Consider the following 288,358-nt stretch of genomic DNA (forward strand, 5'->3'; position numbering starts at 1 on the left):
GTAGTAGCTCTGCATGGCATTTGGCCACTTGTGAAGTCCCAATTATTTCTGTTAGAGCTGTTGCTCTTAACCATCTTTATCAATGATTTGGATGAATGCATCCAAAGGCCTTAATATCACTGCCACACTATCCACAATTTTCTTAAGTTTGCGCATGACATCAGTGTGCGCGGGAGTTAGTACTTAGAAGAAATAAATAGACTAGGATCTTTATAAAGGTGAGGAGAATAGATTCTGTTCAGGTGGATAGGTGATTTGAGTTAGATAGGGAGGGCAGGAGGAGACACGGGCATCTGGGGGCAAAGTAAGAAAACATGAGAGATACTTTTGGGCACCTAACCTATGTTACACAGACATTGGTCTTTGGAATAGATGGCAAATTTGCTCTGGCCTTCAGAAGGGAGCTGGACAAGTTGCTGTGAGTGGAAGACGTTTCAAGTTATAGAAAGTAGGCGGGGGTTAGTGATGACTGTGACATCAGTCACCATGGTCTCCTGGAGCTTGCTTCAGGGTCGGCGAATTTCCCAAAGATTCTTTTTCCTAAAATAGCCATTTCCCCCCCCCCCCTCTCTGCCTCTTCCAGGAACTAGCATGATCTGGGAGGAGGGAGTGGGTTGATGGTACATTTCTGGATGGGACAGGCTGGCTGATCCAATTGAGCTTTTCTGCTCATTTTTGTACATTTTTCTGTCATTCCTGTCCTGATACTAAGCAGAAGCTGAAGATTTAGGTGCTTTCTCAAAAAATAAATTATAGGTGCCACATACATACGTTAGCCACTTACAGAGCAGGATAAAGAGGCCAAGCAGCAGTTCACACACTCCCTCAGCCATGGGATGGTTAATGGTAACTGGAGAACTTAAAAGGGGAAAAGGATTTTGAAGAAATGAATAGATATTTGGATTTATGGATTTTAAAAACTTATCATTCTAAATTATAATTTAGGGAAGAGGAGAAAAAGATAAATCTGACCTGATGCAATTGGAGTGCTCAAATTGTCAGTGATGCTATGGATTCTACAAATAACAATGTTGCAATGGCAAAAAAAACCTTTATTAAAATGAAGCCGGAGGAATGCCCCTCTCCAGTGCTCCCATGTGTATGATTGTGGTTATGCAGCTAAAAAGATGAAGTGCAATTGATTAAGACTTGCAATTCTGTACCACCTAATCACATTGAATCATCTACAGTGAACAACTTTGAAGTGGATTGAATATTATGTGGGCAAATGAGTAAAATTCAAAATCCAACATTAAGCTGTTTCATAATTTTATGATTGTTTCCTGCATCACAGATGTAACGGCCAGTAAGATTTATGAAGGGTAGCCTTTCTGGCCCAAGTTTAACAACAAATGTAGGACCACAACTGCTGTTAAACAAGGATCACAGATTTGGCTTGATGCAGTATGTGACTGAGTGACTGGGAAGCAAGCAATAGTTAAATAACAATTTTTATTTTTGTGAACTCTTGGTAAAAGCTGACTTTTTGCAAGTTTTGTTTTATAACATGAGAGATAAAACCATTTGTCATGTTCCAGTGTTATTAAATCAATATTGTGAGCTACTGACTGTATATGTCCTCGCATGCAGCAAGATTCAGATGCTCATTATTTCAGCTCTTGCTTCAACAAGAACAACTTGCATTTATATATAGATAAATAAATTAATCATTTCAAAGCTCTTTGCAATCGTGTACTCAACAACAACAAAAATGGACACCAAGCAAAAAAATAAGCTCTTTAGTAGGGATAAGCAAAAACTGGTGAAAGTGCTGGGTTTTATGGAAGGAAGGGAGGGATGTAAAGTGGTTTAAGGAGGGAATTGAAGAGCTTGGGTGGGCAGCTGAAGGCACAACCACAAAGGAAGGTGTGATGTTTTGCTCCCTATGCCCCAGAGAATTGAGTTCAAGATGCTATTCTTGCTTTTAAATCCCTCCATGGTCTTAGCCCCTGTATCTTTGTGATCCCCTCCAACCATATGTTAGTGCATATCCTCCATTCCTGGCTTACTTCTTGCCTTGCCATCTTCCTGCATTCAAAAGCCCCCGAAACAACTCTGATTATTTTTGCTACCTCCGAATGACTTTCTCCTCCTACTTAATGTCTGCTAGTTATCCAATGACCTGTAAATTGCTGTGAGATTATCTGAAGTCCGATAGAAATGTTGTATGTAGAAACATAGAAGATAGGAGCAGGAGTAGGCCATTCAACGAGATCATGGCTGATCATCCAAACCCTAACACCCGGACCCTACACCGACAGCCATCCCACCCAAGCCGTAACCCCACGTATTTAATCCCCCCTAAAACTAAGGGCCAATTTTTTTTTTTTATCATGGCCAATCAACCTAACCTGCACATCTTTGGACTGTGGGAGGAAACCGGAGCACCCGGAGGAAACCCACGCAAACACGGGGAGAATGTGCAAACTCCACACACAGTCACCCGAGGCCGGATTTGAACCCGGGTCCCTGGCGCTGTGAGGCAACAGTGCTAACCACTATGCCACTGTGCTGCCCTCGGTTAATATGAATAACTCATTCATATTAACCCAACAATAGAAATGATGCAATTTTAGCCTTTTTTTTGGTCTGAGATGAAGCAGCATGGAATTGAAATTGTTGCAGTCTCCAAATTAAATTCAGAAAAACAAATGAATTGTGCAAATTTGCCTTTAAAAGGTGTGACATTTAAAACCTGTATAGTTTTCAATTTAAGGTGATTGATTGTATCTAATAAAACAGGTTTTTAGCTGGGTTGTTGAGGGGAGCTATGTCGTTACTGAGGGAAATATTACCAAAGCTGCTGTTGTACACCTGCTCTGGTTAATTAGAAGCATTACAGAAGCCTTAGAGGTTGCCAGCAACTTGTCAGAGGAGCAGTGCAGAATATGTAAAAGGGGGAAAAGAAGAATAAATATTGGGGTACACTTATGTATAATTGGAACTCTGTATAGCTACATGATGTGGGTATGAATTTTAACCCAAGGTATCTGTGCAAATGTGCTAACTTCCAAAGAAAGAAAGTTGGTTGAGTAATTAATTGCAGTTTGGAATTGTGATCAAAACCTAACCAAAATCACAAGTTGTCTCCAGCCAAGTATTGTTTTGCTTTCTCTGAACCATTTCCTTGTGACAGTCTTCCAGCATTTGAACTGAAGAGCACATTGCCCTTGAATAACCTGCTGTGACTGAAGTCCACATTGTTGCATGGCTACGTGTGGTTAACATTTAATTTTAATAAGTTTGCTTTTTTTTTTAAGAACATCAAAACTAAACGAATTGAGCTTTCTGTTTGGAAGCCAGCTGCAAAATTGCATAAAATAAATCCTGGAATAAAAGTTGTCTGGCATTAAAAGGGAAAATGCCACTGAGCTGGACACCTTGTTAATTCAGCCTCTTTGTTTTTATCCACTGGGGTAAGACTACACAAGTACTTGCCTAACTTGAGTAACAACTATAAGCTATAAGACCAACAGGAAATTTATGTTTTCTTCTAAAAGTTTCTACGTCAATTGGGCATTTCTGTATCAAAGCAAAGACTTCCCATAATGTTGCAATTCCACTTCTCAAACATTTAATTGGCACCAAAATATATTTAAAATTAAAATGTCTTCAAAAAAAATTGCAGCTCAGTATTGAGAACACTTGGAAAATGTATGAACATTTTCTTGCTGACTGTGCCATATGCAGCTGGGTAAAATTTTTAAACTTTAATCCTTTGAGCACCAGTAAGGTCAAGGAATTCCTGACTCTGTGTGGGCTAACCATTTTGTTTTGAAGTTTTAAGCTCCTATAGTAGCACTGAAACATGCTGAGGATTAGGACTAATAAAGCTGCTTAAATATCAGCATTAGCTTTGTTCGTGAAATCCTGTTCCACTGATGACTGCCATTGGTATAACACAATTGCCCAATAAATGTTTTTCTTCCTTTCGGCAAAGAAGGGCCAGAACCTTAAGCAACTCTTGGATGCCAACCATTCTTCTGATCCTATCTCTAATGCTCTCATTGCTTGCCAGGTCATCACCACCCCCTTTTTGCTAACCTTTTCTCAGCATGAGTCATTGTTTCAATTTAACCCCCCCCCCCCTTGCCGGCCATGCTTTCATCTCGACTCATTTCAAGTTCAACATGGTAACGGTTTTTCTACTCATCATATCCATGCCTTTTTGGCAAGGAGGCAGGCTTCCCTATAATCTGACACTTCTCGAACTGCTTGGATCCTCTCGCCCCATCTCTGGCCTCATCCTTGATCTCAATCTTTTATTTGAGAACTGCTGCTCTGACCTTCGCTGCCTTAGTTTCCCTACTTAGCTTACTGTCTTAAATTATAGTTGTCAGTTCCAACCCCAACATCATTAAATCTCTTGACAAACAGAACTCTTCATATGCTAGAAGTGTTACCTGGCTTAAACTAAGCTCAACTACCTGACTCTTTCTCCTCTCCTCTTCCTGTACACACAACCTCAATTTCCCAATTTGTTACGTATATCATCTCTGCTGGAGATCTTTGTTTCCAGCTCCTACCTCGCAAATCCCTTCAAATTCATAGTTCCCAAACCTGCACAGCCTATTTCTACATCCACTCCAAGATACGCAAACAGAACTGACATTAAACCAAGACCCCTTCTCCCCTCTCGGCTAGATGTAAAAGATTCCATGGCACTTTCGAAGAAGGGCAGGGGAGTTCTCCCGGGTGTTCTAGGCAACATTTATTCATCAACCAACATCACTTTTTAAAAACCGATGAAGTGGTCATTGTCTCATTGCAGTTTGTGGGACCTTGCTATATGCAAATTGGCTGCTGCGTTTCCTACATTACAACAGTGACACTTCAAAAGTATTCCATTGGCTGTAAAACACTTTGGAGCATCCTGAGGTTGTGAAAGACGTTCTATAAATGCAAGTCTTTTGTACTGTAGAAAATGCAACAACTGTTCACATAACTCTTCCTACTTCACATTCCAGGGCTCCAGATAGCCATGGGTGAGAAAGCAATTTTCCTTCAATCTAGTATATTGGAATTGCTGCTCATGTTCCAGTGTCGTCTTCATTGGGGAGATCAAATGCAGATTCTGTAACTGATCTAACTTTGCTGATTATGCCCCTTCTGGCTACAGGTATGATCTGGAATTCCTGTCGTTTGTCACTTTAACCTGCCCTTGCCATTTGTTCTCCAACCAAGCTCAATGCAAGCTTCAGGAACCCCTGAAATTCCTCGGGTTGCGATCCTGGCAGTTATGCTTTGATCACACCTGCGTGCCCTCTAGCAATTACCCCACCAGAGTTTGCATCTCTGGTGCCCACCTTTCCCATGCTTGCTAGAAATTCAGGAATTTGCCCACCCATCGCAGGTGGGGTGGGTGGTTGCCCACCCTTCCCTCAAGCCCAGCCACATTCTTGTCCATTGCTGTTGAAACCTTATCCATTTCTCTTTTAGATGTCAGCCTTGGCTCAGTGGCAGTACTCTAGTCTTTTCAGCATGTAGAGCGAATTCAGTAGAGCATACATTGAGAGCTGGAAATACTCAGCAGGTCAGGCAGCATCTGTAGAGAGAGAAACAGAGTTAACGATTCAGGTCGATGACCCTTTGTCAGAACTGGAAAAAGTTGGAGATATAACAGGTTTTTAAGCAAGTGTGTAGGGGGAGGGGAGGAAAGAACAAAAGGGAAGGTCTGTGACAGGATGGAAGGCAGGAGAGATTGAGACAAAAGGGATGATGATGCAAGGCAAAAGGAGATGGTAATGGAACAAGTTAAGCAACAAAAGATGACTCTAGATGAAGTGTAAATTGCAATGGCAGGATGATCAGCTGCCATGCAAGAGAGAGGGGAAAAAAGTGATAGGAACAGAGGTTATGGTCTGAAATTGTTGAACTTGATGTTGAGTCCAGAAGGCTGTAAAGTGTCTAATCGAAAGATGAGGTGCTGTTCCTCGAGCTTATGTTGAGCTTCATTGGAACAGTGTAAGAGGCCGAGGACGAAGAGGTCAGAGTGGGAGTGGAGCGGATAATTAAAGTGACAGGCGACCGGAAGCTCAGGTCATCCTTACAGACTGAATGGAGGTGTTCTGCAAAGCGGTCACCCAATCTGCGCTTGCTCTCCCCAATGTAGAGGAGACCGCATCGTGAGCAGCGAATACAGTACACTAAATTGCAAAAAGTACAAGTAAATCGCAGTTTCACCTTGAAGGAGTGCTTGGGGCCCTGGATAGTTGGAAGGGAGGAGGTGAAAGGGCATGTGTTGCATCTCCTGTGCTTGCACAGGAAGGTGCCGGGCGAAGGGGAAGTGGTGTTGGGGGTGATAGGAATGGACCAGGGTGTCGCGGAGGGAGCGGTCCCTTTGGAATGCTGAAAGGGGAGGTGAGGGGATGATGTGTTTGGTGGTGGGATCACGCTGGAGGTGGCGGAAATGGCAGAGGATGATCCGTTGAATGTGGAGGCTGGTTAGGTGAAAGGTGAGGACAAGGGGAACCCTATCGTGGTTGCAGGAGGGAGGGGAACAGGTGAGAGCAGAAGTGTGGAAAATAGAATGGACACGGTCAAGGGCCATGTCAACCACGGTAGAGGGGAATCCTCAGTTGAGGAAAAAGGAAGAAATGTCGGAAGCACTAGTATGGAAGGTGGCATCGTCAGAGCCGATGCGGCGGAGGAGGAGAAACTGGGATAATGGAATAGAGTCCTTACAGGAAGCTGGGTGGGAGGAAGTGTAGTCCAGGTAGCTGTGGGAGTCAGTGGGCTTGTAGTGAATGTTTGTCAATAGCCTATCCCCAGAAATGGAGACAGAGAAGTGGAGGAAGGGAAGGGAAGAGTCAGAGATGGACTATGACAGAAGGGTGGATGCACAGCATTTTGCTTTTATACATTGAAAGCTGTTATGCTTAAACTACAAGGTTACTTCTATCAGCCTGCTATGTCCAGTCTTACTCAAAGGTACAAGAAAAACTTTGAAGCCCATGAAGCAGTCGGAGAAGTACCACAAGGCTGATCTCCAGAGCCAAAAGGATTGCATTCTAAGGAAAGACTTGAGAAATGTGTGCTTTTAATGTTGAAAGGAAGCTAGTGAGAAGGGAATCATGTAGAGCTTTATGAGCAACTAACTATATATATTTTTTAAAAAACAGTAGGGCAAGGGGGTACAATTTAAACTGGTGAACAGCAAATTTAGGACTAATGGTACATGAATAATCAACAGCTGGATTGGATTTCTGGACAATGTATTGGGGGCACAAAATCTTGGTTATGTAAAAGGTAGTGATGGAGATGTTAAGTCTTTCTAGGTGGATAAGCTAAGATGGACCAAATGGCCTTTCTTGCCCATAATTATCTTATAATCTTGTGTAATGTGTATTAATAGTTTGGAATTATTGAAAACACTGCGTGGGGTGGGGACACTGACGTAGAACAGTTGAAGTGACCAAGAAGGTCACTATCAAGATTACAAACATTCATTGCCAAAAGTTTCCATTACTTAAATCATCTGAGTGCTTTAAAGCAGGGTCTTGGATTTGTTCCATTTTCCTGGGCGTTGCATCCCTACCCAATCACATTACAGTAGTCATTTGAGCTATGGAATAAAAAAAACTCTTGAATTTAGAGCATGCCAAAATTTTAAACTCTCTCTTTTTTATTTGTTTTATGGGATGTGGGTGTAGCTGGCAAGGCCAGCGTTTATTGCTCATCCCTAATTGCCCTCGAGAAGGTGTCGAGCTGCCTTCTTGAACCACTGCAATCCATGTGGTAAAGGTATTCCACAGTGCTGTTAGGTAGGGAGTTCCAGGATTTTGATCCAGCGACAATGAAGGATCGGCGATATACTTCTAAGTCAGGATGGTGTGTGACTTGAAGGGGAACTTGGAGGTGGTGGTGTTCCCATGCGCCTGCTGCCCTTGTCCTTCTAGGTGGAAGAGGTCGAGTTTGATGTATTGAGAATACACAATGCTGATCTTTGAGCTGCATCCCAAATTGTGGTTGGTCCTTTAATCGGAAAGACCAAGGAGTGAAAAGTAGAGAACAGTCAACATAATTTATATATAAATTACCTGCAGTTACTTAATGTGATCTTGCGAAAGTTTAAAAAAAAAAAAAAATTGGAAAGGATTGTGCTTAAGTAATGGAGGGGACGGCAAGGATCCATTCTTGCTTCCCTCCTTTCCTCATTTTAATTCTGACCCTCATTAATACCTCCACAGGCACTTTGCCAGCTTCCTTATATTGATGATACCATTGCCTATTTCTATTGCTGAAATGTTTTATTGACATGTGTTGCCTCCAGATTTGATTTCCCCATTGCTCTTCTTGCTGACCATCTGTCCTCCATAAATTCAAACTTGTTCAAAACTCAGCCAACTATATCATGTTTCACATTTTGTCCCATTTGCCTATTAACCCTATTCTCACTGACCTACATTGGTTCCCTGTCCTCCAGTGCATTGAACATAAATTACTCATCCCCCCCCCCCCCCCCGCCATCTTGAAATCCATGTATAGCTTTACCTTGCCCTGTATTTGCATCCTCCAGTCCCCTGACTGACCTCCTTTGCATCCCCACTCCCTCTGCAATAGCTGCCTTGGTCCCATTATCTGAAATTCCCTCCATTTCACTACTCTTTCAACTTTTAAAAACCTTATTTTGATCAAACCTCAAGTCTTTTGCCATGGCTTGTCCTCTGCTCCTTTACCCCTTTTAACTATTTCTTCTTTCATACCATGGGACATTTTTTATTTTATAGGCGCTGGATAAATTCAAGTTTTTTAAAATATAAAGCTCCAGCACTGCAATTGCTTGTTAAGGCTTGGAATAATGTGATAGCCAAAATGCTTGGTATTAAATCCAATTTTTTTTTGTTAATTTGTTCCATACTTGCTAAATCCAATTGAGATGAAATGGAAGCAGATGGTAATGATGCAAACTTTGAAACGTGCAATAACTAAGCTTAATTTTTATTTGGTATGAATGAATCTTCCACATAGCTTCAGAAATGGTTTTTATGTCTATATCTCCTTCACTGAATAGAAACATAGAAGATAGGAGCAGGAGTAGGCCATTCGACCCCTCGAGCCTGCTCCGCCAGTCAATGAGATCATGTCTGATCATCCAAATTCAGTACCCCGTTCCTGCCTTCTCCCCATATCCCTTGATCCCTTTAGCCTTAAGAAATATATCCAACTCTTTCTTGAATATATTTAATGAATTGGCCTCCACTGCCTTCTGTGGTAGAGAATTCCACAGGTTCACCACTCTCTGGGTGAAGAAATTCCTCCTCATCTCAGTCCTAAATGGCTTACCCCTTATCCTTAGATTATGACCCCTAGTTCTGGACTCCCCGGCCATCGGGAACATCCTTCCTGCATCTAGTCTGTCCAGGCCTGACAGAATTTTATAGGTTTCGATGAGATCCCCTCTCAATCTTCTAAACTCCAGTGAGTACAAGCCCAATCGACCCAATCTCTCCTTGTACGTCATTCCTGCCATCCCAGGTATTAGCCTGGTGAATCTTCGCTGCACTCCTTCCATGGCAAGAACGTCCTTCCTCAGATAAGGTGACCAAAACTGCACACAATACTCAAGGTGTGGTCTCACCAAGGCCCTGTACAACTGCAGCAAGACATCCTTGTTCCTGTACTCGAACCCTCTTGCTACGAAGGCCAACATACCATTTGCCTTCTTAACCGCCTGCTGCACCTGCATGCTTACCTTCAGCGACTGGTGCACAAGAACACCCAGGTCTCTGCACTACCCCTTCTCCCAATCTATTGCCATTCAAATAATAATCTGCCTTCCTGTTTTTGCCACCAAAGTGGATAACCTCACATTTATCCACATTATAGTGCATTTGCCATGTTTCTGCCCAATCACCCAACCTGTCCAAATCGTACTGGAGTTTCACAACATCCTCCTCACAGCATATCCTCCCACCCAGCTTTGTGTCATCTGCAAATTTGGAGATACTACATCCAATTCCCTCGTCCAGATCATTAATATATATTGTGAACAGCTGGGGTCCTAGGACCGATCCTTGCGGTACCCCACTAGTCACTGCCTGCCACTCAGAAAACGACCCATTTATTCCAACTCTTTGCTTTCTATCTGCCAACCAGTTCTCTATCCAAGTCAATACCTTGCCCCCAATCCCATGTGCCTTAATTTTACAAGCTAATCTCTCATGCGGGACCTTATCGAAAGCCTTCTGAAAGTCTAAATACACCACATCCACTGGTTCTCCCTTATCTATTTTACCAGTTACATCCTCAAAAAATTCCAGTAGATTAGTCAAGCACGATTTACCTTTTGTAAATTCATGTTGACTTTGTCCGATCCTGTCACTGCTTTCCAAGTGCTCTGCTATTACATCTTTTATAATGGACTCTAGCATTTCCCCCACTACCGGTGTCAGGCTTACCGGTCTATAATTCCCCGCTTTTTCTCTACCACCTTTTTTGAATAGTGGGGTAACATTAGCTACCCTCCAATCCATGGGTACTGTTCCAGTCTATCGAGTTCTGGAAGATGACCAGCAATGCATCTGCTATCTCCAGGGCCGCTTCCTTAAGTACACTAGGATGTAGATTATCAGGCCCTGGGGATTTATTGGCCTTCAATCCCGTCAGCTTCCCAACACTATTTCCCTACAAATACTGATTTCTTTCAGTTCCTCCCCCTCATTAGTCCCTATGTTCCCCGACAACTCTGGGAGGTTATTTGTGTCCTGTGTGAAGACAGAACCAAAATATGTATTTAATTGGTCTGCCATTTCTTTGTTCCCCATTATAAATGATTATGATTTACATTTTAACTCTTGACTATGCAATGTTGGGAGTTAGTGATTCAATACTTTTAAATGTATACTTTAAAAAAAATTATTTTCCATACACGCCTACACTACTGAATTCTGTGTATCTAGTGCTGCAGGGTTGGAGTAATAGGCAGTGCAACCACTCTGTATCTCTTTAAAGATCTGCATTCTTTATGAATGTTTTATATTTACTGTGAATAGTATGTACACAGAGTATACCTCCTTTCCAGGGTGTGGTAATATTCTCTCAACAAAAAAAAAGTCCATTTTAAAGTTAGCCTAACATCTGTCATTGGGAAAATGCTGGAGTCCTTCATTAAGGAAGCAGTAGCAGGGCATTTGGAAAATCATAATGCAGTCAAGCAGAGTCAGCATGGTTTTATGAAAGGGAAATCATGTTTAACAAATTTGCTGGAGTTCTTTGAGGATGTAACGAGCAGGGTGGATAAAGGTTAGCCAGTGGATGTGGTGTATTTGGATTTCCAGAAGGCATTCAATAAGGTGCCACATAAAAGGTTACTGCATAAGATAAGAGCTCACGGAGTTGGGGGGTAATGTATTAGCTTGGATAGAGAATTGGCTAACTAACAGAAAGCAGAGAGTCGGGATAAATGGGTCATTTTCCGGTTGGCAAACGGTAACTATTGGGGTGCCACAGGGATCAGTGCTGGGGCCTCAACTATTTACAATCTACATTAATGACTTGGACGAAGGGACCGAGTGTAATGTAGCCAAGTTTGCAGATGATACAAAGATGGGTGGGAAAGCAAGTTGTGCAGAGGACGCAAAGAATCTGCAAAGGGATATAGACAGGCTAAGTGAGTGGGCAAACATTTGGCAGATGGAGTATAATGTGGGAAAGTGTGAGGTTATCCACTTTGGCAGGAAAAATAAAAAAGCAAATTATTATTTAAATGGAGAGAGATTACAAAATGCTACAGTTCAGAGGGACCTGGGATCCTTGTGCATGAAACACAAAAAGTTAGTATGCAGGTACAGTAAGTAATCAAAAAGGCAAATGGAATGTTGGCCTTTATTTCAAGGGGGTTGGAGTATTAAAGCAGGGAAGTCCTGCTACAACTGTACAGGGTATTGGTGAGACTACACCTTGAGTACTGCGTACAGTTTTGGTCTCATTCTTTAAGGAAGGATATACTTGCATTGGAGGCAGTTCAGAAACAATTCACTAGGTTAATTCCAGAGATGAGAGGGTTGACTTATGAGGAAAGGTTGAGCAGGCTGGACCTTAACACATTGGAATTTAGAAGAATGAGAGGTGATCTTATTGAAACATTTAAGATACTGAGGGGACTCAACAAGATAGATTCAGAGAGGGTGTTTCCCCTTGTGGGGAAATCTAGAACGCGGGGGCATAGTTTCAGAATAAAGGGTCGCCCTTTTAGAACTGAGATGCGGAGGAATTTCTTCTCAGTGGGTCATAAACCTGTGGAATTCTCTGCCCCAGAGAGCCGTGGAGGCTGGGTCATTAAATACATGCACGGTGGAGATACGATAGCAAAATACTGCGGATGCTGGAAATCCGAAATAACAGAAAATGCTGGAAAAACTCAGCAGGCCCGGCAACATCCATGGAGAGAGAAATAGAGTCAATGTTTGAGGTCGAAACCCTTCTACAGAACTGAGAGAAAAGGCAGGAAAAGTGGAAATGGACAGATTTTTGCAAGATAAGGGAGTGAAGGGTTATGGGGAGTGGGCAGGGAAGTGGCTTTGAGCCCTAGATCAGCCGTGATCTTATTGAGTGGCGGAGCAGGCTCGAGGGGCCAAGTGGCCTATTCCTGCTCCTATTTCTTATGTTCTAGCCCAAGAACATGAATTAAGAATGCACATCACGAACTAAGGATATATTTTCTTTGTTGCATAAAATATTAACCTTTGTTGTCAGGAAATGTTTCGAAGGGTGTATAACATTTCCGACTTGCATTTTATGGATGCCCAACACTGATGTTTGAGGAAATTCTTCATCACTGATAAACAGCATCCCCTAGTGGCAGATGTGCACAAATGCTGCTCTGCACTCATCACTAGGATGAATAGAGGGCTACAGAAAATGTCAATGTTTATGGGCATTTAAAAAAAAAGATTTTGCAGAACCCTTTATTAAAATTAAGAACACCTTCAATGCACATTTTCTATCACAAAAGTACAGGAAGGTAACTCAGAATATTTGGAGCATTTAAATCAACTTGTATTCTGTTGGAGAGAGAAACACAATTAAGGTTTCAAGTTGATGACCTTTCATCAGAACTGGAAGATGTTCGAGATGCACAGCTTTTAAGTATGGGAACAGGGAGCAAGAAATGAACAAAAGAGAGGGTTGTGATCGGCAGGAGTGATTCAATGATAAAAGTGATTCTACAAGGCAAAAGGAGGTGATCATAGAATCATCGAAATTTACAGCACAGAAGGAGGTCATTTGGCCCATCGTGTCTGTGCTGGCAGAAACAGATCTTGCCAGCCTAATCCCACTTTCCAGCTCTTGGGCCGTAGCCCTGTGGGTTACAGCACTTCAACTGCATACCCAAGTACATTTTAAATGTGATGAGGGTTTCTGCCTTTACCACCCTTTCAGGCAGTGAGTTCCAGACCCCCACCACCCTCTGGGTTAAAAAATTCTCCTCAACTCCCCTCTAATCCTTCTACCCATTACTTTAAATCTATGCCTCCTGGTTATTGACCTCTCTGCTAGGAGAAATAGGTCCTTCCTATCCACTCTATCTGGGCCCCTCATAATTTTATACACCTCAATCAAGTCTCCCCTCAGTCTCCTCTGTTCCAAAGAAAACAACCCCAGCCCATCCAATCTTTCCTCATAGCTAAAATTCTCCAGTCCTGGCAACATCCTCGTAAATCTCCTCTGTACCCTCTCTAGTGCAAGCACATCTTTCCTGTAATGTGGTGACCAGAACTGTACGCAGTACTCTAGCTATGGCCTAACTAGTGTTTTATACAGATAATGAGTCAAGCATAGATACAAAAGATAGTTCGAGAAGGTGTCAATGGTTGCAGCAGAGGTGGAGAGAAGCATGGAAAATCTGGTAAGGAGGAGAAGGCTCCCGTGGCCAGGAAATGTGGTGGAAGATAGATAAGTAGACACCAGAGCTGCAGACCACCCTGCTGGCCATGTACCAATAAGGGATCCCCACCCCAAGCACCAGCCCACGCCTCCACTCCCAGTGGCTCCAATACAGCCACTCTCCATTACCAGCACCTACTGTCCCGAAAGAATGTGGGAGTGGTGGTTAAAATCTAAAGTTGTTAAACTTAATGCTAAGGCCGGAAGGTTGTTCAGTGCCCAGTAGAAAGATGAGGTGCTGTTCCTCGAGCTTGCAATGAACTTAGTTGGAACAGTACAGGAGGCCGGGGTCAGAGTGGGACGGAGAATTTAAGTGGCAAGTGACCAGAAGCTCAGGCTCACGCTTGCGGAGTGAATGGAGATGTTCAGCAAAGAGATCACCCAATCTGAGTTTGGACTCCCCAGTTGAGAGGAGACCACATTTTGAGCAGCAAATGCAGTATACCAAGTTGGAAGAAATACAAGTAAATTGCTCTTTTACCTGGCAGGGGTGTTTGGGGCCCTGGATGGTGGGAAGGGAGGAGATGAAAGGACAGGTGTTGCATCTCCTGCGCTGGGATCTAGGTGGCTAAAAGCATAGCCATGAATAGTGGGGCAAATTGGAGGAGTCGGAATGCACAAGAGGCTGGAGCCAGAAAAACTGAGATTTGGGGGTTGGAATGGATAGATTGGAGATGGGGTTGGGGGTGGGTCCATTTGGGAGCAGATAGAATGATTTGATCCATTGATCCATGTGTTGTGTATTTCAAGTGAGTGGGTAGAATTTGAACCATAAGGGTGCTATGTTCGATGTAGAAATATATTTTGGTCACTGTAGCATGATGCTGCTAAGTGTTAGTGCACTACTGCTCAGAGCCGCAGATTAGAGCCAGATACACATCCATGTCTCGTTATCTCCGATTCCTGATCAGACCCATGTTGAGATGTCAATTGTAGAGATTGTGGGCCAGGTTTAAAGGTGAATCAAAAATTCCAGGGAAAATGCCCCCATTAAAATTATGTTTTTATGTAAACAAAGCAGTTATTGGTGAGGTACTGGTAATTGAAGTATAGGCAGGTTTTCTGTCATGGTATCCGGACACTGGTCGAGCTTTTGGAGATGTTTCTTCCATCTTCAGAACCATAGATCCTGTAAATGTAAAGTTTTCTTTTTTTAAATCATGTGTTTTTTGCTAGTTGGCTATCTATAGAAGTTGAATATCAAAAGCTATAATACATTGAGGGGCCACTACTTTCCATTATGAGTTCGGTGAATCTGCCAACATTTGTTCCCATTTACACAATTTCTTCTTTAGTCATTTCCCTTCACTTTACTGTTAAAGCATAATTAAAAGCTGTAACACTGCTGGGATGGACTCTATCCAGAAAGTATATCTCTTGATTTTTAACTTCTGATCTCTGTGGACATCCTATGTGCCAAAATCTTGTTTATGTACCCATTTCCTTTGGTAGAATCACCAATACAAGAGACCCTACCTGTACCATCTATTTGATCATATATATATCTTTCTCCATCCTCTCCTTTCTTTCTCTCTCCTTTCTCTTGCTCTCTCTTTTCTTTCTCTCTCTCCTTTCTTCTCCTGGTCTCCCGCCGCTCCTCCCATTCAGTCAGTCTCAATGCCCTCTGCAGCCCCCGCCTCTTTGGGTTGCTGTGGACCTGTGGGAAGAAAGAACATGTTACAATGATGCAGCATGTTCCTTTGCCACATAACTTACAGCTATCATCACATTTAATGCACAACACAGAAAAAGGCTTTTCACCCCAAGTGGTCTATGCCAGTGCTGCCATGCTACTTGAGCATCCTCCCACTCTAATTTCCTTTCCCCACCTTACAGCTATGGAAGGGTTTTTAAACATGCAGCCCTTGGAACATGCATTTCGCAAATCTCAAATGGCCCCTCCTCTGTCTCATCTTTGGGTGGTGCCTGGACACAAAGCAAGAAGATGTGACACTTGCCATGGCAGTACCGTTCCAATGCCTGCTTGGGTCACAGTCGCAGTACCATGGATGCCTTGCAGCTGCAGGGCCCTGTCCTCTTGACTGGAAAGCTGGTACCCCACCCTTCTGTGCCCACTCTCATGCATTGTGCGCCACCTTGCCCTGTGTGGAGAAAATGGGTTGCTCACTGTGAGAGGCTTCTTTTCTCTTTTTTTCATGCATTCAAATCTCTCTCTTCAGCAGAAACAAAGCTGTGACATTGATCACTTTGGAAAGGCTGTCTCCCATAGCAACTGACTTTTACAACTTACTTACCTTTGGGTTCAGCCTTGAACAAACAATTAGTAAACCAAATAACCTTCCCCCACTCTATATATAAAAAAAGCAAACACTGGAGGTTTATGAATTGAGCTCTGAGAATTCTTACCTTGGCTGCCCTAGTCGAGTTGTTTTTTTACCACACTGGTTCACTGTGTGGGGTATTGTCGAGTTTGCGGTGAGGGTCTCTGTCACCTACTTCCATGCCACCATGTTTATCTTCTTTGGAGCCCTCACCCTTGCAATCCCCAGCAGCTGCTTACACCTCCTCTCCACTTCATCCAGGAGATCCCACAGGTCCTCATCCACAAAGTTCTGTGAATTCTTCACATTCTCCTTTTGAAACATTTCCTGTGGAAAAAGTGTATGTGCAAAACAATTACTTTTTTACTGCATTGTAAAAATGGTTTTAAAATGTATTTTTTAAATGTTAGTAACTTTTTAAAGTTGACTTAAGGTAATTTTGGAAGTTACACCTCAGTGCCACATCTTAACTGAATTATGGCATTGGTTTCCATCTTTTTATAGTGCCAAGTGATTGGTCAGTGAGATGCCTCATTGGGCACAACATTCATGCGCCATTATCGTGTCGACATTCCAGCAATTTGTGGCGAAACATTAATACAATGAGAATGGTGAGGTAAAAAGTCCAAATAATGGTGTTCTTCGTGAGATGTGCTATTGCAGCAATTTCGGGCACAATGTTTCTTTTATCAGTCTAGCTATATCCCTCCTCCAACTCTGCGTTCCTCCACCTCTGGTCTCTTGTCCATCCTACACTTCCTTCACCCCACCCCGCCAGACCTTTAGCTGTCTAGGCCCTAAGTTCTGGAATTCCCTCCCTAAACTCTCTGCCTCACCGCCTTTAAAGCCCGACTTAAAACCTATCTCGCACCTGTCCTAGTGTGTCCTTCTTTGGCTTGCTGTCAATTTTTGTCGTCTTATGCTCCTGTGAAGTACCTTGGGACGTTTTACTATGTTAAAGGTGCTATATAAATGCAAGTTGGTGTTGTTCAATGGACGTTGTCTTGTATCACTGTATTAATGCATTCAGCATTCTTGTAATGGAACAACTAAAAATACACTCAATGATAAACCCTGTTCAGCGAAGAGTCTGATCTTACTATCAAATATCAGCTATTGATGAGTAAATTAAACTTTAAATAATTAAATATGCACAAAAAATTGAAAGCAATAAAGAGAAAATACCATTTTCTTTATACAGTACTTGTTTTGAACATTGTTTGTTACTCATCCACTGAAATAATGAAACACTGATACAAAAATGCACAGCTGCTTTAGTATGGGCAGGAAGTCACAGTTAGAAAATATCTACGGGCTGTTAGTTGATCAGGAAGTGCCTGTTGATATGGTAAAACTCATTTGTTTATTTTTTAAATCTATTTTAAAAGTGCTAGTTTGAAATAATGAAACCCACTTGATTTTCTGTCCATTTAAATTACTGGATGGAAAATAGAGTGGGCTACCTTATGGGCGTATAATCCGCGCAGCCTGATTTCCGCATGTTACCCAGGAGATCCATTATTCCCAAATACAATAATATTTGCCCAGTCGTGTTTTATTTTACATTGAGGTGCAGACCCTTGTATCTAGTCCTACCCCCCATACCAAGACTATATTACCCAATCTTCCCTCAACCAACACTACCAAAAAAAGGGATTATGTCATCATTCGTTCATTTACTGTGTGCAGATTAGCTGCCATGTTTGCCTAGATAATAATAGTGATGGCACTTCAAAAGTAATGCATTGATTGTAAAGCATTTTAGAACATTCTAAGGATGTGATGAGGTACTAAAACTGTAATTTCCTTCCTCCGTGTCTCTTTCTTTTTTACACTCACTCTCTTTCACATTCTCTTTTGCCCTTAATTTTTTTCCTCGCTCTCTTTTCCTTTTCCAGGACTGCAGTTGTTTCCTAGGCACGGTGCTGTAGTTAATCTCTCAGACTATTGCTATCCTCCTTGAGATAGGGGAAAAAAAACACACATGCCAACCTAGAATCTAACAAAAGTTGCCCAACAGTCTCAACAAAAGCAGACAACTCAATCATATAACCTGTGACCTGTAACTATTCTGAAGGTGAGTAGGGCACAGGATTGTCATATACTATAGGTACACCATACATTCTATCATTTGTACAGAAGACTCTGGCAAAGTTTGTGGGCATTTTCCCTCCTTGCGGGAGAATTGCGGCTTATTATGGATATAATGCTTATAATGGTCCTCTCCCTTGCTAGATTTGCTTTCAAAATGGTATTAAATGTTGTATACGGTTGCCACAGTGACATGGAAGCACTCTTCTCCCCTATTTTTAGTTCATGGAGATACCTTTTTATCACCTCCCCTCCCTCTGCCCCGCCCCCTTCCCCCTAATCCTCAGTTCATGCTGGCACTCGTATCCTCTTTCTTTCACAATGCTGGCATTCTTCTTTCTCTCTTCCCTCTTCCCAGTCAGCTCATGCTGCCAATCTCCTTACTTCCTTCAGTTTGCTTTGGCACTTTTCTCCCACACTCTGGTAACCATCGACTACCCCTTTCCTTCTGTTCATGCTGGTCCACATCTCTTCTGTCACCCTCCGTACGTACCACAACTCTCTTCGCCATCCCAGTTCATGCTGAAACTCTTCTCCCCGTTTCTCTGCCCTCAGTATAAATAAAATTATTTCTTTATTCCTTCCATCCATCATCCACTTTCATTCCCCTCCCTCAATTCAACCTGGCATATCTGCTGCATGCTATAAGCACAAAGTTCTGATCTTGCAAAACTATTGCAAGAATATTGACGCAACATGCAGCAGAGTTGCAATTGCAACCCTCGGGGAGGCGGGGGTGGGGGGAGAGGAAAGAGAAACAGCCAGGGGAAGGGAGGAGTAGAGGTGCAGGCAGTGCTGATTTTTCCTCTGGAAACACAGGCAGTGACTCCAATTCCGTTTTTGACCGCAGGAAGCTTGGGCATGTATGAAAAAGTATCAAAAATCAACAGCAAATCTGGATCAGTTAACACATGTTACATGCTATGGCTGTACATGCAACTTTGTATTCCTACCTCTGATATCCAAGTGGTAAGGATAGAAATTGAGAGAAGCGAGATATTAGGAACAAACCCAACTGTTTATTTACACGGTGTAGCAGACATAGCTCTTACAAGCTGGAGGCAAAGCACACAATCCTTACTACACGAGCCAAGATGGAGGATCCACCTGAGTCATACCCATAATGCAATGCCACATTACCGTATAAACTGGTGTACCAGGACATTGAATACATGACCCATTACCTTAAATACTGGTGAATGTGAACCCTTAATATTTGGCTCCATCTGGTGGATAACTTAAACATTACATCCCAGATTACTATACTACCCAATCATTGATCTAAATAATGCATGACAGGAAATACACTCTTCCTCATTTGCTGATGCAGCACGGGGAGATGCACTGGCCGCGATTTTATCATTGGTGGCGGGTTGGGTGCAGGCTTGAGGTTCGGCGGGTTCTGGTCCTGCCTCCGATTTCAGCCGTTCAGAAAAATCCATTTTCCCTTAAATGGCCTCCTTAATGTGTCCGTGCGCGTTACCCGGCCCAATTAGTGGGTTTGGGTCTGCTGCTTGCTTCGGCTGAATCCAAATCCTTCCTTTCCTGCTGCTTCTCGTTTTGAAATTGTTGCCATGACTTCTGCAAGAGCTATGGCCTCTCCCCGCTTTGATGATGACTCCCTCCATGCTCTTGAGGGAGTGAGAGGGCGCCAAGAGGTTCTGTTCCCCTCATCCGGATGGGGGAAGCCTCCTCGGCAAAGCAAAGCAGCCGGGCTGCAAACTGCTGAGGTGAGCTCCAGATCTTTGTGTGCTCGCTCCTGGGTTCCGTGTAGCAAAAGGTTTGATGACCTGGTACGCTCAACAAAAGTGAGTATACCATCACACTTACCCTCAATCTGCTCCCCATCTGCTCTCATCACCAGCACTCTGCATTGTCAACCTACTCCTGCACATCCCAACTTATCCTTGCATCCCTTTGATGTGCCAAATAACTGCCTGAATCCACGAGGTTACAACTTAAAACTAAAGGCTTTTATTAAGTAAGAATCTTGGCATCAAGTTAACACAGGGCAACCATCATTCATCACTGACCCAGCCCTTATGAGTAAAACCCAGCTCTTATAAGACTCACACCAATCAGGAGGATCCACAAAGGCGCTCTTTTGGTTGAACCAAACATAAACAAATAGACTGTAACTAATTAAACTTTAAATAAACCTTAACAAATCAAATTAAAATTTGGTTGTCCAAATCACTTATGCACGTCAGTCCCCCCGGCACCCACCGGTCGCGGAAGTACTCGAGCGAGCCGGCGGACACCCCGTGCTCCATCTCCAGGGCCACCCGGGCGCGAACATGGCCGCGGAAGAGAGGGAGGCAATCTGGCTGGACGACCCCCGCAACCGCCCGCTGCCTGGACCAATTGATGGCTTTTTTAGCCAGGCCCAGGAGCAGACCCACAAGGAGGTCCTCCAACCTGCCCGCTCCCCTCCGCACCGGGTGACCGTAGATCAAGAGCATGGGACTGAAGTACAACCAAAAATCGAGGAGCAGCCCCTTCAAATAATGGAAGAGGGGCTGCAACCTCTCACACTCCGTGTATATATGAAACACGAACTCCTCCAGGCCGCAGAAAAGACAGGCGGCCTGGGAGTCCGTGAACCTACTTAAAAATATATTGGACGGGACTGCTCAGTGCAACACCCCCCAGGTCAAGTCCCCAATAGAACAAGGGAAGACTCCCGTATAGAGAGCCTTCCATTGGGGACCTCCGCCGGAAGGCAAGACGGCACGCCAAGGCGTGTCCGGACGGCAGGCGAAGATGGCAAAGTGGAGTGTGTGCAGGAGCAGCCCGTACAGGAAATACCTCCGTGCGGAATGAAAAGGCACGGAGGGTATTTCCTCGAGACGGCTCAAGTTGTGAGGCGCCGGCTCCCGAGGGGAGTTTCGGGGCCGGGCGCCGATGAGGAATTCCGTCCAAACGGGGGAAAGCTCGGGCGGGATCGCCCCACACGCTTGAGCCGCCTCGATACACCTTGTGGCACCGGGGCGCAGTGTCGCTTTCATCGACTTGATGGCATTGACCGCGAGCTGGACGTTGGCCCAAGACATGCGCCGCGCCAACTCCTCCGGCGCCATCCAGCCCGCTCCTCCGCCATCAAGCAGGTCCCCGACTCTCGTCACCTTGCCAGGCACAGCCCTACGCTCCGCCAGCCACCCGAACGTGGAGGTGCGGATTCCTGAGCAGCGGCTCCCGAAGGATAGCTGCCATTCCTGACGGGGGAGAGCTGCGCCTGGAAGCGACATAGTTCCAAACCCATAGCAGTTCCTGGTAGAAGACAGGCAGCTCCTGCAGGCTGGCACACGTGCTGCCCACTTTCACAAACAGGAGCTGCATGTCGTAATTGAGGCCGTGCAGCTGGCGGAAAAAATATGTCGCCAGCGCACACCATCTCGGAGGATTCTCGACGTACAGGTATCTCTGCAGCGTCTGAAGACGGAAAGTCGCAGCCTGGGTGCGAAGGCACACCAGCACCTGACCACCCTCCCTAAGCGGGAGACTCAGAACCGCGGCAGAGACCCAGTGCTTCCTTTTGCCCCAGAAGAAGTCGATGAGCTTCTTCTGCATCTTGGCGACAAACGCAGGGGGAGGGATCAAAGTGACCAACCGGTACCACAACATGGCGGCCACCAGCCGGTTTATGACCAGCGCTCGACCCCTGTAGGATAACACTCGGAGCAGTCCTGTCCAGCGTCCTAAGCGAGTGGTGACTTTGGCCTCCAACTCTTGCCAATTCGCCAGCCAGGCGTCCTCGGCAGGGCTAAGGTAGACTCCCAAGTAGAGGAGGTGCGTGGTGCTCCAGGCGAAGGGCCTGAACTCCTCCGGCAGGGAGTCCACCCACCACTGACCCACCAGGAGTCCGGAACACTTCTCCCAGTTGATCTTGGCAGAGGATGCGTCCGAGTAAATCTGCTGGCATTCCCCCATCCTCCGCAAGTCAGCGGGATCCGTGACCATGAGGAGCACGTCATCGGCGTAAGCCGAGAGGACCACCTCCATGCCCGGCCCTTGCAGAGCCAGTCCCGTCAACCTCTTCCGCAAGAGGCGCAGGAAAGGCTCTACGCAAAGGGTGTATAACTGACCGGACATGGGGCATCCCTGACGCACCCTCCTCCCGAAGCGAAGGGGCGCCGTCAAGGACCCGTTAACTTTAATCAGACACTCTGCGACAGCATACAGAAGTCGGATCCAGGCGACAAAATGCGTCCCGAACCCGAATGCGCGCAGAGTCCCGAAGAGATACTCGTGATCCACTCTGTCAAACGCCTTCTCCTGATCCAGGGAAAGGAAGGCGACCGACAGACCAGCCCTCTGGGAATGGTGGACCAGGTCCCGGACCAGATGGATGTTATCGTGGATAGTCCGGCCTGGGACCGTGTAGCACTGGTCGGGGTGGATCATGTGAGCCAGCACGGCGCCAAGGCGAGCAGACATGGCCCTGGCAAAAATGTTATAGTCCGTGCTGAGGAGGGAGACCGGGTGCCAGTTCTTAAGGAGGCGGAGATCGCCCTTCTTAGGCAGCAGGACAATAACCACCCTGCGCCAAGAGAGGGGCATCTCCCCGGTCGCCAAACTTTCCCCCAGGACCCGCGCGTAGTCGCCCCCCAAGACGTCCCAGAACGCCCTGTGGAACTCCACGGTCAGCCCGTCCAGCCCCGGGGACTTTCCCCTGGAGAGCTGGCGGAGGGCGCCAGTCAGCTCCTCCAGACTCAGAGGAGCGTCCAATTCTTTGGCGCCCTCCAGGCCGACCTTCGGCAGGTCCTCCCACAAAACTCTGCGCGCATCCTCGCTGGACGGATCCGGAGAGAACAGAGCCCTGTAATCGGCGCGGGCCTCCGCGCTGATTCCCTCCGGATCTGAGACCAGAGATCCGTCGTCGGCCAGCAGCCCCAAGAGCTGCTTACGGACCCCCTGTCTTTTTTCCAGCGAGTAGAAGAAGGGGGAGCCACGGTCCAGGTCCCGCATGAACTGGATCCGCGACTTCACATACGCGCCTCGGGACCCGATGAGCTGTAGGTCCTTCAGCGCGCCCTTCTCTTCGTACACCTTCCGCAGGGCCGGGTCCTCGACGACTTGACCGAGATGGGACTCCAGGTCGAGCACCTCCTTCTCCAACCGCCCGACCCGGGCCTCCCGCCTCTTGGTCGACCCCTTTGCGTGCTCCTGACAGAAGAGACGGACGTGAGCCTTGCCCACGTCCCACCATAGCCTCAAGGAGGGGAAGCCCCCCTGCTTCCTTCTCCAGTCAGCCAGAACCGACAAAACGAATCCTGGAACCGTGCGTCCTCCAGCAGCAGGTTGTTAAAATGCCAGTACGCGGACCCCTCCCCGCGCGCGCAGTGGAACGAGCTCCGCCCACACCAGGTGGTGGTCCGTGCACGGCACTGGCCGCATGGAAGCCGCCGGAACGCAGGAGACGTACGCCCGGGAAATGTAAAGGCGGTCGATTCTGGACCTTCCTCCTCCAGACCCCACGTAAGTGAAGGCGCTGGAGTCGGGATGGAGATTTCGCCAGACGTCCACCAAGTCGAAGGACCCGACCAGGTCCCTCAACTTCTCCATCACCGCCGGGCATCGCAGGAGACCCGGACGGTCCCTCGCCTCGAGGGTGCAGCTAAAATCCCCCCTGAGGATGACGCACTCGCCCACGTCGATGGAGCCCAGAAGAGCGGACACTTCTTCAAAGAAGCGCACTTGCTGCGCACCGGCCTGAGGGGCATACACGTTCACTAGATGGAGCGGCACGCCCCCCAGGCGAACAGTGACCTGGAGCAAGCGGCCCGGCACGTGCTCCTTGACCCCCAAGATCTCCGGCTGAAAATGTGGGGCCAGCAAGATAGCCACCCCGCTGGAAACGTTGGAGAGGTGACTCATGCTGACCCCTCCTTGCCACTCCAGGAGCCACGTGGCCTCATCTACCGGAACGGTGTGGGTTTCTTGCAGGAAGCACACCGCATACTTCCCGTCCCGAAGGACCGAAAGGTTATTAAATCTGCGGCGAGCCACCCTGCTGCCGTTGATGTTGAGGCTGGCTATGGTTATCTTCATATCAGAAGCATAGTGCAACCTCTACCTACACCTAACGGGAGGAGGGAGCACAGCCGCTAGTCGACCGCCACTCCCTCAGCAGCCCAGTGAGGAACGACCTGAGCCGACGCAGCTTGAGCAGGCTCACGTCCGTGTCTGCGCCCATGATCTTGACGGCGGCGCGGACCGACCCGATGAGCAGCGCCTGCTCCGACCACCTGGCGAGGGCCAGCCGGGTCTTGTTTTGACGACCCTGGCACACGGCCACAAAATCCCGGAGTTCCCTGACGGGAATGAGGGGAGACTCGGCGAGGGGCACGAGGTCATCCATCGCCTCGTCGGCGATGGAATCCAACTCGTCCTCCGCGCCCATCACCGAGTCCCCGTCCTCCTCTGGGGGGTCACCACCAGCGGCCAACCCGTCCATCGCGCAGTGCGCAGCGAATGGCTCGGCCGCATCGGCCGGCCCCGCCTCTGCCCGGATCCCACCCCCAGGATCGGTGGCAGAGGATTCCTCCCTGGGCTCCTCTGGGGGCGCCGGACCAGAAGACGGCGGCGGTTCGGAGTCCCCCTCTGCCTCAGATGCCAGTATGTCCGGAGAAATCGGGGAGTAAACAAATGGAAATTCCTCTAGGACGTCCGGCGCCGGAGTCACAGTCAGGGGGCCCTCCCCCTCCACGCCACCAGCCTCCGACCCAGCGGAAGGGGTGCCTTCAACTAAACCCTCGACCAGGTCGAGCAGCCCCTGGGGAATGTTCGGGTCATATTGGGCGAGCTCATTTTCCTCGAGCTCGCCCGACCCAGACCCCAGGCTGCCCGACTCGGCGAGGGGTAATGGCACCGAAAGAATATCAATTTCTGCCGCGGGTTGTTCCGCGACCCCCCCCCCCCCCCCCCCCACGAGCAGGGTCTCATCCCCATCCCCGGGAGGCACATGCTGGACAGACACATCTGCCTCAGCCTCCCGAGGGACAGACGACCCCTGCCGATTGCCGGTGATGATGACAGCAGCGGGGGGTCGCAGTACCCGCGGCGGGCGACGACTCCCCCAGGTCGGAGGGACCTTCCTCCTCCCAGTCCTCCTCCTCTTCTAGGGGGTCACGCCTTTTTAGCACGGAGGGAGCGAGGGAGACCTCCATGTCTCCAGAGGCCTCCTCCTCTGCTCCCTCCGGTGGAGCAGGTTTGTCGAGTTCCTCGGGCCTGAGCCCGGCTGCAGGTATTGACGTTTCTGCCACGGCAGTCACGACCACAGGCTCGGGCACGAGGTCCCTCCCACCCTCGTCTGCCCCGACCAACTCCGCGAGGAGCGCTGGTGTCAGGGGCTCCAGGTTCAAGGGCTCACCCTCCCCGGGGGGACCCACCCTAAGGTGTTTGGCTTTTCTCCGCGCCTTCCTTCCGCCCGGACGCACTCCCTCCCCCCCCCGCCGGAGGCCTTGATGGCATTGGCCTCCGACGATGACCGCGCATCGGTTGTTTGGGGGGGGGGGGCGCGGCCAGACCTGGGGAGAGGAGCAGTGGCGGCGCCCGCCTTGGCCGCACCAGACGATCCGGTGGCCTTGGAGGCGGGGCAATTTTTCCTGATGTGCCCCACCTCCTTGCAGGCGTGGCACCGCACACCGTCCGCAAGGCGCGATAGGCGGTCCCCTCGTGGAGGACGACAAAAGCCCCGTCAGTGTCCTCCTCCCGCGCCAGCTGAATAAAGAGCTGGCGCCGGAAGGAGAAGATGTGCCGAAGGCTGGCTTCCCGGCAGCCGAGCGGGATAGGCGTGATCCCCGACCTCACCTCCCCAAGATGGCGTAAGTGGGGGAGGAGGAGCTCACCAGGAATATAGGGCGGGACGTTGGAAATAACGATCCTCCGTGCGGTGGCCTCGAGAGGATCCACTGGCAGGAAGGTCCCACCCACGGTGAGCCCCTTGACGACGGCCAGGGACACCGCCCGCTCCGACCCCAGGAAGAACAGCCTTCCCGTACAGTTTTGAGGCCGCGACGATGGCTGAGGGGCCGACAACCCCAGCCATGGCTTTTACACAGGTCTCAATAGTCATGTGGGTGTGAGTGTAGCTCTTCACCCCAAGCTTTTTAGTTATTAAAGTGAAAGGTGACCGGGCAGCAGAAGCAGCGGGAGCAGCTGTGGCTGCCACCGCCACATATGACCTTGCTGACCCCATCACCGGCGATGAAGTAGTCGTCATTATGGGTGTTCTTAAAAAATTTTTTTTTAAAGAGCCACACTCACCCAAAGTCACAGGCCTGAAAGTGTTAATGGCCTCAGGTCAATTAGTGTCTTCTCTTGAGCAGAGGGAGTTGTTAAATTGAAGGCACACCTCTCCCCTTATTAACTAAAATTGGGAGAGGGGCTTTCTCCCCTCTGCTCAAGTGGCAATTAATGTATATAAAATAGAGGTGCCTCCGAGAGAGAGGCAAAGAGAGATGAAGAGAGAGAGAGAGAGGGGGCCGCAAGGGCAGGGTCACCACTCAGGATGGTGGGTGGGTGTCGGCAGGGGTGCACTCTCCGATGGAAAAATAAAGTCTGTTGTTGGTCTTCCGGTGGGGGGGAGAAGATGTCTTCACCCGGGAAAGCTGGAGAATGTCCAGGCTCAGTCCTTTACACCAGGTCTTAAATGGGTTGATTGACTTCACCTAGGCAGCTCCAGCTGTCCCAGGTCAGGCAGTGGAAGGGGTGTTTTAATAGTGGTGTGTGTGGCCTAGTGTTTTACCACACACACACACACACACACACACACACTCTCCCCGCCCCCCCCCCCTTGGTGTTCCGGCCTTCTGTCTTCTTTCCTCCCCCCACTTACAAAACAAAGTCGTTAGGAGAGTGCACCTAATAACACCCACCTGTAGATGTTCTTATTCTTCCCTCCTTCCAAAAGGTTGGTCGGTGGTTGTTTCTCCCCTCTCTCCCTCTCCTGAAAAGGAGGCCAATTTGGGGAGGCAGTGATGGGGAAGGGCCTCTCCCCTGGTTGATGATGAAGTTGGCCTTCCCCTTCCTCCTCTCCTCCTCTGTCCTCTCTCTCCAGGCACCTCAGTAGTTGAAGTTGATGGTAGAAGGAGACCACCACTTTCCACTCTGTATCTCCTTAGACAGCAAGGCTGAGAATGAGCTGAGCAGGTCCAGTCCCTGCCTTGACTCTCTGTCCAGGTCAAGGCTTCAAACTCAGGGCTTTTATTAAGTAAGAATCTTGGCATCAAGTTAACACAGGGCTACCATCATTCCTCACCGACCCAGCCCTTATGAGTAAAACCCAGCTCTTATAAATAAGACTCACACCAATCAGGAGGATCCATAAAGGCAGAGCTAGGGAGGAACATTAGTGGTTACACCTGTAAAACATTTACAGACATTAACAAATACAACAACAGATAATCCAGAACACAGAGTTATTTCATCACACCCTTAACCATCCCTCTCTATGTACAGAATCACTTCACTATTCGACTGTGCACCCCTTACACTCGCTATCACTGTTATGCAATGCCAACAACTAACAACGCACAGGGAGGGCCCTTGGTATTGGCACCTCACTCCATCTTTGTCTCCCTCTAAGCATCTATGCTATGGATTCTCTACACTCACTCCAACATTCCCACTCCAACTCCACTTGTGTTCCTCATTGCCAGAAAAGAGATCCCACGATATGAGGGAGAGGGCCAGGACAGGAGGAGGGCCACCTTCCATTGCCCAGCTGACCAACGCTGAGGAGGCTACTCTGGAGATCATAGGCGGTGCTGAGGATCTGGAAGTGGGCAATGGTCAGACTGGCGTAGTAGAGCAAGCTGGTGACAGAATAGATTTGCAGCCCTCTCAGTTACATTGCATAAGTGACTGATATGGCATCTGATGCTCATACACATTGAGTTATGATCATCTGCACAATTCGATGTGCATGATACTTTAATCTCGCATGTCTAACTCATGCCTTTACTCCCCCACAGGACCATCGACAGCCCCCCTCCCCACTGTCCAGGAGGAAGAGCCGGAAGACTCCTCAGAGGAAGATGCAGCCTCTGAGGGCACAACATCAGCAGAAATAAGTGCACCCAGCACCAGCGCAGATACGCACACCTTGGTGGGACCTTCGAGAGATACAGTCGTGTTGTCACCTGGTGTATCACAGCACACAAGTGAGCATCAGCAAATGGTGGAGACGGGGACAGCAGTTGAGCGTCTTCGGCGGAGGCCGCAGGGTGCTCCAAGCTCTGGCCAGCTGCATGTGGACCCTGTGCCTCTGGGGCCATCCAGAAAGAGAGCAGTGCTGGAACTCCAGGAACAAGTGCAGGAGGCTCTGACTGGGTTTGCATCCAGGATTACTGTGAGTGTGGAGAGGATGGAGGAGTCCATCTCTAACATGAGCACTGCCTTTGTGGAGGCAATGGTGCACGAATGCACCACCATGGATAGGATGGCAACCACTGTGGAAAGAATGACGACCTCTGTCATAAGGATGGCAACCTCCGTGGAAAGGATGGCTACGGTCATGGAGGAAATAAGTCGCCAGAGTCAGGAAAACATGGTGAATGTTCAGAATAGACTGACATCTCTGGAGGAGCGATGGGCAGCTATTGAGCAGAGAGACCAGAGCTTCATGGAGGTCCTTTTGAGGAGGACTGCCAGTGCAGATACGGGTCCTCGTGGCCCCACTGATGTGCAGCAAGGTGCTGTCCAGCTACTTGCTACCACTGAAGTGTGGCTGACCCATGCGAGGGATGTTGGTGGCAGGCAACAAGGAAGTGAGGGCTCCTCTCCAAGCGCTCACACGACCATGCCACTGTGGAGCCCTCAGTCAGAGCCCCACCAGAGTCCTCACCCAACTGAGATGGCCGTCTCAGCTCCTGCATAGCTGCAGGAGGAGTAGACTGTTGCCAAGCCCTCCCAGGCTCGCAAACCCAGAGGACACCCGACAAAGGTGTCGAAGCAGGAGCAGCATGAAAGTGAGCAAGGTGCCTCTACATCTGCTGAAGCCACCGGGGAAGCACCACGTAGAAGCAAGCATAAGAGAAAGAAGGAGCACCTATAGTCACAAGGGTAGTCACTTGGGTGTTTTAATGTAATACATGTTTAATATAATCATCGCCATTTCAATGTCAATAAAGAAATGAGATGGCAAACATTCAAAGAGTTGGCCTGTGTGTGCCCAGAAATGGAAGTGCCACAGTGAGGTGTTAGGGCGCCATTCATCTGTAATGATGGTGGTGAGAGTGATAGGAACCCACACTTTATTGTACATTGTGTATGATGTGTTAAGAAGGTGGCAGTCACATGTGTTTGCTTTGTCAACTTAAGCGAATCTGGCATAGATTAGTGCAGCCCTTGCATCATGGGCAGCAATGTGCTCGCGTGTTTGTGGAACTGGCGCATTCACCTCTGCAAGGTCGTCCTCCTCCTCCTCCTCCTCCTCATCATCATCATCCTCTTCTGAGGAGGCTATGCACTGAGCCACTTGTTCCTCAGGCAACGGCAAGCCACGCTGCTGTGTGATGTGCAGTGCACAGCAGACCATGATGATTCTGGAGACCTTGGCTGGTGAGTACTGTAGGGTTCCACCTGATCTGTCAAGGCATCTGAATCGCATTTTGAGCAAGCCAATGGTTTGCTCGATGATGGCTCTGGTGGAAATGTGGCTCGCATTGTAGTGCTCCTCTGCTTCATTTGATGGCCTCCTTAATGGCATCATTAGCCACGTCTTCAGGGGATAGCCCTTGTCTCCAAGTAGCCACCCAGACAGTTGGGATGGTGGATTGAATAGCTGAGGCACAGTAGACTGCTGCAGGATGAACGAGTCATAGCAACTGCCAGGGTACTTTGCGCAAACATGCATAATGTTCTTCCTGTGGTTACACACCAGCTGGACGTTAAGGGAGTGGAAGCCCTTGCTGTTGACAAATACAGCTGGGTTGTGATGGGGTGCCCTAATGGCCACATGTGTGCAGTCTACGATGCCCTGCACCCTTGGGAAGCCTGCCATATTTGCAAAGCCAACCGTACGTGTGGTTACACTTGCTTCATCCGTGGAGAAGTGGATGTAATTGTGCACCTTTGCAAAGAGGCCATCGGTTACCTGCGTGATGCAAGTGTGTGCGGCTGACTGGGAGATTCCACTGATGTCTGCTGATGATCCCTGGAAGGACCCTGAAGCAAAAGAATTGAGTGCAGTGGTGAATTTGACAGCCATTGGTAAGGGATGTCCACCCGCTCCTCTGGGCTCCAGGTGTTGGTGCAGCATTGCGCAGATGTCACCTACTACCTCTCGCGAAAGTCTCAGCCTCCTTTGGCACTGTTGCTCAGTCATGTTGAGGAAGCTGATCCTCGGCCTGTAAACCCTGTGTTGGGGTTTCTCCTGTGGCGAGGTGCAGCCCTGCGCTGATGCCCTCTGCCCTGTGCAGCATCAGGTGGGTGAGGAGGAGGTTGGCGCTCCTGTTGCTGCTGCTGCTGTGCCTGGTTCTGCTGCTGCCGCGGCTGCTCTTCCTCCGATTCTGAGAAACAGGATGAGCGGGTATAAATGGTTTCCATTCCGCTGGTATATATGTCAGTTGAGGACTAGAAGTTATAAGCGCTCAGTCAATGTGGGGAGAGGGTTTTCCAAGGAGATCAGTGGAGATGGATTTCAGCTTCAGTACCTACAAGATCAGTAGACCTGCAAAACGTGTTCCAACACCTGAAAAAACAAAGTTCTGTTATGTCAGTTAGCCATGTTAAAGCTCTGTTTTTATGCTGGAGCTGCAGCTATCAAGAAGTCAGGCACTTGCTGAACCCGGCACAATCAGCTGGCGTGGTTTGCGAAAGGCGTGGAACACGCGGAAAATGTAATAAAATTGAAAGACTCTCTTAAAATAGGCTTATCCAGGCAGTTAACAAGCTGTTAACTGCCTTAAGTGCCTCTCCCGCCGCTTGGTGGCGAGGCCGATCGTAACTCCCAGAGCCGGCACTTGGTAAAGTAACGTGGAGGCGGGTTCAAATCAAATCAAAATCAAATCAACTTTTATTGTCATTGTTAGTGCACAAGTGCAGTACAACGAAATGTAGGCTTGCGGCTCCCGAGAGTGTACATTTAGATTAAGACATTTAAACATTCAACATACATTTGGCTTGTAGTATATTAACATAAACATAACCATAATAAAGTGCATTGGCAGATGTGCAGACTTTAGAGTTTATTTGTGGAGTTCAGTAGGATGACAGCCCTGGGAAAGAAGCTGTTCCTAAATCTGGTCGTTCGGGTGTGAATGCATCTGTAGCGTCTCCCAGATGGCAGGAGGGTGAACAGACTGTGGCTGGGGTGGGTAGGGTCTTTGATGATGGACCGTGACCTCCGTAGACAGCGTTTCTGGCATATGTGCTCTATGGTTGATGGTGGGATCGCAACCCGCCGTCGATCAAAAAGATTTTCACCTTTGACCCGCCTCCAAACCCGCCCTCTCAGTGCCGATAAAATCGTGGCCACGTTGTTTGGGATAAGTCATTTGGAATTAGCCCATTTTACTAGAGAATATGCAATCTTGTTCTGACAAACATCTTAATGATAATTATAAAGGGGGAAGGATGGAAGTGCCAAGCTCGATATTTCAATGCCGTCACAATTAGGATCCAACATCGTTAAGACTTCTACAGTATTTAAAATCTTTTTGCGTATTTTCTCAGTAATCTACAGACCTACCCCCATGAGCTCCTGTGTAAGGCAATAGAGGACACTTGTAATGTTAGATGTTTACAGCTATTGGGCCCATTGCATCTGGGCCTACTCCATAGTGTGGCAATCCAAATGAATTCCACTATCCACTCTCCTTATAGATCTGCATCTTGTTCTGTTAAAAATATTTAACTAATTTTCCATTGAAAGTTGCAGTCGTCTTTGATTCAACGATATCCTTTGGCAAAACATTGCATGCTTCAACAACTCTCTGTAAAGACATGTCTCCTACCCCTCTGCTCACTCACTTATTGTTGATTTTAAATTGATGACTCCTCATCACTGACTCTCCAACCAGAGGAAGGTCTTTCTCCTCATTCTTTCTAACATATTCATTCATTCATGGGATGTGGGCATCGCTGGCAAGGCCAGCAATTATTGCCCATCACTCATTTCCTTTGAGAGGTTGGTGGTGAGCCACCTTCTTGAATACAATGCTAAGTTGTTGGCTCTTGAGATCAGACGATTCATACCCAAGTCAAGTTGTCTATTTGACTATTCAAAACCCTTCAAAATGTTAATAAACTCTTAAATTCTAATGGCAGCTGTGTAGATTCCCCTCCATTAGCTGCGTCTTTGAAGTGCATAACTTGGAGTACAATTCTACCCTCCCCACAGTTAAGTCTCTGCAATGACATGGAAAACACGTGGCTGACACAGAAAACTATGAATTCAAAATCGGGTGTAGTTGGACCTGTGGCCCGCTACGAAGGCATCCCAGATCAGTTCCTCCGTGTACTTAGTGGACGTTACCGCCTTACACCCACAGGCCCGGCCAATAACGGACAGTGCTTGGAGGTATTCCTCAGTCGATTCCCCAGGTTGTTGCTTGCGACTCCCCAGGAGGTGCCTGGCGTAAACTTCGTTCACAGGGCGCGTGTACTGGGTCTTGAGGAGCTGGAGGGCGGCTGTGTACGAGGTCGCGTCCCGGATGACTGAGTACACTCGGTGGTTCACCTTGGAGATCAGGACAGACAGTTTGTTTGCATCCGTTATGACCGCAGTGGAGGCAGTCAGGAATGCCTCGAAGCACATGAGCCAGTGAGCAAACTTGGTGGAAGCGTCCGCTTCCCGACTGTCCAGGTCCAGGCATGCTGGTGTGAGGATCTTCTCCATTATAAAAAATTTAGGATACGGGCAGCAGAGCTTTGGATGAGCTCAAGTTTATGGAGGGTGGAAGATGGGAGGCCAGCCAGGAGAGCGTTGGAATAATCGAGTCTGGAGGTAACAAAAACATGGATGAGGGTTTCAGCAGCAGATAAGCTAAGGCAGGGACTGAGACGGGTGATGTTATGGAGGTGAAAGTAGGCGGCCTTTGTGATCGAGAGAATATCGGGGTGGTTGGGGGTAGGGAGGAAAGATAGGTGGTGCCTACATACAGTTGATGGCTTTTACTTACCAATTTATTGCTTCAGAAATTGAGTTAGGCCATTGAAATGTTGAATAAAGGTTCTTACAGACCATTATCAATGCTAAATTATTGGCTCCTAAGATCAGATGACTAGATACCCAAGTCAGGCTGTCTATTTGAAGATGGGCCAGAGTGATCAATGGTAATTGAACAGTTAAGAGGGACCGTTGTTCACACAATATCCACCTGAAAGGAAAAGTTGATTAATAACAAATTGCATCACTAGTGGGAAGAAGTCTTTATCTTGGGTGTTGCAGCCTGCTTACTCAGGGTAATACAAGACCTGCTCACTGACCTACATTGGCTCCCGATCCACCAATGCCATGATTTTACAATTCTCATCCTTGTGTTAAAATTTCTCCATTGCCTTGCACCTCCCTATCTCTGAAACCTCCTTGCAACATTCTAAGAACTCTGCATTCCTCCAACTCTGTCCTCTTGTGCAACCTCTGGTCCCTTCGCCCCACCATTAGTGGCAATACCTTCAGCCGTATAGGACTAGGCTCTGGAATTTCCTCCATAAACCTCTCTGCCTCTCCCATCTCTCTCAAGGTGGATGAATTAATGGCACTAATAGAAGTAAATGGGTGTGATGTAATTGCCATTACAGAGACATGGTTGCAGTGTAACCAAAGCTGGGAACTGAATGTTCCAGGGTACTCAACATTTAGGAAGGACAGACAAAAAGGAAAAGGAGGTGGTGGTAGAGATAAAAGATCTTGGCTTGGCAGAGCATGATGTAGAACTGGAATCCATTTGGGTGGAGCTAAGAAACAGCAAAGGGCGGAAAACATTGGTGGGAGTTGTGTATAGGCCACCAAACAGTAGTGGTAATGTAGGGCACAGTATCAATCAAGAGATTAGAAGTGCATGTAACAAGGGCAATACGGTAATCATGGGGGACTTTAATCTACATATTGACTGGGCAAATCAAATTACCACTAATGGTGTGGAGGACGAATTCTTCGAATGCATGCGAGATGGTTTCCTGGATCAGTATGTGGAAGAACCAACCAGAGGCCGCCATCTTGGGCCTCCCCAGCCATGTGTGAACCACCGCAGCAGCAGCCATCTTGGACGACTCCAGCCACATGGGAATCATGGACACCGCCATCTTGGACACCAGCCGGGACGCAGCAGGCCGCCAACCCCCCCCCATCTGATACCCGCAGCGACACACCGACCCCTACGCTGGCCTCTGTTACGCTGGACCAAACGAGACCGCACCAACTAGCTCGGTCCAAAATGGACGTTAAGGTAAACGGCCATGCAATAAACTGCCTTTTTGACTCCGGGAGCACAGAGAGCTTCATCCACCCCGACACGGTGCGGCGTTGCTCTCTCCCAGTCCTGCCTGCGCACCAGCGGATTTCTATGGCCGCCGAGTCCCAGTTAGCGGACATTGGCGGCTACTGCGTGGTGACACTAGTAGTAGACGGGACTGTTCAATAATTTTAAACTCCTGGCCCTGCCCCAACTTTGCGCTGCCGTTCTACTGGGGTTGGATTTCCAGTGCCACCTCAAAAGCGTTACGATGGCGTACGGTGGCCCCCTCCCCCCACTCACAGTCCGCAGCCAGCAGCCTCCAAATTGCCCGCCGCGCACCAGATGCAACCTCTCCACACTCAGAGTCCCACCCCCCCCACTGTTTGCTAACCTCACCCCCGACTGTAAGCCCATCACCACAAAGAGCAAGCGATACAGTGCCGGGGACAGGGTTTTCATCAAAACCGAAGTGGAGCGGCTCCTGAAGGAGGGGATTATTGAGGGCAGCTCCAGCCTCTGGCGAGCCCAGGTTGTGGTCGTTAAGACCGGCGAGAAACAACGCCTGGTCATCGACTACAGCCAAACAATAAACCGCTACACCCTGCTGGACGCCTACCCACTCCCCCGCATAGCTGACATGGTCAACCAGATCACGCAGTACCACGTCTTTTCGACCATTGACCTGAAATCAGCGTACCACCAGCTCCCCATCCGCCCCGAAGACCGCCAGTATACTGCTTTTGAGGCAAACGGCCGCCTCTATCACTTCCTTAGGGTTCCCTTTGGCGTTACCAACGGGGTCTCCGTCTTCCAAAGGGAGATGGACCGGATGGTCGATCAAAACGCGCTGCAGGCCACTTTCCCTTACCTAGACAATGTGACCATCTGCGGCCATGACTTGCAGGACCATGACGCAAACCTCGAGAAATTCCTCCGCACCACCCAACTCCTGAACCTGACATATAACAAGGAGAAGTGCATATTCCGCACAGACCGCCTCGCCATCCTTGGCTGTGTTGTGGAACACGGGGTCATCGGTCCCGACCCGGACCGGATGCGTCCCCTTATGGAACTCCCACTGCCTAAAAGCTCTGAAGAGGTGCCTAGGGTTTTTTTCCTACTACGCCCAGTGGGTCCCCTACTATGCAGACAAAGCCCGTCCGCTGATCAAATCCACCTCTTTTCCCCTGATGGCAGAGGCCCGCTCGGCCTTCCACCGTATCAAGGAGGACATTGCCAAAGCCACCATGCACGCAGTGGACGAATCCATCCCCTTCCAGGTGGAAAGCGATGCGTCCGACTTCGCTCTGGCCGCCACCCTTAATCAGGCGGGGAGACCTGTGGCATTCTTCTCACGAACCCTCCAGGGCCCGGAGACCAGACACTCCGCGGTCGAGAAGGAGGCCCGGGCTGTCGTGGAGGCTGTGCGTCATTGGAGGCACTACCTGGCTGGAAAACGATTTACCCTGCTCACTGACCAGCGTTCAGTTGCTTTTATGTTCAACAACAAGCAGAGGGGCAAAATCAAAAATGACAAGATCTTGAGGTGGAGAATCGAACTTTCCACCTACAATTACGAGATCTTGTACCGGCCTGGGAAGCTCAATGAACCCCCAGATGCCCTATCGCGTGGCACCTGCGCCAGCGCGCAGATCGATAGGCTGAGGGCCCTCCACAATGACCTCTGCCACCCGGGGGTCACCAGGTTCTTCCACTTCATCAAGGCCCGCAACCTGCCGTACTCCATTGAGGAGGTCAGGACCATGACCAAGAACTGCCAAGTCTGCGCTGAGTGCAAACCGCACTTTTATAGACCAGACAGAGCCCACCTGATAAAAGCCACTTGCCCTTTCGAACGCCTGAGCGTCGATTTTAAAGGGCCCCTCCCCTCCTCCGACCGCAATGTGTACTTCCTCAACATCATTGACGAGTACTCCCGTTTCCCGTTCGCTATCCCCTGCCCGGACATGACCAGTGCCATGGTCATTAAATGTCTGAACAGCCTCTTCACCCTGTTCGGTTTCCCCAGCTATATCCATAGCGACTGGGGCTCATCGTTTATGAGCGACGAACTCCGCCAGTACCTGCTCGCTAGGGGTATAGCCACAAGCAGGACCACCAGTTACAACCCCCGGGGGAACGGACAGGTGGAAAGAGAGAATGCAACAGTTTGGAAGGCCGCCCTACTAGCCTTAAAGTCTAGGGGCCTTCCGACCTCCCGCTGGCAGGAGGTGCTCCCCGATGCGCTCCACTCGATTCGGTCACTGCTCTGCACTGCCACCAATGCCACCCCTCACGAGAAAATGTTTGTCTTCCCAAGGAAGTCCACATCGGGGACCGCGTTACCGCCATGGCTGACGTCCCCAGGGCCGGTACTACTGAGAAGACACGTGAGGTCCAATAAAACGGACCCCCTGGTCAAGAGGGTCGACCTCCTCCACGCCAACCCCAGTACGCTTAGATTGCGTACCCGGACGGGCGGGAGGACACAGTCTCCATACGAGACCTTGCACCCTCAGGGACCGCTGTAACCCACTACCCATTACCACCGCCCCCCCACGACACCCTCTGGGACCGCTGTAACCCACTACCCATTACCACCCCCCCCCACAACCCGATATCCAACCCCAGCAGCCGGCTCGCCTTGGACCGTCACCCACGAGGACTACACTCCAGTGCCCCAGCCTACACGGGACGCGACGCTGGAAGTTCCACCACCCCTGCCGTCGCCACGTCGATCACAGCGGCAGACAAGACCTCCGGAGAGACTCCAATACACGAACTTTTAAATACACTTCACCCCGCCGGACTCATTTTTAAACAAGGGGTGAATGTGGTAAACCACTGTTATACCTGTCTGTATGTGTATGTGTATTCCACTAGGTACAGGTCTGGACATGCCTCGGCTGACTCCTCCCACTATTCCAGGTATATAAGTGACTACCTCCCAGTCCCTTCGTATTCTGGACGGATCGACCACTCGAGACTAGACCTTCATTCTTTAGTTAATAAAAGCCTGGTTGTTACTCGCTTAACCTCAGTCTTGTCTTTTGAGTAATTGATGGCGCATCAATGTCTCAAAGTGCTCCGGATGTCTCAGTGCCCCACATCCAATTAATTATATTTTTTAAAAATGTAGTCACTGTTATTATGTTGGCAAACATGGCAGCCAGTTGGTGCACAGGTCCCATAAACAGCAAATCAAATAAATGACCAGCTGATTTGTTTTAGGTGGTGCTGGTTGAAGGAGGAACATTGGCCAGGTCACCATAGAACTCCCTGCTCTTCCAGTCATGTCATGGCATTTTTTACATCCACCTTAACAGGTCGTGGGGGCCTTGGTTCAATGTCTCAGCCAAAAGATGGCACCTCTGACAATGCAGCTTTCCCTCAGTAGTGCCCTGAAGTGTCAGCCTTGATTATGTGCTCAAGTCTTCCTCACATGTGAGACTGCTACCAACTAAGCCAATTTAACACCTTGTCGGAGAAACCTTTCCATTCTTTGAATGCTTTCTGTGCTTATGGAGATTTTTTTGTATTATGAACTTCTCTAAAACTAACCCTTTATGATCTCAATGTCTTCTTAATGTGTTCTTGGGATGTGGACGACCCTTGTTGTTCACCCTTCGTTGCCCTGAAAGCACTAAGACTCAGCCATGTAGTTGAGGACTGAGGGACATGAGTGAACCAGTTAGGTTTTTACAACAATCCAGTGGCTTTTGTGGTCATGTTGTCCAGAACGAGGGGAAATTCTTGCTCTTACAATAATGCCGTAAAATCTTTTTTGCACACCTGACTAGGTGGATGAGCTCTCAGTTTAATGTCTCATTCTAGGTCCCTTGATGACTCAGTACTAGGTCCCTTGCTTTTTGTGGTGTACATCAATGATTTAGACTTCAATGTAGGGGGCATAAGTAAGAAGTTTGCAGATGATACAAAAATTAGCTGTGTGGTTTATAGTGAGGACTGCAGGAAGCTATCAATGGACTGGTCAGGTGGGCAGAAAAGTGGCAAATGGGATTCAATCCGGAGAAGTGTGAGGTAATGCATTTGGGGAGGGTTAACAAGGCAGGGGAAGACACAATAAATGGCAGGATATTGAAAAGTGTAGAGGAACTGGGGGACCTTGGAGTGCATGTCCACAGATCCTTGAAGGTAGCAGGACAGGTAGATAAGGTAGTTAAGAAGGCATAAGAGATACTTTCCTTTATTAGCCGAGGCATAGAATATAAGAGCAGGGAGGTTATGCTTGAACTGTATAAAACACCAGCTAGAGCAATGTGTGCAGTTGTGGTCACCACATTAAAGGAAAGATGTGATTGCACTAGAGCAGGTACAGAGGAGATTTACGATGGTGTTGCCAGGGCTGGAGAATTTTGCTATGAGGAAAGATTGGAGAGGCTGCAGTTGTTTTCTTTGGAACAGAGGAGGCTGAGGGGAGACTTGATTGAGGTGTATAAAATTATGAGGGGCCTAGATAGAGTGGTTGGGAAGGACCTATTTCCCCTAGCAGAGAGGTCAATAACCAGGGGGCATAGATTTAAAGTAATTGGTAGAAGGATTAGAGGGGAGTTGAAGAGAACTTTTTTCACCCAGAGGGTGGTGGGGGTTTGGAACTCACTGCCTGAAAGGGTGGGAGAGGCAGAAACGCTCATCACATTTACAAAGTACTTGGCTATGCACTTGAAGTGCCGTAACCTACAAGGCTAATGACCAAGAGCTGGAAAGTGGGATTAGGTTGGATAGCTCTTTGTCGGCCGACACAGACACAATGAGCCGAATGACCTCCTTCTGTGCTGTAAATTTCTATGATTCTAAAGACAACGCCTCTGGCAATATACCACTCCCTCAGTATAGTACTGAACTATTGGCCTAGTTTAAATACTCTAGTCCTGAAGCAGAGCTTGAACCCATAACCTTCCCACTCAAGTGAATGTGCTACCAATCAAAGTGACAAGTTATGTAAAGGACTCATTAAGGTGCAGATGGAAGCCATAATTACAGATTTACATAAAAACTTAATTTAGAGGGAGGGTATTCTGGGTGTACATATTTATCTCTCATAATTTTATCATTTCAATTTGGTTGTGCAATATATTTTGTTGCACTATTTCTTGTCAGTTGTCTCAGCCCAGATACTTTACACATGCCAATGATACATATTTATTAAACTGTTTATCACTTACTTTGAATTGGACTCTGATTGAAATGTTGAGCTTCAAACAATGCGTTTCATCAAGTACACCTGGACTCTCCAATTTCCAATTCCGTGTAATTGTTTTAATTAATCTGAGATATCTTTGAAATTCATTGTTAAATGTGTTTTCACTGGAAGATGTTATTTGCAAGGGGATTTCATAACAAATTAATATTCCAGCGTGTTTGATATTGGAATAGTAAGACCGATCGGAATGAAGTATGAGGCATAGCTTCACAGCATATGTTTTAATCATTGAGGTCCCCAATATCAGCATCAAACTTATTGCAATATTCAGCATGACCATAAGTAGATACATTAGTGATGTAACTATGACTAACAGCTTTCTGTCTTCAGTCAGGTAATATCTGAGGAATAGGTTGAGGGACTGAGGAAAATGAATAGATCTGCTGCAAAAGGTGATGGGGGAGAGGGCTACCAACTAGATCTATGTTCATTGCATTTGTATCTATGATTAGAATTGCATACAATCGAGGAGATTAATACATGTGATGATTGTAAGTTTTAATTAGACTGGATTGTTGTAAACTACGACTAGCCTTTGGCAAATGCACCAGGCCTGCTGCCAGTTTTTTCTTAAATGGTATCGAGAAGAAATAATAAAAATACAGGATGGGTGTTTAAAACCTTGATTGTGTGAAGCACATATTGATGCTTAGTGTGGGATGGAGTGTGCACAGTGTCTGCCACAGTCCCCATCTGCTGCAGAAAGCTTCCGCAACAACAACTTGTATTTATATGGTGCCTTTAACGTAGTAAAACATCCCAAGGCGCTTCACATGAGTTTTATAAGACAAAAAATTTAACACCAAGCCATATAAGGAGAAATTAGGGCAGGTGACCAAAAACTTGGTCAAAGAGAGAGGTTTTAAGCAGGGTCTTAAAGGAGGAATGAGAGGTGGAGAGGTTTAGGCAGGGAATTCTAGAGCTTAGGGCCTAGGCAGCTGAAGGCACGGCCACCAATGGTTGAGCGATTATAATCAGGGATGCTCAAGAGGGCAGAATTAGAGGAGCGCAGATATCTCGGGGTGAGGAGGGGCACGGTTGTGGGGTTAGAGGAGATTACAGAGATAAGTAGGGGTGAGGCCATGAGGGATTTGAAAACAAGGATGAGAATTTTGAAATCAAGGCGTTGCTTAACCGGGAGCCAATGTAGGTCAGCGAGCACAGGGGTGATGGGTGAACGGGACTTGGTGTGAGTTAGGACACGGGCAGCTGAGTTTTGGATGACCTCAAGTTTATGTAGGGTAGAATGTGGGAGGCCAGCCAGGAGTGCATTGGAATAGTCAAGTCTAGAGGTAACAAAGGCATGGATGAGCTGAGGCAAGGGCGGAGAAGGATGATGTTATGGGGGCGGTCTTGGTTATGCTGCGGATATGTGGTCGGAAGCTCATTTCAGGGTCAAATATGACACCAAGGTTGCAAACATAATCCATGAAAATCCAGTGTATTGCAAAAACTCTACCTGCTGATTTGAATTGTTCAAGCACTGTTTTTCATTTACGCGATTAATTTATTTTTTGAGATACTGTAAAGCATTGGACAATCTCAGGTAATCTGTGCTATATTGGCTATTGGAAATTGGAACAGAATACTAACTGTTTGAATATGTTCCAAACCATTTAATTCTTCCTGACCACAATGGCAAGCTGATGTTTGTAAGCTTTGTTTTTATTGGCCACACTTGTTTGTGTGCACACACTCCCCAATGGCCAGGAATGATCAGCAGGCTGTTGTGCACTTGGATGATGAGCTACTGCTCCAAATTGATTCACTTTTTCAACAGTAACTTACATTTTAGTAGCACTCCTGATGCAAGGAAAAATGTCCCTGAGCACTTTAAGACAAAAAGGTGTGAATATAGGTCTGTAGATATAAATAGAGAAATTGAAACTTCAAAAAAGGCATATGATGAAGTTAGAGCTAACAACACTAAAGATAATCATGAGGAAAAAAGAAAGTGTAGTGGGGAGATTAGAATGGAATTTGGAAAATGATTAGCAGATAATATAAATGGAAATAGTATTGGCTGTGACAAACAAATAGAAAGTGAAGGAATAGTTGGAGAGGGGAGGAAGAAGCCTAATTGTGAAAAATGAAGGTATAGCAGAAGCATTAAATATCTTGCATCAGTTTTTATAAATAATGATGGAAGTGAGAATATAGTTATACTAGAGGAGGATATGAAAGAATTTGATTGAGTTTACCAGAAAAGGAAGTGATTTGGAAAAAGCTAGCGGATCTCAATGTGGATAACTCACCGGGCCTTCATGGCATCCACTCAAGGTTGTCTTATCTATCTGAGCCCATCTATTGCATCTGCACCATCGTCCTCTCTTTCCCATTCCCCCTCCCCCCCCCCCCCCCCAGGAATCTCTCAAGGATCTATCCTTGACTCCCCTTCTCTTCACCTACCTGCCACCACTTGCAGGCATGGGGTCAGCTTCCATAAGTATGCTGACAACTTCTGTTAACCCCATGACAATCTTGTGCTCTCAGACTGCCTGTTGACACAAGTCACGAATGACTACTTCCAAATGAGCATTGGGAAGATCACAGATATCATTTTTGACTCCTGACTGTGCAAAACCTTGGCATCCTGGTCAACCCAGAACTGAGCTTCAAATCCCACATCTTGTCCATCATGAAGGCTACTGATTTTACCAGCGCAACATTGCATTCTTCCTCCGTCCCTCCATTACTGAAACCCTTAGTTATGCTTTTGTCACCTCTGGACCCAATTAACCCAATATTCCCTCTGAAATAAAAACAGATCATGCTGGAAATGCTCAGCAGACCAGGCAACATCTGTGGAGAGAGAAAAAGAGTTAACGTTTCAGGTTGATGACCTTTCGTCTGAACTGCCTCTGCCTTCCACAAACTCCAATGTGTAAAAACACATCCGCCTGTATTCTGTCCCATATTATACAACACTCAGCCATCACTCCTGTCCTTGCTGAGTACTCTTGCTCCCTATCTCCCAACGTATTAAATTTGAACTCCTGATCCTCAATTCCCTCTATGGCCTCATCCCACCCTATCTCTGCAAACTACTCCAGCCAATATGCCTCTCGCACCTTGCTGTTTTCTGACTCTAGCTTTTGGTGCATTCCCTTTTTTCACTGGTGTTAGAGCCTTTAGCTATCTTGGCCCCACTTTCTGGAAGCTCCTCCATAAAACCCTTCGGGGTAAAAATTCAGTTGGTTTGCGCTTCCCGTTAGCGCCTTAAGAGGGCGCTAATAGGGTGCAAAGCAACTAGCGCCCGGGCGCGGCAATGTTTGCGCCGCTCGCGAAATTAACTAGACATTTTGTGGTGGTGCTAAACACTACCACCACGATCTCCTGCGCCGGCAGATTGTGATGTCAGTCAAGTGTGTAGCACCCCGGACCGGATATTGAGTGACGCCGCCTGCCGCTAGCAACGACAGGTTGAGGGGAGCGTTTTGCAGTCAGGAAGGGACTGGGGGAGAGCTATTTAAAGGCGACCGCTTCCTGCCTTTTTATGTTGGTGACATTTTTGCACCACACATTCTGGGAGAGAGGTAGAGATTCAACACTGTGTGAAGGAGTTTTGGGTACTGAGCAGCACTTTGCAGGTTCATTTTGATTTGCTCTTGTATCGATTTAGAAGAGACTGTGGGGCCTGCACTCTGAGCTCTTTCCCACGGCCTCTCCATTGTTCTTTCCAGCAGATTTGATGTACAGGTCTCCAGGCCGAGATTCAAGGCTGCAATGAGCAGGATGTGGATGGAGAGCAAGATCAACCATCCCCTTTAAGAACTGGCCGGCGCCAGTGTGTCTGTGTTCCATTGCTGACTGACATTACATGAGCTTCGCCAGCGCTCTGAGGTAGCGCCTCGCTCCTCGGCCTTTGCGCCTTAAGATAGGTGTATAGCACCTGATTTAGCGCTCCAATCAACTCCGGGGGTGATAAAAGCCAAGTTTGCAGTTGGAGGCGATAATTAGCGCCAGGCGCTAAACTTAGCCCATGGCCGATAATCGCGCTCCAAACGGGGCGGTACTGAATTTTTCCCCCTTCAACTCTCCCCTTCTCTGGTCTCTTTCTAAAAAAAAAAGCAAAATCTATCCTTTCGGCAAAACATTTGGCCATCCCTCCTAACCTTTCCTATGGTTTGGCATCCATTATCCAATATATATTCATTTGCAGAGCGCCTTTGGATGTTTCTTTTGTTGAAGGCATTGGCCCAGATATTCCGATCCCTATGGGTGTGTACGTGCTGTGTACCCACCCGTAAGGACATCAGAAATGCCGGTTTCAGGCATGCACAGCGCATGCGCTGAAAACCGGCATTTCCGCTTGACAGGTCCTCCGGCTGCCTTGGAGAAGGGCCTCTGCGGGGGGAGAGTTCCGCTTTTTGGAGACCCTCCGCCCGCAGAAAACCCTTACAATTCTTATGCCTGGCAAAAGCAGGCATAAGGCCTGCTTTTACCAGGATAAGAGTTGAAAAAAAGTAAAAAGAAAAAAAAGATTTTTTTCACTGGTTTATCATTTTAAAATACTTTAAAAAAGGTATGTTTATTTTTAGCCCCATAAAAAACTTCAATTATTTTTTTCAAAAATTAAATTTTTGTTTAAAATACTTAATTTATTGTAATTTCAAGTAATTTAAAAAATGTGATGTTGTTTTAAATTTATTTAAAGTTTTACTATGTTTTTGGGGGTGATCTCCATTCATATATTTGACAGGTCTTCCTGTCGAGTGTATGAAGGGAGATTCCTTTCTGTGATTGGTTCCCCATGGCCCACGTGATCCCAGGGATGCTGCGAACAGCCTGCGCCTCTGCGATACATGGGCCCTGCGCACTTGGAGTTTGGAGAGGCCCAGGAGCGGAAGCGAGCGCACGCGGGAGGCCTGCGATCGGAAAATACGGACCATTATATATGAAAGTTGTTGTTGAGGGATCTGAGGCTACAGGAAGCACTGATTTTGTCCACAAACACTGACATGTGGACCAAACTCTCTAAACATTGACTGTCAGAGTGACACTGGTGTTTAAGAAATAGGAGCAGGAGTAGGCCATTCGGCCCTTCGAACTTGCTCCACCATTCAATAAGATCATGGCTGATCTTCTACCTCAATTCCACCTTCCTGCAATATCCCCATATCCCTTGATTCCCTTAATATCTGCTGGACTATGTCATCGTCTGAGCGAGGGACCGCAAGGACGTCCGCATCACCCGCGCCATGACAGGAGCTGATGACTGCTGGACAGACCACCGCCTAATCCGCTCTGTCATCTCCATCAATGTAGCCCCAAAACAGCAGCGGCAACAGAAACAATGCCGCAGGAAAATCAACGCTGGAGCACTCAAAGACCCCGCTAAGAAAGCCCTATTCAGCCTGTACCTCTCAAACAACCTGATGACTCCCAGTGATGTAGAGACACAGAGTGCCCACGGCGCCTGGTCTGCACTCAAGGCCTCCATAATCAGCACCTGTGAAGAGACGCTCGGTCACTCCACCAGGAAACACCAAGACTGGTTCAATGAGAACGACCAGGAGATCCAGGAGCTGATAAGGCGCAAGGCAGCCCTGATCTGGAAACAGCAACACAACTCGAGAGCAGAAAGCAGCTCTACAGACGCCTGAAGGCCAAGGTCCAACAAAAAACTCGTGACCTAAAGAACAGATGGTGGGTGGAGAAAGCGCAGGAGATCCAGCAGCTAGCCGACAACCACGACATGCGTGGATTCTTTAGCACAGTCAAGACCATCTACGGCCCAAGCATCCAAGGCCCTTCCCCACTGCGGGCCAAGAACAGAGAGGTACTCATCAAGGAGAGAGAGGCAGTCAGTGCGCGCTGGAAGGAGCACTTAGAAGATCTCCTTAACTGCGACTCTGTCTTCGACGCGAGTGTCCTCAACTCCATCCCGCAGCATGCTACCCGCCACCATCTCAGCACAACCCCAGCCTGGCATGAGGTTGAAAAGGCCATCCAACAACTGAAGAACAACAAGGCCTCAGGAGCAGATGGAATCCCCGCCGAGGCACTAAAGCATGGCGGAGAAGCACTACTGGTGTGAATTCATGAACTAATTTCTCTTGTCTGGAAGGAGCAGAGCATGCCAGGGGATCTCGGAGATGCTGTAATTGTGACCATCTTCAAGAAAGGTGACAAGTCCGATTGCGGTAATTACAGAGGAGTTTCCCTGCTGTCTGCCACAGGGAAAGTCATCGCAAGAATCCTCCTCAATCATCATCTCCCAGTGGCCGAAGAGCTCCTCCCAGAGTCTCGATGCGGATTCCGCCCACTAAGGGGCACAATGGACATGATCATCACCGCACGTCAATTCCAAGAGAAATGCAGGGAACAGCACCAACCACTGTACATGGCCTGCTTTGATCTCACAAAGGCCTTCGACACTGTCAACCATGAGGGATTATGGAGTGTCCTCCTCAAATTCGGCTGCCCTCAAAAGTTTGTCATCATCCTCCGCCTGCTTCACAATGACATGCAAGCCATGATCTTGACCAACGGTTCCACCACAAACCCAATTCCAGTACGAACCGGGGTCAAGCAAGGCTGCGTCATCGCACCAACGCTCTTCTCGATCTTCCTTGCGGCAATTCTCCATCTCACCCTCAGTAAGCTCCCCGCTGGAGTGGAGCTAATCTACAGAACAAAGGGAAACTGTTCAAACTTCGTCACCTCCAGTCCAGATCCAAGGTCATCCCATCCTCTGTTGTCGAATTACAGTATGCAGACGACGCTTGCGTCTGTGCTCACTCGGAGGTCAAACTCCAAACCATCGTCAACACCTTCACCGAAGCGCATGAGAGCATAGGCCTCACACTAAACATCCGTAAGACAAAGGTCCTCTACCAACCTGCCCCCACCACACAGTACTGATGCCGATGATCAAAATCCACGACAAGGCCTTGGACAACGTGGGCCACTTTCCATACCTCGGGGAGCCTACTGTCAACAAGGGCAGACGTCGATGACGAAGTCCAACACTGCCTTCAGTGTGCCAGTGCAGCCTTCGGTCGCCTGAAGAAGAGAGTGTTTTAAGACCAGGACCTCAAACCCAACACTAAGCTCATGGTCTACAGAGCAGCCGTGATACCCGCCCTACTGTATGCCTCAGAGACATGAACCATGTACAGCAGGCTCCTCAAAGCACTGGAGAGGTACCACCAATGCTGCCTCCGCAAGATCCTACAAATCCATTGGCAGGATAGGCGCACCAACATCCGTGTTCTTGCTCAGGCCAACATCCCCAGCATCGAAGCTTTGCCCACCTCGATCAGCTCCGATGGACGGATCACATTGTCCGCATGCCCGATACGAGACTCCCAAAATAAGCGCTCTACTTGGAGCTCCGGCACGGCAAGAGAGCCCCAGGTGGGCAGAGGAAACGCTTCAAGGACACCCTCAAAGCCTCCTTGAAAAAGTGTAACATCCCCACCGACACCTAGGAATCCCTGGGCCAAGACCGCACAAAGTGGAGGAGAAGCACCCAGGAAGGCGCCAAACACCTCGAGTCTCTTCGCTGAGAGCAAGCGGAAGCCAAGCGCAGGCAGCGCAAAGAGCGCACGTCAACCCAAGCACCCCACCCACCTGCCCCTTCAACCACCGTCTGCCCCACCTGTGACAGAGACTGTAGGTCCTGCATTGGACTCATCAGCCACCTGAGAACTCATTTTTAATGTGGAAGCAAGTCATCCTTGGTTCCGAGGGACTGCCTAAGAAGAAGCGAAGAAGAATATCCAAAAATCTATCGATCTCTGTCTTCGATATACTCAACGACTGAGCATCCACAGCCCTCTGGGGTAGAGAATTCCAAAGATCCACTATCCTATGAGTGAAGAACTTTTTCCTCATCTCAGTTCTAAATGGCCGACCCCTTATCCTGAGACTATGACACATAGTTCTAGACTCCCCAGCCAGGGGAATCATCCTTCCCACATTTACCCGGTCAAGCCCTGTAAGAATTGTATATACTTCAATGAGATCACCCCTCATTCTTCCAAATTTTAGGGTATGTAAGCCTAGGCTCCTCACTCTCTCCTCCTACTACAATCCCCCCATCCCAGGAATCAGTCCGATGAATCTTTGTTGCACTCCCTCTAAGGCAAGTATAATCCTTCCTTCGGTAATGCATGTATGAGGTAACTGCAAATTCATAGTTTAAGAAAAGAAAAGGAAAATAATGGTTATGGACAATTATGTTAAAAAGAAAGCAACATGGTGAACTATTGAGTCTACTTTCTTGTTGGTAATACTTTGTTTGTGACATTTTGCATTGAAATGCTGCATTATTAATGGTGCAGGCCATAAAAAAAGCAGTGTTTTACTGATAATAGGGTGTTTATTCTCTCTGGGAGTGAAAGCATAAATGCAGCAACAGAACCCGAGTAATGAGATTACAAAGCTCTTTCACTTAGTGCTATGATTGTGATGTGCTGCAAAGATTACTGTCAGTGTTTCAACTGTAATGCAGCACCATTATAACTAACTGAAATGATGGGGCATAAATTTGTGCCTGTGACTCCTGTTACAACATGTTCTTGATCTCAGCCAAACTGTTTATAAAGGGGTGCAGAAGAGGCCAGATGCATCTTCTCAGATATAAAGGCAGTCACCTTGGGCTGTCCTCCTTTGTGGCTGCTTACAAAGCATCACTGGCAGACACCTTCGAGTTGGCCAGCTGCCTGGCTCTTTTAGCAGGAGAGGGGAGGTTGAAAGAAGAAAATGAAACAACTTATTTCTTATAATAAGTTCCTCTCTGGAATTGTAGCTGGCTCAAGGTAAAAAGGTGGCAGAAGTTAATTTAAATCAAAATTTTAATTATTAGCTCAATTGTGTGAAACTTTGCTTTATGCTGCTAACTATAATTTGGAATATAGACCACTAAACAGTGGAAGGGATGTGGAGGAAGAAATATGCAAATAAATTAGGGAAATGAGTAAAAAACATAGAATAATAATCATGGGGGATTTCACCTACCCTGAAATTAATTAGCCAGAAAAGGTAGGTAAAGGGGATAAGGCAATGGAGTTCCTACACTGTGTACAGGACTCCTTTCTAACCCAATATAAGAAGCCCAACAAGGGAGGATTCGCTACTGGATCTAGTAATGGGGAATGAACCAGTGCAGATAAGAGAAGTTAAAGTAGGGGAACATCTAGGCAATAGCGACCATAATATAATATGCTTTAAGATAATAATTGAGAAGGACATAAGTATGATGATCAGTATAATAGTTTGGAGAAAAGCTGATTTTGAGGGGCTGACAGTAGAACTTTGGAAAATAAAATGCACAACAATATTTGGCAAACAATGATATAGAACAGCAATGGGAAACAGCTAAAATGGTGTTCAACAGAGTCCAGGAAAAATATGTTCTGCTAAGAAACAAGAACAAGCTAAACACTAATGAGACACCATGGATGAATAAAGACATTAGGGAAAAAGTGAAGGTTAGGAAAGAGGCATACATTAAGTACATGGACAGCAGCAGAGAGCATGACAAGGGAGAATACAAAGAGATTAGGAGAGAAGTAAAAAAAACAATTAGGAAGGTGAAGTGGAAATGTGAAGTTAAATTATCAAGGAACATAAGACAAAATAGTAAAATATTTTACAGGCACATAAATAAAAAAAGGAAAGTCGGGATGGGGATAGGGTGGTCAGGAGAAAATCACAGGCAGCGATAATGAAATGGCAGAAATATTAAAAAATTACTTTGCTTTACTATTTACCAGGGAGACCGATCAGGTGGATATGACATTGGAAGATGAGATTAGAAATGATATAACCGCATTTAAGATAGAAAGAGGAGAAATATGAAATCAACTAATCAAACTCAAAGAGGATAAAACCCCTTGTCCAGATGAATTACATCTGCGCATTTTAAAAGAATCTAGGGAATAGCTAGCAGAGGCACTATTACACATATTTAATAATTTGCTAGAAAAAGGTGTAGTGCCAGAGGACTGGTGGATAGCTAACATAATATATTTAAGAAGGTAGATAGAACATGTCCAGGGAACTATAGACCAGTCAGCTTAACATCGGTGGTAGGAAAAATAATGGAATCCCTACTAAAGGAGAAAATAGAAGAACATCTAGAAACCAAAAATATAATGAATAGTCAGCATGGATTTCAAAAGAGAAAGTCTTGCCTGACCAACCTCATTGAATTCTCTTGAAGAGGTAACAGGGAGAGTAGACATGTATTAGGTGGGGTCAGACTAAGAGAACACAAGATGGTCTAAGATAGGTTTACAGTGTATGTATGTGAATGCACAAAGCATAGTAAACAAGGTTTGTGAGCTGCTGGCGCAAATAGCAACATGGGAATATGAAGTCCTTGCTCAAAAAAGGGCATGATTGGGTATTAAATATTTCTGGATATAGGGTGTTCAGGAAAGATAGGGAAGAAAAGGTAGGGGGTGGCGTGGCAGTATTTGTTAAGGAGAATATTATAGTGCTGGAGAGAGAGGATGTCCTGGAGGGGTCAAGGACACAATCTATTTCATTAGAGTTAAGAAATAATAATGGTGCCATTACACTACTAGGTGTATTCTATAGGCCACCAACTAGTGGGAAAAATATGGAGGAGCAAATTTGCAGAGAAATTACTGAGATGCAAGAACTATAGAGTAGTGATAATGGGGACTTCAACTATCCTAATATAGACTGGGATAGTAATAGCATAAAGGGCAGAATTTCTGAAGTGTGTTCAGGAGAATTTTCTTGATCAGTATGTTTCCGGCTCAGTGAGGAAAGAGGCATTGCTGGATCTGGTTCTGGGGAATGAGGTACGTCAAGTGGAGCAAGTGCCAGTAGATGAACATTTAGGGGACAGTGATCATAGTATCATAAGGTTTAGATTAGCTATGGAAAAGGACAGAGAGCAATCTGGAGTAAAAATACTTAATTGGAGGACGGCAAATTTCAGTGGGTTGAGAACGAACCTGGCCCAGGTAAATTGGAATCAAAAATTGGCAGGCAAAAGGGGATATAGAAAGGCTAAGTGAGTGGGCAAGAACATGGCAAATGGAATATAATGTCGAGAAATGTGAAGTTCACCACTTTGGTAGGAAAAATAGAAAAGCAGAGTATTTTTTAAATCGTGAGAGATTGGGAAATGTTGGTGTTCAGAGGGACCTGGGTGTCCTTGTACATGAATCACTGAAAGTTAACATGCAGATACAGCAAGCAATTAGGAAAGCAAATAGTATGTTGGCCTTTATTACAAGAGGATTTGAGTATAAGAGTAAAGACATCTTACTGCAATTATATGGGGCCCTGGTGAGCCCACACCTGGAGTATTGTGTACCGTTTTGGTTTCCTTACTGAAGGAAGGATATACTTGCCATAGAGGGAGTGCAACGAATGTTCTCCAGACTGGTTCCTGGGATGGGGGTTTTTTCCTATGAGGAGAGATTGAGTAGACTAAGCCTATATTCTCTAGAGTTTAGAAGAATGAGAGGTGATCTCACTGAAAAATACAACATTCTTACAGGGCTCGACAGGGTATTGCAGGGAGGGTGTTTCCCGTGGCTGGGGAGTCTAGAACCAGGGGTCGCAGTCTCAGAATAAGGGGTCGGCCATTTAGGACTGAGATGAGGAGAAATTTCTTCACTCAGAGGGCAGTGAATCTTTGTAATTCTCTACCCCAGAGGGCTGTGGAGGCTCAGTCGTTGAGCATATTCAAGACAGAGATCGATAGATTTTTGAATATTATGGGAATCAAGTGATATGGGGATAGTGCAGGAAAGTGGCGATGAGGCAGAAAATCAGTCATGATCTTATTGAATGGTGGAGCAGGCTCGAAGGGCCAAATGGCCTACTCCTGCTCCTATTTCTTATGTTCTAAAACTGTAGTGGAACAATGGGCTGCCTTTAAAGAAGAAATAGCTCGGGTACAGTCATGGTACATTCCCATTAGGGGGAAAGGTAGGGCAATTAAAGTCAGAGCACCCTGGATGACAAAAGAGATGGAGAGTAAAATGAAGCAGAAAAAGAGCGCGTATGAAAGATGTCAGGTCGAGAATACATCTGAGAATCAGGTTAAATATAGAAAGTTCAGAGGAGAAGTGAAAAAGAAAGAGAAGGTATGAGAATAGAATGGCAGCTAACATGATGGCCCAGAAATTTGGGTTGGAGGCTTCCCGCGGGTGCAAGCCTCCGACCTGCACTTAACTAGCGCGCTGGCCGTTGTGCTGTGGGCCCGCGTGGGATTCCGATCCTGGGCCTGCTCCAACTGCTGGCGCGCAGTGCTTGCGTATCTCAGGGGCGCAGTTCATTCGAAGCGTCCCCTGGGATCACGTGGGCCATGGAGAGCCAATGTTAGCAAGGAAATGCCCATTCATAAAATTGACAGGAAGAGCTGTCAAAACTATAAATAGTATAAGCCCCAAAACATAATTAATACTTCAAATACATTTTTTTTTTAAATCACATTTTAAAAATAACTATAAATTACATAAAACAACTATTTTAAACAATAATTTAAATTTTTGAAAAAATTTATTACATTTTCTAACGGGGCTAAAAATAAACTTACCTTTCTTTAAAGTATTTTAAAATACTTTTTGATGAGGTTGATGTGGTGTACATGGATTTCCAAAAGACGTTCGACAAAGTGCCACATAATCGGCTTGCCAGCAAAGTTGAAGCCCATGGAATAAAAGGGACAGTGGCAGCATGGATACAAAATTGGCTAAGTGACAGGAAACAGAGAGTAGTGGTGAATGGTTGTTTTATGGACTGGAGGAAGGTATACAGTGGTGTTCCCCAGGGGTCAGTTCTAGGACCACTGCTTTTCTTGATATATATTAATGACTTGGATGTGGGTGTACAGGGCACAATTTCAAAATTTGCAGATGACACAAAACTTGGAAGTATAGTGAACAGTGAGGGGGATAGTGATGGACTTCAGGAAGACATAGACAGGCTGGTGGAATGGGCGGACACGTGCCAGATGAAATTTAATACAGAGAAGTGCGAAGAGATACATTTAAGTAGAAAGAATGAGGAGAGGCAATATTATCTAAATGGTACAATTCTAAAGGGGGTGCATGAAGAGAGAGACCTGGGGGTATATGTACCACAAATCGTTGAAGGTGGCAGGGCAGGTTGAGAAAGCAGTTAAAAAAGCTTATGGGATTCTGGGCTTCATGAATAGAGGTATAGAGTACAAAAGCGTGGAAATTATGATGAACCTGTATATAACACTGGTTCGGCCTCAACTGGAGTATTATGTCCAATTCTGGGCACCACACTTTAGGAAGGATATGAAGGCCTTAGAGAAGATGTTTTACGAGAATGATTCCAGGGATGAGTTACATGGATAGACTGGAGAAGCTGGGGTTGTTCTCCTTAGAGCAGTGAAGATTAAGAGGAGATTTTGATAGAGGTGCTCAAAATCATGAGGGGTCTGGACAGAGTAGATAGAGGGAGGACAGAGTAGATAGAGAGAAACTGTTCCCATTGGCAGAAGGGTCGAGAACCAGAGGACACAGATTTAAGGTGATTGGCAAAAGAACCAAAGGCGACGTAAGAAAAAATGTTTTTACTCAGTGAGTGGTTAGGATCTGGAATGCACTGCCTGAAAGGGTAGTGGAGGCAGACTCAATCACAGCTTTCAAAAGGGAGTTGGTAAGTACCTGAAAATAAAAAATTTGCTGAACTACGGGGAAAGGGTGGGGGAGTGGGACTAGCTGAGGTGCTCTTGCAAGGAGCTGGCACGGGCTTGACGGGCCGAATGGCCGCCTTCCGTGCTGTAACCATTCTATGATTCTCTGATTCTACCCATCAGGAAAGGATGAACAGGCTGGATCTCTTTTCTCTTGAAAAGAGAAGGCTGAGGGGTGACCTAATAGAGGTCTTTAAAATTATGAAAGGTTTTGTTAGCGTGGATACAGAGAGATTGTTTCCACTTGTGGGGAAGAGCAAAACTAGAGGCCATTAATAAAAGATGGTCACCAAGAAATCAAATAGCGAATTCAGAAGAAACTTCTTTACCCTGAGAGTGGTGAGAATGTGGAACTCGCTACCACAGGTAGTGGTTGAAATGAATAGTATAGATGCATTTAAGGGGAGGCTAGATAAGCATATGCTGATAGTTAGATGAGGAAAGACGGGAGGAGGCTCGAGTGGAGCATAAATGGACTGGTTGGGCCGAATGGCCAGTTTCTGTGCTGTATATCCTATGTACGTAATCCTGTGTAGAATGACAGTGTGTCTCTCTCAGTGCTTTTCTCCATCACTCATGCCAGTGCACCTTTAAGGATTCCAATGGCTCACAGTGCTTTCCAGGATCATCATCATCTGGATGCTACCCATCACAAGAGGTGTTAGATTGACGGTGAATCCACATGGATCCCATTTCTGTTGCATGTCCTGCTTTTTTAGTCACTATTTTCTGTTGTGTAGCCATGTGACCAGTGTATGTACCATAAGTTTAAGTGAAATGCCCAGAAACAGCATACAGCCCAAATCAGACAACATCACCTAATAACACCAGTCCCAATTTTTCCAATTTATCCTTCAGATCTGGATACTTTCAAGGTGCCACACAAAAGGCTACTAAAAAGGTTGAATCTTGTGTGACCAGGGGACATATTTTGGGTTGGATAAGGAACGGATTACATTCTTGTCGACAGAAGTTTATGGTAGTGGCTGTGTGTGAGAATTGGTCCCTAGTTAGTCCCTAGGCTGGGAAAGATGTTCAGACGGTTGCTATTTGCCATAATTATCAGTGACCTGGATGAAGACATTGGGGGAACTGTCCACAAGTTTGTAGATGATGCAAAGATATGTGTGGTTGTTATAGGCCTTAAATTGAAAAAAGTTTACAGGCAGATCTAGATGCGATGTGGGAATATACCCATGTCTAGCAGATGTCTTTTAATATAGATGAATATGATATAAAAACAGAAAATGCTGGAAACACTGTCAGGCAGCATCTATGGAAAGAGAAACAGTTAACCTTTCAGGTCAATGACTTTTCATTAGAACTGGATGATATTAGAGATTAACCGTTTTTAAGCAAGTAACAAGCCAGGGAAAAGAGGGGTGGAGACAGGAAAAAAAACAAAGGGGAAGGTCTGTGACAGGGTGGCGGGCAGGAAGGGGTTAATTGACAAAAGTGATAAGACAAGTAAAGAAACAAAAGATGGGTCCAGAGGAGATGTAAATGGCAACAGCAACATCAGAGGGGGAGGGAATCATGGGAAATCTGGCAACGAAGAGAAGGCTCCCATGGTCCGGGAATGTGGCGGAGAAAGGTAGACAACAATGCTGCACACCATGCCATGCATCAGCTCACATGGTGCAGCCATCCTCCATTACCAGCACCTGAGAAAATGGGAGCCCAGGTCAAGGTCTAATGTTGTTAAACTCATAGATAAGGCTGTAAGATGGCTAATAGAAAGATGAGATGCTGTTTATCGAGTTTGCGTTGAGCTTTATTGAAACAGTGTAGAGGCCGAGATCAACATTACAAAGAGATATTAATAGATTAAGTGAAGGAGCAAAACTGTGGCAAATGGATTTCACTGCAAGTAAGTGTGAGGTCATCCACTTTGGACCAAAAAAGGATAGATTAGCGTACTTTCTAAATGGTGAAAAGCTAGAAGCTGTGGAGGTCCATGTACATAGATCATTAACATGTCATGGATAGGTATAAAAAAGAATCAAAAAGCCTAACGGAATGCTGACCTTTATAATTAGAGGACTAGAATATAAGGAGGATGAAGTCATGCTAGCGCTATACAAAGTCCTGGTTAGACCACACTTAGTACTTTGTTCAGTTCTGGACACCACACCTTGGGAAGGATATATTGGCCTTGGAGGGAGTGGATGATACCTGGACTGCAAGATTTAAATTACGAGGCGAGATTATACAATCTAGGGTTGTATTCCCTGAAATTTAGAAGATTAAGGGGTGATTTGATCGAAGTTTTCAAGATATTAAGGGGAACTGATAGGGTAGATAGAGAGAAACAATTTGCACTGGTTGGGGATTCTAGGACTAGGGGGCATAGTCTAAAAATTAGAGCTAGGCCTTTCAGGAATTAAGTTAGGAAACACTTGTACATGCAAAGGGTGATAGAAGTTTGGAACTCTCTTCCGCAAAAGGCAGTTGTGGCTAGTTCAATTGTTAATTTTAAATCTGAGATTGATAGCTTTCTGTTAACCAAAGGTATTAAGGGATATGGGGCAAAGGCGGGTGTATGGAGTTAGATCGCAGATCAGCCATGATCTCATTGAATGGCAGAAGAGGTTCGAGGGGCTAAATGGCCTACTCCTGTTCCTATGTTCCTAAGAGTGGGATGGAGAATTAAAGTGGCAAGTGACCGGAAGCTCAGGGTCGCACTTGCGGACTGAATGGAGGTGTCCTGCAAAGCGATCAACCAATCTGCATTGGATCAGTGTGATGTTCTGTATGTGGGTTGGGGTAAATGCCAAGCACACGTGTTTCTCTCTCCACGGATGCTGCCTGGCTTGCTGAGTATTTCCAGCATTTTCTGGTGTTATTTCAGATTTCCAGCATCCGCAGTATTTTGCTATTGTATCTTGCAGGGTTGTGTTCTCAAGGCTGCTGAGCGGGAAAAGGAACTGAGTGTTCTAGTGTTCCAGCCATTGAAGGTCCATGATCAATGACACAAGACTATTGCAAAAGCAAATAGAATGTTAAGATATATTGCTAGGACGATTAAATAGAAAAGAAGAAATATTATATTGTCTCTATATAAGACCTTGATTAGGCTTCATCTAGTGTCCACTTTTGGCCCCTTCACGTGGTAGGTGAGAGGTTCAATAGAGAGCCATTATATTGGTACCTAGTTTAAATGCCCTCAGTTACCTTGAAAGGCTGAGAGATTGGACTTTTTAATCTACAAAAGCATAAACAAGATTGAGGTTTTTAAATGAATGGAAGGATTAGCTTTTATTATTAATGGATTAGATTCGCTCCATTTCGATAGGCTTTTTGAACTAGTTAGGTTAGGGGGGCATGAGTATTAGTTACCTCAGGATAGAACTAGATGTCAGGAGGTACTTCTTTTGGTGGTCAGAGACGAATTTCAGGGAGTTTTGTTCTAAATTGGCCCAGTTTTATTCTTTTTTGCCTCTCCCAGAAGATGGTGGGATTGGTGGGGTGGGGGTGGATGGGAATCATGGTGAACAGCAGTTCCACCATGATAGTTTAGGACAGGTTTGATGGATCAGTTCATATCTCTCTGCTCGTTTGAAAAAAATCAGTTATGTAAAACTGCATGAGGGGATTTTCAACGGCATCGCAATTATACAATGTATGAAATGTCTCCTTCAGGATATCATTAAGTAAATTTAATGAGCTGATAATATAAGGAACAGATGCAAAATTGATGAATAATGATACTCTGGAGAATTCAAGTGATAAAATATGCTTAGAACACTCAATATTTACAAAAAATGAAAAATGTTTTAATCAGTTTAATTTGCTATGCTAAGATGAAGTGGCAGTGAAGTTTCACAATTATGATTCAACACAGATGTGTTGTTTGCCATCGATTTTAGTACAATGTCCACATAACTAATATTGCCTAAAATGTCTGCACAGTCCTTCATTATTATTCACATTCACTTCCAAAGATTAACTAGAGCAGATTTCTACACATTGTGCACCTTTACCCTGGATTTTCCTTTACAGCATGACAGTCATCAGGAGTGTGGGAGAGCAGGACTTCAACCTGACTGCGCCAGCACTGATCCTGCTGAAGTTTTCAGGGTCAGCTCAGTTTGAATATTCAGGGTGCGCTCCTGGCTTTGTGAGTGCCTCTGATTGGAAGCTCGCCTTTTTTTTAAGGGTGGGACATGTCACACGGCTGCATGGGGTTGTGGAGTGCCATCTCCACCATGACACGCATGGCATCTCAAAGCTGCAAGAAGTTTCATGACCTTAGCAAATCTGGCAAGTTAAGAGGAGTTGCATTTTGGGAGCTGTGGGCTATTACCTTGTTTAGGTTTTTCAGCTTAGAGTGATAGGTATGGGAATCTGCTTGAACTCGAGGCTCGGGTTTCTTCTTCCGATAGAGGTCTCCGATAGAAAACATTGTTCGAGGCACTTCTTACACAGAAAATTCTACTGTATTAGTAAGTTTAATAATTTTCCTGTCAACATAGAATATTTTTTATTTCTATTATTATGCTACAAATCTTATTTCCAGTCGTAAATGCTTAACTTAATAAGAGCTGGGATGGGTCAGGAATGAATTGCGACATGCATGGTTGGTGTGAACACTAATAATAGCCTTGGAATGGTTCCCTGGCAGAGGTAAGGGGAAATTTGTGTAGGAGTTTGGGAATTTTATGACTAAGTTGAGAGATTTTTGCTAATTATTTAGAGCTTTACATCTTTATTACATTGTAAATGTTTTCCAGTTTATAGTCAACTGGTTGATAGAAAAAAAGGGCAGCCAAATTAATTTTCATAAAATATTTTGTGCAGTTTGATTGGTTAACCCTCACCCTTGCTAAAGAATTTTCATATTTAGAGTGTCAGCTGTGGCTCAGTGGGTAGCACTCCCGTCTCCGAGTCAGAAGGTTGTGGGTTCAAGTCCCACTCCAGAGACTTGAGCACAAAAATATAGGTTGACACTCCAGGGCAGTACTGAGGGAGTGCTGCACTGTTGGAGATGCCATCTTTTGGATGAGACGTTAAACTGAGGCCCCGTAAGCTCCCTCAGGTGGACGTAAAAGATCCCATGGCACTATTTTGAAGACGAGCAAGGGAGTTATCCCTGGTGTCCTGGCCAATATATATCGCTCAATCAACATCACAAAAACAGATTATCTGGTCATTATCACATTGCTGTTTGTGGGAGCTTGCTGTGTGCAAATTGGCTGCCGTGTTTCCTACATTACAACAGAGACTACACTTCAAAAGTACTTCATTGGCTGTAAAGCGCTTTGGGACGTCCTGAGATCGTGAAAGATGCTATATAAATGTAAATCCTTTTTTATATGAGTGGATCAACATGAATACATTTATATATCAATCAGATAAAAATAATTTGAATTGAGGTGGGATAAATTTTAAAATAACCTAATCAATTGAAAGTGTGGCAGAAATTTGCAAATATACAAATGTGATATCTGAAGGGCAATAGACAGGAATGGGATGATTATCCTGGTTCCCACAGTCCCCTGGTGCTGGACAGGAGCAGTGCACCAAAAGTACGCTGCAGCGGTCCAGGCTCAGGAGCATTGGTATTTCCTGCCCCTGGCCATTAGGGCACCCACAGCACAGTCCTGCCCCCCTGGGCAGACTTGGCACTGATGAAAGGGGGAAAATGATCTTTCGCAGTTGAAAGCCCGACAGGCCTACAGCTGAGCTCCTGGCCACCAACCTCGGAACCCAAAGATCTGCTTGGATAATTTCACAAGTTGGCAGACTCAACTTGGACTTCTTCTTGGGCCTCCTGATGTACCTCCTCAGACCCTGCATTCTGAGGGGGGTTTCTAGCATAAGCCCAACAGTAGCATTTTGGGGTACCTCTATGTCTGGGCACAACATAGCTGCCAGTGCAGGAAAAGAGGTGGAACCCTGGGGATGCCCCCTTCTACCTCATTTGCATGTTGTCACTGCACCTTCATCTGTTGCAGGCATAAACATAGCTCCACTTCCCCAGGAAGCCCCATAAATCCTGGAGTAATGTACACGAGACACAGGTTCAATGCTCCTGGCCTCTGCTTCATTTTTCCTGACCGTTGCACCTGTGCTAAGTCATGCTAATTCGACTCAAACTGTTACGTGATCTGTGATCATATCAATCACACATGCGGCGATACTGAGAGCAAGTGCTTAGCTGTCAGAATTGGATTAGTGTGGCACTAGGTAATATGTGCCAGTGATCAAAACGTGTTTTAATTTATGATCAAGTATTGACTTCTCATGTTTACAAGGTTCTTGTTTTGAGACTACCTTCTCTCGGATCACCTATCAGTTACAACATCTGGGACTATGCTACAATCTTTGTCTGATATCACTTTGCTCCATCCTTCCATCAGGCCTGGAGTGGTGAGATACCTACTACCTATTGGCCACTTTTTCCTTTCAGTCTCTATGAGTAACAGTCTGTCTCTGATTCTTGATATTGATCTAGAATAGTCATTTGTATTGACATAAAGAACAAGATAGCAGCTCTCCTGTTTTGGTATTGTGCGTTGAGAATATTCAAATAAATGCATTTAAATCACCTTGGGTATCATCATGATTGCCTATGTATTCTCTTAAATTTTATGCAGAGTGTTAGAAACTTGGGATGCCTAAAAATGTATATGGCTACACAAATAATACTGTGTTTAAATGATAAGTTTCGTTTTCCTGGAAAGCTTGCATTAGAATTTGAGACAGTCTTTTTAATCAGTTAGATTAGGTGAAACATAAACATTCCACACGGGGGCCCATAGGATGGCCCTGCCAGGCTAGCTATCTGTTGTTTGTAAGTTAGGGTTTTGACTTTGTTAATGTATCTTTAATTTGGCCAGTGAAGGCCCAGCCTATGTTTCTTCCATTATTACTAATAACCATATTATAATCTCTACAGAGAGAATTTGGAGTTTGTTTAGCAGAACTGCTTACACAGATAATTAAGAGTTAATTAGGAAAAGACATAGAATGAAAGGAATTTGAGGAGGCTAAGAGTGGGCCATTTGCTAGATGAAGGTGAGATAGCGACTGGCTAATGTGCGACAGCTCTGACTGGGGCCATGATTAAGAGGGACAGGGCCGGGCCTTGTACTTGCTGGGTTAAGGAGGATAGAATCAAGAGAGATAAGATGGATTCCAATGGAGGAACCTTCAAAATGTAAAAACAAGAAAGATAAATTGGACGAAGTAATAAGACCCTCTTTTGGGGAGGGCCTTCATCCAAGAACCAAGATAAAGAACTTGAGCTGCCATTGGTTGATGAAGTTTTAGAGGAACCTCTATAGGTTAAATGGTCTTGTCAATAACTTGGCCTCAGGCCCACCCCTAAAAAGAGAATAAAAAGTGGCACCCCAAGAGCTTGCCCACAGACGGAGGGAGAGCCGAACAGAAGTTGCAAAGAGAAGTTGGGCTGGTCGAACGCTCTTGAGTGATCCCATGCTCAGCATTGGAGGTTCTAGAGAGAGAGAGAGAGAGAGAGAGAGAGAGAGAGGCCAGAAGCCAGAAGCCAGAGAATGGTTAACGCATGCCAGCCGTCTGTCTGATCGGGTCTGATACCAGCTGCTTGTCACGGTTGCATGTTTTTATTGTATTACTAGTGTGTTATATTCTATCCTAAACTATGATTAAACACATTATACCCACCATATTGGTTTGCACTCGATCCTGTTTAGCAGAGATAAGTGAATCTCTACAAGAGGCATAATTAATCCCTTGACATTAGTAGTATATTGAAGTAATTTAGCCCCTGGAGCCTGTTCTGCCATTCAATGAGATCATGGCTGATCTGTGACCCAACTCTACATACCCACCTTTGGCCCATATCCCTTAATACCTTTGGTAACAAAAAGTTATCAATCTCAGTTATAAAATTAAAAATTAACTTAGCGTCAATTGCCATTTGTGGAAGAGAGTTCCAAACTTCTACCACCCTTTGTGTGTTGAAGTGTTTCCTAACTTCACTCCTGAAAGGCCTGGCTCTAAATTTTAGACTATGCCCCCTTGTCCTAGACTCCCCAATCAGTGGAAATAGTTTCTCTCTATCCACCCTATCAGTTCCCCTTAATATCTTGACCTTTATTATTATTGCTGACTATGCTAAGTAATCACAAAACCCACAAAAACATGCAACAGCAGAAGTTTTGAAATTAGACTTAGTTGTGAAGCAAATTTAGCAGCATCATTAACATGTTCATTCAAATCTAAGTGCTATGTTTGGGGGAAAATCCAAATTATATTTAATGTCATTTTCTCCAAAATATGTTATATCATTTGAAAGTGGAATTAAGATGTCTTTTTTAGAACTTGATTCAAGGAGCATTTATGAAAAGATTTCCAAACGCCACAAAAAATAATGCAGTAATATTATCTATAATTTGTTACAACTGTCAGTATGCATAGCTCATCCCAGTAGATGAGAAAAACTAGACTGGGACTCAAGTGGAAAAGAGAAGAAAACAAAAAGAAACAAATGTAGTTGGAATCATGTTAAATAGTTTTATGATGTTTAATACAAGAAAGACCTAGAGGCTTTGGTGGTCGGGTGTTAAACTCTCATTTACAGAGATTGATACCCCAGTGGCAAAGTACTGCGACCCTTTCATTGGGATTCATCACCCTACTGGAATTGAACTTCCGTTTCGAGGAATCACCAGTTCTTGTGTTGGTTCCTGTTTAAAGCAATTGATAGCCATAGTGTTGAACTTCCATTCAGATAGATTGGTTGCCCCAGTGATTGAGTGTTGAACATCTGTTCACAGGACTGGTACTTCTAATAGGTAGTGTCAGATTTGCATTTGATGGTCTAGGGTTTGAAATCAAGGCTTTGTATGACATATAGGCTGTGGTTTTACAAATGGAGGCGGCTTGAGTGCGGGTCCGCTGCTCGGAGGCTTTCCGACCCGCTCCTGACAGCCGCCTCCCAGAACTTACGAATTTGCGTTGATTGGCCTCGTTACGGCCGATGTGCAGGTCCCTCCCTTGGAGGCTGTCAGTTTCTCGCATCTGATGACGTGTTGTTTGAATGAAGATTTAAAGGGGCCATGTCCCCTTTGGGAAAAATGTCAATGTGATGGTTTGGTGCTCTAATATATAGAAAGGGGAGTTGACGGCCTCTGTTCTGAACAAAATTAAATTAATTAAATTGCTGGTCATATTTTTCCAGAAAGAGTTTAATGATTTTTTTGTATATATCAATTTATGATCTGAAAATGAAATGAAAAAGATGCCAGATTTGTCCCAATCATTGGCTTAGTGATATTAATGCTTTTTTCTCTTAAAGGTGCTGGCTGCTGCAGGAACAGCAGCCCCAAACACTGTGGCTGCAGACAGGTTCAATGAGGGCTCCCTTCAAGCTCTTGCTGAGGGAGTTAGGTGACGTTAGGACGTCCTGTTCCCTGGAAACGGAAGGAGGAGGCCTCCTCAGCAAACCAAGGCAGCTTGGCTGCAAATTGCTGAGGAGGTGAGCTCGAGGTCTGTGTGCAGACTCTCATGGGTTCAATGTGGGAAAAGGTTTAATGATCTGCTGAGATCACCTAAAGTCTGACCTCTGTGTTCTGGGAAATGGAAGTTCAAGAGTGAGGGCTCAGGGTGATTTCTATGTAGAATGTTGGTGGGGACACGGAGCACAAACCACTGTTTATTGGTCAGATGATGCCTGGGGTTTTGAGGATGTCGGACCAGGATGAGGAGGTGTAAATGGTTCCCATTGTGTTGTTATAGATTTCAGTTGAGGCAAGAAACTTGCAAGCGCACACTCAAAGTGGCCTGAAATTATTCCAATCAGTTCAAACAGCAGATGTGTGTCAGCTTGACCAGTCACAAGGTCAGTAGATTTGCAAAATCTTATCCCAAACTGCCAACAACAAAGTTGTTGCATTTGAGTGCCAGCCATGTTACAGGAGTGCTTTTAAAGTTCTGCACCAATAATGACTACAGATCATGTCCTCCACCAACTCATCTCCTTGCAGCAGGATTGTTTCTGACAAGATGGGAAACAGGAGCCAGAGGCAGGAAAATGGGAAACCTCTGTCAAAATAGGATTATCAAGGCAGTTAACAGGCTCGTAACTGCCTTAACTACCTGTCCCACCAGTTGGAGTCGGGTCAGTTTGGGAGCAGCTGAACAGACACTCCCGAAAATCGCGTGGGGCTGGGATGGAGGTGGGTTGGGTGTCTGAAGCCATTTTTTTCCAATTTAACCAGCTGACACACCTCCAAACCCGCCTCCTCGGCTGATAAAATCGAGCCCATAGACTTACAATAGAGTGAGTTTTTGACTGAGTCACTTGATAGAATGCCTCACAATGATAGGCCACTTTATCTTAAAGGGGAACATAAGAACATAAGAAATAGGAGCAGGAGTAGGCCAATCGGCCCCTCGAGCCTGCTCCACCATTCAATAAGATCATGGCTGATCTGATCCTAACCTCAAATCTTCTATCACTCTGCATCCACCCGAACCCATGTGATCTCCCGGGAGAGGCGAAAAACCAGATAAAGACCCAATGGCCAATTTGGGAGAAAAAAATCTGGGAAATTCCTCTCCGACCCATCTAGGCGATCGAAATTCTTCCAGGAGATCACTCTGTCCCTATATTTTCTACAGTACTTACCTTCTGTAAAGGCGATCTCCACCCCAGCCAGGAACAGGAATAAAACCATCTCCTGAAATCTAACAGAATTAGAACACAGTAGGAGCAGAACAAGGCTACACGGCCCCTGGGCCCGCTCCACTACCCACAGGGCCATGACCATTCCGAACCCAGACTCATGTCCAATTTCCTGCCCGCTCCCCGTAACCCTTAATTCCCTTTACTTCTAGGAAACTATCTATTTCTGTTTTAAATTTATTTAATGATGTAGCTTCCACAGCTTTCTGGGGCAGCAAATTCCACAAACCTACCACCCTCTGAGTGAAGAAGTTTCTCCTCATCTCAGTTTTGAATGAGCAGCCCCTTATTTTATGATTATGCCCCCTAGTTCTAGTTTCACCCATCATTGGGAACATCCTCACCGCATCCACCCGATCAAGCCCCTTCACAATCTTATATGTTTCAATAAGATCGCCTCTCATTCTTCTGAACTCCAATGAGTAGAGTCCCAATCTACTCAACCTCTCCTCATATGACCACCCCCTCATCCCCGGGATTAACCGAGTGAACCTTCTTTGTACTGACTCGAGAGCAAGTATGTCTTTTCTTAAGTATGGACACCAAAACTGTATGCAGTATTCCAGGTGCGGCCTCACCAATACCTTGTACAACTGCAGCAATACCTCCCTGTTTTTATATTCCAACCCCCTAGCAATAAAAGCCAACATTCCATTGGCCTTCTTAATCACTTGCTGCACCTGCATACTAACTTTTTGAGTTTCGTGCACCAGGACCCCCAGATCCCTTTGTACTACAGTACTTTCCAGTTTCTTGCCATTAAGATAATAACTTGCTCTATGATTTTTCCTGCCAAAGTGCATAACCTCACACTTTCCAGTATTGTATTCCATCTGCCAAATCTCTGCCCACTTACTTAGCCTGTCTATGTCCCTTTGCAGGTTTTTTATGTCCTCCTCACTCACTACTTTCCGTCCCATCTTTGTATCATCTGCAAACTTTGATATGTTACACTCGGTCCCCTCCTCCAAATCGTTAATATAGATTGTAAAGAGTTGGGGACCCAGCACTGACCCCTGCGGAACACCACTAGTTACTGGTTGCCAATCTGAGAACGAACCATTTATCCCAACTCTCTGCTTTCTGTTAGAGAGCCAATCCTCCACCCACGCCAGAATATTACCCCCAATCCCGTGATTTTTTATCTTGAGCAATAATCTTTTGTGTGGCACCTTGTCAAATGCCTTTTGGAAGTCTAAATACACTACGTCCACTGGTTCCCCTTTATCCACCCTGTATGTTACTTCCTCAAAAAACTCAAGCAAATTTGTTAAACATGACTTCCCCTTCATGAAACCATGCTGAGTTTGCCCTATTAAATTATGTTTATCCAAATGTCCCGTTACTGTCTCCTTAATAATGGACTCTAACATTTTACCAACCACAGATGTTAGGCTAACAGGTCTATAGTTTCCAGCCTTCTGCCTACTACCCTTTTTAAATAAGGGTGTTACATTAGCAGTTTTCCAATCTGCCGGGACCTTTGCTGAGTCCAGTGAGTTTTGGAAAATTATTACCAATGCATCCACAATCCCTACCGCTACTTCCCTCAAGACCCTGGGATGCAAGCCATCAGGTCCAGGGGATTTATCCGCCTTGAGTCCCATTATTTTACCAAGTACCACTTCCTTAGTGATTTTAATTGTATTTAGTTCCTCCCCCCCTAGAGCCCCCTGTTTGTCCAGTGTTGGGATATTCTTAGTGTCCTCTACTGTAAAGACTGATACAAAATAATTGTTCAGTGTTTTTGCCATCTCCATGTTTCCCACCATTAATTTCCCAGTCTCATCCTCTAAGGGACCAACATTTACTTTAGCCACCCTTTTTCTTTTTATATAACTATAGAAACTTTTACTGTCTGTTTTTATATTTTTTGCTAATTTACTTTCATAATCTATCTTCCCTTTCTTAATCAATCTTTTTGTTATTTTTCGCTGTCTTTTAAAGACTTCCCAATCTTCCATCCTCCCACTAGATTTGGCTACCTTATATGCCCTTGTTTTTAGTCGGATACTATCCTTAATTACTTTACTCAGCCACGGATGGCTATCTTTTCTTTTACACCCTTTTTTCCTCAGTGGAATATATTTTTTTTGGAAGTTGTAAAATAACTCCTTAAATGTACACCACTGGTCATGTACCGTCTTACCCTTTAATCTATTTTCCCAGTCCACTCTACTCAATTCCGCTCTCATACCTTCATAGTCTCCTTTATTCAAGCTCAGCACGCTTGTTTGAGATCCAACCTTCTCACCCTCTAATTGAATATGGAACTCAACCATGTTATGGTCACTCATTCCAAGGGGATCCTTTACTAGGACATTTTTAATTAATCCTGTCTCATTACACAGGACCAAATCTAAGGTTGCTTGCCCCCTGGTCGGTTCAGTTACATACTGCTCAAGAAACCCATCCCTAATACACTCAATGAACTCTTCCTCAAGGCTGCTCTGCCCAATTTGATTTGTCCAGTTAATATGATAATTAAAATCCCCCATAATTATAGCTGTTCCCTTATTACAAGCCTCAACTATTTCCTGATTAATACTCCGTCCAACAGAGTTGCAACTGTTCGGAGGCCTATAGACTACACCCACTAGTGTTTTTTTCCCCTTATTATTCCTTACCTCCACCCAAACTGTTTCACTATCCTGCTCCTTTGACCCAATATCATTTCTCTGTATTATAGTGATTCCTTCCTTTATTAACATAGCCACCCCACCTCCTCTCCCTTCCTGCCTGTCCTTCCTGATTGTTAAATAACCTGGTATGTTTAATTCCCAGTCATGGTCACCCTGCAGCCATGTTTCTGTAATGGCCACAAGATCATACCCATATGTCATTATTTGTGCCGTTAACTCATTCATTTTGTTACGAATGCTACGTGCATTCAGATAAAGAACTCTCAAATATGTTTTGTAACAGTTAGTTCCTGTTTTTTCCCTTTTTAGTACTTTACTTTTTACTCCATACCTTCTGTCCCTTCCTGACACATTCTGTTTTTTAATTCCCCCACTGCTACCTAAGTCTATGACCTTCTCTGTTGTCATTTCTATTATTTGCTCTCTAGAAACCTCCCCCCCACTAATTAGTTTAAAGCCCTCTCTACAGCCCTAGTTATATGATTCGCCAGGACTCTAGTCCCAGCACTGGCCAAGTGGAGTCCGTCCCAACAGAACAGCTCCCTCCTGTCCCAGTACTGGTGCCAGTGTCCCAAGAAGCAAAACCCATTTCTCCCACACCAGTCTTTCAGCCACGCATTTAACTCTTTAATTTTATTTATCCTAGCCAAATTCGCTCGTGGCTCAGGTAATAACCCAGAGGTTATTACCCTTGAGGTTCTGTTTTTTAATTTGACCCCTAGCTGCTCATACTCCTTTAACAGAACCGTCTTCCTTGTCCTATCTACGTCGTTTGTACCAACATGGACCACGACAACTGGATCCTCCCCCTCCCACTGCAAGTTTCTTTCCAGCCCAGAAGAGATGTCCTTAACCCTGGCACCAGGCAGGCAACACAGCCTTCGGGACTCCCGCTCTTGACTGCAGAGAACCCTATCTATCCCCCTAATGATACTATCCCCTACCACTACAACATTTCTTTTTACTCCCTCCACTTGAATGGCCCCCTGTACCACGGTGCTGTGGCCAGGTTGCTCATCCTCCCTGCAGTCCCCGCTCCCGCCCTCACAGGGAGTAAGAACCTCGATCCTGCTGGACAAGAACAGGATTTGTAGAGAGAAGTCATTACATGCACCACATGTTGCTTTCTACATAGTGTCAGACTACTGATTGATCAGCACCCAGTCTGTTATAGCAGCTTTGGCATTATAATAATCAGCTACAGATTTTCCAGCTTTTTGAATAGGGAGAGAACAGGGTTTAGCTCAATAAAAAAACAACTGCAATTTCTAAAAGGGTAATTAATTCTAAATCTTCACTTGCCATTCACTTCAGAGTTAATCACGTTAGTTTTTCTACATTTTCCTTCCCCCTCACATTCTCCTCGTTATTTTTCCTCCCCCAGGCCCTTTGCTTCTGTATAACCTCCCTTAGAGATGAAGATGCTACAATCCAAGATACTGACAACTCTACAACTGCTGCCTTATTATCAGTGGAGAGAAGAAATACCAGTGACCCAGTTCTGGTGCTGCTTCTATGGTGATGCAAAAGACTGCAGTGTAACTGGGGAGTGAAATCACTAATCGATTGGCAAGCAGCATGAGACCACCTCGAGGCAATAGGCGCTCACAGTTCCATTATCATAGCACTGGTGTAAAGCCCATCTACACAAAAGTGAAGGCCAGAGCTTGGGTGGGTGTTTTGGACAAATCAGACTTTTTAGGAAGGTGCTTGAGAGGCTGGAGAGGAGAATACTCAGGAAATTGAGTCTTGATGGAACAAAAGTGTAAATAAGGGTTTCAGTGGTGGGGGAGGGGGTGCTGCAGTAGGGACTGATGGCAAGCCATGTTGTAGAGGTGAAAGTATACAGTATTGGTGAAGGATAGGGTCTGGGCTTTGAAGTTCAACTTTAGGTTGTACATCATGTGGTTCAAACTGAGTGATCAGCTGGTTGGGGAATAGAGTTGGAAGCAGCTGTTACAGAGCGTTTGGTAGAAACAAAATAAGATAACCTTGGTTTTCTTGATGTTCAAGTGAATAAGTTTCTGGCCTATACATGATTGGATATCAGATGGGCTGATAACATAGAGAAGGCCATGGAGCCACGGATGGTGGTGGCATGGCAGAGCTGGTGTTGTCAGCACACATATGAAAACTTACACCACATCTGCAGATAATGGGGTCAATTTTCCTGACCTTTTCCCCCAGGGAAGGCCCATTTCTCAGATGCAAATGTCAGGAGAAAGGGGGCTACAAAATTGAGTCTTTTCCTCTATTGCATTGCCCCAGGATTTCCACAGCTTCCCCAGGGGAGCGGATGTATCTGGGCCTGTGCCTGCAGTCGGTGCAAGCTTGATAATGTACTAATGAGGAGGGGGTATTCCCGGCCTCCTGTCTCTTCTGGACATGTGGCCGTGGGGCACCCAGATGCAGGGGTGCTTCAAAATGTTGGACTTGGGTTTGAGCCAGGAATTCCCCTCCGATGAGAGTCCTTGGATAGTAGGGTCGGTGGAAGCCCAACAGCAAGCTAGAGAGAGCTTTTAAAATTTTCTCCACCAAATAGCAGATCTTTAAACTTTGATCTGGTTGCTGCTCTCTAGAGAAGAGATGGTGAAGGAGGATGGAGTGGTCAAGAAGAACACTTTTGACTGTGAGTGGCATTGGCACATGCCATGAAATAGAGGAGTCTTTAAAACGATCTTGGATAAAGCCACATTTCTTTGGCATAATGAAGTCTGGTATGAAGGTTCATATTGAATAAGTAGATCCTTTCCTCCCAGTAAATTCTGGTAGGTGTACATGCAAAATTTGTTATCTTGTTAACATAGTTTAATTTGATTGGGTTGGTGGGGGAAGCAAAGAATTGAGGGCCACAGAAGGCTTGTTACGAATGTGTGGCAGTTCCATGCATACTTTCATAATCAGACTCTTGCATTTTACCTTCAGCGCTTTGATGATCTAATGGGCAGAACTTTCAACTTTGGGGGTGTACAACAGGCGCTATCGAATCGGCTACCCATTATAAACCCTGCCTGATTATCCTTTCTGTTGACTTCAATGGAAAGGAAAATTGGACGGGGCTTATAACGGGTGATCGCTCCGTTATCACCCTTTTTACATCCCTGTCGACGTTGAACATTTCGGTGTATGTTGTATCCTTTCTGGCCCAAGTTCCTATAGACACTTAATCCTTCGAATTTTTTTTGTAACATATACTTTACTGATGTCAGTCTGATTTTGTTTTCAGTTAAATGTGCTGTTTTAGTTATTTTATTTTACATAGAAACATAGAAGATAGGAGCAGGAGTAGGCCATTCGGTCCCTCGAGCCTGCTCCGCCATTTAATGAGATCATGGCTGATCATCCAAACTCAGTACCCTGTCCCTGCTTTCTCCCCCATATCCCTTGATCCCTTTAGCCTTAAGAAATATATCCAACTCCTTCTTGAATATATTTAATGAATTGGCCTCAACTGCCTTCTGTGGTAGAGAATTTCACAGGTTCACCACTCTCTGGGTGAAGAAATTCCTCCTCATCTCTGCCCTAAATGGCTTACCCCTTTTCCTTAGACTGTGACCCCTGGTTCTGGACCCCCTGGCCATCGGGAACATCCTTCCTGCATCTAGTCTGTCTAGTCCTGTTAGAATTTTATAAGTTTCAATGAGACCCCCTCTCATTCTTCTAAACTCCAGCGAGTAAAAGCCCAATCAACCCAATCTCTCCTCATATGTTATTCCTGCCATCCCAATATCAGCCTGGTAAATCTTCGCTGCACTCCCTCCATGGCAAGAACATCCTTCCTCAGATAAGGCGACCAAAACTGCACACAATACTCAAGATGTGGTCTCACCAAGGACCTGTACAACTGCAGCAAGACATCCTTGTTCCTGTACTCGAATCCTCTCGCTACAAAGGCCAACATACCATTTGCCTTCTTAACCACCTGCTGCACCTCCATGCTTGCCTTCAGCGACTGGTGCACAAGGGCACCCAGGTCTCGTTGCACTTCCCCTTCTCCCAATCTATTGCCGTTCAGATAATAATCTGCCTTCCTGTTTTTGCCACCAAAGTGGATAACCTCGCATTTATCTACATTATACTGCATCTGCCCAATCACCCAACCTGTCCAAATTTTTAATGTCACCTGTAGGATCCACAATGAATGAATAGTTTAAGTGGTCCTCCCACAGCCCACTGTTAGCTCTGCTGTTCATATTTAGCAGTCATGGTATTTTCTGGTAATAAATATGCAATAATCACACCATAATTAATCCCATCAGTGGTGTGAAAGGCACATGTTAGTCAATATCCAACAGCCACTGTAAGCACAAAATTGGACCCATAAGCAAACAAAGACAGTCCATGAAGTTAATGGTTTTGTAATATAAGAAATATACCCTGGAGTATATTCAAGACTGTAATGTAATCATGTGGTTGAGATAATGGTTAGAAACAGCTCAAGCTTGATCCACATTGTTTATGGAGTAATCCAAACCTTTTGATTAGATCACTACTGTGTAGTTACTTCCAGGATACCCATTATTCTTCATATAATTTATGACCAACTCTGGCTTTTAATATAGGTGACAATGACACCTTCTGAATTTTGCAGCTTAATATTTGAGTCAGTACCTACATAAGAGCTCGTCACACAGTCAGTCTGACCAGAACATACTGCAGTAGCAGTAATTGTGTGACAACAGTGCACGCAGGATTTGGGACACACCTAGAAAAAGAATAGAATTATTTATACCAACACACTGGAGAAAAACACTTTAAGGTAGCAAATTTTTTTGCACGACAGGAGAAAACGAAATCTGATTGTTTACAATTGTCAAGACAGAGGTTTTGCAGGTGTACAGTTTTTCCTCTGTATATTCTTCGATTTTTAATTTCTGTTAATTAATTGACCAGATGCTATCGCAGGATTTAATCCACAGCAGTACTGGTCATGCAATTAAGCTAATGCAGCTTTAATTAACAATACAATCTCTCTGACCCTATTTCTTGCAGGATTAAGGGGAAATATTCTGGTGTCCCTTAGAATTGAGGCTGCTGAAAGCACTGTTACCAAATGAATAGAAGATGATACAAAACACACCTGCATGTAGTTTGATGTTTTTTGTAATTTTAACAGTAGTTTCAGGTGTACAGCCTTAATGTGAGTTTTTAACGAATGCCTGAAGAGGCATTATGTTGTAGCCTAGCTTTTTTCTGATGAGTTTTCTTCCATACACACTGGATTTAATTAGTGCCTCTGAAAGGACGAGGTTTGAAAGAACTGTAGACTGTGTGATTGGACAGGAGGGGGAGTGATGTCAAAGAATAGTGCTGTATCTGTGGAAACAAGAATAAATAAGGAAGACAAGCAGTAAATTGGCAGAGGGTGCTGGATCCAGTTTCATCTGATTGATGGGCTGCTCCACAGGGCAGGCAATTTGCAGCAGCTGCATGCGTCGTTTAATTGAACAAGGGGTTTGCTCGTAGAAGAGGATTAAATGTAAAATTATTCAATTGCTTCACAAAATAATTCTTTTGTGCCTCATGTAATCCCCCTCTCAAAAATTTGGCGCAGTCCTTATTTTGTAAGCTCCAAACTGGAACAGTTTGTGTGCATCTGATCTCTATTGCTCACTGCAGAGGTGTAACACTGACTGGACCAGTTTCACGTTCCATCAGTCTCCGGACAGGTATTGCAGTGAAAAGAAGGAGCGTGAAGATTTCAGCCGTAGGCTGTGCCTCTCAGACTCCCTGGGCTCCATCCGACTTCTCCCCTCCTGCAAGATTTGATTGCATTGTAATTGAGGGGAATGGACGGAGTCAGCAGCAACAGGACCATGTCCTACAGCAGATGGAGTTATGACAGGTACTCTATATATTTTCTTATAATAAAGTGGTTTTAATATACAGCAGCCCAATGAATCTACCATATCCGCATGTTCAGAATAGCAATACTGGCAATAGCAAGCTGGAGCACTTATCCTTTATAAAGAAGGCAGCATTCTGTGAATTCTAGTAGATGTTATTTAGAAGTACAGTATCTGTTGGCTTGTGGTACTATTCTTTTCTCAAATCTTCAGGAATTGCTGTGAGTTTTGTTTTGAATAGGCTGTGTGTATGCTTGAATTGCAATTGTAAAATCACATCCATCAATGTTTTTGACAACTGACATTTAATAAAATAATGGTGGTATAACTGCATATATGACTGTCACATGTATAAAGAATTGGCACTTTACCTTTTTTTAATTAAAGGGCCTTCGGTGAAACAAAAACAGATGCAAGTTGTTGCAGGTAAACAAAGATATTGAAAAAGTGCTGACCACTAAATGAAAAGGACCTTCTCTGCAAAGAATGCATAGAAACTTCTACAAGTCTTGTGTTTTACCCCCGAGTAGGTTAAAGTTGCTCTTTTATCTTTCCCAACTGTGCAAGTTTTCCCCTCTATTTAAATTACAATTAAAAAAAAAAATGGCCTACAGCTTTTCCTGAATGTTGCCTTGCCCATTCAAGCACTTATCCATTCCAGTCCCTGTCTGTGAAGATTATTTGGCAGCAGTGGAGTCCGCTGCTGGCTCCCTATCAGGAGTTTGCTTGTTAGATTTGCAACTCTTTCATTTGAGAATACGGTAACACACTTGTCTGCTATGTATTACCATTTCCAAGCATGTGCTAATCATAATATTAATTATATATATTTGATTATTGCGTTATTTAAAAAGAAATCATCGGCATATATGTTGACTTTCACCTTTGCTGTCTGGAAAATAGAACTCCAAGGACATAAAATAAATTAAACAAAACTATTGTCATTTGTGTCATGATCCACCATTTCCATGATATAATGAGCAAATTGTAATAATCATAACAGAATAGAGAATGATAATATACTGGTAACATGCTGCTGGGGCTCCAATATGGTTCACACTGTCTCGACTGCTGCAATGGTAATTGAGAAGAACCATTACCGTATTCAAGACATTTGACATCGGCTGTAGTTTTTGTTCAACAACAACAACAACTTGTATTTATATAGTGCCTTTAACATAGTAAAACGTCCCAAGGCGTTTCATAGGAGTATTAAAAGACAAAAACTTTGACACCGAGCCACAAAAGGAGAAATTAGAGCAGGTGAACAAAAGCTTGGTCAAAGAGGTAGGTATTAAAAAGCGTCTTAAAGGAGGAAAGAGAGGTAGTGAGGCGGAAAGGTTTAGGCCGGGAATTCCAGAGCTTAAGGCATGGCCACCAAAGGTTGAGCGATTATAATCAGGGATGTTCAAGAGGGCAGAATTAGAGGAGCGCAGATATCTCGGCGGGGGGTTGTGGGGCTGGAGGAGATTACAGAGATAGGGAGGGGCGAGGCCATGGAGGGATTTGAAAACAAGGATGAAGCAGGCAATTTATAGAGTCATCCTTGTATCAGTATAGATTATCAATCATTTAGGATTATCCTTGTTTCAAAAATGTGACCCATCTAGTTGTCGTATTGCAACTACACAGAAACGTTGACAATTTCTAATTGGTGGTTTTGTTAGTTTGTTTATAGAAAGAAATGCTACAGGTCGCCTGTGCTTTTGCTTTCCACCCACATCTATTCTGTGATTGAGTGGCTGGTTAAAAGGTTCTTTAATTAAACAGCAATCATAATGGGAGCAGAATTTGTAGCAAAATCTTTGAAATTGCTTCCCAGTGAGTGTCTTGTGTTGAATTGGATTTAAGCAGCTCCCTGGGGAGAGGAAGGCTGACTTGGGACCGAAATGTGAAATACCTGAAAGAAATGTGTGCTAACACCAGTAGCCCTGGCCGCCTTGTGTGGTAGCATATCATGCAATTAACTGTCTTTGATGATGTTGTGTATTCTATAGACCTAAGTTATCGTAGCCTTGCATTATATATTAAAAAAAATTATTTTATTGAATATAAATAATTAAGATTTTAAAAATAAAATGATCCCATTACCTATAGTGCTATGTTGGGATCTAGAGGAGGACATCAGAGCATTAAGTTTCATCAAGACCAGTGTTCATGTTTTGCTAAAGTTGAGTTTTGGATGGGGTTTTTGGGAGGAGGGAATATAAACAGGTCTGCAAGTTAAAGAATGGGAGCACAGCTTCTTGCAGTTTTACCAAGAATCTGAGGAGGGAGGAGAAAATAAACAGAGAAACAACCATGAATGTTTTTCGATGCTTTGGCAACATAAGATGTACCTTGTCATGCCAATAAAGCGATTTGAATTGAATTGAATTGAATTGAAAGGACATGTGCCATCAAATGCCTGTATATGTAAGGGACGGTCAGCCAATGAAATCGGCACTTTATGATCTGCTTCACCAGTGAAATAATGACAAACGAGCAATGGCAAGACAAGGATCTGTCAAATGCCACTTGGAGAATCCCTGCTTCTTTTATTTTAAATAAATCAGTAATTTGTTTTGAGGCAATTGCTTCAATTTTGGGTGGTGTGACTTTAGCATTGTGAATCAGTCGTGTGAAAATCTTCTTTTCGGTTTCATGGCGTGAAAGTCTTTGGGGGAAAAATTGAGTCGCGCTAACTTTTAGCGCCCCCAAAAAATTAGTGCCCCCGCGGTCGAAATTCACCAGTAGCACCCCCAGAGGGAAGCGGGGTGCTACTGGAAGTGCCCCGCCTCCCTCTTGGGGCGTTGCGAGTGAATATCGCGGCACTACATGCGGCAGCGCCACGCTCTGCGACACATCTCGCCGTGGTACTGCAGGCCTTCCTCCCCTTCTTAAATGGGAGGGACCTAGCACAGCGTGACCCGGGGCTCAGCTGGGCCACCAGGGATTGAAGTGCGGGCAAAAGAGCCCGGCACTCGAGAAGTGCTGGGCTCATGGAGCGCAGCTGGCACTCCGCGGGGGGGCTGGTCAGGAGGCTGGGGACGGCAATGGGGCAGATGCTGACAGTCGGCCAGCAACAAAAATGGCCGCCCGGCACCTCCCCTTTAATTAGCGCCGCCCTGGCCGCAGGTAGGCCCCCCGACCCCTCAGAAATAGCGTCCGGCGGTAAGCCAGGGGACGCTACTGAAGATCGTGGCTGGGGCGCGAGCGGGGCGCTGCACACAACAATGACATCATTGCCGGCGGCGCAGCACCACGGGGCGCTAACGGTTACCGCTAACAGCTGAATTTTGCGGGAGACGTTGGCGGCGCCACGCCCAGGCGCCAGTTGCTTTGTGCCCCGTTCGCGCCCTCTTAGGGCACTAACAGGAGGCGCAAAGCAACCGAATTTTTAGGCCTTTGATTTTCAACAACCGCAGCAACTTGTATTTATATAGTGCCTTAACGTAGTAATACGTCCCAAGGCGTTTCACAGGTGTATTATAAAACAAAATTCGACACCGAGCCGCATAAGGAGAAATTAGGGCAGGTGACAAGAGGTGGTTTTAAGGAGTGTCTTAAAGGGGGAAAGAGTGGTAGAGAGGTTTATGGAGGTAATTCCAGAGCATAGGGCCTAGGCAACAGAAGGCACGGCCACCAATGGTTGAGTGATTAAATCAGGATTGGTCAAGAGGCCAGAATTAGAGAAGCGCAGATATCTCTGAGGGTTGTGGGGCTGGAAGCAATTACAGAGATAGGGAGGGGTGAGACCATGGAGGGATTTGAAAACAAGGATGAGAATTTTAAAATTGAGGCGTTGCTTAACCGGGAGCCAATGTAGGTCATCTATCACAGGGGTGATGGGTGAATGGGACTTGGTGCGAGTTAGGACACGGGGCGCAGAGTTTTGGATGAGCTCAAGTTTATGTAGGATAAAACCTGGGAGGCCAGCCAGAAGTGCTTTGGAATGGTCAAGTCTAGAGGTAACAAAGGCATGGATGAGAGTTTCAGCAGCAGATGAGCTGAGGCGGGGGTGGAGTCGGGCGATGTTACGGAGGTGAAAATAGACCATCTTGGTTATTGTGTGGATATGTGGTCGGAAGCTCATTTCACGGTCAAATATGACACCAAGGCTGCGAACAGTCTGGTTCAGCCTCAGACTGATTCTAGGGAGAAGGAAGGAGTCGGTGGCTAGGGAATGGAGTTTGTGGGGGGAGGGGGGTTGCGAAGACAATGGCTTTGGGTTTCCCAATATTTAGTTGGAGGAAATATCTGCTCATCCAGTACTGGATGTCGGACAAGCAGTTGGACAATTTAGAGACAGTGGAGGCGTCGAGAGAGGTGGTGGTGAGGTAGAGCTGGGTGTCATCAGCGTACGTGTGGAAACTGATGGTTGATGTCGCCAAGGGGCAGCATGTAGATGAGAAATGGGAGGGGGCCAAGTAATAGATCCTTGGGCGACACCAGAGGTAATGGTGTGGGAGCGGGAGGAGAAGTCATTGCAGGTGATTCTCTGGCTACGATTAGATAGATAAGAATGGAACCAGGCGAGTGCAGTCCCACCCAGCTGGACGACGGTGGAGAGGCATTGGAGGGGGATGGTCTGGTCATCTGTGTTAAAGGCTGCAGACAGGCCAAGAAGGATGAAGAAGGCTGGCTTACCTTTGTCACAGTCATTTGTGACTTTGATAAGAGCCGTTTCGGTATTGTGGCAGTGACAGAAACCTGAATGGAGGGATTCAAACATGAAGTTCTGGGAAAGATGGGCATGGATTTGAGAGGCGACAACACATTCAAGGACATTGGAGAGGAAAGGGAGGTTGGAGATGGGGTGGTAGTTTGCAAGGACGGAGGGATCAAGGGTTTTTTTTTGGAGGAGAGGGGTGATGACGGCAGATTTGAAGGAGAGGGGGACAGTACCTGAGGAGAGAGAACCGTTAACAATGTCAACTGACATGGGAGCCAGAACAGGAAATTGTGTGGTCAGCAGTTTGGTGGGAATAGGGCCGAGGGAGCAGGAAGTGGGTCTCATGGACAAGATGAGCTCGGAAAGGGCAAGAGGGGAGATTGGAGAGAAACTTCAGAACAGTTCTGGCGAAAGGTCCTCGACCTGAAATGTTAACTCTGTTTCTCTGTCCACAGATGCTGCCTGACCTGCTGAGTATTTCCAGCATTTTCTGTTTTTATTACTATTTTCTTCTGGTTGGGGAGCCAGGGACAAGAGGTTGTCAATTTAAAATAGTTTCTGAAAGAGTGAGGAGTGCGTTTAAGAGAAATGTCTTGACACAGAGGTTTGTTGGGGCATAGAATGCTTTGTCACAGGGAATAGTTGAGGTGGAGACCATTTTATCTTTGAAGTGAAAAGTGGATAAATATTTGTAGTGGAAGATAACCCAAGGTAAATGGGAAAAAGTCGGGCAGTGGCTTTAATTTTAGATTGTTTTAGCAAAGGCCTGGCACAGACCTGATGGGCTGCATTGTCCCCTCCTTAGCTGTAAACTTTTGTGGTTCTATGTTAACAGTTATAAATGTGTAAATATATGTCTGTGCTGTATGTATTCTGTGTTTCTGTAAGTTAAATCCGAGGGAACTCCTGCTCTAATCAGCATGCACTTGGAATTGAGATGAGTTCTGTCGTGGAATTTGAATATTTTGAGGAAACTAGCCTCCTTTCAGTAGTGACTGAAGTGGTTAGCCACTCCCCTTGATAGAAATGTTGCCATCCTCCCTCAGACTATTGCTCCCTGAAGATTTCTGCCTTTCTGTGCAAAGCTCATGTCACCACTGTCGCTAAGTTGCGCTTGGAGCTCTTTCCATTAGTGATATCACTTAATTTATAGTGTACAGTATGCGTAGGTAAACAGTCCAATAAAGCACAAACTGGAGGCATAGCTTACGTCATGTTTATTTTGCTAAATGTACAAGTAGGTTTCAGTGTTGGCTTAGTGATCGCACTCTCACCTGAGTCAGAAGGTCATGGATGCACGTCTCACTCCAGACAATTGAGCACGTAATCTAGGCTGACACTTCAATGCAGTACTTAGGGAATGCTGCACTGCTGGAGGTGCCACCTTTCGGATGAGAAATTAAACTGAGGACCCATCTGCCCTCTGAGGTGGGTGTAAAAGATCCCACGGCACTATTCAAAGAAGAGTTTCTGGCTAAAATTTATCTCTCAACCAACACCTGAAAAAACAGATGATCTGGTCATTTATTTCATTGCTGTTTGTGGGACATTTCTTCATTGGCAGTCACAACAACAGAAGGGATTCCAGTAGTACCAGGTATGGATGCGAAGGCCCTTGACAGAAGAAGTTATGCTGTCCATATATTGGCTGCATTGTGCCCATTAAATTGTATGATTTGTTTGTTGAATACGTAATAGGATGTAGCAGACAAATAATATGAAGAATTAATTCATTAATTAGCAACAGAATGTTGTTCAGTGCTGTACAGATACAATATATAGTGCAGCATCTGCAGATTTCCAGCATCCGCAGTATTTTGCTTTTGTATATGGCGCAGTATTGAGTTTAGTTTGCATATGAAAGGAAACTGTGCCCTTAAATCTGATCCAGATTCCTGAAGTATCTAATTTGTTGATTGGTGCTTTCAGACTCATTGCTGTTATTAATATCTTACAGACAGTGCTCTCTGCAGTCGTGAGCCAGGAAGACATTTCAGGACGGGTTGGGAAAGACTGAGATTTTGTTACAAAATGTTTGACTTTAATAGGACCTTGCATAAATCTCCAAAGACGAAGGCCTTTTATATTCTCGTAATACATAGACACTAATGGAGGCCAGTGTAATCACAGACCTGGCTTGTACAACTGCTTTATTTATGTTATAAAGACATGAACATGATAGTTAAGGTTAATGAAGGAAACAATGTTTGGATTTTGTACCTCTGTTTTGATTTTGCACTCTTTTCCAATTTGAGGGTCCAGAATAAGTTTATGTTCTGTGTACAGGCAGGAAGCACCTACCTAACAACAGGTGTGAGAAAGGAATTTTCATTTATATATTATTAACCAAATGTTAGCTATTTCTTTTTTTTTAAAGGACAGGGTATTGTCTGATTCAATGAAGCAGAGATGCCTGTCTTAAATTTTGCAACTTGTACTATATTTTTAAAGATTTTTTTATGTTAGAAGTTGAAAACAAAGCATTTTAACATTACAGTCTCGAGAGTAACTGCAGAGTGAAGCAAAAGTAACGGCCCCAGCGAAAATGGTCTTGCGGCATAATGTCCGCCAGCGAACTGAAAATTGGGAAGGAACCCAGATCTGGCAAGATTCCATGCTTTTTTCTGTCCCCATTTGATATCCTGGCAGTTTTGGGGGGTGTACTCAGAATGAACCCTCCCGCTTGTGGGCATCATATGATGTATTTCCCTCGGGTATAACCTTAGCAATGCTGGACACCAGGGACACGTGTGCTATTGTTCCTTGGATCATGATTGATAGACAACTCTGTCTTCAAAGAAACTGAGTTTCAACTGAAGGTATAAAATACAAACATTTTCAGTGTTCAGCAATGCTGGCACAGAGACCAGCACATTTTGTTTGCCTAGAACTCCATGGGCATTACCTGGAGAGTGCATTCTGTTTACTCAGGGATAATGTTAAGAAACTGTAAGAAAAGCTTGGATGAAGTTTTTATTTCTACCTGGAGAAAGTTGGAAGATTGAAAATGGTAATTTAACCCCTTGTGGACGGTTTGCAGATTTTTGATAGTTATTGGACTGTACAGTATTTGCCTAATTTTATTCATATTATAAATTGTGATCAGTGTAAATAAATTTGATTAGTTACTTGAGCCTGTGTTAATTGGATCTAGTGTTTGATATTTCAGACCTATGGAGTTAAGAAGAGATGTAGTGAGAATAATATAGAAAATTCCAGGATTACTGCTAATTGGGTAGTGCTTAGTTCAGGGCTATGCAGCCTGAGACATACCTTATCTGATCATGAGGCTCTCGAGCATCTTCCTGCAGCTACTGAAAGAGAAAGGCAGCCTGAAATTCCACCATTTTTGGCTGAGCTAAAGTGATGTCGTTCTGGTGTAGGTGGCTGGAATTTGGGGTGTAAATCAGATTGGTCAGGATGACACCATTCTGGAAAAACATGCTGGATCCCTGTAGAATTGTTTGTTGCCAGAAGATGGGCCTGCCCCAAAGTAGTGCAGGAACACGAGTGACAGAATAATGAGGCCAAAGCTGCTGTTCCAGCAGTTCTGCCATTTACATCAGAACTATACCTGACTTAACATTAGAAGGGGTAAATTACCTGCATGATTGTCAGACCAGGAAGTGTTTGAATTCTCAGGCTTTCATTGTCCATGAACTTTATTTGAAACATCAGCTTTGACTGGGGTGATTAGAAAAATCTTTTCTCGCCTGTGGTACTATGAAAGGATTCTGAAAATTGGCTTTCAGCAGTTTCAGCCAGGGAAATCTTTTTCTTTCTACCCTTCAGTCATGAAGCCCTTACAGGGGGTATAGTATGGCCATTCCCATATATGACCTTGTGATGAAGGTAGAAGAGGAAATGAGAGAGGTACACAGGATAAGACTACACCAATGGAGAAGACCTTTCACCAGCGTGTACAGACCATGCCACTGCATCGAGAATGTATCAGAAGGGATCTGATACATTAAGGAGGTAGCAGTTTATTAAGGAGGCACTAAAGGAACTCTGTCTCACGTTGCAAACTGACTTCTAAAAGTCACTAACATAGGATGTTAAAAATATTCAATTAAGCAGAAGCAAAATGCAGGTAACTGTAGTTCCAATGCCCGAAACCAAAATATTGTAGGAATAAAACATGAAAATGTTGGAAATACTCAGCAGGTCAGGCAGCATCTGTGGAGTGAGAAACAGAGTTAATGTTTCAGGTCGACGGCCCTTCGTCAGAACTGATGAAAGGTCATCGACCTGAAACGTTGGCTGGGGATTTAATTCTGGAGGCGGGATGGGGGCGGGTCAGCTGGTTTCTGGGTTCCGGTTCCGCCCCCAGCTGCATCCGCTCTGCAGGCGTGATTTTCCCTTGATTGGCCTTGTTACCAGCCAATTAACAGGAAGCGGATCTGATGACGTCATTTGATGATGTGTCATCTGCCGATTTCCTTAAAGAGACCATGCATAATTTTATTCTGACAATTGATCTGTCAGTGTTTGACAGCATTGAGGTGCTGAAAACACTGACAATCACTGCACAAAGGTGAATGCTTGCACCCAGGCTCTCCAGTGACTCCCTCCATATGCTTATGGAGGGAGTCACAGCACACAGGGAGGTTCTCTTCCCTTCCAAGGGTGGAAGAGACCTCCCCAGGACACCAACTTACCTTGCAGCTCCACCCAACCCTCTCTCTCTACTTTATCACTTCCCCATCTCACTAACCACCCCTCACACTCACCCTCATCCTACTGCAAGCATACCAACTAACAACACACAAGGGTAGGCACTTGAGAGGTTTAGCCAATGTCCATGTGAAGTTTCTGGTAATGTGTTGTCATACAGTGTAATATCTTTTTCCAAAAGTGCCCCTTATTGGACAGGTCTGAGCACACATTGAGAAGTGTCTTACTGAGTGCCAGTGATTGTTCAGTTTTAACTCTTTCCCCCTCCGCGCCCCCCCCCTGCTGTAGTGATGTGTGTGCATGGAATGGCTTGTACATTAAAGGGGTGCTTCACGGTGCTGGTGTGGGATGGTGACAACCTGGTGCATCATGTGGCAGCTGTCTTGTTTTGCACACCTTGTACAAAAATAATAAATTGCAGGACAACGGAGTATTACAGTTTAAACTCTTTTATGAAGCATCAGGTCTGTGATCTCAATCATACAGCACAGTGGGAACAAGATGGAGTTAGGACCCCTAGCCTGGGTCTTCCAAACAATAGCAGTCCTTACAGATGCCTGCAGACCAATGACAACTCAGCATGTGATCACGTGAATATAATAGGTATTCCTTACAGATGCCTGCGGGCCAATGATAATTCAATATGCAAATGTTACAGCAGCCAGGATTTTCAGCATCAAGTGAAGAAAATCTGGCCATGGTGATGCCTCGCGGCCAGCAATTTTTGCCAGAGGCTGATGCCCTTGTCCATTGCAGCATCAGGTGGGTGAGGAGGAGGTTGGCGCTCCTGGTGCTGGTGCTGCTGTTGTGACTGGTTGTGGTGCTGCTGCGGCTGCTTTTCCTCCGAATCTGACGACCAGGATGAGAGGATGTAAATGGTTCCCATCCTGTTGCTATAGATTTCAGTTGAAGCTTGCAAGCGCACAGTCGAAGTGGCCTGAAATTATTCCAATCAGGTAACACTGCAGATTGGTATCAGCTTGAACAGTCACAAGGTCAGTAGATTTGCAAAATCTTATCCTAAACCTTCAATAACAAAGTTGTTGCATTTGAATGTCAGCCATGTTTTAAAGTGTTGCACCAATGACTACAAATCATGTCCTTCATCAACTCGTCTCCTTACAGCTGGCCTGTTTCTAACGAGATGGGAAACAGGAGCCAGAAGCATGAAAATGGGAAACCACTATCAAAATAGGATTAGCAAGGTAGTTAACAGGCTGTTAACTGCCTTAACTACCTGTCCCACCGGTTCCAGTCGGGTCAGTTTGGGAGCGGTTTACCCGACAGTCACTAAAATTGGGCGGGGGTGGGATGGAGGTGGGTTGGGTGTCTGAAGCCAGTTTTTCCGATTTTCGCTGCCGACCCGCCGCCTCAGGGCTGTTAAAATCGAGCCTGTTAAATCTGTTTCTCTCTCCACAGAGGCTGCCTGACCTGTTGAGTATTGCTCAGCATTTTCTGTTTTTATTTCAGATTTCCAGCATCTGCAGTATTTTGCTTTTGTAATATTGTAGGATAAGCGAGGATCCTTGGATTAGACATTACAGCAAGAAATATCGCTTTTGGGAAAGGGCAAATGCAATTTGTGTGAGGGCTCATGCACTGTGCAACACATAATTCTTGAGCTCGGATAAAATAAAAATATGGTTTTAGATGAAAATAATAGTCTTTGTACAGAAGAACTTTACAATTACTTTGGACATTATAAAAACACCTTGCAGCTAAGCTGAAGTCATTTTTATTGTCATTTTCTTATGAATGTGATTCACTCTAACCAAATGATATTCGTATCACTGTAGTGAAAAATTCCCCTAGATATCTAATTTTACACAAGGCAATGGCACGAATCCAAACACAGGAAGATCTGAGTGAAGAAGTGGAGTAGAAGGGCAAGGAAATGTATACCACTTCAGCAGTGTAAGAATCAAAATATCAATATGTCTCAAACAACCCCTTGGTGATTTGCTTTTGAGTGCTAACATTTAACATGTCTGCATTGAGCTATCAGTGATTGCAAAAGTGTGAAGTGTGGACATTGCGAAGATCAGTAATTCAAGAAATCCCTTGTGGATTTGGGTGTTTTTGTTCCTGGACTGCTCAGAAGTAAGTGATGGCAGCGTGAAATTATTTGGTTCCTGACTCTAAAGTTGTGAATAAAACTACAACAACATCTCAACACAATAGCAGAATATGCTGAAATAGCTACATGTTTAACTGAAATTGGAAGGGATTGCGGCAAAGAATGAGGAAATATTTGAGTGGTTTGGCCTTCCTGTCAGCTGTGGCACACCTGCCTCTGAGTCAGAAGGTTGTGGGTTCAAGTCCCACTCCAGGGACTTTGAGCACATAAAACTAGATTGACACTCCAGTACAGTGCTGAGGGAGTGCTGCACTGTTAGAGATGCCATCTTTTGGATGAGACGTTAAACCGTGGCCCCATCTGCTCTCTCAAGTGGACGTAAAACATCCCATGGCACTATTTCGAAGAAGAATACAGGAGTTATCCCTGATGTCCTGGCCAATATTTATCCCTCAACCAACATACCAAAAACAGATTATCTGATCATTATCACATTACTGCTTGTGGGACCTTGCTGTGCGCAAATTGGCTGCTGCGTTTCCTACAATACAACAGTGACTACACTCCAAAAGTACTTCATTGGCTGTAAAGTACTTTGAGACGTCCGGTGGTCATGAAAGGCGCTATATAAATGCAAGCCTTTTTTTTCCTGCCCCGACCAAGATTTTCTTTCCCCTGCCATTGGCTGCTCCTTCCACGCCTGCTGCTTTATGGGGAAGGTGGCAGTAGTGCCTAGGGGGGAGTGGGCTCCTCTTCCTCCAGTCTGGCTCCCGATGACTGACTGGTGTAGACCTTATTTTCTTCTGAGGCCTACATGTCCCACTACAGCACCACTGGCATTTCCCTTGGGGCCAATGCTGGGCTCCCTCTTGGTGGCATGAATCCCGCATGGGTGCCTGCTGTGCATATTTAATGAGCCTCAATGCAGGTAAATGGATCGGGCTGGGATAGAATCACAGGGCCAGGCGCATCTCTACTCTGAAGAGGGGCTTAACAATAGGATTAACACCTTCTATCATGAATGCAGGACTGAATTAGGTTGAATAATGAGATGGTGTGCTGTGATGACTGAGCATTGTTTTGACTGAACCTACAGTGACCTCTGAGAGCATGAAACTACTACTGCACACATCACTGCTCATGTTATTCAGCATCCATTTTAGTGCTGGGACAAAATGAGACAAAGTGCTGTAGTGGCTGATGTATTTTAATATGCCAAAATATTTTCATTTTTAAATTGTTCTAATATTTGAGTTAAACAGTTCACTATTATATAATGTCCTGTCGTGTTAATACATAGAAGTAGAGGAACTTTAGCATAGGAGAATGCCATTCAACCTTTTTGCCTGTGTTGAATTTTGGCCACTGTTGGAGGCAGATTTTATACAGTCCCATTTTCCAGCTTTCTCCCGAAACCCTTGTGTGCGTGTGTGTGGGTAAATACATTAGATTTTTTGATAGTGGCACATTTAGGCAGTAGAGCAGGAAACAAAAAGATGTTTATATTTAACCAAGGTGGGAGGAAGACGTTTCCAAAGACATAGTACTCCTGACACAGAGTCTACTCTAATGCAGTATGACAAGCTTGTAGCTTTGGCTCGAGATCATAGGGTTCCTCAGTGAGCACATCCATGCATTCCGGGAACTTGTTTTGTCAAATTGGGCGAGCTGATCAGTGTTTCTGTCTTGTGAAGTGTCATTCAGCAAACACAAGACTTTTCAATGTTTTTGGAGGCTTTCCAGTGAAAGCCTCATTCTAGCTCCTAATTTAAAGCAATCTTATGCAAATTGGTCCCAAACTGAAGTCAGTGATGTTTTTCATCTGCTCACTCCCTTAACACTGCTCCGTCTTATAAAACAGACTGCTGGGGTTTGCTTTTCAAGGTGTGTTTGACTCTGCCATATTGGTTCTTAAAGTTTTGTTTTGCTCTCTGGGTATCTATTCTCTGCATTGTTTTTACTACATTACTTCCTGCTGTTGCACTTTTTGTTGCATTGTGAAACAGTTTCTCCCATTCCTTTTCCCCCTAACAGTTTTCCTGGCAGTTGCTATTTAACTTTCAGCAAACAAATTGGTCAGCATGCGACTTCCTTTGGTCGTTCCTTTGGCAGATGTAGATATGTCGGAGGAGTTTCTGTGGAGGGGAGAAAAGGCAGGTGCGACTGGACATGTGACCTTTGGCACCCACCCATAATCTCAGAAATCACCGTACTTTTGAGTGCCAGCCACGAATTATACTGTCCAACAAGATGACAGGTGTGAAAGATCTGGAAGCGTGTGCTTCCCATTTTCCGTCACTGATGCTGCACCAGGTTAGGAATACAGTGTTAGTGGCTGGTATGCTTTGGCCATATACTTAATGATAGTTGGCAAATTCTGGTCAGTTTTACTTTGGCACTTTTCCTTAGGTCAGAGAACTACTTTCAAAAACTATGGGCATGAAACAACATTGACTCAATCTGCTACCTCCCACCGTGCTTGCTGCATGTTGGGGTACAGAGGAGAGCTCCCCTCAGTCTTGTGTATAACTACCCTCCTCTGCTCCACTTGTTCCAGGAGAATGTTCAGGCTGTTTTCATCAAAGGGAGTATTGCTGCCCACATTCACTTAGCCACTTTCCGTTCTTTTCCTTGCTGATTTGCTGGTCAAAAAAGGGTTCACTTGAAATGGGAACAGAAGCCCTTATAAGAGTTCTACTTTTCAGATCTCCAACCCTTTTGCTAATCATAGTGCTTATGAAAAATACAGAGAGCCTATTCTAATTATCTTCATGAGTTGACCTTACTGATTTGGGTGAAGTCTGCTGACTCCTCCTGTTTGCCGGGATCCTGGTACATTTTAGTCAGGATTACTGAATTAGCTCTTGTATTCCATCCCTGGTAAAAGAGCAAATATGTATCCGGTTGCAGTAACTGTCATCATCATGAGCCAGGACACTCTTTAAATTTTAGATCGGTCAATATATTGTAAAATAGCTGTCTTCTGAAAATAATTATTTTGTCTTTGTGTAGCAAAGTGAGATAGTACACAACTTTGTTGAGAGATAGCTTTTTTGTTGCTTTAGCCAGACAGTTTCTCATCCTGCTGTTGATTGCCCATATTTACAGGTTAATTGCATTACCAATTCTCTCATATATTTGAGATTAATGTGTGGAAGCTTGCAGTCGTATCAGTGCCGAGGAGAGCCAAATTATTTGATATGCAAGTAAGTGTAGAGTAAGATCAGCCCACCAGAAATGTAGCAATCTACCTAACCGGTGAATCTGAATAATATGATCACCTACCTATTGAAAAGAACTGTATTGATCTGAGATGTCTCCTTGTAATAGTATAAGTGCTGTTAGTTTTTCATATTCTCCAGTTCTTAATAGCCCCGCTTCAACCATGTATGTCATGACCGTGGGGCGAAGTTCCCACGTAACTTTCATGAAAGTGTCAGTTAAAATGTTTATGTAAATGACTTAAGATTTGTGATATTATTTTTGAGACAGATTGTGTAAGTGTAGCACTGTATTGCCGACTAGTTGCTGTAATCCCTTTGCTTCTGTGTAATTATACATTTTGTAAATAAATGTGATTAGTTTTAGTACGACTAATTGATTATCTTGACAGTGTGGTATTTTATGCATTTTGCATTCGTCAGAAGCACATGGTGGGTGGTCTGTGAAACCTTGTTAATTATTGTGATACAAGGGTAACTCTCGATCCTATTCCAGTTCAAGATATCCATAAGGATGTAGCTTTTGTGTCATCAGAGACATGGGTGTGAAAGTTGAGTGTGTCCAAATTGCAACAACTCCTTTACTTGTGTAAATTATTTTCATAAGCACTCCAAGTCTTGTATGAACTTTATTCTCTGTTGTGTTTAGGTTAGTGTGTCCAGGTCTAACAATTAATCTTAAATAGAAAATGGTAGGATATGTAGGATACCCACCATGTACTCCTGTAACCTCAGAAGATGAAAATCTCATACTGCTGGACCACATTATACAGGCTAAAACTATAGTCCCCATTTATTTACAAGTAAAATGATGCATAACAACAAAAAAGTCATAGGAAGAAATAAAATACAGTACAATAATCAAATTTCGGCAAACAATAATCAAACTAAGCAAACTGTGTTGTCTTTTAAAATGAGTCTGATGTTCGTACAGCTTTTTTTGGCAAGCTCCTAGAAACATACTCTCTGAGGCTATAGGCATAAGCTTCATAATTAAAGAGCACCATCTTCCTCATTCCTGTGGTGAAGCCATGGTGAATAGAAAATAGTAGAATAGGAGAACACAAGAACATTTCTGATATTGTGAGGATAATTTCCCTTTGAAGTCCAAACATGCTTTTTTTTGCACTGGTCAGGCCACCAAAATGTTTTAACATCTTAGTCAACAATGAGAGAATGGCCTGTGATAGTTCTATTTCCTCACCAATGTTTCAACTAGATTGTATCCACCACAGAAATGACATCGCCATTTGTCAAGCTGTATATGTTAACACTTTGTTATCCGCAGCATAACAAAGACCGCCTATTTACACCTCCGTAACATCGCCCGTCTCCGCCCCTGCCTCAGCTCATCCGCTGCTGAAACCCTCATCCATGCCTTTGTTACCTCTAGACTTGACGATTCCAACACACTCCTGGCTGGCCTCCCACATTCCACCCTATGTAAACTTGAGGTCATCCAGAACTCGGCTGCCCGTGTCCTAACTCGCACCAAGTCCCGTTCGCCCATCTCCCCTGTGCTCGCTGACCTACATTGGCTCCCGGTTAAGCAGCGCCTCAATTTCAAAATTCTCATCCTTGTTTTCAAATCCCTCCGTGGCCTCGCCCCTCCCTATCTCTGTAATCTCCTTCAGCCCCACAAACCCCCCAAGATATCTGTGCTCCTCTAATTCTGCCCTTTTGAGGATCCCTGATTATAATCGCTCAACCTTTGGTGACCGTGCCTTCTGTTGCCTAGGCCCTAAGCTCTGGAATTCCCTGCCTAAACCTCTCTGCCTCGCTACACCTCTCTCCTCCTTTAAGACGCTCCTTAAAACCTACCTCTTTGACAAAGCTTTTGGTCACCTGCCCTAATTTATCCTAATGTGGCTCAGTGTCAAATTTTTTGTCTTAAAATACTCCTGTGCAGCGCCTTGGGATGTTTAAAGGCACTACTGTATATAAATACAAGCTGTTGTTGTTGTTCAATATGTTGCCCGAGCCACCAAAGGGAATCTTTTATCTGCTATCTGCTTCCTGTGGATGGAGTGTCTTTCTCTTATATTTTGTATCAAGTAAAGCGAGAGCAGCCTTCATTTTTTAAAAATCAGAGCGAAATTTCCATTTTATCAAGAGGGGGAAAAATATTTTTATAATCATGGAAATAACAGAAAGAATGAAAGTTTTGGAGAGGGAGGAGTAAAGAGTAAACCAAGCACTTGCATCTTAAGTAAATTAGCTGTGGGAGGTAGAGCAAAAATAAAAATGATAAATAACACAATAGAAGATTTTGTGAACAGAAGAACAAATGTATCTGTGTCTTAAGCATGTTTTGTGAAGTTCTGGTAAATATTATCATAAAATATGGGAGGCTTATACCTTTCAGAATCTGTAAACTATGTAATAATATCAGTCAGTAATGTATTGCCCCAGTAAATTTGCTGCTACCCATGGCAAACATCAAAAGCTGCACAAGGCCTTGACTATCTGTGAACAATGTCACCCAAAGATCTACTAATTGAATCTAAAGAAGGATTTAGAAACCTAAAGTTGAAAAGAAACTTGTAGAATGAAGGGACTATACAAATTAGACCAGCCAATGAAGGAGCAGGGCGTAGTTGCTGAGGTGAGCCCCAAGGCCAGGGAATAACTGAAAATTAAATCCTGTGAGAAATACTGAACTGGATAAGACATTATGCAGCACATGTTTTCCAACTAGGATCCCTAGACCCAAGGGAATCCCAGAAACTCTGTACAGTCATAGATTTTTGCAATCAGATTTTTTATAGTTTTCTGTATTTGCTGACATACTAGTACATTAATTCTGCTGCTGTATACTTAAGAAAAAAATGTTTTCTCCAGCCAGAACACTGTTGCTTTTGGTAGCTGATTAGTAGTAGAGAAAATGCTAGAATGTATTATTAAGGACGTGGTCACAGGACACACATTGGCCCAGAAATTCGGGTCTCCACGGGTGAGTACGCACGGGGTACTCACCCGTAGGCCTAATGGAAGTGCCGGTTTCTTGCGTGCACTGCACGTGCGTGGGAAACCGGCACTTCCGTTCCCCTGAACGAAGGGGTTCAGAGTTCGAACACGTGCGCGGGAGAGGCAGCGCGTGCGCATCGAACTTACGTTTTTTTTGCAGGTTTTCCCGGGAGGGTAAGTCTCCAGGAGTTGCACTTTTAAAAAGCAGGCGCAAGACCTGCTTTTTACAAGGTAAGTGGTGAATTAATTAAAAGTAAAACATTTTTTCCACAGGTTTATTATTTTTAAATACTTTAATGAAAGGCAAGTTTATTTTTAGCCCCATTAGAAAATAAAATTATTTTTTCCAAAAATTTAAATTATTTTTTAAAGTAGTTATTTCATGTAATTTATAGTTTATTTTAAAAATGTGATTTAAAAAAAAAAATTATTTGAAGATTTAGTGATGTTTTGGGGCTTATAGTATTTATAGGTTTGACAGGTCCTGTCAAACTTATGAATGAAGCATTCCCTGCTGCCATTGGCTCTCCATGGCCCACGTGATCCCAGGGGACGCTTTGAACTAACTGCGCCCCTGGGATACGCAAGCACCGCGCGCCGGCAGTTGGAGGAGGCCCAGGATCGGAATGCCACGCGGGCCCACAGCTCAACGGCCGGCGCGGTAGGTAAGTGCAGGTCGGGGGCTTGCACCCGCAGGAAGCCCCCGACCCGAATTTCTGGGCCAATATGTTTAGGCAGAGTCAACGCGGTATCATGAAAGGGAAATCGTGCTTGACAAGTCTTTGGGGGAAAAATTCAGTTGTTTGCGTCTCCCATTAGCGCCTTAAGAGGGCGTTAATGGGGCGCAAAGCAACTAGTGCCCAGACGCGGTGATATTTGAGCCGCTCGCAAAATTAACTTGATATTTTGCAGCGGCGCTAAACATTGCCGCCACGATCTCCTGCGCTGGCAGATCATGACGTCAGTCGAGTGTGCAACGCCCGGTAGCGCCCGGGACCGGATAGTGAGTGGTGCCCCCTGCCTTACCGCCTGCCGCTAGCAACGACAGGTTGAGGGGAGCTTTTTGCAGTCAGAAAGGGACTAGGGGAGCGCTATTTAAAGGCGACCGCTTCCTGCCTTTTTTTGTTGGTGACATTTTTGCACCACGCATTCTGAGAGAGAGATTTCTGGAGAGATTCAATGCTGTGTGAAGGGGTTTTGTGTACTGAGCAGCACTTTGCAGGTTCATTTTGATTTGCCCTTCCTTGCTTCACCAGCGCTCTGAGGTAGCGCCTCGCTGCTCAGCCTTTGCGCCTTAAGACAGGTGTGAAGTGCCTGATTTAGCGCTCCAATCGCCTCGGGGGGCGATAAAAGCCAAGTTTGCCGTCGAAGGCGATAATTAGTGCCAGGCGCTAAACTTTGCGCACGGCCGATAATGGCGCCCCAAATGGGGAGATTGTAGGAATGTCTAGTTCCTATCCAAAGACTGAGGTCCACTCAGGCGCTTAAACAAAATGAAGTTTAATGGAAACTAACCGGTTTGAACAAGTAACTGGAGGAGAACATCGAGTGTAGGTCTATTCAGTTCGGATGCTCCACGAGGACTGCTGGCTGGTCCCGTGGTTGACGTCATGACGTCATCATGTTCTTCCCGCCAGTGGGGGATCACGTGATGTACGGCGTGACGTCATCGCGTTTACCCGCGCCGTTAAAGCAATCACGCTCTATACAAGTAAACAGTATAAATAAAGATACAGACTCAGGCTGTAGCTAACATGTTGTTAAAGGGAATTATATACAACCGGTCTGAGTCCTTTTAGTGGCTCCGCCACAAGATACTGACTTTTTCCCCCTTTGAGTTTTTTGAGTGCGTAACTAGCAGGGTAGATAAAGGTGAACCAGTGGATGCAGTATATTTGGATGTACAGCAGGTATTCGATAAGGTGCCAGACAAAAGGTTGTTACACAAGATTAGGGTTCATGGGATTGGGAGGTAATATATTAGCATAGATTGAGGATTGGTTAATGGACAGAAAACAGAGAGTAGGAATAATCAGGTCATTTTCAAGTTGGCAGGCTGTAACTAGTGGAGTATCGCAAAGGTTAGTGCTTAGGTCTCAGCTATTTACAATCTATATCCATAACCTAGATGAGGGGACTGAGTGTAATGACAATACAAGTTTGCTGACTATACAAAGCTAGGTGGGAAAGTAAGTTGTGAGGAGGATGCAAAGAGGCTGCAAAGGTATATAGACAGGTTAAGTGAGTGGGCAAGAACATGGCAGATGGAATATAATGTGGAGAAATGTGAAGTTATCCACTTTGGTAGGAAAAATAGAACAGCAGAATATTTTTTTCAATGGTGAGAGATTGGGAAATGTTGGTGTTCAGAGGTACCTGGGTGTCCTTGTACACGAATCACAAAGTTAATATGCAGGTACAGCAAGCAATTAGGAAAGCCAATGTGTATGTTAGCCTTTATTACAAAAGGATTAGAGTATAAGAGTAAAGAAGTCTTACTGCAATTATAGGGCCTTGGTGAGACCACACCTGGAGTACTGTGTACAGTTTTGGTCTCCTTACCTAAGGAAGGATATACTTGTCTTAGAGGGAGTGCAACAAAGGTTCACGAGACTGATTCCTGGGATGGGGGATTGTCATATGAGGAGTGACTGAGTAAACTAGATCTATATTCTCTAGAGTATAGAAGAATGAGAGGTGATCTCATTGAAACGTATAAAATTCATAAGGGGCTTGACAGGGTACATGCTGGGAGGGTGTTTCCCTTGGCTGGGGAGTCTAGAACTAGAAAGAAAGAAAGACTTGCATTTATATAGTGCCTTTCACGTCTACTGGACATCGCAAAGTGCTTTATAGCCAATGAAGTATTTTGGAGTGTAGTCACTGTTCTAATGTGGGAAACGCGGCAGCCACTTTGTACACAGCAAGCTCCCACAAACAGCAATGTGATAATATTCTACACAAAAGGCATCAAGGGGTATGGGGAGAGAGCGGGAATATGATATTGAGATAGAGGATCAGCCATGATCATATTGAATGGCGGAGCAGGCTCGAAAGGCTGAATGGCCTACTCCTGCTCCTATTTTTCTATGTTTTTTATGTTCTATAATGACCAGATAATCTGTTTTTGTTATATTGATTTGAGGGCTAAATGTTGGCCAGGACACCGGGGATAACTCCCATGCACTTCTTCGAAATAGTGCCATGGGACCTTTTACGTCCACCTGAGAAAGCAGACAGGGCCTCGGTTTAATGTCTCATCTGAAAGATTAGGGGTCACCGTCTCAGAATAAGGGGTTGGCCATTTAGGACTGAGACGAGGAGAAATTTCTTCACTCAAAGGGTGGTGAATCTTTGGAATTCTCTACCCCAGAGGGCTGTGAATGCTCAGTCGTTGAGTATGTTCAAGACAGAGATCAATAGATTTTTGGATACTAAGAGAACCAAGAAATATGGGGATAGTGTGAGAAGGTAGAAGATCAGCCATGATCTTATTGAATGGTGGAGAAGGCTCAAAGAGCCGAATGGCCTACTGCTCCTATTTCTTATGTTAATTAATTTCTTGAAAGTGTGAATACAGGTAGGTAAATCAAACATGGCCACAGTAAATAATAATTCTAATAGGTCTAAGAGCGTTAAAAAAACAAGCCTGAAGGCTTTGTGTCTTAATGCGAGGAGCATTTGTAATAAGGTGGATGAATTGGCTGCGCAAATAGAAGTAAACAAATACGATTTGGTTGGGATTACGGAAACGTGGCTCAAGGAAGGCCAGGACTGGGAACTCAACATCCAGGGGTATTCGATATTCAGGAAAGATAGGCAAAAAGGAAAGGGAGGTGGGGTAGCATTACTGGTTAAAGAAGGGATTAACACAATTGTAATGAAGGATATTAGCTCTGATGAGGTGGAATCTGTATGGGTGGAATTGAGAAATACTAAGGGGAAAAAAACGTCAGTGGGAGTGGTTTATAGACCTCCAAACAGTAAGGCGGAGGTTGGGGATGGCATTAAAAGAGAAATTAAAGAAGCGTGCAATAAGGGCACAGCAGTCATCATGGGTGACTTTAATCTACATATAGATTGGGCCAACCAAATGAGTAATAATACTGTGGAGGAGGAATTCCTGGAGTGTTTATGGGATGGTTTCCTGGACCAATATGTCAAGGAACCAACCAGAGATCAGGCCATCTTAGACTGGGTATTATGTAACGAGAAAGGATTAATTAGCAATCTTGTTGTACGAGGCCCCTTGGGTCGGAGCGATCATAATATGATCGAATTCTTCATTAAGATGGAGAATGAAGTAGTTGACTCGGAGACTAGGGTCCTCAATTTAAATAAAGGAAACTACGATGGTCTGAGGAGCGAGTTGGGTAGGATTGATTGGGGAATGGCACTCAAAGGGTTGACGGTGGATAGGCAATGGCAAACATTCAAAGACCAAAGGGATGAACTACAGAATTTGTTCATCCCAGTTTGGCATAAAAATAAAACAAAAAAGGTGACCCAACCGTGGCTAACAAGGGAAATTAGGGATAGCATAAGGTCCAAGGAGAGGTCATATAAATTGGCCAGAAAAAGCAATAATCCTGAGGATTGGGAGCAATTAAGGATTCAACAAAGGAGAACAAAGGGATTAATTAAGAAAGGGAAAATAGAATGAGAGTAAGCTTACAGGGAACATAAAAACTGACTGTAAAAGCTTTTATAGATATGTGAAGAGAAAAAGATTGGTGAAGTCAAGCGTAGGTCCCTTGCAGTCAGAATTGGGGGAATTTATAATGGGGAACAAAGAAATGGCAGACCAACTAAATACATATTTTGGTTCTGTCTTCACCAAGGAGGACACAAATAACCTCCCAGAGATGCCGGGGAACATAGGGTCTGATGAAAGGGTGGAACTGAAAGAAATCAGTATTTGTAGGGAAATGGTGTTAGGAAAATTGATGGGACTGAAGGCCGATAAATCCCCAGGGCCTGATAATCTACATCCCAGGGTACTTAAGGAAGTGGCCCTAGAAATAGTAGATGCATTGCTGGTCATCTTCCAGAACTCGATAGACTCTGGAATGGTACCCATGGATTGGCGGGTAGCTAATGTTACCCCACTATTCAAAAAAGGTGGTAGAAGGCGGGGAATTATAGACTGGTAAGCTTGACATCGGTAGTGGGGAAAATGCTAGAGTCCATTATAAAAAATGTAATAGCAGAGCACTTGGAAAGCAGTGACTGGATCGGACAAAGTCAACATGGATTTACAAAAGGTAAATCATGCTTGACTAATCTACTGGAATTTTTTGAGGATGTAACTGGTAAAATAGATAAGGGAGAACCAGTGGATGTGGTGTATTTGGACTTTCAGAAGGCTTTCGATAAGGTCCCGCATAAGAGATTAGCCTGCAAAATTAAGGCACATGGGATTGGGGGCAAGGTATTGACTTGGATAGAGAACTGGTTGGCGGACAGAAAGCAAAGAGTTGGAATAAACGGGTTGTTTTCCGAGTGGCAGGCAGTGACTAGTGGGGTACCGCAAGGATCGGTCTTAGGACCCCAGCTGTTCACAATATATATTAATGATCTGGACGAGGGAATTGGATGTAATATCTCCAAATTTGCAGATGACACAAAGCTGGGTGGGAGGGTATGCTGTGAGGAGGATGTCGTGAAACTCCAGCACGATTTGGACAGGTTGGGTGATTGGCAGAAACATGGCAAATGCACTATAATGTGGATAAATGTGAGGTTATCCACTTTGGTGGCAAAAACAGGAAGGCAGATTATTATTTGAATGGCAATAGATTGGGAGAAGGGGAAGTGCAAAGAGACCTGGGTGTTCTTGTACACCAGTCACTGAAGGTAAGCATGCAGGTGCAGCAGGCGGTTAAGGCGGCAAATGGTATGTTGGCCTTCGTAGCAAGAGGGTTCGAGTACAAGAACAAGGATGTCTTGCTGCAGTTGTACAGGGCCTTGGTGAGACCACACCTTGAGTATTGTGCGCAGTTTTGGTCACCTTACCTGAGGAAGGACGTTCTTGCCATGGAGGGAGTGCAGCGAAGATTCACCAGGCTGATACCTGGGATGGCAGGAATGACGTATGAGGAGAGATTGTGTCGATTGGGCTTATACTCACTGGAGTTTAGAAGAATGAGAGGGGATCTCATCGAAACCTATGAAATTCTGTCAGGCCTGGACAGACTAGATGCAGGAAGGATGTTTCTGATGGCCGGGGAGTCCAGAACCAGGGGTCATAGTCTAAGGATAAGGGCTAAGCCATTTAGGACTGAAATGAGGAGGAATTTCTTCACCCGGAGAGTGGTGAACCTGTGGAATTCTCTGCCACAGAGGGCAGTGGAGGCCAGTTCATTAAGTATATTCAAGAAAGAGTTGGATATATTTCGTAAGGCTAAAGGGATCAAGGGATATGGGGAGCAGGCAGGGACAGGGTACTGAATTTGGATGATCAGCCATGATCTCATTGAATGGCGGAGCAGGCTCGAAGGGCCGAATGGCCTACTCCTGCTCCTATCTTCTATGTTTCTATTAAGCCATAAAAAAGTTTAATAGCATTCTGGGTTTTATAAATAGCGATATGGAGCACTATAAAGTAAAGAAGTAATGATATATTTGTGCAAAATATTGGTTAGGCCGCCGTTGGAGTACTGTGCGCGGGTTTTGGGCATCCTGTTATAGAAGAGACATTAAAGCCATAGAGTGTGCACAGTGTAGTTTCATCAGGATGATGCTAGGAATGGGAAACTATAGTTGTGACAAGAGACACGAAATAGAGGGACTATTTCCACTGGAGCAGCGAAGGCTGAGGAAATTTAATCACGGTGTTTAAAATTATTAAGTGTTTTGATTGAGTGAATAGGGAAAGAGTATTTCTTCTGGTTGGGGAGTTAGTGATGAGTCATCAATTTAAAATTGTCATTGCGAGGTTCAGAGAAATGTATTTTTGCAGTGGGTTTTTGGAGCAATGTATGTTTTGTCACATGGGAGTGGTTGAAGCAGAGAATGCTACATCTTTGAAGGGAAAATTGCAGCAGAGGACGATACAGGGCCATGAGGAGAGAGCAGGGCAGTGGGAATAGTTCTGAGTAGCTCCAGCAAAGTGCTGGCACAGACCCTGGGTCAAAGGACCTCCTTCTGTGCTGTGCTGTAAACTTTAATGGTTCTACTGCCGGCTCTTTCGAAGAGCAATCCAGTTAGTTCCACTCCCCCTGCTCTTTCCCCATATCCCTGCAATTTTTTTCACCTTCAAAAGGGAATTGGATAAATACTTGAAGCCTACTGTTGAATCTGTATCCACCACCCTACCAGGCAGTGTGTTCCAAATCCTAACCACTCGTTGCGTAAAGTTTTTCCTCCTGTCGCCTCTGGTTTTTTTACCAATCGCCTTTAATCTGTGCCCTCTGGTTCATCTCCCACATAAAATCTCACACCCTTCTATGTTTTTCAAGTCAAAATAAAACTCCAGTGAATGAAATAGAATTGCTTTTATTATTTGTCAGTGAAACAACCTTTACCTAATGGGGTCAAGGGGGAGCCCCTGGGTATTGGTGGTAAGTAGGGATTTGTTCATTTACATTACATTTTAATTTCGGCAATCACAGCTTTGATATGTAAAATCAATTACCGACTTTTCGAATTAGCTATGACAACATATTGACTCAGCAAATTCTTCATTCTTTTGGGGATGAATGTTTCTGATGAGAAGAGGGCCCTTTAATCACAAAAAGCTATATAATACATATTCAGTCGGATAAATTTTGGGATTATTATAGAATTTGACAAAATAGATTAAATAAAGTTGTTCTCTGTGGTGAAGTGTTCAAGTACCTGGGATACAAGTACCTGTGCCTAAACTGTCTGGAATTGGATACAGAAGAGAATGTGGGCTCCACATCAGACAAACAGAAACTTTACTTCTGTGGATTTCTTAGTAGCTGGGCTTGAAGACTCTTAAACAAAGCGGGGGTGGGGGGAGCTATTCTGTTTCCACACAGATAACTGGCTAATCAGAAAAAAATGCTTGAGTTATTTACTCATAATATACTATCTGCTCTCTCCATGGAGCTAAGAGAACTGAGCTGCTCTCCAGCTGGATCTGAAGAGTTTCACTCATCACAGCACCAACTGTCGGTGCTCAATCTTGGCGGTTTGGAGATGCAACTTGGTGAAACAGCTTTGAAGCGAAGGCTGAGGAAGACTGCACAATGACTGCGAAAAGCAAAAAGTGTTTATTGTTTATTTTTCTTATTCATCAGTATGATAGTTAACCCACCTTTGGAGGGGTAGGAATCTCCGGGCAGTGCTGAACGTAGGTGGATAGCCTGTCAGCGCTCTCCACCCACAATTCAACATCTTTTACTCAGTCCACCATTGGACGAAAGTTAGCAAAATTGGGAATGTCAACCCCTAGGTGTGTTTCTGGAGACGGGATCGAGGGATATGGCGAGAAGGCAGGTAGGTGGGGTTGAGATCAATCAAAAAGGGATGCGCTCTTTGGGCCTGATTACCTTTTGTTCCAAATAATTCTCATCGCCTTATTGCATAAAATATCTTGGCAAATCTTATGTCTTCTCATAGATTTTAGAATTCAGACTGAGACTACAATCTGAAACCAAAGTAAAGGGTTCAGCAGAAACGAGCTCACGATCTATCATCTTTAGCTAAAGCAACAAATTTGAAGACAAGTGAGCTGGCCCGTGGCTGATTGTGCTGAAAGTGCTCGGCACTCACTCAGTGATGAGCCAGGAGAATAATAGAGACAGTCCTGTTTGTTCGGCACTCTGCAGTCATATCTTTGATTCTCGAATTTATTGAAGTGTGTGATAAAGAGGAAGATAATTATTTTATTTTCTACTTAGTGTCCCGTCTATCTCTGGCTGTTTGTGTGGAACATACTTAATGTAGAATATTCTGAAACTGGCAAGTAATTCAAATTCTTTTCTTTTATCAGGCCAACCTGTTCAGTTATGTTATGGGTTCCTAGGTTAAAAAATGTACAAGCGGAGGAGATGTAACACCTGCCCCTATACCTCCCCCCTCCCCACTGTCCAGGGCCCCAAACACCCCTTCCAGGTGAAACAGCGATTTACTTGTACTTCTCGCAATCTAGTATACTGTATTCGCTGCTCACGATGCGGTCTCCTCTACATTGGGGAGACCAAACGCAGATTGGGTGACCGCTTTGCGGAACACCTCCGTTCAGTCCGTAAGGGTGACCCCGAGCTTCCGGTCGCCTGTCATTTCAATTCACCGCTCCATTCCCACTCGGACCTCACCGTCCTTGGCCTCTTGTACTGTTCCACGGAAGCTCAACGTAAACTCGAGGAACAGCACCTCGTCTTCCGATTAGGCAGTCTGCAGCCTTCCGGTCTCAATATCGAGTTCAACAATTTCAGATCATAACCTCGGCCCCTATTTCATTTTCACTTATTTTTCCACTCCTTTCCTTTCCCCCCCCCCCTTTCCTTTTGTTTCTCTCTCACACCTGGCTATCTTTTGCCCTGCCAGTACACTTTACACCTAATCACAGCCTATTACCATCTCGTCTAGCTTCTAATCTCTTTTACTTCTTTCGGTTCTTTTATTCTTTTGTCCGATCGCAGCCCTGCCTTCGATCTAGTTCCTTTTCTCTCCAGTTTTGAAGAAGGGTCAAACCCGAAACGTCAACTCAAATTTCTCTCCACGGATGTTGCCTGACTTGCTGAGTTTTTCCAGCATTTTCTGTTGTTATTTAAAATCATGTAAACTGCGCTCAATAAACTTCTTGTCCTTTATAGTTTTTTATTTTTCTTGGGATGTGGGTGATGCTGTCAAGGCCTGTGTTACATAGAAACATAGAAGATAGGAGCAGGAGTAGGCCATTCGGCCCCTTGAGCCTGCACCGCCATTTAATGAGATCATGGCTGATACTGGCGCTATGCGTTCTTTAGAGGCAAGTATAATAGTGGGATCTGCACAGGGTGAGGCACCGGGGACGAGTGGGCTGCAGCAAGGCCAGGGGAAAGGGTAGCTCGGGGGCCAGCTTCCCGGAGGGTGAGTTCTGTTGCACAGGACTCAGCTGAGGACCTCGATGGGGAGGCGTTTAGAAGAAGGGTGATGGCCATGCACACGGAGATGATCGCTGCAATGGCAAGGGTCCTCAAGAGTCTCTCCGCAATGATGAGAAGCGCGGAGGAGTCCGCCTCCAACAATGCACAAGGTTCTGCGCACAACATTGAGTCCATCATTTCCAGTCTGCAAAGGATGGTAGACTCCGAGAGACCGTGGCGATTGAAACCTGATGCCACGTGTGATGGGCGATCTGGCAGCTTCCATTGCAGCACAGGCAGAAGCGACGCAACGTCTTAGTGCTGTAATGCAGTCTATACTTGGTGGCATCCAATCTCAGACTGCTCTCATGCAGTCTCAGCTTGATGTCATGCAAGCTCTGACTGCTGCCAGCATGGCTGGGTCTACCACCGTCGACCAGGGCTTTCACGGTGTCGCAGCAGGCCAGCAATCTCTGCTGCAACAGATTGCTAGGGATGCTGAGGTGCTGCCCTGGGGGAGTGACAGTGGGGGAGTGACAGTGGGTCAGTGCAGCAAGAACCTGCTGCCTCCTCTCGGGATGATAGCATTCCTGCTCCCACCACTGCCACTCCGCCATTGCCCTTGTCGCTGCCTGCCATCCAGTCAGCCAAGACTGCTGCCGCCCATGCTGAGGTGGTGCAGTCTACAGCCGGGCCTTCCAGGCCCAGAGCTGGCTGAGGATGTCCTGCAAGGCCATCTGAAGTCTTCCGCACGGACACTCAGCAGCCTTCCACCAGCCGTGCTGCAACCACTAGTGGGCCAACACTTCGTAGGAGCACTTGAGTAGGCAAAGGCACAGTAACACGAGGCACTAAGGGATTGCACAAGAGTGAATAGTTAATATTTTTGTTGTAAATATGTGTTCACTGATTATTAATAAATGTATTAATTGAGTTTGGATTATTTTGTGGTGCGTCTCATTTTAGCTTTGTACTGTGATATGGCCTGCGACAGGGATGGAATGATGGGGATGTGGTGAGCAACGGGGATCTGGGGTTGAATTTACTAGAAACGCAGTCTGGCCGATTGAGTGGCTGCCTCCACCTCATCCTCATCCTCCTCTCCCTCTTCCTCCTCCTGAGGTGGTCCCGCAATCCCTGGTGGCAAGGGCTAGGCCCTCATGATGGCCAAGTTGTGGAGCATGCAGCAGACCACCACGAAATAGGACACCTGCTCAGCCGAGTATTGGAGGGCTCCTCCCGAATGGTCAAGGCAGCGGAGCCGTTGCTTCAGCAGGCTGATGGTCTGCTCGATGATGTTCCTGGTGGCAGCATAGCTCTCATTATATGTGTGCTGGGCAGGAGTGTTAGGGTTGCGGAGGGGAGTCATGAGCGAGGTGGAGAGCGGATAGCCCTTGTCTCCTACCAGCCAGCCGCGAGCTTGACGTGGTGGCTGGAAGAGTGCTGGCAGACCGGTTTGGCACAGAATGAAGGCATCGTGGCTGCTGCTAGAATAGTGGGCATTAACTTTGAGGATTCGCTGTCTGTGCTCACACACCAACTGCACATTAAGTGAATGGTAGTCTTTGCGGTTACGGGTGCTCTCAGGATTGTTATGCGGTGCCCGCAAAGCCACGTGGGTGCAGTCAATGGCACCCGGTACCATGGGAAATCTCGCTATCCTGGCAAAGCCACATGCATGCTTGCCCTGCTTCTCTCTGGTGATGGAGAAGGAAATGTAGTCCCTTCTCCTGCTGTAGAGAACCTCTGAGGCCTCCTGGATGAAGTGATGGATGGCGAACTGCGAGAAGTTAGCTATGTCTCCTGTTGCAGACTGGAAGGATCCGCTGCGGCCCAGAAATTGTGGGCGCCAGTGACCTTGACTGCCACTGAGAGCGCTGTGGTCGACCTTGTTGCGTCCGTGTATAATAAGACACAGACTGCGGAGAACGGTACGACAGGTGTTTGCTCAACGTGGCTCACACTGCAACTGATCTGTACAGATTACTACTCAGTGCTATATACAGGTGTTGTCACTGCCGGTACTGCAGTATACATGAGCTGTAAAACATAGTTCCCCCCTTAAAGGTATATACATTACAGACCTGATCTGAGGCTGGAGGTCTGGTTGCAGGAGGTGGCTGAGTTCTGTGATCACCTCCTTGCTGAAGCAAAGCCTTCTAATAAACTGCTCCTCACTTAATTGAAGGTAGGAGAAGTGCTCTCGGAATACCCTTGGAGGGTAAGGCCTCCTGTTGAGAGCCCTGATAACCCTCCTCCTCCCTCTGGGCACATGTTCCGGTCTTTCTCGCTGTCTTTGCTCCCGCTGCCGTAGATCCTGGAGGGCGAGGTTGACTGCCAGTACAGCCCCCATTAATGTAACCAAGTGTGGCAGTTTGATTTTTTTTTAAGAATAAATGTAGCTAATTTGTAATTGTCACAATACTCCTGATACTAAATAATGCTGAAATCTTGGCATGAGACTGTTACACTATGTGAAACTGACAAGAAAGCACTGAATCTCCAGTAACCTATAGCTGCGACTCATTACTGATGATCACTTTAAATAACGTCCATGGAGTCGCCTTCCTGCTGCTTCACGCCAGCTCTCCCTGTCGTTGTTTACTCCAGGCATTAAGGTAGGTGGCGACAATCAATTTCGCAAATCGGGCGGCCAGTGAGCGTTGCACACTCACTGACATCATGATCCACCTGGTGTTGAGGCTCCCGGCGATAACTGTTAGTGGTGGTGCTACGGTGGAGGGGGAGGCGGGATGTGGCGTTCGATTCACCTCACGATACTGCTCTAGCGCCCCATTAGCGCCATCTGCTAGCGTAAATGGGAGGTGCTAAGGTACTGAATTTTTCCCCCTTTGTCTGCGCAGGGACTGTGAATGGGGACTGAGCTGAAATTCTGGTCCATAAAACTGAATTAAGTTTCTAAGGTGGTAGAGCGAAAACAGGGAATTACAGACTGGTAAGCCTGACATCGGTAGTGGGGAAAATGCTAGAGTCCATTATAAAAGATGTAATAGCAGTGCACTTGGAAAACAGTGACAGGATCAGTCAAAGTCAACATGGATTTACAAAAGGTAAATAGTGCTTGACTAATCTGGAATTTTTTGAGGATGTAACTAGTAAAATAGATAAGGGAGAACCAGTGGATGTGGTATATTTGGGCTTTCAGAAGGCTTTCGATAAGGTCCCACAGAAGAGATTAGCATGTAAAGTTAAGGCACATGGGATTGGGGGCAAGGTATTGACTTGGATAGAGAACTGGTTGGCAGATAGAAAGCAAAGAGTTGGAATAAATGGGTCTTTTTCCGAGTGGCAGGCAGTGACCAGTGGGGTACTGCAGGGATTGGTCCTTGGACCCCAGCTATTCATAATATACTGTATATTAATGATCTAGGCAAGGGAACTAGATGTAATATCTCCAAATTTGCAGACGACACAAAGCTGGGTGGGCGTGTGTGCTGTGAGGAGGATGCCGAGAAACTCCAGCATGATTGGGACAGGTTGGGTGATTGGGCAGAAGCATGGCAGATGCAATATAACGTGGATAAATGTGAGGTTATCCACTTTGGTGTCAAAAACAGGAAGGCAGATAATTATCTGAATGGCAATAGATTGGGAGAAGGGGAAGTGCAATGAGACCTGGGTGTCCTTGTGCACCAGTCGCTGAAGGTAAGCATGGAGGTGCAGCAGGCAGTTAAGAAGGCAAATGGTATGTTGGCCTTCATAGCGAGAGGGTTTGAGTACAAGAACAAGGATGTCTTGCTGCAGTTGTACAGGGCCTTGATGAGACCACATCTTGAGTATTGTGTGCAGTTTTGGTCGCCTTATCTGAGGAAGGACATTCTTGCCATGGAAGGAGTTCAGCGAAGATTCACCAGGCTGATACCTGGGATGGCAGGAATGACGTATGAGGAGAGATTGGGTTGATTGGGCTTGTACTCGCTGGAGTTTAGAAGAATGAGAGGGGACCTCATTGAAACTTATAAAATTCTAAGAGGACTGGACAGACTTGATGTAGGAAGGATGTTCCCGATGGCGGGGGAGTCCAGAACCAGGGGTCACAGTCTAAGGATAAGGGGTAAGCCATTTAGGACAGAGATGAGGAGGAATTTCTTCACCCAGAGAGTGGTGAACCTGTGGAATTCTCTACCACAGAAGGCAGTTGAGGCCAATTCATTAAATATATTCAAGAAGGAGTTAGATATATTTCTTAAGGCTAAAGGGATATGGGGAGAAGGCAGGGACAGTGTACTGAATTTGGATGATCAGCCATGATCTCATTAAATGGCGGAGCAGGCTCGAGGGGCCGAATGGCCTACTCCTGCTCCTATCTTCTATGTTTCTATGAAATGAAATGTGCAATCCTATGTACAGTGCCATGGCTAATTTATAATAAAAGGCAGAATAGGCTGCCCCGCAGTTCTGATGAAAGGTGTCAATCTGAAACGTTGACCCACCTTCCCCTCTCCGCAGATGCTGCCTGACCTGCTGAGCAATTCCAGCATTTACTGTTTCTATTTCAAATTTCCAGCACCTGCAGTATTTTGCTTTTTGTTTACGCTGTGGTGTGCCATATCCCATATACTACATACATAAGGGCACGTTTTAAATGGGAGAGAGCATGGCTTGCATATGGAAGTTGTCTTATGGTGTGCTGGAGAATCAGTGTCCAGCATTCCCCTGGGCTCAAAAATGATTGAGCCCTTCCCCATCCCCAACCGCATACACTAATGAAGCAGAATTATAATAATTACATTACAATCATTACTCCTTCAGTCTGGATGTCATGGCACATCAGCTATGAGTGTCTAGGCTCATCATATCCATCATGACACCAGTAGAAATAAAATAGGAGCCTGTAGGGGGGTGGCGTGTGCCCAGTCAGCTCTGCCCCTGACTGTCTCTGAGCGGTTCGAATCGCTCCCAAACCCCTGGGTTCTAGACACTGGACTTAGGTACAGGCGGCGATTCAGAAATAGAGTAGACAAGTGGTTTGGTGCAAGAAAACTGTAATTTTTATTAAAGGCACAATAAAACACAATACTGAGAATTACTGGAATAATTACAGGCATAAAAAATTACACTTATTTGGGAATGGGGAACACATGGCACATCAAGGGAACAAACACATTAAAAATCCCTTATCCTTATCCCACCCCCAATACCTAACTAGATTAAGCTATGGGCGGCCAGGAATTCATGCTCACCAATGGGGTTTCTTTTACGGTTCGAAACCTGTCGATTAAGCCGGTTGTGGTTTTTGGGTTCGCTCTTTTTGTCCTTGGGGGCCTGCCATCATCACGTGGTCACAGGGCGCGGCGATGAAGTTGTCTGTGCGAAGTACCCCTCTTTTCCTTCGTTAGATTAAAAGTCTTTTGTGGGGTACTTCACCTTGCAGGAATGGTAGTTGTTCTGGTGGTGGTTTGGTCGCCGACGGTTTTGTTGCGGTTGGGGCTCGGTTGGCGGTTTTTATCGTCGATATTGATTTTACTACCCAAGCTTCAAACGGCAACTTATAACTAGGCCGTTTGTCCCCCAATGCTTCTTCTTGCTGCCCTTCTCTGCCTATCGGTTTTACCGCTCGTCTCGTCTCGTCTCGTCTGCCCGTTTGCGGCCCGTGTGTCCCGTGCTTGTTCAATTCGGTTCCGTTCTTCTCCCCACGTTTGGCCCCCGGTGTTGTAATGGGCGTCCTCGGTGTCGGGAGAGGCAAGAGCACGAGGCAAGAGAGCAAGCAAGAGGCAAGAGAGGGAGAGCTACCGGTGGGCCTACAATTATACCTGGTTCTTCACCCCTTATCTGCGCGCCAAATCAGGTCAGTTCTTTGTCTAACTTTTGGCGGGCTTGTCTAAAACGATTATCGTCATTTACTTTAACAACTTCTGGGGCGGTTGCCTCCTTGTTTAATGGCTTCGATATCCTGGCTGTTTGTTATTTATTCCTGGCTTGGCAACTACCTGTGAGCTGTTACCGATTATTTATGCGAAAAGTTAATGGCCTCAAGATTAGGTCCACCCTGACTTGATCTGTTCCAAGGTGAAGAATGCATATTCTGTGTTTACCTAGCTGTCTGGCTTTAGAAAAGGATGAAGTCTTTCACAGATCCATGCATGTTAGGTTTCGTTTCAGGATTTTGAATGGGCCTGCCTTCTGCAGGGCCATGCTTTTTTAAAAATCCTGCAAGCCTTGGTCACGAGGTTTCAGAAGCCATTTTCTTTTGGGTACCCTTTTTAATAACTTGTCCATACAGGGTCCCTTTATCCATAACTGTTAGATCCGTGGTTCAGTGGATAAATAATCACACGGATGCTGTACATTAACAAATAACAGGTCTTTACTGGAGGAGGGTAATCTCTAGACTGGGGTACAGAGGCATGCGCACAGCTTATATCCCGGTGTGGTCACTGCCGGTACTACAGTATACAGGAGCTGTAAAAAGTAGTTCTGACTTAAAGGCACATACACTACAATTCCTCCTTTTTTAGATGAATAACACTCCTTTAATATTCAAATAACAATTACATTTTTACATGTACATTCAATAACAAAGGTCCATTTATAGATTCAATCTTTGGGGTGGCTTCCTGACCCTTTCGGGATAGCGCCTTTCCAGAGGTTCTTGTTCTTGGTGCAGAGGCGATTCTGACCCCTTTTCATCGGGTAGTTCATCGGGTTCCACTGCTACTGGGTCTGAAGTAGATGCTACCGGTATGTCGGGTTCATCCCCAGGTATTCGAGACATGGGGTTGACTCATTCCTGTGATGCTAAGATCTGATCGACGTGGTGTCTCACAATGTTCTCCCCGACATCCACTGTGTACATTAATGGCCCCTGCCTTGTACATATCGTTCCGGGTTGCCACTTCTCTGTTCGATAGTCCCGGGCCAAGACTGGTTACCCTACATTGAAGATTCTTGTCGGCTTCTCGTTGATGTGCTGGAATTGTTTGTCCTCAACATTTCTTCACACATTTGGTCTGAGCAAGTCCAGATGAGATCTCAACCTTCGGTTAAAGAGCATCATGGCCGGGGTCTGGTTGGTAACTGCATGTGTTGCGTTTCGGTAGGCTAATAAATTGTCCAGCTTATGCTGTAGTGGAATTTCCTCGTTGCACATGGCCTTTATCGCCTTCTTAAAGGTTTGTACGAACCTCTCAGCCAATCCATTGGTGGCTGGATGATACGGGGCGGATGTGTAATGCTTTACCCCATTCCTTTTCATGCATTTTTTGAACTCGTCGGACACAAACTGTGGTCCATTATCAGAGCAGATCTGCTCTGGCAACCCGTTTCTGGCAAATATGGTCCGTAGGACTGCAATCGTTTTCTCTGTAGTGGTTGAGGACATTTTTATCACCTCAGGCCACTTTGAATGAGCATCCACTGCTATTAAGAACATTGAGTCCATGAATGGACCAGCGAAATCAATGTGCACCCATTGCCATGGAGATGAGGGCCACTCCCATGGGTGTAGAGGGGCATGTGGTGGTGCATTTTGGACCTTCTGGCATCCTAAGCAGCTCTTAGTTAGGTCTTCGATTTGTTGATCGATTCCCGGCCACCACACATAAGCCCTAGCAAGGCTTTTCATTTTCACTCCCCCCAGATGACCTTCATGTAGCTCATTTAGCACTCTCTCCCTTAACTTGGGTGGAATCACCACTCTGGATCCACACATCACTGTCCCCTGGCATACTGACAGCTGTTCTCTTCTGGATGAGAATGCTGGCAACAGTGAGTCGCCATGTGTTGGCCATCCCCTCACCGTCAATTCATATACCCGTGACAGCGTCGGATCATTGCGGGTCTCCTTCTCTATATCCGCGTTTGTTACTGGCAATCGTTCAATTATCGAAGAATAAAATATCTCGATAGGGTCCACTGCTGGTGCTTCCTCCACCGTAGGCAGTGGCAGGCGCGATAGCCCATCAGCGTTCCCATGCTGTTTCGTGCCTTTATATTCTATTTCATATTGATTCGTCCCTAGAAACAGGGACCATCTTTGTAACCGCTGTGCAGTCATTACTGGCACGCCCTTCTTCGGATTAAAGATGGAGACAAGTGGTTGGTGGTCAGTCAGCAAGGTGAACTTCTGCCCATGCAGATAGTTGTTGAATTTTTTTACTCCCCATACTAGGCTGAGGGCCTCCCTGTCAATCTGGGCGTAGTTGCGCTCAGCTGAGGTTAGTGACCGAGACGCAAAGGCTACTGACCTGTCCAACCCGTCTGGGAATTTGTGCGAGAGCACCGCTCCAATGCCGTAGGGTGATGCATCACATGCCAAACGAATTGGTAGTGCTGGGTTGAAATGGGCCAACACCTCTTTTGATGTGATCAATTCTTTACACTTCTGGAAAGCTCATCTACGTTGGTCATCCCACTTCCATGGTACCCCTGTTTGCAGTAGGGTATTCAGTGGGTGTAATACCGTAGACAAATTTGGTAAGAACTTGTGGTAATAGTTTACCAGCCCGAGGAACGACCTCAGTTGTGACACATTGTCCGGTGCTGGAGCCTTGACTACTGCCTCAACCTTGTCAGGGGACTTATGTAACCCCTCTTCATCGATGACGTGGCCGCAATACGAGATCTGCTTCTGGAAAAACTCGCACTTGTGGCGATTAGCTCGTAGCCCATATTCCTTTAATCTGGCGAGCACCTTCTCCAAGTTAGCGAGGTGATCACCGTCATTTTTGCCCGTGACCACGATGTCGTCCAAATAACACTGGGTCCCTGGAATCCCTTGCAGGACCTGATCCATCGCCCTTTGCCAGATAGCCGGAGCCGAGGCTACTCCAAACACCAGCTGGTTGTATTGATAGAGACCTTTATGGGTGTTGATCGTAAGGTAATGTTTCGAAGCTTCTTCTACCTTCATTTGCAAGTACGCCTGGGCTGGATCAATTTTGGTGAAGCGTTTACCACCAGATAGCGAGGTGAAAATATCCTCAATTCGTGGAAGCGGATATTGCACCGTGTGAAGGACTAGGTTCACTGTCACCTTAAAATCCCCACAGATGCGGACCTTCTTTGGTTCCCCAGGCGTATTACTCAACGACCTCTTCATTACAGGAACGATGGGTGTAGCCCACTCGCTCCAGTCCACTTTGGACAGTACTCCTGAACGTTCCAACCCTTCCAGCTCTGCTTCAACCGCTGGTCTGATCGCATAAGGCACTGGTCTGGCCTTCAGAAACTTTGGGCTTGCATTTTCCTCTATTTTAATTGTTGCTGTTATTCCTTTTAATGTTCCTAGTCCCTCCTGGAACACTTCTTTTGCGTCAGTTAGCATTTTTGACAGTCGTCCAGGTGTGACGTCGTCATCCTTTTTGGCCTCCACCTTCAGTGCCTGTATGGAATGCCAATCTAATTGTATCTTTCAGATCCATTCACGTCCTAGCAGTGGTGGTCCTCCATTTGGCAATACATATATATCCATTTTAGGTATTTCCTGACCTTTATATGTCACTTTCACCCTTATTTTCCCTTTGGGGTAGACTTTTTGCCCCGTATACGTCTTCAAGACAATCTCTGTAGCTTTCAAGGGTATGTGTGGAAATAGCCGCTTGTAGTCTCTTTGATTTATGACTGTTAGAGCTGACCCTGTGTCCAATTCCATTTCCACTTGGACTCCGTCTATCTTGAGTGTAACCCAGATAGTCTGGTGATCCTCCATTTCGGTTACATTATGTAGTTTCAGACAACCCAGCTCCTTGCTTCCGGAGTCTGTGTCACTTTTCTGTTCTTCTGAACCACTGTCCATCACCTGGTGTACCTTTTTGTACTTCTCCTGTGGAGATTTCTTACTGTTGGTTTTCTTCCCAGACCTGCAGACTCTTGCTATGTGTCCTGCTTTCCCACACTGTCTGCACACTTGGTCCTTGAACCAACAATCTTTCTGGTCATGTGTTGTTCTGCCGCAGCGATAGCACTTCCCTGTTCCATAGGTCATTTCGTTGGTGCCATATTCTTGCGGTCTCCGTTGTATCTCTGCAGCGCCCCTTGCGGCTGCTTCGTGTGATACTGCCATACTGAAAGCTTTGTCCAGCGTAAGGTCCTTTTCTGATAGAAGCCGTTTCTGGGTTCCTTCACTTTGCAGCCCACACACAAACTTGTCCCTTAACGTGTCTGCTAGTCCCGCTCCAAACTGGCAGTGTTTCGATAGCTTGCGCAGTTCCGTTAGGTACTCAGCATTGCTTTCGTCTTTGTGTTGGTTCCTTTTATGGAACTTAAATCGTTCTGCTATCAGCAGCGGTGTGGGGTTTAAGTGGTCCTGTAGGATTTCTACTATGCTTTCAAAATTCTTGTTTACCGGCTTCTCTGGGGTTATTAGATTTCGCAGTAACCCATAAGCTTTTGCACCCATGGAATTTAATAGAACCAGTGCTTTATTAGCATCTGGCACTTCATTTGCCCTGCAGTACACCTCAATACATTCCACATATGTCGCCCAATCTTCGACTTCATTGTCGAACGTAGAGATACTGCCACTCTTCGGCATCCTTGGTTGTGCGTTAACTATCACTAATGGCACCTCCCACGCTTCCCCTTCTTCTCTGCTGGCACAAAATGGCGTCTCCCGTGCTTTCCTTCCTTCCCGCGCTCGCCCGTCTTCTCCGCTGCGGCTTCGCAAAATGGCGTCTCCCGCGCTCTTCCTTCTCCGCGGCTCAATGACGCCTCCCGCGCTCTCCCTGCTTCTCCGCGGCTCAATGGCGTCTCCCGCGCGCTCCCTGCTTCTCCGCGGCTCAATGGCGTCTCCCCTTGCTTCGCCCCACGGACCCTGATCAGCCCGTGATCCCTGGCTGTGCTCTGCGCGTTCTTCTCTTGATATTTGTTGACGCCGCTCAGTCTAGAACCCGGCTGTTTCTTTCCCTCTCTCTCTCCGGTTTGCAGTACTTTTCCTCGACGCCGCTCGGTGATCAACCCCCGGCTGCGCCCTGCTCTCTTCACCCTCTTTCTTACCCTGTCGACGCTGCTCGGCTCTCTCTCTCTGCTGTCGGTCAGCTCCAGCCGCCGCTGCTCGGGAAGGGTCTGCTCTGGACCTGTCGTCGGTCTCTTACTGTTCGTTGTGGCTGGGGAACCAAGCCCGGCTCTCCACAGCCTCCCCAGCGAAGTTGGATCTCTGCTTGACTGCTGGGCGGTTGCTCGCGGTCGACGCCCGTGTTCCTGGACTCGACTTTTTTGTTGTTGTTTTTTTTGTTTTTTTTTATGTTGCAGGTAGATTCGAATCGACACTCGTCGCCACTGTTAGATCTGTGGTTCAGTGGATAAATAATCACACAGATGCTGTACATTAACAAATAACAGGTCTTTACTGGAGGAGGGTAATCTCTAGACTGGGGTACAGTGGCATGCGCACAGCTTATATACCGGTGTGGTCACTGCCGGTACTACAGTATACAGGAGCTGTAAAAAGTAGTTCTGACTTAAAGGCACATACACTACAATAACTTTTGGGGAATGTGGGAATTTTGAGAACCCTACAGTCTTGGTAGAACTGTGCTCATGAACTCCACCTAAAAATATTCTAAAAATGCTATAGTGGATACCTGAGAGCAAACAAAAGGTAATAATTTCATTTTGGGATTCAGCCCTCATGAATTCCACAGTATATATAAACTCATTTTATAAATATAATTCAAAACAAAATCACTGACACCCAGAAGTAATCATAAGGCTGCATTCTGAGGTTGGCACTGCGGGTTTCACATTGATCTTTGACCTCCTGACATCTGGGTTCAAATTGAGATGAAAGCTCTTTCTCTGTTGGCCGTATTGATCTTTGTTTTTAACCACGGGATTGCCTGATGCTAAAACTGGTTCTTGAATTTAGGAAAGTGTTCCATTCCTCCTTACTAACATTCTTCATCTTGATCAGCACAAAGTTCACAAAAATGCATTGCCAATTTGGGAGTTAGATCACTGCTCGAGCTCTCGTCTTACAATTTATAATATTGCCCACATCCCTTCATGAGATTACTGCCTTTGTGATCACTCTTGGGTATCTGCTGTTTTCTACATGAAGTCTATTCCTACTTTATTATCAATGAGTGAAGAATGTAAAATGACTTTATTTATAATATGAGGAAAAGATTTGTGTAAACCTGCCATTTAATGAACAGTACTTGTATTCTTTACTATGAAACCTTGAAGTAAGATCCATGGAATCCTGCTGGGATGTTGTGCATTATATATTTATCCTTGGTTGCTTAGCTGTGACCAACAAACAAACAAAACATTTGGATGGCCTATAATTATCACGTTATTAGATTGCATTAAGTAAAGATATGTTACAGGGTGTAAAATGTTATTAGGCTTGAAGTTGAAAATTAAGAGTTAAATGAGGTTAGGCAGCTTAATTACTCGAGCCAAAATAAGACTGTTCTCATAGTGCAAGACTTGTAGAGTAGACAGCTGAACTGCTGGAATAAGACTGCAGTCAGCTGCTGATTTTGTTGTTGCTTGGTAATTAGCTTCCAGCAAGCATCCATGTTGAATGAGTGATCTCGGAGTTTATTGATGAGACCACATTCTTTGATAAACTACTAGCTGAACCCAGGATTCTCCTAGTAAGGGTTGGATAATGAGAATGTAATGTGTACATTGCTCACTGTTTATATTTAAAAGTTTATTTTCCAGAGTTCTTAAGTTTAGACCACACTTGTGCTGTGGTACTGGCACTGGTCACCCCCTGGTACGTCACAGTAATGTGTGAGTGACGACAGCAAGTTTTGCTAGGCTATTGATTGTAGAGGGCATCAGAACCGAGCTCAATCCTATCCTCACCCCAAGTCCACATGTGCTCACGATGAGGATTGGGAACCCTGGCTAATATTTTTCCTTTCCCCAGCCCAGCCAGGTGTTTTAAGTTTTTGTTTCTGTTCTGAAAATTGTAACTCAAAATCTATTTTAGTGTAGACAATAGGTCTTGAGGTACTTGGATTGCATTAAACTTGGCTCTAATGTTACAAACTGTGAAAGCAGAGCTCCAGCATTTATAACCAGAGGCTGAAGATGGGACTGTATTATAACCTTTAGTTCCCACCACATGATCTTGTTATAATTAATGCTGCATAATTACATTGTTATTGCCAAGAAATATTTTCATAATGATGGCGATTGGAATTTCCATATTTAGTTGGAGACTTTTGTACCTATTTGCTGGGATTTTTTTTTCCTATTTCTTTAATACTTTGATGAATTTTTATGCTTATGGCATTGCATGATGTTTGTGCTGGAGAATGGAACATGCAGGTGTTCAGCAGCAAGTACTCCCATATTAGCCATAGAATTGGCAAGGTGTAGAATTAAACTTTTGTCGACTGTGTTCCAACAGTGCAACTTTGCTGCAACCTCAGAACAGAACCCCACCTGCACCAGTCTGATGTTTCCCATTTCGACACCATATATCATTTGAGGTCAGTCAGAGTGAGATTACCAGTTAATTACTAAATCAAGATTTAGGTCAGGGTCTATGCTAACAATGAGTTGGGTTGAAATACATGATGCTCATTGCATTGGTCTGGGCCTGATTTCAACACTGAGGTGAAAGGGCAATGTACATGACCATTGCATTACCCAAGCTTTACATAGAAACATCGAAACATAGAAGATAGGAGCAGGAGTAGGCCATTCGGCCCTTCGAGCCTGCTCCGCCATTCAATGAGATCATGGCTGATCATCCAAATTCAGTACCCTGTCCCTGCCTTCTCCGCATATCCCTTGATCCCTTTAGCCTCAAGAAATATATCCAACTCTTTCTTGAATATATTTAATGAACTGGCCTCCACCGCCCTCTGTGGTAGAGAACTCCACAGGTTCACCACTCTCTGGGCGAAGAAATTCCTCCTAATTTCAGTCCTAAATGGCTTAGCCCTTATCCTTAGACTATGACCCCTGGTTCTGGACTCCCCGGCCATCAGAAACGTCCTTCCTGCATCTAGTCTGTCCAGGCCTGACAGAATTTTATAGGTTTCGATGAGATCCCCTCTCAATCTTCTAAACTCCAGTGAGTATAAGCCCAATCGACACAATCTCTCCTCATACGTCATTCCTGCCATCCCAGGTATCAGCCTGGTGAATCTTCGCTGCACTCCCTCCATGGCAAGAACGTCCTTCCTCAGGTAAGGCGACCAAAACTGCACACAATACTCAAGGTGCGGCCTCACCAAGGCCCTGTACAACTGTAGCAAGACATCCTTGTTCCTGTACTTGAACCCTCTTGCTACGAAGGTCAACATACCATTTGCCTTCTTAACCGCCTTCTGCACCTGCATGCTTACCTTCAGCGACTGGTGCACAATAACACCCAGGTCTCTTTGCACTTCCCCTTCTCCCAATCTATTGCCATTCAAATAATAATCTGCCTTCTTGTTTTTGCCACCAAAGTGGACAACCTCACATTTATCCACATTATAGTGCATTTGCCATGTTTCTGCCCAATCACCCAACCTGTCCAAATCGTACTGGAGTTTCACGACATCCTCCTCACAGCTTACCCTCCCACCCAGCTTTGTGTCGTCTGCAAATTTGGAGATATTACATCCAATTCCCTCGTCCAGATCATTAATATATATTGTGAACAGCTGGGGTCCTAGGACCGATCCTTGCGGTATCCCACTAGTCACTGCCTGCCACTCGGAAAATGACCCGTTTATTCCAACTCTTTGCTTTCTGTCCGCCAACCAGTTCTCTATCCAAGTCAATACCTTGCCCCCAATCCCATGTGCCTTAATTTTGCACGCTAATCTCTTATGGGGGACCTTATCGAAAGCCTTCTGAAAGTCCAAATACACCACATCCACTGGTTCTCCCTTATCTATTTTACCAGTTACATCCTCAAAAAATTCCAGTAGATTAGTCAAGCTTGATTTACCTTTTGTAAATCCATGCTGGCTTTGTCCGATCCTGTCACTGCTTTCCAAGTGCTCTGCTATTACATCTTTTATAATAGACTCTAGCATTTTCCCCACTACCGATGTCAGGCTTACCGGTCTATAATTCCCCGCTTTTTCTCTACCGCCTTTTTTGAATAGTGGGGTAACATTAGCTACCCTCCAATCCATGGGTACTGTTCCAGAGTCTATTGAGTTCTGGAAGATGACCAGCAATGCATCTACTATCTCTAGGGCCACTTTCTTAAGTACCCTGAGATGTAGACCATCAGGCCCTGGGGATTTATCGGCCTTCAGTCCCGTCAATTTTCCTAACACCATTTCCCTACAAATACTGATTTCTTTCAGTTCCTCCCTTTCATCAGACCCTATGTTCCCCGGCATCTCTGGGAGGTTATTTGTGTCCTCCTTTGTGAAGACAGAACCAAAGTATGCATTTAGTTGGTCTGCCATTTCCTTGTTTCCCATTATAAATTCCCCTGATTCTGACTGCAAGGGACCTACGCTTGACTTCACCAATCTTTTTCTCTTCACATATTTATAAAAGCTTTTACAGTCAGTTTTTATGTTCCCTGCAAGCTTACTCTCATATTCTATTTTCCCTTTCTTAATTAATCCCTTTGTCCTCCTTTGTTGACTCCTAAACTCCTCCCAATCCTCAGGATTATTGCTTTTCTGGCCAATTTGTATGTCCTCTCCTTGGATCTTATGCTATCCCTAATTTCCCTTGTTAGCCACGGTTGAGTCACCTTTTTTGTTTTATTTTTATGCCAAACTGGGATGAACAAATTCTGTAGCTCATCCATTTGGTCTTTGAATGTTTGTCATTGTCTATCCACCGTCAACCCTTTGAGTGCCATTCCCCAATCAATCCTACCCAACTCGCTCCTCAGACCATCGTAGTTTCCTTTATTTAAATTGAGGACCCTTGTCTCTGAGCTATCATATCATTGAGGATGATTCTCATCTTGTTACTGCTCCGGTTTTCGGGTCAGGACTGGGTGAGCATTTGAAGTTCCTGCCCAAACATGCAAAAGCTTCATCAATATATGCAGACTGGGTTGGGGAAGGACTCTGCACCATTTCTGAGCCCAGAGGCATGCTGAACACCGATTCTCCAGCACACCAGTGAAACATGATGGGGACAAGGCCTAAGGTGGACCTGCAGGCAGGAGAGCATTTAAAAGGCTCATACACTTTACATTAGGTCTTTAAAAAACCCTTGTTGTGTTTTGTTTTGTTCCCAGCTGGTACTTGGGCTTTCATGGACCTTTGTGCCAGGTGCAGTTAATTATTTTGTCCCGTGCTTCCTTCATTGGTACCAGAGAGCTTGCCACAAGGAATCCTTTAAGTTGATGTGTTCAGAGGAAAAAGAGAACCAGCAGAAGGATGCTGGGCAAGTCAGGATGTCAAAGAGACACTCTGAGCTCCCCTGACCACAACTGCATCTGCATCTGTGTCTGCACCCGCACCACAACATCTACAGGGAAAAGTAGAAAAACTCACTTTGGCAGATGTTGTTGATTTAGGCTCCTCTTTCCAATGATGACTCTGCCAATAGACCTCCCAATGGCATCACAATGTGCTGTGAATGTCTGACTCAGTGAGGTGGGAATGTTTGCTTTGCAGTGAGATGGGAATGTTTGACTCACAATGAGGTGGGATTGTTTGACTCACAATGAGGTGGGATTGTTTGACTCACAATGAGGTGGGATTGTTTGACTCACAATGAGGTGGGAATGTCTGATTATTATGCTGGAATTTCTTCGGAAGCGTCCCAGTTGCAACAGGTCATGCTTTACATGGTCGTGCATGAAAGAAATCATGCCAGGGTGATCAGGGGCCAACATTTCTTATTTGACAAAAAATGCTGGAAACACTCAGCAGGTCAGGCAGCATCGAGGAGGGAGAAACAAAGTTGACGTTTCGGGCCGAGGACCTTTTGTCAGAACTGGAAACGGTTAGAGAAGAGAGATTTTTAAGCAAGTGCAGGGACAGGGAGGAGGGGAGGAAAGAACAAAGGGAATAGGCTGGCAGGCAGGAGAGATTGACTGACAAAAGGGATGATGGCGCATGGCAAAAGGAGAAGGTGTAATGGGACAAGTTAAGAAACAAAGGCCTAGAAATTCAGTTTGCACAGTTTTGGGGCGCTAAAGTCGGGCGTTCGGTAAATTTAGCGCCCGCCGGAAACTGCAGGCAACCGCGCCGAAATTCAGTGGTTTTGGCCAAGAGTTTTGGCGAGCGCTGAAACTGGCTTTGCAATGCTTGGTTCCGGCGCTAAACCGGCGCTGCGGCCTGATAACGCCGATGCCGGGCGCAGCGCAGGTGCGGTCATGTGTTGCTTGACAGCAGACACCCTGACGCCGGCCTGCTCTTAAAGGGGGAAGGGTCAACTTTGACTGCTGCCACGCCCTGCACACTGGAGCCCTGCTGCTAGGCCTCAACAGTGCTGGTGGGACAAAATAGCGCCAGAACAGATGGAGATGGCCCGTGAAAGAGCCCAGCGCTTCTCAGACCATGCACTGAGGGTGCTGATTGATGCTGTCCAGGAGAGAAGACCCATCTTGTGCCCGGACAATGGCAGAAAGGTTCCCAGGAGAGAGTTTAGGAAAGCCTGGAGGAGCATCGGACGCAGGGTCTCCTCAAACTCGGATGTGCCCAGGACTGCGGACCAGTGCCGCAAAAAGTTCAATGACCTCTGTCGGCTGGTGAAGGTGAGTACCCTTTCCACTGTCCTCCTCATCCTTGCATGTGAGCCTCACACTATGGGCAAAGGGACCTCAAAGGCATAATGGGCAGCCCTCCTCACGCAGCAATGCCACTGGCATGATCATCAGCAGCACTTTCTGCACTGACCACACTGGCCAGGCTATTCCACCATGGGAGGCAGTACACACAGCAACAGGGCACCACACTGTACTTAGAGTCCGTCCTTTCTCTTGCAGGCCAAGCTGGCAAGAAATGCGCGCAGCCGGCTGGAGACCGGTGGTGGACGGCCCCACTACCAGGCTCTAAGTGCTCTGGAGGAGAGCGTCGCTGGACTCCTGCGTCCCCGGGTGACTGGCCCTGTAGCCATCGGGGATGCCGACCCTGTGCTGGAAGCCACTGGTAAGGAGATGACCGCTTGCAGCTCTCTCGTTGCCCTAGTGCTTCCGATCTAAATCCTTTCCCACTGACGGACAAATGCGCATAATGCCACCGCTCAGGCGTCCCTCGCTGACGCCCTGTCCTCACTTTAAAGCTACTCTTGTGCCTTCCTGCTTTCAGCTGCTGAGGAGGAGGTGGCCCCTGAGGCGCCGGGTGCCAGGCCCTTGGAGGAGGAGGACGTCCAGGACGAGGAGGAAGCCGGGCCATCGGGCAAGCCCTCAGCCGTGCCAGGGGATGGCAATGAAGGGGGGATGTCTGGCATGCAGGAGAGCCAGGGGGAGGTGTTGCAGGGGAGGGCAGATCCTGCTTGCAGTGGGGTCCAGGCAGGCGGCAGGGGTCGGCCAGCTCGGCCGGCTTCTCCCCAGCTGCAGAGCCCTCTCTCCAGTCCGGAGAGTGGCCTCGGCCAGGAGGTGCGCCTCCTGCAAGAGATCTCGGTGGCGTCTGACCGGCGCCACCATGAGTTCATGGGGGTTGTGCAGCAGATGCCGCACGCCACCGAGTCCCTGGCTCAGAGTGTGGCAGCATTCGGCCAATCACAGGCCAGGGGGGTGGAGCAACTGGCCGCAGCGCACGCCAGGGGGGTCGAACTACTCGCGGCACTGCAGGAGGAGAGTCGCCAGAGAGGTGGTTCCCTCGAAACACTGTCACAGCAGCTGGAGGCACATACCCGGGCAGTGCGGTCACTGACTTCTGCCACACTCGCTTTGACGCAGAGGCATCGCACCCACACCCGCCGCCCTGCTGCAACACAGCGGCCTGGCCTCCAGCACATAGCTGCGCCAGCTGAACTGCCAGGCCGGACGACTGCCACTGTGTCTGCTGAGCCTCGCGCGCCTGGCAGCAGCCAGCTTGCCCCCCTTGGAGCATCCGACACTGCCACTCCCCCAGCCAGGGTGCGAGGAGCTGCTGCTGCCACTGATGCTGGCCAGCCACAGCCGAACCAGTCAGCAGCCGGCCCCTCCCGGGACGTGTGTCGTGTTGGCCGACCCCCAAGGCCATCTGTCGCGACGCATGGGGGCCCTCATGAGCCTTCCCCCAGCCTTGAGGCCGCCACAGGGCCCACGTTGAGGCGGAGCAGTAGGCCGGGCAGGGGCCGGGGAAGGCTCTCTAAGGACTCGCCCTCTCGGCACAGCCGCTAGAGTGTGGTCTCTGCGGCATTGTATATATGGGGGGGATTGTGTTTTGGGGGCTGATTTTTGTGGATGGCCGAAATTGAAGGCATTTTGTGTTTTTATGGGGGTCTTTCTGTTGGCGAGGGGGGCCCTTTTTTTGTTACGGCCAATGTTGAAGGCCATGTGGATGGCCAACTTTTGTTAGTCCTCCCCAGGTTGGGGGAGTGACATATGTTTGTGACTGTTTTTTGGGTGTGTTCTGTGTTTTTGAGTTTCATGTGGGATGGGGCCTCAGTTTGTTAAATAAAGGTTTTTATTTATTCAGCTTGCCCAGGTGTCATGTTTCAAGTGTTTGCTGCGTTAACCGGCTGACGGCTTCCGGAGCGGCTGCCTTCAGGTGCGCTCATTCCCACAGGCCATTCCCTCACAGCGGGCCTAGAAGTGTCGAGCAATAAGCCCCCGGCGTACGGCCCTTGGGCCTTCTGGCCCCCTCCTGGCCTGCTCCTCCTCCTCCTCCCCCTCCTCCTCCTGATGGTCCTCCTGCTCGTCCTCCTCAGGTGGTGGTGCAATGTCAGGTGGCAGTGCCTGCGTCCGGCGGATAGCCAGGTTGTGCAGCATGCAGCACACGACGACGAACTGGGACACTCTATCCGGCGAATACTGTAGAGAGCCGCCGGAGCGATCCAGGCAGCGGAAGCGTTGCTTGAGGACGCCTATGGTTTGCTCTATGACGTTCCTTGTTGCTTGATGGCTTTCGTTGTATGAGTCCTCCGCTGGGGTCCTGGGCGCGCGGAGCGGGGTCATGAGCCATGTGCACAAAGGGTAGCCCTTGTCCCCGATAAGCCATCCCCTTGGTGGAGGCTGTGCCTGGAACATGTCAGCCACAGTAGTCTGGCGCAGGATAAAAGCATCGTGGCTGCTTCCTGGGAAGCGGGCATTTACAGCTAGGATGCGCTGCCTGTGGTCACACACCAGCTGCACATTGAGGGAATGGTAGCCCTTGCGGTTGCGGTAAACCTCGGGATTGTCTATAGGTGCCCGCATAGCCACATGCGTGCAGTCAATGGCGCCCTGCACCATGGGGAAGCCCGCGATCCTGCCAAATCCCACTGCACGCTGCTGCTGCCTCTGTTGGGTCATGGGGAAGGAGATGAACTGGTGTCTCCTCGCGAACAGTGCATCGGTGACCTGACGGATGCAGCGATGTACGGCGAACTGGGAGATGTTCGCGATGTCCCCAGCAGCGGCTTGGAACGAGTCGCTTGCATAAAAGCTGAGAGCCACCGTGACCTTCACTTCCACCGAGAGAGACGTCCTGGACATGAGCTGTGGCTGCAAATCTGCGTGAAGCAGCTGGCAGATCTCTCCAACCACCTCCCTTCTGAAGCGCAGCCTCTTTACACAAAGTGCCGCAGACATGGTGACATAGGACACCTGCTGCCGGTATTGCCTGGGTGCGTAAGGCCTACGTTGGCGACGCCTGATGGCCCTTCTGTGTCTATGCATGGCTGCCCGTCTCTCACAGCGTCTGCGAGCCCTCCGCACATAATGCTGCAACTCAATGTTGGCCCTCCATGCAGCCCCCATAATCAAGGTCGCAACAGTGAAATCAGCAAGAGTCAAATGTCAAAGCACTGGCCAGAAGCCAGAAAGACCTCTCCTATCTTGTCCCAAATCTGGAATCTCTGTCCCTTGGTCTCTGTGTAGAAATCCAAAGCAGTGAAGTCATTGCAGCAAAATGGCTGGGCTTTATAGGTCAGTGGAGGTGCCCTTTAATTTGCGCTCCCCGAGGCCCACAGGGCCTCTGCAACGTTCCATTTTACAATTCCTAATAGTGCCACGCCCACATTGGGCGGGCGCCACTCAATTTCCGGCTTGGGGCGCTAAAACAGCGTTGCGCGAGGATATGACGTCATAAGCTGCGCGCGCACCCGAGCGGGCGCTAACACTTTGCGCCGGCGCTAAATCTCAAATGAATTTGGGCGTCGGCGCAGATCGGTCTGCATTCCGGCGCTAAGGCTTTATCGACGGAAATATAGCCCTTTTTTGGCGTTAGTGCCTGGCGCAGCCAACTGAATTTCTAGGCCAAAATGTGACTCTAGATGAGGTGTAAATGGCGATGGCAGAATCATCAACAGCTACCATGTGAGAAAAAGGGAAAAAAAATATAGGGGCCGAGGTTATAGTCTGAAATTGTTGAACTTGCTGTTAAGTCCAGAAGGCTGTAAAGTGCCAAATCGAAAGATTCTGATGAAGGGTCCTCAACCCGAAATGTTGACTCTGTTTCTCTCTCCTCGATGCTGCCTGACCTGCTGAGTGTTTCCAGAATTTTCTGTTGTTATTTCAGATTTCCAGCATTCGCAGTATTTTGCTATTGTATTTTCTTATTTGACCACAGCAGCCAAGACACCACCAAACCTTTTTGTGGGCCCTGACAAAACCCAGCTGGGAAGGCTGTGGTAACCTGCTTTCTCAGAATCTGGATCAGCAGAAGGGAAGGTACCGCGAGCTCTGCCATCAGCAGCTACCATGCAGCATAGAGCTTGCACATGTGCAAGGACAGTACTGGTCAGCTGTGGCCTGAAACTTGGCTGCACCTTCTTGCAGGCAAGCTGCAGCAGTGCTGACCTATAAGATGGTGCAATAGAGTGGCAAAAAGGAAAACCTTCCTTGCAAGTACCTCCTGCGGGACCACCTCAACTTCAGCAGCCATCAAAGAAGAAACCAAGTTGTGTGCTGACCTTCACTTGCGTGCAGACGCATGCCTGAAGTTACAGGCCCCTTTCCCTCCATCATGACCTGCCGCTTCTAATTCCTATACTTTTCAGCCTTCGGAAAGGTTGCTGATAGGTTGAGATGCCTTTTAATGATTTCCAGAAGCCTTTTAAATTAAAAAAAAACTTATCCCTTTAAGTTTGACTTGCACACATTTTTTGTCTCCTACCAGTGTCATCCCCAGACCCAGTGCAATTTGCACCCGGAGTTGTGAATTGTTATGCAATTAAGGTTAGATACAAATTTTGTTCGCTATTAGCACTTGGGATTCTGGCAGGTATTATTGCAGTGCAAACTAGAACAGAATTGTTTTACATCTGAAGATGAGAATCTCCCCATCATCTTAGTAAATGGGTGATCTAGCATATTATCCTGGCAATAGCTACAAAATGTGAAGATTAGTTGTAAACATTTTCATTGTTGTTTGATTCAACTAAAACAAATGGTGACTGTTTGAAAAATCTAGTCAGAGTACAGTCTGTCCTTAAGGCAGAGGGCGATACCCAATAGATTGTTGCTAGCAGGCTTCTAACCAACATGATAGTGTTCTAGGAATTCTACCTTCAATAACTTTTTAAAGAAACTGTTACAAGCCATTATAATCAGTCAGCCAGATTTTCCGTTCGTTGCACTTGCCCATAGACTTTTTGTGGACTTTTGCACTGGAAGTTCCTGTCAGCCAACTATCTGAGAAGTGCAGTGCATCTGGGACTTATATGAATGGGGCAAGCAATTGTGTATCTCCTTAACCAATCAGATTGAAGAATTGTTAATGAGCAGCACAGAGTCTGAACTAGGAAGTGTCAGTTAGAATATTGAATTCAATGTCAAATCAGGAACAGAAAGCAAAATCGAGGATTAATTGGATTAAGAGATAATTGACTGAAAAAAAAGTAAAAGAATTTTGATTTAAAAAAAAATCTCCAACAATAATTAAAATCTGAAGGAATGAGACTCCACACTTGTAAAAGTACATTTTCAGTGCCAAAGATGTTGTTTGGCAGTAATTAATACTTATCATGCCGTTTAAAGGGTACGTACACTGGAATGGACAAGCCCCACCTTTTCTAACGACTTTAGTTCGTTTATCGCCGGTAAGTACAGCAACATCACGCCATTGTCATGCAGCTTTAGGAGGAGCAGGGCATCTTGGGACAGCAACTTCCTGGTTTCTGCGTTTAACTGTGCATGTGTGATCGCTGGAAGTTGCTGTCCCATTTGCACATAAATAAGTGAGCGCTGTTGGCCTCACCGTTATTTCTACTGCAAAATCCGGCACAATGTCCTTTTTGTCTTTTTATAGCTTTTAAATAATTTTGTTGCATTAGCAAAGAATAATGTAGGCACTCATTGGTGGACTTATAGAGCCGAAGTAATAAGATTCAGGAAAGAGTAAATTTAAAAGCAGTGAGAGAAATGTCAAGGCTGTAGAGCAGAGTTTTGGGTAAAAATAAACAGAGTGGGAAGGGACAGAGAGAGTAACAAAGGTAATAGGGACTAAGGTGACATCGGGGAAAAATAGAAAAAAGTCAAAGCTAAAGGCACTATACCTGAATGCGTGAAGCATTCGCAACAAAAAAGATGAATTAATAGCGCAGATCAAACAGGTTTGATCTAATAGCCATTACGGAGACGTGGTTGCAAATTGACCAAGGTTGGGAACTAACTAATTCCAGGATACTTAACTTTTAGGAGAGAGAGGCAAAATGGAAAAGGAGGAGGGGTATAAAGGTTGGGATAAAGAAAGTAGAGAGAAAGGATCTTAGCTCCGAAAATCAAGAAGTAGAATCAGTTTGGGTGGAGCTAAGAAACAGCAAGGGGCAGAAAACATTGGTGGGAGTTGTTTATTGGCCCCCAAACAGTAGTTGTAATGTAGGACAATGTATAAATCAGGAAATTAGAGGCACATGTAACAAGGGTAATACAGTAATCATGGGGGACTTTAATCTCCATAAAGACTGGGCAAACCAAATTTGCAGTAATAGTGTGGAGAACAAACTCATGGAGTGTATACAAGATAGTTTTCTAGATCAGTGTGTTGAGGAACTAACTCGGGAACAGGCTATTTTAGATCTAGTATTGTGCAATGAGAAAGGGTTAATTAATAACCTTGTAGTAAAGGGGCCTTTAGGGAAGAGTGACCATAATATGATAGAATTTTATATTGAGTTTGAAAGTGATTTAGTTAAATCCAAAACTAGGGTCTTAAATCTAAACAAAGCAAACTACGTAGGTACGAGGGGTGAGTTGGCTAAGGTAGATTGGGAAACTATATTAAAAAGTATGATGGTAGACAAGCAATGACTAGCATTTAAAGAATTAATACATAATTTACAACAAATATACATTCCTTTAAGGCGCACAAAACCCACAGGAAAAGTGGTCCAACTGTGGCCAAAAGATGTTAAAGATAGTATTAGATCAAAGGAAGAGGCTTATAATGCTGCCAAAAAGAATGGTAAGCCTGAGGTTTGGGAGGATTTTAGAATTCAGCAAAGGAGGACCATGACATTAATAACGAAAGAGAAAAAAGAATATGAGGGTAAATTAGCAAGAGACATAAAAACAGATTGTAAACTTTTCTATAGGTATGTAAATAGGAAGAGGTTAGTGAAAGTAAACATGGGCCCATTAGAGGCAGAGACAAGGGAAATTATATTGGGCAATAAGGAAATGGCAGAGACATTAAACAAATACTTTGTATCTGTCTTCACAGTAGAGGACACAAAAAACATTCTGGAAATAATGCGGAACCAAGGGTCTAGAGAGAATCAGGAACTTAAAGAAATTAGTACTGGAGAAATTAATGAGACTAAAAGCCAACAAATCCCCTGGACCTGACGATCTGCATCCTAGGGTTTTAAAAGAGGTATCTGCAGAGACAGCGGATGCACTGGTATTAATCTTCCAGAATTTCTTAGATTCTAGAACATTCCTCAAGGACTGGAAGCTAACAAACATAACCCCACTATTTAAGAAAGGAGGGAGAGAAAAAATGGGGAGCTATAGGCCAGTTAGCCTGACATCAGTCATAGGCAAAATGCTAGAATCTATTATTAGAGACGTAACAGGACACTTAGAAAATCATAATATGATTATGCAGAGTCAACATGGTTTTATGAAAGGGAAATCGTGTTTGACAAATCTGTTCAGAGTTTTACGAAGATATAACTAGTAGGATGGATAAGGGGGAACCAGTGGATGTAATGTATTAGGATTTTCAAAAAGCATTCGATAAAGTGCCACACGGAGGTTATTACACAAAAGTAGGACTCATGGGATTGGGGGTAATATATTAGCATGGATTGAGGATTGGTTAATGGACAGAAAACAGAGAGTAGGAATAAATGGGACCTTTTTCAGGTTGGCAGTTTGTAACTAGTGGAGTACTGCAAGGATTAGTGCTTGGACCTCCGCTATTTACAATCTATATTAATGACTTAGATGAAGGGACTGAGTGTCATGTATCCAAGTTTGCTAATGATACAAAGTTAGGTGGAAAAGCAAGCTGTGAGGAGAACACAGAGGCTGCAGAGAGATAGCGACAGGTTGACTGAGAGGGCAAGAACATGGCAAATGAAATATAATGTGGGGAAGTGTGAAGTTATCCATTTTGGTAGGAAAAACAAAAAAGCAGAATATTTTTTGAATGGTGAGAGACTGGGAAATGTTTGCACTCCGAGGGACCTGGGTGTCCTTGTACATGAATCACAGAAAGTTAACATGCAGGTACAGCGGGCAATTAAGAAAGCAAATGGTATGTTAGCTTTTGTTACAAAGGGATTAGAGTATAAGAGTAAAGAAGCTTATTAAAATTATACAGGGTATTGGTGAGGCCACACCTGGAGCACTGTGTACTGTCCTGGTTTCCTTACCTAAGGAAAGACATACTTGCCTTAGAGGGAGTGCAGTGAAGGTTCACTAGACTGGTTCCTGGGATGAGGGGATTGCCCTATGAGGAGAGATTGAGTAGACCAGGCCTATATTCCTTAGAGTTTAGAAGAATGAGGTGATCTAATTGAAACATATAAAATTGTTAAGGGGTTTGACAGGGTTAATGCTGGGAAAATGTTTCCCCTGGCTGGGGAATCTAGAACATGAGTTCACAGTCACAGAATAAGGGGTAGGCCATTTAAGACCGAGTTGAGAAATTTCTTCACTCAAAGGGTTGTGAATCTCTGGAATTCTCTACCCCAGAGAGCTGTGGATGCTCTGTCATTGAGTATATTCAAGACAGAGGTCAATACATTTTTGGGAACGAAGCGAATTAAGGGCTATGGGGATAGTGCAGGAAGGTGGAGTTGAGGTAGATGATCAGCCATGATCTTGATGAATGGCGGAGCAGGCTTGAAGGGCCAAATGACATAAAAGAAAAGAAAGAAAGACTTGCATTTATATAGCGCCTTTCATGACCACCGGACGTCTCAAAGCACTTTACAGCCAATGAAGTACTTTTGAAGTGTAGTCACTGTTGTAATGTGGGAAACCTACTCCAGCTTATGTTCTTATGTTCTTAGAACAAACTATATAAATACATGCAAATGAAACAGTAAAACCTTAGAAAAAACATATGGTTAATGAGTGTCAAATTCAGCTCTAGCACACTCTGAGGCTCATTAATTATTACCAGTCATCAGCACTTAATACTTAAGATTACTTTGAATATTTTTGTTTAACAAATCAAAAACCTCGATGGGACATTGAAGTTTGTTACTGTTGTTAACTTTAACAGTGATTCTCTTTATGTTTACAAAATTCATTCTCATTTGGAGAAGCATGGATTAATTAAGGACAGCCAGCATGGATTTGCTAAAGACAAATCGTTTCTGACTAACCTCATTTGAATTCTTTGATGAAGTAACAGAGAGGGCGATGAAGGTAGTTGTATACATGGACTTTCAAAAGGCATTTGATAAAGTACCTCATAACAGACTTATTCTAAAAATGGAAGCACATGGTATTAAAGGGACAGTGGTTGGCTTAGCGATAAGAGGCAGAGATTAGTGGTAAATAAATGTTTTTCTGACCCAAGAGAAGTATGCAGTGGGGTGCCCCAGGGGTCAGTATTTGGACCATTGCTTTTCTTATATATAAATGACTTGGACTTGGGTATAGGGAGTACAATTTTGAAGTTTGCGGACGATACAAAACTTGGCAACATAGTAAATAGTGAGCAGGATAGTAGCAGACTTCAAGAAGACATAGATAGACTGGTGAAATGGGCAGACACGTGGCAGATGCAGTTGAATGTGGATAGGTGTGGTGATATGCACTTTGAGAGAAACAACATGATGAGGCAGTATAATCTAAATGCTACTATTTTGAGGGCAGTACAGGAACAGAGGGGCCTGTTCACACCTGGTGGTACATATTCCCAAATCTTTGAAGGTGGCAGGGCAAGTTGAGAAGGCGGTTAAGAAAGCATATGGGAATACTTGGCTGTGTAAATAGGGGCATTGAATACAAAAATAAGGAAGCCATGCTAAACCTTTACAAAACTCTGGTTAGGCCTCAGCTGGAGTATTGTCTACATTTCTGGGCACCACACTTAGGAAGGATGCCAAGGCCCTGGTGAGGGTATAGAGGAGCTTTGCTGGAATGATATCAGGGATGAGGGTCTTCAGCTATGTGGAAAGATTGAAGAAGCTGGGATTGTTCTCCTTGGAGCAGAGAAGGTTAAGAGAAGACCTAATACAGTTATTCAAAATTTTGAGGTGTTTTGATAGAGTAGGTAAGGAGAATCTATTTCCTCTGGTAAGTGGGTCAGTAACCAGAGGTCATAGGTTTCAAATAATTGGCAAAAGAACTAGAGGGGAAATGAGGAGACATGTTTTCACACAGAGGGTTGTTTAAAATCTGGAATGCATTACCTGAAAAGGTGGTGAAATCAGATTCCATAGGAGCTTTTAAAAGGCAATTGGACATGTACTCGAAGAGGACTAATTTGCAGGGTTATGGGGGAAAAAGCTGGGATGTGGGACTAAATTATACAGCTTTTTCCAAAGAGCCGGCACACATGTGATGGGCTGAATGGCTGCCTCCTGTGCTGTAAAATTCTATGATTCTATAATACACTTTTGTGAATCAGAGGGAACCAGAAAGTGACATTTTAAAAGAAAGTGATTCATGAGTCACAGCTTCTTTATCTCTAAGCAACAGCTTCCAACAAAAGAGTCTTTAGTTAAACTCTGTACAGTACATGCTTTAAAATTGTTATTTTCAAGTAATTGCTTTCAATGTCTTGCATAAAGCTTATGCTTTATTTGACTTACAGTAATTGTTGATTTAATCTCCTCTTTTGTATTTCCACATTAATGCTGAATTACTTTTTATTAATCAACAGTTTTTATTAAAATGCTGTTTGATGCAATAAAGATCTTGACAATGATGTGAAAGCTGAAGGAGATTTAAGCTTGCCTTTCTGTTACTGCATTTTATAAGCTGTAAAGAACAAAGTATTTGGTCGGATTTTTCTGTTGTAATGTATTACTGTTGGAGCGATCAGTTTGGACTGTTGAGTGGGAATTAATACTGTATAACCAGCTGGAAGTTTCCTGCATATGTGAGGTGTGATTAATGAAAAGGTTTTATGAAAATTTGTGGGGTCAGCAGGAAAGATGGACTTCAGTATTTCTCTGCTGTGTGTTTTGCCAATTAAATATTGGAGTTTGTAGTTGAATTACTTTCTATGGTCAAATACAGCATACTGCCTGCTCTTTCATATAAACTGGGACCGCTTCCTGTGGTTTTCATTTCTTTTACTCCTAAACTTTCAGGAAAATTGTCAGCAATTTTACAGCTTAAATAAATCAAACAGCTTAGTTAGTATGAATTAATCATGTTTAGATTTTCTAATCTCTTTCCATTTCACAGAAACAATACTTAAGTGAAAGATATCCCTGTCAGTTTTTTTAAAGGGTGTTGTTGTTTGTGGGATTGATAACATTGATTTTTACAACAAACATCAATCTGCCAAATTATATAAATTTAAAACTGTAATTAGATCATCAGCGTGTTCCGATCTACCAACACTGACTCTGGATATCTTCCCTTGCTCAGCCAACGCATGGTAAAAAAGGTAGGTAAACTAGTCATGATCACACCTGGCAGTTCCCTTTTAAGATGCATTATATTTATACTAAAAGAAATGGTGCTGCTTTTTCCATCCTCCATTTTATTTCTGATCTTAACTATGACAGGCTTGCCAGCAGAGACCAGGTTAGGGGGTGTTAAGTCCGTGAATGATTGAGACACGGACTAGCAGGAGAGAAAACAAAACGATCTTTACTGGTGGAAGGCATAAACGAATCTAACAAAACAGAGGCTCTCTAGCGCCTTTTATACAGGGGTGGTCACTGCCGGTACTGCAGTCTGAGACCAGTTATTCTCTTAAAGGTACATACACAACAATTCCTCCCCTTTTAGATAAACAGTACATAACATTCATTTAACAACTAATGATAACGAATTACAATCACAATTACTGTTGCTAGATACATTGGTTAAGTTTAAGCAATTATAAGTTCAGTCTTTGAGGAGACTTCCTGATTCTGTCTGGATAACGCCTCTTTGGGGTATCAGGTTCTTCTGGCAATGTTGAGTCGGAATCAGTGTCATTGTTTGGTTCATCTGCTTCCAATATTACCGGGTCTGCGGCAGCTGCAATTGGAACGTCGATTTCATTACCAGGTGTATCAGATCGTGGTGTGGAGTTGACGTTTTCCAGTGACTCTAGAATCTGGTCAGCATGTCGTCTTACAATGCTCTCCCCAACGTCCACGGTATACATGAGAGGTCCTTGTTGTGTACAAATCGTTCCTGGCTGCCATTTCTCAGTGCGGTAGTCCCGGGCCAAAACTGGTTGACCTATCTTAAAACTCCTGGTCGGCCTTTCATTCATATTCTGAAACTGCTTGTTCTCCACATCTCTTCGGACGTTTGGCTTAACCAAATCCAAGCGGCATCGTAGTCTTCGATTGAAGAACATCATGGCTGGAGTTTGGTTGGTAACCGCATGTGTCGCATTCCGGTAGGCAAACAAGAAGTTGTCCACCTTGTGTTGTAGGGGTATATCTTCATTACACATTGCCTTGATAGCCTTCTTGAATGTTTGGACAAACCTCTCGGCCAATCCATTAGTAGCTGGATGATATGGGGCAGATGTGTAATGCTTAACGCCATTGTTCTTTAAGAACCTCCGGAACTCTTCAGACACAAACTGTGGTCCATTGTCAGAGCAAATCTGTTCAGGCAGCCCATTCCTGGCGAATATGGTTCGTAAAACTGTGATAATTTTTTCCGTGGTGGTTGAGGACATTTTTATTACCTCTGGCCACTTTGAATGTGCATCCACCGCAATTAAAAACATCGAGTCCATGAAGGGACCAGCAAAATCAATGTGCACCCTTTGCCATGGAGATGAGGGCCACTCCCATGGATGCAGAGGAGCTTGTGGTGGGGCGTTTTGGACCTTCTGGCATCCTGCACAGCTCTTGGTCATCTCTTCGATTTCTCTATCGATTCCCGGCCACCACACAAACGCTCTGGCTAAGCTCTTCATTTTTACCCCACCCAGATGACCCTCATGAAGCTCATTGAGCACTCTATCCGTCAACTTAGGTGGAATTACTACTCTGGATCCACACATCAAGGTTCCTCTGCACACTGACAGCTGTTCTCTTCTCGGCGAGAATGCTGGCAGCAGTGGTTCGCCATGTGCTGGCCATCCCTTCACCGTTAAATCATAGACCCGTGATAGTGTCGGGTCATTCCGTGTTTCCTTTTCTATGTTTGCATTCGTCACAGGGAGACATTCGACTATGGTCGAGTGGAATAACTCCATTGGATCCACTGCAAGGTCTTCTTCTTCCACCGTCGGCAACGGTAGACGTGACAATCCATCAGCATTTCCATGCTGTTTAGTTCCTTTGTACTCGATGTCATATTGGTGTGCCCTTAGAAAAAGGGACCACCTCTGCAGCCTTTGTGCTGTCATTATCGGTACGCCCTTCTGAGGGTTGAAAATGGAGACAAGAGGTTGATGATCGGTTAGTAGAGTAAATTTTTGACCGTGCAGATAGTGATTGAACTTCTTCACCCCCCACACTAGGCTGAGGGCCTCTCTGTCAATCTGGACGTAGTTACGCTCGCCAGAAGTTAACGAGCGTGACGCAAAAGCTATCGGCCTCTCCGAATCATCAAGGAATTTATGTGACAGTACCGCCCCAATGCCGTAGGGAGACGCATCACACGCCAGCCTGATTGGCAGTGCTGGGTTGTAGTGAGCCAATACTTCCTTTGAAGTGATTAAGTCCTTACTCTTCTGAAAAGCACGCTTACAATCATCGCTCCATTTCCATGCTACCCCCGTTCGTAGCAGGGCGTTCAGTGGGTGCAGAATTGTCGACAAATTCGGCAAAAACTTATGATAGTAATTCACCAACCCGAGGAATGACCTCAGCTGCGACACATTTTCAGGCGCTGGGGCCTTAACAACCGCTTCAATTTTGTCAGGGGACTTATGTGACCCCTCTTCATCAATCACGTGGCCACAATACGATATCTGTTTCTTAAAAAATTCGCACTTGGGGCGGTTGGCTCGCAGCCCATGTTCCCGTAGTCTAGCGAGCACCTGTTCTAGGTTGTTAAGGTGTTCACTGTCATCTTCACCTGTTACAAGGATGTCGTCCAAGTAACACTGAGTCCCCGGAATCCCTTGCAGGACTTGTTCCATCGCTCTGCCATATCGCCGGAGCTGATGCTACTCCGAATACCAATCGATGATACTGGTAAAGACCTTTGTGAGTGTTTATCGTGAGATACTTCCTAGAGGACTCTTCAACCTCCATCTGCAAATATGCTTGTGCTAGGTCAATTTTTGTAAAACGCTTCCCTCCAGACAGCGAGGCGAAGGTGTCTTCTATCCTTGGAAGAGGATATTGTACTGTGCGAAGGACAGGGTTCACCGTCACCTTGAAATCCCCACAGATGCGAATCTTCCTTGGCTCTCCGGACTTATTGGTTAACGTTTTCTTCATGACAGGAACGATGGGTGTCGCCCACTCGCTCCAGTCGACCTTAGACAACACGCCCGCCTTCTCCAGATTCTCCAGCTCTGCCTCGACGGCTGGGCGAATTGCATATGGTACCGGTCTCGCTTTGAAAAACTTGGGAACTGCATTCTCTTCTATTTTTATCGAGGCGGTTACGCCTTTAAGCGTGCCCAGTTCTTGTTGAAATACCTCTTTGGCGTTAGCTAAGATTGTTGACAATCGTCCAGGAGTGACGTCTTCATCTTTTTTACCGTCCACCGTCATTGCATGAATGGAATGCCAATCTAAGTTTATCTTCCTGATCCATTCCCGTCCCAATAACGGTGGTCCACCATTTGGCAGTATGTAGAGATACAATTTCTGTATTTTCTTGCCATTGTATTCGACAGGCACCCTTACTTTTCCTCTGGGGTATACTTTTTGCCCCGTATACGTCGTCAAGATGATGGATGTCTCTCTCAAGGGTATGTGTGAAAATAGCCACTCGTAGTCTCGTCGATTCATGACGGTTAGCGCTGATCCTGTATCCAATTCCATTTTAACTTGGGACCCTGCTATCGTGAGAGTGACCCAAATGGTTCGGTGATCCTCTTTTGCGATTACATTGTGAAGTTTGAGACAGCTTAGTCTTCTGTTTCCGGATTCACTATCGCTCATCTGGTCTTCGGAACTACTGTCCGTCATCTTTTGTACTTTCTTGTACGGTTCCTTAGTAGCCTTTTTGTTGTCGCTGGTCTTCTTCCCAGACCTACAAACTCGTGCAATGTGTCCAATCTTCCCGCATTGTCTGCATATTTTGTCTTTGGACCAGCAGTCCTTCTGGTCATGGTTAGTTCTGCCGCAGCGATAACATTTTGCAAATCCCCGTGTCATTTCGTGGGTGCCGTATTCCTGTGGTTTTTGTTGAATTTCTGCAGCTCCCCTGGCTGCTGCTTCATACGATATTGCCACGCTGAAAGCCTTATCTAGCGTCAGCTCTTTTTCTGCGAGTAACTTCTTCTGTGTTCCTTTACTCAGGAGTCCACAGACAAATTTGTCCCGTAGGGTATCTGCCAGTCCTGCTCCGAACTGGCAGTGCTTTGATAGCTTGCATGGTTCCGTAAGATACTCAGCATTGCTCTCATCTTTGTGCTGAGTTCTCCTGTGGAATTTAAATCTTTCTGCTATCAACAGCGGTGCAGGGTTTAAGTGCTCCTGTAGAACAGCAACAATTTCGTTAAAACTCTTCGCCTTCGGTTTAGCTGGAGTAATCAGGTCCCGCAATAGGCCGTACGTTCTAGCGCCCATTCAGTTTAACAATACCGATGCCTTTTTCCCCTCCGCTATATCGTTTGCCTCGAAATATACTTCTACTCTTTCCACATATGTGGTCCAGTCCTCTAATGTATTATCAAAAGCAGTGATACAGCCAGTCTTCGGCATCTTGCAAATCTAAAATGGCGCCTCCCGCGCTTTGCCTTCTTCTCCGATTTAACAAAATGGCGCCTCCCGCGCTTTTCCTTCTTCCCCGCTGTTGTTAGCGCTGCTTTCCACGGTTTCCTGCGCGTTAAATATTAATTCGTTTTCTTTTATTATCTTCCCGTCGTGGAGCGGACCCTCTGGGACACTTCCCTCCCTCTTCTGAGGTCCGAACGCTGCCCAGCTTCGAAACACCGGCCGCGCCCTGTATGCTCCACCCTCTCTCTCTCTCTCTCTCTCTCTCTCTCTCCTTGCTTCCCGACTCGCTGCCCGGCCCCGTTGCAGCCCAGGAAGGATCAGAGCACTACCTGCCACCAGCCCGATTAGCTGGGAAACCACGGACCGAGGAACCCAGCCTGGCTCTGGAAGTCGCTCCTGCAAAGCCTTGAACCCGATGATTGACGGTCGACGCCCGTTCCTCGAGTTTCAATGGACTCTTTTTTTTTCTTCTTCCGACCTTCAACGTCGTCGGAGCTGCTGCTGAGTTGCAGGTAAGTTCTTTCTACCTCGTCGCCAGTGTTAAGTCCGTGAATGATTGAGACACGGACTAGCAGGAGAGAAAACAAACAGAACTTTACTGGTGAAAGGCATAAACGAATCTAACAAAACAGAGGCTCTCTAGCGCCTTTTATACAGGGGTGGTCACTGCCGGTACTGCAGTCTGAGACCAGTTATTCTCTTAAAGGTACATACACAACAGGGGGGAATCCTGAATCAGGGAACCAGGGTAAGTTGGTTTTGAAGCTGATACTGAGAGCATTAGCTTGAGGCACAGACTTATCAGGAGAGTGGTCATAAATGGATTTGGAGGGAGAGAGGACTTGGAGGAATGGATCAGTGCATCATAGGAACCTTGCAGATGCAGACAAGCAATTAGGGGATGTCCAAAGCTGGGGAATGTCAGAGAAAGGGAGCACATGGAGGGAATGGCCTGTCCCATCCAGTCCAAATCATGTTGAAATTTGTAAAAAAAAACACATCCATGGTCCATAATGCATGACAAAAAACAAGACTAAAGAGAATAGGAGAGAAGACGAGGTAAATCAAATAGTGGTTAGTTGATGAGAATCTTGTGTTTTAAAAGTCTGTGGATTATAGGAGGAAGAAAAGATTGAGGGATTAAGTTCTACAATATTGAGATCTTGATGGATGAATTTTAATACTGTGAGGAAGAGGAACAAGCATATAAGATGGTCTATTTGGAACTTAGAAGTACAAAAGGAAAATTCAGAGGGCTGATGGCCATAGTAGTTTCAAGAATGCAACAGAGAGCGGTTGGAACCCAGAGATGAGAGACAGGAAACATGCCTATTGGGCAAAAAGCCTTTTCTCATTTCCTGACTTGTAACATAAAAGAGGTGCTATTAACGCCCCTCCAGAAATGGAAGCAGTATTTAAGTGTGGAGGAAGATAGTGCAGTCTGGAATGAATCGGGTCCACTGTTCTTTTCAAGCCTGCTGTATAAACCCTAGAATAAATGATTGCCACATAACTATTCCCATGTACTCATTATTGTCTATAGAAAAAGCTCACATAAGAAACTTGAATATACATTAAAATGTACCGCTGTTTGGTAGTGTCAGCAGTTTAACATTATGGGGGAAAAAAATTCAGTAGCGACCATTTTGGGGCACTAACATCGCCTGGGTGATAACTTTAGCGGCTGGCGCTAAATAGCACCGACGACAGCAAAATTCAGTTTTAGCACCCCAAGCTAAATCAAGCGCTCCACTTCCTTCTTCGAGCACTCACCCCGAATATTGGGGCGGTACATTCTGCAGCTACGCACTGGGCCACGTAGTGCTGCTGCATGGAAGGGCTCCTCCCCTCATTAAAGGGGAGGGTCCAAGCCCACAACTCTGCGGGGCCCTACCTGGACCACGGGGAGCGGGGTGCCAGGCCAGCAGCCCAGCACTTCAGAGGAGTGCCGGGCTGCCAGATTGTGGCACGAATCCCGCGTTCAAAGGCGCAACGGGCCGTAACAAGTAAGTCGGCCAATTTTTTTCCCCCGCCCGCCACCTCCTCTTTAGTTAGCGCCCCGCAAGCCTCCTGCCGCTCTGTTCCCGCCCCTGAATCGGTCGCTGTCATCACCCAGCGCAGATTCAGGGGGCGCAGGCCAACTTTGCAGGTGGAGCAAAAACGGGGCGCTGAGCATGGTGATGACATCATCATCGCCTGCGCAGCGGAGCGGGGCACTACCGGTTACTGCCGCCGCTGAATTTAGCGGGAGTCGCTAACGGCGCCGCGCCCAGGCGAAAACTCATTTGCGCCCCGTTAGCGCCTCCGAGGGCCCTAACGAGAGGCACAAATGCACCGGATTTCTAGCCCCAGGTGTTCTGCTGGAACTCCAAACGGTATCAATGAACAAAGTCAAGCTCAGCTTTTTGGAGTTACGTTTTGAAGTGAGAAAGAAAAGGTTTATATGTTAATATGTTAGGTAGGGAATTTCCCAATGGGACCATTTTTTTGGAAAAAAGAAATGTGATTCCTTGGCTTTATCCCAAGAAAACATTTCTTGTGCCAAATGAGCAATTCGTGGGAATGTATTCCGATAATTGGGAGCAGGTCATTGATAATTTCAGTCCTTTCCTGATTTTGGTTTGTCGCAACTTCTTTCACTAATGTTAAGACCCACTATCTGCCCTTTATCTTTATTTTTTTGAACTTTTGAATTGCAAAAATAATTGCGTTCATGAATGTCCAATAAAGCTACATCCAGCTCTTGCAGTAATAACTTGAAAATTGTAATTTACATGAAGTAAGACTTTGTCATTGTTTATTATGTTTCACATTTATTAATTGAATTGTTTGATATATTATGAAAAAATCGAGAGCAGTTGCAATTTACTGTCAGCGGCTATAGCTTCTTGTACTGTATTAGCTCTGACTGTCGTATTCATGAGCTGTATTTCTCTGTAGAACAAATCTTGGATGCAGTAAGCCCACTGCATTTTTATAAAGATATTGAACGAGTTTAATTTAAATGCTCACCAACACTTAACTTTCCTCTCACTCTCCTAAAGCTTAGTGCTAAGCTTTTAGGGGCCTGAGTGCAGGTTGGATATTTCTTTTGGGCCATCTAACATGTGAACTCACTAATAAATACAACTGTGAAGAACATTTTTCTCCATTAATTCACGACAAATCAAAAAGAATATAATGTATTTTAATCTAGATTAACATTTCAGTACAGTACTGAGGGGGTGGTGCCATCTTTTGGAAGCGACATTAAATCGAAGTCCTGTCTGCCAGCCCAGGTGGATGTAACTGAGCCCATCGCACTATTTAACGAGGAGGAAATTCTCCTGTGCCCTGATCAATGTTCGTCCTTCAATCAATAGATATATTATCTGGTCATTTATTTGCTGCTCATGGACCTTGTACACAAATTGGCAGCTAGGTTTGTCTATAAAACAACAGTGACTCTACTTCAAAAGCAATACATTGATTGTTAAGCATTTTGAAGACCCCCTGAGGACATGAAAAAGCTATATCTTCTTGGCATTTGCTATAAAAATAAAAACCTTAAACAAATAGACAGTAAAGTTAAAAAGCTACTCTCCATATTAAATGTAGAGATTTATTTACTAAGTTATGTAACTGTGGTATATGACAGAACAAATTTATTTATTTACCTATAGTGTGTACGTACATAACATACGACAGGCCTGAAATTCTGACAGGGAACAGACATCTGCCTTCAGGTGGTGGAATTCCACCGTAAACTGCAGCGCCATCTAGTTTAAATAGAACCTGCTGCTGCTGCTTAAAGGGGCAATGGCAGCAATGGAGGAAGCAGATAACCTGGGCAACAAAGATGACATGCAGCTCAGAGGAACAAAATGGCAAACTTCAGGAAGTGAAACCTGCATGTCCGTAAAGCACAGATATTGAGCAGGAGGGATGGTCTGTTTAGAGTTGGGAGTGGAGACCCATCAAGAATTTGGTGCGCCCTTTGAGGAGGGAGGTAGCTGTGGGAGTGTGTGTCACCATCTTGAACCCCTATAAAACCTTCCATGGCACAATTCAAAGAAGAACAGGGGAGTTCTCCTCGGTATCCTGGCCAATATGTATTCCTCAACAAATATCACAAACAGATTATCTGGTCATTGCTGTTTGTGGGACATTCCTGTGTGCAATTTGACTGCTGCATTTCCCTGCATTACAACAGTGACTACATTTGTTAAAAAAAAATACTTAATTGGCTCTGAAGCACTTTGGACTTCCTGAGGTTGCAAAAGGCATTTGTTTCTTTGCAATGCAGGAAAAATTTAATTACCTCACTAGACCAAACAAGGCAAGCTGCCTGCTCCTCTGCCCTGCTTTGTCATCTCTTCATATGTATGTCATTCAATACCATCATAGAGGTTGAGGTGAAAGTGGGATTTGACAATGGGGAGCGAATGCTTTGTTGAATCAGCTGCTGCCTGTGCCTTGGATCTCCAAAAAGGACGCTGTATGACATCACACTAAATTTGGGCACTGAAGACCATCTCGAAGGACTCGAGACAGATGATAGCAGTCATGTTGTAGTCCTATCTCATCCATGGCACCAATATCCGAGAAGGATTTGACGCAATGAGGCATTACCTAGAGTGAGTGGTGGTACTCGGAATATCTGCATCTATTCCTGCTAACAAAGAGACCTCCAGACCAGTCAGTGTATCCAGCAAGGATGCTTTGACCACTGGCCTTCGGGCTTTGGGGGACTGTCTGTAGAGACTGTTTGTGACTTTGAGTAGGGTTATCTCGGTGCTGTGGGAGGGGTGGAAACCTGATTGGAGGGATTCAAGTATGAAGTTGTGGGAGAGACGGGCACAGATCTGGGAGGTGACAACATGTTCAAAGATTTTAGAGAGGAATGGGGGTGGCAGTTAACAAGAGTGAAGTGGTTGATGGTGATTGTTTTGAAGTTGGAGAGATGATGGGAGTTCTGAAAAGAAGGAGGAAAACGCCTGAGGAGAAGAACCCATTTACCATATCAACAAGTGCATTAGCTAGTCTTCTAAAGTTTTCCCATTCCATTTTTATCTAATGAATGATTATAGTCAGATGTTGTCAAGTCACTGGTTAATCAAAAAGTTCTCTTTACATCTCAACCATTGGATGGAAGTGTTTGAAGATTATTCATTTAAATTATTCAGAATCTTGTGACCACAGGCTATTGCTTGAACTGTTGCTTTTGCATGACACAGCTAATATGATCTCGATAGCAAAAGACTGTCAAATCATTTGCAACACTGGTTCATTGAAATAGATATTTGTGAAATTTCTATAAAATACTACCTGTGTATTTGAGGTGTAGGTGAGTCCACTTTGGTATTCTTGTACTCTCAATCTCTGATGGAAAGCAAAATAAATCTGTAAATGCAGTTTTACTACTAGCACATTGCATATTTGACTGGTGTGGATTCATATTCATTTTTAATGGTTCAGACTAAATTAAGTGCTGGCTTTGTGGTCTTTGTAATTTGTTCACGGTGGCAGTATACTTTTGCAAAAATGAAAATTTGTTCTTGATCTCAATTCAGTAATAACATGATAGGCAGAAACCTAGTGTGAGATGTTGCCACAGTCATGTAATTTAGTCTAATACTTGGAAATTTGGAAGCTTTATTATTTGGGTATAAACTTTTGCACTTTCACAAACATTTTTTATTCCTTATAGTGTAAACAAATGAAGTTGAATAAAGCCCATCGAAGTTATTGGGTCTAAATCATTGCCCTCAAGGTATCAGTGCTTTTTGGATGTGGTCTCATTCTTTTTTAAGAGATCTGTTTGGTGGTCATTCGACTCACATGACTTCATGAAGCAATTTTTAAAAAATAATAAAAATATATAGAAACATTGAGTTTGAAATATTTTAACAAAGCTTCTGGTTTGATCAGCATGCAGCATGGATTCATTTATGATGAAAAGGAGCTTTAAGATGCTACTGAAATATAAATATCTATAATTTCTAGCAGAAATGAACCAAGGCTTTCTAAGGTTAAGCCCATATGGGATAACTTTGAAACAGTCCATGTGTGAAAATTACATGGCCTTTTTCATGCAGTTACCTAAATGAATACTTCCTTTAAGTGTAGGCAGTTCTCAGTTTAACTATTTTTAAATGGATGACAGTCATTTATCTAGTACAAATGCTCTTTAGTTGTTGAGATCCAGGTTCACATTTCATGAAAAATAATGGAAAGAAATGTACTTATCCTTTGACATTTTTTAACGATCTCAAGAGGCGGTTGTTGTGCTAGCTCAGTTTGTTGTCATCCTGAGTTACAGGCTTGGAGACTTGAGATTCAAAATGTTGTGTGATGCCAGTGAAGTGAATACTGCTCTTTGGAAATTGGAATCGTGACAGAACAATACACAAAGTCCTGAATGAAACTATCTACCTGATCTTTTCAGCAGTGCCACTGAACACAAATGGAAAAAGGTTGCATTCTCAGTAAAAGTATTTCACAGTAATGCTGGTGTTCCACTGCGTGATACCATTTGTGGAGTGATGTGAGCAGGTAGCTATGGCTACACATTAACATTGAACAGGGAGGTGCAGCAAAATTGCTCATCTATCTACTGAATTACATGAACAGAACCCGGCTCACTGACCTTCAATTGTTGGTGAGAATTTTTTTCTGACTGGTAACTGTTGATACAGCAGAAAGTATTAGGGGAAAAATTTGGTTACGTTGCGCCTCCCGTTAGCACTCTAAGAGGGTGCTAACAGGGCGCAAAGCAACTAGCACCTGGGCGTGGTGCTGCCAGCACCTCCCGCAAAATTCCGCGGGAGGTTAGTGGCGGCAACCGTTAGCGCCTCGTGGTGATGATGTCATTGCTGTGCGCAGCGCCCCGCTCGTGCCCCGGCCACGATCTTCAGTAGCGCCCCCTGACTTACCGCCGGATGCTATGTCTGACGGGGTCAGGGGAGCCTACCTGCAGCTGGGGCAGCACTAATTAAAAGCGAGGTGGCAGGCGGCCATTTTTGTTGCTGGCCGCCTGCCAGCACCTGCCCCCATTGCCGTCCCTGGCCTCCTGAGCACCCCATGGAGTGCCGGCTGCACTCCGTGAGCCGGCACTCCGATCCCTGGTGGCCCAGCTGGGCCCCGGATCGTGCGGCGTAAGGCCCTTCCCCTTTAAGAAGGGGAGGAAGGCCTGCAGTACCACGGCACGTAGCGCCGCGATATTCCCTCGCTGCGCCCCAAGAGGGAGGCGGGTGCTTCCAGTAGCACCCTGCTTACCTCTTGGGGCACTACCAATGAATTTCGGCTGTGGGGGCGCTAATTTTTTGGGGGCAGAAAATGTAGCGCCCTGGCGAAGTTAGCGCCCCAAAGGAGGCACAACTTAATTTTTTCCCCTTCGTGTTTTATTCTCTCTAACGTAGCTAGATAAACTAATTAATATAACTGCAGATAATCAGTGAATAGAGAGTTTAACTGAGAGTGAGAGAAGTGGCCGGAGATAAAGGTAGGCCTGACTTTTAAGACTCTTAGGCCGCAGAATTCAGCTCTTTTGCGCCTGCCGTTAATAAAGGGCTTATCGCTCAGGCAGGGGCTCGGCGGGGCACTATGGAGGTGCTAGCCGATAGCGCCGCGACCCCCCAGCTAGCGTCCCGGGCTGCTGCGCCACTTCCCGTGTCCTGGACAACCACGTGTGCAGGAAGTGTCATCAGCTGGAGGAGCTCGAGCTCCGAGTTTGGGAGCTTGAGCAGCAGCTGGCGTCACTGCAGTTCATCCGTGAGGCTGACCGCTATGTGGATAGCACGTTTCAGGAGGTGGTCACCCTGCAGCCTAAGTGTGTGCAGGCAGAGAGGGAATGGGTGACCATCAGACAGAAGAGGAGGACCAGGCAGGTAGTGCACGAGTCTCCTGAGTGCATTTCGCCCTCCAACCAGTATTAGGTTCTGAGTACTGGTGGGGGCGATGGTACAGCCAGAGTCAAATCCGTGGCACCACAGGTGGCTCAACTGTACAGGGGGAGAGGAAGAAGAGTGGGGTGCAATAGCGATAGGGGATTTGATAGTTAGGGGAGCAGACAGGCGTTTCTGCAGCCACAGATGTGACTCCAGGATGGTATGTTGCCTTCCTGATGCCGGGGTTAATGATGTCTCTGAGCGGCTGCAGAACATTCTGAGGGCGGAGGGTGAACAGCCAGAGATCGTGGTCCATATTGGTACCAACGACATAGGCAGAAAGAGGGATGAGGTCCTGCAGGCAGATTTTAGGGAGCTAGGAAAGAGATGAAACAGCAGGACCTCAAAAGTAATAATCTCTGGATTACTCCTGGTGCTACGCACAAGTGAGTATAGAAATAGGAGGATAGCGCAGATGAATGCGTGGCTGGAGAGATGGTGCAGGAGGGAGGGCTTCAGATTCCTAGGGTGTGGGGGCCAGTTCTGGGGGAGGTGGGACCTGTACAGGCTGGATGGGTTGCATCTCGACAGGGCCGGAACTAATATCCTCGCGGGGAGGTTTGCTAGTGCTGTTGGGAGGGTTTAAACCAATTTTGCAGGGGGATGGGCACCAGGATGTAACATTAGAAAGGGGGAATAAAGTGCTTACAGGGCTGGGAGAGGCAGAGAGCACTAAAGAAAGAAATGGTAAGGTATTAGGTTGGGTCAAACTAAGAGAGAACACAGGATGGTCTAAGATGGGTTTACAGTGTATGTATGTGAACACACGAAGCGTAGTAAGCATGGTAAGTGAGCTGCAGGTACAAATAGCCACATGGGAATATGACGTTGTGGCAATAACTGAGACCTGGCTCAAAAAGGGCAGGATTAGGTATTAAATATTCCTGGTTATAAGATGTTCAGGAAAGATAGGGAAGGAAAGATAGGAGGTGGTGTGGCAATATTGGTTAAGGGGAATGTTACAGTGCTGGAGAGGGAGGATGTCCTGGAGGGGTCAAGGACAGAATCTATATGGCGAGAGTTAAATAATAGAGGTGCCATTACACTACTAGGTGTATTCTATAGACCACCAAATAGTGGGAAAGTTATGGAAGAGCAAATTTGCAGAGAAATTACAGAGAGGTGCAAGAACTACAGGGTAGGAATAATGGGGGACTTCAACTATCCTAATATAGACTGGGATCATAATAGTGTAAAGGGCAGAGAAGGGGAAGAATTTCTGAAGTGTATTCAGGAGCACTTTCTTGATCCGTATGTTTCTGGCCCGACGAGGGAGGAGGCATGACTGGATTTGTTTCTGGGGAATGAGGTAGGGCAAGTGTTAGTAGGTGAACATTTAGGGAACAGTGATCATAGTATCATAAGGTTTAGATTAGTTATGGAAAAGGACAGGGAGCAATCTGGAGTAAAAATATTTAACTGGGAGGAAGGCCAATTTCAGTGGGATGAGAATGGATCTGGCCTGGGTAAACTGTAATCAAAGACTGGCAGGCAAAACTGTAATGGGACAATGGGATACCTGACAGGAATCTTGTCATTCATGTGGAAATGACTTATGAAATGATACTGGGCAGCCTGCTGGTGGCGCTGTCCAGGGAGAGTATAAATACTCGGGCATGGGCCCAGCTTGCTCAGGACATTCTTTAACAGGAACTAGTAAAGGACACAACTAGATCTCCATGTTGAAAAACAGTTGATTAAAGCCTTGTTTAATACTTAGACAAAGTGCCTAGTAGTTTTCTTACGTCAATACCTTTTTAAAAGTGGAAATAGTTCAGGTACAGTTGAGGTACATTTCCATCAGGGGGAAAGGCAGGGCAACTAAAGTCAGGGCTCCCTGGATGATGAAACAGATAGAGAATATGAAGAAGCAGAAAAGAGTGCGTATGACAGATATCAGGTTGCAAATACATATGCGAATCGGGCTATCTATAGAAATATCAGAGGAGAAGTGAAAAAGAAAATGAGAGGCAAAGAGAGGGTATGAGAATAGAATGGCAGCCAACATAAAAGTTAATCCAAAAGTCTTTTATAGGCATATAAATAGTAAAAGGGAAGTAAGAGGAGGGGTGGGGCCAATTAGGGATCAAAAAGGAGACCTACGCATGGAGGCAGAGGGTATGGCTGAGGTACTAATTGAGTACTTTGTATCTGTCTTCACCAAGGAAGAGGATGCTGCCATAGACATAGTGAAGGAGGAGGTAGTGGAGACACTTGATAGGATAAAAATTGATAAAAAGGTATTAGAAAGGTTGGCTGTACTTAAAGTTGATAAATCACCAGGAGCGGATGGGATGCATCCTAGGATGCTGAGGAAATTGAGGGCCGAAATCACGAGTACTGGCCATAATATTCCAATAATCCTTAGATAAGGGGCTGGTGCAAATGTTACACCATTGTTCGAAAAAAGGGTGTAAAGATAAACCCAACAAGTTCAGGCCATTCAATTTAACCTCGGTAGTGGGAAAGCTTTTCAAAACAGTAATTAGGGCCAAAATTGATAGAGGAGGTGTCAGAAAGGCTGGCTGTACTTAAAGTAGATAAATCACCACGAGCAGACAGGATGTATCCAAGGATGCTGAGGGAAATAAGGGAAGAAATCGCAGAGGAACTGGCCAGAGGACTGGAGAATTGCAAATGTTACACCATTGTTCAAAAAAGACTGTAAAGATAAACCCAGCAACGACAGGCTAGTCAGTTTGACCTCGCTAGTGGGGAAGCTTTTAGAAACAGTAATCAGGGACAAAATTAACAGTCACTTGGACAAGTGTGGATTAATTAAGGAAAGCCAGTATGGATTTGTTAAAGGCAAATCGTGTTTAACCAACTTGATTCAGTTTTTTGATGAGGTAACAGAGAGGGTTGATGAGGTTAAAGAGGTTGACGTGGTGTACATGGATTTCCAAAAGGCGTTCGACAAAGTGTCACATAATAGGCTTGCCAGCAAAGTTGAAGCCCATAGAATAAAAGGGACAGTGGCAGCATGGATACAAAATTGGCTAAGTGACAGGAAACAGTGATAGTGGTGAATGGTTGTTTTCCGGACTGGAGGAAGGTATACAGTGGTGTCCCCCAAGGGTCGATACTTGGCCCACTGCTTTTCTGGATATACATGAATGACCTGGACGTGGGTGTACAGGGCACAATTTCAAAATTTGCAGATGACACAAAACTTGGAAGTATAATGAACAGTGAGGAGGAGAGTGATAGACTTCAGGAAGACATAGGCTGGTGAAATGGGCGGACACGTGGCAGATGAAAATTAACACAGAAAAGTGTGAAGTGATACATTTTGGTAGTAAGAATGGTGAGAGGTCATATAAAGTAAATGGTACAATCCTAAAGTGGGTGCACGAACGGAGAGACCTGTGGGTATGTGTGCACAATTTGTTGAAGGTGGCAGGGCAGGTTGAGAAAGCAGTTAAAAAGGTTTACGGGATCCTGGGCTTCATGAATAGAGGTATAGAATACAAAAAAGTGTGGAAATTATGATGAACCTGTATAAAACACTGGTTCGGTCCCAACTGGAGTACTGTGTCCAATTCTGGGCACCACTCTTTAGGAAGTATGTGTAGGCCTTGGAGAAGGTGTAGAAAAGATTTACGAGAATGATTCCAGGAATGAGGGACTTCAGTTATGTTGATAGACTGGAGAAACTGGGGTGGTTCTCCTTGGAGCAGAGACGATTGAGCGGAGGTTTGATAGAGGTGTTCAAAATCATGAGTGGTCTGGACAGAGTAGATAGAGAGAAACTGTTCCCATTGGCAGAAGGGTCGAGAACCAGAGGACACAGATTTAAGGTGATTGGCAAAAGAATCAAAGGCAACGTAAGAAAAAACTATTTTATGCAGCGAGTGGTTAAGATCTGGAATGTACTGCCTGAAAGGGTGGTGGAGGCTAACTCAATCTTATCTTTCAAAAGAAAGTTGGATAAGTATCTGAAGGAAATAAATTTGCAGGGCTACGGGGAAAGGGCGGGGAAGTGGGACTAGCTGAGGTGCTCTTGCAGAGAGCCGGCACGGGCTCGACGGGCCGAATAGCCGCCTTCTGTGCTGTAACCACTCTCTGATTCTATGATAAAGGCTCTTTTGATTGGTTAAAAAGGCATGATGTCATAGGAAATTACCTTAATTTAAATTTTTAAAAAAATTAAAGGCGAACTTTGCATTAGTGTGAGGTACATTGGCAATGTTACACTGCACTGATAGCCAGCTGAAACTCTTGATATTTCAAACCTGCTAAGTATATATTTATTCAAATTCCTCAATAATGCAGTTATTTTCAATTAGGACATCATTAATGGAGAGTCTCAAAACATTTTTTTGTTACTGAATATTTTGCTAATTTTAGAAATTGTAGTTTCCCCCTTCAAATACGTCTTCAGTAAGACATCTTGTTGATTTCAGACAATTTAAAAGCAGCCAGTGATTTTCCATTGGATCCATGAAGCTTCATCCCCATAAGAAGATATTGTCAATTAGTTGAAATTCACTTTATGTAAGACAGGCCTTTTTTAATTGGAACGTACTTTTTTTTTAAAGAGTTAAGACCACGGTACAAAGATGTAGAAAATGGACACTGAGGTTAATTAAATGATGCATAGATTTTGCAGAATTAAAATAACTGTTTATTTTATTTAACCTTTATATTCAGGGCATCTTCAGAGCAGGTATGGTATGTGGTTGATGGCTGAGAATACCTCAAACATCTTCTTGCGTTTTCAAGACCTAAATTCCAAATCTACTCCCAGCAAATAAAGTCAATACTTTTTTCCCCTTTCCCCTTTCTCAACTCTTAAATATCCAAAACTGTTATTCTTGTTACCAGCAAAAGTAACTCACAACATCATGGTCTGAATGAAGTTTTGGGGGGATAGCTTTCTTGGTATTCCATGATGTGGGCAAAGAAGAAGGCATTGGCCAGGGATTTCTGCTTCTGCCCTCGGCAGGCTGTGACTTTCCTCCTATTCACTTCAATGGATGGAAGATCATAGACTGGTGAACACAGAAGTGGCAAACCCCTGGCTGATGTTTGTTAGAAGAATACCTGGGGAGCCAAGCATTGCTCCTGTTATGTGGATTGAACATACAGTGGAAATGGTTAGTGGGCATGAAGATAGCGCTGGGATAAGAAAAAAAAAAAGCCCTCAAACTGCAAATGGCTAAATCAATCAGACTAAGCATTTGTTTTAGTCCTGGAGGAGTTACATGTGTGAACGGATTTTCAGTGAAAGTGTGGAAACGCTGGAAAATGCCTCAAATAATTGACCAAAGTTTTCACATTGTCATCGAGTTGAAGGAGGGAATCCATGCCCACGTAATTTTAACACAACATTCACATTGTTGTGTTGTAAATATGGTGCTGAAGTTTGAACATAGAGCTGCCAATATAGTAAAACATAGATTACCTTAATAAATTGGTGATTTCATATTGTTATGACGTTGTGCTGGATGTACTACTCAGTGCCGATGCACCAGTGCAGAGAGAATAGGATGTAGAATTGGACAATTTCAAAACCTGCACCCCAACCCCCCAACAAAACGGCATATAATCTGCTCAGTTCAGGTTGCTGCTTGGAGTTTTGTAGTCCACCCAAATTCTAATTAGTGTTGTTACATTGGCTGTTTCTAGCTTTCCTAGTTCGAAGGGTGTGGTTTTGAGCATGTAATCGAGGCTGTTACTCTGCTGCAATTTCAGATGTCCTGTCCTTAAGATGAGGTGTTAAACCATGACACCATTTGTAGTGGTTCAGGTGGATATTAAAAATCCCTTGACATTACACAAAGGGGAGCAGAGGGTTCTCCCAGTTTCCATCCGAACATTCCTTTTCCATTCTCCAATCAGTAATCAAAAAACCAAGCATTATGTTCATCTTATTTTTGTTTGAAACCTTGCTGTGTACAAAATGGCTGCTGCGTTTGCTGGCCTAACAATAATCACGGCACTTAAAAGTAATTAATTGCCTGTGAAGTTCTTTGAGACGTTTTTGAGAGACAATGCACTAAGTAAATGCAGGTCTGTCTTTCCTTAACAGGTGCAGGGTGCTTTGAGATGTTTGATGGTCCCCAAACCAATAAAACTGCTTCTGATGACTTGACCTCAGTAGCCAGAACAGCACCTGACCTTGAGCATAATAAAGCATCAAATTGGGTCAGGTTGAAGTTCGAAAGGCTTGGCCGGAACTGGAACTGATGAATCCATACTGAACGGAGCCAGTGTTCCTGAATTGTTAATTAACCTCAAATGCTTATTGCCACTGCTGAATACAAAGTGGAAAACATTATATACTGACATCTTGCACTTTAATGAGTATGAAAAGGCTGTCATTAGAGTATCTTCTCACTGCATGAGGGACATGTTGCCTTAGGAACAGAGCAGACAGCTCTGAGTATATGGGTTAGATTAGTCAGTCTTATTTGGAATGCAAAAGATGTTGGGACAGAAACTGCCTTGGAAGGCTTCCAGTTTTTTTTTTACATAACATGCTGTTACAATGATCTAGGGACATTTCCAAGTGCTGTGTTAGGTTAATTCAAAGAATATGTAATCTATTTCCCGGGGAGGAAGGGGACCTCCATTGTTTATTGTATACAATTGTGCTCGCACCTGAAAGCAGAGTGCAATAGATTAATAAACTCTCCAAATGTGTGTGACCAGATCCAATTCAGCAGCAAACTGAGGTTTTACATCAATGTCACAAATTTATTATATAAACCCTGAGTAGTGATCTGTATAGTTAGTTCTAGAGTAACCCTCATTCAGTAAACACCTGTTGTACCGTTTCTCCTGCAGTCTGTGTCTTATTACACACAGACACAACATTGGCGACGAGCAGATTCGAATCTACCTGCAACTCTGCATCACCTCCCAGGGATTCGCTCCTGGAGAACAGTGGAAGGAGGTCGAGTCCAGAAGCACGGGCGTCGACCACAGGCAACCGCCCAGTCATCCAGCGGAGATTTGAGCATCGCAGGGGAGGCTGTCGAGAGCCAGGCTTGGCTTTCCAGTCACGGTGGTTCAGCGAAACGGGCTGGCAACAGGTACTGCGCAGACCCTTCCAGGACAGCGGCGGCTAGAGCCGACTGAATGGCACAGAAAAAGGCCGAGCAGCGTCGACGGGGGAGAGAGAGAGGCCAGAGCGCACAGGTTGTAGCCAGTGTTCAGGACCGAGCGGCGTCAACGGGGAGAGAGATGAGAGAGAGCAGAGCGCAGCCGGTGTTTAAGGGCCGAGCAGCGTCAATGGGGGAGAGAGGCGCGCAGGAAAACGCGAGGCGCTGCCATTGCCACGAGGACCGCAGAGAGCGGCATTGGCAGCAGCGCAGGAGCAGCGCATGAAACCCACAGGGCGTCGCCATTTGCCACGAGGACCGCCGAGAGCGGCGTTGGCAGCAGCGCGGGAGACACCATTTTAAGCCGCAGTGGGGAAGAAAGGAAAGCGCGGGAGACGCCATTTTAAGCCGCAGCGGGGAAGAAAGGAAAGCGCGGGAGACACCATTTTAAGCCAGTCTAACCACACCCAAAAATGCCGAAGAGTGGCAGTATCACAGCGTTCGACAATGAAATCGAAGATTGGATGACATATGTCGAACGCATAGAAGTATACTGCAAGGCGAATGAAGTGCCAGATGACAAGAAAGCGCTGGTATTGTTGAATTCAATGGGTGCAAAAACGTATGGCTTACTACGAAACCTAGTAACCCCAGAGAAGCCAGTAGAAAAGGATTTTGAAAACATAGTGTCAATCCTACAGGATCACTTAAACCCCACACCGCTGCTGATAGCAGAAAGAATTAAGTTTCACAAAAGGAACCAGCATAAAGATGAAAGTAATGCTGAGTATTTAACGGAACTGCGCAAGCTATCGAAACACTGCCAGTTTGGAACGGGATTAGCAGATACTTTAAGGGACAAGTTTGTGTGTGGGCTTCAAAGTGAAGGAACCCAGAAACGGCTTCTATCAGAAAAGGATCTTACGCTGGACAAGGCTTTCAGCATTGCAGTATCACACGAAGCAGCAGCACGGGGCGTTGCAGAGATACAACGGAGACCGCAAGAATATGGCACAAATGAAATGTCATACGGAACAGTGAAGTGCTATCGCTGCGGCAGAACAACACACGACCATAATGATTGCTTGTTCAAGGACAATGTGTGCAGACAGTGTGGAAAAGTAGGACACATTGCAAGAGTCTGCAGGTCGGGAAAGAAAACCAGCAGCAAGAAATCTGCACAGGAGAAGTACAAGAAGGTACATAAGGTGACGGAGAGTAGTTCAGACGAACAGAAGAGTGATACAGACTCCGGAAGCAAGGAGCTGGGTTGTCTGAAACTACATAATGTGATCAAAACGGAGGATCACCAAACTATCTGGGTCACGCTCAAGATAGCAGGAGTCCAAGTGAAAATGGAATTGGACACAGGATCAGCCCTACAGTCATAAACCGAAGGGACTACAAGCGGCTATTCTCACATATACCCTTGAGAGATACAAAGATTGTCTTGAAGACGTACACGGGGCAAAAAGTCTACCCCAAAGGAAAAATAAGGGTGAACGTTATATATAACGGCAAGGAAACACCAAAAATGGACCTATATGTATTGCCAGATGGAGGACCACCACTACTAGGACGTGAATGGATCCGGAAGATACAGCTAGATTGGCATTCCATACAAGCACTGACTGTAGATGCCAAAAAGGATGACGACGTCACACCTGGACGACTGTCAAAAATGCTAACTGACGCACAAGAAGTGTTCCAGCAGGGACTCGGAACACTAAAAGGCATAACAGCGACGATCAAAATAGAGGAAAATGCAAGCCCAAAGTTTTTTAAGGCCAGACCGGTACCTTATGCGATCCGCCCAGCCGTCAAAGCAGAGCTGGAAGGTTTGGAACGTTCAGGAGTACTGTCCAAAGTGGACTGGAGCGAGTGGGCTACACCCATCGTTCCTGTAATGAAGAGGTCGTTGAGTAATACGCCTGGGGAACCAAAGAAGGTTCGCATCTGTGGGGACTTTAAGGTGACAGTGAACCCAATCCTTCACACTGTACAATATCCGCTTCCGCGGATTGAAGATATTTTCGCCTCGCTATCTGGAGGGAAACGCTTCACTAAGATTGATCTGGCCCAGGCGTACCTGCAAATGGAGGTAGAAGAAGCCTCGAAACAGTACCTCACAATCAACACTCATAAAGGTCTCTACCAATACAACCGGCTGGTGTTCGGGGTAGCATCAGCTCCGGCTATTTGGCAAAGGGCAATGGAACAAGTCCTGCAAGGGATTCCAGGGACCCAGTGTTATTTGGACGACATCCTGGTCACAGGCGAAAATGACAGTGATCACCTCGCCAACCTGGAGCAGGTGCTCACTAGATGCCCCCTCCTCTACTCTCTCTTCACCCACGACTGTGTGGCTGTTCATGGTTCCAACACCATCATCAAGTTTGCGGATGATACCACGGTAGTAGGCCAGATCACCAACAATGATGAGTCAGCCTACAGGGAGGAGGTCCAGCATCTCGTGAAGTAGTGCGCCGATAACAACCTGGCCCTTAACATCAAGAAAACCAAAGAAATCATTGTGGACTTCAGGAAGTCCAAAGGCGGAAGTCACACCCCCATCCACATCAATGGGGCTGTGGTGGAAAGGGTGGACAGCTTTAAGTTCCTCGGAGTCCACATCACGGAAGACCTCTCCTGATCCCTCAATACCTCCTCTCTGGTGAAGAAGGCCCAGCAGCGCCTATATTTCCTAAGGAGGCTGAAGGGATGCAACCTGTCACCCCTGATCCTCTCTAACTTTTACCGCTGCACAATAGAGAGCATCCTGACAAACTGTATCACAGTATGGTATGGCAGCTGTAGCTACTATGACCGGAAAGCCCTGCAGTGGGTAGTCAAAACTGCCCAACGCATTACCGGCACCCCGCAACCGACCATAGAGCACATATACCAGAAACGCTGTTTACGGAGGTCACGGTCCATCATCAAAGACCCTACCCACCCCAGACACAGTCTGTTCGCCCTCCTGCCATCTGGGAGACGCTACAGATGCATTCGCACCCGTACGACCAGATTTAGGAACAGCTTCTTTCCCAGGGCTGTCATCCTGCTGAACTCCACAAATAAACTCTAAAGCCTGCACATCTGCCAATGCACTTTATTATGGTTATGTTTATGTTAATGTATTACAAGCCAAATGTATGTTGAATGTTTAAATGTCTTAATCTAAATGTACACTCCCGGGAGCCGCAAGCCTACATTTCGTTGTACTGCACTTGCGCACTAACAATGACAATAAAATTGATTTGATTTGATTTGATTTGATTTTGAAGTAATATGGGCTCCGAGATAATCGCCACAAATGCGAGTTTTTCCAGAAGCAGATCTCGTATTGTGGCCACGTTATTGATGAAGAGGGGTTACATAAATCCCCTGAAAAGATTGAGGCAGTAGTCAAGGCTCCAGCACCGGAAAATGTGTCACAACTGAGGTCGTTCCTCGGGCTGGTGAACTACTACAATAAGTTCTTGCCGAATTTGTCTACCGTACTACACCCACTGAACACCCTACTGCAAACGGGGGTACCATGGAAGTGGAGTGACGAATGTAAACGAGCTTTCCAGAAGAGCAAAGCATTGATCACATCAAAAGAGGTGTTGGCTCATTTCAAGCCAGCACTACCAATTCGGTTGTCGTGTGATGCATCACCCTATGGCATTGGAGCGGTGCTGTCGCACAAATTCCCGGATGGCTCGGAGAGGCCAGTAGCCTTTGCATCTCAGTCACTAACCTCAGCCGAGCGTAACTATGCCCAGATTGACAGGGAGGCCCTCAGCCTAGTGTGGGGAGTGAAAAAGTTCAATCACTATCTGCACGGGCAGAAGTTCACCTTGCTGACTGACCACCAACCACTTGTCTCCATCTTTAATCCAAAGAAGGGCGTTCCGGTGATGACTGCGCAACGGCTACAAAGATGGTCCCTTTTTCTAGGGGCGCACCAATATGAAATCGAGTATAAGGGCACGAAACAGCATGGAAACGCTGATGGGCTATCACGCCTGCCACTGCCTACTGCGGAGGAAGCACCAGCAGTGGATCCTGTCGAAATATTTCATTTGACTATAATTGAATGCTTGCCAGTAACTAACGCTGGTACAGAGAAGGAGACCCGAAATGACCCGACACTGTCTCGGGTATATGATTTGACGGTGAAGGGATGGCCAGCACATGGCGACTCACTGTTGCCAGCATTCTCATCCAGAAGAGAACAGCTGTCAGTATGCCAGGGGACCTTGATGTGTGGATCCCGAGTGGCAATTCCACCCAAGTTAAGGGAGAGCGTGCTCAATGAGCTTCACGAAGGTCATCTGGGAGGGGTGAAAATGAAAAGCCTTGCTAGGGCTTATGTGTGGTGGCCGGGGATCGAACAGCAAATCGAGGACCTGACAAAGAGCTGCTCAGGATGCCAGAAGGTCCAAAATGCACCACCACATGCCCCTCTACACCCATGGGAGTGGCCCTCATCTCCATGACAACGGGTGCATATTGATTTTGCTGGTCCAGTCATGGACTCAATGTTTTAATAGCCGTGGATGCGCACTCAAAATGGCCTGAGGTGATCAAAATGTCCTCCACCACCACGGAGAAAACTATTGCAGTCCTACGGACCATTTTTGCCAGGAACGGCTTGCCAGAGCAGATTTGCTCTGATAACGGAACATAGTTTGTGTCCGAAGAGTTTCGAAGATTTATGAAAAGGAATGGGGTAAGGCATTACACATCCGCCCCGTATCATCCAGCCACAAATGGATTGGCTGAGAGGTTCGTACAAACCTTTAAAAAAGCAGTAAAGGCCATGTGCGATGACGACATTCCACTGCAGCATAAGGTGGACAATTTCCTGTTAGCCTACAGAAATGCGACACATGCAGTCACCAACCAGGCCCCGGCCATGATGTTCTTTAACCGAAGGTTGAGATCTCGTCTGGATCTGCTCAGACCAAATGTACGAAGAGATGTTGAGAGTAAGCAATTCCAGCACATCAATGAGAAGCCGACAAGGAGCTTCAATGTAGGGCAAACAGTCTTGGCCCGCGACTACCGAACAGAGAAATGGCAACCAGGAACGATATGCACACGGCAGGGCCCACTAATGTACACAGTGGATGTTGGGGAGAACATTGTGAGATGCCATGCTGACCAGATCCTAGAGTCACAGGAACGAGTCAACCCCATGTCTCGGCCATACGTACCTGGTGAGGAACCCGACGTACAGGTCGCATCTACCTCAGAAACAATAGCATTGGAAGCTGATGAATCAACTGACGACAGGGTGCTAGAATCGCCTCCGCACCAAGAGCGAGACACTCGGGAAAGGCGTTATCCAGAAAGAACCAGGAAGCCTCCCCAGAGACTGAATATATGAATGGACTATTTTCATATAACATTGTATATTAAAAATGTTCATTGTTAAATGAGTATTATGGTACTGTTAATCTAAAAGGGGAGGAATTGTAATGTATGTACCTTAAGGGAGAGAACTACTTTTTACAGCTCCTGTATACTGTAGTACCGGCAGTGACCACACCTGTATATAAACCCTGAGTAGTGATCTGTACAGTTAGTTCTAGAGTAACCCTCATTCAGTAAACACCTGTTGTACCGTTTCTCTTGCAGCCTGTGTCTTATTATACACAGACACAACAATATTTGGTTAGGAAAACTATGAACCCTACCTTACATACAGCACAATTCAATTCCAGTTCAATACTGAAACTGAAAGACGAAAACAGATGAACTGCGGACAGGTTATGCCAATGCAGACCCTCGGGGCTGGATTTTGCCAACCTTGGCCGGTCCGGGGTGGGCGACGTCCGTGGCGTGTGGGGACCCCGCATCTGTCTCGATCCCAGCCTCCAACAAGATTTTCCGTTGATGGGGCTTGTTGATCCCACCCTGCGAGGTTCCCGGCCAATTAATAGGAAGTGGGTCTGATGACATCATTTGATGATGCGTCATCAGCCGGTTTCCTTAAAGGGACCATGTCCACAATCATTTTGATAGTTCTGCTGTCAGTGTTCTACAGAATTGAGGTGCTGCGAACACAGACAAGCACTGCACAATGGTGCATGGCTGCACCCAGGCTCTCCTATTACTCCCTCCATATGCTTATGGAAGGAGTCACAGCACACAGGGAGGCTCTCTTCACTTCCAATTGGCGGAAGACACCTCCCCAGGAGACCAACACAGCCTGGTTACACATTGCACAGGAGGGCACAAGCAGGGATGTCATTAGGAGGACCAAGCTACAGTGGCGCAAACCTTTCAATGATCTCAGTAGATCACAAAATGTTACTGCAAAGCTACACTCAGCCTTGTCCTGCTGTGCCACTCATCACTTCCCCATCACTCTGCCTTCCCTACCCTACTCCTGCACATCTTTACTCACACCAACTTACCTTGCACCTCCACCCATCCCTCTCTATCTACATTATCACTTCCCCATCTCACTACCCATCCCTCACACTCGCCCTCATCCTTTTCCAATCATACCAACTAACAACACACAAGGGTAGGCAGTTGGGTGTTATCGCCAATGTCCATGTGAGGTTTCTGTTAATGTGTTGTCAAACATTGAAATCTTTATTTTCAACACTTTGCTGCCTTGGACAGTTTTGTGTGCACCTTTGGAAGTGGCTTAATGATTTGCAGTGAATGGTGAGACATAACGGTGCCCCCGCAATGGTGATGAGTGTGAAAGGAATGGCTTTGACATTGTAGGGATGCTTTATGGTGTTGGTGTGGGGTGGTGCCAACCTGGTGCATCATGTGGCAGCCAGGGTGTATAGCATCAAGTGAAGTAAATGTGGCCATGGTGAGGCCATCCCTGGTCTCCCGGGCAGCAATGTGCTCTGGTGCTGATGCCCTGTGTCCTGTGCAGCATCAGGTGATTGCGGAGAAGGTTGGTGCACTTTTTCCAATACATTGATGACTGTATCGGTGCCGTTTCCTGCTCTCGCCCTGAACTAGACAATTTAATTCACTTTGCCTCCAATTTCCACCCTTCCCTCACCTTCACATGGTCCATCTCTGACTCTTCCCTTCCCTTCCTCGACTTCTCCGTCTCCATCTCTGGGGATAGGTTATCGACCAACATTCACTACAAGCCCACTGACTCCCACAGCTACCTGCACTACACTTCCTCCCACCCTGCCTCCTGTAAAGACTCTTTTCCATTCTCCCAGTTTCTCCGACTCTGCCGCATCTGCTCTGACGATGCCACCTTCCACACCAGTGCTTCTGACATGTCTTCCTTTTTCCTCAACCGAGGATTCCCCTCTACCGTGGTTGACACGGCCCTCGACCATGTCCGTTCTATCTCCCGCACTTCTGCCCTCACCCCTGCCCCTCCCTCCCGGAACCACGATAGGGTTCCCCTTGTCCTCGCCTTTCACCCCACTGGCCTCCACATTGAATGGATCATCCTCCGCCATTTCAGCCACCTCCAAAGTGATCCCACCACCAAACGCCTCCCCGTCCCCTCCCCTCCCCTTTCAGCATTCCGTAGGGACCGCTCCCTCCGAGACACCCTAGTCCACTCCTCTATCACCCCCAGCACCCCTTCCCCTTCGCCTGGCACCTTCCCGTGCAAGCGCAGGAGATGTAACACCTGCCCTTATACCTCCCCCCTTCCCACTGTCCAGGGCCCCAAACACCCTTTCCAGGTGAAACAGCGATTTACTTGTACTTCTTACAATCTAGTATACTGTATTCGCTGCTCACGATGTGGTCTCCTCTACATTGGGAAGACCAAACGCAGATTGGGTGACCGCTTTGTGGAACACCTCCGTTCAGTCCGTAAGGGTGACCCCGAGCTTCCGGTCGCCTGTCATTTTAATTTACCGCCCCATTCCCACTCGGACCTCACCGTCCTCGGCCTCTTGCATTGTTCCACGGAAGCTCAGCGTAAGCTCGAGGAACAGTACCTCATCTTCTGATTAGCCTTCCGGACTCAATATCGAGTTCAACTCGGCCCCTACTACATTTTTACTTATATTTTTTATCAACACCTTTGTTTTGGCTCTCCCCCCCCCCCCCCCCACCTTTTTTTTTCTCTCTCCCACATGGCAGCTGTCTCCCATTCTGGCAGCGCATTTCACACGTAATCTAGAGCTGTCTTTTGTCTCCACTAGTCCTATCACCATCTTGTCTCGTTTTGAATACCTCTTAATGGCCTAGAAATTGGGTATAGCCCCGCCAGCTCGTTTGCGCCGAAAATTTTGCGCTGGCCGCGGAGCCAGTTGCGCCCGTCCCATATTCACTTTTAGCGCCCCAAGGCAGAACCGGGCGCTGTTCCAGGGTGTGCCCGCCCCCGCTTGGGGCGCTGAAAGTGAATTTCAGCGCTCCCGGTGCCGCTGCGCCACCCGATGTGGTGCGGCAGGCTGCTGTACTGCAGGCCTCCTCCTTCTCTTAAGGAGGAGGTGCCTGCAACGGCCGGAGCCCCGATCACGAGTGCCGGCAAAAGAGCCCGGCACAACGGAGAAGTGCCGGGCTCCACGGAAACCAGCCGGCAATGCCACGGGGGGGGGGGGGGGGGGTGCGGTGGAGGAGGCCGGGGAAGGAGGTGCGGGCAGGCGGCCGCCGAAAAAGCGGCCGGCCGCACCTCCACCTTAAAGCGCCCCACTAAGTCTGCAGTAAGGACCCGGTCTCCCGGTGTTGTTAGCGGCCGCCACGGAAGAGGCGGCCGCTACTGAAGATGGGGGTCGGGGCAGAACCGGGGCACTGCGCACACCGATGACGTCATCGCTGCCGGCGCAGCGCTACCGGCTACCGCCGCCATTACCGCGGCCCTCAAAATCAGCGCTACCACCCCTACTGGCGCAGAAGCCCTCTCTGGGCTGTAACTGGGCGCAAAGCCCACCGAATTTCTAGGCCAATGTCTCTTCTCTTTTGTTCTCTCCCAGCCTGGCCTCTTAATCCATTTCATTTCCTGTGCTTCTTTAGTCTTGACAAAGGGGTTTTCACCCAAAATGTTGACTCTATTTTCTCTCCACGGATGTTGCCTGGCCTACTGAGTTTTTCCAGCATTTTCTGTTGTTATTTTGGATTTCCAGCATCTGCAGTATTTTGTTATCGTACTGGTGCTTTTGGTGTTGGGGCTGATCGTGGAGGGATTCAGAGGACCAAGGTGAGATTTTTTCCAAGGGCACCGTTGCTACTGGAATAGATGGCAGCTGAAGTTGAGATGACAGAAGCGATCTGTCAATGGTGAGAGAGCTTGCTCCAAGGAGGTGACACTGGATAGAGAGTTTGCTCCAAACACTTGAAACCTCCATAAAGCTGAAAAGTGTATTCCAAATCCTGAAGGCTCCAGCCACTAAGATTGGAAATTGAACAGCTGTGAAATGGTAGCTTTTATACCACTTTTGCAGCCGTCAACTATTCACAGCAATGCAGAGTCATTGAGAACCCGACACACTTAACTGACGTGATCCCTGAGCGCCGGGAACCTCATTAAAAAATATGGAAAAATCATTCGGACCTGGTAAAATGCTGCTTAAATACCTTTTAAGCAACTTCTTAAGTATCTCAATTGCCTGACCCGTCGCTTAGTGCCAGGTCTGCAAACCGCAGGCAGAGCCAGCACTTGGGAAATTAACAAGGAGGCGGGGTCAGAGTGGACTTCTGCCCTGCTGTCAATCACTGCCATTTTGACAGTGGACCCGTCTCTGAACCCGCCCTCTGAGCGCCGGCAAAATTCAGCCCTTTGTTAAGATCCAACGGCATTTTCCAAAAAGGGTAATTAACCCATTATGGACCTTGGTCATTATAATTATGCTTAATATTTGTCTGTGTAGTGCTTTGGGTTGTGCTGAGGACCTGAAAGCATTATATAATTTATTCTTTCTTGTTTATAATAGTTTTATGTAAAAGGAAAAATAGGAGGTAAGAAGTAGAAAGTATTCTTGTTTAATTTGTTGACTGCAGGACATCTTGCTCACTTCAATAGTCGAGCTATGAGTGGTGAATATACTGGAGTTTAGCTCGATTCCCTTTGAGGATCAGTGAGTATTTATGCAGAACCTTCCCTCCGGAGAATAAATGGGTGGGGCGAGTTTATGATAGGGTAAACCTGATGGCCAAAATAGCCTTTTCTCTTTCCACACTTTCTTGTGTTATTAATTGATAAACGGTGTAACATTTTTTAAGCTGAATGGTTCATTCTCTGTGGCTGAGTTCTTGAAGGAAGTGCATGTGCCAAGATGTGATTATCTTCCTCGACATTAGTTGCCAGGTCTTCATAAAGGTGGCAGTTAATTATTGATCATATTAGAATATATCCATTAATTGGACACTGGCTGCCCTTTGTGGGAATATTTTTTTAATTTACTATCTGCTGCTTTATTCCATCCATTATATGAGCTAGTTTTTGGTTGCAGTTGTGGAGGGCATATTAATGAGCATGGGCACTGTTTGCACATTTTAATAGAGACTTTGAGCAAAACAGTGATTGCTCATCTTTGAAGCTAACGGGAGTTTTAGATCTGCAGTGAAAGGGGGGAAAGACGTATTGGGATCATGAATTCAAGCTGAAAGAGGATTAATGAATTTCAAACTTTGCAGAGTACAAGAACGGCAGAATTTGCTTTTCATTCAAAGATGGGGGAAATTATCAATACTTTGTTGCTCATCTATATCAGGTAAATTCCCATCTCCAATATAAAATTAACAAAAGATTCACCTTTATGCTCCAAGGTGTCATTTGTGCATTGTATTGAAAAATCATAAGGTTAATAAAGGAGTTACCAAGTAAACTATGTGGAGACAAAGGGTTTGATTAAAACCTGTTGGGTTAATTGAGTTAATGATAGTAAAAGCATACATTTCAAAAGACCTACTGCCCCACCACCATTTCTACTTTTTTGGTTTGTCAAGTATAAATTGTCTTGTGTGACAAGGATTAGATTGGTCTTGAATAAAGCTAGATTGGACTGAGTGAGGCTTACCTAAAAGATGCTCAATAAATCTCTAAGAAACAGACATCATTAATGACTCTAGTAGTTTCTAGAAAATGGATAAAGAAAAGGAAGACTTGTACTTGTACTTGTACTTGTCCTGGTGCATGACTCAAGTCCGTCACCTTCTAACTAACTGAAGGTGAGAGTGTTACCAGCTCACCAAGTTGAGATCTAAATGTTTTTCCTTTTGAAGGACCTACATTGCATTTTTTATGTTATAGAATTGAGTTTATTATTTCAGGATTGAATGCGATTGGCTGCTCAGCCTGCTTGAGGACATCACTGTTGCTGGACACCACAGATCCCCTATAGATGGTGCCATATGGAAAGTCACATTGGAAAAGGGGAAATCGACATCACAGAGCCCGCTAAAACTTTGTGACAGCTTTCTTCAAGGTCGGCGGCGAGACCAGTCATTTTGTCACTGACCGCAAAATCCGGGTATTGTGTATACTTCAAAATTAAATGTTAAAAGTGCAGATGTAAATGTATTACTAAGGTATTGCTAAGCCTTGATTCAGTGATAGCACTCTTGCCTCTGAGTCAGACGGTCGTGGGTTCTAGCCCCATCCCACTAATTTGGACACATAATCTAGACTGACACTTCAGAGAAGCATTGAAGGAGTGCTGCACTGTTGATGGTGACGTGTTTCAGATGAGACATTAAACCACGGCTCCATCTGCGCTCTTGGTGGATGTAAAAGATCCAAAAGCACTGATCAAAGAAGAGCAGGCAAGTTCTCCTGACTAATATTTATCCCTCAAGCAATACTTGCTGTTTTTAGAAACTTGCTGTGCGCAAATTGCCTGCTGTGTTTCCTGTGTTACAACAGTGGCTACTCTTCAAAAGTACTTAATTGGCTATAAAGTACTTTGGGACATCATGAGGTTGTGAATTGTGCTATTCTATTCTCTATTATAGATTGACATTTTATAATCTGCACTGGGTAGCTACTGAATCATTTGTCGTTGATGTTACAATATTTGACGTGATATCACATAGCTTCGGGCAGAATATTGTATTCAGCTTTGTTACCCTATTATCTGTTTTATGCCACCTATACCACTCAACCATACCCAACAAGTGTACTGCCTAATAGTAAAAAAAATATCAGTACAAATGATACATATATAATAGCAAATAGCTGGCAGCAAGTCTAAGGCTACAATTCAGTGTCAGTGTTAATAATATGATTAAAATTAGTTTTCATAGTCGATATTATCAGTAGTTCTTGACTGAATTGTGGAACTGTAACTTGCTGCAGGCTATCCATTATTTCTAAATATAAAAGCCACGAATGTATTCATCTTTTTGATGTAGAAAGGGCAAACTTTTTCTAAAAATCTTTGTAGATTTGAAAACCATTTTATTTTCATTTATTATAACTGAGGTTTATTGTTGAGCAGTAGCAAATCTGAAAGATTTTTTGCCAAAATGGAGTTTAATAACAGGAAATGTGTTATTTATGTTGGTCAATAACCTCACACTATGTAATGTCGATCAGAATGAGACCATCCAGTAAACAAGTGACCCGGAGCAATGTTACTGATTTTTGCAATGCTCTGCCAGTGTGTTAAATGTGTACTCCATAGTGCCTGTAAACGAGAAGCAATGAGTTTCTCTTAAAACAGTAGATTGACTGTTGTGAAAAAAACTAGCTTAATTGTAGAATAATCCAGTTCAGGTTTTTAAAATATTCAATTGTAAAGACCAGCTGCAGTCTAAAAGAGGCATAAAAGACTTCAAACTACAGCAATTACCTTGATATTCAGATGCATTCCTATCCAACCTGATTGGAAATTATGCAATGCAATTTAGGCATGAAATACTGAACTTGAGAACTCTACATGGGCCCCAATAGTGTACATTTGGGGCCTATGGGGCCGACTTGCTATTCTCATTAGCTTTTCAGAGTAGAGACTTCAGACTCTCTTTCATTATGGAGCTGAGAGATTAGGTGAGCAGTTCCACTGAGTTAGGAGCTGAGTGACTACACTTTCAGAACCTAGCCCACTGACTTCTGTTAATTTAAGGCATTGCTGCTTTGTCAGTTTTTAAAAAAAATGGAATTTTAAAATTTAATTGCAGAAATGAATTTGAACCAGACTGGTGCTGGTGCTGGTGCCTGGTTGCCTAGTTACATAAAACTGCATGACTCTGCAACCAGCATAGCAGAAGTGTGATTTTGCTTTGAACGGCACTGAAATTGCAGTCTCTGTATAGTGTATGGTACAGCAAGTTAAGATGTATTTTATATTGTATTATTATAAATGCTGTCAGAAATGATTTAGGATACAGTAACATTTGATAAAATATCACATGGCTTATTAGCAAAATTGAAGCCCATGGGATAAAAGGAGCAGTTGCAGCATGGATATACATTTGGCTAAGGGATAGAAAACAGTTGTTTTTCAGACTGGAGGGAGGTATACAGTGGAGTTCCCCAAGGTTCAGTACTAGGACCACTGCTGTTTTTGATGTACATTAGTGACTTGGACTTGGGAATACAGGGCACAATTTAGAAATTTGCAGATGATACGAAACTTGGAAGTCTAGTAAACACTGGGGAAGATAGTAATACACTTCAAGAAGACATAGTGGAATGGGCAGCCACATGGCAGATGAAATACAATGTAGAAACGTGTGAGATGATACATTTTGGTAGGAAGAATGAGGAGAGACAATACATGCTAAATGGTACATGTATTGCGAGAAGAGAGAGACCTGGAGGTGCTTGTGCACAAATCTTTTGAAGGTGGCAGGACAGGTTAACAAAACAGTTAATAAAGCACATGGGATCTTGGGCTTTATAAATAGAGGCATAGTGTACAAAAGCCAGGAAGTTATGCTCAACCTATATAAAATGCTAGTTCGACCCCAGTTGGAGGATTATGTCCAATTCTGGGCACCACATTTTAGGAAGGTTGTGAAGGCTTTGGAGAGGGTTCAGAAGAGATTTACTAGAACAGTTCCAGGCAGTTATGTGGAAAGACTGGAGAAGCTGGGGTTGTTCTCCTTGGAGCAGAGAAGGCTAAGAGAAGATTTGATAGAGGTGTTTAAAATCACGAAGGGTTTAGATAGAGTAAATAAAGAGAAACTGTTTCCGATGGCTGATGGGTCAATAACCAGAGGGCACTGATTTAAGATGATTGGCAAAAGAACCAGAGGTGACAGGAGGAAAAACTTGCTTACACAACGAATGGTTAGGATTTGGAATGCACGGCCTGATGTGGGGGGTGGGTGGGGGCGGTGTGGATACAGATTCAATAGTAGTATTCAAAAGTGAATTGGATAAATACTTGATGGAGAAAAAATTGCAGGGATATGGGGAAAGAGCAGAGAAGTGGGATTAACTGGGTTGGTCTTCGAAAGAGCTGGCGCAGACTTGATGGGCCGAATGGCCTCCTTCTGTGCTGTACTAATCTATGATTCTATGATTCTATGATTTAAAGAATGTTTATTGCCTGGTGTAACCGTAGGACGTACAGATCATAAGCACCCAGCTTCTATTCCCAGTCTGTGATGAGTGAGATGATCTCAGCCAATGCAACACTTGGGGTGCTACAATTGTCCTAAGGAAGGAAAAAAATCAACCACAGTTCCTACTCTTTAATGGCAATCCAGTGCCCACTACTAGAAAGTGTACACATGTGGATTGGGATTAGCTGTGGTGCCCTCCAACACTCGCTGTGTAGGCTCACACATGTTGAATGGCCATTTGGACAATGTATGGAGGGCTGCTTTTAGCTGTGGAATCAGAATCAAACAAGAGCCAGCATCTTCAGGAAAGGAGGGGAGAATATTGAAAATATTTATATAAAAAAGACTGATGATGTTTAACAATATTTGAAAGAGTTCCGCCTAAAGTTCGGGGAGAAGCAAATGATGTAGAATTAATTTTATCCACGTTAAATAATCAGCGATAGTCACTAAGCTAGTTAAAAGTTGCTGATAATTCTTTGGATAATGATTGCAAATGTAGAATATAATTTCTATACTAATGCTAAATCATCTGCTCATAAATTCCTTGTCATTGCTGATTTGACTAGACTGCGAGATAGTTTACATTACAGGTTTAAAAGTGATATTTTATTCCAAAGTTTCTTGCCAGCAGTGCGTTTGCTGGAATATATGAGATTGTGTGCCAGTCCCAAGCTCTGGAATGGAGAAGCATGCAGCACTTGGAAACCAACAGGAAGATTCATGGGCCCAGAAATTTGGGTCCCAACGCGTGGACCCGATGGAAGTGCCGGTTTCTTGGATGCACTACGCATGTGCGGGAAACCGGCACTTCCGATCCTCTGAACGAAGGGGTTCAGAGGTTGAACGCGTGTGCGCGGGAGTCTGCGCGTGCGCTTTGAACTTACGTCTTTTTTACAGGTTTTTCCGTGAGGGTAAGTCTTTAGATTTTAGAAATGTAAAAAACAGGCGTAAGGACTGCATTTTAAAAGGTAAGTGGTCAATTAATTAAAATTAAAACATTTTTTCCACAGGTTTGTTATTTTTAAATACTTTAAAGCAAGGTAAGTTTATTTTTAGCCCTGTTTTTTCATAAAATTATTTTTTTCAAAAATTTAAATTATTGTTTAAAATAGTTATTTCATGTAATTTATAGTTTATTTAAAAAGTGTGATGTTTTTTAAAAATTTATTTGAAGGTTAACTACTGTTTCGGGCCCTCAGCATTCATACATTTTGACAGGTCTTTCTGTCAATCTTATGAATTGGCTTTTCCCTCCTCCTATTGGCTGCCCATGGCTCACGTGATCCCAGGGGATGCATCGCACTAACTACGCCCCTGGGACACGTCAGCACAGCGCGCCGGCCTCTGGGCCAGGCCCCGGAGAGGAATTCTACGCAGGCCCAGAGCTCAACTGCCGGTGCGCTAGGTAAGTGTAGGTCGGGGGCTTGCACCCGCGGGAAGCCCCCGACCCGAATTTCTGGGCCATGATGTTTTGTGTGTGTGTGTGTGTGTGTAACTTTTTGTGTCTGTTTACTTTGTTTGTCAGTGAAAGGACACCATGGGCTCGATTTCCCTCTGGGGTGGTTTGCTGCTGTCGGTGGATCAGTGCAGCGGGCAGAAAGTGCCCTGACCCAGTTTCCCGAGATCGGGCTTATTAAAAATGTAGGTCAGGCTCCCAGTGGTATTTCTACTACAGAGAAAGAGCCCAGGAACAAAATATGGCAGTACTAGGACAGGAAGAAGCAGCATTAAAGAGAGCAGAAACACCCCAATTAAAAAAAAAAAAGGTTATGACTGAGTTGCAGACCCTTCCAGACCAGGTGTGTGGGGGGGGGGGGGGCGGTGGGGCGGGCGGGCAGAAGAGAGGGAGAGGTGACTACAGCTTGGCCCCATCCTTCAACAGGGACATCAGCGAGCTTGACTGTTGCGTTTGCAAAGATAATCCAGAGACCGTAAGCAGAGTTCAGTTCATGTTGCTTTTTTAATGGCTGCTCCACACACACACACTCAGGCCAAAGCAATCGAATACCTATACACAATACAATGATAACAGCACTATCAAACTCCATGTGCTCAGGCCAAGACAATCGAGTACCTATCACCAATGTCAGACATAACATTGACATTGCTGCCCCATCATGTGCTGCCCTCTCTACTTTACTAATAACGAGTTGGTGGTATTGACAAATTTCCCTGCCCCCGTCTTCCCTCATCTCTTCCCCCCACCCCCCACCCCTGTAATTTGAATGCAGCGGGGAGGGCAAGAGTTGTGTAGCCGAGTTCCCTGCTGAGGGAGTGAAAGATTCCCGGTGGCGATGTCAGGAGTGGAGATCCAATGGTAGTCATTTTGCCCCCTTTTCCTTCTTCCTCGGCTGTTACACTACTCCAATTTCAGGCAGTGTAGCAGAAGAAACCCCAGGCCATTATGTTACAGGTCTGGTGGTTGAAGCTGTCATAGAACAGAAGGAAAGAGGAGAAAATTAATTGGGACAGGGCGGGGAAGGGGAAGAAATACAGTTAATGAATTCAGTTACCACCATTAACAGGCAATGAGCATTTGAAAAAGACCTATACAATTACACATCATCTCTTACAGTTCCGTTGCCACAGGTATTTAATAAGGTGGTAGAATTTTCAGCTCAAACATTAGCTGCATACAAAGCATGGATTTAGCTTTGGTTCAGGAAGGGGCCAAGAAAAGAATAAACTGAAGTTGATTCCTGATTAATGGTAACCTCTTGGGTCACATAGCATAGCATCATAACAGATTACATTAACGATGATTGTTCAGGTTATTAAATGCTGACTGGGACATCGTTAATGAGAAGATCTCCCATCAAGGCTCCTTTCAAAAAACAGACCACTGTTTTTTGACATCCCTTTGTTTAACAGTGACTGTTGTTGATACTGTCAAGGGAAATGACTTGGAGCAATTAATGAGCACAGTGAAATGAAGGAGCTGAGTTTACATCCACAGAGCAGAAGTTGAAGTACCCTTGGCTGATCATGGTATCTAATGAAATTAATTCAGTTCCCTTGAACTGAGTAAATTAGTAGATCTTGCAATTCTTTTCCCAATCTAGGAATCACTGATAATCAAAAAAGTGAACAGAAATTAAATAAAAGACTAATTAATATGTTACAGTTCAGGCTTTTTTCTTGCGTTCACAGTGAAAGGTTTGTTTCCAGAATCAAAATGGATTTTTTGTGTTTCAAAACGTATGTCCTTGTATGTGCCAGATAGCTTGTCTAGGTTTAACAAGTAACTACTAATTGTGGTCCATAGGAGAATGTAGGGCATTAGCACTCTACAGTCTACCTTGGATCCTCTAGGGATACTGCAGGCAGGCCCTCACACCTTGACTCTGCATTACCAGCCTTTGTAGATTTGATGGAAGCTCAAACAGCTGCCATCCAGACTCTGGGCTCCAATGTGTGTTTAATCTTGGAGAGATTGGGGGCTACATCTGTGGGGGCTTTCAAGGCATCACTCATCTCTTAAAATCTGCTTTTTTGCAGATCACTGGGAGCGATGACCCGCCACCCCATTGGAGTGGTACTGGCACAAAAGGAGCAGCATGTGTTGGTCTCTCCCAGGATGTCAGAACATCTGCTCCTTTGCCACCACCTCAATCAATAACCCACCATGGTGCCAGAAAGATAGTTGGGCTATACTACAGCTCGGCCCGCACAGACTTGAGCTCCCAGAAGACAGCAGCTATAAACAACTCAAGGGTCCCAACATGAGCAACAGCAGTCTTCCAGCAGCTTTGCTGAAGCTTACTGGTGGAGTACCTCATGGGAATATTAGAGTTGGTAAACCTTTTAAGAAAGACATTATGGATTGGCACTTGGGTGAGAAATGAATTTAAGACAATTATTTTGTTTTGTATTAAATTAATCGCCTTTATCATCTTTGGAACTTTGGTCTGCAAAATCTTTTCATAGAAGCTTCTGAGTCTACAATGGCTGAATGCTTTCTTCTTCAATGCAGGGTTAAGGGAGTGCTGAAGGAGGTAACAAAGACTCTTAATGCAGAGGGTCTTTGTGTAACTTTTTAGGGGAGGGCAATGAGCACGTCATCGGAAGTGAGGTGCTATCAACTGATCCCTGGCTGCAAGGCAATGTGCTGGGCCTCCTTCTGCTTCTATCTCACCTTCACCTAAGTCTTCCTCATTAGACGAGGAAAGTTCCTGTTGCTCTGCCTCCTTCAAATGCAATCCTCTCTGAAACACCCTGCAATGATGTGGGAGATTCTGTCTGGGGCGTATTGTGGGAGCCCCCCATACCTTACCAGGGACTTGAACCTTTGCTTCAAGAGTCCTGTAGTATGTTCAATTATGTCCTGGGGGTCCCATGGCTGTGGCTGTACCTGAGCTGTTCGGGCATGGTTTTTTTAAATTCGCTTATGGGATGTGGGCTTTGCTGGCAAGGCAAGCATTTATTGCCCATCCATAGTTGTCCTTGAGAAGGTGGTGGTGCCTTGAACTGCTGCAGTCAGTGTGGTGAAGGTACTCCCACAGGTGGGATTGCAGAGAAGGATACAGTGATTTACAACCCTCTGGTCTGTTAATAAAATTACTTGCATTTCTGCAGCTAAACACCTATTAAACACTAATCATTCTCTTCTATCTTTTGAGCAACTTCCCATATTATGACCTCTAGAAGTTTACCCAGTAGTGGGTAACATTAGTACTCACCTAGAAAGACATGGGTTAATTAAGAACAGCCAGGATGGATTTGTAAAAGGCAAATCTTGCCTGACTGTTCTTAATTAACCCATGTCTTTCTAGGTGAGTACCAATGTTACCCACTACTGGGTAAACTTCTAGAGATCAAGATATGGATTTGTAAAAGGCAAATCATGCCTGACAAATTTAATAGAATTCTTTTGAGGAAATAACAGAATGCACTGATACAGAAAATGCAGTGGGTGTTGTGGAAATTGGTTTTCTAAAGGTGTTTGATAATGCGTTGCTTAGGAGACTTCTAAATAGTGTCCTCCAAGCATCAGTGTTGTGACCATTCCATTTTTCTTTCTCTCAGGTATTCAAAAATATGAAAGTTTTTAATAAAATAAATCAGGGCAAACTATTTCCACTGGTCAATGCATGTGTAATTAGAGGATATAAAGTCAATATTATCACCAAAAAAATCAAAGGGAGAGGTTAGGAGAATTTTCTTTTTATGCCGTGTGTATTTGGGACATGGAATGCCCTACCAGAAAACATGGTGGAAACAGCGTTCATCATGGCTTTTTAAAAGAGAAGTGGATATATATTTGAAAAATCCAATATTTAGAGGGCAGGAGAACTGGATTAAGTAGATAACTGTAGTATTTTATGATTCTATGCTTCCTAGTTTTAGCCTGAATTATAACATCCATCAGTGCATTGTTTTCTACCTTTGGTACAGGAGGGCACACTGCATGGGCAGCCTGTGCAAATTCCAGTGCAAAGTATGGTGGTAACAGGTAATTATTAATCTTGTGTATGCTAATCCCATTCACGACACATACAAGTGTTTGTTTTGGATTTTAGAAGATGTGGAAACTCTACTTTCATTGTGTTGAATTGGGAGATGTGATAGAGTTTATGTTAGAAAGATAATAGTAAGTGGTTGTTACTTAAGACTTTTTCAGCCCATAGCAGGCTTTACATAGTAATTACATTATTTATCATTAGTATTTACCATAGGAATCTAATTGTGGAAAACAAATAAATCCTATCTTGACATTGAGTTTGTGCAAAAAATTATAATGTCTGTTAATTGGCAGTTTTTGAACTGTTCCAAAAAACATATTGGCCCGGAATTTGTGGTCAGTGGCGAAGCGATGGTGAATCGCCGCTGACCTTGAATAAAGCTGCCCACAAAGATCTCGCAATCTCTGTGGCGAGCTTTCTCGACGTTAATTTGATTATAGTGTTGTCAAAAGGGGAACTTCAGCATTCAGTAGCAGTGGTGTCATCAAGCTGGCTAAGCAGCCAATCACATTGAAGAATTCTCACAGACAGCAAACCAAGAAATAAAAAGCAGCTTTTATCATTCACTTTTTAAAACATTTTACAGAGAGCGAAATAAAGATTGGGACATACACATGGGGTTAAAGTACAAGCTGAAAAATTATAAACTTAAAAAAAATTAACATATTTTAAAAATCTAGTAATTTTATCATAATCGAGAAATTTGGCACTCCACAAATATAAAATTGGTTTTCAGGGCCAGAACGGTTGTTCAGTAGTCAGTGCGCCATTAAAAACCCAGTTACACCTCATTGAACAAGACTTAACTTTTTAGACAGTTTTTTAGAGAAGGAAGTTTTCATCAGTTCAAGTGATTTCAGTGATTGCTGGCTACGAGGAGTTCCACAGCGCAACCTGTGGTGGAGCAGTGAATGACTTGCCACAACTTCAGGATTTCAGTGTTTATCTGCGCGTGTGCTAAATCCTGAAGTTATGGTCTGTTTCAGAGGGGTAATGATAGCGAACACTGACAGTTTTGCCGTCATTACCGCCACAAAATCCAGGCCATGCTGAAACGTTAAATAGGTCTGTTGAAACACATTACAACAATATACTTTGGGCTAAAAATTGAGTAGCACCCCATTTGGGGTTAAAGTACAAGCCGAAAAATCATAAACTTAAAAAAAATTAAAATATTTTAAAAATCTAGTAATTTTATCATAATAGAGAAATTTGGCACTCCACAAATATAAAATTGGTTTTCAGGGCCAGAACGGTTGTTCAGTAGTCAGTGTGCCATTAAAAACCCAGTTACACCTTATTGAATAAGATGTTCCCTCTTGGGGCGCTGCGAGGGAACATCACGCCGCGGTATTGCAGGCCTTCCTCCCCTTCTTAAAGGGGAGGGGCCTTGCGCAGTGTGACCTGGGGCCCAGCTGGGCCCCCGAGGATCGAGTGTGCTGGCAAAAGAGCCCGGCACTCAAGAGAAGTGCTGGGCTCTTGGAGCGCAGCCAGAACTCCAGGGCGGGTTGGGTGGCGGGGGCGGTTCAGGAGGCCGGGGACAGCAGCGCTGGCAGGTGGCCAGCAACAAAAATGGCCGCCCCACACCTCGCCTTTAAATGGCGCCTACCCGGCCGCAGGTAGGCCCCCCTGACCCCGTTGGACATAGCGTCCGGCGGTAAGTCAGGGGACGCTCCCGAAGATCGAGGCCAGGGCACTGCCCACGGCGATGACATCATCACTGGCGACGCAGCGCTGCGGGGCGCTACCGGTTAGCGCCGTTGCTAACCTCCCGCTGAATTTTGCAGGAGGTGTGGGCGACGCTGCACCTGGGCGCTAGTTGCTTTGTGCCCTGTTTGTGCCCTCTTGGGGTGCTAATGGGAGGCGCAAAGCAACCGAATTTTCACTCCATTTGTTTATATACAATAGTTGTTACTTTCTCCGAAACAAAACCAACACATTTTATTGTCTTCTGCTGTATAGAAAAATACTTTTTATATTTTCCAGCAAATACATCCCTATGAATTGTACATCAGCAACTTCAAACATTTCTCTGCAGTTTAGAACTTCGAATACCTCCTGCCCATTGTCCTCCTTGTCCTTGTCGTGCCATACATTCATTGTTCTCACTTCAGGTTGATACTAACCATCCATTCTCCATGAAAACAAACAAAATAGACATTTCCTTGTACACATTATACAAAATAACGAGAGGGTGAGGATAAGTTACAGAGCTACTTGGTTTCTCTTATTTGTTTTGCACTAGTATATGAATGTACAAGTATATTTGTAAATTACTCTCGTGCCTGTGAACAGCGTCTATTTTTCTGAGTATGCTGGCAATGTTTATAGGATGATTGGTAACATATTCAGAAAAATACACGCTGTTGAAAGTGTACAGAAAACCAAACTGTTTATAGCAAGATATTTGATCCATAATGATGTCAACAACTTAAACACTTCTAAGTACACTACTGTGAAGCTACAACAATCTATTTTCAAGATGCATCTACTCTTTTAAGCCCAGTGCCTTTTATTGTTTAAAATGAATGTTTACTGGCTGCCTGAACTATCTTGTTACTTTGCTATTACTGTACCCATCTTGACTTCCTTCATTCCTATAGCCTCTATTGATTCTAGGTTCTTTCCATCCAGCAGTCTTGAGTCTTTCTTACTTTCTACCCGTAAGTTGTGTTGAAGAACTGGGAAACTAGCATCATCCCTTTGGCTATTTTGATTGGCTCAAGACCCTTGTTGGCCTGATATCTCCTAAATGACTACTCTCAAAAATTCTTTTAAATATTCTGTTCTGGTTTCCACTTGCCACTACTCATTAACCAATCCATTTTGCCTCGTAAGATGTGGAATTACTAACAGTCTTAATTGCAAACTGCCTCTGATGGACTCTGTCTCTGCAATGATTTAATTGATCTTCTGTGGAGCTTTGGCACATTAGCTAATTGTGCCTTTACAACAAAACTTTCTATTGGGTCTATGGCGGTCCTGAATTAAGTAATGCAATAATGACCTTATACTGCATCAATATTGTTCTTTGCATGGAATTTAAATGTGAAGATTCCAAATTCCCTAAATGTCATTCAGAGCAGAACTGAAGTACACATGTTTTCCCAAGCCTAATCCAAATCATTAGAATTTTAATTAAAAAAACAATCTCCAAGCCACTTTAATCAAATTGTTCACTAAAAGATAATACAATTTACTCATGCCTCTAATGATCGTTTAAATAAATGTAAATGAGTTCTTCAACCACCAGCATTCCTACATCTTCACATTTCCTGTATTTAATACCTACTATGGTGCAAGTACCTCCTGCACATTCGCACTTACTTGGAGCCTGATCCTGTTTTCCAGGAAATATGTGGTACAGTGATTGAAACATGGGCTTAATATTACCATCCATTATCCCAACTGACCTAGAGGGACGCAGACATTGCTAATTAGAGATGCTTTGGGTGTATTTACACTGTTAACAGTAATGTCGGTGTGACCCAGTTTCACTCTTGCTAATGCTAAAATGATAAAGGTAAAATCACCAATCCTGTATTTTCTACTGGGAGCCATGCTCGAAGGGAACATGGGTCAGAGAATCAACGTGGCAGTATTATAATCTTGTCTTCAACAACTAGCGCTCCCTCTAGCATAGCTCCCTGTTGGGAGTGCTGGATCAGTGAATTTAATCCGTCGTATAAATCTAGGGTCAGGGCCCAATATAACTCCAGAGCAAAGAGGAGTCGGGGTCAAACTCCAGATGTACGCTACAAAATTTTAGCTTTGATACAATGTGAAACCATTTGGAACTGATGCTATAGTTATATAAATGCACTTGGACCAACTATTAAAACGTGTTTTTGATATAGAAATGCTTATATTGGGAATTCTCCCATGCGGCCACTATCACGACATCCCACTTTGGTGCACAAACAAGGTTTCTGCTCAGATTACAGTAGTGGTGTGGGAGAAGCTCTGGGGAAATTCTCAATGTTTGTAACATCACATTTTATACGTTAAAAGCAAAGTCCACCATTCCTTTTAGGTAATTTATGAGGATGTGAACCCTAAAATTGCAAACATAGTCTGGCCGCTGCAGTCATCAGAACTGCTGGAGTGCAAATTAGATTAGAAATTAAAGGGTGACACCGTGAGTTATTGCCATTTCTTAAATCAGCTCTTTGCAAAACAGATTATTTCTCCAAGGATATCTTCTTGTTTATAATACATTTTACAGTGAGATTGCAGCAACTTACACATAACACCACAATTTAATACATTATTAGATCCATGAACATCAGTTCATAAATAGGCCCTGCATAATCTTTAGTTTCCATGGCAGCATCTCCAGATATTTAGATGAAAACAGTTTGAGCTTTGTTTTCTAGACAGACAGACTTGAGTTCAGTGCTTTGAAACACAAGACTCTATTTTAAGCCAGCCAGACTGGCGCATATGGGTCAGGCAGGTTGTTAAAATGGCGGTCGGGAGGGGATTGCACCGCATTCCTGAAATGTTCAGACCAATGTTCCTTATAGGCTGCATGGCCACGCAGCCCCCCAGGGGTCCCGCGCAGCCGGTGAGCTGGCTTTTAAATTGGGAAAAAACGCACATGTATGGACTTTTAAATGGGCCACGCAGCCCGTTAAAGAGGCCGCACGGCCCAAAGCAAAATTGCGGGGAACATTGGTTCAGGTCCTCCGCCACTTTAACTCTGTGCAAAACGGAGTCGGGAGGGCAGCCCGGTCAAGCCATGCAAGGGCTTACTTAAGATGCATAAGTCATGGCCTGATGATGTCATTGGCGCCACAGTAGAATTTTAACTCCTGGGATCATGAGGGGGCCAAATGCTGCCAACCACACTACAGCGGAACTTGTGGAATTTTTACATTTTGCTAGAAATCCTTATGGGTCAGCAGGACCAGGAGTGCTCCTTCGGTCCCTGCAAGGAGTCCTTGGGCTTCCCCAGCCTGGGCATTTTCTTCCTCCAAGCACCTCCCTCCCAGCATTAACTTATGCTGGGGACTGTTACTTTGGGTCCCTGGTGGCATCTGGTTCCCGTCACCATGACATCTCTCCCCACCGGTTTCAGGCAGGAAACAGGGAGTTAAAATGGTTTGGGCCTCTCACTGAATTATTTCCTAATTTGTCCCTTCCACCCTGGCCATCCCAAACATGGCTAGAGTTAAAATCGGGGCTACACATTCAGCAGAAGCCTCTTAATGGGATACACCCAGGGTGCCTTCAGCTGCCTAGGCCCTAAGCTCTGGAATTCCCTTCCTAAGCCTCTCCACCTCTCTACCTCTCTTTCCTCTTTTAAGACGCTCCTTTAAGCCTACCTCATTGACCAAATATCTTCTTACGTGGCTCAGTGTCAAATTTTGTTTGATAATGCTCCTGTGAAGTGGCATGGGATGTTTTACTATGTTAAAGGCGCTATATAAATGCAAGTTGTTTTTGTAAGCAAACTGTTTCCTTTATCCAGTAACTCCTATTGAGCAAAACACAGAGTAATCAATAAAATGAATCGGTGTCTGAATAAATGGTACCCAAAAACAAATCATCCTTGAAAGCTCTTAACAAGTGTCAATTTGGTTCATTTTGTGGCCTTTGAGTCAGAAAGTTGTGGTTTCAAATTTTGCTTCACGATATGAGCACATAATCTAGACTAACTCTCTAGTGCAATAGTGAAGCTTTAAACCTCACATCCAGTCCATCACCAAGACTGCCTACTTCCATCTCCTAAACATTGTCTATCTCCATCCTTACCTTACCGCTGATACCACTGAGACTCACCTTTGCGCCTTTGTCATTGCTAGACTTGAGTTTTCCAATGCCGCCTTGCTGGCCTCTTGAGCTCCATCCTTTGCCGACAAAATCCCACTCATCTATCACCCCAATCCGTTGTAACCTCCACTGGCTCCCCGTCCATCAGTTTCCAAATCCTCACCCTCATTTTCAAAACCCTCCGTTGCTTTGCTTTTCCCGACTTCACTAACATCCCAACTCTCACTCTCTGCTCTTCCAACTCTAGTCTATGACATGTAATTGCACAACTGATTTGCTTATTAATTTTATTGTCGCATTGTATTAAATGATATTAATTTAGTGTAAAAACTGATATAAATGATTAACTAACTAGGCATGGAGGACATGGAAGGGCCAGCTAATTCTTTTAACTGGTCAGTTCAGCTAAGTAGTGTCAGCTAAGCACTGAGTTTGGTTAAATAGCATCATATTTGGAAATCTGCAGTTGAATCCTAATGATTTTGTTATAATTTACACTAATGACTTTCAGCATTTTCCTTTACTAAAATGACGTTAGTTGAAGTTGATAGTGAGATAATGATGAAACCTAAACAATTGTCTAAAGCAAAACACTGACATTCAGCTTGCTTTTTACCAAATTTAAATGATGAATAGCAACAAAGTATGTATAAATATTTAGAAAGGTGAAACTTTAATGTCATTGACACAATATTAAAGTAGTCTGTACAGCACTTGTGTATCTAGTTTGGATATTATATTACATAGGATTACATATATGTGTTTTTTCCCCAAAAAGGCACTGTTTAGGTTGGCCGTTCATCATTTTTATCATGATGGCATTGGCCCGGATTTTATGGTTAGCAGCGAAGGATCGGTGCTCACCGCTCAAAATGCTGACAGCTGCCCACAGAGTTTTTGTGGGCTTTTAAGCGTAGATTTGCTGTCATCAGGTGCCTGATCCAGCGCAGCGCCCTCTACAGGGGACCTGTGGCACCTGTGAGCAGGCAAAGCAACAGCGATGTTCTTCAACCAATCAGATTGAAGAATCCTCACTGAGACACACAGAGTCTAAACCAAGAAGTATAAATTAGATTTAAATCATTCACAGAAAGCAAAATAAAGATCCCGAAAAAAGATGGGATTAAGAGAGAGATAAAAGAGACAGAAAGAAAATGTGACACTTTAAAAAAAAAAAAAAAAAAAAAAAAATCTCCCAAAACCAAATTGTACACTGAGTCACTGAAGCTCTTGGAAAGGTTGCGGGGTTAGATAACAGTTTGATAAGGCAGCTGCACACTGATCATCATATACTACTATAATTCTCTTACCTTAGCACGTGGCATGAAATAAATTATACCGACCAAGATATGGAGGTTTACAAGTCGCCATCCATAGTGCAGCTTCATGGAGTTTACCAAAGTTGTAAGTGAATGGCAATGAACATCTAAAACAGGAATACCAGTGTTCTTGTCTATAAAATCTTTTTTCATCCATGTTCATGGCACGACTAATAATTGTCTGCATTAAGAGATACTAAATGAGAAGAATACCAGCTGTTCCGTCCTTCAAGAGCAGCACTGAAATCATGTATTAAAGATTATGTAATATATTAGAATTCAGCAAATAATATTATTTTCAAGTTATTTTAATGTGCTCCCTAATGAGTTTGAACATTATATGTACACTCTGATTTTTGGATAAAAACAATGTCATAAATCAATTTTATTTCAGTTTTCAAATTTGAATAAGTTTCAAATTGAGGCAAAATTGCAGAAAATCAACTTTTATTCTTTGATACTGTAGGAATAGGTGTATTCCTAACAAATAACGGAGCTTGACTCGGAAGAACAACAAACAGGATTTTAATGTTGAATTAGATGAAGTACAGCAAACAACGTAGAACGATGCAGGAGAGTCGTGGAACAGGTCTTTCCCCAGTGGGGACGCCACGAGGACTGACTAGGCAGTCCGGAGGTTTGTGCGATGATGTCATCGCGTTTGCATCGTGACGTCATCGCGTTGCTCGCGTTTCCCGCGCTCGGGGCATCACGTGACTTGCGATGTGACGTCATCGCGTTTGCCCGCGCTTGGGGCGGTCACGTGACTCGCGTGATGACGTCACCGCGTTTACCCGGCACTGGAGCTGGCCGTTGTGGCCGAAGTCGCGGGAGCGGGAGGCCGAGCTAGGCCGGCGCTTGCCACAGGAGCGGGAGACCGAGCTGGGCTGGCGATTGCTGCGGGAGCAGGAGACCGAGCTGGCCCGGCTCGCATTCTTAAAGGGGAAACGGTCCGAATATGCAAACTCAGTACAACGTAGGTAAGTTAAAGGGAATTATGTATCATAAGTAAGGGACACCCGGTGGTACCGCTACAATACAATGCACTGTTAATTTTCATATTTTTCCTCTCATTTTAACTCCATTAACTCCATTCCGATGATTATTAAGGGGGAAAAATTCTGTTGGTTTGCACCTCCCGTTAGCGCCTTAAGAGGGCGCTAATGGGGCACAAAGCAACTCGCGCCCGTGCGCAACGATGTTTGCACTGCTCACGAAATTAACTAGACATTTTGCAGTGGCTCTAAGCACTACCGCCACGATCTCCTGCGCTGGCAGATCATGACGTCAGTTGAGTGTGCAACGCCCTGGTAGCGCCCCGGACCGGATATTGAGTGGCGTCCCATCTTACCGCCTGCCGCTAGCAACGACAGGTTGAGGGGAGTGTTTTGCAGTCAGGAAGGGACTGGGGGAGCGCTATTCAAAGGCTAACGCTTCCTGCCTTTTTTTGTTGGTGACATTTTTGCACCACGCATTCTGAGAGAGAGAGAGAGAGAGAGAGAGACTTCTGGAGAGATTCAACACTGTGTGAAGGAGTTTTGGGTTCTGAGCAGCACTTTGCAGGTTCATTTTGATTTGCCCTTCCTTGTATCGATTTAGAAGAGACTGTGGGGGCTGCACTCTGAGCTCTTTGCCTGGGTCTCTCCATTGTTCTTTCCAGCAGATTTGATGTACAGGTCTCTCCAGGCCGAGATTCAAGACTGCAATGAGCAGGATGTGGATGGAGAGCAAAATCAACCAACCCCTTTAAGAACTCGCCGGCGCCATTGTATCTGTGTTCCATTGCTCTCTGACATCACATGAGCTTCGCCAGCGCTTTGAGGTAGCGCCTCGCTCCTCGGCCTTTGTGCCTTAAGATAGGTGTGAAGCACCGGATTTAGCGCTCCAATCAGCTCCAGGGATGATAAAAGCCAAGTTTGCAGTTGGAGGCGATAATTAGTGCCAGGTGCTAATCTTTGCGCCCGGCCAATAATTGCGCCCCAAATGGGGCGATACTGAATTTCTCCCCCTAAATATTTAACATGTCTAAATTAGTCAACAAGTTATTTAAAACATTTATAGATATTTAAATCCATCATGTATTAAAAATGGTAGTTATAGAAATTTATGGCACAGAAGGAAGCCATTCAACCCACTGTGTCTGTGCCGGCCGAAAAAGAGCTATCCAGCCTAACCCCACTTTCCCGCTCTTGGTCTGTAGCCTTGTAGGTTACAGCACTTCAAGTGCATATCCAAGTACTTTTTAAAGGTGATGAGGGTTTCTGCCTCTACCACCCTTTCAGGCAGTGAGTTCCAAACCCCCACCACCCTCTGGGTGAAAAAAGTTCTCCTCAACTCCCCTCTAATCCTTCTACCCATCTCAGCTGTACAGGGGGAGAGGAAGAAGAGTGGGAACGCAATAGTGATAGGAGATTCGATAGTTAGGGGAGCAGACAGGCGTTTCTGCAGCCGCAGACATGACTCCAGGATGATATGTTTCCTCCCTGGTACCAGGGTCAAGGATGTCACCAAGCGGCTGCAGAATATTCTGAGGCGGGAGGGTGAACAGCCAGAGGTCGTGGTCCATATTGGTACCAATGACGTAGGTAGAAAGAGGGATGAGGTCCTGCTGGCAGATTTCAGGGAGCTAGGGAAAAGATATTAAAAAGCAGGACCTCATAGGTAGTAATCTCCGGATTACTCCCAGTGCCACGCGCTCCTGAGTATAGAATGCGTGGCTGGAGAGATGGTGCAGGAGGGAGGGCTTTAGATTCCTGGGGCATTTCGACCAGTTCAGCGGGAGGTGGGACCTGTACAGACTGAACGGATTGCACCACAACAGGGCTGGAACAGCGGGGGCAGGGCAGGGGGGGTGGTGGGGGGGCGGGCGCGGGGGGGGCGGTGGGGGGGGCGGGGCTTGGGGCCGGCGGGGGGGGGGGGGGTCAAACTATGAGAGAATACAGGATGGTCTAAGATGGGTTTACAGTGAATGCATGAAGCGTAGTAAACAAGATAAGTGAGCTGCAGGCACAAATAGCCACATGGGAATATGATGTTGTGGCAATAACTGAGATCTGGCTCAAAAAAGGGCTGGTTTGGATATTAAATATTCCTGGTTATAGTGTTCAGGAAAGATAGGAGGTGGTGTGGCAGTCTGGTTAAGGAGAATGCTACAGTGCTGGAGAGGCAGGATGTCCTGGAGGGGTCAAGGACAGAATCTATATGGTGAGAGTTAAATAATAGAGGTGCCATTACACTACGAGGTGTATTCTATAGACCACCAAATAGTGGGAAAGATATGGAGGAGCAGATTTGCAGAGAAATTACAGAGAGGTGCAAGAACTATTGAGTAGTAATGATGGGGGACTTCAACTATCCTAATATAGACTGGGGGCTAGATTTTCAGTATAGGCAGTTTTGGGGCGCTAACCTTAGCGCCCGCCCGAAGTTAGCGCCCGCCCCAAAGTAGCGCCCCGTTGCCGGGAATTCAGTGGCTTCGCCCTAAGAGGTTGGTGGAGCGCTAAAAGAGGCGTTCCACTACTATCTTTAGGCGCTAAGCCGGCGGTCCAGAGGGATAGCACCCAGGCGGGGCGCAGCGCGGGTGCGGTCATTTTTGAACTGACAGCAGACCCCGTGGCGCCGACCAGCTCTTAAAGGGGGAAGGGACGAATTGGTCTGCTGCCACGCCCTGCACACTGCAGCCTTGCAAAGAGGCCTCAACACTGCTGCTCAGCCCCAGGGAGTCATGGCAACGCCAGAGAAGGCCCGTCAGCGTGCCCTGCGCTTCTCAGAGGGTGATCTGGACATAATGGTCACAGCTCTGGAGGTGAGGCGCACGATCTTGTTCCCAGAGAGTGGGAGGAATCCAACCCACCACGACGACACCAAAGCCTGGAAGCAGATCGCCCAGAGGGTGATGTTCACCGGCGATGCCCCCAGGACCCACAAACAATGTCGTAAAAAATACAACGACCTGACCAGGATTGTCAAGGTGAGTAGCCTTTCCAGTCTCCTCCTCATTCTTGCATGTACACCTGACATGATGGGCAAAGGGAGCTGAAAGTCCTATTGGCCAGCCCTCAGCCAGCAGCATTGGGACAGTCATGAGCATCAAATGGCCATTCTGCACTCTACACTTTGGCCAAGCTATTCCACCATGGGAGGCTGTGCACACCACATCAGGGCTTCACTCTGGCCAAGCTATTCCACCATGGGAGGCTGTGCACACTACATCAGGGCTTCACTCTGGCCAAGCTATTCCACCATGGGAGGCTGTGCACACTACATCAGGGCTTCACTCTGGCCAAGCTATTCCACCATGGGAGGCAGTGCACACTACATCAGGGCTTCACTCTGGCCAAGCTATTCCACCATGGGAGGCTGTGCACACTACATCAGGGCTTCACTCTGGCCAAGCTATTCCACCATGGGAGGCAGTGCACACTACATCAGGGCTTCACTCCGGCCAAGCTATTCCACCATGGGAGGCAGTGCACACTACATCAGGGCTTCACTCTGGCCAAGCTATTCCACCATGGGAGGCAGTGCACACTACATCAGGGCTTCACTCTGGCCAAGCTATTCCACCATGGGAGGCAGTGCACACTACATCAGGGCTTCACTCTGGCCAAGCTATTCCACCATGGGAGGCAGTGCACACTACATCAGGGCTACACTGCGCACTTACAGCCCGTCCTTTCTCTTGCAGGCTAAAGTAGCCTTTAATCGCCAGGCCCGTGCCAGGGGTGGCCGCGCCAAGCTGCAGAAGCTCACTCGGCTGGAGGAGCGCGTGTGTGTGCTCATGGGAGCCCGTGTGATCGTCCCCACAGCGTGCGGAGTATCCGACCCTCCACTGCCCGGCAATGGTAAGGACCTCGCCTTTTGGCCCTCTCACGTCGCACTGGCCCATCCGAGCTACCTCCTTTGCCACTGTCCCACCAATGCGCTGAATGCCACCAGTCCTAACTCCCTCGCTGACGCCGTCTCCTCACTCTGAAGCTACTCTTGTGCATTCCTGCTTTCAGCTGGTGACGACCAGGACCCTGAAGCTGCCAGTGACAGCACCTCCGAGCAGGAGGAGGAGGAGGAGCAAGCCGGACCATCGGGGGAACAGTCACGTCCCGCAGGAGAGGAGGAAATGCTTGACCCCTCCTCACTGGACGAGTGCCTGGAGGAACTGTCGCAGGGCAATGCAGCTTCTGGGACCAGTGGCGTCCAGCCACCCAGGAGCCGTGCGCGTGGCCCGCGGCCTTCCCCCCAAAGGGGGGAAGGATCAGAGGGGAGTGCTGCTGATCGGCACACTCGCCGCCACCAACGTGGCAAGGGTCCCTTAGTTCGGCCCCCTCCTCCCCAGCGGGAGAGTCGCGACTCCAGTCCGGACACCTTCACCTCGGAGGAGGTGCGGAAGCTGGATAAGATGGCCGAGGATTCGGACCGGCGCCACACGGAGCTCATGAGCGTGGTGGGGCGCATGCCTGAGGCCATCGAGTCACTGGCGACCAGTGTGCGCGAGTTCGGGGCAGCAACTGCCGCGAGTGGCCGCATGCTGACTGATGCCGTCAAGACCCTGGCGGATGTGATGCGCGCGCACACCAGGACAACAGGGGCACTCACTGCTGCCACACGCGCTGTCTCAGGCAGGCATCGCCAGGGCAGCCGCCGCGCTGGACCATCCCAGCAAGCCGCCCCTTGGCTGATTGTTGCGGATCCTGCAGTGCGGGCCCGGCCGAGTGCCACCGCGCCACAGCACCAGCCAGCGCATCCCAGACGCCAGCTGGCCCACATTGCGCCATCCGTCGCCGCCATTCCCCCGCTGGGGCGTCAAGGGCAAGCGGCTGCAGCTGATGGTGGCCAGGCTCAGGTGCGCCACTCAGCAGACGGCCCCTCGAGGCCCAAACGCCGTGTAGGCCACCCCCCAGCGGCATCTGGCGGAAGGGCATCTGAGCCTCAGGCACCTTCCCCCAGCCTCGCAGCAGCCACTGGGCAGAGCTTGCGAAGGAGCAGCAGGCCGGGCAGGGGAGGCAAAAGGCTGGGCAAGGTCTCGCCCTCGCGGGCCACTCAGTAGAGGGTGTGGCCAGCTTTCCTTTTATATGGCGGTGGCCATCTTTATTTTGCCCATGGTTGTGTTGTTGGAGGGCTTATTTTTTGCGTTAGGCCGACGTTGAGGCCCGGTTTGAAGAAAGGTGGAGTGACTCCTCCCCAGTTTGTGGGAGTGAGTCGTTTGTTGGGCTTTTTGTGGGGCCCGTTTATTGTTTTTGGGGATTCATGTGGGAAGGGCTTTTCATTTTTGTGTAATAAAAAATTATCTTTATTCATGCAGTCTCCATGGTTGTTCTTCTTAGTGTTTGTTGGCTTCGCCGGCTGAGGGCTTGCGGAGCGGCTGCATTCATCTTCCCTCATGGCCCCTGGCCATTCCCTGACAGGGGGCTTAGAAGTACCGTGTAATAAGGTGGCGTCGTGCGGCCCTTGGCCCTGGTCGCTCCCTCCTGGGAACGTACTCCTGCTCCTCCTCCTCCTCCTCCTCATGCTCCTCCTGCTCCTCCTCCTGAGGTGCTGGTCCAATGTCAGGTGGCAGTGCCTGAGTCCTGCGGATAGCCAGGTTGTGTAGCATGCAGCAAACCACCACAAATTGGGAGACCCGGTCCGGCGAATACTGGAGAGCTCCTCCGGAGCGATCAAGGCAGCGGAACCGCTGCTTGAGGACCCCAATAGTTAGCTCGATGATGTTGCGGGTGGTTTGATGGCTCTCGTTGTAGGCCTCTTCGGCAGCGGTCCTGGGCGCGCGGAGCGGGGTCATGAGCCAGGTGCACAAAGGATAGCCTTTGTCCCCGAGTAGCCATCCTCTTGGGGGAGGCTGTGCCTGGAACATGTCATGCACAGTACTCTGCCACAGGATAAAGGCATCGTGGCTGCTGCCTGGGAAGCTGGCATTGACTGCCATGATGCGCTGCTTGTGGTCACACACCAGCTGCACATTCAGAGAATGGTAGCCCTTCCTGTTGCGATACTGCTCGCCATGCTCCAGAGGGGCCCGCAAAGCCACATGCGTACAGTCAATGGCGCCCTGCACCAAGGGGAATTCCCCGAGTCTGGAAAATCCCAATGCGCGCTGATGCTGGCTCTCCAGGGCCATGGGGAAGGAGATGAATTGGCTTCTCCTTCTGAACAGTGCTTCGGTCACCTGGCGGATGCAGCGATGCGCGCCGTACTGGGAGATGTTTGCTATGTCCCCAGCAGCGTATTGGAAGGAGCCGGTGGCATAGAAGTTCAATGCCACAGTCACCTTCACTTCCACCGACAGAGACGTCCTGCACCTGAGCTTTGGCCGCCGATCTCGGCGAAGCAGGTGGCAGATCTCTGCAATCACCTCCTTTCGGAATCGGAGCCTTTTAACACATCACGCGGCACTCATGTTTAGGTAGGAGCGCTGCTGGCGGTATAGCCTGACTGGGTAAGGCCTACGTGGCCGACGCCTGTAGCCCCCTCTGCCTCTAGCCAGGGCTGCCCCTCTCACAATGCGTCTGCGAGCCCTACGGACATGGAGCTGCAGCTCCGCGTTGGCACCCCATGCAACCCCCATCAAATCCTGGCAAACACTCAAATTTCCAAAAGGCCACTTGCAACGCTCTGGCCTGAGTCCAAAAATACCTGAGCTCTTGCTGCTTGAAACCAGTTAGCTATCCTCCTTGTTGTGTCTCCAGAAATGCGTTGCACAAGAGTGTTTTTTGAAAAAAGGCTGGCCTTTATACTGGAGAGCACGTCCCCTTTAATTTGCGCCCCCCGGGGCCCGCGCTGGTTGTGTTGCGTTCCTTTTTCCAAACGCTCCGGCCGCCAGCCGCACAATGGGGCGGTCCGACTGAAGTTTGGAATCGGGGCGCACAAAGGGCGTTGCACGAGGATGTGACGTCATTTTCTGCGCGCGCATCCGGGCGGGCGCTAAACTTTGCGCCGGCGCTAACGGGCAACTTAATTTGGGGCGGGGCACAAACTGCACTGCGCACGGGCGCTACACGCATAGCGCCCGAAAATCACTTCTCTTAAGGCGCTAACTGCTGGCGCTATCAACTGAAAATCTAGCCCTGGGATTGTAATAGTGTAAAGGGCAGAGAAGGGGAAGAATTTCTGAAGTGTGTTCAGGAGAACTTTCTTAATCAGTATGTTTATGGCCCAATGAGGGAGGAGGCATTGCTGGATCTGGTTCTGGGGAACGAGATAGGTCAAGTGGAGCAAGTGTCACTAGGTGAACATTTAGGGAACAGTGATCATAATATCATGAGGTTTAGATTAGATATGGTAAAGGACATTGAGCAATCTAGAGTAAAAATGTTTAACTGGGGGAAGGCCAATTTCAGTGGGATGAGAACAGATTTGGCCCGGGCAAACTATAATCAAAGATTGGCAGGCAAAACTGTAATGGAACAATGGGCTGCCTTTAAAGAGGAAATAGTTCAGGTACAGCTGAGGTACATTCCCACTAGGGGGAAAGGCAGGGGAGCTAAAGTCAGGGCTCCCTGGATGACGAAAGAGATAGAGAGTATGATGAAGCAGAAAAAGAGCGGGTATGACAGATGTCAGGTCGAGAATACATCTGAGAATCAGGCTATATATAGAAAGGTCAGAGGAGAAGTGAAAAAGAAAATAAGAGGGGCAAAGAGAGGGTATAAGGATAGAATGGCAGCCAACCTAAAAGGTAATCCAGAAGTCTTCTATAGGCATATAAATAGTAAGAGGGTAGTAAGAGGATGGGTGGGGCAGATTAGGGACCAAAAAGGAGACCTATGCATGGAGGCAGAGGGTATGGCTGAGGTACTAAATGAGTACTTTGCATCCCTCTTCACCAAGGAAGAGGATACTGCCATAGACATAGTGAAGAAGGAGGTAGTGGAGATACTTGATAGGATAAAACTTGATAGAGGAGGTATTAGAAAGGCTGGCTGTACTTAAAGTAGATAAATCACCACGAGCAGATGGGATGCATCCTAGGATGCTGAGGGAATTAAGGGAAGAAATCACAGAGGAACTGGCCAGAGGACTGGAGAATTGCAAATGTTACACCATTGTTCAAAAAAGGCTGTAAAGCTAAACCAAGCAATTACAGGCTAGTCAGTTTGACCTCGGTAGTGGGGAAACTTTTAGAAACAGTAATCAGGGACAAAATTAATAGTCACTTGGACAAGTGTGGATTAATTAAGGAAAGCCAGCATGGATTTGTTAAAGGCAAATCGTGTTTAATTAACTTGATTGAATTCTTTGATGAGGTAACAGAGAGGGTTGATGAGGGTAATGCGGTTGACATGGTGTACATGGATTTCCAAAAGGCGTTCGACAAAGTGCCACATAATAGGCTTGCCAGCAAAGTTGAAGCCCGTGGAATAAAAGGGACAGTGGCAGCACAGAGACAGAATTGGCTAAGTGACAGGAAACAGACAGTAGTGGTGAATGATTGTTTTTCGGACTGGAGGAAGGTATACAGTGGTGTTCCCCTGGGGTCGATTCTCGGACCACTGCTTTTTTTGATGTATATTAATGACTTGGATGTGGGTGTACAAGACACAATTTCAAAATTTGCAGATGACACAAAACTTGGAAGTATAGTGAACAGTGAGAAGGAGAGTGATAGACTTCTGGAAGACATAGACAAGCTGGTGAAATGGACAGACAGGTGGCAGATGAAATTTAACGCAGAAAAGTGTGAAGTGATATATTTTGGTCGAAAGAATGAGGAGAGGCAATATAAACTAACTGGTACAATCCTGAAGGGGGTGCATGAACAGAGTCGTGGGGGTATATGTGCACAAATCGTTGAAGGTGGCAGGGCAGGTTGAGGAAGCAGTTAAAAAGGCTTACGGGATACTTGGCTTCCTGAATGGAGGTATAGAGTGCCTATACGGCTTTCAAAAGGGAGTTGGATAAGTATCTGAAGGAAATAAATTTGCAGGGCTACGGGGATAGGGCGGGGGAGTGGGACTAGCTGAAGTGTTCTTGCAGAGAACTGACGGGCTCGACGGGCCGAATGGCCGCCTTCCGTGCTGTCACCATTCTATGATTGTATGATTTTACTTTAAATCTATGCCCCCTGGTTATTGACCTCTCTGCTAGGGGAAATAGGTCCTTCCTATCCACTCTATCTAGGCCCCTCATAATTTTATACATCTCAATCAAGTCTCTCCTCAGCCTCCTCTGTTCCAAAGAAAACTACCCCAGCCTATCCAATCTTTCCTCATAGCTAAAATTCTCCAGTCCTGGCAACATCTTCGTAAATCTCCTCTGTACCCTCTCTAGGGCAATCACATCTTTCCTGTAATGTGGTGACAGAACTGTACACAGTACTATAATGTTTTATACAGTTCAAGAATAACCTCCCTGCTCTTATATTCTATGCCTTGGCTAATAAAAGAAAGTATCCCATATGCCTTCTTAACCACCTTGTCTACCTGTCCTGCTACCTTCAGGGATCTGTGGACATGCACTCTGTTCCTGTACGCTTCTCAGTATCCTACCATTTATTGTGTATTCCCTTGCTTTGTTAGCCCTCCCCAAATGCATTACCTCACACCTCTCTGGATTGAATTCCATTTCTGTCCACCTGACCAGTCCATTGGTAACTTCCTGCAGTCTACGGCTTTCTTCCTCACTATCAACCACACAGACAATTTTTATATCATCTGCAAACTTCTTAATCATGCCCTCTACATTGAAGTCTAAGTCATTGATGTATACCACAAAAAGCAAGGGACCTAGTACTGAGCCCTGAGAAACCCCACTTGAAACAGGTTTCAGTCACAAAAAACATGTCGACCATTACCCTTTGCTTCCTGCCACTGAACCAAGATTGGATCCAACTTGCCACTTTCCCTTTTCTGATCAGTCTGCCATTTAGGGCTTTGTCAAAAGCCTTGCTAAAAACCACGTGGTTGGGTCACAACATTCCATTTCAACATGGCTTGAAAACTCCCAAGTCAATCTGATCCTATGGAAAATCCCATTATGGAATGTGTGCACATTTACCTGCAACAGCTGATATGCTTGTAGGTGGCTCTGTGATGGGGGGTTTCAACATGCACCATAATAGCTTAAACCATTTGTCTGGAAATGAATAAGTATGTCCATATATTTTAATATTTTTGTAAAGGAAACTGGCATTTACTTTAAATTTATTTAATGCTGGCGTCGGTATTCAGCTCAAAATATACAAGCCACTGTAAGCGAGATACATGGCTTTCATATACAATTGAATATCCACTACACCACTCTACTGGAGAAAAGAATTACGCAGCCACATGGCATTGAGCCATCCTTCTCTTTCCTGAGTTGCTGTCCCCACCTCCCCAACCCCCATGTTGCAAGCACAGCTTTCTTTATTTGTGCAACTGGTCTTTGAAAGGGGAAAAAAATCTTTATCCACCTGCAGTGCAAAAGGAAAACACTATTTTGTGGCGGAGACCACATAGGGACAATAACACAATGTATAGCCAATGCTGTTATATGTACCTAAACACAATTCACTATGTATAGCAATGTTGTGATATGTACATGCTGGGTTGGGTTATCGGTGCAGGGTCCCTTTAAGAGCGTTGGTAGCGTGATGACGTCATGATGTCGGTTGCGTGATGACGCCATAGCCCCTGCACGGGGCTGAGCCCTTCAGACCTCGTGGAGAGTGATTAAAGTAAAACACATTTTGTTTTGGCTTAAAGAAAAGTCTCTGCCTGTTGTTTTCTACTGATCCCAACAGTGTTGACCCCGCTGCTCTTTTGGACGATTCCAAAAGCCTCATCTGAAATGGCGATGAACGCCGTTTCCATCAAATTACCCGAGTTTTGGGAACAACAGGCCGTCGTTTGGTTCGCCCAGGCCGAGGCTCAATTTGCACTCCGGGACATCACCGTGAACGACACTAGGTACTACTACGTCGTCTCCGCTCTCGGCAGCTCCACCGTGGCCAGAGTCGTGAACCTGCTCGAAAACCCCCCGGAGCTCAACAAATACGATACACTGAAGGCGCACCTCTTACAAACTTTCAGACTCACCGAAGCCGAACGCACACGCCGACTTCTCTCTCTACCCGGGCTTGGTGACTCCAAGCCCTTGGAGCTGATGGACCACATGCTGGCCCTCCTGGGCACACACACGCCGTGCTTCCTCTTCAAGGAACTGTTCCTTCAACAGCTGCCAGGTCAGGTACGGTCGGCTTTAGCCAACTCTTCCATTACCGATTTCCGCGACCTGGCCAAGGAGGCCGATGAATTTTTCTCCGCCGGGCAACAGTACTGCGCAGCCACGCGGAGCCCTGCCCCCACTGTTACAGCCCAACGACGGCAACCCTCAAGCCTCTGCTTCTACCATGCGCAGTTCGGCCCCAAAGCCAGGAAGTGTCGGCCCCCGTGCAGTTTTCCCGCGTCGAAACAAACTAAAGACCACTCGTCTGCTGCTATGGCTGTCGGCTGTTCAGGCAGTTTGTTGTTTATTACAGACACCGACTCCGGACGTCGTTTCCTTTGTGACACGGGCGCCCAGGTGAGCGTCCTGCCCGTGTCAGCCATAGACATTCAAGGGGGGAACCACGGCCCCGTCCTCGAAGCTGCCAACGGCAGTTCCATCTGCACCTTCGGGAAACGGAACGTGGCGCTTTGTTTTGGCGGGCAGCGGTTCACCTGGGACTTTCACAGCAAAAGTGTCCACCCCACTTCTCGGCGCCGACTTCCTCTGCGCCAGTGGCCTTTTGGTGGACGTCAAAAACCAACGTCTCATCAACGCGGAAACCTTCAGCTCGCTCCCATTTTCCCTCAGCGGGTCCAGCACGACGCAGTTGTCCAGCGCGCTCTCGGCCTCCGATGAGTTTTCCTGCCTCCTCGCCCAGTTCCCGGACCTCACGAAGCCCACGTTCTCGTCCGCCGCCACCAAACACGGGGTAGAACACCACATCTCGACCACCGGTCCGCCCGTCTACGCCCGCGCTCGGCGCCTCGATTGGGGAAGCTCGCCATCGTCAAAGCCAAGTTCGACACCATGGAGCGCCTCGGCATCATCCGCCGGTCGAACAGTCCGTGGGCTTCGCCCCTCCACATCGCCCCGAAACCAGGCAGCAGGTGGCGCCCGTGCGGAGATTACCGGCGCCTCAACGACGCGACGACCCCCGACAGCTATCTGATTCCACACATCCAGGACTTTTCCGCCCGCCTGGCCGGGAAAGTGGTATTCTCGAAAGTGGACCTCGTCCGGGGTAATCACCAGGTTCCTGTCCAGTCGCAGGACATCCCGAAAACCGCGGTGATCACCCCGTTCGGGCTATTCGAATTTCTCCGCATGCCATTCGGCCTCAAAAATGCCGCACAGGCTTTTCAACGCCTAATGGACACCGTGTTACGGGACCTGACGTTCCTGTTCGTATACCTGGACGACATCCTCATCGCCAGCGCCTCCAGGACGGAACATGTGTCCCACCTCCGGACTCTTTTCGAATGACTCAGCCAACACGGCCTAATCGTCAACCCGGCCAAGTGCCAGTTCGGGCTGTCCTCAATCGACTTTCTCGGGCACCGCATCACGAAGGACGGGGCGGTGCCACTCCCATCGAAAGTGGAGGCCGTGATGGACTGCCCATGACCCCTCACTGTGAAGGCCCTGCAGGAGTTTTTGGGCATGGTGAACTTTTACCATCGTTTCGTCCCCCGAGCAGCCCAGCTTATGCGGCCCCTTTACGAGGCCCTCAAAGGCAAGCCCGACAAACTCGCCGTCGACTGGTCCGATGAGATGGCCAGTTCTTTCATGGACACGAAAAGGGCCCTGGCTAACGTGACCATGCTGGCGCATCCGTTACCTGATGCGCCGATCGCTCTCACCACCGACGCCTCGGACTATGCGGTCGGCGCCGTCCACCAACAGTGGGTCAACGGCACCTGGCAGCCGCTCGCCTTCTTCAGCCGGCAGCTCCGCCCCAACGAGCGGAAGTACAGCACCATTGATCGTGAGCTTCTCGGCCTCTACCTCACCGTCCGACACTTCCGTTTCCTCCCGGAGGCCTGCCCGTTCACGGCGTTCGTGGACCACAAGCCGTTGACATTCGCCATGGCCAAAGCCTCCGAGCCGTGGTCGGCCCGTCAGCAACGCCAGTTGGCCTTCATCTCGGAGTTTACAACGGACATTCAGCATGTGGCTGGGAAAGACAACCCCGTCGCCGACTGCCTCTCCTGAGCCATCGCCGTCGCCAGCGCCGTACACCTCGGCATCGACTACACCCGCATGGCGGCCGACCAGGCCTCTGACCCGGATGTCCAGGCCTACAGGACGGCGGTCACGGGCCTTCAACTAGCAGATGTCGCATTCGACGCTGCCGGCACCACACTCCTGTGCGACGTCTCTGTTGGGCAGCCACGTCCCGTCGTGCCCGAAGGGTGGAGATGGCAAGTTTTTGACGCCGTCCATAATCTTTCCCACCCGGGCAGGAAGCCGTCACAGAAGCTGGTGGCGGCTAAGTTTGTCTGGCACGGGCTCAGGAAAGACATTCGCGACTGGGCCAGCACATGCGTGGTATGCCAACGCTCGAAAGTACATCGCCATACTAAGGCTCCGTTGGCGCCTTTCGTGGTGCCTGAGAGGTGGTTCGACCACGTTAACGTGGACCTGGTGGGGCCCCTGCCGCCCTCCCGTGGGTTCACCCACCTCCTCACAATGGTCGACAGAACCACCCGATGGCCGGAAGCCGTCCCACTGTCTTCAACAACGGCCGCCGATGTGGCTCGGGCGTTCATCAGCACTTGGGTCGCCCGGTTCGGCGCCCCATCTGACATTTCCTCCGACCGGGGGCCCCAGTTCACGTCAGAGCTCTGGAACGCTGTCGCCCGAGGCCGCGGGTTGAGACTCCACCGCACCACAGCATACCACCCTCAGGCTAACGGGCTGTGTGAACGGTTTCATCGCTCCATGAAGGCCGCGCTCCGGGCCAGCCTCCGGGACGACAGCTGGATCGATAGACTCCCGTGAATCATGCTGGGACTCAGGACTGCTCCCAAGGAGGACCTCCAGTCCTCATCCGCCGAGCTCATCTATGGCCAGCCGCAAGGGTTCCCGGGGATTTCGTCCCCAACGCAACGGAACCTTGGTCCGCAGCCCGTCAGCGGTCCGACCTTCTGGACAACGCCAAGGTTTTCACGCCGGTGCCCACGTCGCAGCACGGCCTCCCGCAGTCCTACATTCCGCTCGACCTTCGTGAGGCGAAGTACGTTTTCGTCCGCCACGATGCCCACCGGGGACCTCTTCAGCCACCCTACGAGGGACCATTCCGCGTCCTGGAAACCGGGGACAAGACCTTCGTAGTGGATGTCGGCGGTAAGCCGGACTACATTTCCGTGGACCGTCTTAAGCTGACCCACCTGGATCTGGACCGACCCGTTGAGTTGGCACAGCCCCCGAGGCGGGGCCGACCTCCGGTTTCCGCACCCTCAGTCCACCACCGAGCACCCGAGGTCCCTCCAACGAACCCCCCGGTCCCCGCCCCGGAACTGAGGAGCCGTTCCGGCCGTGTGATCCGGCCCCCCCAACGACTGACATTGCCAGTGCTAGTGAATTCTGGGGGTCGTATGTGGCCGAGACCACATAGGGACAATAACACAATGTATAGCCAATGCTGTTATATGTACCTAAACACAATTCACTATGTATAGCAATGTTGTGATATGTACATGCTGGGTTGGGTTATCGGTGCAGGGTCCCTTTAAGAGCGTCGGTAGCGTCATGATGTCGGTTGCATGATGACATCATAGCCCCTGCACGGGGCTGAGCCCTTCAGACCTCGTGGAGAGTGATTAAAGTAAGACGCGTTTTGTTTTGGCTTAAACTACCGATCCCAACAATTTTCCCGGAAACAATCAAAAACACTTACTTAATTGTCTTTGAGCACACCTTTCACAAACTTCATCCAAATCCTTTGAGGCCATGTGTGCCTCGTTGGAACTGGCATAACTTCCAACTCTCTGTGAGGAATGTTAGGGGAAATTAGCTTGTATATGCTTTAAAAAAAATTCCACGCTTCAGTGCTGGATTCAGCCTGTTGCTCCCATGTTAGAGTGCTCGCAACTCCTAAGTGATGGGTGAGCCCCAAAATATTTATTATTAAATATATTTAATAATCTCTTTCATCTATTTTGTGGCAATATTTTTTGAGCTGTGATAGAATAATAATAAGCAGGTAGGACTTAGCAATAATATAAAGCAGTTATGTGACCAGAAGAACAAGATACTTAGTAACTGTCAAATACCTGGTAATGTAAACAAATCGCCCTCCTTTTGCACAAGATGCCTGTTCTTTTAATATTGCAAATAGTTTACATAGTGTGATCTTATAGAGACTCCTTTATGATGATTGATTGCACAATTTAGACTCCACATTACAGGATTGCAAGTTCTCTGTTAACCTATTAGTAGTCAGGTTGGATACTGCTGTTGCTATGGTGATCTTGTAGACTATATTAATGTAGTCCCACAATCACTCCCATTGTCCAGTTTGATGGTAGATTTATAATAAAAGAAGGTATTCAGATGAGAAGCATGATTCTGTATTAAACTACATTTTCTGGTTTCAAAAAAACAAATAACCATTTTTGGAAAGATAGGCAGTGAATGTTGGTCTTGAAATACTCAGTGAGGGAAGAAAAAAACCCAAAGAGAGCTAACGACATATATCTTTGTATTTTTTATAATCTTCCATTGCTTTATAAATGATGGGGCCGTTTTCACCTGCTCTGATGGGCACAAATGGGGTAGCAATGGAATTAAAGTAGTATCTATCGGCTCCCGCCCTGTTTGTACTTGTGTGGTGGCTGCCGCCATGAGGTGGTGGCTGCCGCCATGAGGCCTTGGCCCATTTGCATCCGGCACCAGCATTATTTAAATAAGGGTCTTATAATGCAGGTAGAACCTGTTGCAATTTTCAGGCGATTCAACAGGACTGCAGCTGACGGCAGGACTCACAAAGGAAACTGGGCATTACCAGAACCTGCTGAACAGGCTGCAGGAATCTTGCAAAAGATGAGGAGAGCACGAAAGCCACCGTGTCCAGCTCAGTTAAAACTCCACAGTCTCCTCCCCCAACCCCTCCAACCTGGAAATCCCACCTCAGTAAAGATTGGGGCTAAAGCTGGATCGTTCAGGGGGAGCGGTCAGCACCGAGTTTCCCCCATGGTGGCGGTAGCTGCGTGATGTTGACATCCAGTGCAGCCCAAGTATAACATTGAGCGGACAGGAAGCCAGCCATGACTCTGAAGAAGAGGATGCTGAAGTCGAAGGTGGTGACCTGCAGCAGCTCACACAGCGAGAGACAACATAATACAACAGCGATTCACGTGACCTTCTCCCAACTCTCCCACCCCCCCCCACCCCAAACTCTGCCAACAACCTCGCCAACTTCCTTCCAGATGAAACAAAAAACAAAAACCATGATTTACACACACGGCACCTGAAAAGTAAAGCTCTGATGATAATCTGGAACTGCTGTGCGCACACAATATTCCAGAGGTTCCAATTCTTTACTTGCTTCAGCAATTACCATGAAACAACACAGTCACCTGGGTAACAACAGAAAACGCTGGAAAAACTCAGCAGGCCAGGCAGCATCCTGCTGAGTTTTTCCAGCGTTTTCTGTTGTTATTTCGGATTTCCAGCATCCGCAGTGTTTTGCTATTGTAATAGTCACCTGGGTGTTAGCCAATACCACATTTTCGAAGTGCTTATTTTTCCTATTCTGGTGCTTTTCCGAGGTGCTGTCCCTGTGGTTTCAGCATGGCTGGTGGAAGGCTGCTTTTGTTCAAATGAGGGAACTGGAGATGTTCGTGGTGAGTGACATCTAGGAGTGTGTTCCCAAGAAGGCTGCAGGCTGACTTATCTTGACCAATGCCAGGGCAGTCTGGGTAGTCGGCTTGGTGGCACCTGTGCAGACATTGGATAAGGGTGGCCGTACTGCCCTTCTGAGAGAGGGCAGCATATGCAGCTCCCATTGCGACCGTTCACTTTCCATCTGGCTGCGGATCGCCTTGAGAACAGACTATAGGAGATCCATAACCTGATGAAAGCCCTTATCCATTCGATTCCCCGCCCCCTCCCCCTCACCCCACCCCCATCCTCCCTAGTCTGTCTATGGTCAGCCTGGACTGCCTTTCTAGGCTTGAGGAGACAGTGAAGAACATAGAAACATAGAAGATAAGAGCAGGAGTAGGCCATTCGGCCCCTCTAGCCTGCTCCGCCATTCAATGCGATCATGGCTGATCATCCAAATTCAGTACCCTGTCCCTGCTTTCTCCCCATATCCCTTGATCCCTTTAGCATTGAGAAATATATCCAACTCCTTCTTGAATATATTTAATGTATTGGCCTCTACTGCCTTCTGTGGTAGAGAATTCCACAGGTTCACCACTCTCTGGGTGAAGAAATTCCTCCTCATCTCTGTCCTAAATGGCCTACCTCTTATCCTTAGACTGTGACCCCTGGTTCTGGACTCCCCCGACCATCGGGAACATCCTTCCTGCATCTAGCCTGTCCAGTCCTGTCAGAATTTTATAAGTTTCAATGAGATCCCCTCTCATTCTTCTAAACTCCAGCGAGTATAAGCCCAATCGACCCAATCTCTCCTCATACGTCATTCCTGCCATCCCAGGTATCAGCCTGGTGAATCTTCGCTGAACTCCTTCCATGGCAAGAACATCCTTCCTCAGATAAGGCGACCAAAACTGCACACAATACTCAAGATGTGGTCTCACCAAGGTCCTGTACAACAGCAGCAAGACATCCTTGTTCCTGTACTCAAACCCTCTCGCTACAAAGGCCAACATGCCATTTGCCTTCTTAACCACCTGCTGCACCTGCATGCTTACCTTCAGCGACTGGTGCACAAGGACACTCAGGTCTCGTTGCACTTCCCCTTCTCCCAATCTATTGCCATTCAGATAATAACCTGCCTTCCTGTTTTTGCCACCAAAGTGGATAACCTCGCATTTATCCACGTTATATTGCCACGACAAAGCTTGAATGGCAACAGTTTGACCTTTGATGAAAGCTGCCATTGCTGGTGACAAAGGCTTTTGCATTGTTAGCACCGCTCCATTTTCAGTACAGAGAAAGAGAGCTTGCGTTTATATAGCGGGCATGTCTGCACCAGAATGTCACATATGCTGGAGGAGGACTTCTCCATAATCTCATCTATTGGTTTCCCAATGCATCCACTGTTTGCTGGTGCGCTGCCAAGATCCTTCTCTTAAAGGCTAGGGTGCTGAACTCTGCATCTCCACCTGCTGCAGCAGTGCTTGGACCTGGGCTCACCCTCTGGCCAGCTGTGTCCTCTGCTATCCTTTGCACCACTGCCAGCTGCTGCTCACTTGTGAGGACCTACAAATAGAAGAGGAAGAATGATTAGCAAGTATCCACTGCTCCCATTTTTTCAGACAGCAGGTGCAGGTAATGGTTCTGCTGTTGTCATTTGCAGTTCCTCTGGACCCATCTTTACTTCTTTTACTTCTCCCATTGCCACCCTTTTTTGCCTTCCACCAATATCCCTTTTGTCATTTAGTCACTCCTCCCCTCCACCTTCTCACAGACCTTCCCCTTTGTTCTTTCCTAACCACCCCCACCCCCTTCTCTGTCCGTGTACTTGCTTAAAAACTGTTAAATCTCCAATTTCTTCCAGTTCCAGGTAATTCTGTTTTCTGCCCAGATATTGCCTGACCTGCTGAGTATTTCCAGCATTTTCTGTTTTTGTTTTTATTTCAGCTTTCCAACATCTGCAGTATTTTGCTTTGTTTTAGCAAGTAGTGGCAGGTTCGGGAGCCTCAGACGTGTGGAGGGCTGAGGCATCACCAGTTTGGCCAGCTGCACATTGAGGACAGGTAGAAAAAAGAGAAAAATGCAGAGACCCTGCTGCCCCATTCCTCTTGCCTCTCTGACTCTGCGAGGGAGGCCTGTGCCCAGAATCTCCAGGGCTTCCTGCTCCATGGATTCAAGGACCTGAAGGAAGGCTGGCACCCCTCCTGTTCTCATCCTCTCACGGCCATTGTGCCACATCCTGTCCTGCAGATAGATAGAGGATGTGTGTGGCTGCATCAAAGGCGTGTGAATTAATGTGAGGCATGCTGCTGTGTGCATGATGACGGTGACATGCAGTAAGCAGTGTGCAGGAAGGGGAACTGTCACAGAGCTTAAAACTGGCAGGGCGGTGACTTTTTTTGGTAAGTACAATAAGGGTGCAACCAAGTGACAACAATATGCTGCATGTGCTCACTGTGAGGGCAACAGCAGCTGCTGATAGTGCAGCTGGAGCTAGAAAGAGGCTCCACTTAGTTCCCATTGTGAATTAGAGTATAAGCAGGTGGAGAGGGTGATGGGAGTGCTTCGGGTGGTGTGGGGAGGATGGGAAGTGCTATGGCAAGATGTGATGCAGAGAAGATGACATTGCAAGAAGTAAATCTTACCTTGGCTGAGTGAATCAGATCATGAAACTTCTTTCTGCTTGGCACCCATGTCCTTGGGATGAGGCTGGCTCTGTTGACATCCTCAGCTCCCTCCCCCCACGCCTGCTGCATTGTTTGTTTTGGTCCGCTGGTATCACTGGAAGAGAAGAGGATGTTTCTGCTGGTCGTCTTTTGCTCAATCGATATTTCCGTCTAAAAATCTTGCCACCCTTGTCTGCGCCGTATTGATTCTTTCTTTATTTTGTGCTCCAACTTCACAGTCAAATACTTGAAATCACGCCCCCCTCACACTTTTCATTGGGCGCCGGCCCCATCACCCCACTCATCGTGCACCAATTCCGCTCCCCAAGTGAAAATTAATCCTGATGATTCTAACTCTTGTGTAGAGACCTCGTCACTCTGCCAATCCCTCTTGAAAAAGACTCCCTTTTACCATAATGGAACTACAAAACTTACTACTCAGCCTATCTGTACTGAGTTCTGATCAGTTGTTACTGGAGCAAGGACCTATATGGAGCGCGAATCATTGTAACGTCCTCTTAAGTCAGTTGAGCAGGTTCACAGGAAGTATATAAAGCATTGTCTCTTCATATTGGGAATTTTGAGAGCAAGGGAGATGTCCTATAGCTTTTTTTGAAATGGGAGCAGTGACTTTGCAGTGTTCAAAACATTTTGCACTTCCTCAATCCACTGGTGTTACCATAGCAACAGATTACACCCCTCTTGAAGGTAATAACAAAAGTTGTCTAACCTCTCTATTTCTTCTTTTAACACTAGTGTCATCAGAACTATATAAGATTAATGAGGGAAAAGCATAGGCTTCATGGGGAGCTGCACTGAGTTGCCAGCCTGAGTGAATGGAAAATAGAGAAAGAAGAAGAATCTAGAAGTACTACAAGAAAGTCAGGTAGTTCTAGTCACATTACACCATAACTCCTTGCTTGGACTACCTTCAAATAAGATTAGTTGGGTTTGTGTGTCTGCTGTGGGATTGCATTATCGAGTGTATTTGGTTGTGTAAATTGGGCAAAATCACTTTGCAGGCTAGACTGAACATGTTAGCTTGTTTAAACTGTGTTGGGTAGTTTTTTTATTATTGGTGACTCTGGTCTCAAGTCATTAATCAGACTCTAATGCAGGCTGCTTCATGCAGCTTTTCACTCGGCGGAAGCCTGTGTTATACCTGCCAAAATGTAACAGAGATCTCAGGGCTCCCTCTTAAAGAGAAAAGCTGGTTTGCTGGTTTGAAGAAGCAGCAGGCAAAATACTAGGATTATTGCAGCATAGTGTAAGGAAGTTTAATGATTGATTCATAGAAACAATGATTAATGATTTGTATTAATGATCTCTCTGGGCTCTATACCGTGATTAACAGCAGGATTATTGCTAATGTGATTCCTATATTTAAAAAAGGTGCTAAAACAAGCCCAGGGAACTGTAGACGAATTAGCCTAACATCAGTGGTAGGAAAGATAATGGAATCCTTACTCAAAGATGTAATAGAAAAACATCTAGAAACTGAAAATATAATCGAGTAGTCAGCACGGATTACAAAAGGGAAGGTCATGCTGTACCAACCATATTCAATTCTTTGAAGAAGTAACAGAAAGGGTAGACAAGGGTAATGTAGTAGACATAATATATTTGGATTTTCAAAAGGCTTTCAGCAAGGTACTGCATAATAGACTCATAACTAAGGTCAGAACATGCGGAGTTGGGGGCATGTAGCAGAATGGATAGCAAGCTGGCTACAAAATAGAAAACAGAGAGTAGGGGTTAAAGGTAATTACTCCGACTGGCAAAAGATGGGAAATGGTGTTCCACAAGGCTCAGTGCTGAGACCACTGTTGTTCACCACTTACATAAACAATTTGCACTCAGGAATCAGAAGTACAATTTCAAAATTTGTGGACGACACCGAATTGGGGATTGTAGTTAATATAGAGTATGACTGCGACAAAATACAGGAAGACATTAATAAACTTGCAAACTTTCCGTGTAATTGACAAATGAACTTGAATATAGATAAATGTGAGGTGGTACATTTTTTAGGAAGAATAAGGAGGCCACATATGCCTGGAAAGGTAAGTGTATAAATGAGGTAGAGGAGCAGAGGGATCTGGAGGTACAGTTACACAAATCACTAAAAGTAGCGACACAGGTTATAAGGCCATTTAAAAAAAAAAAGCAAACAAAGCACTGAGGTTAATTTCTAGAGGGATAGAATCAAAAAGCAGAGAAGTTATGTTAAACTAAATTGTCAGACACCAGTAGTGGATGAGCAGAAATTTCCTCCAACTAACTATTGGGAAGACCAAAGCCATTGCCTTCTGTCCTCACCACAATCTTCATTCCCTAGCCACTGACTCCATCCATCTACCTGGCAACTGTCTGAGGCTGAATCAGACTGTGTGCAAATTTGGTGTCATACTTAACCCTATGGCCTTGCCCCTCCCTATCTCTGTAACCTCCTCCAGCCCTATAACTCTGAGACCTCTGCGCTCCTCCAATTCTGGCCTCTTGTGCATCCCCAATTTTAATCGTTCCACCATTGGCAGCTGTGCCTTCAGCTGCCTCGGCCCTAAGCTCTGGAATTCCCTCCCTAAACCTCTCCACTTCTCTACCTCTCTTTCCTCCTTTAAGATGCTACTTAAAACCTACCTCTTAGACAAAGCTTTTGGTTACCTGCAATAATTTCTCCTTATGTGGCTCGCTAGGTGTCAAATTTTGTTTGATAACGCTCCTATGAAGCACCTTAGGATGTTTTACTACATTAAGGGTGCTATATAAATGCAAGTTGTTGTTTGTTTATGGAACCTTGGTTAGACCACACGTGCAGCACTGTGAACAGTTGTCCACATCATAAAAAGGATATAGAGGCACTGCAGAAGGTGCAAAAAAGATTTACTAGAATGATACCAGAACTGAGAGGTTATACCTATCGAAAAAGATTGAACAGGCTGGGGCTCTTTTCTCTGGAAAAGAGAAGACTGAGGGGTGAATTGATAGAGGTTTTTAAGATTATAAAATGGTTTGATAGGGTAGACGTAGAGAAGATGTTTCCACTTGTGGGTGAAACCAGAAGTAGCGGCCATAAATATAAGATAGTCACTAATAAACCCAATGGGGAATTCAGGAGGAACTTCTTTACAAAGAGAATGGTTGGAATGTGGAATTTGCTAGCACAAGGAATAGTTGAGGTGACGAGCCTAGATCCATTTAAGGGGAAGCTGGATAAAGACATGAGGGAGAAAGGAATAGAAGCATATGTTTTTATTCATTTATGGGATGTGGGCATCGCTGGCAAGGGCAGCATTTATTGCCCATCCCTAATTGCCCTTGAGAAGGTGGTGGTGAGCCGCTGCAGTCCGTGTGGCGAGGGTACTCCCACAGTGTTGTTAGGGAGGGAGTTCCAGGATTTTGACCCAGCGACGATGAAGGATCGGCGATATACTTCTAAGTCAGGATGGTGTGTGACTTGGAGGGGAACTTGGAGGTGGTGGTGTTCCCAGGTGCCTGCTGCCCTTGTCCTTCTAGGTGGAAGAGGTCGCGGGTTTGGGAGGTGCTGCCGAAGAAGCCTTGGCGAGTTGCTGCAGTGCATCTTGTAGATGGTACACACTGTAGCCATGGTACACTGGTGGTGGAGGGAGTGAATGTTTAAGGTGGTAGAGGGGGTGCCAGTCAAGCAGGCTGCTTTGTCCTGGATGGTGTCGAGCTTCTTGAGTGTTGTTGGAGCTGCACTCATCCAGGCGAGTGGAGAGTATTCCATCACACTTCTTACTTGTGCCTTGCAGATGGTGGAAAGGCTTTGGGGAGTCAGGAGATGAGACACTCGCCGCAGAATACCTAGCCTCTGACCAGTTCTTGTTGCCACAATATTTATGTGGCTGGTCCAGTTAAGTTTCTGGTCAATGGTGACCGCCCAGGATGTTGATGGTGGGGGATTCGGCAATAGTAATGCCATTGAATGTCAAGGGGCAATGGTTAGACTCTCACTTGTTGGAGATAGTCATTGCCTGGCACTTCTGTGGCACGAATGTTACCTGCCACTTATCAGCCCAAGCCTGAACGTTGTCCAGGTCTTGTTGCATGCGGACATGGAATGCTTCATTATCTGAGGAGTTGTGAACGGCACTGAACACTATGCAGTCATCAGCAAACATCCCCATTTCTGACCTTATGTTGGAGGGAAGGTCATTGATGAAGCAGCTGAAGATGGTTGGACCTAGGACACTGTCCTGAGGAACTCCTGCAACGATGTCATGGGGCTGTGATCATTGACCTTCAATCACCACAACCATTTTCCTTTGTGCTAGTTATGACTCCAGCCAGTGGAGAGTTTACCCCCTGATTCCCATTGACTTCAGTTTTGCTAGGGCTCCTTGATGCCGCACTCGGTCAAATGCTGTCTTGATGTTGAGGGCAGTCACTCTCACCTCACCAATTCAGCTCCTTTGTCCATGTTTGGACCAAGGCTGTAATGAGGTCGGGAGCAGTCTGGTCTTGGCGGAACCCAAACTGGGCATCAGTGAGCAGGTTATAGGTGAGTATGTGCCGCTTGATAACACTGTCAATGACACCTTCCATCACTTTGCTGATGATTGAGAGTAGACTGATGGGGCGGTAATTGGCCGGATTGGATTTGTCCTGCTTTTTGTGGACAGGACATACCTGGGCAGTTTTCCACATTGTCAGATAGATGCCAGTGTTGTAGCTGTACTGGAACTGCTTGGCTAATGGTGCGGCTAGTTCTGGAGCACAAGTCTTCAGCACAATAGCCAGGATTTTGTCAGGGCCCATAGCCTTTGCTGTATCCAGTGTGCTCAGCCATTTCTTGATATCGCGTGGAGTGAATTGAATTGGCTGAAGACTGGCTTCTGTGATGGTGGGGACCTCAGGAGGAGGCCGATATGGATCATCCACTCGACACTTCTGGCTGAAGATGGTTGCAAACGCTTCAGCTTTGTCTTTTGCACTCATGTGCTGGGCTCCACCATCACTGAGGATGGGGATATTCATGGAGCCTCCTCCTCCTGTTAGTTTTTTAATGGTCCACCACCATTCACGACTGGATGTGGCAGGACTGAAGAGCTTTGATCTGATCCGTTGATTGTGGGATCGCTTAGCCCTGTCTATAGCATGCTGCTTCTGCTTTTTAGCATGCATGTAGTCCTGTGTTGCTGCTTCCCCAGGTTGGCACCTCACTTTTAGGTACACCTGGTGCTGCTCCTGGCATGCTCTTCTACACTCCTCACTGAACCAGGGTTGGTCCCCTGGCTTGATGGTAATGGTAGAGTGAGGGATATGCCGGGCCATGAGGTTACAGATTGTGGTGGAATACAATTCTGCTGCTGCTGATTGCCCACAGCACCTCATGGATGCCCGGTTTTGAGCTGCTAGATCTGTTCTGAATCTATCCCATTTAACACGGTGGTAGTGCCACACAGCATGGAGGGTGTCCTCAGTGTGAAGACGGGACGTTGTCTCCACAATGATTGTGCGGTGGTCACTGCTACCAATACTGTCATGGACAGATGCATCTGCGACAGGTAGATTGGTGAGGACGAGGTCAAGTAAATTTTTCCCTTGTGTTGTTTCTCTCACCACCTGTCGCAGGCCCAGACTGGCAGTTATGTCCTTCAGGACTCGGCCAGTAGTGGTGGTACCGAACCACTCTTGGTGATGGACATTGAAGTCCTCCACCCAGAGTACATTCTGTGCCCTTGCAACTCTCGGAGCTTCTTCCAAGTGGTGTTCAACATGGCGGAGTACTGATTCATCAGCAGAGGGAGGGCGGTAGGTGGCAATCAGCAGGAGGTTTCCTTGCCCCTGCATCATGGGATCTGGAGTCAATGTTGAGGACTCCCAGGGCCACTCCTTCCCGACTGTATAGCCACCCCTAGTGGGCCTGTCCAGGGATGGTGATTGAGGTGTTTGGGACATTGGCTGAAAGGTATGATTCTGTGAGTGTGATTATGTCAGGCTCTTGCTTGTCTAGTCTATGGGACAGCTTTCCCAATTTTGGCACAAGTCCCCAGATGTTGCGAGTTAACTTTGCAGGCTGCGTGTGCCGTTGCCATGTCCGTAGCTGGTGCCGATACGGGGTGGTCCGTCTGGTTTCTTTCTTTTTAATTTGTTTTGTAGCAGTTTGTTACAACTGAGTGATTTGCTGGTCCATTTCAGAGGGCAGTTACGCGTCAACCACATTGCTGTGGGTCTGAAGTCACATAGGTCAGACCAGGTAAGGAGAGCAGATTTCTTTCTCTAAAGGACAGTTTTTATAGATGGGTTTTTACGACAATCCGATAATTTTATGGTTACCATTACTGATACTAGCTTTTTTATTCCAAATTTATTTAATTGAATTTAAATTCCCCAGCTGCCGTGGTGGGATTTGAACTCACGTTTCTGGATCGTTAGTCTATTGGATTACTAGCCCAGTGATATTACCACTATGCTACCATTCCCCTGATGTTGATGGAATTACATGAAGAAGGGTGGGAGGAGGCTTATGTGGAGTTTAAACACCGGCATAGACCCGTTGGGTCAAATGGCCTGTTTCTGTGCTGTAAATACTATGTATCTATGTAGGATGTGTTACAAAGACTTTGTTTCCTTTAAATCCCAATGTTTCTAGTGTTTTCAATCTCTTATAAGTGACTAGAATTTGAAAATGTAACCATTTCTATTTTATCCACTGTATATAGACCTGTTAATTAAAGTACTCCAGTGGTAGATTCCTAATGAGCGAGTGTACTGGGAAATGATTGCACTGTTGATTACCTTTTTGCATTTCTCTTTATTTGTACAGAATTCATTTAATATAATGCTTCCCTAAAAAACATAGTTGTACAGGCATGGCAAATGTGTTAAGTGGTTTCTCAGATATTCTGATAGTTTTTTTGTAGCAGCGAACTGTATCTTAAATGTTAGCTTGCTTCAGTTGGTAGCATTCTGATCTTTGAGTCAGAAGATTGTGGGTACAAACCCCACTCCCAGACTTGAGCACAAAATCTAAACTGCTGTACTGAGGGAATGCTACATTGTTGGAGGAGCCATTCTTCAGATGTGGTGTTAGACTGAGGCCTTAACTGCCTGCTCAGATGGATGTAAAATATCTCATGGTGTTGTTTAAAGAAGAGCAGGGAGCTGCCCTGGCCAATATTCCTCCCTCAACCAGTTTCACTAAAAAAAAACAAATTAAATGCCCATTTCCATTATCTGCAGTTTGTGGGACCAAATATGCAAATTGGTTGCTGTATTTACTCATAACACTGACATTTCAGAAAGTAATTTGTTGACTGTGAAGCATTTTGGGATATCCTGAGAGCTGTGTTAAGGTGCTATATTTCTTTTTTAAGTTAGTCTTTAAAATGCTTGAGCTTAGTCCGAGTAGACAGTTCCTGCGTGACCATTGTGGAACAAAGGTTAATGAAATGGTGATGAATATTGTGTTTTTTTTTGTAACTTAGAACAGTAAGGGGCGATTGTCTATTGCTAAAGAATAGTCCAGCAACTATTTTTGGGCAGTGGCCATATTATTCTAATCACAGCCTTGGAAATTATATGGGAGTTGATTTTCTGCCGTAATGTAGTTTTGAAGGGGAAATCTGTTTAAATGTAACACATTTTTAGAATGTAATCCTCTGGTTAATGGAAAAATCTGCTATGCATTATTGAATGATCTTCACTGTCTGAACGACCCAGTCGCTTCTCCTTCCTGAATGCATTCTGGATGGGATTGCACTACTGTCAGTAGCTTAGACTTCATTAATTTTCACAGAATTAAGCCTCATCATTTTTATCAACTAAATGTCCATGAAAATGAAATTATATGCAGAACACAAAATTTGTTGTAAAATACTGGTGAGATATAATTTAAAAACAATTCTTAATTTTCAAATCATAAAACATTAGGCATAAATAGACATCAATGGATAGAAAGGCCTAAATTTTACCAAAAAGCAAAATGCACCTTTCTGTCATCAGAACATTTTTTTCTGTTCCACAACAGGGTTTAATGTCATTCTTTGAGAAATACCAGCAGTTCAAGGATCTGAGGACAAAATACATATTCCCTCTCCTACCCCTCCATTAAATTGTCCAAGAGGACATTTTCTTTAAAGGGTACCCCACCCCCATCACTGCATTCTCCAAGGGTACATTTAAATTTCTGACTGAATCCATAAATGCTTCAGTTGAAGGTTAAAATATAGAACTGTACTTTTGTTGAGCCATATATCATTCTAGTATTTTCCAGAATTGGTTGTCATTTTCATGACTAGGAGTTTTCAAGGGATGCTGGGAAATTCAGTTTTTGTTATGGTCTGATGGAAAGCCCCAGCAATCGATATTTATCCTAATAAATGGTGACTCTTGTGTAATAGCAATGAGTGCGGAAAAATTGAAAACCTAAAGTGGTTTGTCTCTATCTGATCCTCTTAGTCTGTTTTAAGGAGACAATTGTCTGCAAGCTAAGAGGTGCAATAATCGAGTAAAAGTTTTCTTGTCTCAGTGTAGCTTTCATTGAAGCTAGTTGAATTATTTTGTTCATTTTCTCCTGGAGGTGGTGACTCATGCTAACATAGAGTCACAAGGCTCTGGAGTAACGAAATTACATGGCTTTTATTGGCCTAAACAACAGTGACTACTTCTGTTATACCTTTTTAAAGTAGAAATACATCTCACAACACTTAACAGAGGCATGAGGAAAATGGATGTTGAGCCAAAGGAGGAGAAATTAGTACAGTTGGCCAAAAGTTTGGTCAGAGCTGGGTTTTAAGGAGGTTCTTAAAGGAGAGAGGTGGAGGAATTTTGGATTTGAGGGTGGTAATAACGCAACTTGAGGCCTATTACCAATGGTGGGGCGAAGGAGACTGGAGTCAGAAGAACAGATAGTCTGGGAATGAGGTTTGTAGGGTGTGAGAAGATTAGAGACGGGGAGGAGCGAGGCTATGGAAAAATTTCAAAATAACGACAAGAATTTTACATTTCAGGCGTACATGGACCAGAAACCAATATAGGTTTGCAAGGCCAGGGGTGAATGGTGAGCAGGACTTGGTGCAGGATAGGATACGGGCAGCAGTTTTAGATGAGCTGGAGTTTATGGAACGTGGATGGGAATCCGCAAGGAGAATATTGGAATAACCGAGTACACAGTGAATGTCTGTCTGCAAGGTATCTGCGTGAGGGCTTCAGTGACTGACCCTTCCCTCTCTCCATTCACATATGCACCTTTGCAAGAGGAGTCGCTGGATAATGATTGAATATGGGAAACTTGGCTGATTTTCCCTGTCTTTAGTTCAAGGACATTGAGGCAAATTACAGTCTCCACCATTGCTCCAGCCCGATAGATAATAGCACAGACAAGGATTTAAATATATTGGGACAGAAATTATTGTAAAAATAAGACTGAGGCTAACATCATTCACCGTTATTTATGCATAAATCGGACAGCAACATCAGGCGAGCACTGCTTTTTGTTTTAAAAACCTGACTGACCGTTCATGTTTTGGTGTCTGTTTTTATTACTATGTGCTCACAGCCAGAAGGGAAGATCAGCCAGACAACCCTTTTTGAGCACCCACGATCACACACACGATGGCTATGAGGTATTTATTGATTACTGAGACAGTCTAATGAATTGTTTATCATTTGCAGTCTTTGGGGAGCAATGTCAAAGCCTATAGTGAATATATTTTGCTTTAAAACCCAACATTTGAAAGGAACTCTTTCTCCAATCCCTTTCTTCGGAAAATGTTTCTAAAAAATCCAAAATGTGAAAGTAAATCATAAATGTCACTTTAGTTTACGTGTTGATATTACATGGGTCATATCACCAAAAGTGGTGATATTAATGATATTAATTACTATAGCTGTTCTGTGGAGTAATATCATTGTCATATATATATGTGTGCTTTCATTCTATTACATGATCAGAAACTATTGTTTTATTGAATTAATATATGATAATTTTGGGCATAGCAATATTTTGGACATTTTAGAGGTTGATGGGTGGTCTAAAGTGATAAAGGGAGGGTAGATACAGAGAATCCATTTCCTCTGGTGAGGGAGTCAGAGCAAAGGGCAAAATCTTAAAATTATAGCTAGGCTAGTTTGGCGTGAAATCAGAAAGCATTTTTTCACACGACGGGTAGTGGAAACCGAGAATAATTTTCCCCCAAAAGACTTTGGATGCTAGGTCAATTGACATTTTCAAGATTGAGATCGATAGAATTTTTTTTAGTTAAGGGTATCAAGGGATATGGAGCAAAGGCGTGTAAATGGAGTTGATGGTGATCTAACTGAACAGCGGAACAGGCTGGAGGGACTGAGTGGCCTACTCCGATTATGTTCCTCACTGTCCAATATGTAGTAATTAACTGCAAGGAAAATGAAAATGCTGATTAATTTGGTTATGATTTAATAGCCTGTATTGTATGATATGTTTCAAGGTGCATCCTTCAATAGAATAGTTTTTTTTGTCTTTGTGGACTGCATTGGTATGTACTATGGAGCCAGGTATCTTCGAACTGTGCCACAGGATTTTTTACGTTCACCTGAGAGGGCTGATGGGAATTCAGTTTAACGTCTTATCTGAAAGATGGCACCTCCAACATTGCAGCACTCCCTCAGTATTGCACTGGAGTGTCGGTCTAGATTTTGTGCTCAAGTTTCTGGAGGGGGACATGCGGCCCCAGAGCCACAGTTTGGATACCACTACAATATGATATACTACCACTGATGCTCCTTATGGAGTTCCTTTTACTTGTGCACAAGGCTTATTTGTGCTTATGACTTATATGATTTTTACAATCGAGGAAAAACATTTATATAACCTACTGTTGCTGATCCTATTATTGTGCAGATGATATGTAGACTGGTGTTTTAGGCTGCTGAGATATTTGCATTTTTAATTGTACCCAGTAGAACACCAGAAAGTTCGGCTCCCGACCTCTTCCAGCCTTGGTCCAAACATGGACAAAGGAGCTGAATTCCCGAGGTGAGGTGGGAGTGACTACCCTTGACAACAAGGCAGCATTTGACAGAGTGTGGCATCAAGGAGCCCTAGTAAAAACTGAAGTCAATAGGAATCGGGGAGAAAACTCTCCACTGGCTGGAGTCATACCTAGCACAAAGGAAGATGGTTGTGGTGGTTGGAGGTCAATCATCACAGCCCCAGGACATCGCTGCAGGAGTTCTTCAGGGCAGTGTCCTAGGCCCAACCATCTTCACCAGCTTCATCAATGACCTTCCCTCCAACATAAGGTCAGAAATGGGGATGTTCGCTGATGACGGCACAGTGTTCAGTGCCATTCACAGCTCCTCAGATAATGAAGCAGTCCATGCCCGCATACAGTAAGACCTGGATGACGTTCAGGCTTGGGCTGATAAGTGGTAGGTAACATTCGCGCCACACAAGTGCCAGGCAATGTCTATCTCCAACAAACGAGAGTCTAACCACCGCCCCTTGACATTCAATGGCATTATCATTGCCGAATCACCCACCATCAACATCCTGGGGGTCACAATTGACCAGAAACTTAACTGGACCAGCCACATAAATACTGTGGCAACAAGATCAAGTCAGAGGCTAGGTATTCCGGGGGCGAGTGTCTCAACTCCTGACTCCCCAAAGCCTTTCCACCATCTACAAGGCACAAGTCAGGAGTGTGCTGGAATACTCTCCACTTGCCTGGATGAGTGCAGCTCCAACAACACTCAAGAAGTTCGACACCATCCAGGACAAAGCAGCCCACTTGATTGGCACCCCATCCACCACCTTAAACATTCACTCCCTCCACCACCGGCGTACCATGGCTGCAGTGTGTACCATCGACAAGATGCACTGCAGCAATTCGCCAAGGATTCTTCGGCAGCACCTCCCAAACCTGCGACCTCTTCCACCTAGAAGGAGAAGGGCAGCAGGTGCATGGGAACACCACCACCTCCCTGTTCCACTCCAAGTCACACACCATCCTGACTTGGAAGTGTATTGCCATTCCTTCATCGTTGCTGGGTCAAAATCCTGGAACTCCCTCCCTAACAGCACTGTGGGAGTACCTTCACCACACGGACTGCAGCAGTTGAAGAAGGCAGCTCACCACCATCTTCTCAAGGGCAGCTAGAGATGGGCAATAAATGCTGGGCTTGCCAGCAACACCCACATCCCATGAACGAATATATAAAAAAAAAAAGTTGATGTTAAACGTGTCGCTATCTGGACCTTGTTTTTCTACAAGATCATGAGACAAGTATGAATATGGAAGGCCATTCTTAAGCATGTCCATCTAGAAAAACTCACAATCACCCCTTCACAGAATCCCACTGCAGGATTTTTATTGCCACTAGGCTAATCTGAAGTCCATTCGAAGTGCTGATCACTCTCTGCATCAACAAGTGTTTCCTGGAGGGGGACATGTGGCCCCAGAGCCACAGTTTGGATACCACTCTTGGAAGTATAGTGAACAGTGAGGAGGAGAGTGATAGACTTCAGGAAGACATAGACAGGCTGCTTTAATGGCCAGACATGTGGCAGATGAAATTTAATGCAGAAAAGTGTAAAGTGATACATTTTGGTAGAAAGAATGAAGAGAGGACATATAAACTAAATGGTACAATCCTGAAGGGGGTGCATGAACAGAGAGACCAGGAGGTATGTGTGCACAAATCATTGAAGGTGGCAGGCCAGGTTGAGAAAGCAGTTAAAAAGGCTTACGGGATCCTGGGCTTCATGAATAGAGGTATAGATTACAAAAGTGTGGAAATTATGATGAACCTGTATAAAACACTGGTTCGGCCCCAACTGGAGTATTATGTCCAATTCTGGGCACCACACTTTAGGAAGGATGTGAAGGCTTTAGAGAGGGTGCAGAAAAGATTTATAAGAATGATTCCAGGAATGAGGGACTTCAATTACGTTGATAGACTGGGGAAGCTGGGGTTGTTCTCCTTAGAGCAGAGAAGATTGAGCGGAGATTTGATAGAGGTGCTCAAAATCATGAGGGTTCTGGACAGAGTAGATATAGGGAAATTGTTCCCATTGGCAGAAGGGTTGAGAAACAGAGGACGCAGATTTAAGGTGATTGGCAAAAGAACCAAAGACGACGCAAGAAAAAACTTTTTTACGCAGTGAGTGGTTAGGATCTGGAATGCACTGCCTGAAAGAGTGGTGGAGACAGATTGAATCACGGCTTTAAATAGGAAGTTGGATAAGTATCTGAAGGAAAGAAATTTGCAGGGCTACGGGGATAGGGCGGGGGAGTGGGACTAGCTGAAGTGCTCTTGCAGAGAGCCGGCACAGGCTCGACTGGCCGAATGGCCTTCCTCTGTTCTGCAACCATTCTGATTCTATGACATCAGCCCTAAATTGACTTTTCACCAGTTTGATCCTATGCTCCTTGTCCTGCTGTCACTTGCCTTTAAATAGCTCTCTGGATTTGCCTTCTCTAATCTTGTTCATAATTTTTTAAAATTTGTTCCTGGGATGTGGGCATCGCTGGCAAGGCCAGCAGTTATTGCCCATCCTTAATTGCCCTTGAGAAGGTGGTGGTGAGCCTCCTTCTTAAACCACTACAGTTTGTGAGGCGAAGGTACTCCCACAGCACTGTTGGGGAGGAAGTTCCAGGATTTTGACCCAGCGGCTATGAAGAAATGACAATATATTTCCAAGTCAGGATGGTGTGTGACTTGGAGGAGAACTTGGAGGTGGCGGTGTGGTAGAGGTCATGGGTTTGGGAGGTGCTGTCGAAGAAGCCTTAGCGAGTTGCTGCCGTGCATCTTGTAGAGCTCGCGGAGGTTGCCTTTCAGTCACTTCTTTCAGAACCAATTAGCCCAGTCTTTCTCATATTGAATCCTTTGATGTAGGAATTGCTTGCAGCTGTTAAATTTTTTTTTGAAGCAACACCAGAGAATAATGATGAAAGGTTGGTTACTCAGCTATAGCTAAAATCATCAGCATTCATTTACAACAAATAAGGTAGGCTACGCAACAAGGAAAATCAGAGGGAAAGTCTCTCTGTTTAATGGCCCTGAAATTAGGATCGGGAGCTTGCCGCGCGTGCAAGCCCCCGATGTGCACTTACCCGGCGTGCTGACATTTCAATCCTGGCCCGCATTGCATTTCCTCTCACTGGCCCGCTTGAGGTCCTGCCGCACTGTGCGTGCGTGACCCAGCGGCCTACTTAGTGCGATGAGCCGGCTGGGATCACGTGAGCACAGGGCAACCAATGGGAGGTTGCAAAAGTTCATTCATGAGTTTGATAGTGAGAGCTGTCAAACTCATGAAAACTCCTGGCCCCAAAACACTACTTAAACTTGAAAGAAAATTTTAAAAAACATTGCACTACTTAAATGAACCATAAATAACTGTAAAAAACTATTTTAAACAATAATTTTAAAATTTGAAAAAAATTATTATATAAAAAATCAGGGCTAAAACTAAACTTACCTTGCTGTAAATTCTTTAAAAATAATAAACCTGTGGAAATTTTTTTTATAAATTGTATTAATAGACCACTTACCTGTAAAACTAAGTACTTACGTGTGGTTTTTCAATGTGTAAAAACCGGAGGCCTTTACACGCGCAACTCTATTAAAAATAAATAAATAAATAAATAAAGGAAATCCAAGTCGCACGCGCTGCCTGTGTAGTTGCACGCGTTCAGCCTCTTAACCCCTTGGGCCAGAGGAGAGGAAATGCCGGTTTTCCCCGCATGCGCGGTGCATGCTGAAAACCGGCAATTCCTCCGGGCACACGCGTGAGTACCCTGTCCGTACTCACGCGTTGGGAGAGGAATTACTGGGCCATTGTATTTCTATGAACAAACCACATTATATTCCCTCCGTATTAGAAGTGTTGGCACTTATTAAATTTAAAGTTCTTTCAGCCAGAGGACACATTTACCACAGGGATCTGCACAATAAATGTTAGTTTCCATTCTCTAAAGATTTTAATGTATTTACTTATATAATGGAAATAAAAAGTAGACAATTGATTTTTGCCTTAAACTTTGGAATTTAGAGTGAATTCTGCAACTAGAGCAGCTAAAGTTACTTTCAGAAGAATTTGTGTGGTTATGTGTCTTGTCTGTCTGATTGAGATTTATATCTTTCAAATCACACTCTCATATATATATATATATATATATGTAATGTAATGCAGGAAACAGATTACTGCATTAATGTAAATGCCCTTTAGAAACCTTGAAATGTGGATTAAAGTTCAATGCCTTGTCAACTGGTACCAATCTAGATTGCTATCTCAAATGATAATCTAATGTCGGGTTACTCAACTTTTACCAAGAGTCACTTTTGCCATTTCCTCTCTTGTCTCTGTCTCTTTTTCTGTGCTGGCAGATTGAAAGGAGGCTCAGAGACACATAGAGGAACATCTTCAGTGGGTCACAGATGAAAGAGTTATGGATCAAAAGTGGTTTCGGGGCTGTTACTAATGAGTATCATTAATCTAATTTCTATGGTAATAGTCACCTCCCTCCCACTTCATTCATTAATTCATAGGGGACAACAATGAGATTTATGATGTGTGAAGGTTGCTTTCAGTTACAGGTACTTGAAGACATACATGCATTAAAGTAAACACGCCTGAAGTAATTCACGCAGGGCACTAATTGAAAGATTGTACTATTTGAAGGGGCATTCCTAGGAACCTCCTTGGCACAAAAAAGTAGAAGATGAAAATGGCAAAATTGCACAAACTGCCTTCACTACCAGGAAAGAATTAAAATGTAGCTAAATATAATCCACACAAACAATAGCAGGAGGAGGAGAACTGAAGGGGCACAGCAGGGAATAACTCTTCTAATGCGATTAGGGAATATCACGTAGTTCTTGCCTGGAAATACTTTTAAAGGCCAGCCGTCAATTGTTTTTTTAAAGCTGGCTTTTCAATTGAGAACTACTTTCAGTAAGTGCACAGAACACACTATAATTAAGATGTCAAACCTACTGATGTAACAGAACATTACCCACCCACAGACTCCTTCTTTCAAATTTGCTGTTGGCCATTTCTAAAACTCCCATCAGAGGCTCTTGCTGGAAATACAAGCACTTCCAGTAAACCTGTACATTCACTTTATTCTGAGACACTGCATTTTCTTGGACTTAATTCAGATTGCTGATTGAGATTTATTTATTCATGTAAATGTTTCACAGAATGGATTAAGCACTTTCATTGAAAGAGAGAGCTCCATTTTAGCTATACAATAAGGGGGAGAAATTTGGTGGAGCCGCAAATGGGGCGCCAAGCTCGCCTGGGCGCCGGAATTAGCGCAGCGATCGGAGCAGTTGCGACCGCCGGAAATTCAGCTTGAACGCCCCAAGAGGGACACGGGGCGAGGCTCGAGGCGCTCCGCGTCCCTCTTAGGGCGCTGAAACTGAATATCGCAGCGCAACATGCCGCAACGCCACGCTGCGGCACGGCGCGCTGCGGTACTTCAGGCTTTCCTCCCACTCTTAAGGGGGAGGGGCCTGCACCAGCGTGATCGGAGATCGCGAGTGCCGGCAAAAGAGCCCGGCACCGAGGAGAAGTGCCGGGCTCTCGGAAAATAGCCGGCACTGCCGTGGGGGGAGATCAGGAGGCCAGGGACGGAGGTGCTGGCAGGCGGCCGCCGAAAAAAACGGCCACCCCGCACCTCCACCTTAATTTGCACCACTGCTGCCACAGGCAGGCCCCGTGAACCGGGCGCGATTTGTGAACGGCGCTACAGAGGCGGGCGCTACCGAATATCGAGATCGGGGCGGTAGCGGGGCACTGCGCACACCGATGACATCATCGGTGGCGGTGCAGAGCAACAGGCTAATGCCACCATTAGCACCCCAGCTAAATATCGCTGGAGGCGTGGCCAGTGGCGCTAAAGCCACTGAGTGCCCTCTTTAGGCGCTAACTGGTGGCGCAGCCCACTGAATTTCTAGGCCTAAGAATTTGGCATTGATCAGCAGGTATTAGCAATGGCTATATTGTACTGTACTGCACTGGTTTTTGCTGCTTAATCTAATTTGATAGCATCTGCCATTTTTGAATGTCATCAACATTCAGTGCTTCACTAACTCAGCATTACGGCCGTATTTTGAAATGTCTCTTATATTTTTTAATGTCTTTGTTGTAATATATGCGAATTGTCTCTCTGCACCTCATTCCATTCCCTGACCAAACAAGTGTCCCAATACTTCCATGTCTCCGCTCTGTGGGAAGCAACACCACTTTGTCACGTACCTCCTCTAAATTATCAGGAATATGGCTGCAAACCCATTTTCTCTGGTATAACTTGCTGGTGGCGTGGAGTTGCCAGAAATCTATCACAAAATGTATAATATTTGTGCCTAGCAAAGGCTGAATTGCTTGTTTAATTCTTCTCCCTTCTTCTTAGGCAGTTCCTCGGGACTGAGGATGACTTGCTTCCACAATAAAAATGAGTTCTCAGGTGACTGATGAGTCCAATGCGGGACCTGCAGTCTCTAACAGGTGGGACAAATGATGGTTGAAGGGGCGGGTGGGTGGGGTGCTTGGGTTGACGTGCGCTCCTTGCGCTTGGCTTCCGCTTGCTCCCGGCGAAGAGACTCAAGGTGTTCGGCGCCTTCCCGGATGCTTCTCCTCCACTTTGTGCGGTCTTGGGCCAGGGATTCCCAGGTGTTGGTGGGGATGTTGCTGTTTTTCAAGGAGGCTTTGAGGGTGTCCTTGAAGCATTTCCTCTGCCCATCTGGGGCTCTTTTGCCGTGTTGGAGCTCCGAGTAGAGCGCTTGGTCAAAAATGTAAAATAGTTTGTTTCCTTGATAAGGTTAGCAGCCTTGTTTCTTTAATGTGAAAGAAAAGGTTTGTTCTATTGCATAGATCTATATGGTTGACTCAGTCATGCAACCTATTCCTATCCTTTGAGATGTTCAGCATTGCATTTCACAAGATAATTATGGCTGAGGAAAACCATTCAGCCCATCTTAGTTTATCCATCCAGAGTGGCCCTAAAGACAATCGCCTGTAATTTCTGCAGCAATTCTCCTGATCTTCACCATAACATTGGCGGAGACCTTGGAGAAAAACTGTTTACCCTATTTCTGCAGGGGTTTGGCTGGTCTTCTGCTAAAGTTACTTTGAGAGACCTCGGTGGAAATTCTACCCAATATGTTATTAAAGAAACATTATCAATGTGTTAACAAAAAATTGCAATATTAGAAATCTGAAACAAAAACAGAGTTAAATGAGCCCCTGGCTTATATATTAATATTTAATGGAGTAGAGTGGCAAGGGTTTTCTTTGAGCCCTGAGTGTCATAAAGGCAGACTTTGGTTGGTAATGGACACAAAGTCCATTTGTAGGAGTACCTGAAGACAATTACCTCTTTTCTTTTCCTCCCCACAACCCCTTGTCCAGTTCAGGGATGTTCACTCTTTTGGAGCTGGAGGCCAGGTACATGTGCCAAAAGCAGTGAGTGGGTCACATGATTATGCAGTAATGCGAACCCCACAGACAAAAAGCAAGAACGCCAATAGGCAACAGCTCCCATACACGAAATAGAGATTGAGCAAGGCTCCTACGTTAATTTGTTTACTTATATTTCCACTCCTTTTCCCCGTCGTCTTCTCCCTGAAGCCTGGTTTTCACACTCATTTCTCATCTTTATCTTTCTACCATCCATTTTCTGGTCTTTACTTCTCACGGGGGTAGGATTTTCTCAATGAACGGTAAAAATGGGCCCAGGGATTGCAATTGTCAGCACAGAAAACGGCATTGCTGGTGCAGAGCCAGTCTAGACATGTATATTTCCAGAATTTTTAGTTTTTATTTCAGGTTTACAGCATTTTCAGTTTCTTTTTATTTGTACCATGCAATAATGAGTATTCTCTATACATTGCTGTATTACAGCCTCAGATGTTTAGCCTCTATAACAAACACATTTTTAATCACTAATTGTCTCTCTAATGATTTAATTGATGGTAATTGTCTTTCTAACTACTTAATTGACAAAAACTTGTCTTTCTAATGACAACGTGAGACAGATTCATATGTAAAGATTTGTCCCAGTAGACAAAAAAACTGCAGGCCTTCAGATGCGACAATAACCCATAAATGAAATCTCAGCTAGAAAAGCTCCTATTTTCAATCTAGGGCTGTAAACCAATTTGGCAAGCAATCGTCAAGAGGCAGGAAGCATTGGGACTACACACCTGTGTTGACATATGTATTTTAAAAAAGCTGCAAATACTGGAAATCTCAAATGGAAACAGAAACTGGTGGAAAAACAAAGCAGGTCTTTCAGCATCTGTAAAGAGCACTCATTAACTACCTCTGAGGGGAATCGGCATTCTTAACTCGACTTTTACCAGTTGTTCTCTACCCTACCCTTGCTTTGTTTAGTCCTTATAGAGCAATGCATTAGCCACATGTGGCTAATTAGGAATCCAGATGTGGTAAATTCCATTTTTGATTAGTAAATTTAAAAACATGAGTAACAGTTACCATCATTGGGCAGGGTGTACAAGTGTTTTTTATATTTGTGTTGCTTTACGTCCTTGGTTACTGAATGGTGGTAGATGTTTGCTAAGTAAATATACATGTGAAGTACATTTACCTGTATTGTGTGAGTGTATGTAAGGTGTTTTCTATTAAAATTAGTGCATCTAGCAATGTTGCTGCAGGCACACCTGTGGCTAGTCAGCAATCTCTATGGACAATGCTGCTATACAGAAGCACGCTTATTTTCCAATGTCCAGTTCTAATGAAGGGTCTACACCCAGAAAGTTCCTGGGATGTGGGCTTCGCTGACAAGGCCAGCATTTATTGCCCATCCCTAATTGCCCTTCAGAAGGTGGTGGTGAACCGCTGCAGTCCTTGTGCTGAAGGTACTCCCACAGTGCTGTTAGGGAGGGAGATCCAGGATTTTGACCAAGCGACGATCAAAGAACGGCGATATACTTCCAAGTTAGGATGATGTGTGATTTGGAGGGGAACTTAGAGGTGGTGGTGTTCCCATGCGCCTGCTGCCCTTGTCCTTTTAGGTGGTAGAGGTCGCGGGTTTGGGAGGTGCTGCCAAAAAAGCCTTGGCGAGTTGCTGCAGTGCATCCTGTAGATGGTACACACTGCAGCCTCAGTACGCCGGTGGTGGAGGAAGTGAATGTTTAAAGTGGTGGATGGGGTGCCAATCAAGCGGGCTGCTTTGTCCTGGATGGTGTTGAGCTTTTTGAGTGTTGTTGGAGCTGCACTCATCCAGGCAAGTGAAGAGTATTCCATCACACTCTTGACTCGCGCCTTGTAGATGGTGGAAAGACTTTGGGGAGTCAGGAGGTGAGACACTCGCTGCAGAATATCCAGCCTCTGACCTGCTCTTGTAGCCACAGTATTTATGTGGCTGGTCCAGTTAAGTTTCTGGTCAATGGTGATTGCCCAGAATGTTGATGGTGGGGGATTCGATGATGATAATGCTGTTGAATGTCAATAGGTGGTTGTTAGGCTCTCGCTTGTTGGAGATAGTCATTGCCTGGCACTTGTGTGGTGCAAATGTTACTTGCCACTTATCAGCCCAAGCCTGAATGTCATCCAGGTCTTGCATTCGGGCATGAACTACTTCTTTATCTGAGGAGTTGCGAATGGAACTGAACACTGTGCAATCATCAGTGAACATCCCCAGTTCTGACCTTATGATGGAGGGAAGGTCATTGATGCAGCAGCTGAAGGTGGTTCGGCCTAGGACACTGCCCTGAGGAACTCCTGCAGTGATGTCCTGGGTCTGAGATGATTGACCTCCAACAACTACAACCATCTTCCTTTGTGCTAGGTATGACTCCAGCCACTGGAGTGTTTTCCCCCTGGTTCCCATTGACTTCAATTTTACTAGGGCTCCTTGATGCCACACTCGGACAAATGCTATCTTGATGTCAAGGGCAGTCATGCTCACCTCACCTCTGGAATTTAGCGCTCTTATCCATGTTTGGACCAACGCTGTAATGTGGTCTGGAACTGAGTGGTCCTGGCGGAACCCAAACTGAACATCGGTGAGCAGGTTATTGCTGAGTAAGTGCTGCTTGATAGCACTGTTGACGACACCTTCCATCACTTTGCTGATGATTGAGAGTAGACTGGGCGGTAATTGGCTGGATTGGATTTGGCCTGCTTTTTGTGGACAGGACATACCTGGGCAGTTTTTCACATTGTCGGGTAGATGCCAGTGTTGTAGCTGTACTGGAACTGCTTGGCTAGAGGCGTGTGGCTAGTTCTGGAGCACAAGTCTTCAGTACGATAGCCGGGATGTTGTCAGGGGCCATAGCCTTTGCTGTCTCCAGTGTGCTCAGCCGTTACTTGATATCACGTTTCTTGATATCGAACTGGCTGAAGACTGGCTTCTGTGATGGTGGGGACCTCAGGAGGAGGCTGATGTGGATCATCCACTTGGCACTTCTGGCTGAAGATGGTTGCAAAATGTTGACGCAGTTTTAGTTTATATTAAACAAAAAGAGAAAAGAGAGGTATAGCGAGAGTCGGTCAGGGTTTTTAAAGAGAAAGCTGCAAAGGGCAAGCTTTTACCAGACATTAGGAGGATTATTAGAAATGATTTTGTTCAGTTTCAGCAAGACAAGCCGTTGATGCAGGGAATATTATGTGTTGATTATTTTTTGTATTATTAAACAAAGACAAGTTGTACTGATTAAACTAAATGTTTCCCATCATACTCTAGTTGAGTTGCTGTGAAATAAAGCAGATTAACAATTCATATCTTGCCTCACCGTACCAAGTTTTTTCTTGGTCAATCTTGGAAATTAGTGTGGCTCAGTCATACCAGCAAAGTCATCAATTGTTACAAGGTTAGAATCTTGCTTCAGATATTCTCTCGAGTACAGCAGTGGGGGCCACTCCTGTAAATGTCTGACTGTCTTGTGTTTAGGGCTGTCTCCATGCTGCTCATTATCTAACTACACTATAGTGTAACCCAGGGGTGTAACACTAGCACCTCTTTGTGATCAGAGCTAGATATCGCACCTCTTGTACGTATTCCCAGGTGCTCCTTTGCAATCCCTCTCGTGCACCATCCTGATTTGGATATGTATTTCTATTCCTTCATCATTGCTGGGTCAAATCCTGGAATTCTCAGCACAATTGTGGTAATATCATTGCCACAAAGACTGCAGTGGGTCAAGGATAACTGACCGGAGCCGGTGATGACAAAGTGGTGAGCCAGTGTAAGCTGCAGGTGAGTGGGTGCAAAGCAATACCTGCACCTGCTGCTGTTGAACCACAGAGCTGTCACTATCTTAGCTCCCTCTAGGTGATGCATGACCATTCTTACCTCATTTCATTGTCTTCTGCAGATACAGCACAGCAAGGGAGAATAGATAAGGATGAGTTTAAAGGGACTAAATGAAGAGGAGGAGGATGATCCTGCCCCATCTAACTCTGGTCCCTCTGCCATCACCACCCCACCCCCCCTTTCATCACTTGCCTTCTGTGTCCCATGTTCTAGCTCAAAGACTATTACCTTGGTGGGGGCTTGAGGGCAGTCAAGATAGTCGGGATAAGGATATGTACCAAGTGATTTACAACATATGGGGGAGTCGAAGGAGTGGGAAGTGGATGTGGTTGCAGAGATACTTGCCCTTGGCTGAGGAAGCAGTGGACCCCAATCTCATGGGTCTAGTTGTGAAAAGAAGAATATTTAAACGCTAGGAACCTTTTTCCGGATGTACAGCGATAACTGCCTGTGGTGGAATCCATTGTCCCAGGGCGTGTCAGTGCTTGCTCCTCACTGGGAGCACGTAATGCAGCACCGGAGTTCCTGGCAGCAAATGCTTGAGAAAGCCCTTCACTTCAGCATTTAGGCACTTCGGACAGGCTCGCAGGAGACACTCTCTTGTTGCCCTCAGGGTCTGGTGGGAACCATTAGCTTTGCCATCCTGCTGGTAGTGGCCCCCTGAACCTGGGCCCAGTACCAGTGGCCTAGCTGGAGTTGACTAATATGAGGCATGTATGTTTATGTTTATGGGGGCATGAAAGATAGTGGTCTAGACACAGAATGATGGGGGTGGCAGGTAAGCAGTGGAGATGTAGATTTCAAAGGAGAAAAATTTAATCTGAGGGGAGTATATGATTGTTGATCTTAAGAATTCCCATGGTAGCTAGTCTGGATAAGTCATTTGAGTACTTATTCTGATGAGGCTGGACATCAGCGTGGAAGCTGGTCAATTTCCCGCCCTCCCAGAAGGCAAGTTGCATTGGGGTGCCTGCATGGTGCCCACAGCTTGCCCAGGCCTCAAAATGGCTCTGGCTTCACGGCAGTACCAACAGGTGACCTTGCACCTGTTTTGGGGAAATCTATGGGTTCCCAGCTCCAACTATTGAACATTTTTCAGTCTCCCAGCCCTGCCGGTCCCCAGCACTGACTGCAACCCCAGCCCCAACTCTTTATAAAACTTTTCCATTCCTAAATGTTTCCAAATCTGGTTCAGCCTGACTCTATCAAAACATTGCTCCATCTGCAACCCCTGGCCGGAACATTTAAAATTTTTAATTCAGCTGCCAACTCGAGGACATGTTGCTTTGACATTTTATTTTCACTTGGTCCTATCTCCCATCTTTGAAAACTTTTCTTCAGCCACCTATTTTCCATTAGAGTGCCAAGTGTATCCTACAACTTACTATATGCCATGTCATGGGAGATCAACTGCCAAACCTCAAATTCATCAGATCACTGTCATTTAGCCAGCAAATGTGTACAGTTTTGTTATTTATGTAAGGTATTTATTTATTTACAACTACAACAACTTGTATTTATATAGCGCCTTTAACGTAGTAAAATGTCAGAAGGCACTTCACATAAGTGTTATCAAACAATATTTGACACCGAGCCACATAGGAGATATTTGGACAGGTCAAAGAGGTAGGTTTTAAGGTGCATCTTAAAGGAGGAGAGAGAGGTACATAAGAATTAAGAGCAGGAGTAGGCCATAGGGCCCCTCGAGACTGCTCCGCCATTCAATAAGATCATGGCTGATCATCGACCTCAACTCCACTTGCCCGCACAATCTCCATATCCCTTGATTCCCCTAGAGTCCAACAATCTATCTCAACCTTGAATATACTCAAAGACTCAGCATTCACAGCCCTTTGGGGCAGAGAATTCCAAAGATTCACCACCCTCTGAGTGAAGAAATTCCTCCTCACCTCAATCTTAAATGGCTGACCCCTTATCCTGAGACTATGCCCCCTAGTTCTAGACACTCCAGCCAGGGGAAACACACTCTCAGCATCTACCCTGTCAATCCCCTTCAGAATCTTGTATGTTTCAATGAGATCACCTCTCATTCTTCTAAACTCCAGAGAGTATAGGCCCATTCTACACAATCTCTCATCAAAGGACAGCCCTCTCATCCCAGAAATCAATCTAGTGAACCTTCGTCGCACCGCCTCCAAGGCAAGTATATCCTTCCTTAGATAAGGAGACCAAAACTGTGCACAGTACTCCAGGTGTGGTCTCACCAAAGCCCTGTACAATTGTAGCAAGACTTCCTTACTCTTATACTCCAACCCCCTTGCAATAAAGGCCAACATGCCATTTGCCTTCCTTATTGCTTGCTGTACCTGCACGCTAGCTTTCTGTGTTTCTTGCATGAGGACACCCAAATGTCTCTGAACACCAACATTTGAAAGTTTCTCACCATTTAAAAATATTCTGTTTTTCTATTCTTCCTACCAAAGTGAATAACCTCACATTTCCTTACATTATACTCCATCTGCCACCTTACTGCCCACTCACTTAGTCTGTCTAAATCCCTTTGCAGACTCTTTGTGTTCTCCTCACAGCTTACTGTCCCACCTAGCTTTGTATCATCAGCAAACTTGGATACATTACACTCGGTTCCTTCATCTTGGTCATTAATATAGATTGTAAATAGCTGAGGCCCCAACACTGATCCTTGCGGCATCCCACTAGTTACAGACTGCCAACCTAAAAAAGATCTGTTTATTCCTACTCTGTTTTCTGTCCATTAACCAATCCTCTATCCATGCTACTATATTACCCCCAAACCCATGAGCCCTAATCTACATTGCACCTTATTGAATGCCTTTTGGAAATCCAAATATACTACATCCACTGGTTCCCCTTTATCTACCCTGCTAGGTAGAGAGGAAATTCCAGAGCTTTGACCTAATCAGCTAAAGACACCCTCGCCAATGGTGGAGCGCAAAAAATCAAGGATGCGCAAGAGGCCAGAATTGGAGTAGTGCAGAGATCGTGCAGGGTTACAAAAACAACTTGCAGTTTTATAGCGCCTTTAACCGAGTAAAAATGTCCCAAGGCGCTTCACAGGAGCGTAATAATGTCCCCTGCACATGGCATTGCTCTGATGGAAGGTCCTGTTGCTTTCCTCAAGCAAAAAAACATTGTGAAGTTTATGTCACTATAATTCCTCATGAAAACTTGCAAATCAATTCCCTTATTACTTCCTCCTGTGAATCATGTGACAAGTTTAGTCTGCAGTGTTGATATTTCCATTACCTCCATCTTCAATCAGTGTAATTTCAGTGACACATTTAATTATTAACATAGCTTTCATTTTGCTCTTATTATTATAGTTGGCAGAGAGAAGAAGGTTATAATTTAATCGATCATTCATTTCAGATGATATCTACTTCAGCTCAAAGTGCTTATCTCCTACAGAAAATTACAGCCTGATTACTTGGATTAATTTTCACTTAAATAGACAACTCAAACAGTCTTTTAGCAGTGTTTTTCACATTTTTATAGTTACATTACTTTTGTATTCAGCTGTGGGTGCTGATGAGAGTTTCCATAACATCCTGTTGTCCTTTTGAGAGAAGCCCACTGAAGACTCTTAGTCCAACCTCTGCTTGATTTATTCCAATATCTGAGTGGGGCTGAGATTGGGAACTCAACAGAATGGGGTCTTGCTCTTAATGTCCCAATACTCTGTCATTCTGTTTGTTGGTGCTCCAATGTGCTTTACTATTAGTGTTATTAATCTGTGTTCCGAGATAAATAGAAGCATCAAGGAGTGGGCAACACTGGCAAGGCTGCATTTATTGTCCATCCTTAGTTACCCTGAGAGGATGGTGGTGGGCCTCCTCCTTGAACTGCTGTCGTCCTTGTGTTGATTGTGGTTTTCCTGATGGTGTTAGGTAGGAAATTCCAGATTTTGACCCAGAAATGATGAAGGAATGACATTAAATGTCCAAGCCAGAATGATTTCTAACTTGGAGGGTAACTTAGAGGTGATGGTAATCCCATGAACTTTATGTTTTTGTCCTTTTTTGGTGGTATTTGTCAGAGGCTGGTCGGTGTTTCTCGTGGTGGTGTGCTGCTGAGCAATCGGAACTGGCTGCAAACAATCCATTAAACACTTTTAATGGGTTTTTATTTCTGTTTTGGATGAGGGAGCTCCATTTGCCACTTCAGCCCTTTCATGATTGGCATCAATATCTGTCTGTGGCTGTGCTGGTCTCCCCTGTATAATATTAAGACCCATTACGCAAACTTGCAAGTTCCTCCCATGTTTATTTTACTGGAACAGCCCATATTAACCCAATAGGAGATTTGCGGATCTATGATGCTGGCAGTTCCTTGGACATCAAATTGGACATGGAGTACAGCAGATGGATGGAGAACCCCGTGTCTGTTACCAGCTGCACTCCTCTAATACTAAAGTACCTTGTTAATTAATACATTTTACTTCAGTTTGAAAACTGGAAGAGCCAACAGAGATTGGGAGGGGTGCGGCCAATAAGGGATTTAAAGGTTAGAATTTTAAATTGGAGGTGTTGGGGGACCTTGAGCCAATGTAGATAAGTCACTACACGGGTGTTGAGTGAGCAGGACTTGGTACGAATAGGATATAGGCAGCAGAGATTTGGATGAGTTGAAGTTTATGGAGGATGGAAGGGCAGCCAGGAGAGTGTTGGATTAGTCAAGTCTGGAGGTGACAAAGGCATGGATGAGGGTTTCAGCAGCAGATGGGCTGGGGTGGAGGGAAGCGATGTTACAAAGGTGGAAGTGGGCTCTTTTTGTGATGGAGAGATTATGGGGTTGAAAGCTCAGCTCAGGGTCAAAAAGGTTGCCAACAGTGTGGTTCAGTCTGAGACAGTGACCAGGGATGAGGATGAAATTGGAGCAAGAGTATGGAGTTATTGGCAAGGGCCAAAGATGATGGCTTCAGTCTTCCAATTGTTAACTGGAGAGAATTGCAACTCATCCACAACTGGATGTTGGACAAACAGTGTGACAAATCAGAGAAAATGGAGGCATCAGAAAAGGTGGTGGAGAGTTAGAGTTGAGTGCCATCAGTGTACATATGGAAGCTGACCTGATATCTGTGATGATGTTGCCATGGGGCAGCATGTAGACATGGAAGAAGAGAAGGCCAAGCATAGATCCTTGGAGGACTCCAGAAGTAAGTGTAGGGGTGGGAAGAGAAGCTGCGATTGGATAGGAAAGATTGGAACCTGGCCACAGCAGTACCATTTGAGCTGCACAGCAAAGGAAAGGCATAAGAACATAAGAAATAGGAGCAGGAGTAGGCCATTTGGCCCCTCGAGTCTGCTCCGCCATTTAATGAGATCAGGGCTGATCTGATCTTGGGCTCAGCTCCATTTCCCTGCCCGCTCCCCATAACCCATCACTCCCTTATTGTTCAAAAATCTGTCTATCTCTCCACCTTAAATATATTCAATGACCCAGCCTCCACAGCTCTCTGGGGCAGAGAGTTCCACAGATTTACAACCCTCTGAGAGAAGAAATTCCTCCTCATCTCAGCTTTAAATGGGCAACCCCTTATTCTGAAACTGTGCCCCCACGTTCTAGATTCCCCCATGAGAGGAAACATCTTCTCTGCATCTACCTTGTCGAGCCCCCTCAGTATCTTATATGCTTCAATAAGATCACCTCTCATTTTTCTAAACTCGAATGAGTATAGGCCCAACCTGCTCAACCTTTCTTCATAAGTCAACCCCTTCATCTCAGGAATCAACCTCGTGAACCTTCTCTGAACTGCCTCCAATGCAAGTATATCCCTCCTTAAATAAGGAGACCAGAACTGTACGCAGTACTCCAGGTGTGGTCTCGCCAATACCCTGTACAGTTGTAGCAGGACTTCCCTGCTTTTATACACCAACCCCCTTGCAATAAAGGCCAATATTCCATTTGCCTTCCTGATTACTTGCTGTACCTACATACTAACTTTTTGTGTTTAATGCACAAGGACACCCAGGTCCCTCTGTACTGCAGCATTTTGTAATCTCTCTCTATTTAAATAATAATTTGTTTTTTTATTTTTCTTACCAAAGTGGATAACCTCACACTTTCCCACATTTTACTCCATCTGCCAAATGTTTGTCCACTCACTTAGCCTGGCTATATCCCTTTGCAGATTCTTTGTGTCCTCTTCACAACTTGCTTTCCCACCTATCTTTGTGTCATCAGCAAATTTGGCTACATTACACTCGGTCCCTTCATCCAAGTCATTAATATGGATTGTAAATAGTTGAGGCCCCAGCACTGATCCCTGTGGCACCCAATAGGTGCCGTTTGCCAACCGGAAAATGTCACATTTATCCCGACTCTCTGCATTGGAGTATGCAGGGTGGTTCTGGAGCAGTGTGTGGTTTTGGCAGAGGAGAGTGAGGCCTGATAGTGCGCGATGTGGTCCAGCCACATATGCACAAAATTGTGCCCCTTAGACTTGAGGAGCGAAGGTGTGGCCATACCAGGAGAACTACCAGGATGCAAGTGTGCACATGTTTTACTGGAGACAAGGGCATCAAAGATGCAGATGAGGGAGTGGTTGAGCAGACTGATAACTGCAGAAGTATTGTGGTAAATGAAGGGCCAAAGGATAGGCAGTTGGTTTTAAAGGATAGGTGAGTGGGGTGGAACAAGGTGAGATTTTTGAAGGAAAAGAAGGTACAAAAGAGGTAGAGGCAGAGTCTAAGGTGTGATTTGCTGATAAGGGCCACAGTGCAGTGGTTTGGGCGGGGCAGATGGTGTAAAGTTAGCAAGACAGGTTGGCTTCAGTAAGGGTCCTGTCTGCTCTCTCAGGTGGACGTACAAGGTCCCATGGCACTATTTGAAGAAGAGCAGGAAGCTCTGCTGGAGACCTGGCCAACTTTTATACCTCAACCAACACCATTAAAACAGTTTAATTAGCCATTTATCTCATTGCTGTTTGCGGGACATTGCTATGCACAAATTGGCTGCAGCGTTTCTCTACAGTGCAACAGTGACTACACTTCAAAAGTACTTAATTAGCTGTAAAGCACTTTGGGACGTCCTGAGTTTGTGAAAGGTGCTATATAAATGCAAGATTTTCTTTCTTTTCCTTAGCAGCCTAGAAGTATGAATCTTTATGGTCTCATTCTCCATTACAAAAATGGCTGATTGCTGTCGCTTACTTGACAATATTGCGAATGGCTTTTATGGCCTCATAAACTTAGCAACAGGGAATTGCCTACCACAGTCTCATTAACTTAGAAATTGGAAATTGTTCATTATGAGCTCATTTAGTATAGAAAGTGAGAATAGATTGTTAGGATTTTATTAGTTTGGAGACCGAAGATGGCCCATTATTGTAAAATTCATTTGGCAACAACCTTTTGTTTGGTTTCATCTTATCCTTATTTTAACTGTCTATCTGTACAGTAACACAGTTTGACAGCCTTAAAATTATTTCCTGCACTTCAAATTTGACTAACTGGATGAACTAACTGATTTGGCACAACTGGAAATCGGAACATGTAAGTTGCAATTCACTTGGTTAGGGCAGCAACTAGGCTGTGTGAATAAAGGACTGCAGCACCCACCCACAAAACAACTTCACTTTTTCCACTGATGTTTTGCTATGGCAACTGTTTCCATATTACCAACACAGAACATTATGCGACAGGAAAGGATAGGCTATTAAAGTAGTGTCTTGTCTGAATATTATGGAGGATTTCATATTTAGCTGAAAAACAGATTCCAACATTAGCTAGAGCACTAGTCTGGTATTGAATAAAGGTCAAATTTGTTCCTCAATTGCTCATCACTGACATATTTGGATTTGATCAGAATACTGACTTTTATGATGAGGATTATTAAACTGTGCTCCTTTGTGGATCCTGTTCTTTAAATAAGCTGAAGGAAAAAGAGATTAAAGATCCACAAGAGCGACATTAAGTGAGAGTGACCTCGACTGATTTTTCATGTAGTGATTAAATATGGACAAATTTCATATTAAAGAGCGGAATATAGGAAAACATAATAGGAAAACTCACCACCCTGTAGATGGGGTTACCACATAACTATTGATAAATTTAAGCAAGAGCCCAAACTCCATGCTCAATTTCTTTTTGTGCAGTAAGGGGGGTGTTTCAGTCAAATGAACCCAATAAAACTTTTGGTGATTAGACCTGATCTAAAAGTATAATTGTGCATGTGCTACTTTGAAAATAACGCAAAACTTTTTAAACCTCTCAAAGAGCACCTCCAATACAACTGGAATTGGACAACACCTTTGCAACGAATGCATCTCTGACTGCCATTGAGTCAGGGTAGCAGTAATAAGCAGCTATAGAAAAGTTAGAAAGTTAACATGCAGGTACAGCAAGCAATTAGGAAGGCAAATGGTATGTTAGCCTTTATTGCAAGGGGGTTGGAGTACAGGAGTAAGTACAGTAAACTCTTTCGTATCCGGGACCGGGTGGTGCCGGTTGATGAAAAATTCCGGATAACAGAGAGGAAGGCAATTTTTAACTTAAAAAAAATAAAAACCACGGACTAACTCGGCCACCGCGGGAAACTCGGACTCAGAAAAATGAAAAATGAATGGATTCGGCAAGATTACCGGTTATCTATTTTGCCAGTTATTAAAGAATTCTGAATGATTAAGTGCCGTTTAAACAAGAGTTTACTGTACTGCAATTATATAGGCTTTGGTGAGACCACACCTGGAGTACTGTGTACAGTTTTGGTCTCCTTACCTAAGGAAGGATAAACTTGCCTTAGAGGGGGTGCAACAAGGGTTTGCTAGATTGATCCCTGGGATGAGAGGGCTGTCCTACGAGGAGAGATTGAGTAGAATGAGCCTACATTCTCTGGAGTTTAGAAGAATGAGAGGTGATCTCATTGAAATGTATAAAATTCTTAGAGGTCTTGACAGGGTAGATGCTGAGAGGCTGTTTCCCCTGGCTGGAGAATCTAGAATTAGGTGTCGTAGTCACAGGATTAAGGGGTCGTCTCAGAGAGTTGTGAATCTTTGGAATTCTCTACACCAGAGGGCTGTGGATGCTGAGTCAATTAGTATATTTAAGACTGAGATCGATAGATTTTTGGGGACTAAGGGGATCAAGGGTTATGGGGATAGGGCGGGAAAGTGGAGTTAATGTAGAAGTTTAGCCATGATCTTATTGAATGGCAGAGCAGGCTCGATGGGCCGTATGGCCAACTCCTGCTCCTATTTCGCCGCCGCCGCCGCCGACAAAGGTAGTAATCTCCGGAATATTACCAGTGCCACGTGCTAGTGAGTTCAGAAATAGGAAGAGAGAGCAGATGAATGCGTGGCTGGAGAGATGGTGTAGGAGGGAGGGCTTTTGATTCCTGAGGAATTGGAACTGGTTCTGGGGGAGGTGGGACCTCTGCAAGCCATACGTGTTGCACCTCAACAGGAACAGGACCAATATCCTCATGGGAGGGTTTGCTACTGCTGTTGGGGAGGGTTTAAACCAGCTTGACAGGGGGATGGGAACCTAATTATAGAGTCAATAGGGAGGGAAGAAAAACTGGAATTGGAAAACAAAAACGTAGAAAATAAATTGGAAGGACAGAGGAATCGAGGGCTAGATAGAAGTCAACAAGGAGGTTTGCCTGTACTAAATAGTATATACGTCAATGCAAGGAGTATAGTGAACAAGGCAGATGAGCTGAGGGCACAGGTAGATACTTGGGACTATGATATAGCTATTACAGAGATGTGGCTGAAAGAGGGGCAGATATGGCAGCTCAACATTCCTGGTTACAGGATTTTCAGACGGGATAGCGAGGGAGGTAAAAAGGGATGGGGGGGCAGTCATGGTATTGATTAAAGAAACTATTACAGCTGTGAGGAGGGATAATATGTTGGAGGGACCATCAAACAAGGCCATATGGGTCGAATTGAAAAACAAAAAAGGGGCGATCACACTGCTGGGAGTGTATTACAGACCGCCAAACAGTGAGAGGGACATAGAAGAACATAAGAACATAAGAAATAGGAGCAGGAGTAGGCCAATCGGCCCCTCGAGCCTGCACCGCCATTTAATAAGATCATGGCTGATCTGATCCTAACCGCCAATCTACTATCACTGAACCATCTCCTGAATCTAACAGAATTAGACACACGAAATAGGAGCAGGATCAGGCTACACAGCCCCTGGGCCCGCTCCGCTACCTACAGGGCCATGTCCGATCCGAACCTAGACTCATGTCCAAATTCTTGCCCGCTCCCCGTAACCCTTAATTCCCTTTACTTCTAGGAAACTGTCTATTTCTGTTTTAAATTTATGTAATGATGTAGCTTCTACAGCTTTTTGGGGCAGCATATTCCATGGACCTACCACCCTCTGAGTGAAGTAGTTCCTCCTCATCTCAGTTTTGAAAGAGCAGCCCCTTATTCTAAGACTATGCCCCCTAGTTCTAGTTTCACCCATCATCGGGAACATCCTCCCTGCATCCACCCGATCCAACCCCTTCACAATCTTATATGTTTCAATAAGATCGCCTCTCATTCTTCTGAACTCCAATGAGTAGAGTCCTCATCCCTGGGATTAACCGAGTGAACCTTCTTTGTACTTACTCGAGAGCAAGTATGTCTTTTAAGTATGGACAGCAAAACTGTATGCAGTATTCCAGGTGCGGTCTCACCAATACCTTGTACAACTGAAGCAATACCTCCCCTATTTTTATATTCTATCCCCCTAGCAATGAAAGCCAACATTCCATTGGCCTTCTTAATCACTTGCTGCACCTGCATACTAACCTTTTGAGTTTCGTGCACCAGGACCCCCAGATCCCTTTGTACTTCAGTACTTTCCAGTTTCTTGCCATTAAGATAATAACTTGCTCTACGATTTTTCCTGCCAAAGTGCATAACCTCACACTTTCCAGTATTGTATTCCATCTGCCAAATCTCTGCCCACTTATTTAGCCTGTCTATGTCCCCTTGCAGGTTTTTTACGTCCTCCTCACTCACTACTTTCCCTCCCATCTTTGTATCATCTGCAAACTTTGATATGTTACACTCGGTCCCCTCCTCCAAATCGTTAATATAGATTGTAAAGAGTTGGGGACCCAGCACTGACCCCTGCGGAACACCACTAGTTACTGATTGCCAGTCTGAGAATGAACCATTTATCCCAACTCTCTGCCTTCTGTTAGATAGCCAATCCTCTATCCATGCCAGAATATTACCCCCAATCCCGTGATTTTTTATCTTAAGCAATAATCTTTTGTGTGGCACCTTGTCAAATGCCTTTTGGAAGTCTAAATACACTACGTCCACTGGTTCCCCTTTATCCACCCTATATGTTACTTCCTCAAAGAACTCCAGCAAATTTGTCAAACATGACTTCCCCTTCATAAAACCATGTTGACTTTGTCCTATTAAATTATGATTATCCAAATGTCCTGTTACTGTCTCCTTAATAATGGACTCCAAAATTTTACCTACCACAGATGTTAGGCTAACCGGTCTATAGTTTCCAGCCTTCTGTCTACTGCCCTTTTTAAATAAGGGTGTTACATTAGCAGTTTTCCAATCTGCCAGGACCTTTGCTGAGTCCAGGGAGTTTTGGAAAATTATTACTAATGCATCCACAATCCCTACTGCCACTTCCCTCAAGACCCTAGGATGTAAGCCATCAGGTCCAGGTGATTTATCCGCCTTGAGTCCCATTATTTTACCGAGTACCACTTCCTTAGTGATTTTGATCTTGTTTAGTTCCTCCCCTCCCTATAGCCCCCTGTTTGTCCAGTGTTGGGATATTCTTAGTGTCCTCTACTGTAAAGACTGATACAAAATATTCATTCAGTGTTTTTGCCATCTCCATATTTCCCACCATTAATTTCCCGGTCTCATCCTCTAAGGGACCAACATTTACTTTAGCCACCCTTTTTCTTTTTATATAACTATAAAAACTCTTACTATCTGTTTTTATATTTTTTGCTAATATACTTTCATAATCTATCTTCCCTTTCTTAATCTTTTTGTTATTTTTTGCTGTCTTTTAAAGTTTTCCCAAACCTCTATCCTCCCACTAGATTTGGCTACCTTATATGCCCTTGTTTTTAGTCAAATACTATCCTTAATTTCTTTACTTGGCCACGGATGGCTCTTTTCTTTTACACCCTTTTCTTGTCAGTGGAATATATATTTTTTGGAAGTTGTAAAATAACTCCTTAAATGTACACCACTGATCATGTGTCGTCTTACCCTTTAATCTATTTTCCCAATCCACTCTACTCAATTCCGCTCTCATACCTTCATAGTCTCCTTTATTCAAGCTTAGCATGCTTGTTTGAGATCCAACCTTCTCACCCTCTAATTGAATATGGAATTCAACCATGTTATGGTCACTCATTCCAAGGGGATCCTTTACTAGGACATTTTTAATTAATCCTGTCTCGTTACACAGGACCAGATCTAAGGTTGCTTGCCCCCTGGTCGGTTCAGTTACATACTGCTCAAGAAACCCATCCCTAATACACTCAATGAACTCATCCTCAAGGCAGCCCTGCCCAATTTGATTTGTCCAATTAATATGATAGTTAAAATACCCCATAATTATAGATGTTCCCTTATTACAAGCCTCAACTATTTCCTGATTGATACTCCGTCCAACAGAGTTGCAACTGTTCGGAGGCCTATAGACTACGCCCACTAGTGTTTTTTTCCCCTTATTATTCCTTATCTGCACCCAAACTGTTTCATTATCCTGATCTTTTGACCCAATATCATTTCTCTGTATTACAGTGATTTATTCCTGTATTAACATAGCCACCCCACCTCCCCTTCCTTCCTGCCTGTTCTTCCTGATCGTTAAATAACCTGGTATGTTTAATTCCCAGGCATTGTCACCCTGCAGCCATGTTTCTGTAATGGCCACAAGATCATACCCATATGTAGTTATTTGTGCCATTAACTCGTCTATTTTGTTACGAATGCTACGTGCATTCAGATAGAGAACTTTCAAATATGTTTTGTGACACTTAGTTCCTGCTTTTTCCCTTTTTATTACTTTACCTTTTACTCCATACCTTCTGCCCCTTCCTGACACGCTCTGGTTTTTAATTTCCCCACTGTTACCTAAGTCTATGACCTTCTCTGTTGTCATTTTTATTATTTGCTCCCTAGGAACCTCCCCCCGGAAGTTAGTTTAAAGCCCTCTCTACAGCCCTAGTTATATGATCCACCAGGACTCTAGTCCCAGCACTGGCCAAGTGAAGCCCGTCCCAATGGAACAGCTCCCTCCTGCCCCAGTACTGGTGCCAGTGTCCCAGGAAGCAAAACCCATTTCTCCCACACCAGTCTTTGAGCCACGCATTTAACTCTCTAATTTTATTTGTCCTAGCCAAATTCGCTCGTGGCTCAGGTAATAATCCAGATTATTACCCTTGAGGTTCTGTTTTTTAATTTGACCCCTAGCTGCTCATACTCCTTTAACAGAACCAGCTTCCTAGTCCTATCTATGTCGTTTGTACCAACATGGACCACGACAACTGGATCCACCCCCTCCCACTGCAAGTTTCTTTCCAGCCCAGAGGAGATGTCCTTAACCCTGGCACCGGGTAGGCAACACAGCCTTCGGGACTGTCGCTCTCGGCTACAGAGAACTCTATCTATCCCCCTAATAATACTATCCCCTACCACTACAACATTTCTATTTACTCCCCCCTCTTGAATGGTCCCCCATTCCACAGTGCTGTGGCCATGTTGCTCATCCTCCCTGCAGTCCCTGCTCCTGTCCACATAGGGAGTAAGAACTTTGAACCTGTTGGACAAGAGCAAGGGCCGCTGCTCCTCCAGCTCTACCTCCTGCATCCCCGTACCTGCCTCTCTCGTAGTCACACCGTCCTGTCCCTGACCATGGGCGACATCTGAATTAATTAACTTCATAGGTGTGACCACCTCCTTATACACAGAGTCCAGGTACTTCTCCCCCTCCCTGATGTGTCGCAGTGTCTGAAGCTCAGACTGCAGCTCATCAACACGGAGCTGGAGTTCCTGTAGCAGCAGACACTTGTCACAGACGTAATCACCGTGAGCCTCAATGGGGTCCACCGGCTCCCACATCTCGCAACAGTAACACATCACCTGCTCCATTCTATGTAATTCATTAAATTTGTTATTGTTAGTTATGGACACCCTCTGCCCGATTTTAGATGCTAGTATCCCCTTTAATTAATTGGATTTAAATTAAATCAATCCCTCTAGTTACACCAGTTAAATGGTTTACCAACAGTCACTCTGCACCAGAAAGGCCTTATTAACTACAACCCACAGAGTTAAAGTTTGAAAAGAGCACCTAACACCCCACTTACCCTAACTCACAGCACTCTTTGATGACTCGCACTCAGTGCTTGCTCGCACTAGGACTGGTCTTTTTATACTGTTTGTTTGTTTACAGCCAAATGAGTCACCCCTGCTGATTGGTTAGAAAACTGGTTTCCACTGCCTGCTGTGCCAATTTACTCCTACTGCAGTGTAACCTTGTTTTACTCTTAAACCAACAGAATCCCAAATATTTAACTTTCCCCCTTTACTTAAACTGCTTAAGTAATCTTATCAAGAATAATTTAAAGAGAAATAACAATTAAAGAACTCTCACACTTACCCAAACTCACAGCACTCTCTGCTGACTCGCAAATATGTAGACAAATTTCTGAGAAGTGCAAAAACTATAGGGCAGTAATAGTAGGGGATTTCAACTACCCCAATATTAACTGTGATAAAATTAGTGTGAAGGGTATAGAAGGTGCGGAATTCCTAAAATGCATCCAGGAGAACTTTTTTAGCCAGTACGTAGCAAGCCCAACAAGGGAGGGGGTGGTTCTGGATTTAGTTTTAGGGAATGAAGAATGGGAATGGGCAGGTAGAAGGCGTATCAGCTGGGGAGCATTTTGATGATAGTGACCATAATTCTGTTAGATTTAAGGTAGTTATGGAAATGGACAAGGATAAACCAGGAATAAAAATTCTAAATTGGGGAAAAGCAAATTTTGCTAAGCTCAGGGGGGATTTAGCCATAGTGGAATGGAAACAGCTACTTGAAGGTAAATCAGTGTCAGAGCAGTGGGAGGTATTCAAGGAGGAGATCCGGAGGGTTCAGACCAACATGTGCCCTTAAAGAAAAAAGGTGGGACTAACAAATCTAGAGCCCCCTGGATGTCTAGAGACATACAGGGTAGAATAATGAAAAAAAGGGAGGCATATGACAGATACCGAGGGCTAAATACTCCAGAATCTTTAGAGGAGTACAGAAAGTGTAGGGGTGCAATTAAAAAGAATATTAGGAAAGCAAAGAGAGAGCATGAAAAATTCTTGGCAAGTAAAATCAAGGAAAACCCAAAGATGTTTTATAAATATATTAGGAGTAAGAGGATAACTAAAGAAAGGGTAGGGCCTATTAGAGATCTTGAGGGTAATATGTGTGTGGAGGCAGGAGACATCGGTAGGGTTCTTAATGAATACTTTGCATCTGTTTTCACAAAGGAGGGGGGCGAAGCAGACATTGCTATCGGTGGGGCGGGGGGGGGGGGAGAGAGAGAGAGGAGTGTGAAATATTAGATTAAATAAACATAGTGAGAGAGAGGAAGTATTAAGGGGTTTAGCAGCTTCAGAAGTGGATAAATCCCCAGGCCCGGATGAAATGTATCCCAGGCTGTTAAGCGAAGTGAAAGAGGAAATAGCAGAGGCCCTGACCATCATTTTTCTATCCTCTCTGGCTTCAGGTGTGGTGCCAGAGGACTGCTAATGTGGTACCCTTGTTTAAAAAGGGAGAAAAGGATAGACAGAATAATTACAAGCCAGTCAGCCTAACCTCGGTGGTGGGAAAATTATTGGTAAGAATTCTGAACGACAGGATAAATCTTCATTTAGAAAGACACGGATTAATCAAGTATAGTCAGCACGGATTTGTTAAGGGAAGGTCTTGTCTGACAAACTTGATTGAATTTTTTGAGGAGGTAACGAGGGTAGATGAGGGTAGTGCATTTGATGTAGTGTATATGGACTTTAGCAAGGTTTTTGATAAGGTTCCACATGGCAGACTGGTCACGAAGTTAAAAGCCCATGGGATCCAAGACAAAGTGTCAAGTTGGATTCAAAACTGGCTCGGTGACAGGAAGCAGAGGGTAATGGTTAATGGGTGTTTTTGTGACTGGAAGGCTGTTTCCAGTGGGGTTCTACAGGGCTCAGTACTAGGTCCCTTGCTTTTTGTGGTATATATCAACGATCTTGACTTGGATATAGGAGGTATAATTAAGAAGTTTGCAGATGATACTAAAATCGGCTGTGTAGTTGATACTGAAGAAGGAAGTTGTAGACTGCAGGAAGATATCAATAAATTGGTCAGGTGGGCAGAACAGTAACAAATGGAATTCAATCTGGAGAATTGTGAGGTAATGCATTTGGGGAGGGCTATCAAGGAAAGGGAATACACATTAAATGGTAGGACACTGAGTAGTGTAGAGGAACAAAGAGACATTGGAGTGCATGTTCACAGATCCCTAAAGGTAGCAGGCCAAGTAGATAAGGTGGTTAAGAGGGCATACGGAATGCTTGCCTTTATTAGCCATGGCATCGAATACAAGAGCAGGGGGGTTATGCTTCAACTGTATAAAACACTAGTTAGGCCTCAGCTAGAGTACTGCGTGCAATTCTTGTAAGGGGGGCATCTTTTAACTGGTTTATGGTAATTTACCTGGCCTTTGCCTCTGAGCTCTGACCAATTCCAACCTTTTACCTGGTTTACGGTAATTCACCTGGTCAGCAGCCTTTTGCTGCTGCACTCTAAACCAATTTACAAACAGCGGTTTCGAATCGCTACCCCTCCTTCAGTTCTGCGTGGAGGAACTTATAATTAAGGATTTTAAAATGGACAAGTGGTTTGGATGAGAGAAAAATCAAGTTTTATTACCTAAATAAACTACAATCAAAAGAATAAACTGTACCACACGAACACAGTAATTACAGTAAAACTATATAACAGGGGGTTGCAGATGGTGAAAACAAGGGATAAAATGGCTCCAATGTTACTTAAACAATCTTAGCAATTACCCTTAAATCACCACCCCTTAACTCCTGCTAGGTTGCCTTGCCGAGGAGTCAGAACACCCCGCTCACCTCTGGTCCCAGGAAGTAAAGAGAGAGTGATAGCTTCTCAGCTGCTATCTTATATACCTGGTGAGGTCCTGCCGTTCTGCCCTGCAAGGGCTGTGTGCAAAATTCCCGCCCAAAGGGTCCAATACACAAGAGAAAGCTATGATTGGCTAACTCAGAGTGGTTGGACTGGGTTAATGTGTCTTCCGGAGCTCCCTGGGCTGAAACAAAAGGGAAATACAACTGCTCTATTGTCCAGAATGCTAGGTGATTTAAAACCCATTCAGTTCTTAAACGGTTCCCATTCAAGATACAAAAGCCTCTTCTGCAGTTTAGATATATCCACTCGATATACAAACAAATGCTAATAGCATTCAATTGCTTTGTAAACAAAGCATTGTCCTGTGGTAACGTTTTGTAAACAGGCATCGATTGTCCTGCTGCAGGGGGGGTGGGGACACCCCTTTGATTGGCAGCTCCATTGAACCTTACTTCCAGACACAGAAAGCTGCTTTCCAAGTCCCTTTGTCTTCGGCCGTGTGGTATGACAGCCATTTTTATCCCTGGAAATTTAAAAGCACAACGCCCAGGGATTCTTTAATCAAAAAAATTAATCTTCAGAACTGTAAATTATTGCGAATTCTTACATTCTGGTCACCACATTACAGGAAAGATGTGATTGCACTAGAGAGGGTACAGAGGAGATTTACAAGGATATTGCCGGGAGTAGAGAATCTTAGCTATGAGGGAAGACTGGGTAGGCTAGGTCTATGTTCCTTGGAACAGAGGAGGCTGAGGGGAGACCTTATTGAGGTCTATAAAATTATGAGGGGCCTAGATAAAGTGGATAGAAAGGACCTATTTCCCTTGGCAGAGGGGTCAAAAACCAGGGGCACAGATTTAAAGTAATTGGGGGATGGTTTAGAGGGGATTTAAGGGGGAAATTCTTCACCCAGAGAGTTGTGGGGGTCTGAAACTCACTGCCTGAAAGGGTGGTGGAGGCAGGAACCCTAACCACATTTAAAAATATTTGGATGTGCACTTGGGATGCTCTAACCTGCAGGGCTACGGACCAAGAGCTGGAAAGTGGGATTAGGCTGGATAGCTTTTTGTTGGCCGGCGCGGACACGATGGGCCAAAATGGCCTTCTTCCGTGCTGTAACTTTCTATGGTTCTATGATTTCTTGTGTTCTACAGCTCAGACCATCTCAGTGGGGCGATGGAAACTGGACTAGTAATGGGGCAAGCTGATCAGAATATGAATTTAACCTGTGGTTCAGCATACTCTATACTACATTGTTAATTCTTTACACACGCAGCAAGCTGATTTATATCTTCACCATGTAGGCAGTAATCTGGTGGATCACAATTCTTCTACAGAACCTGCCTGATTTTCACTCCATTAATTTAAATGCAATCTGCCCCACCTGATTACTGTCCAGGCCTGTGATGACAAAAATCAACTAATTTAAAAAACATTTTTATTCGCTTATGGGATGTGGGCGTCGTGGGAAAGGCCAGCATTTATTGTCCATCCCTAGTTGCCCTTGAGAAGGTGGTGGTGAGCCGCCTTCTTGAACCGCTGCAGTCCGTGTGGTGAAAGTACTCCCATCATGCTGTTAGGGAGGGAGTTCCAGGATTTTGACCCAGCGACGATGAAGGATCGGCGATATACTTCTAAGTCAGGATGGTGTGTGACTTGGAGGAGAACTTGAAGATGGTGGTGTTCCCAGGCGCCTGCTGTCCTTGTCTTTCTAGGTGGAAAAGGTCGCGGGTTTGGGAGGTGCTGCCGAAGAAGCCTTGGCGAGTTGCTGCAGTGCACCTTGTAGATGGTGTACACTGCAGCCACGGTACGCTGGTGGTGGAGGGAGTAAATGTTTAAGGTGGTGGATGGGGTGCCAATCAAGCGAGCTGCTTTGTCTTGGATGGTGTCGAGCTTCTTGAGTGTTGTTGGAGCTGCACTCATCCATCACACTCCTTACTTGTGCCTTGTAGATGGTGGAAAGGCTTTGGGGAGTCAGGAGGGGAGACACTCGCCGCAGAATACCTAGCCTCTGACCTGCTCTTGTTGCCACAGTATTTATGTGGCTGGTCCAGTTAAGTTTCTGGTTAATGGTGACCCCCAGGATGTTGATAGTGGGGGATTCGGCGATGGTAATGCCATTGAATGTCAAGGGGAGGTGGTTAGACTCTCGCTTGTTGGAGATAGTCATTGCCTGGCACTTCTGTGGCGCAAATGTTACCTGCCACTTATCAGCCCAAGCCTGAACATCGTCCAGGTCTTGTTGCATGTGGGCATAGACTGCTTCATTATCTGTGGAGTTGTGAATGATGCTGAACACTGTGCAGTCATCAGCGAACATCCCCATTTCTGACCTTATGTTGGAGGGAAGTGTTAAGTCCGTGAATGATTGAGACACGGACTAGCAGGAGAGAAACAAACAAGTCTTTACTGGTGGAAGGCATAAACGAATCTAACCAACAGAGGCTCTCTAGTGCCTTTTATACAGGGGTGGTCACTGCCGGTATTGCAGTCTGAGACCAGTTATTCTCTTAAAGGTACATACACAACAATTCCTCCCCTTTCAGATAAACAGTACATAACATTCATTTAACACTAATGATAACGAATTACAATCACAATTACTGTTGCTAGATACATTGGTTAAGTTTAAGCAATTATAAGTTCAGTCTTTGAGGAGGCTTCCTGATTCTGTCTGGATAACGCCTCTTTGGAGTACCAGGTTCTTCTGGCAATGTTGAGTCGGAATCAATGTCGTTGTTTGGTTCAGCTGCTTCCAATATTACCGGTTCTGCGGTAGCTGCAATTGGAAAGTCGATTTCATTACCAGGTGTATCAGATCGTGGTGTGGAGTTGACGTTTTCCAGTGACTCTAGAATCTGGTCAGCATGTCGTCTTACAATGCTCTCCCCAACGTCCACGGTATACATGAGAGGTCCTTGTCGTGTACAAATCGTTCCTGGCTGCCATTTCTCAGTGCGGTAGTCCCGGGCCAAAACTGGTTGACCTATCTTAAAACTCCTGGTCGGCCTTTCATTCATATTCTGAAACTGCCTGTTCTCCACATCTCTTCGGACGTTTGGCTTAACCAAATCCAAGCGGCATCGTAGTCTTCGATTGAAGAACATCATGGCTGGAGTTTGGTTGGTAACCGCATGTGTCGCATTCCGGTAGGCAAACAAGAAGTTGTCCACCTTGTGTTGTAGGGGTATATCTTCATTACACATTGCCTTGATAGCCTTCTTGAATGTTTGGACAAACCTCTCGGCCAATCCATTAGTGGCTGGATGATATGGGGCAGATGTGTAATGCTTAACACCATTGTTCTTTAAGAACCTCCGGAACTCTTCAGACACAAACTGTGGTCCATTGTCAGAGCAAATCTGTTCAGGCAGCCCATTCCTGGCGAATATGGTTCGTAAAACTGTGATAGTTTTTTCCGTGGTGGTTGAGGACATTTTTATTACCTCTGGCCACTTTGAATGTGCATCCACCGCAATTAAAAACATCGAGTCCATGAAGGGACCAGCAAAATCAATGTGCACCCTTTGCCATGGAGATGAGGGCCACTCCCATGGATGCAGAGGAGCTTGTGGTGGGGCGTTTTGGACCTTCTGGCATCCTGCACAGCTCTTGGTCATCTCTTCGATTTCTCTATCGATTCCCGGCCACCACACAAACGCTCTGGCTAAGCTCTTCATTTTTACCCCACCCAGATGACCCTCATGAAGCTCATTGAGCACTCTATCCGTCAACTTAGGTGGAATTACTACTCTGGATCCACACATCAAGGTTCCTCTGCACACTGACAGCTGTTCTCTTCTCGGCGAGAATGCTGGCAGCAGTGGTTCGCCATGTGCTGGCCATCCCTTCACCGTTAAATCATAGACCCGTGATAGTGTCGGGTCATTCCGTGTTTCCTTTTCTATGTTTGCATTCGTTACAGGGAGACATTCGACTATGGTCGAGTGGAATAACTCCATTGGATCCACTGCAAGGTCGTCTTCTTCCACCGTCGGCAATGGTAGACGTGACAATCCATCAGCATTTCCATGCTGTTTAGTTCCCCTGCACTCGATGTCATATTGGTGTGCCCCTAGGAAAAGGGACCATCTCTGCAGCCGTTGTGCTGTCATTATCGGTACGCCCTTCTGAGGGTTGAAAATGGAGACAAGAGGTTGATGATCGGTTAGTAGAGTAAATTTTTGACCGTGCAGATAGTGATTGAACTTCTTCACCCCCCACACTAGGCTGAGGGCCTCTCTGTCAATCTGGGCGTAGTTACACTCGGCAGAAGCTAACGAGCGTGACGCAAAAGCTATCGGCCTCTCCAAACCATCAAGGAATTTATGTGACAGTACCGCCCCAATGCCGTAGGGAGACGCATCACACGCCAGCCTGATTGGCAGTGCTGGGTTGTAGTGAGCCAATACTTCCTTCGAAGTGATTAAGTCCTTACTCTTCTGAAAAGCACGTTTACAATCATCGCTCCATTTCCATGCTACCCCCGTTCGTAGCAGGGCGTTCAGTGGATGCAGAATTGTCGACAAATTCGGCAAAAACTTATGATAGTAATTCACCAACCCGAGGAATGACCTCAGTTGCGACACATTTTCAGGCGCTGGGGCCTTAACAACCGCTTCAATTTTGTCAGGGGACTTATGTAACCCCTCTTCATCAATCACGTGGCCACAATACGATATCTGTTTCTTAAAAAATTCGCACTTGGGGCGGTTGGCTCGCAGCCCATGTTCCCGTAGTCTAGTGAGCACCTGTTCTAGGTTGTTAAGGTGTTCACTGTCATCTTCACCTGTTACAAGGATGTCGTCCAAGTAACACTGAGTCCCCGGAATCCCTTGCAGGACTTGTTCCATCGCTCTTTGCCATATCGCCGGAGCCGATGCTACTCCGAATACCAATCGATGATACTGGTAAAGACCTTTGTGAATGTTTATCGTGAGATACTTCCTGGAGGACTCTTCAACCTCCATCTGCAAATATGCTTGTGCTAGGTCAATTTTTGTAAAACGCTTCCCTCCAGACAGTGAGGCGAAGATGTCTTCTATCCTTGGAAGAGGATATTGTACTGTGTGAAGGACAGGGTTCACCGTCACCTTGAAATCCCCACAGATGCTCATCTTCTTTGGCTCTCCGGACTTATTGCTTAACGTTTTCTTCATGACAGGAACGATGGGTGTCGCCCACTTGCTCCAGTTGACCTTAGACAACACACCCGCCTTCTCCAGATTCTCCAGCTCTGCCTCGACGGCTGGACGAATTGCATATGGTACTGGTCTCGCTTTGAAAAACTTGGGAACTGCATTCTCTTCTATTTTTAATGAGGCGGTTACGCCTTTAAGCGTGCCCAGTTCTTGTTGAAATACCTCTTTGGCGTTAGCTAAGATTGTTGACAATCGTCCAGCAGTGACGTCTTCATCTTTTTTACCATCCACCGTCATTGCATGAATGGAATGCCAATCTAAGTTTATCTTCCTGATCCATTCCCGTCCCAATAACGGTGGTCCACCATTTGGCAGTATGTAGAGACACAATTTCCGTATTTTCTTGCCATTGTATTCGACAGGCACCCTTATTTTTCCTCTGGGGTATACTTTTTGCCCCGTATACGTCGTCAAGACGATGGATGTCTCTCTCAAGGGTATGTGTGAAAATAGCTGCTCATAGTCTCGTCGACTCATGACGGTTAGCGCTGATCCTGTATCCAATTCCATTTTAACTTGGGACCCTGCTATCGTGAGGGTGACCCAAATGATTCGGTGATCCTCTTTTGTGATTACATTGTGAAGTTTGAGACAGCTTAATTTCCTGTTTTCGGATTCACTATCGCTCATCTGGTCTTCGGAACTACTGTCCGTCATCTTTTGTACTTTCTTGTACGGTTCCTCAGTAGCCTTTTTGTTGTCACTGGTCTTCTTCCCAGACCTACAAACTCGTGCAATGTGTCCAATCTTCCCGCATTGTCTGCATATTTTGTCTTTGGACCAGCAGTCCTTCTGGTCATGGTTAGTTCTGCCGCAGCGATAACATTTTGCAAATCCCCGTGTCATTTCATGGGTGCCGTATTCCTGTGGTTTTTGTTGAATTTCTGCAGCTCCCCTGGCTGCTGCTTCATACGATACTGCCACGCTGAAAGCCTTATCTAGCGTCAGCTCTTTTTCTGCGAGTAACTTCTTCTGTGTTCCTTTACTCAGGAGTCCACAGACAAATTTGTCCCATAGGGTATCTGCCAGTCCTGCTCCGAACTGGCAGTGCTTTGATAGCTTGCATAGTTCCGTAAGATACTCAGCATTGCTCTCATCTTTGTGCTGAGTTCTCCTGTGGAATTTAAATCTTTCTGCTATCAACAGCGGTGCAGGGTTTAAATGCTCCTGTAGAACAGCAACAATTTCATTAAAACTCTTCGCCTTCGGTTTGGCTGGAGTAATCAGATCCCGCAATAGGCCGTACGTTCTAGCGCCCATTAAGTTTAGCAATATTGATGCCTTTTTCCCCTCCGCTATTTCATTTGCCTCGAAATATACCTCTACTCTTTCCACATACGTGGTCCAGTCCTCTAATGTATTATCAAAAGCAGTGATACAGCCAGTCTTCGGCATCTTGCAAATCTAAAATGGCGCCTCCCGCGCTTTGCCTTCTTCCCCGTTGTTGTTAGCGCTGCTTTCCACGGTTTCCTGCGCGTTAAATATTAATTCGTTTTCTTTTATTATCTTCCCGTCGTGGAGCGGACCCTCTGGGACACTTCCCTCCCTCTTCTGAGGTCCGAACGCTGCCCAGCTTCGAAACACCGGCCGCGCCCTGTATGCTCCACCCTCTCTCTCTCTCCTTGCTTCCCAACTCGCTGCCCGGCCCCGTTGCAGCCCAGGAAGGATCAGAGCACTACCTGCCACCAGCCCGATTAGCTGGGAAACCACGGACCGAGGAACCCAGCCTGGCTCTGGAAAGTCGCTCCTGCAAAGCCTTGAACCCGATGCTTGACGGTCGACGCCCGTTCCTCGAGTTTCAATGGACATTTTTTTTTTTCTTCCGACCTTCAACGTCGTCTGAGCTGCAGGTAAGTTCTTTCTACCTCGTCGCCAGTGTTAAGTCTGTGAATGATTGAGACACGGACTAGCAGGAGAGAAACAAACAAGTCTTTACTGGTGGAAGGCATAAACGAATCTAACCAACAGAGGCTCTCTAGCGCCTTTTATACAGGGGTGGTCACTGCCGGTATTGCAGTCTGAGACCAGTTATTCTCTTAAAGGTACATACACAACAGGAAGGTCATTGATGAAGCAGCTGAAGATGGTTGGGCCTAGGACACTGCCCTGAGGAACTCCTGCAGTAATGTCCTGGAGCTATGATGATTGACATTCAACCACCACAACCACCTTCCTTTGTGCTAGGTATGACTCCAGCCAGTGGAGAGTTTTCTCCCCGATTCCCGTTGACTTCAGTTTTACTAGGGGTCCTGGATGCCAGACTTGATCAAATGCTGCCTTGATGTCAAGGGTAGTCACTGTCACTTCACCTCTGGAATTCAGCTCCTTTGTCCATGTTTGGACCAAGGCTGTCATGCGGTCGGGAGCCGAGTGGTTGAGCCAAAGGATTTAACACCCATTTTTCCTCTACATCGCACCTATTTTTGAGGCACCATTTGTGAGCAGAAGAAAATTGGCCCTAATAAGTTCTATACTTCGACTTATGTCCAAATTAAATTACTGGCTCATTGGCAATGGGGTTCTCCAAGAGAGGTATCTGGCGCTAATTCTCCAACTTTTCTAAAGATTCCTGGGCTATAATGAATTTCGAGCCCAAAAACCTCAATCTCAAAACAGCAATCCTTACTGCGTTGTCTAACATTCTATTTCACACACCAACCATCCTTGTGGCATTTCTGAATGAGATTGCTATTTATATGAAGGTATAGACAGCTTTTTTTTTTCCATAGGCCCTGACTTGTGTTACACATTGGAGAACATGAGATACACCACATATGCACAGTTCACCCAAAACAGTTGTGCTGACGACAGGCAGGCTATGGGCCTGGTACTTCTTATTCAGTGTGAGCTTGTTGACTCTGGCTAAATTGTTTCAATAAAAACTTATAATTTATAATGTGACTGTAAACCACATCATCACTTCTGCCTTTAAAGTCTGATAAACTGTTGAAGGATTGTTACATGACAAAGCTATCAATTATTTGCTTGTGTAGGGAGGAAATTCTTTTATATAGTGTATAAATCAGATCTCTCCTTTAATAAGCATGCCACTACCCTAGGGATCCAAGAGTTCATTGGTTCCATCTTTATTCCTGAGCTGGACAGCTCAAAAGCTGAGTCATGCTCGATCCCAAACTGTGTCAAAGCATCCAATTCCTCTCAACTGTTTTTAAGCAGTTCTGCCCATTCACAGCTAGACATCAGTACACACAAATCGATGGTTCAAATTTAGCAATGCCAAGTTACTCTCAATATCAAACAACTAAATTGCCTTGTAATTGAATTCAAGAAATTTATGGACCTTCATTCTGACAGTGAATGAATTTATATGCCAGCAGCTCCAACTCTTAACCTGAGCCTATGTGATGCGTTAAATACTGACACATTTTGGTCAGTATTTTGCACCTTCAATATTCACAATGGGGGAGCAGTTGTCTTTGCTGCTCACCCTAACTTTGCACCTATGGATCTCAGACACTGCCTGCAATAAAGTTCCTAAGTAAAAAGATCATCCCATCAGATTGGGTCAGGTTGAAACTCAGATCTGAGAGATGAACAGACAGCATGTTGATCCAATCCTTCATTCCTCTCCACCCATATTTGAAAGTTCTAGTTTCTAGCATTATAAACAAGAGGTATATATTAGGCTCCATTTTATTACCACTATTCCTGTATGTATGAGGGCTATTTCCATATGCTTACTGATGAAACCCAGCCCTCACTTTCCACCATCACCAGTGACCCCCTGATCATTCCTGTGCTGTCAGACTGACTCAAGTCACAGATGAGTCAAAATTTCCTCAAACTGAACATTGGGAAGACTGTAGCCATTGTTTTTGGCTTCCATCATAAAATCCATTCTTTTGCCACTTAATCCAGTCCCCTCCCTTGCTACTTACTGAAGCTGAAGCTGACTGTGGGAATCACTGGGGTCCTTTTCAACCCAGAGCTGACCAACTTCCACATCCTATCCATCACCAAGATTGCTTACTTCCACCTTTACTTCATCCTCACTGCTGATGAAACCCATGTCTACACTTTTGTTATCTCTAGACTTGATTTCTTCAATATTCTTCATGCCAGCTTTCTATTCTCTACCCTCCATAAACTCTAACTTGTTCAAAGCTCAGCATGCCATAGCCTGCACCGTCCTGCTTGCTCATCACTTCCATTCGCACTGAGCTAAGTTGACGCTCTATCCCTCAATGCACTGAATTTAAAATGTTCATCCTGATAAAACTCTTCCATGGCCTTGCACACCCTTTCTTTACAATCTCCTTCAGCCAAAACTCTCTTCTCATGTACTTCGGTCCTCTGACTTTGGCCTTTTGTACATCCCTTCCCCCCTCCTTTCATCTCATCAGGGGTGGCAGCGTATTCAGCAGCCTTGGCCGTACTATTTGGAATCTTCTCCCTGATGAAAGGGTTTGGTAGGGTCGATGTAGAGAAGAAGTTTCCACTCGCGAGGCAGATCAAAACTAGGGGCCATAAATATAAGATAGTCACTAATCAATCCAATAGGGAATTCAGGAGAAACTTCTTTACCCAGAGAGTGGTTAGAATGTGGAATTCACTACCACTAGTTGAGGCAAATAGCAGAGATGCATTTAAGGGGAACCTAGGTAAGCCCATGAGGGAGAAAGGAATAGAAGGATAGGGTTAGATGAAGTAGGGTGGGAGGAGACTCGTGTGGAGCATAAACACCGGCATGAACCAGTTGGGCCGAATGACCTGTGTCTGTGTTGTACACGGTATGTAATTCTATGTTATGTAATGTAAACCCCTCCAACTCACAACCTTCATAAACCTTCTCAAAACATTGGGGCTGATTGTAGTGTTGCCGCCGGGTGGGAAGCGAGCTGCAGTCAGCCGATTTATTTACACTCTGCCCGATTTTCTTCCCGATTTGACTTCAGTGTAATGTAGCATGACTATTATGTTGTTTAAACCCAATGCTATTCCACTTACTGCTGCCAATGGTGCTGACTTAATACTACCCCTGCCCCTTTCTAACAGAGTACGTGAGAGCTAGCCCATACACTGAAAAAAGAAAAATCAGAGGGCGATCATTCTCAAGCTGCTCTCCTGCACAGCCTAGTGATGTGACACCGGCGCAGACCTGTAACCAGGGCATGGAGTGACCAAGGAAGTGTTGGACAAAAAATATTGCAACTGAAAATCCTGAGGCTTTTGATGTGGTTAAAAGCAGAGATTGGTCTGCAGCGAATCTCTACTGCTGATGCTGCCAAAGTATCCGGGGCTGGAGGGGCTTGCCTAATTTTGATATAGCCAGCAGGCACCTGCACCACTGCAGCAACATCATGTGTGCCCACAGGAAGAGGGGATGAGAAAAGTAGTGCTGGCTAGCTGCTCGATCAACTGCCAGCACCACCAGCATAAAGCCTTTAAGGGAAGCGGGGGCGGGAGTGGTGGATAGGCAATAATCTTCGGAGACCAGGCCAAGTTCCAGGTCTGGATCCCCAGGTGGGTCCCATTATCACTTGCCAGAAGGCCAGTATGTTTCTTCTCACCTGGCATATTACCCAGCCAGCGGATTCCCAGGTTGGTGCCGAGGAAACTCCAGGCCTGGTTCCCTTCCCTGGCCACGAACCCGCTGACATGGTTCCTCCCCAAACTTATACTTCTGTCTGACTTGCAGTGGAAGGACTGCAGATTTTCCTGGTCCACCTTCCTGAAACAGGGGTCAAAAAAATAACTACTGCTGGGATGATAGTGGAAAATGATATTGGCACTGAGAATATTGGGAATACGACCCAACTAGGAAGTCAATTTCTGGCATTTTCATACCTTTTTCTCTTTTGGTAAAAGGACACAAACTGATGACTGCTGAATTTGTTTTGTAATTTACTTGGCTCGTATGGACATACAATTGGGAATATCTTCATTTTAATGAGTTTTCTTTATTAAATAATAACGGCCAAGTTATTATTCTGTGCCTTATGCAATCAGCAAGGCTAATTTCTCTAAACCATTATGGATGCAAACCTTGCAGTAATTTATTTTCACAGCATCCAAATCCCATGCGTGTATCTATGAAGGACTTTTGATCTCCGAGTGATTAATTTTTCATTACGCTTTTTTATGTAGTAATTATTAACAGTGTGCACCCAAAATCAGTTTCATTATTCATAATTTTGAATGTTGTACAAAGATTAAAATTACTTGTACTACTTTTATGACCATTCATATTGATGTCCAGTACTTACTTGTTGGTGTTCAGAGAGATTTGGATGTCCTCATGCAAGAAACACAGTTAACATGCAGGTACAGCAAGCAATAAGGAAGGCTAATGGCATGTTGGCCTTTATTGCAAGGGGGCTGGAGTATAAGAGTAAGGAAGTCTTGCTACAATTGTACAGGACCTTGGTGAGACCACACCCGGAGTACTGTGCACAGTTTTGGTCTCCTTATCTAAGGAGGGATATACTTGCCTTGGAGGCAGTGCACCGAAGGTTCACTAGATTGATTCCTGGGATGAGAGGGCTGTCCTATGATGAAAGATTGTGTAGAATGTACCTATACTCTTTGGAGTTTAGAAGAATGAGAGGTGATCTCATTGAAACATACAAGATTCTGAAGGGGATTGACCAGGTAGATGCTGAGAGTGTGTTTCCCCTGGATGGAGTGTCTAGAACTAGGGGGCATAGTCTCAGGATAAGGGGTAGGCCATTTAAGACTGAGATGAGGAGGAATTTCTTCACTGAGGGTTGTGAATCTTTGGAATTCTCTGCCCCAGATGGCTGTGCATGCTGAGTGTTTGAGTATCTTCAAGGCTGAGATAGATAGATTTTTGGACTCGAGGGGAATCAAGGGATATGGAGATCGGGCAGGAAAGTGGAATTGAGGTCGATGATCAGCCATGATCTTATTGAATGGCGGAGCAGGCTCGAGGGGCTGTATGGCCTACTCCTGCTCTTACTTCTTATGTTCTTACTTGCTGCATCCTTTCAATTAGCTTCCTCGGCTCAAAACATTATCATAGACTGTATGATCTAGTGTCTGAATTAGTAATTGATCTAATTGGCATTGTTGGCAATATAAGGATGGTACTATAGGATAGAAATTCCAATGGGCAAAATTCACGTATTTAATATGCACATAAATCATTCCTATGTGCCTTATTTTTATGCAGGTACTAACCCAATTGTTTTAAATGGGTTCGTGCCTGCGGCAAATAGTGCACACATGAATGATATGCAAAGTTGATAAGCATACCACATTCCTGTGTGCACTATTTTGATTCCAAAGAGCTGTTACAAATATGTTAATTATTCGTATGTGAACATTGCCCAGCAGAATTTCTATCTTTATGAATAGCAAACAAACCATGGTTGAGAAAGAAAGAACTTGTATTTCTTTTGCTTTGGTATTGCTCAAGAGGTATTGGTTATGTGCAGCAACATTGTAAATATACTTAACAATTGTGTGTCCCTGATGCCATTGCACATAATGAGAAGAGAAATTCTTCCCTCCAGTAAGTTTAAAAGCAGATAGAATTCCTTATTTGAACTTTGGAGATGTTGAAAGACTGAGTATGATTTAATTTATTTGAAAGAGCAGAGGAGTGGGCACCCTGAAGATTTTGATGGTAATTACCCTGTCCAACTGAGGTTTATAAACCATGGCCTAGAAATTCAGTTGCGTGCGCCAGCCGTTAGCGCCTTAGGAGGAGTAGATCTCGAGCGCTAGGCACTTAGCGGCCGGGCGCAGCGCGATCTGCGCCTACGCCCAACTTCAGTAGACATTTAGCGCCGGCGCAAAGTGTTTGCGCGCACTCAGCTGCGCGCGCAGATTATGACGTCATTTCCTCGTGCAACGCCCTTTGTGCGCCCCAATCCGGAACTTCAGTCGCGCCTGCCCAATGTGGGCGTGGCGCTCCTAAGAACTGTGAACTGGAACGCAGCAAAGGCCATGCGGGCCGCGGGGAGCGCAAATTAAAGGGCACTTACCCTGAACTATAAAGGCCAGCCATTTTGCAGCAATCACTCTTGTGCAACGGATTTCTGGACAGAGACCAAGGAAGAGAGCTTACTGCTTTGGCCCAACATAGGAGAGGTATTTTTGGCTTCAGGCCAGAGCTTGGCAATTCACCTTCATTGTGAGGTCATTGTTTGCCAGTATATTATGGGGGCTGCATGGGGCGCCAACCCTCAGTTTCAGCATTATGTGCGAAGGGCTCGCAGACGCTGTGTGAGAGGGGCAGCCCTGGCTAGACGCAGAGGGGGCAACAGGCGTCGGCAACCTAGGCCTTACCCACTCAGGAAATACCGCCAGCAGGTGTCCTATCTCACCATGCAGGAGGCTGCGGAGGGGGGGTTGTGGGGGCGTGGGTGGGGGCGGAGGGGGGTGTGGGGGAGGGGGGGTGTGGGGGAGGGGGCGTGGGTGGGGGCGGAGGGGGGTGTGGGGGAGGGGGGGTGTGGGGGAGGGGACGGAGGGGGGGGTGTGGAGGCGGAGGGGGCGGAGGGGGGTGTGTGAGGGCAGAGGGGGGTGTGTGTGGACTGAGGGGGGGTTGTGGGGGTGGAGGGGGGCGTGAGTGGGGACGGGGGCGGAGGGGGGGTTGAGGGGGGCGTGAGTGGGGATGGGGGCGGAGGGGGGGTTGTGGGGGCGTGGGTGGGTGGGTGGGGTGGAGGGGGGGCGTAGGGAATGGGTGGGTGGGTGGGGGCGGAGGGGGTGGTGTGGGTGGGGGTGGAGGGGGGGCATAGGGAATGGGTGGGTGGGGGCGGAGGGGGTGGGGTGGGTGGGTGGGGGTGGAGGGGGGGCGTAGGGAATGGGTGGGTGGGTGGGGGCGGAGGGGGTGGGGTGGGGGTGGGTGCGGGCGTAGGGGGGTGGGGTGGGGGCAGAGGGGTGGCATAGGGGGGTGGGGTGGGTGGGGCGGAGGGGTGGCGTGGGGGGGTGGGGGCGGAGGGGTGGCGTAGGGGGGTGGGGTGGGGTGGGTGGGGGCGGAGGGGTGGGTGGGGGCGTAGGGGGGGTTGTGGGGATGTGTGTGAGGGCGGAGGGGGCGTGTGTGGGGGTGGAGGGGGGATGTGGGTGGGTGGGAGCGGAGGGGGGCATAGGGGACGTGTGAGAGGGCGGAGGGGGCGTGTGTGGGGGTGGAGGGGGGATGTGGGTGGAGGGGGGATGTTGGTGGGTGGGGGCGGAGGGGGGATGTTGGTGGGTGGGGGTGGAGGGGGGATGTGGGTGGGTGGGGGCGTAGGGGGGGTTGTGGGGGTGGAGGGCGCGTCTGTGGGGGCGGAGGGGGCGTGTGTGGGGGCGGAGGGGGGATGTGGGTGGTTGGGGGCGGAGGGGGGATGTGGGTGGGGGCGGGGGATGTGGCTGGGGGGGCGGGGGATGTGTGTGGGGGCGGAGGGGGGATGTGGGTGGGTGGGGGCGGAGGGGGGATGTGGGTGGGTGGGGGTGAGGGGATGTGTGTGGGGGCGGGGGGATGTGTGTGGGGGCAGAGAGGGGATGTGGGTGTGTGGGGGCGGAGGGGGGATGTGGGGGCGGAGGGGGGATGTGGGTGGGTGGGGGCGGGGGGATGTGGGTGGGGGCGGAGGGGGGGTGTGGGTGGGGGCGGGGGCTGTGTGTGTAGGTGGGGGCGGTGTGGCGGAGGGGTGTGTGGGTGGGGGCGGGGGCGTGCGTGAGGGGGGTGTTGGGGGGATGTGGGTGGGGGCGGGGGCTGTGTGTGTGGGTGGGGGCGGTGTGGCGGAGGGGGGTGGGGGTGGGGGCTGTGTGTGTAGGTGGGGGCGGGGGCTGTGTGTGTAGGTGGGGGCGGGGGGGTGCGTGAGGGGGGTGTCGGGGGGATGTCGGGGGGATGTGGGTGGGGGCGGGGGCTGTGTGTGTAGGTGGGGGCGGTGTGGCGGAGGGGTGTGTGGGTGGGGGCGGGGGCTGTGTGTGTAGGTGGGGGCGGGGGCTCTGTGTGTAGGTGGGGGCGGGGGCGTGCGTGAGGGGGGTGTCGGGGGGATGTGGGTGGGGGCGGGGGCTGTGTGTGTAGGTGGGGGCGGGGGCGTGCGTGAGGGGGGTGTCGGGGGGATGTGGGTGGGGGCGGGGGCTGTGTGGGTGGGGGCGGGCGAGGGGGGCTGTGTGGGAGTTGTGGGGGGGAGGGTGTGTGTGGGTGTGTGTGGGGGCAGTGGGTGTGTGGGGGGGTGGTGTGGGGGTGGGGGTGTGTGTGTGGGTGTGGGGGCAGGGGGGCGGGGTGGGGGAGGAGGGTGTCGGGCGGGGTGGGGGTGTGTGTGGGGGAGGGGGGTGTAAGGGGGCATGGGGCTGTGTGGGGGAGGGGGGTGTCATGGGGCATGGGGGTGGGGGCTGTGTGGGGGCGGGGTGGGGTTGTGTGTGCGGGTGGGTGTGGGGGCTGTGATGAAATATATGTCTTCATCAGCCCCTGTGTTTTACCTGCATTGTATTGTGTGCACCGCCTCCTTTTCCCCTATTGTGTGTATTGGCTCCGCCCCTGTCTTTTGTCATATAAAGGTCTCAAGAGCTGTATGAGTCATTCTGCCAGATGAATCCGATGTGGAATGACATGCAATGTTCTTAGCGATTAAAAGCCTTCAGTTGAATCCTTTAACTTCTTGTCTTTGAGTTATTGATGGCACATCAATTTTAATCGCTAAAACACCAAGATGGATCGACTCCTGAAACCAGAGCGCTTGGATCTGGACCCCCATGCCACAGACGCAGCCACACAGTTCGGACACTGGTTCCAATGCTTCGAATTTTTCATCGAAACCTCAGCCACCGCCATAGCAGCCGCGACCGCCACCGGAGACGTGAAACTGGGAATCCTGCGAAACTGGGTGAGTCATCGGGTCTCCCCTCTCATCCGAGATGCCACCAGCTACGAGGATGCCTGCACCATTCTGAAGGCCCACTACGTGCGGCCAATAAACGAGGTGTACGCCAGGCATCTTCTGACTACTTGCACGCAGCGGCATGGTGAGTCACTAGAGGACTTCATGCTAAGCCTAAAAGTACTGGGCAGAGACTGTAACTGTAAGGCCGTGTCTGCCACCGTGTACACGGAGGAGCTGATCCGAGACTCCTTTATTGCGGGCCTCAGTTCAAATTACATTCGGCAGAAACTGTTTGAAAAGGAGGGACTGGACTTAAAACAGGCTATGGGCATAGCGCGATCGCTGGATATGGCCCAGAGGAACTCTGAATCCTGTTCCTCAGGCCACGCGGCCCACTCCGCCTCGTGCGCGCCGTGGGGGCCGCCATCTTGGAAGCCATCTTCACCTCCCAGGTCTCAGGCCAGCCCAGCACCGTCGGAGCCCCAGCCTCCACCCAGGAGCCCCACTACTGCCGCGATGCATCGGGGCCCGAAATGCTACTTCTGCGGCCAGGACAAACACTCCAGGCATCTGTGCCCAGCGAAGGGCACCACCTGTTTTAAATGCGGGAAGAAAGGACATTTCAGTAAAGTCTGCAGAGGGAACCCCGCCTCCAACTCCACCACCGCCGCGTGTGCGCCGTGGGGGCGGCCATCTTGGACACCATCTTGTCCACCCTCATGGAGTCCACCATCTTGTCCCGACTACACGGACCCACTGGTGGCCTCAATCACAGTGGATCAATCCAGGCCGCATCCGTTGTCTAGATCGATGATGGACATAGAGGTAAACGGGAACAAGGTTAAATGCTTGATTGACTGCGGGAGCACCGAAAGCTTTATTCATCCTAGCCTGGTAAAACGACTTTCACTAACGATAGTCCCTACACAGCGCAAAATGGCCATGGCTGATAAGACTCATACCTCAAAAATTACAGGTTTCTGCATGGTTATGTTGTCGGTAAAAGGCACTGATTACAGAGATTTTAAACTGTTGATAATGCCAGATCTCTGTGTGAGCGTGATCTTGGGTCTGGACTTCCAGTGCCACCACCGAAGTATCACGCTTACCTACGGTGGGTCCCAGCCGCCCCTCACAGTGTGCAGTCTGGCTACCCTGAAGGTCAAGCCGCCCTTTCTGTTCGCCAACCTCGCACCCAACTGTCGACCCATAGCGACCAAGAGTAGGCGGTACAGCTGGGAGGACAGACGGTTCATTGCGTCTGAAGTAGAAAGACTCAAGCGGGAGGGTATCATCGAATGCAGTACCAGCCCGTGGCGCGCCCAGGTAGTGGTAGTTAAGGGTAGCGAAAAGAAGCGGATGGTGATAGATTATAGCCAGACGGTTAATCTATACACCCAGCTAGACGCCTACCCTCTGCCCCGCATTACGCAATACCGGGTGTTTTTCACCATTGACCATTGACCATTGACCATTGACCTAAAATCGGCATACCACCAGCTCCCCATTAGGCCGGAGGACCGTCCATACACCGCCTTCGAGGCGAACGGACGCCTCTACCACTTCCTCAGAGTCCCCTTTGGGGTAACGAATGGGGTCTCGGTCTTCCAGCGGGAGATGGGCCGTATGGTCGATGAGAACCAGTTAACAGCCACCTATCCATACCTAGACAACGTCACCATCTGCGGCCACGACCAGCAAGACCACGACTCGAACCTCGCGAGATTTCTGAAAACCGCCCTCAGACTCAATCTCACCTACAACGAGGATAAGTGTGTCTTTAGCACCACGCGCTTCTGTATCCTGGGCTGCGTGGTGGAAAACCGGGTAATCGGTCCGGACCCCGACCGATTGCGCCCCCTACGGGAGCTACCCCTACCAAACACTCCCAAGGCCCTGAAAAGGTGCCTGGGGTTTTTCTCCTATTATGCCCAATGGGTCCCCAATTATTCCGACAAGGCCCGTCCCCTCCTAAAATCAACGTCCTTCCCGCTCACGGCCGAGGCCCACGCCGCCTTCAACAGCATTAAGCACGACATTGAGAAGGCCGCGCTGCGGGCAGTGGACGAAAACATCCCTTTCCAGGTCGAAAGCGATGCGTCCGACTTCGCTTTAGCAGCCACCCTCAACCAGGATGGGCGGCCCGTAGCCTTTTTCTCAAGAACCCTCCAAGGGCCCGAGATCAGGCACTCCTCGGTAGAGAAGGAGGCCCAGGCCATAGTGGAGGCAGTGCGGCACTGGAGGCACTACCTAGCCGGCAAACGCTTCACCCTGCTTACCGACCAGCGGTCGGTAGCCTTCATGTTTAACAACAAACAGAGGGGGAAGATCAAGAATGACAAAATTCTCAGGTGGCGGATCGAACTCTCCACGTTTGAGTACGACATAATATATAGGCCGGGGGCCCTCAACGAATCCCCCGACGCCCTATCACGAGGGATGTGTGCCAGCATCCAGGGGGACAGGCTACAGGGCCTCCACAATGGCCTCTGCCACCCGGGGGTCACCCGGCTATTTCACTTTATAAAATCCCGTAACCTGCCCTATTCCATCGAGGAGGTCCGGTCTATGACCAGGGACTGCCGCACCTGTGCGGAATGCAAGCCCCGTTTTTACAGGCCCGACCGAGCCCACCTGATCAAAGCTACACGGCCATTCGAGCGCCTGAGCTTAGATTTCAAGGGACCACTCCCCTCCACCGACCGCAATGTGTACTTTCTCAACATTGTGGACGAGTACTCCCGCTTCCCATTCGCCTACCCCTGCCCAGACATGACCAGTGCCACGGTCATCAAGTGCCTCGGCAGCCTGTTTTGCACGTTCGGCATGCCGAACTACATCCACACTGACAGGGGGGCGTCGTTCATGAGCGACGAACTGCGCCAATACCTGCTGTCGAAGAGGATAGCCACGAGTCGGACCACTAGTTATAACCCCCGGGGTAATGGGCAAGTGGAGAGGGAGAACGCGACGGTGTGGAAGGCGGTCACGTTAGCACTAAGGTCTAAAGGCCTCCCTACCTCCCGCTGGCAAGAGGTCCTCCCAGACGTACTCCACTCGATAAGGTCGCTACTGTGTACTGCTACTAACGCCACTCCTCGCGAGAAGATGTTTGTTTTTCCCTGCAAATCAACCTCGGGAGTGTCCCTACCTTCGTGGCTCTCCACCCCAGGGACAGTCCTATTACGGAAGCATGTGAGGGGCCACAAAACGGATCCCCTCGTGGAGGCAGTACACCTACTCCACGCAAACCCACAGTGCGCGTACGTCAAGCACGCCGGCGGGCGTGAGGACACCGTGTCCATAAAGGACCTCGCCTCGGCAGGAAGCGACGACGACCCATCCTCACCACCCCCAGAAGAACCTCCACCATCCCCAGAGGTATCCTCACCACCCCCAGAAGTACCTGCAACACCCCCAGCACATGGGTATGCCCAGGAGGGCACCACGGACTCCCGGTCGGAACCCGAGGTACTGTTGCGACGTTCAGGAAGGACTATCACACCCCCGGACAGACTAAATCTGTAGAAGGGGTGAATGTGATGAAATATATGTCTTCATCAGCCCCTGTGTTTTACCTGCATTGTATTGTGTGAACCGCCCCCTTTTCCCCTATTGTGTGTATTGGCTCCGCCCCTGTCTTTTGTCATATAAAGGTCTCAAGAGCTGTATGAGTCATTCTGCCAGACAAATCCGATGTGGAATGACGTGCAATGTTCTTAGCGATTAAAAGCCTACAGTTGAATCCTTTAACTTCTTGTCTTTGAGTTATTGATGGCACATCAGGGGCGGCGGGGGGTGTGGGGGCGGGGTGTGGAGGCGGGGGTGGGTGTGGGGGCGGGGTGGGGGTGTGTGTGGGGATGGGTGTGGGGGCGGGGGGTGTCGGGGCAGAGGGGGGGTTGCGGGTGGGGGGCGGTGGGGTGGGGAGGGGAGTTGGACTCGGCTGTGAGTCCCCTCCCCCGCAGTTGCTAGTCAATTGACACTTGATGAATAGCCACTTTGATGAGACACTGAAGCTTGTCCAGAGAGCTTGACCTGTAGCACATTTGACTGAGAAGCAGAAAATCTAGTGAGGCACAGCTTTTAAAGCGCTACATAGGATTACATAGGATATACGGCACACAAACATTCGGCCCAACCAGTTTATGCCGGTGTTTATGCTCCACTTGAGCCTCCTCCCATCTTTCGTCATCTAACTCTATCAGCATAACCCTCTATTCCCTTCCCCCTCATATGCTTGTCTAGCCTCCCCTTAAATGCATCTATACTATTCGCTTCAACCACTCCCTGTGGTAGTGAGTTCCACATTTTCACCACTCTCTGGGTAAAGAAGTTTCTTCTCAAATTCCCTATTGGATTTCTTGGTGACTAACTTATATTGATGGCCTCTAGTTTTGCTGTTCCCGACAAGTGGAAACATTCTCTCGGCTTTGGGTTGAAATGGTCCTTGAGTTTCTTGACAATGTCTTCAAATGACGCATCCTTCACTTTTCCTAGGTTTGTCAATGTTCCATAGACATTTGGCCTGATCTCCGTTAGAAAAATTGTTTTTTCCGTTCACTAATTACTTTAGTTTGAGCTTGAACATTATCATCTGCACCTTCGGTCTCAATAATGTTATTGGCCCTAAAAAAAAAAATCTCCATCCACTCAATGTAAGAACTGAATGGTTTGCGAGCTCAGTCATACATGCCGAGGCTTCCAATGAATCCCTCAGCGCGGCCATGATTGTCCCGAGCCCGTCGCACAGTGGCTCAGCACGCTACCTGTGTACCTGTGCGAATCAACGCCACTGTTGCTGTGTATAAATTCACGTGAAGGCAAAGCACTGATTAATCTGCATGAGCATTAATGGTAAAACATTGCAAAAATTCAGTTTAGGCGTCAGAAATCCACAATAAACTTGTCCACTCGAAGGTTGAACACTATGTCCTTCCATGATCCCTAAAAATGGCTTTGGGATCCTATCCTGGTTGCCAAAATGTAATATATATGGGTAGAACAAATGAAGGACAGAGACATGATGAGTTGCTAGTCCATGTGCTTGCTTTACTAGGCCAGAGCGAACTGATCATGCTCATACCAAACCATGTGACAAACCATGTGATAATACATTACAAGGGGGAAGGTGAAAATCACCGACTCCTCAATTTTGCTCACATTTCTTGTGAGCCCCATAGCCATGTTTCAGGATTTTAGACTATGCTACCATGATGTGACCTTTTAAAAATTATTAATTCCTGGGATGTGGACATCACTGGCAAAGCCAGCATTTATTGTCCATCTCTAGATGATCTTGAGATGATGGTGGTGGGCCTTCTTGAACCACTGCGGTCCATGTGGTGAAGATGCTGTTTCATAGGGAGATCCAGGCGTTTGACCCAGCAATGATGAAGGATCAGCGATATATGTTCAAGTTGGGATGATGTGTAACTTGGGAGGGGAACTTGGAGGTGATGGTGTTCTTATACACCTGCTGCCCTTGTTCTTCTAGGTGGTGGAGGTCATGGTTTTGGGAGGTGCTACTGAAGAAGCCTTCGTAACTTGCTGCAGTGTAACCTGTGAATAGTACACACCTCCGCCACGGTGTGCCAGTGGTGGAAGCAGTGGATGTTTAAGCTGGTGGATGTGATACCAATCAAGTGGACTGCTTTGTCTTGGATGGTGTCGAACTTCTTGAGTGTTGTTGTATCTGCACCCACCCAGGCAAGTGGAGAGTATTCCATTACACTCCATTGTGTTTTGTAGGTGGTGGACTCTAGCTAGTCAGGAAGTGAGCCACTTGCTGCAAAAAATCCAGCCTTTGACCTGCTCTTGTAGCTATGACATTTATGTGGCTGGCCCAGTTAAGTTTCTGGTCATTGGTGACCTCCCAGAATGTTAATAGTGCGGGATTCGGTGGTGGTAATGTCAAGGGGATGTGGTTAGGCTCTCTTGTTGGAGATGGTCATTGCCTGACACTTGGGTGGCGTGAATGTTACTTGCCATTGATCAGCCCAAGCCTGGATGTTGTCCAGGTCCTGCTACATTCAGATATGGGCTGCTTTATTATCTGAGGAATTACGAATGGAACTGAACTCTATCATCAGTGAACATCCCCACTTCTGACCTTTTGATGGAAAGAAGGTTATTGATGAAGTAGCTGAAGATAATTGGGCCTAGGTCGCTACCCTGAGGAACTCCTGCAATGATGTCCTGGGCTAAAGTAATTGGACTCTAACAACCACAACCATTGTCCTTTGTGCCAGGTATGACTCCAGCCACCACAGAGTTTTCCCCCCTGACCTCCAATGACTTCAGTTCCACTAGGGCTCCTTGATGCCACTCTTGGTCAACTGCTGCCTTTGTGTCAAGGACTGTTGCACTCACCTCACCTATGGAACTCAGTTTATTGGTGAGTAATTGCTGCTTGATAGCAATGTTGATGAATCCTTCCATCACTTTGTTGATGATTGAGAGTAGGCTGATAGGGTGGCAATTGACCGGGTTGGATTTTTCCTGCTTTTTGTGGACGGGACATACCTGGGAAATTTTCCACATAGTTTGTGAGGTACCAGTGTTGTAGCTGTACGGGAACAGCTACAACACCTTGGTGTAATATATACTATTGTGCTTAAATTCAATATCAGTGCTGAAACTATAGATTAGATTTCAGATGGGACATCTGAACCAGTGCGCTGGTGAAATGCTAATGAATTTGATATTCAGGACTTGAGCAAACTGATTGCTGCTGCAACAATCCTATTCATTTGAACTCAGCAGGGGTCATTGCTAAATTAGGCTGGTGGATTCTGCTCTTGTGGTCAGGGTTGTCAGTTTTGCCTGAAAGTTGACACTGGAGTCAGAATTTTAAAAAAGAAATGGAGAAAGCTGTAATAGTGGGAGACAGTCAGGCAGCAAACTGCTATGAGAAGGTTGGAAAACAAGAGACTGCAGGGAGAGGAGGTTTCTGCCTTGGGCAGTAGGACAGACCACAGAGGAATTATTCTATTTGAGTTAAGTAAGATGACCTCCTGGAGAGGGTAGTGTAGCATATTCATTATTTTTGTGTCATTATACAAAGATAAGCTTTACTGATTCAACTGAGAGTATCTGGTCATAACTGTTGCTCTGTACATTCTTCTTACTTGGAGCTGAACAATTCGAACCAAGCCTCGTCTCACCTAGTGTTAACTGGGTCTGCTTTCGGAGAAATACATGTGCGAAAGACACAAGGGTTTCATCCAGATCACAAGGGGACGCTATTACTATATTCCTGAGTTATGCTACCGTACAAGTAGACTTCAGGGCAGCGTGAGTTAACTCCCACAAAAGTAAGATGCTCAGACCGTTTAAGGGAGTGACTGACATCACTGAACTTGAGAAAGTACCTATGGCAGGTCTGAATTTGTAACACTCATCAACCATGGCACAAATCTAAATTGGGAAAATATTGGCGCGGAATTTGCGGTCAACAGCAAAGTGACGGCGCTCACTGCTGACCTCAAAGAAAGCTGTCCACTAAGATCTAGCGTGAATTTCAGCCCTCCTGAACTTTGTTTGAATCTGCCGCCAAATCAAGTGAATCCCAAGCGCCCAGCAACAGTGATGTCATCACCAACATTAAAACACCGACTGCTTCAAAAGTAATCCACTGATTGTAAGGTGAGATTGTGGCAGAGCCACTAAGGGACTCTGATCAAATGTATATAATTCCCTTTAACAATATGTTAGCTACAGCCTGAGTCTGTATCTTTGTACATACTGTTTGCATGTACAGAGCACGGTCCCTTTAAGAGCGCGGGCAAACGCGATGACGTCACGCCGTTCATCACGTGATCCCCCACCGGCGGGAAAAACGTGATGACGTCATGACGCCAGCCACAGGGCCGCCCAAGCAGTCCTCGTGGAGCCTCCGAACTGACTAGACCTATATTCGTACTTCTCTTGCAACTGTTTGTTAAACTCAATTAGTTTTACATTAAACATCGTTTGTTTGATCGCCTGAGTCGACCTCAGTCTCTTGATAGGAACTACACATTCCTACAGTATAGGACAGCCAGAGGGTGTGATAAGCTGCTATATAATTGCAAGTTCTCCATCCTTCCTGCATTCCTTTATTTTAAACTGCCTTTCATCTTTAACATGAAGCCACAACCTTCTGAATCAGGCGCGTGTGCTGCCCACTGAGTCACAGCTTACACCATTAGCATCTTCATTTGCCTTTACACCAAGCTTATATCATAGTCTTTCTTGTTGAATCAGGAATCGTTCTCTTTATGAATGCTTCAACCACTAGCTGGCAGTCTACCCCAGCAACACTTGTTGTGAAGTACTTAACTCTTCAAATTACCTTTAGTTTGCGGTTTCATTATGTCCCTTAGTTTTCCTCTAGCTTTTTGCACAGAGCTTTTTTACATCCACCTTGCCTGTTTTCTTGATTTTAGTATCGATCCATATTCTGCTGGTGGAACCACCCCTTTTCAATAAGAACAGATTGAGTTACACAAGTTTGTGTTCATATTTCATGGGCTTTAAAACTGGTACAATTTTCATTGCTTTTCTTTGAACATGTTTTGGTGCCTCGACATTTGTTTGTAATGACAGCAAACAACGTTCGAAGTGCGGTGTCACCGATGATTTATAGAGTAACTGCATCACTTCCTTACCCTCTATAAATTTATTCTTTATGGATTTATTATGAACCCGAACATTCTGTTCATCTTGGCCAATGCTACTGTATAAATTGATGACGCTTTCAGCAGCTAGTCAATAGCATCCAAATCCTTTTCCTGCTCTACTTTTTTTAATATACACATCACGATAAAATCATAGTTGACATTTCTCCCTCCATTAAACATTAACTTTCGTTTCTCAATATTAAATTTCAGCTGTAGTTTTTTTTAAATGGCATCTCACATCTTGGAACATCCTGCTAGCTTAAACATTCTCGTTACAATACTGTTGTTGTTTGTCATTGATGAATATTATGCACAACAAGGTTCCCGGGGCAATTCTGGGGTAAAGGGGTTGGGAGGGGAGGATGGGGGTTGGGAGGGGTGGGGTGGAGAGACAACAAGTCATCGTTGCACTATTAGATCTCTTCTCTTGATGACTACTCACTGGTTCCTGTCTCTTAGCCTGTCCCTTGAGGGAGGAGGCGGCCCCATCCACCTGAGGGAGGAGGCGGCCCCATCTTCCAACCAATAGTTAAAATTGTTATGTCTTCTAGCGCTCGTAGTGCTTTGTAAAGACGCCTCTGGACTCGGTAGTTTGTAATTATAAACTACTGTTTTATTTGAGTTGTAATGGCTGCCTGCCGCATGGTGCGGGGTGATATTTCCAAGTGCCCTGTGCGGCGCCTGCGCACTACTTTCCCAGCATCGTAGTGCTGCTACCTTGATTTGAGTGTTAGTACACTTGTACAATGTAGTCCCAACATAACTATGTAACATCCCTCTTTCCCAACAAAACTAATTACATCGATTTTTCTATTTTACAATGTTTCCAGTTGAATAACGTTAACAAAATACAGAACGTGAGCTCTCTTTGCTCAATTTATATACAGATATTTGTCCATGTTGTTTTACTGTTCTGTGCGAATTATAATTGTCTTTATAATTATTCGCGATACCGCTCAGGTGGTTGTATGTTACTCCTCCATCTTGTGGACTTGGCTGTAACTATTCCTTTCTGCAGTGTTTTGGTGTGTTCATTTCTTGTTGCTGGTGCTGTCATGTTTGGCTCTGGAGAGTGCATGTTTGCAGTTGTTGTATTTGAGGTGTTTGTTTCTGGCATTATATTGTTTTCCGTGTCTGGTACCGTAACTGCTGTTAATGTTGTCCGCTGTTTGACAGCTTCAGGTGAGGGTCTGATATGGATCCTGTTTCGCCTGTATTGGTTTCCAGGTTCTGTTTCTACCAAGTAAGATCTTGGAGTATCAGCTTTTCCAATAACCTTGGCTGGACTCCATGTTCTCAACAACGGGTCTTGTATATGCACTGATTGCCCATTTAGCAGCTCCGGTAGTGGTTTTGCATGCTTGTTATAGTGTGTGCTCCCCGTAGCTTGTGTTTCCATCAGCTTCTGCCGAACGTCCTCTTGGTCCTGGGGAGGATATATCTTTGCTGGTAGAGTTGTTTTGTATTTTCTACCGTTTAGTAGTTCTGCTGGTGATTTCGAGTCTGCTCTCAAAGGTGCCTGATTGCTAAAAGGGCGAGGTCTTGGTCTTCTCCCATCTCCTTGCTTTTAATGAGAGCTCTTTTGACTGTTTGGATCTGTCTTTCAATAAATCCGTGTCCCCTTGGGTAATGTGGGGATGAGGTAATTATTTTAAATCCGTATTTTCCAGCCAGTGCTCTGAATTCGCTGGAGGTGAATTGTGCCCCATTGTCGCAGATGACCTTCTCTGGGATGCCCTGTTCTGCGAATAAGTTTTTCGCAATTTTTGTGATTGTTGTGGCTCTCATGTCATTTATCCTTCTGACAAAAGGAAATTTTGAGTCGTAGTCTGCTACTATGATGTACCACTCCTGGTTGCACAGGAACAGATCTGTTCCGACCGTGTGCCATGGTCTCGGGGGTACTTCCATTTGAATCATCTCCTCCTTCTGCTGTGTGTTTCAGTATTTCTGGCATATGCAGCATGTGGAGACCATTTGTTCTATGCTTTTGTACATGCCTATCCAGTACACAGCTGATCTGGCTCTTAGTTTACATTTCTCCATCCCCCAAATGGCCTTGGTGTATTAAGCGGAGAAGTTCCGTTTGCATCATTTTTGGTATTATGATTCTTGAGCCAGCAAGGAGAACACCGTCCTCCACCGAGATGTCATCTCTGATTGTCCAGTACTGTCGGATTTGGTTTTGGACCTGCTGGATCTTCTCCGGCCACCCCTGTATTACCTGTTGCATGAGTAGTAGCAACTCCTCTTCTTTACCAGTCTCCTCTTGAATTTGGCTAAGCTTTGTGGGAGTAACATTTACGAGGTGGTGTATTTTTACTGTCAGGCCCTTTATCTCGTGTTTTTCATGTGGTGACAATCGAGACAATGCATCTGCCAGTGCCATTTCTTTTCCTGGCCGGTATTTTAATTCGAAGTCGTAACTTTGGAGTCTTAACAGTAACCTTTGCAGTCTTGCTGGGGCCTTGCTTAGGTTTTTCTTGTAAATTTGTTCGAGTGGACGATGGTCACTCTCTACCTCGAATTTTCTTCCGTATAAGTAGGTGTGGAACTTTTTGCATCCGTATACTACTGCCAATAGCTCTCTTTCGATGTTTGCGTATCTTGTCTCTGTTGATGTCAATGCCTTCGATGCGAAAGCTATTGGTTTTCCTTCCTGCACGAGGGCTGCCCCTAGCCCCCTGGTAGAGGCATCTACCTGTAGGGTGACAGGTTTTTTTCTATCGTAATAAGACAGGCTGGTTTCTTTACATAATAATTCCTTTAGGTGTTTGAAGTTCCTCTCATGGGATTCTGACCATTGGTATTCGGTGTCTTCTGTTAGTAATTCTCTTAGGTTCGCTGTGTAGTCTGACATGTTCGGGATGAAAGAGCTGGACCAAGCCGAGGTAGCTTCTCGGCTCCTTCTTGTTGTTTGGAGGTTTCATCTCTGCTATCACCTCGACCTTTTCGGGATTAGGCTTGACACCCTCCGGTGTGTAGATCATGCCAAAAAATTTGCATTTCGTACTTTTAACGATGCACTTCTCGGCGTTCAGCTTGATGCCAGCCATTCTGGTGCGCTCCATGGCCTCGTGCAAGTGCACATCGTGGTCTCTTTCATTTGTTCCATAAACTTGGATATCATCAGCGATTCCAATGGCTCCTTCACAGCCTTTGTATGTTTCATTGATCTTTTGTTGGAAGATGTCTTGGCTGACTTTCAACCCGAATGGCAGCCGCAGGAATTTATAACGCCCCAATGGTGTATTAAAAGTTGTCAGGTTAGTTGATTCTTCGTCCAGTTTTACGTTCCAGCCGCCGTTTCTGGCATCCAGTTTAGAGAAGACTTTGGCTCCTGCCAGTGCTGGTGTGATTTCTTCTAATGTTGGTGTGGTGTAGTGGTCCCGCTTTATTGCCTGGTTTAAGTCTTTGGGGTCCAGACAGATTCTGAGCTGCCCGTTTGGCTTTTCCCGTACCACAATCGAGTTTACCCAGTCTATGGGTTCAGTGACCTTTGTGATTATTTCTTTCTCTTCCATTTCATTTAGTTCGGTGTATAATTTTTCTTTTAGCTCGATGGGTATTTTTCTTGGAGCGTGGATGATGGGTTTTACCTCTGGATCTATTGTTATATGGCACTTGAACTCCCCGAAGCATCCTACAGTGTCATCAAAACACTCTGGATACATGTCCATCAAATGTTTTGTGTCCATGATTTGTGGACGATTTTCCAGTGGGGTGTTGCTGTCGACTTTCAGTGATGCTTTTGTTAGTTCGTGGTTTACCGAGATTAACCCCAGCTTCTCGCAGCTGTTTAATCCCAGGATCGCCGGTCCCTCGGAGTCGGTCACATAGAACATGCAGTTGATGTTTCTGCTTTTGTGTGTTCCTTTTATATAAGTTGTTCCGAGTTGTCTGATCTCGCTCCCTCCATACGCTGTCAGCATGACGTTGTTTGCTTTTAAACATCCTCTTTTCGGGTATCTATCTTCGCCCAAGTTTTCGGGGAAGATCCTCTGTGGAAGGATGTTGCTCTGAGCTCCTGTGTCCAACTTTACTTTTACATTGACGGTTGTGGGCTGTCCTTCGATCCTCTTTTTAATCTGGATGATAGTGTGCCATTCTTTCTTTGGGGTGCTTTCCGCTCTGGACGTTTCATGTAAGAGAACCTTTATGGTTTCAATGTTCAGAGCAATGTACCCGCAGTCTTCGTCATCTATGGATTTTGTTTTTCTTTTGTTGGTTCTGCTGTCCACCTCTGCTTTTGGTGTGTAGCCCCTCTCTTTTAGCTCTGCACATCTTTTGCCAGTGGTTTGCTTTACCACACGTGTTGCAGCTTGTTCCATACGCTGGGTATTTTCTTTTGTCTGTGTAGTCGTGTTGTCTTCCGCATTTTCTACACGTATTCTTCCCGCTGTCATATACTTGTTTTTGTGTGCTGTGCTTTTCGCGCACTGCATCTACTCTGTGATCCAGTTCGGGAGTTGTCCGCACGTCAGCCGTATGAGTATTCAGCGTTTCCATCTGTTGTTTTGTGGCTTCGTGAGCCCTTGCTGTATCTATGGCTTCTGATATTCCAAGCTTTTCTTTTCCTATTAGTTCTTTTTGCACTTCTGTATGTGCTGATCCCCATATTAGTTGGTCTACCAGCCTTTCTTCTAGTTCCGTAAACTTGCATTTGCTGGCTTTGTTTTTTAATCTCGTCAGGAAATTGTAAGCCGTTTCACCAGGTTCCTGTCTTAAGCTTTGGAATTTATACCTGTGTATACGGTGGTTTGATTTAGGCTCAAGATGGTTACTGAACTTTTCATAAATCTCCGTAGGGTTCGTTTTATCCTCTTCGGATAAACTCCAGCTGTTATAGAGATCTAAGCCTTTTTCTTCCACCCACAGTAGAATGTAGCTGACTTTTTCCTCATCGAAGGAGCCTTTCAGGAAACTTTTAAATGTAAGCTCGCATTTTTGCTTAAATTTCCGGAAAGCTTCCACGATATCGTCGGCTTCCCAGTTCATGATGGGGAGCATATTCGCGGTCAGTGCATTGGACGCTGCCATTTTAGCTGCCCGTACGATTCGCGGTTAAAACGCTGCAGAGTTTACTTTTAAATTTCTTTCTTCAACCTGATATCGTTTTTATTTGCGTAAGTTTTACTCACTTATACCGCTGCCACTATGTTATGTCTTCTAGCGCTCGTAGTGCTTTGTAAAGACGCCTCTGGACTCGGTAGTTTGTAATTATAAACTACTGTTTTATTTGAGTTGTAATGGCTGCCTGCCGCATGGTGCGGGGTGATATTTCCAAGTGCCCTGTGCGGCGCCTGCGCACTACTTTCCCAGCATCGTAGTGCTGCTACCTTGATTTGAGTGTTAGTACACTTGTACAATGTAGTCCCAACATAACTATGTAACAAAAATCCTCCCTAAGAAACAATGATCAAGCTGGTGGCAGTAAAATGTTGTGAGGGGGGAATGGTAGGTTTGTATGGAAGAATGAACTAACTAGATTGAATGATTTCCTCATCAGTACTTTGCCTTTGTGAATTGACTCAAAACTGACAAAATGTTACCACAGGTTCTTAATTTTGGGATCAGTTTATATTACAATAAACTACGCGCACGACGTGAATCTTATGGGTTGTAGGTAAACACTTGAAGACAGGTTCACATGGATTGCAAGGATGCCCTCATGTGGTCAATCTTCTGACACGTACCTTTTGCGCAGAACAAATCACTCAACTCAAGATGAAAGCAACGACGTTGAGATAAAATCTGAAGGGTTTTATTCTGACAGTCAATATAACTGATGGATTGGGAAAATAGGAATTTACATACAATAGGAGATCATCTGGCCCATCGTGCCTGTGCCAGCTCTCTGTCAGAGCAATCCAAAGCTAATCTCGTTGCTCTCACCCCATCATCCTTTATCTCGTCTGTTTCAAATATTTATCCATTTTGTTTTAACTGAAAAGATGCAATGACTTCTGCATCAACTGCTCCCTGTGGCAAATCATTCCATGCTCCAACAAATCTCTGTGTAAGGAAATTTCTCTTGCCATCTTTCCTCACTCTCTTAGTGACAATTTTAAATTGCTGACCCCCCCATCACTGATTCCCCAACCAGAGGAACCAGTCTTTCCTCAGTCACCCTGAGTCTTCTCTTAGACTTATTGTTCGTGAAAATGGTCCCAATATCTTGAGTTGCTCCTCATAACTGCAGTTTCTTATCTCTTGTATCACCTTGGTGAATATACACTGTCTGCTCTCTATGGCTTTAAAGTCTTTTAAAGCAACTTGGCATTTTTATCTATACTCACTACGAGATAAGAAGGTCGTGGGTTCAAGCCCCACTCCAGAGACTTGAGCACATAATCTAGGCTGATACTTCAGTGCAGTATTGAAGGAGTGCTGCACTATCTGAGGTCCTGTCTTTTGGATGAGACATTAAACCGAGGCCCCGACTGCTCTGTCGGGCGGATATGAAAGATTCCACAGAACTATTTGAAGAACAGGGGAGTCCTCCCGGTTTCCTGGACAACACTTATCCCTCAACCAACATCACAAATCATTTTTGCTGTTTGTGGGGCCTTGCTGTGCATAATTTGCCTGCTGCATTTTCCTACATTACAATATATGACTGCACTTCAAATGTACTCCATTGGCTGTGGAGCACTTTGGGACATCCTGTTGAAGTTAAAGGCACTTTATAAATGGAAGTTCTTTCTTTCTATGTTAAACATTCTTTATAAGCGCAAGCTGTTGAAAAGAGACACCTTTCAACAATTATCTGAAATCAATTGAAAAGTAACAACAAGCAGTGGGTGGGGTGGGGAGAGCCAGAGCTTGAGAGGAGGAAACATGCACCAGCAATTTCCCTGGGGCTTCTCCAGCTCTGCTGCCTTAACGTCAGTGGAAATCCCATTTACATATGTATCCAGATGTTCCACCAAAGTTACAGCAGTGGAGCAGGAGCAGCCCCGAGGAAAGTCTGGCAAAGGTTAAAAAGTGGAAAGAAATGTGACGGGGATAGATTGGAGAAGTAAAACCGAGTTCAGCGACACGGTGACTGAAGGCACTGCCATCAATAGTGGAGGGTGTGGGGACAAAAATTGTAGGCATGTGAAAAGAGTATAGTAGACCAATAGGGCTGGAGTTTCCGCTCGGGCAATTCACCCAAAATTGGCCCTAGGGGGAAAAATTCAGTTGGTAGCGCCACCCATTAGCGCCTTAAGAGGTCGCTAAGTGGGGCGCAAAGCAACTAGCGCCCAGGCGCGGCGATATCTGCGCCTCTCGCAAAATTGACCGGACATTTTGCGGCGGCGCTAAACAATACCGCCACGATCTCTTGCGCCGGCAGATCGTGACATCAGTCGAGTGCGCAACGCCCCGTTAGCGCCCCGGACCGGAAGTTGACCGCTAGCAACGACAGCTTGAGGGGAGCGTTATGCTGTCAGAAAGGGACTGGGGGAGCGCTATTTAAAGGCGACCACTTCCTGCCTTTTTCTATCGGTGACATTTTTGCACCACGCATTCTGAGAGAGAGAGAGAGCGAGAGAGAGACTTCTGGAGAGATTCGACGCTGTGTGAAGGAGTTTTGGGTACTGAGCAGCACTTTGCAGGTTGGTTTTGATTTGCCCTGTATCGATTTAGAAGAGACTGTGGGGGCTGCACTCTGAGCTCTTCCCCTGGTTCTCTCCATTGTTCTTTCCAGCAGATTTGAGGTACAGGTCTCTCCAGGCCGAGATTCAGGCCAAGATTCAAGGCTGCAATGAGCAGGATGTGGATGCAGAGCAAGATCATCCCTCTCCTTTAAGATAGAAACAGAAAATGCAGGAGAAACTCAGCAGGTCAAGCAGCATCTGTGAAGAGAGAAACAGATTTAATGTTTCAGGTCGATGACCATTCGTCAGAACTCCCCTTTAAGAATTGGACGGTGCCAGTGTGTCTGTGTTCCATTGCTGACTGAAATCACATGAGCTTCGCCAGCGCTCTGAGGTAGCGCCTCGCTCCTCTGCCTTAGCGCCTTAAGAGAGGTGTGTAGTGCCTGATTTAGTGCTCCAATCACCTCTAGGGGCGATAAAAGCCAAGTTTGCAGTCGGAGGCGATAATTAGCGCCAGGCACTAAACTTTGCGCACCGCCAATAATAACGCCCCAAACGGGGCGATACTGAATTTCTCCCCCTAGGCGTTTCAAGCGCAAATTACGTCCAGTGCTAATCGATCTTTTGCACTAGTTTAAAAAACATGGCGCTAGAAGCCGGCCCCCACCACAAAACTGGCCACGCCCCCAGGTCAAATTAATCACCATGGCAAATTTCCACTTATTGCGCCCATTTGGGGGCCTTCAAGGAAGCTCTTAAAATTAAGCTTTTTTATGCCCAAGGACACTTATAGGCACATTTTAAAAGCTTTTACATTTTTTAAAAATTTACTAAGACACTGACTACTGTACAAAAATGTAATAAGTAAATGGCTCTGTATAGTTTTTTAAAGTTATTTTCAGTTATTTAAAGTTGGGTGGACTAAACACTAATTAAAAATGCTTATTTTTTGCGGTCAACCCAATTTCAGTTGTATTAATCAAACTGCACCAAGTTACCACTCTTAAATATATCAAGGAATATTTTTAATGGAAATTAAAAAAGAAAATTATGTTCTAAAATGCTGCCCGATTGCACTGGTTCGTGGCAGATTTTAAGTTCGGTGATTATGCAAATGAGTTTGAGGGTAACATTTCCCAAAACTAGCGCAATTTGCACTCAGATCGCTGATTGTGCCCAAAGCTGAAACTCCAGGGGCTCGATTTTGCCAGGCCCGAGGAGGCGGGTTTGGAGGTGGGTGAGGTGTTAAAATCGCAAAAAATGGCGGGTGGATCTGATCCCGCCACTGAGCAATTTTCCCAAAATCGGGGTTTCACACCCCGTTTCTATCCCACCTCCAAGAGGCGGGATAGGCCCTTAAGGCCTTTAACAACCATTTAAGTGCCTCTATAATCCCATTTTGAGAGGCTTTTGTGAATTTAACACATTTCCCCCGTGCTGCACATCTCCTCTGGAACACGCCAGTTAATCCTGGCGGCCTCACAAGTGGATGGCTTACTAACAGCTGCTGCTCCACCATTAAAAAGGAGTTTTCAGCAATCATCATTTGCAGGTGGCAGAACTTTGTTTTCTCAGGTCTGGGGGAACTTTTAGCGGCCTACTCATTGTTGTGGAAGTTTGGAGCCTAAGACCCATCTCCAGTGAGACCTCCTGGGAAACCCCTCTCCTCACCTTGACTGAGCGCTTCCTCAACTGAGGTATTTACCAGAAGCATGGGAACCATTTATTTCCTTTCCTCCTGGACATCAGATTTGGACGAAGACCAGCCGTGGCAGCAGCAGAACCCTGAACAACAACAGCAACAACAGGAGCGCCAAGTTGCTGCTCACCTGAAGCTGCACAGGCCAGAAGGCGCCAGTGCATGGAAGCACGTCTGTAAGAGGTTTTCGATCGACGAGGTCTCTCTCTCTCTCTCTCTAGAGGCCTCTCTCTCTTGCACAGTAATTCACCGAGTGGTTCGACCCACTCACCCCTTAGGTTCTATACACTGGACTTTAAGGCAGGAACTACAATGCAGAGAATACTCTTATAGACCAAGTTTAATGAAACGAAATGAAATTTTATTGCACAAAGGAAAAATTGAATGTAAGCCAATAAGGTACATGGGAGAGAAAAACAAATCATAATACAGTACTAACCAACATATCTACAGGCATATTACGCTTTACAAGGTTCATCAAGAAATAGGGAAACACACGGAACATCGAGGGACAACAATTCATTGTTAATTATCCCATAAATGCCCACCCCCTAAACCTAGCTAGGTTAGATTATGAGGGGCCAGAAACATGCTCACCAATCCCAGTTAGAAACATAGAGGTTTTGAAGTCTGCGTTTTGGTCCTCTCAGGCGTCCTGTCTCCACGTGGTCGTTGAGCTGTAGGCGCAGCGGGCTGCCCAGGCTAATGGCGTCTCGGCCACCTTAATTCAGCAGGACTCGCCGTCCATCGTTTCACCCACCGGCTGTCTTCTCGGTGCTTCTGCATACAACGATGGTGGTCACAGTCTCGATTTTTCCGTGCTCCTGCACACGACGCTGGTGGCTACCCGTTCCGTAAGCGTTTCAGTTTCATCTCCTCTTCTTCTCGTCTCGTCAACGGCCCGGGGTTTTGTCGATGATCTCCCGATAACTACCCCGGGTCTCGTCTTCTTCTTCTGAGTCCGAAAAAAGGCCTTCTTCGGATCCCCGAGCAATCTCTCGAAACGACTGGCTCTTCAAAAGCTACCAAGCTAAAAGCCGCAAAAAGCTCCTGATGGCTACCCCGGGACTCCAGTTATACTTTTCCATGGAGGCCCTTATCTCCCGCCAAATCAAGGTTAGTCTTTGTTTAACTTTTGGCGGGCTTGTAGCACAGCGGGGTAGTCTTTGTTTTTAAAGTATCTTTGGGATGGCCGGTAACTGCCATCTTTGGTCTGGAATGACCTTGTATTGTTTTTAATGTCCCTCTTTGAACTTGAATCTGTTCCCCTTTGTCTGGGTAAACATTTAGATGGCCTTTATCTACAGGCCGATCTGATCGGATCTGCATCCAATCTATATGTATGGGGCTCTGTCTGGTTTCGTTTTCCCTGAAACTGCCTTCCAGGACCTACTGTGGGCTGAATCCACAAAAGCTGTCTGGGGACTGCAGGAACCATTTTAAAATGTCCCAAAAGCTGGTCATGGGGTCTGGCGGCCATTTTGTGTGTCCCTTTTTCTGGGCTTCTTTTAAAACAGTCTTTAAAATTAAGGCCTTTTCTGCCAATAGACCCTTACAGGACAATGTTCAATTTTGTGAATTCTACATGTCGCCACAGGAGATACCCCCAAAATGGTGTCTACAGACAGAGGATGAGCTACCTCAACATGACTGAGCAGCAGTGCCAAAAGAGGCTCAGACTTTCGCGAGAGGTAGTGGGTGACATCTGCGCAATGCTGCAGCAAGACCTGGAGCCCAGAGGAGTGGGTGGACACCCCTTACCAGTGGCCGTCAAAGTCACCACCGCACTCAACTTTTTTGCTTCAGGCTCATTCCAGGAATCAACAGCAGACATCAGCGGCATCTCCCAGGCGGCCGCACACACTTGCATCACGCAGGTAACTGATGCCCTCTTTGTCATCACACACAATTATATCAACTTCTCCAAGGATCAAGCAAGTGTAACCACGTGTGCGGTTGGATTTGCTAATCTGGCAGGCTTTCCAAGGGTGCAGGGTGTTGTTGACTGCACACATGTGGCCCTTAAGGTACCCCATCACAATCCAGGTATTTTTGTCAACTGCAAGGGCTTCAACTCCCTCAACGTGCAGCTGGTGTGTGACCAAAATTGTTGCATGTTTGCGCCAAGTACCCTGGCAGTTACCATGACTCCTTCATCCTGCGGCAGTCTGGTGTGCCTCCGCTCTTCAGCCCGCCAGACCAACTTTTCGGATGGCTACTTGGAGACAAGGGCCATTTCCTGAAGATGTGGCTAATGACACTGTTGAGGAGCCCATCCAATGAAGCTGAGGAGCGCTACAACTCCAGCCACAATTCCACCAGATCCATAACCGAGCAAACCATCGGCTTGCTGAAGATGAGATTCAGATGCCTTAATAGATCAGATGGAGCTCTGCAGTACTCAGCAGCCAGGGTCTCCAGAATCGTTGTGCACTTCACAACATGGCACAGCATTGTGGCTTGCAGCTGCCTGAGGTACAAGTGGCTCATCACATAGCCTCCTCAGATGAGGAGAAGGAGGAGGAGGAGGAGGAGGAGAGTGACAATGAACAGCTTGCGGAGGCGCATCAACCGGTGCCAGCAGCACGCGAGCACATTGCTGCCAAGGATGCAAGCGATGCACTCATCTTGGCCAGATTTGATTAGCCTGCACAATCAAACACTTTTGCCTCGCAACTTCTTACCAGAGAATCGACTGGCCAAGAACCTATGGATTCCTATCACTCTGACCGCCATACTGACAATTGCAAGTCGCCCTAAGCCCTCAATGTGGAAGTCCCATTTGTAAAATGACAAGGCCACAACTTCAACAGTTTGTTATCAAGTTTTTTTTATCACAAAGTCACGGATGGCTTTTCAAAAATAAACACAACAGAACACCCAAGTGACTACCCTTGTGACTACTTGTGCATTATCTTTCTCTTACGCGTGCTCCCACGTGGTGCTTCCCCTGTGGCTTCAGCAGATGTGGAGGCCCCTTGCTCACTTTCTTGCTGCTCCTGTCTCGACACCTTTGGCGGGCGTCCTCTTGGGTTGCGAGCCTGTGAGGGCTCAGCAACAGTCTGCTGCTCCTGCGGCTGTGCAGGGGCTGAGATGCTGATCTCAGTTGGGTGAGGACTCTGGTGGGGCTCTGACTGAGGGCTCTGCAGTGGCATGGTCATGTGAGCGCTTGGAGAGGAGCCCCTACTTCTTTGTTCTCTGCCACCAACATCCCTCTCATGGGTCAGTCCCACTTCAGAGCTAGCAAGTGGCTTGATAGCACCTTGCTGCACTTCAGTGGAGCCATGAGGACCCATTTCTGCACTGGAAGTCCTACTCCAGAGGACTTCCATGAAGGTCTGGTTTCTCTGCTCAATAGCTGACCATCGCTCCTCAAGAGATGTCAGCCTATTCTGAACAATGACCATGTTTTCAAGACCCTGGCGACTAAGCTCCTCCATGGCCATAGCCATCCTCTCCTCTACTGTAGCCATCCTCTCCGCTATGGTAGCCAGCCTTACCACGGAGTTAGCCATCCTTTCCACGGAGATTGCCATCCTTTCCGTGGTGATGCGTTCATGCGCCAATGCCTCCACAAAGGCTCTGCTCATGTTCGCGATGGACTCCTCCATTCACTCCACACTCGCAGCGACCCTGGAGACAAAACCTGCCAGAGACTCCTGCACCTGTTCCTGGAGTTCCAGCGCCGCTCTCCTTCTGGATGGACCCAGAGGCACAGGGTCGACATGCAGTTGGGCAGAGCTGGGAGAGTCCTGTGCCCTCCGACGAGGACTCTCCACTGCGGTCCCTGTCTCCACCATCTGCTGATGCTCACTTGTGAGCTGTGATACACCAGGTGACAACTCCACTCTATGTCCCGAAGGTCCCACCGAGGTGTGAGCGTCGGTGCTGGGTGCGCTTAATTCTGCTGATGCCGTGCCCTCAGAGGTTGCAGCTTTCTCTGAGGAGTCGAGGGGCTCAGGCTGTTCCTCCTGGACAGTGGGGAGAGGGGCTCTCGATGGTCCTGTGGGGGAGCAAAGGAAAGAGTTAGACATGTGAGATGAACGTTGCATGCACATTGAATTGTGCAGATGATCATAAGTCAATCTGTTAGAGCATCAGAATCAATATCAGTCACTCATGCAATGTCAATGAGAGTTGAAAATCTATTCTGTCACCAGCTTGCTCTGATGCGCCTGTCTGTCCATCCCCCATTTGCGCATCCTCCTTCACTCCCACGATCTCCAGGGCCACCTCCTCTGCAGTGGTGAGCTGGGCTATTGAGGGTGGCCCTACTCCTGTCCTCGCCCTCTCACTCTTATTGTGGGCTCTCTTTTCCTGCAATGAGGGACACAAGTGGCGTTTGAGTGAGAATGAAGGAGTGAGTGTAGAGACTCCATAGCATAGATGCTTAGAAGGACACAAAGATGGAGTGAGGTGCCAAGACCAAGGTCCCTTTCTGTGTGTTGTAAGTTGTTGGCATTGCATCACAGCGATAGGGAGTGTGAGGGCTGCATAGTCAAATATTTAAGTGAATGTGAACATACAGAGAAGAAATGGTGAAGGGTGCAGGGATGTGCGGGTCAAGTGGGATGTGGAGGAGGAGGTTGACAAAGCAGAGTGCTGGTGATGAAAGGTGATGGGGATCAGATTGAGGGTCATGGGGATGGAACACTCACTTTTCCTGTGCGGAGAAGGTCATGAAACCTCTTCCGGCACTGCAGCCAGGTTCTGCTGCACATAGAAATGGCATTCAGCTCCTGTGCCACTTGCAGCCACACAGCTTCGGTCTGTTGTGGAGGCTTTTTCCTCCCTGAAGAAGGAAACAGCACTTCCTTATTTGCTCTTGCTCCCTCCACCAGAGCTTGGAGAAAGTTCTCATCAAATCAAGGTGCACACTTTGGTCTGGTGCTTGACATGGTTTTTGCAAGAATCCCTCAGAAGTATGATGCTCAAGTTGAAAGGCTGAAAAAGAACCAAGGCTGCTTGCAGGCCTTAAATGCAGCTACACAGATGACGTCATCGGAGGCGAGTTTCAGCATCAAAATACTCATTGGACCAGGGGTTCCCACACGCTGGAAATCAAGTGCCCAATTAGGGCAAAATCGCTCATTTGTCCCACCTCACATTGGAGGCGGGGTCCGGACACGATGACCACCTGACACGCCCCCAGCCCGCCACCAATGACAAAATCCAGCCCCAGGTCTCAATGTTGAGGACTGTTTACCAAAGACCCAAATAACATTATCTGTGTAACCTCAGACTACAAATTTGTGACTGTGGGTAATAAATTTTAAATGGCAATTCATCAGGTGGCTCCTTTTCTCATGAAGAGTGATCTCCAAGCAATTTATTAATCATTATTGGCCTATTATTTTGCATAGTAAATGTTTTTTGGTTCTATATTTAATTCTGTTCAAGTATAGAATTAAAATGTAACTCTTCTCATTGATTTAATTTTTCCCTTAACTGAAATGTAGCTCTAAAAAAGAGAGGCTTGCATTTATATAGCGCCTTTTACTACCTCAGGATGCCCCAAAGCGCATTACAGCCAATTATGCACTTTATTTGAAGTGTAGTCACTGTTGTAGTGAGTTTTTCTTTATCAGATGTAGTAGTTTACGTTGAGGCAATGGGAATGGCTGGTCTCTGCCATAGATACTTCTCAGTGGCGTTAATCGCTCCCATAGTGGTCTGAGCATTTTACTTTTATGGCCGTTGATTCACCTTGCCCTATATCTACTTGTATGGTAGCATATCCCGAGGGCGTAACAATAGAACTCCCTGAACCAGATATTTGGGCCTTTTGCATGTGTGTTTCTTCTGAAGGCAAACCGAATTAGCACGAGATGAGACAAAGTTTGGTTTGAATCCTAAACCTCTTTACTCCACAGTAAGATGAAGTGTAGAGTAATAGGTATGATCAGAGATGCTTATTTCAGTCGATGCAACTTGGCTTTGCACTCCCCCAGATGCTGGGACCCCATCTCAGTGCTCACAAATCCTTAGACCACAGTCCCAGTGTCCCCTGATCCTATGATTGTCCTTAATGCTCCAAGATTCTGAGACTTCCCTCCTTAATTCTCCTAGATCCTAAGACCTACCTCAGTTTTTCTAGAACCCCCCCCCCCCCCATGGTCCCAGTATTATCAGACCCATTGCCCCTACCCAGGGTTCCCAGATCCAAGGGGCACTCCAATGTTAATAAGTTGATATTCCTCATAATACTACTTGGCATAACACCTCACTGGCACAAAGCTTCTGGTCCACTGTGAGCAATGCCAAGGGAGATCTGCTAGTGATACTGTAAACAGATGGTGTCGGAATAAAATGCCATATGAAAGCGTGTAAAGCCCACAATTAATCCACAAATAGGGTCATCAGTATAATTGGTCTAGAGAATTTATTAAATTTGATATTTAATTTTATCATCTCAGTCTTTGTAATCCTATTTGTAACCCTACACATCTCATTTTGCAGTGGATCACAGCTGTGTTTTATTTGTTGTAATATGGATTTGCTTACAACATTTAACTTAATTTGTCACGGAACCCCAGGCACTCCCGTAGCCTGGTTAATACCATAAATAAATAGAGGAGTGAACTGACTATTTAACACGAGTGACAAAATCATAAGTTTGACAGGTCTATCAGTGGTTTAAAAGTGATGGCACACCTGGAACTCATATAGTGTTATACTGCATTTATAAACCTAAGAAGTAATTTTAGTGTCTTTATGGTTGTAAAACATTTCTTTAAATAATGAAGAGATGGTGGACCTAACGATTGAAATTTTCATGAATGGGTTAGTGCCTTTTGTGTGTATGATGAGCTATGTGCCTTTTGTGTGTATGGTAAGCTTGCAAACTTGTGGGTTTGAATTTGCTGGTGTTGGCTATCAAATTGGATATTACAGTGGCCTCTTATAAAATGAAAGGGCTTTATTTCAAATTAATTTGTTTGGCGTAGGAACAGTGTACTATAAAACCAAGGTAGCTTTGTTAATTTGTTGATTATTTTAATGCACCACAAACTCTAAAGTTAGGTTAAGTTTACAACAGAATACATTGTGCATTAATTTATTGTTTGCAACCAAAACAGACTTGTGGGAGAGGGGAAGGGAAGTAAAGGGGCCTGTGGGGCAAGGGACACCAGGGTCCTGGTTTAATATCTTGAGTATTTCCATCTTCATCAGCTAATACAATGTTCTTATTGCAGAACATTGGGCAACTAGAGAACTGGGCAGATGCATATCCAAAGAAAAAATAGCAATAAAATAATGACATTAAAACAAAAGCATCTCAGTTGCATTCAAGGGCACAAAAGCCGTTTATGAATAATAGATACAGTGTATTGAAAAGATATTTGTTGTTGTTCTGTTTTTCATTGTATTATTCAACAAGAGTTTGGGTTGCTGTAGCTACATGCCCTTGAGAAGATAACACTTTTCTAATCATTGTGCTCCAGTTAGTCTGCTGTTGGCCTACATGGAATAAATGTATCTATTTTGCAATGGGAAAACTTTCTTGTTCCTTTATGTAAAAAAAGTTAACAATAAAAGTCCTGATGGAATGAGTGAACACTAATTTTAAGCTGGTTCTACTTGGTGCCCTGCTAACATTTGAAATGCCATAGCATACAAGGCTACGGGCCAAATGCTGGAATATGGGATTAGATTAGACAGGGCTTGATGGCCGGCATGGACACGATGGGCCGAAGGGCCTCTATCTGTGCTGTATTACTCTATGACTCTATGACTCTATGAACATTAGCAGTCCTTAGTCACAGTGGGCCTGAACTCTGCCTGTCAGAGAAGAAGTTTTGTGGTTGGGCCAGTTTAGAAGCAACATAATGGGAATGTTTGCCACATATTTGACTCCATCTAGTCTATTTTGCTTGTCAGATACAATAATCAAGAATGAAACTTTTGGTGAGACCGCACCTGGAATACTGCATACAGTTTTGGTGTCCATACTTAAGAAAAGACATACTTGCTCTTGAGTCAGTACAAAGAAGGTTCACTCAGTTAATCCTGGGGATGAGGGAATGGACATATGAGGAGAGGTTGAGTAGATTGGGACTCTACTCATTGGAGTTCAGAAGAATGAGAGGCGATTTTATTGAAACATATAAGATTGTGAAGGGGTTGGATCAGGTGGATGCGGGGAGGATGTTCCCGATGATGGGTGAAACTAGAACTAGGGGGCATAATCTTAGAATAAGGGGCTGCTCTTTCAAAACTGAGATGAGGAGGAACTACTTCACTCAGAGGGTGGTAGGTCCATGGAATATGCTGCCCCAAAAAGCTGTAGAAGCTACATCATTACATAAATTTAAAACAGAAATAGACAGTTTCCTAGAAGTAAAGGGAATTAAGGGTTACGGGGAGCAGGCAGGAATTTGGACATGAGTCTAGGTTCGGATCGGACATGGCCCTGTGGGTAGCGGAGCGGGCCCAGGGGCCGTGTAGCCTGATCCTGCTCCTATTTCGTGTGTCTAATTCTGTTAGATTCAGGAGATGGTTCAGTGATAGTAGATTGGCGGTTAGGATCAGATCAGCCATGATCTTATTGAATGGCGGAGCAGGCTCGAGGGGCCGATTGGCCTACTTCTGCTCCTATTTCTTATGTTCTTATGTTCTTAAATCGGTGCAGTGGGCTAGCAAACTATTCTTTCAATTATCGGATCAATATTGGCATCTAGTCCAGTTCAATGACATGAAAGTCTTCTCTATGTCAGTAGTAAGCATTTAACATGAGATGAATTGATACAGTCTCAGCCTGTTTTTTCTGGTAGGTGTAAGTTCATAGTACAAACCAGTCCATAATGTGATACTAATTGACAATCCCACTTAAAGAGCCATAAGGATTCTTGTGTGATAATTGGGAAAATACACACTGCTGCAGTAGGAGCTGTTCTACAATCTGTGTGGCTGACTTAGATTGCATTTCTGGGAGCAGTTAAGGCTGTGGGTCTGTGCTCAGCAGGTGCTGTGTTGAGACTGTAATGATCAATAACATGTCATTCTAGAATAGTACACTAGGTGGAGCTATAGAGCTGTATACTGCTGTGTGTTTAGTTGAATGTGTTTAAGACTACACTACCCACGATGCACTAGGCTACCCAGAAAGCAGTAGTCATGATGGCTGCCTGCACACAGAAGTGCACATGCTGAATCTTGACAGGTGCTGTACCTAGAGAACGTGGACTGAATAAATGACTAGCTAGAAGCTAGCTGTTCATAATAAGAATGTCTAGTTATTAATGAACATAACACGGTACTAGGATTGTTGAAGATCTGCTGAAAATTGTGAAAAGCGACATGGAGAATTTGAGGCCACCGGAGTTTTTGAATCTCACGGGAAATGTCGACTACAATTGGCGGACTTTCAAACAACAATTCGAACTCTACATTGCTGCCATCGGATTCGGTACAAAGCCAGACGCAAGAAAAATAGCGTTGCTGCTTACGGTTGCAGGCCCACAGGCGATAGAGGTATTTAATACATTTGTATTTAATCCAGAGGAGAACAGAGAAAATTTAGACGATGTGCTAAAGAAATTTGATACACATTGTTCTCCCAAAAAGAATGAGACCTATGAAAGATACGTGTTCTGTTCAAGGACACAGCAGCAAAATGAGACTTTTGATAGCGTTGTGACTGATCTGAAACTGAAAGCATAGACATGTAATTTCTCTGAGCTGAAAGCATCCATGATTCGTGACCAAATTGTGTTTGGTATTCATGATAAAAAAGTCAGGGAACGTCTGTTGAGAGAAACCGAACTAACATTGGAAAATGCTGTGAAAATATGCCAAGCCAGCAAGCTAGCTCAAAAGCATGCGAAGACTTTCAGTGAAATCAATAATGATGCGATTGTAGTCAGTGCTGCTGTCGGTGCTGTGTCCTACAAAGGGAAGAAACATGGGCAGAACAGAAATGAAAAGCAATCAGAGGAAGGAATTTTTAATTGTAAATGCTGTGGTTACAAACACCAGTTAAAACAATGCCCAGCGTTTGGAAAAATGTGCACAAAATGTCATGGAAAGAATCACTTTGCCAAACAATGCTTTTCAAAAGTAAAAACAGAAAAGGGCAACAAGTCCAAGTCAATGTGATTGAGGACACTGATTTAAGTGAGACATTTTTTGTAGGAATGGTATCATGTGACAATGTCAAAAATGATACAGAAAATGTGCAGCCCTCAGATATGGACAATGCTGAACATAAAATTAATGCAGTAAAAGAGGACAAATGGATGATCCCACTGCAGATAAATGGAGCATTAGTTACATTGAAACTGGACACTGGGGCAAAAGCAAACTTCATCAGTATGAGTGACATTAAAAACATGAAAGAAAAGCCCAAAATACAGAAAAAGTCAGTACTACTGAAGAACTATAATGGTCAGAAAATAGATAGCTTAGGTGTATGCAGACTTAAAGTGACAGTCAAAGACAAAGTGCATCATCTCATGTTTTCTATTGTGGCTGAAGGACTTGATTCACTACTAGGCGACAAAGCTTGTGAGGACTTAGAACTGGTCAAGAGAGTATACCATATAAACTGTGCCATAAACAGACCAGATGACTCGGTGGATTCTGTAGTGAATAATTTCCAGGATGCGTTCAAAGGATTTGGAGTTCTACCATTCACTTACAAGATCCAGCTAAAGGAGGATGCTCAGCCAGTGGTACATACTCCACAAAGAGTTCCAGCACCCCTGCGTGACCGGCTCAAGAATGAACTGGACAGAATGACCACACTAGGAGTCATCAGGAAAGTCGAAGAGCCAACAGACTGGGTTAACTCCATGGTATGTGTAAAGAAAAAGAACAATGATCTAAGAATATGCATGGATCCAAAGGACTTAAATGCAAACATAAAACGTGAACACTACCAGATTCCCAAGTGAGAAGAAATCACCAGTGAAATGTCAGGTGCCAGATACTTTACAAAGCTCGATGCCTCACAAGGATTTTGGCAACTAAAACTGGATGAAGAAAGCACCAAATACTGTACCTTCAACACACCATTTGGCAGGTATTGTTTCCTCAGAATGCCTTTCGGGATAATATCTGCATCTGAAATCTTTCATAGAGCGATGGAACACATAATTGAAGGTCTGGAAGGAGTCCGGGTCTATGTTGATGACATCATCATCTGGGGCTCCACACTGAAAGAACACAATGAGAGACTGACTAAAGTGCTACAGAGCATACGCTGGAATGGACTGAAGCTCAACAAAGCCAAGTGTCAGTTTGGCGTCCAGGAAGTCACTTTCCTAGGAGATAATCTGTCTGGTAAAGGAATAGAGCCAGATATGGAAAAAGTAAACGCCATGCTCAACATGCCCCGACCCACTGATAAAAAAGGAGTGCTACGCATCATGGGGATGATAAACTTCATTGGAAAGTTCATTCCTAACTTGTCAGCCAAGACAACCTGTCTGCGAGACCTGCTACATAAAACAAATGAGTTCGCATGGACAGAAAAACATGAACAAGAGTGGATGAACCTCAAAACAGTGCTGACAACCACACCTGTACTCACTTTCTTTGACCCGACAAAGAGAATCAAAGTGTCAATGGATGCATCAAAGGATGGCCTAGGCGCGGTCTTGCTACAAGCAGAGGGTGAAGATTGGAAGCCTGTTGCCTATGCCTCCAGGTCTATGACTGATACTGAGTGTCGATATGCCCAGATTGAAAAGGAATGTCTAGGCTTGGTAGTTGGATTAGAAAAGTTCCATGGCTAAATATATGGACTTCCCACCTTCACAGATGAGACAGACCACAGCCCACTGGTTGCCATCATAAAAAAGAACCTGAATGAGATGTCTCCAAGGATTCAACGACTCATGATGAAGCTGCAAAGATATGACTTTGAACTGATCTACACACCAGGCAAATACATAGTGTTAGCAGATGCACTATCCCGAGCACCCACAATGAGTCATGTGAGCTCTACTGAAGAAGACGTGGATGTTCATGTGAGCATGGTCACTGCTACGCTGCCCGTGTCAGACATAAAATCAAAGCAAATAGCAGAAGAAACAGTAAAAGATACAGTGTTACAAACAGTAATAGAAAACATTCATCATGATTGGCCAAAAGGTTCCTGTCCAAAATATTTTCACGAGGTCAGAATTGAGTGTCGCAAGTAGACTATTACTATAACAGAACAGAATAGTCATTCCACAGGCTCTACGTCAAGACATGCTCAAAAGGATTCATGAGGGACACCTCGGAATTGAAAAATGCAAAAGGAGAGCAAGAGACACTGTTATTGGCCTGGCATAAATAAGGACATTGAGAACATGATAGGCAGATGCGAGACATGTCAGAAACACCAGAACAATCTCATGAAAACACGTCAGACTTACCCGTGTTAAGAAGATCCACACGTGAAGTAAAAAAGCCTGATAGACTTAATCTTTGAGTATAAAGTAAAGCTTTGAAAATGTTTATGTTTATAGAGCACTAGCAAAAGTGTTACTGATATCATCTTTATCGTTTTTCTTGAAAGTTAATTGACGTTGATTGATATAATTTTGTTTAACCTCAAAGAAAGGGGGATGTAATGATCAATAACATGTCATTCTAGAATAGTACACTAGGTGGAGCTATAGAGCTGTATACTGCTGTGTTTAGTTGAATGTGTTTAAGACTACACTACCCACGATGCACTAGGCTACCCAGAAAGCAGTAGTCAAGATGGCTGCCTGCACACAGAAGTACACATGCTGAATCTCTACAGATGCTGTACCTAGAGAACGTGTGCTGAATAAATGACTAGCTAGAAGCTAGCTGTTCATAATAAGAATGTCTAGTTATTAATGAACATAACAGAGACTACATTTTACGTGAAGCCCTTACAACCAGCACAAAGAGTGGGTGTTCATCCTGTCTGCGTTGGAATCAAGCCCAGGTGCCATAGGTGTAAGAATCATGCGCTAACCTACTGCACCTACCTAATGTCCTTAACACCAAGCACTGAATTCCATCTGAAAAGAAAAGGCCTATTTTGCTGGATATTTACCATATCTGTTGTACTGTAGCTCACTGGGAATCTTTGTGTTGTAAAAAAAAAAGGGCAAACGGATGGTCTTTTATTATTGGTAATTTAGTGGCCAAGTGTATTCTGAACTGGCTTTTGATTATTGGGCTGCTGTGAATTATCACTTTGCGATGGTCAGTCTCAGGGTCTCTGCAGTAGTACTTTGAAATAGTACAGGGTCTGAGGGACACAAACACAATTGGATTGGGCCTTTGATGCAGGTTACAACTTCCTTGTAAAAGTGTAGATTCATAAATGCCTTTACATTGCAAAAATTCTTCGGATTCTGCCCCCAACTTGGATTCTCCAAGTTGGATGTTCTTCATACATCAGAACATATCTTGGAAGTCAGAAATTTCCCGATGATGTCTGTATTCAATATTCATGATACTTTCTATAAAATTGCATCTGTCTAGAATCCAGACTTTTAATTATTGAACACCTTTTACAAAAAAACAGTCCAAAACAAAAACAGAAAATGCTGGATATAAGCAGTAGACCAATCAGCATCTGCTGGGACCTTTCATCAGAACTCAAAAATATCCATGTCATTTTCTTGGAGAGGGAGTGTAGCATAGGCAGCAAATGTTTTGAAGTGGAGATGGCTAATGAGAAATGCCATTCGTATTCATTAATATTCAGCGTCTTTGTTTTATCATCTCTTTTTTGATTTAGAAGTAACTAAATGCTCCACTAAGGGGTTGGAAATGATTAAGTAGCTTGATTTGTTGATATTTGTGATGTCGTTTCTGCTGCTGTGTTCTATCTTCTCAAATAAGCAATAACCCATGATGGCCCTGTTAATGGAATGATGGATTAATGCACCATTATACATTGAAATAACAGTATTGTTTTACATTGTGCGCACCATCTCGTGTCATACTCCGGAAAGATTAACGCTTCCTCTAACATTCCTTTGCTTTGCTTGAGGGAATACGGGCAGCGTGATTTTCTGTAGAAAGAGATTTGTACGGCTTAACATAGCTTAACTGAAGGCAGATTAGGGGAAACAATCATAACCCATACAAAAGCAAAATACTGCAGATGCTGGAAATCTGAAATCAAATCCGAAAATGCTGGAAACACTCAGCAGGTCAGGCAGCATCTGTGGCGAGAGAAACAGAGTTGACGTTTCAGGTCGATGACCTTACATCAGAACGGCATAATGCACCCATCCCCCACTTGACAACTCCTGAAGTCATTCACTTGGACCTCTCCTAAGTCAGTAACAACTGGTTCCCTATCACATAGTAAGAATGCTTCCTCCTTTCCCTGGCTGCACACCTGCTTCATCTCACCTTGAATAAAAAGCGAAAAACTAGCACAATCATTCTCTTCCTGTACCATCATTCTTCATACCTTACTTGATATCCCTGTTTCTCCACCTACTGCTTGGCAGTGGTGTTGCTTTCTTACTCACTCTCCCTGAGACAGACTGTGGAGGTACCTGGATTGTTGCTTGGATTTCTGCTGCCCTCCCAGTTATGGCACAGCAGTGCAAACTCATTCACTGGGGCTGAAACCTTTAAATTAACATGAGGCCCACTACTACACAAATCGCAGCTTCTGACCCCCATAAATTAAATAAATAAACTTACTGCAAGTCATCTAATGGTGTCTAGATAAAAATCCTGACCCATTTCCTGCAACCCCCCCCTCCCCCCCAAAAAGATTTGGCTTTCCCATGGGCCGTTAACTGTTCCGGCCCCTTTAATAGTCCTGTTACCATTAAGGCTTGAATTGCGGTTGATCTTCCTGTCTCTGCACCCAATGTAGTACCTCCAGCAGTGCCTAACATCCGCCCTCTCCATATATAAAGGCCAGCAGGAGATCTGGGCCCAGCAATGCTTCCTGGGTTCAGTGAACCTCTGGAAGTGTGAAGGGCCCACATTGTTCCTAGTCAGCACCGGGAGAAAAAGACTGGCCCTTTGAGTTCCTGGTGGTGGTGGTGAAGAGCAGGCTTGCAGTTATTTCAAGTGAAGGGAGTTTGGAGGAGATTAAAAACCGTAAATTGCTCCTTCTGCTCCACAAGAGGGAGACAGTCCTGCTTGTTCTATCCTTCAGGCAAAGCATAATGTGTTATTGATGGGTATATGTGTATGTGTTAAGGTAGTTTTATAACTCGCATTAAGATGTGTGGAAGATTTATGACTAATCAGTAGTTAAATAATTTAGAAGGCTGTTACATGCTTCCTAATGTTCATGTGTCAGCCTCGACTCAGTGGTGGCAGTGGAAACGTTTCCCTACATTAGAACTACATTTTCCTACATTGACTACACTTCAAACGTATTCCATTGCTTTGGGACATCCTGAGGTCGTGAAAGGAACTATAATAATGCCTGTTCTTTCTTTCTATATTTAGCATGTATGAAGAATGTGGAAAATGGTAGCTGGTTTATTTTAATTGGGTCCTCCCCTTAATTAGTGGTTCCATGGATGTTTAGTCATGGGGGTAACTTTCAACATCAGCGAGGACAGACATTGGCGGCCGTGCCTTCAGAGTCTGGGCCCTAATGTCTGGAATTCCCTCCCTAAACATCTCCACCTCTCTCTGCTCCTTTAGGAGTCTCCTTAAAACCTATTTCTTTGACCAAGTTCTCAGTCGCCCTTCCTAATATCGCCGCCTTTGGCCGGAATTTTTGTTTCATTACGCTCCTGTGAAGTGCCTTGGGGCATTTTTCTACATTGAAGGCGCTAGATAAATGCACGCTGTTGTTGTATCGGATCAGCCGCCTGTTACACACCTGAACTGGTTTTCCTTTCCATCATACCGTAGGGTTTTCTGCCCCCATCGAAGTTGAAAGCCACCCCCATTGTACCTAATCCATTCGACCTAGTGCAGAAAATGTAGAATAGGAGGAAATTAAACTAAAAGCATAATTACTGCCAACAGAACCAAACCACTATGATGTGCAGTAAAATGTATGATAGCATTATCGGGCACAGTTCAGTTTCGGTCATAAAATGTACCAACTTACCCTTTAACTATTCCAATAAATTTGTTAGCCGTGACCTGCCTTTCATAAACCCATGTCAACTTGAATTTATTGCTTTTGCTGTCACTAGATGCTGCTGAATTGCTTCCCGTGTAATATACTGCTGTACTTTACCTTGCTATACATGTCATGCTAACAGGCCTATAATTCATGCTACGAAAACATTGTTGCTCATGGCTGCTCACTGAGGACAATTAAGCTAGCATTGATAGAGAGCAATGTAGAATGAGCAAGGTATACTTATGACACCTTTACAGTCATAATTCCTGCATACTACAGAATGAATGCTTTGGATAATATGAAAAATGTCAAGCATAAAATAAAATGGAATTAGCTTCATTTTCGGTCTCTTCTCCCACAATGCTGTCCTGGAATTTCCAGGGTTTCTCTAAATTATCATAAACTGAGCCTGCACTTGGGTATAGATGCTGGAAAAGGGTGTTCCTGGCTTCCTGCTTCACGTTCCTCTGTGTGCTTTCTTGAGGCACCCAAACAGATGGGTACCCCAAAAAGCTGACAGTAGATCTACTGCCAAGACCCTCCACAGACTAAAGATTAAAGCAGGCAGAAGATAAAATTCTTTTGGAATTGCAGGATGATCTTTGGGTGCTGCTCTCCTAGCAGCAGCCTTGGGGACACAATGGCAATGGCAAGGAGCATAGCTGCAGACCTCTCGGACTCACAATGACAATCCTGTTTCCACTCCCCCAATTCCAGTGCAAGTCCCTGCCAAAGATAGGCCTGTGCCTGGAGGGAACCAGGGCCATGCAAATGGACTGGGCCAGGAAAATTCAATGGAGTCCTCCCCTCACAGGAGCAGTGCACCTTTTGATACGCTGCACCCATCGGGCATCCAGCTACATCCTGCATGGGAAAATCGGGCCGAGTGTCTGCAAGAATATTTGTTTCTAAATATTTCTTTCTCAACTCCTGACTTGTTCTTTAATCATTTATCCCTCCCTTATGCTCACATACATGCCAACCTAGAAAGTTAGCAAAAGCTGACCAACAGTCCCAGAGGTGTTGACAGCTGAAATTACAGCCCTGAATATATAAAGAAAGAAGAGAGAATTTATGCTCTATAACTCATGATGAGGGATGGGACATGAGTAGGTAATAACTGGGGCTACAGTTGTACCCAACAATTGATCGTGTTTATTGTAGGGGGAGAATCCTAAAGTACATAAGTGCAGCTAGCAGCAATGGTGAATGTATACATTACTGAAGGGGAATGGGAGTGCTGGAGGCTTGAGATTTATTTTCTGTGGGGATGTGGGGGAAATCCCCCCACTCCCAAAGGTTTTGAGTTATGACACTTTATTTTGCATATTTTCCAGCATTTTGGAACCTATTGTAATTCTGCCTTTGAAACCAAAAATAATTTCTCCCGGAAGGGTTAAGAGATATTTTAAATATAAATGTAGTTGTATGGAATTTAGTGCAACTTTACAGTGTAAAGTTAAAATAAATAGGCCAACACTCCCATTGAAATAACAAAGAGGACGATCAAACGAAACAAATGAGCATTTGTCTACTATTGTCACTAACAATGGCCCAGAAATTCGGGTCGGGGGCTTCCCGCGGGTGCAAGCCTCCGACCTGCACTTACCTAGCGCGCCGGCCGTTGAGCTGTGGGCCCGCGTGGGATTCCGATCCTGGGCCTGTTCCAACTGCCGGCGCGCAGTGCTTGCGTATCCCAGGGGCGCAGTTAGTTCGATGCGGCCCCTGGGATCACGTGGGCCATGGAGAGCCGATCGGAGCAGGGAATGCTCCATTCATAAGATTGACAGGAAGAGCTGTCAAAACTTATAAATACTACGGGCCCCAAAACATCACTAAATCTTCATAGGCACTCTCCCCAGTTACTCTACAGGAACATTGCGGCTCTGATCTTCATCATTTACCTTAGTACTCTGGTTAAATGACATCAGGTTCTGCAGCATTATTATTTTTAAGCATATGAATCTGTAGTTAATTCTATTGAAGCAGTTTTAGCGACAGACCTTTCCTGTAATGCTGGAACTATGGCATCATTTTCAGCAGTGAAAATGGATGAGAAGTATCAATTTCGTTCATCAGTCGCATCTTTATCTTCATATTTAACCTGCTCTAATAAATCCTGCAAAGAGCCAATGTTTTCCTTGATTGTTTATAATTTCTACCATAAGTGAGAAACTGCTACAATTATCTACAATCCCTTTTCCTAAAGCCATTTTAACATTCTCAGTACTGGCTTTAGTTATTTCCAGCCGCTTTTTATACTTTCCTGAAACATGTATACATAGCAAAATAGGTGAATGTCTTTACAAACATTGCTATTTAGCCTGCACTTTACTGTTGTGTATGTACCTTTAAGAGAGAACTGTTTTACAGCTCCTGTATACTGTAGTACCGGCAGTGACCACACCTGTATATAAAGCCGGAGCAGGCTTCTGTACTTCAGTCTTGAGACTACTCTACTCCAGTAAATACCTGTTGATTGTTAAGTTACAGCATCCGTGTAGCTCTTGGGGAAACATCCTATTTAAAGAATCACAGATCTAACATTTACCATTAACCCTCCTTGTTATCCTAAGGGTTCCTTTCTTTAATTCATTCTCAGGATGTGGGTGTCGCTGGCAAGTCCCACCCCAAGTTATCCTTGAGAAGGGCCGCCTTCTTGAACCACTGGGTAGAGCTGTGATACAACTGAGTGGCTTGCTTGGCCATTTAAGAAGGCAGTTAAGAGTCAACCACGTTGGTGTGGAACTGGTTTCACGTATAGGCCAGACCGGGCGGCAGTTGAGTTCTTGTGACAATCCCACAGCTTCATGGTCACT

The 288,358-nt window shown here is 45.7% G+C and overlaps 1 long non-coding RNA gene across 1 annotated transcript; it reads left to right on the top strand.

Moving 5' to 3' along the window:
* The first annotated feature begins 72,138 nt into the window (after positions 1-72,138).
* On the top strand, positions 72,139-160,597 carry LOC147106984 (uncharacterized). Its single transcript, XR_015081073.1, has 3 exons — positions 72,139-72,715; positions 73,104-73,142; positions 159,955-160,597. It is a non-coding gene; the product is annotated as an uncharacterized LOC147106984 (long non-coding RNA).
* The last annotated feature ends 127,761 nt before the right edge of the window (positions 160,598-288,358 follow it).

This window comes from Somniosus microcephalus, chromosome 15 (genome assembly GCF_052327205.1).
Source record: "Somniosus microcephalus isolate GS21.2 chromosome 15, FLI_Smic_1.0, whole genome shotgun sequence".
NCBI classification, from domain to species: Eukaryota; Metazoa; Chordata; class Chondrichthyes; order Squaliformes; family Somniosidae; genus Somniosus; species Somniosus microcephalus.